This window comes from Acomys minous, assembly GCF_964271855.1.
Source record: "Acomys minous genome assembly, chromosome: 5".
NCBI lineage: Eukaryota > Metazoa > Chordata > Mammalia > Rodentia > Muridae > Acomys > Acomys minous.
Genome location: NC_140494.1, coordinates 103924559 through 104199046, shown reverse-complemented (window position 1 = coordinate 104199046; position 274488 = coordinate 103924559). Strand labels below are relative to the sequence as shown.

The 274488-nt window shown below is 47.8% G+C and overlaps 14 protein-coding genes and 4 long non-coding RNA genes across 42 annotated transcripts; 9 read left to right on the top strand and 9 right to left on the bottom strand.

Annotated features, from left to right (window-relative positions):
• Window positions 1-2481: 2481 nt before the first annotated feature.
• HYOU1 (hypoxia up-regulated 1) lies at window positions 2482-15705 on the bottom strand. Of its 4 annotated transcripts, none has more exons than XM_084781145.1 (26): window positions 15590-15705; window positions 14585-14682; window positions 14282-14375; window positions 14060-14138; window positions 13785-13939; window positions 13611-13687; window positions 12933-13114; window positions 12410-12525; window positions 10425-10617; window positions 10140-10274; window positions 9953-10035; window positions 9705-9837; window positions 9354-9541; window positions 8963-9101; window positions 7908-7968; window positions 7674-7753; window positions 7105-7290; window positions 6809-6981; window positions 6635-6722; window positions 6410-6532; window positions 6124-6257; window positions 5923-6007; window positions 5523-5763; window positions 5375-5425; window positions 3896-3946; window positions 2482-3784 (listed from the first exon to the last, which is right to left on the bottom strand). In XM_084781145.1, exons 2-26 carry the CDS (start codon window positions 14673-14675, stop codon window positions 3720-3722), a joined length of 3003 nt encoding a protein of 1000 aa, XP_084637271.1. In that variant the 5' UTR covers window positions 14676-14682; window positions 15590-15705; the 3' UTR covers window positions 2482-3719. The 4 variants fall into 4 exon arrangements, with proteins under 4 accessions (XP_084637271.1, XP_084637273.1, XP_084637274.1 ...); XM_084781147.1 differs by lacking the exon at window positions 15590-15705 and adding an exon at window positions 15509-15584; XM_084781148.1 differs by lacking the exon at window positions 15590-15705 and adding an exon at window positions 15513-15580.
• A 70-nt stretch (window positions 15706-15775) lies between these two features.
• Window positions 15776-23897, bottom strand: LOC311598331. The gene is made up of 3 exons (XR_014779532.1): window positions 23459-23897; window positions 22459-22715; window positions 15776-16095 (listed from the first exon to the last, which is right to left on the bottom strand). It is a non-coding gene; the product is annotated as an uncharacterized lncRNA (long non-coding RNA).
• A 116-nt stretch (window positions 23898-24013) lies between these two features.
• Window positions 24014-41364, top strand: VPS11 (VPS11 core subunit of CORVET and HOPS complexes). The gene is made up of 15 exons (XM_084783366.1): window positions 24014-24255; window positions 26767-26911; window positions 27002-27137; window positions 28350-28513; window positions 29116-29363; window positions 30753-30954; window positions 31306-31457; window positions 32419-32605; window positions 33026-33172; window positions 33286-33474; window positions 33576-33737; window positions 34525-34867; window positions 34965-35136; window positions 40374-40596; window positions 40890-41364. Exons 1-15 carry the CDS (start codon window positions 24065-24067, stop codon window positions 41052-41054), a joined length of 2826 nt encoding a protein of 941 aa, XP_084639492.1. The 5' UTR covers window positions 24014-24064; the 3' UTR covers window positions 41055-41364.
• Window positions 35149-40856, bottom strand: LOC311598330. Its single transcript, XR_014779531.1, has 3 exons — window positions 40794-40856; window positions 39220-40367; window positions 35149-39055 (listed from the first exon to the last, which is right to left on the bottom strand). It is a non-coding gene; the product is annotated as an uncharacterized lncRNA (long non-coding RNA).
• Window positions 41365-46128: 4764 nt separating the features above from the next.
• On the top strand, window positions 46129-54250 carry HMBS (hydroxymethylbilane synthase). 4 transcript variants are annotated; one of them, XM_084783380.1, is made up of 14 exons: window positions 46129-46334; window positions 48270-48323; window positions 48838-48910; window positions 49210-49259; window positions 49348-49403; window positions 49744-49821; window positions 50271-50348; window positions 50439-50514; window positions 52577-52690; window positions 52899-52937; window positions 53105-53224; window positions 53459-53512; window positions 53613-53699; window positions 53777-54250. In XM_084783380.1, the coding sequence occupies exons 1-14, from the start codon at window positions 46302-46304 to the stop codon at window positions 53948-53950; spliced, it is 1086 nt and encodes a 361-aa protein (XP_084639506.1). In that variant the 5' UTR covers window positions 46129-46301; the 3' UTR covers window positions 53951-54250. The 4 variants fall into 4 exon arrangements, with proteins under 4 accessions (XP_084639506.1, XP_084639505.1, XP_084639508.1 ...); XM_084783379.1 differs by lacking the exon at window positions 46129-46334 and adding an exon at window positions 46527-46622; XM_084783382.1 differs by lacking the exon at window positions 46129-46334 and adding an exon at window positions 46537-46600.
• Window positions 54251-54539: 289 nt separating this feature from the next.
• On the bottom strand, window positions 54540-56031 carry H2AX (H2A.X variant histone). The gene has a single exon (XM_084783390.1). The coding sequence runs from the start codon at window positions 55895-55897 to the stop codon at window positions 55466-55468; it is 432 nt and encodes a 143-aa protein (XP_084639516.1). The 5' UTR covers window positions 55898-56031; the 3' UTR covers window positions 54540-55465.
• A 1054-nt stretch (window positions 56032-57085) lies between these two features.
• DPAGT1 (dolichyl-phosphate N-acetylglucosaminephosphotransferase 1) lies at window positions 57086-63502 on the bottom strand. 3 transcript variants are annotated; one of them, XM_084783376.1, is made up of 9 exons: window positions 63166-63498; window positions 62541-62661; window positions 62064-62277; window positions 61255-61401; window positions 58903-58987; window positions 58416-58604; window positions 58047-58134; window positions 57726-57881; window positions 57086-57645 (listed from the first exon to the last, which is right to left on the bottom strand). In XM_084783376.1, exons 1-9 carry the CDS (start codon window positions 63324-63326, stop codon window positions 57580-57582), a joined length of 1227 nt encoding a protein of 408 aa, XP_084639502.1. In that variant the 5' UTR covers window positions 63327-63498; the 3' UTR covers window positions 57086-57579. The 3 variants fall into 3 exon arrangements, with proteins under 3 accessions (XP_084639502.1, XP_084639504.1, XP_084639503.1); XM_084783378.1 differs by lacking the exon at window positions 63166-63498 and having other exon boundaries at window positions 62064-62261; XM_084783377.1 differs by lacking the exon at window positions 57086-57645 and having other exon boundaries at window positions 57742-57881; window positions 58028-58134; window positions 63166-63502.
• A 191-nt stretch (window positions 63503-63693) lies between these two features.
• LOC311598329 lies at window positions 63694-66620 on the top strand. The gene is made up of 3 exons (XR_014779530.1): window positions 63694-63788; window positions 64150-64377; window positions 65619-66620. It is a non-coding gene; the product is annotated as an uncharacterized lncRNA (long non-coding RNA).
• Window positions 66621-71097: 4477 nt separating this feature from the next.
• C2CD2L (C2CD2 like) lies at window positions 71098-82059 on the top strand. Of its 2 annotated transcripts, none has more exons than XM_084781595.1 (14): window positions 71098-71870; window positions 73730-73825; window positions 74650-74769; window positions 74924-75031; window positions 75115-75231; window positions 75464-75575; window positions 75706-75814; window positions 76456-76520; window positions 76790-76917; window positions 77014-77188; window positions 77856-77957; window positions 78104-78237; window positions 78324-78609; window positions 80973-82059. In XM_084781595.1, the coding sequence occupies exons 1-14, from the start codon at window positions 71517-71519 to the stop codon at window positions 81182-81184; spliced, it is 2118 nt and encodes a 705-aa protein (XP_084637721.1). In that variant the 5' UTR covers window positions 71098-71516; the 3' UTR covers window positions 81185-82059. The 2 variants fall into 2 exon arrangements, with proteins under 2 accessions (XP_084637721.1, XP_084637720.1); XM_084781594.1 differs by having other exon boundaries at window positions 78101-78237.
• A 5048-nt stretch (window positions 82060-87107) lies between these two features.
• On the top strand, window positions 87108-99163 carry HINFP (histone H4 transcription factor). Of its 5 annotated transcripts, none has more exons than XM_084783352.1 (10): window positions 87108-87365; window positions 91466-91646; window positions 94739-94968; window positions 95224-95335; window positions 95520-95672; window positions 96122-96199; window positions 96288-96408; window positions 96491-96629; window positions 96706-96830; window positions 98256-99163. In XM_084783352.1, exons 1-10 carry the CDS (start codon window positions 87321-87323, stop codon window positions 98659-98661), a joined length of 1590 nt encoding a protein of 529 aa, XP_084639478.1. In that variant the 5' UTR covers window positions 87108-87320; the 3' UTR covers window positions 98662-99163. The 5 variants fall into 5 exon arrangements, with proteins under 5 accessions (XP_084639478.1, XP_084639481.1, XP_084639479.1 ...); XM_084783355.1 differs by having other exon boundaries at window positions 87109-87329; window positions 91338-91646; XM_084783353.1 differs by having other exon boundaries at window positions 87308-87365; window positions 91338-91646.
• An 8756-nt stretch (window positions 99164-107919) lies between these two features.
• On the top strand, window positions 107920-126763 carry ABCG4 (ATP binding cassette subfamily G member 4). Its single transcript, XM_084781593.1, has 17 exons — window positions 107920-107971; window positions 108832-108914; window positions 110521-111174; window positions 111725-111975; window positions 117043-117160; window positions 117319-117451; window positions 117566-117616; window positions 117812-117957; window positions 119664-119787; window positions 119899-120013; window positions 120206-120357; window positions 121215-121313; window positions 121569-121737; window positions 121827-121927; window positions 124523-124681; window positions 124802-124920; window positions 125103-126763. Exons 4-17 carry the CDS (start codon window positions 111738-111740, stop codon window positions 125326-125328), a joined length of 1950 nt encoding a protein of 649 aa, XP_084637719.1. The 5' UTR covers window positions 107920-107971; window positions 108832-108914; window positions 110521-111174; window positions 111725-111737; the 3' UTR covers window positions 125329-126763.
• Window positions 126764-132332: 5569 nt separating this feature from the next.
• Window positions 132333-151339, top strand: NLRX1 (NLR family member X1). 3 transcript variants are annotated; one of them, XM_084783810.1, is made up of 10 exons: window positions 132333-132442; window positions 135333-135427; window positions 135948-136017; window positions 136390-136478; window positions 136892-137511; window positions 138783-139604; window positions 146068-146663; window positions 147928-148014; window positions 149726-149977; window positions 150488-151339. In XM_084783810.1, the coding sequence occupies exons 2-10, from the start codon at window positions 135385-135387 to the stop codon at window positions 150807-150809; spliced, it is 2901 nt and encodes a 966-aa protein (XP_084639936.1). In that variant the 5' UTR covers window positions 132333-132442; window positions 135333-135384; the 3' UTR covers window positions 150810-151339. The 3 variants fall into 3 exon arrangements, with proteins under 3 accessions (XP_084639936.1, XP_084639937.1, XP_084639935.1); XM_084783811.1 differs by lacking the exon at window positions 132333-132442 and adding an exon at window positions 132638-132788; XM_084783809.1 differs by lacking the exon at window positions 132333-132442 and adding an exon at window positions 132797-133050.
• A 664-nt stretch (window positions 151340-152003) lies between these two features.
• On the bottom strand, window positions 152004-153575 carry LOC311597613. Its single transcript, XR_014779278.1, has 3 exons — window positions 153394-153575; window positions 152931-153178; window positions 152004-152529 (listed from the first exon to the last, which is right to left on the bottom strand). It is a non-coding gene; the product is annotated as an uncharacterized lncRNA (long non-coding RNA).
• On the top strand, window positions 152902-157340 carry NHERF4 (NHERF family PDZ scaffold protein 4). The gene is made up of 11 exons (XM_084781870.1): window positions 152902-152977; window positions 153412-153439; window positions 153582-153655; window positions 153957-154168; window positions 154606-154795; window positions 154879-155015; window positions 155240-155444; window positions 155650-155846; window positions 155946-156131; window positions 156267-156467; window positions 156684-157340. Exons 1-11 carry the CDS (start codon window positions 152914-152916, stop codon window positions 156711-156713), a joined length of 1524 nt encoding a protein of 507 aa, XP_084637996.1. The 5' UTR covers window positions 152902-152913; the 3' UTR covers window positions 156714-157340.
• A 311-nt stretch (window positions 157341-157651) lies between these two features.
• On the bottom strand, window positions 157652-164057 carry DRC12 (dynein regulatory complex subunit 12 homolog). 6 transcript variants are annotated; one of them, XM_084781873.1, is made up of 7 exons: window positions 163999-164057; window positions 163503-163582; window positions 162910-162975; window positions 161923-162042; window positions 161254-161328; window positions 158821-158951; window positions 157652-157957 (listed from the first exon to the last, which is right to left on the bottom strand). In XM_084781873.1, the coding sequence occupies exons 1-7, from the start codon at window positions 164043-164045 to the stop codon at window positions 157829-157831; spliced, it is 648 nt and encodes a 215-aa protein (XP_084637999.1). In that variant the 5' UTR covers window positions 164046-164057; the 3' UTR covers window positions 157652-157828. The 6 variants fall into 6 exon arrangements, with proteins under 6 accessions (XP_084637999.1, XP_084638001.1, XP_084638002.1 ...); XM_084781871.1 differs by having other exon boundaries at window positions 157662-157957; window positions 161236-161328; XM_084781874.1 differs by having other exon boundaries at window positions 157663-157957; window positions 161236-161328; window positions 163878-164022.
• An 8503-nt stretch (window positions 164058-172560) lies between these two features.
• Window positions 172561-256665, top strand: CBL (Cbl proto-oncogene). 3 transcript variants are annotated; one of them, XM_084783597.1, is made up of 16 exons: window positions 172561-172994; window positions 196941-197188; window positions 227965-228111; window positions 230948-231104; window positions 232322-232443; window positions 233073-233210; window positions 234012-234099; window positions 234608-234739; window positions 235206-235409; window positions 240380-240511; window positions 240599-240976; window positions 242525-242619; window positions 244012-244152; window positions 244751-244848; window positions 245644-245823; window positions 246880-256665. In XM_084783597.1, exons 1-16 carry the CDS (start codon window positions 172803-172805, stop codon window positions 247170-247172), a joined length of 2745 nt encoding a protein of 914 aa, XP_084639723.1. In that variant the 5' UTR covers window positions 172561-172802; the 3' UTR covers window positions 247173-256665. The 3 variants fall into 3 exon arrangements, with proteins under 3 accessions (XP_084639723.1, XP_084639724.1, XP_084639725.1); XM_084783598.1 differs by lacking the exon at window positions 172561-172994 and adding an exon at window positions 176847-178068; XM_084783599.1 differs by lacking the exons at window positions 172561-172994; window positions 196941-197188 and adding an exon at window positions 218585-219079.
• On the bottom strand, window positions 222289-222983 carry LOC311598521 (prefoldin subunit 2-like). The gene has a single exon (XM_084783617.1). It carries the CDS (start codon window positions 222753-222755, stop codon window positions 222435-222437), a length of 321 nt encoding a protein of 106 aa, XP_084639743.1. The 5' UTR covers window positions 222756-222983; the 3' UTR covers window positions 222289-222434.
• Window positions 256666-256878: 213 nt separating the features above from the next.
• On the bottom strand, window positions 256879-265363 carry MCAM (melanoma cell adhesion molecule). 3 transcript variants are annotated; one of them, XM_084783600.1, is made up of 16 exons: window positions 265210-265357; window positions 263328-263458; window positions 263036-263243; window positions 262875-262945; window positions 262692-262779; window positions 260550-260729; window positions 260309-260430; window positions 260043-260205; window positions 259839-259957; window positions 259617-259758; window positions 259341-259462; window positions 259098-259239; window positions 258911-259006; window positions 258593-258740; window positions 258214-258331; window positions 256879-257788 (listed from the first exon to the last, which is right to left on the bottom strand). In XM_084783600.1, exons 1-16 carry the CDS (start codon window positions 265280-265282, stop codon window positions 257759-257761), a joined length of 1953 nt encoding a protein of 650 aa, XP_084639726.1. In that variant the 5' UTR covers window positions 265283-265357; the 3' UTR covers window positions 256879-257758. The 3 variants fall into 3 exon arrangements, with proteins under 3 accessions (XP_084639726.1, XP_084639727.1, XP_084639728.1); XM_084783601.1 differs by lacking the exon at window positions 258911-259006 and having other exon boundaries at window positions 265210-265363; XM_084783602.1 differs by lacking the exon at window positions 258214-258331 and having other exon boundaries at window positions 265210-265360.
• Window positions 265364-274488: the final 9125 nt, after the last annotated feature.

Here is a 274488-nt window from a genome sequence, read left to right as displayed (position 1 = left end):
CTTCCCAGCCATTTGCCCCTTGTTGCCTGTCATCTCAGTCTTGCCTTGGCTGCCTCTGGTCCATCTGTCCTCAGCAGTCAGCAAACTCATGGATTCCCCCCCCCCCGTTTGTTTGTTTGTTTGTTTTGAGACAGGGTAGCTTTCTCTGTGTAGCCTTGACTGTCCTAGACTCACTTTGTAGACTAGGCTGGCCTCGAACTCACGGTGATCTGCCTGCCTCTGCCTCCCGAGTGCTGGGATTAGAGTCGTGCAGCTGGATCCTTCTCTCTCTCTGTCCCTGCCCAACACACACACACACTGGGACCGGAAGTATTGCCTCTTGTCCCCTCTTGCCCAGTTATAGGCTGATCAATTTCTTTATTAACCAGTCAAAGATGATGAACATTTTTTTATACCTTGAAACAAGACATTCTTCATAGAAATGACAATACCCATGTCTGGACTGTAACTCTTGGGCACATCAATCAGCATCTGAATACAACGCAGGGGAGGCCATCCCCCAAAATTTGTTGTTTTTCTGCAACAGGGTCTGTGTAGGCTTGGCGGTCCTTAAATTTGCTCTGAAAACCAAGCTGAACTCAACAGATCTGCCTGCCTATGCTGAGATTAAAGGTGCGTGCTACCACCTCCCAGCTTTTTTGGTTTTCTTTGGTCTCATGGTGTGGCTCTAGCTGTCCTGGAACTGGCTTTGCATGCTAAACTAGGCTTAAACTCAGGGCGTGGTGGAAATCACCTTTGATCCCAGCACTCAGGAGGCAGAGGTAGGTATATTGTTGAGTACAAGGCCAGTCTGGTCTACAAAGTGAGTCTAGGACAGCCAAGGCTACAGAGAAACCCTGTCTTGAAAAACAAGCAGGTGCTAGAGAGATGGCTCAGAGGTTAAGGGTGTCACCTGCTCTTCCAGAGGTCCTGAGTTCAATTCTCAGCAACCACATGGTGGCTAACTTCTATAATGAGATCTGGTACTCTCTTCTGGTCTGCAGGTGTATACACAGGCAAAACACTGCATACATAATACATATTAAAAAAAAAAACACAACAAACCACCTCAGGGAGATGCCTTCTGTCTGCAGAGTGCTGGACTAAAGGCTTGGTAAGTTTTTTTAAAAAAATATATTTATTTATTTATTATGTAGATGAGTATGCTGTCTTCATGTACACCAGAAGAGGGCATCTGATCATAATACAGATGGTTGTGAGCCACCATGTGGGTGCTGGGAATTGAACACAGGACCTCTGGAAGAGCAGCCAGTACTCCTAACCACTGAGTCATCTCTCCAGCCCCCCTTGGTAAGGTTTTAATACAGATTAGGAATAGGCGAGTAAGACTCACATGGACCTTAAGAATACCTGTGTACACTGAATACTTGCTGTTGGTTTCTTGTGCGATTCATTTAAAACAGACCATTTTTAGCTGGGCATGGTGGCACACACCTTTAATCCTAGCACTGGGGAAGTAGAGGCAGGTGGATCACTGTGAGTTTGAGGCCAGCTGGTCTACAGTGAGTCCAGGACAGCCAAGGCTACACAGAGAAACCCTGTCTTGAAAAAGCAAAACCAAAAGCAAGCATTTTTGTCTTTCGAGACAGGTTTTTATGTTTAATAGTCCTGGTTGACCTATACTCGTTTTATAGACCAAGGTGGCCTTGAACTCAAGAGACCTGCCTGCATCTGGCTCCCGAGTGCTGGGATTAAAGGTGTGTGCCACCTCGCCCAGTGGCTTTTTTAAAAAGGATTTATTTATTTTATTGCATATGAATGCACTATCTGCATGTACACCTGCATGCCAGAATAGAGCACCAGATCTCATTATAAATGGTTGTAAGCCACCATGAGGTTGCTGGGAATTGAACTCAGGACCTCTGGAAGAGCAGACAGTGCTCTTAACCTCTGAGCCATCGCTCCAGCCTTAAAAAAATTTTATTTAAAGATTTATTTAGCAACCACGTTTTTAAAATACCCAAAACTCAAAATATAAAAACTGTACTTAGTGGCTCACAATTGTAATTGCAGCATTGGACAAGTGGAAGGAAGGAGGGTAAATCAACCTCAGTTATGAGTTAGAGGGCAGCTGGTAACCTATAGATCACCTGTTATGAGTTAGAGGGTAGCTGGTAACCTATAGTAACCTACAGATCACCTGTTATGAGTTAGAGGGTAGCTGGTAACCTACAGATCACCTGTTATGAGTTAGAGGGTAGCTGGTAACCTATAGTAACCTACAGATCACCTGTTATGAGTTAGAGGGTAGCTGGTAACCTATGGTAACCTACAGATCACCTGTTATGAGTTAGAGGGTAGCTGGTAACCTATAGTAACCTACAGATCACCTGTTATGAGTTAGAGGGTAGCTGGTAACCTATAGTAACCTACAGATCACCTGTTATGAGTTAGAGGGTAGCTGGTAACCTACAGGTAACCTACAGATCACCTGTTTGGAAACAAAAAGGGAGGGGGGAGGGGGAAGCAAAACATATAATCTATAGAAAAGAATATTTTATTGAAACAGCTTCTCAATTAACAATGGAACAAAGTACAATTTGAATCACACCTGTCCAACCAGCCTGAACTACTAATGAAAGAACTCAAAACACACAGGAGGTGACTGTAGGACCTTTAGGTCCCTCTGCCAATGTGGCAAAAAAAAAAAAAAAAAAAAAAAAAAAAAAAAAAAAGTTGGGGGGGGGAGGGGTTACAAAAGACAAAATGACTGACATATCAGGTTTGCTTTGCCCCAGTACTGGGGTGGCCCTAACTCCTGCTACAGGTGCAATACTGGAGGACAGGCACTCTAGGTATGGTCATAACGGGAAAGGGGCTCTCCTTCCTAGTAAAGTACACTGGAAGTTGAGCCCTGACCCCTCTTCTTCAGCCATAAAGCCTGCCGGAGAGTGAGGTGGCATTTTTACATTCACACCATGGTCTCTCTGTCCCCCAGGGTCTTGAGAAAGGGGCTCACAGTAGATAGCACTTTTTTTGGTCAGCCCAGGGGGAAGAGGAAAAAGACCATGAAGGGGTAGGAACTGGGGATGATAAGGATTGCAAGAGTCTGCAGTGTATTTGCATTCTTGCCAAGCACTCTTCTGATTTGTACTTTCCTGGGCCCGACAATCCATAGTAGGAACTACAGGGCTTCCCCGTCTTATTTGGTCTGGCCACCAGGGGTCGCACAAACCATGAGAACATATTTACTCTAGATAGTCCAGATGCAAGGCTTGGGCAAAAGACCATAGCCCAATCTGTACTGGGAAGGCAAGGACAGAGAGAAGAGCCAAGGAGTAAAAGCAAGGGAAAGACACAGGAGAGAAAAAAGGCTCTCAGAACCAAGCGATGACTGAGGCTCTGGGGACACTGATTTTATGGAAGAAAGGATGACAGGATGCTCAGAAGACTGGGCCGTGACATCCTTCCCACTACCCAGTCTCCAACAGCCACTGGCAGCCATTCTCTTACCCACAGGCAAAGAATTAAGACATAATAGTGATTTTCCCCAAACACAGAGCCAGAGAATAGGAGACCAGAGGGTGGGGCTGGGGACACAACTAGAGCTGGTTTCCCTTATGGAGCTACTCCAGGGACGTGGAGCAGCTACCTTCTGCCCCAGGTGAGAAAAGGAACTTGAGGCCCTAAGGGCACCAACCCCCACTCCAACCCTGACATGTAATAAATAGAGGTTGTAGGAGAAGGGGCTGGAGACAAGGGGGAAGGCAGGAGGCAGGTTATAACTCGTCATTCTTCAGAGGCCTCTTCTGTCCAGCTGCCTGCTGCTCTTTCTCTTCAGATTCTGTTGGGGGGTCGGGAGAAAGTGGCGGGGGGAATGGTGGTATAAGGCTCAACAGTCTGTTCTTTCCCTCCAACCCTAAAAAGCTGCCCCTCACCCCCAGCTTCCTCTTACCTGCTCCAGGGCCTCCTAATTCCAGAGGCTCAGAGTCTGTTGGCTCCACATCTGCATTTTAGAAGGAAAAGGCCAGTTACTAAAGAAGGGAGATGCTAACACAGGGCTACACGTCCAGGTGGAAAATATTACAAGTGTGCAAGTCACGGTGCAGCCTCTGCCTTTTTTTCTTTTTTAAATTTTTATTTAATATTTATGGACCTTTTGCCTGCATGTATGCCTCTGCACTATATATGTGCCTCAGAGGCCAGAAGAGGGTGTCAGATCCTCTCTGGACTGGAATTACAGACATTTCTCCAGCCCTTTCTCCCACTCATCTTCAAATTTTCAGTCTACTCCAAGACCACACAAAGAAACCGTCTTGAAAAAAAAAATGTATATTCATTTTAGGTGTTTTGCCCAGATGTACGTACACATGGGCACCACATCTCTGCTTGATGCCACAGAGGTCAGAAGAGAATACTGGATCCCTGGACTTGTTACACTAGGCTGTGAACCATCACATAATGTTGGGAAATTAGACTGCGTCCTCTGCAGGACAAACAAGGGCTCTTGGTTTTGGGGGGAGGGGGTTTGTGTGTGTGTGTTTCTTTTTTGAGACATGGTTTCTCTGGGTAGCCATGGCTGTCCTGGACTCGCTTTGTAGACTAGGCTGGCCTCCAACTCACAGCAATCCGCCTGCCTCTGCCTCCTGAGTGCTGGGATTAAAGGCGTGCGCCACCATGCCAAGTTCCACAAAAGTGTTTGTTCTCAACAACTAAACCATTTCTCTAGCTCTGCCTTGATATTTTGTTTGTTTTTGTTTTTGAGATAGAGTCTCACTGGCTGTCCTACAACTTGCTCTGTAGACCAGGCTGGCCTTGAACTCAGAGATCCTCCTGCCTCTGCCTCCCCCGTGCTGGGACTAAGGCATGTGCCACCATGCACAGCAAATTGTGCTTTAAAAAAAAAAAAAGTGTTGCCAGGTGGTGGTGGTGCACACCTTTAATCCCAGCATTTGGGAGGCAGAAGCAGGGAGATCTGAGTTTAAGGCTAGCCTGGTCTACAGAGATAATGTCACGATAGCCAGGGTTGTACTCTCAGAAAAAGTCATGAATGCTGCCCCCATCCCCCAAAAAAGTTTGTTTTGCCCATGCATGTGGAGGCCACAGGCTGATGCAGGGCTTCTTTCTTGTTCTTTTCTTATATATTGAGGGAAGGTCTCTCATGTGAATCTGGAGCTGGAGACTCATCCAGAGAGTAGCGGGCACTGTGCCTGCCTGGCATTTACATGGTGCTGGGGACCCAAACTCTGATCCTCACATTGTGCAATTAAACACTTTCCCTACTGAGGCTGTCTCCCCAGCCTGTCTACATGCTTTTAAAAACTGAAGGCCACCAGCAGTTCATGGGATGAGCAGAAGAATGAGGCGATGCTTGCCAGTTTGCCTGCCCCAGACTAATGAAATGCACCATTCCCAACCAGGTTCCTCAACTCACCAGGCTTTTCTTTGTCGGGTTCTAAAATGGGCTTTGCCTCTTCAGTCTGACCTAGAGAGAAACCAAGAGTTAGATGCAGCCCTAGGAAGGAGAGTAGGTGTCGTCTCTTTGCCTACACTGACTGGAGCCAAGCACCCTCTCTCCTCACCTGCAGGTGGAATGACCTTTTCCCCTTGGTCACCAGTACTGGCATTGAGGGGAGGCTCTGTCCGGTTGCCATTCTTGTCCTTGGGACGTGGCCGGGGTTTGGTAAACTTGGCTTTATTGAGCAAGTACTGCACCTCACGGTCCAGGGCCATCATCTTGGCCTCAATGTCTTTTGAAAGCAGCACAGGCTTCTCTGTGGCAGGAAGCTTGGCCTGCTCGGCCAGAGTTGCATTCTTCCAGGCCTGTGGATGAGGCCAGGCAAGACTCAGAACTAGCCATGGACGTGGCAGGTACCACCCTCAGCCAGTTAAAGCAAGTCCTGTTGACTGCAAATCACCCTGCCATCCTTATCATCCCAGGGCACCAGCTAAAGTGTCCAGTTACATATCCAAAGAGATTACCCAGGTGTCATTAATGACTTTCTCTAATGTTGTCATCTCCACCTCAGTGAAGATCTGGTCCATCTCTGGGATGAGCCGGGCACCCCTAAAAGCCAAAGAGGAGAAGATCAGCCTAGGGCAGAGGAACAGGAAGCTGACAGAAAGGGGACTCATGGTCTCGGCAGGACTGAGTAAAGAAGAAAGGGTGCAGGGAACACTCACTTGAGGAAAATGCTAGAGTGGTTGAGGAGATTATCCAGAGCTGAAAGCCGTTCTGGCCATTTCTTGCGTTCTTCTACCCGAAAAAACAGCCCCTGGCACAGCTTTCTCAGCTCAGCCAGCTTCTCCTTCAACATCTGACGGACATGAGGAGGAGAGTTGAAGGGTGACAGGAGTGTCCTGGACCCAGCCCTGCATCTTGCTTCATGGCCTGGCACCCCAGCCCTCCTCACTCTGACTCTAGAGTCAGCACTCCTCTGTGCCTCAAACTTCCCAGAATGCAGCTCACCACAGTGGTGGCTCCGAACCCCTCATCCTCCAGCCAGGCGGACGTGGCGCTGAGCTTCCCAGAGATCTCCTCCCGCTGCTCCTCAGTGGACACTTCTTGGTATTCAGGTTGGTACAGCTTGTCCTGTAAAGGACACAAAGCCATGCATGCGGTGCACTCTGGGGAATGGATCAGAGAGCCACATGCTTCTAAGCACAAGTGTCAGGGCAGGGAGTGCCTGCTCACCTGGGTCTCAAAGATAAAAGCTTCCAAGCTGTTGGCAGCTTTCTCTCTTTCTTGCTTTTCTAGGTCTCGCAGGGTCAAGTCCTCAAGTCTGCAGGATGAACAAGAGGCAGGGGTGAGGTGGGGTTGGAACTGGGGGGGCCCTTTCTGGATCACCTTTCTACACCTAACACTTACTTCTGCACAGAGCGAGCCAGCTCATCCTCTGGCAAGTCTGGCAGGTCCAAGGTAGCCAGCTCCACACCTATTTCCTCCACCATTTTCTGCTTCCGGGCAGGTTTCTGCTTTTTTTCTTCCTCAGGAGCTGGAGGGACACCCTCAGGCCCTGCCTGTCCCTTTTCACTGGGCTTCTGAATAAAAAGAGCAGTGATTAAGGAAAAAGATTAGCTGTCTCCTCATCTGTAAAGCATGAACAAGCTTCCGTGCACACACCAGCCCCTGGACACCACTGTTTTCCTCGGCAGGGAGCTCACCTGGGCCTCAGACTTTTCCCCACTTTCTTTTTCATCAGGTTTTTCTCCCTCAGGGGCTGCATCACCCTTGGGCTCAGAGGGTGGAGGCTGAGAGGTATCTTCCATTGGGGCTTCGGCTTCCTCCTTGAGCTCCCCCTGCTCTCCTGGCTCATCCTTGGTCCCCTCAGCAGGGCTCTCCTCTTCCTCCTGGGAGACAATTACAGGAACCCCAGAGGTTACACATACCATGAGCTGAGCCTATGACCACATCAGCCTTGACCCTGTCAGCTCCTCTGGGAACACAGCCCAGGATAAAGCTTGGGGTCAAGCAGATGATACTTGGAGGCAAACAGTCAGGGGCTGTTGGGATTGGCAGAGATAGCGGGAAGGCGGCTGGAGTGAGAACACTCAGCCTGAGGCTCTGTAGCGGCTCAAGGCTAATGGAGCAGGAGTGGGGCAACCTGCTGTAGGTTCCGAGATGAGAACCACGGAGGTTCACTCAAGTCCACGCAGCTGGGAGGCCCCCCAGATTTTGCTTCTGCCTACATCACCCCAGTTGCTTGCTATTCTCCATGCTTCTCTGTCCTTACCTGTACAGCATCGGTACCATTCTCTTTGGCATCTGATGAGGTGCCACCTCCAAATAGGCTGGAAATGGTGTTCCCAAGTTCTAGGAGGAAGGGAGCCAAGAGGTTCAAGAGGCAATCAAGCAGCAAGTGCACTTCCTACCCCAGAACACCACTACCTCCCCCAAGCACCGAAGTGTGTTTATTCTTGCTTGCTCACACACACTTGCATGCACACAGGAGTCATGTTCATCTTACTGGTAAGAGTAGATTCTTCCTCTGGGCTGTCCTCTACCAGGGTCTCAAATACAGACTCCACCTATTTTAAAATGGGTTCAAAATAAAGAACTGCATAGTAACCCACACTGTTCCATAAGCACGTTGCTTATGCATACATTAGGAATACAAAATGACTTGCAGCCCTGAGTGCCTACTCTCACCTTCCTTTTCTGAGACTCCTGAATGGCCACACCCACTTTAAGCATCTATCCTTACAGTCCTCTAGGTCTCCACTTGGTAATATACAATGTACTATTGTTTCTTAGTGTGCCAGAAAACACTAATTCAAAATTACTTTTAATTTGGGGGCTGAAGAGATGGCTCAGCAGCTAAGAGCATGGGCTGAGTTTCCAGAGAACACAGTATGATGCTCAGCATCATGATGGCTCACACCCATCTCTAACTCCAGTTCCAGAAGATCTCCCTCTTCTGGCCTCCTTGGGCATCAGACACATCTATGATGCAGGCAAACCATCGATACACATTTTAAATTAAAAAAGAAAGGAGTTTCTCTGGGCTGGCAAGATGACTCAGCAGGTAAAGATGCTACTCTCACCAAAGATAGAAGGAAGAAAACCAACTCACTTCCTGTTTCCTCTTGCCTCTACATCTGCTGTGACGTGCTTAAGTCCCACCCTCATTATATACACATACTCAAAAAAATTGTAAGGGGTTAGAGATGGCTCAGCAGCGAGGACCTGAGGCCAACTTCCAGCATCAACATCCATTTGTAACTCCATTCTAGGGACCCAATACCCTCTTTCAGCCTCCGTGGGCACCAGGTACATAACTGGTGCACAGACATACACCCATATACACGTGTTTTTTAAAAAAAGTTCGGTACTTCCCTCCAAGCAAGTTACAGTGACCATCAGCACATGCTGGCCATGAAGAGGCATTGCTGCATTGTGTTTAAAGGAAGCAATCAAATCAGCTTCCCAAATGCTTTGTGTGCATGCTGTGGAACTCACTCTGGGAGAGGTCAGTGGGTCCAGGGTTCACCCCTCCCCTGTAAGGGTTCCCTTTTCTCTCACCCTGTCTAAGCTGAGCACTCCGCTCTCATCCAGGTTGAAGTGGGCCTTGATGCCTTTGGACTCATAGTCCGGATACTTCTTGAAGCTCTCTCCCACACCTTTTAGCTTCACTGTGGTCAGGTTCTGGGAGCCAAATACCCTGGTAGGGAGGAAAAGAAAAAGAGTTTGAGGAGACCTACCTGGCCCAACCCTGACTCCAGATCACATGGCTGACTGGGGCCCTACATAGGACACTCAGAAGAACGGACCCTCTCGCTGAGGCAGGCTGTTCACAGCTTGACCCTAACCCACCTTCAGCCCTTCAAGTCTCACACTCCCCTCCCCATCCTTAGGTCGACTGGCGGGCACACCTCCCACGCCCTGGAGGTGCCATCCTGCCCCCGCCCCTCACCGAAGATCCTCAGGCCCCAGGAAGCCCAGGTCACCGTAGTTGATGTGAAAGTTGAAATCATGGCTGTAGCGGTTAAAGGTGATGACTTTGCGCTGAGGGTAGGGCCCCATCCGGGAGAACAGCACACGTTTATTGTGCTTCAGGCTTCGAACCCCAGGCTCGTCTTCTACCTCCCGTGTGAACTCCACCTACACACAGGCAAAGAGAAGGTGCGCTGGAGAACCGGGGAAGGTTCTGTGGGTAGATGTGGAAGAGTGGGATCTCTTTCAGCATAAAGAAAAAGGGGCAGGTTGAGGTGAACAGAGCTCTCTCTCGGAGAAGCAAAGGGAGCACGTCCCTGGGCCAGCTTACCAGGATGGGATAGATGACGGCATCGCGCACAACAAATGGCTTCACCTTGAAGGCCTTGCTGAGTGCTGCTGCCTGGTACACGGCCCCCATGGCAGCCGCTTCATCGGCATTGATGTTCTTTCCTAGTTCCTCCCTAGCAGACACAAGCTGCAGCATTATCCACTGGGTGTGGCCTCCCCCTCCCCTGCCCCTTGTTCCTGTAGCCGCCCAGCCTACAGCTCCATGCCTCGCTCCTTCGCCATACTCACTTGCCCACAGCCTTTAGCAGCACCTCTTGAACTTTGGGAACACGAGTGGCCCCACCTACCAGGATCACTTGCTCAATTTGATCCTGCAGAAGGGGAGGGTGAGATGCAGGAGTTAGTGCCCTTCCTCTGACACTCCGTGGGGTCCTATCCTCTCCCGTAGGAACTTGTGTCTCCTTCATGCCCGTACCAAGCTCATCTCGGCACTTTGAAGGGCCTGCTGTACAGGCCCAGGCACTCGCTCAAACAAATCTGCACAGAGCTCCTCAAACTCCATTCGAGTAACTTTTGCCTTGAAGTCCACATCATCCATCAGGCCCTCAATCTGTGGGGAGAGGAATCTGTTAAGACGGCCTCACCAGATCTACTCTCTGGGAAAGAGAAGACAGAATTCAAGAGAACTTAGGGGGAAGAAAAGGTCTTCCACCCATGTGGGAGCCACAGCCTGCCCTCTACCAAGCCCCCATGTGGGCACCTGTGCCATGTGATCAGCATTGGCACTCAGGACAGTTTTAAGCCGATTGGCTTCCCGAAGCAGCTTGGCCATGGCACGTGGGTTTTCCCGAACATCCTTGGCTTTCTGACCCTTGCGCTGCTCATTGAAGAGCCTAGCCAGGTGGTCTCGCAGCCGAAGCTCCATCTCCAGGCCACCCAGGGTGCGGTCAAATCTGCTCAAGAAAAGGAGCAGGTGAAGTGTGAGGACATGACTGGCCCTCCCACTGGCACAGGAGCACGCTGCCTGCAGCCGCATTACTGAGTATCAACTATCTGAATAGAAGTGACAGGAGCAGGGGAGGGGACAGCTTCCTGCCGCCAAGGAGTTTTTATAATCTATTAAGACAAATAACCTCCTAAACATGAAAGTATACACACGCCATAAAGTAGTGCCCAGCATTAGGAAGACTGAGGCAGGTGGATTTCTGTGAGTTTGAGGCTAGTCTGCTCTACACAGACTCCTGGGCCAGCAAGGGCTCTATAGTGAGACCCTGCCTCAAACTGAATGAAGAAAAGCAGACAAGGCGAGTGGAACTCACACAGGGGTCAGAGGAACCTTCCCTAATCAGCACTCGAACTGAGAGCTGGGGTTGACTAGCCAAAGAGGAGAGGTGAAGCACATTCTAGATACCCACACTGTTAAAGACCCAAGGAAGTAGGAGAGTGCATGGAAAGCTCAAGGACAACAAACATATTCCTTAAGAATAAGAGGAGCCAGGCAGGACGGTGTGTAAGTTCAAGGCCAACCTGGTGGACAGAGTTCCAGGACAGCCAGAGCTATGTATTGAGAACATCTTCAAAAAATAAAAACAAAAGAGAGTAAAGCAGTTCAGCCACGGCTGCAGCAGGCAGAGTTCAAACAGGTGTAGGGAGAAGTGAAGAAATGGATTACTGTCACACTGGCATTTCACTTCTTTATCTCTTTATTGGTGCTACGGACTGAGTCTGGGGCCCATGAACACTAGGAAAGAACCCCCACCCTTACCCCCACTATGGACCTACTGCCCTTACATTGTTTTGTCTGTCTGCTTGTTTTTTGAAACAGAGTTTCTCTATGTGGCCCTGGCTGTCCTGGACTCCCTTTGCAGATCAGGCTGGACTTAAACTCAGGGAGATCCGCCTGCCTCTGCCTCCCAAGTGCTCGGATTAAAGGTGTACACCACCACACATGGCAATTACATCAGTATTTTAAGAGAACCTCCTAGGTGAATACTGAGGAACTAAAAAAAGGAAAGTTCTAGAACTAAGGAGGTTTTGGTTTTTTTTCATAGTGTCTCATGTACTCTATGTTAGACCAGGACTCAGTATGAAGCTAAAGATTATTTTGAATTTCTGATCCTCCTGCCTCTACCTCCCAAATGCTAGGATTATACCCCAATACCTTGTTTAGAAAGGATTTTTTGGTTTGTTTCTTAAATTCTGTAGGTGGGGAGACAGAAGTAGGACTGGCAGAAATTTTGACCAACCTGGTCAACATGCTAAGTCCCAGGGCTATACAGCTCAGTAGCAGAAGCGTATGCAGCATATGTGAGACCCTAGAGTCAACCTCAGCAAAAATAAAGGTGTGGCGGCACCGCCTTTAATCCTAGCACGCGTGAGATAAAGGCAGGAGGATCTGTTAGTTCCAGGCCAGCCTGGTCTACAGAGCCAGTTCCAGGACAGCCAAGGACACAGAAAAACTGTCTCAAAACCGAAAATCCAAACAAAATTTTTTAAAAAAAGGCGGGGGAGGAGGGGAGAAAGACAACAAGAGTGACAGAGATAACCTCGATAATTCAATCCAAAAATCAATTGTACCTGACAATCTCTATCTTCTTCCTGAACTGCCCCACCCCGACACATTTCCTCCTGGGGAGCAGCCCCTACAGTAACCAATACTGTGTCCAGGAAGTGTTCCTTCAGGGAATCAGAAAAAAGGCACCTGAAATCCAGGAAGAAACCCCTCCTGAGGTCTTAGTAACCTACCCCACACCCCGGATCTGCAGCTGTGGTTGCATCCCAGCCTCCTTAGTCTTCACTGTCTGGTAGGTCACGATGGTGCATACAGTGCTGCCCGAGCCCATGTCATAGAACATGACATTCTGTGGAGAGACCAAGGGCACTGTCATGGGAATCTTATCAAATGTCCAAAGCCAAGCTAGTTGTGGTGGTGTATTCTTTTAATTCCAGCACTCAGGAGACAGGCAGGTGGATCTCTTGAGCTCAAGGCCAGCCTTGTCTACACAGTGAGTTCCAGGACATACAGGCCACACAAAGAAATCCTGTCTCAGCCCCACCTCCCTAACAAAATACGGGAAGCCAGTCCACTTGTCTGCCTGAAAACAAAAAGCTGTCCAACATAAAGCTGACCAATTCCAGGGGACTGAAAGGAGGCTACTGTCACACTTTGTCAAACCATGCAAACAAGATGCAAAGTGGGCCAAGGACCCTCCCATCCTCAGACTCTGCAACTCTTGTACCTAGTGGTCAAGAGGCCTCCCTGGCTCACCTGCGCAGTGGAATTGATATCTTTCCGGCGGAAGACACCGTAGCTGAGGGCTGTGGCGGTGTTGTCATTGATGAGCTGCAGCACCTTGAGGCCAGCCATTCGAGCAGCCTGCAGCACAGCTCGGCGCTCAGCCTGGTTGAAGAAGGCTGGCACGGTGATCACTGCATCCTTAATGGGTTGTTCTACAGAGGACAAAAGATCAGGATCTCACCAACTCCAAACCCCAGACCAAGGTTTCTGAACTCAGGACCACCGACATTGAGGCGGGTAATTACTGCTCTCTTGTTGGGCCAATCCTCTACAATGCAGGGGGCTGACTAGTCTCACTATCCTCTACTCAGTGGGTGCAGGTAGCACAAACCCCGAGTTTGTGACAATCAAGCACGGTCCAGTTTTCTTTTCTTTTCTTTTTCATATTTTATTTATTTTATGTAGGAATGCTCTATCTGCATTTGCATCTACAGGCCAGAAGAGGGTATCAGATTCCAGTAGAGATGGTTGTGAGCCACCATGTGGTTACTGGGAATTGAACTCAGGACCTCTGGAAGAGCAGACAGTGCTCTTATCCACTGAGCCATCTCTCCAGCCCAGCATGGTCCAATTTTCAATGAGAAATAAAAGTGCCTCTGCTTGACACTCACTGCAGATGTTGGGGAGCCTTGCTGTCACTGGCCTCACCTGCAAAATCTTCAGCCAAGGAGCGAGAGTAGTTCAGAACCATGCCCAGCACCTCCTCAGGGGAGAACTGCAGCTGCCTGAGAGAGGAGGAGTTGTGACAAGGGAAGGCAAACACCGAGACCAACAAGGAGCCCAGTAGGGCGACTGAGCCCGCCTTCCCTTCTGGACACTCACGGACTGATCTGGAAGCGCACAGTCTGCCTCTGTGGGTCAACGCTTAGCTCATGTTCTGGGAAACGGGACCGATAAAGGGCGACATGAGGGTTATTCGCCTGTTTTCCTAGGAGGTGCTGGAAATAACGGAGCGTCGCCTTTGGGTTCTTGATGGCCTGAAAGGAGAAGACGCGGCAGGTTGAGCCCACACCCAGCTCAGCCTGCCTCTACTTCAACAAGATACACAAAAGGCCATTCTCTTGGGGAGCCAATCTGGGGAAGGGGCTGCTGCTTACCATGCCTGCTGCACTGTCACCTAGAAACCTCTCATTTTCTTTCAAGGTCACAGTCACTGGAGTTTTCCTCCGAGATTCCCTAAGAAAAAAGCAGCATTAGCCTAGCTTCCAGCAGTAGAGGATGACCCCAGGTGCCTCCAGATCGTACGCTGGCCCAGCCACCAGCCTGTTTTGTGAGTATGACAAATTATACACACACCCGACACACTTCTCTCCCCTTACTTGTTCAACACGATCTCCATAGGGACTCCAGGCTTGACAATGGCCACCTTCATGGATTCACTGCCTAGGTCCACGGACATCACAGCCAATGTGTCTGAAGAGAAGACAAAAAGTAGGCTTATGTCTTATTTCTCGGCTCGCCACACTTTCCCGAGTTAGATTAGAGCAGCCCTACTTTCTACGGGAGAGAGGTGGCAAAGACAAAATACAAAGCCTAACCCACCAAGACCACGAGTGGGCGCCTCCAACTCTCTCCTTACTGGTACATGTTACTCTTCTTTGATCCCTTTGCCAGGTACTCACCGCTCAGTGCCAAAAGGTCTGCCAAGAGGATAGCCACCAAGGCCCAACAGGGTAGCCTCCTTGGCCTCTGCCTTCTTACTGTGGCTGCCATTGTGACCCTGTCAAGGAAGGAAAAACACGTGTAAATGGATGCTAAATGAAGAAGGAAATAGAACCACATCCCAGAACATACAAGTTCTTATCTATTGCACTTCTGGCTGAAGGCAGAGCAACCTGACCCCCTTCCCTTCCTTCCTGATTAGTTTCAATCATTCTAAACATCCTCCCAAGTGTCCCACATTCGAACCTAAACCAAAGGGACCTCAACAACATCTTTAGACAAATAGGAAGGAGGTTTGACCTTTTTTTCCGTGCACACACAAGTAAGTAACTGGCGCACTACAGCAGGGCACCTGTCAGACACCTGGAGCAGAGCCAGGGACCCTCGAAACCGGCTCAACAACCTCACACCTGGAGCTTCCCTAGTGGTGGGAAAGCCAGGCTGGGTTTGGACAGGAACTGGAAGGTGATGGCGTTGGGGACAGCTGGCATGGAAGGGCCCTTTCCCTCCTCTGCATCCCTTGAGCACTGTCCGGCCCACCGCCTTTGCCCATCCTGCTCCTGGCCTCCGTTGCCTACGCAGACGCGATGCGGGCTAAGGTTACTGGGCTGGCCAGTGTTCACCTAAACCTCACCTGACGGAAACGGATTCCGGGCCACCCCGAGAGCGAGGGGGCAACCCAGAGCCTGAACTGCAGGGCCGAAGGCACCAGTGTCCGTGCGGCCCTCGCTCCTGCTACTGGCCCGCCCCCGAAGGTAGCACGCTGCCTTCCCCTAGGAGCCGCGGCCCGGCTGCTGCTCCATCCTCACCTCCCCCCGCCCCCACTCCCTCTGGTCTTCAGCTCCTGCGGCCCTCGCTCCGGGATCAACGCGGTGCGGACGTACTCACAAAGCCAACAGCACGACCCCAACCCCAGGCCCTTCACAACTCCCCTCCGTTTGCAAACTGTTACAGTAACCACCAACCTCTCCCCGGCGTCTCGCGCACCAGCCGGCCCCGGACGCGGCGCACGCTCATTGGCGCCTCCGCCGCCCGGCCGTGCGCCGCGCACCTGGCCCCGCCCCCGAGGCCGGGCGCGTGTTTCCATTGGGCCACGTTTAGGCCCGCCCGCCCCTCTTCGGCTCCGCCCCCCCCCCCCCCCCCCAGGCAGCAGGACCGCCTGTGAACCGGTTGAGACGAAACTGCCTGAACCGGCTGCAGATTGGACCACGTCACGGTTCGCGGCCGGGTTGTTCCTCGCGGGACTTGTGCCAGCCTTGGTGCTAGACGCTTCTTTGCCTGGCGTGTAACCCCGTGCGCGTGCAGGTGCTGTCGCGGGTGGCGAAGTGATCGGACTTCTTCCGGTTACCCGAGGCGTCCGCGCGGACGAATGGCACTCCGCTGCGTTTGGCAGCGCTCAATTGCCCTGGGCTTGGGCTAGACGCCGGAGGACTGCTGCTTTACTCCAACCTTCCTGTTTCATTGAGGAAACCTAAGCCACAAAAATGATGTTCGCTGATGAGCCGGAGATAAACCGTGTTTGTGACAGAACTTGGCTTTTAGCTCTGAACCCCATTAGTAGGAGAGACGATATTACAAACTAAAACAAGTTTTTAATTGGCTTGACCGTACTATGTATGTTATCCATCCGTTCCTTTAGGTCTTGTGTTGTCCTTTCTGTGTAACTGCTTGGGTCATGCAGTTAAATGATGCACCCATCGTCCCAGCTATTTTCACTCCTCACTCCCCTTTCTATGAAGTTACGGTCTGGTGGAAATGCGGTCTTTGGGGAGTGCACATATTTTACAGCACCAAACAAAAGATCAGTATTCAGGTGATATATAAATTAGAAAAAAAAAAGTCGTTTGCTTAGAGATTTGTTCTCACTATTGAAACCAGTGCCTCTACAGATCTTTCTCATTTTTTTTTTCCTTCCATTCTAGCAGATGAAACCCTGGTGCCAGCTCTGCCTGCCAGGTTCTGCAAAACCTGAGCTTAATGAACTCTTACTTGTTCTCTTCTCTACAGTTTCATATTTAAAAGCTAAAACAATCTGGTATCTGTGCCTAGGGAAACCTTTGGTACTGTCACCGGGCAGGCTATTTTGTTTCTTTTTAGGAATGGTTCGGGGCTGGGAAAGTAGCTCAGTGAGACATACAGCTCTTGCCTAGCATGCTTGGGACTCTGAATTCCATTAGCAACACTGTTCAAGAACAAAAAAAAGAAAAGAAAAGCAATCAGGATTAGATGATAAAAAATTAGAAGCAGGCTGGGCATGGTGGTGCAGATATTTAATCCCAGCACATAGGAGGCAGAGGCAGGTGGATCACTGTGAGCTCGAGGCCAGCCTGGTCTATAGAGAAGTTCCAAGACAGCCAAGGCTACACAAAGAAACCCTGTCTCAAAAAACCAAAAAAAGTAAAAAGTTAGCCGGGCGGTGGTGGCTCACGCCTTTAATCCCAGCACTCGGGAGGCAGAGGCAGGCGGATCGCTGTGAGTTCGAGGCCAGCCTGGTCTACAAAGTTAGTCCAGGACAGCCAAGGCTACACAGAGAAACCCTGTCTCGAAAAACCAAAAAAAAAACCCCCCCCCCAAAAAAAAAGTACAAAGCTCCTGACATCAACCACAACCTCCCACTCTCATCTGTACCATGATACATCACTTTTCTGCTCATTTTGGTTTACACATACATGTTTCTTTCAGGAAATCACAATTTTTATAAAGATTTATTTATTTTACCTATATGAGTGCTCTATGTCTGCCTGCCAGAAGAGGGCATCAGACTCCAGTATAGATGGTTGCAAGCCACCATGTGGATGCTGGGAATTGAACTTAGGACCTCTGAAAAAGCAGACAGTGCTCTTAACTATTGAGCCATCTTTCCAGTCCCCCAAATGTACAATTACATTATTTGCTATTTTTCCTTTTTTTGGGGTTTTGTTTTGTTTTGGTTTTGGAGACAAGGTTTCTCTGTGTAGCTTTGGCTGCCCTAAACTTGCTTTGTAGACCAGGCTGGCCTGGAACTCACAGTGATCCACCTGCCTCTGCCTCCCGAGTGCTGGGATTAAAGGTGTGCACCACCAATGCCCAGCTTTGTTTTTGTTTTTTAATGTATTATTTATACAGTATTCTGCCTGCATGTGAACCGTCAGGCCAGAAGAGGGCACCAGAGCTCATTATAGATTGTTGTGAACCACCATGTGGTTTCTGGGAGTGGAACTCAGGACCTCTGGAAGAACAGACAGTGCTCTTAACCACTGAACTTTTTTTTTTTTTAATGTAACTATTTTCATCTGAACTCAGCTCCTCATGCTTGTGCAGGACACCTGACATCTCTCTAGTGCACCTTCTCCTCCTGGCCCCCCCCCCCCCCCCGCCTTTTTGTCCTGCCCCTTTATGTTTTGTTGTTTTGATTTTTCTTTGGTGTTTCTCTGTGTAGGTCTGGCTGTCCTGGAATTTGCTCTATAGACCAGGCTAGCCTCAAAATGAGAGATCTGCCTGCCTCTGCCTTCTGTATGCTGGGATTAAAGGTGTGTGCCAGCATGCTTGGCTGTGTGGTTTTTTGTTTGTTTGTTTAAACAAAGTCTCACTATATAGTGCTAGTGTGTGCCAGAGAGGAATACAGACTAGTCTGGCTATGGGCCATGAATTTGAGGCAACCCTCTTGCCTAAAATTCTGCCTCTTGAGTGTTGGGATAATAAGTATATGCTACCAATGCCAGCTTCTATTTTGTTTGCTTCTATTTTGGATTTTTATTTTTGAGACAGGGTCTTATGTAGGCTGGCCTTGAACTCACAGTCCCCCTGGCTCCACCCCTCAAGTGCTTAATTGCAGGAGGAAAGATTTTATTTTATTTTTGCCAAAGAGTCAATAGATTGAATGTTCCATCTATTTTGAAAACTATGTATTTAACATAGTAGGCCTTTGTGATGGGCAAACAGCATTCTAAGTGCTAGAGCTCCAGAAAGGGTTATGAATTCATCTTTGCCCTCATAAAAGTTACAAATATGTCCAACTGCTTCATATACTTTTTTTTTTTTCATTCGTGGCTTTCACTGCAGGAACAATTGTTTATTTAGTTAGCTTCTAGAAAAGTTATGTCCTATGGGCTTCCAGAATCCACATTTCTTTTTTTATTATTTATTTTATTAATTTATTCATATTACATCTCAATGGTTATCCCATCCCTTGTATCCTCCATTCTTCCCTCCCTCCTATTTTCCCCTTATTCCCCTTCCCTATGACTGTGACTGAGGGGGACTTCCTCCCCCTGTATATGCTCATAGGGTATCAAGTCTCTTCTTGATTTCATATACTTATTTAAACCTATCAGGTGATGGCTAACTGGAAGCCTAGCCTCCTGTTCTTAACGGAACTCTTGCCCCCAGAATACACTTGACAGAAGCAATGCAATTGCCATGACAGACCTCAGCCTGGATATCTGTTCCCCTGGGAGGTGCAGCAGGTGTGATTGCTCTGGGGAGGCACCTGTTTTGTTCTTCAACCAGAAAAGAGAACAGTATTTCACAAGAACAAGTTGTAGAACAATGGAAAATTTTCCTGTAAAAATGACTCATTTGGATTGACCTTGGCTGGTAAACTCCCTGCTCCAAACCAGAACAATGTATTAAGATAGCCCTTCTCTGGCAATGTGCAGAAATCTGAGAAAAGACCATTTCTGTCATGCAAGGATAGGGGCGAAACTGACAAGATTAAACTGGGCACAGATTGAGTAAAGCAGCACAGGCCTGAACTGGAAGCTGGCAGAATGAGGCAGAAGGATCTGGAGTTCAAGATCAGCATAGGATAACTAGCCAGAAAGAAACCCAGCCAAAGCATCCACGCTGTATGTTCACTCATTTGGTTTTTTGTTTGTTTGTTTGTTGTTTTTTGAGATAGGGTTTCTTCTATAGTCCTGTCCTAGACTCACTTTGTAGACCAGGCTCGCCTTGAGCTCACAGTGATCCCCCTGCCTCTGCCTCCTGAATGCTGGGATTAAAGGCATGTACCACCACACCTGGCTAAATTTTTACATTAAAAAAATAAAAATAAATGGTTGTGAGTCACCATGTAGATGCTGAAAGGGAACAGTATCTGCTCAGGAACCCTAAGACCAAGTTCTCAGCACAAAGGAGGTTTATTTGCCCCAGAGGGACAAAGGGCAGGGAATAAGAGACAAAGACGGGCTGAGAGATGGCTCAGAGGTTAAGAACCCTGACTTCTCCAGAGGTTCCTGAGTTCAATTCCCAGTAACCACATGGTGGCTCAGAACCATCTATTCTGGGATCTGATGCCCTCTTCTGGCATGCAGGAATACATGTAGAAAGAATACATAAAAAACCTAAACCTTTTAAAAGAGTTTCTTTATATTTATTTTATATATGTATAGGAAATTTTGCTGGAATTGATGTATGTGCATTGAATTTGCAGTTCCTTAAGAGGCCAGAAGATGGTGTCAGATCATCTAGTAGATTCTAGAACTATAGTTATAAATGGTGGTTAGTTATCATATGGCTATTGGGTCCTCTGCCAGAGCAACAAGTGCTCTTAACTGCTGAGTCATCTCTGTAGCCCCTGTTTAAAAAAAATAAACTGAACTGGGCAGTGGTGGCGCACACTTGGGAGGCAGAGACAGGTGGATTGCTGTGAGTTGGAGGCCAGTCTGGTCTACAAAGATAGTCCAGGATAGCCAAGGCTACGTAGAGAAACCCTGTCTTGAAAAACCAAACCAAACCAAACCAAACCAAACCAACAAACAAAAATTGAGACAAGGTTTTGTCGTTTAGTGTAAACTGGCCTTAAACTCACTATGTAGCTAGCCTACATTGGCTCCAAAGTTACCGTGATCCTCCTGTCTCAGCCTATCAAATGTTGGGATCCTAGGTGTGGTCTACCATGCTTTGCTTCAGCAGTTGACTCTGAATTGTAACTTCTTTACACCCCCAGCGAGGGCAGTTGAAACTAGGGCCACCTTCATACAAGGGAAGAGCTTGACCATGCGGACACATCTTTAGCCTTCGAAAACTATTTTCAAACTGGGCGTGGTGGCAAATGCCTTTAATCCCAGCACTCGGGAGGCAGAGGCAGGCGGATTGTTGTGAGTTTGAGGCCAGGCTGGTCTGCAAAGCAAGTCCAAGACAGTAACCCTGTCTTGGAAAAACCCCCCAAAAACCCCCCAAAAAAAGTATTTTTCAAAATGTTTTATTTTATATAAATGTTTTTCTTGCGTGTATGTTTGTGCACCACCTGTGTTCTGAGGTCAGAAGAGGCTTCTTTTCAAGAGGACCTGAGTTTGAGTCCTGAACCCACATATTATATCTCACAAGTGTGTAACTGAAGTTCCAAGGGATCCAGCACCCTCTTCTGGCATTTGTGGGCACCACAGGAACATGGCCCACATACATCCAGGCCAAACACCCATATAGATAAAATAGTAAAGTGAGACATTTTACAGTTATATTGATTTTTTTATTTTTTATTTTTAAATATTTTTTCGAGACAGGGTTTCTCTGTATAGTCATGGCTGTCCTGGACTCACTTTGTAGACCAGGCTGGCCTCAAACTGACAGCAATCTGCCTGTCCCTGCCTCCCAAGTGCTGGGATTAAAGGCATGCACCACCACACCCGGCTGTATTGATTCTTGAATTCCTTCAGAGCTGGCGTTCTCAGCAGGCACTGTTAGTGAATCTGTGCATACTGTCCTTCCCTGTTGCTCTTCCTTACCTGCCTGCCATTCCTAGCTTCAGGAAAGCAGAACTCATGAACAACTCCACTGTGTGTCCTGACAAGTATACCTTAGCCTCCAGCCCAGAAAACTATGTAATTAAACATCAGGCAAATGAAGAGCTCTTGTTTTACTTTCAAATAACTTTGATGTTTGGCCAGAGAATCACTTCTCCCTTAGGATAATTATACCTCTTTTTGCTACAAAGACTCTATGAAAAGCAAAAATGCTGTTAGGTATAATTTACTACATGAAATTGAGGTCTGGTTACTGCCTCTTTTTTGTTTGGAGACAGAGTCACTTAGGCTAGCCTGAACTCATGGCAAGCTTCCTGCCCCAGGCTTCCAAATCACAGGCACAAGCCACCATCTCTGGCTACTGTCCTGTTTTTAGTGCCTGTTCCCTAGGGTGGTGGTCAAGGATCACCTTTTGCTCCTTAACCTTTTGGGCATTTAGTACAATTCCAGAATGGGTAGTGTGAAACTATATTTGTCAAGAAATAGAAAAGCAGCTGGGCAAGGTGGTACACACCTATAATCCCAGCACTTGGGAGGCAGAGACAGGCAGATTGCTGTGAGTTCGAGGCCAGCTTGGTCTACAAAGTGAGTCTAGGACAACCAAGGCTAACACAGAGAAAACCCTGTCTCAAAAAAACCAAAGAAAACAAAACAAAACAATAACAACAACAACAACAAAAACCAAACCGAAAAGTAGAAAAGCAAAGTAGTAGGTGTACAGAGGTGTCATGGGTTGCTCTGGCAGGCCAATTTTTGCCTTGCAATCATTCACCAATAAGGCCCTATAGGTACTGGCAGGGCCAGATCCAGACATCAGAGAAAGACTTCTGTCATTTGACAGGATGGGGAGCACATGCTGGAACGCTTCGCCCTGTACTGTTTGTTCTCTTTGTCTCTTTCTCTCTCTGTTTTTCAAGACAGATTTTTCTGTTTAGTCTTGGCTGTCCTGGACTCGCTGTATAGACCAAGCTAGCTGCCTTCACTCCTCTTCTTCCTCCTCCTCCTCTTCTTCTTTTAAATATAATTTATTTTTATTTTACATCCATTGGTGTTTTTCCTGCATGCATGTCTGTCAGGTTGTTAGCTCCAGCACTGGAACTGGAGTTACTTACAGTCAGGTGTGAGCTGCCCTGTGGTTGCTGGGAGGTGACCCCAGGTCCTCTGGAAGAGCAGCCAGTGCTCGTAACCACCGAGCCTTCTCTCCAGCCCTGACACTGCTTCTTGAGAGCATGTTTGGAGGTTGTAGTAGGGGAGCTCAGCTCCTCCTACGCTTGACCTGAGAAATGGTTCTCCTCTGTCGTGGAAGGTCAGGGCCTTCAAGTGAACACGCTACAGGAGGCCACACATGCAGTGATGAGAGAAGGGACATCTGCCTAGACAACAAAGGTAAGGAAATCATTCCTGGTGACCAGAGTTGCCATTGTCACTTTCCTCACCTTCTTTTGACACAGACTTCATGGTTCCTTCTGTCACACAAACAGGACACAGGACACAGAGCTTTCTCTACACAGAACATTGCTGGAACAGCCATGGCACACCTTAACTTGCCACTTATTAAATCACTCTGCTCTCAAAGCTGATATTTGCTACTGCCCCCCCCCCCCAATATCCTGCCTTTATAGAAAGGATGAGAAGGTTAAAAGGGTCTTGGGAGTTTCCATTTTAGCAGTATTTCCCATTGAACAAACATGTATTGAGTGTATACGGTGCTACACACTGACAGATGCACAAAGCTGAAATAATACACAATGATGTTTCAAAATGTGTGGGTGGCAGACATAAACTTGTATCTCTTCTTTCCAGCAGTTGAAAAACCGGTTTTATATACCTACTTTCTTTCATTTATGACATAAACTATTTGACAGGTTAAAAACGTAACCCATTTAGGTACAGCAAGCTACACGTCACAAAATGTGCCACATCCTTCATCAAGAGCTACCAAAGCCTGAGAATTTTATTGATTTTTCTGCCCTCCCCCGCCCGCCCCCCCCCCCGCCACAAATAAACAAACAAATCCTAAACTTTCTTTGTTGGAGTAAGATTTCTGACTGGTATACAGTGATTGTATTTATTATAGGGAACATGAACAGAAATTACGTACGACCCATGTACTTGCCTGTTGACAGAATAATTCCATTTGTACAGTTTTATACATCTAAAAATCTTTGCTTTTGATCGGGCTGTCTATTAAACCACCTCCGAAAAGGTGACATTTTAATTTCAGCTCTATTTTACAGCATTAAAAAGCTTTAATCCCAGCACTCGGGAGGCAGAGGCAGGCGGATCGCTGTGAGTTTGAGGCCAGCCTGGTCTACAAAGCGAGTTCAGGACAGCCAAGGCTACATAGAGAAACCCTGTCTCGAAAAAAAAAAGAAAAGAAAAGAAAAGAAAAAAAAAGCTGATGCATTAGGTAGCTTCCCAAAACATTACTCTGCACAGCGACACCGAACATAAGGTTTTAGTTTTCAGACACAGTCTCGCTGTGGAGGGGGTCGTGCCCACGGAACGCGCAACCGCACGTGGGAAGGACCTTGGCACTCCCAACAAGACCAAAGCAACCGAGAGCTACCGAGCAAGCTCCGTCGCCGCAGCTGCGCGAAGCAGGCACCGCCTACTCAAGCGCGTCTGTGCGCGCATGCTCCGGGAGGCTGCCTCTCACGTGACTCGCCTGTGCGGTTCACGTGATGTTGCTTCCGGAGGCGGGGACCCAGGGTCAAGATGGCGGCCTACCTGCAGTGGCGGCGCTTCGTTTTCTTTGAGAAGGAGCTGGTGAAGGAGCCGCTGGGTAACGATGGGGCCGCTCCTGGGGCCGCGCCGGCCTCTGGATCCGCTGCCTCCAAGTTCTTCTGCCTCCCTCCCGGCATCACTGTCTGCGACTCAGGCCGCGGGAGCCTGGTCTTTGGAGATATCCTTCTTTTGGATCTGTTTCTTTCCTCAGAGGATGCCAGAAGAGATCCCTCCAGCTGGGATGGAAGCTGTCAGTGGCGCTTTGCACGCTCGCACTTCGATGCGAGCCCAGACTTCTCTGTGGTCTGATGGAGGAAAGAAGGAAGGTTCATTTTCTGACTTGTCAGTTGAGCAGCCCTGGGCAAGTCGTTTAGCTCTCAGCTTCAGTTTCCTTTTCTGTCAAAAGGTTGTTAATGCCAGTTTGACACGTTTAAGATCGCTCTCCTCACAAGTAGAAGCAACTTGCCTTCAAAAGATGTGTGTGTGTGTCAGCCGGGTGTGGTGGCACAGGCAGAGGCAGGCGGATCGCTGTGAGTTCGAGGCCAGCCTGGTCTACAAATCGAGTCCAGGACAGCCAAGGCTACACAGAGAAACCCTTGTCTTGAGAGAAAAGAAAAAAAAAAGTGTGTGTGCAAGGTGTTAACCTTGCCTGTCTAATACTGTAGGCAGGGAGGTCAACGAGACAAGGAATTTGTTTGCTTTGTTTGAAAGATGTGTGGGAAAGCCCTTGGAATGTTTAAGGAATGTTTATGGTATTACCTAGATTCTGATGTAAGTACAGTGAGGCCCCCAGAAGCCACGGTGACAAACTACCTAGGCGCTGCTTTCTCCAACTTACGACAGAGTTGCACCCAGGCTAATCCATCATAAATGGAACGTATTTTTAAAAAAGACTTATTTATTATTTATACAGTATCCTGCCCATATGTGTGCCTGCCCACCACAAGAAGATACCAGATCTCATTACAGATGGTTGTGAGCCACCATGTGGTTGGTGGGAACTGAACTCGGGACCTTTGGAAGAGCAGGTGGTGCTCTTAAACCTCTGAGCCATCTCTCCAGCCCCATGGGACGTATTATAAGCCAAAAATGCATTTGATATGCCTAGCCTACCAGTCTAGATAGTAGCAGAGTCACTGTACTGTGTCAGTTGTTGTCTTGCGATTCCATTGCTGACAGGAAGTAGTTCTGACCAGCAGCACAAGAGAGAATCTTTTTGTTTTGTTTTTTTGAGACAGGGTTTCTCTGTGTAGTCTTGGCTGTCCTGGACTCACTTTGTAGACCAGGCTGGCCTTGAACTCACATCGATCCCCCTGCCTCTGCCTCCCAAGTGGTGTGTCCCACTACTGCCCTGCTGTATCTTTAAAAAAATTTTTTTTGACAGGGTCTCAATGTGTAGACCATGCTGGCCTTGAACTCACGGAGATCTGCCTGCCTCTGTCTCCACTGGGATTAAGGGCTGCCCTCCAAGAGAGTATGTTGCCCATATTACTAGCCGAGGAAAGGCTGGCAGTTAGAAATATTCCTCCTCTAGTGCTCTGCCACTCGGACCTTCAAAGTAGGATTTCTACTGCACATCATTTTTGTATCATTGTAAATTAAAAATGGCTAAGTCAGTGACAACACATATTGATCATACCTTTAATTCTAAATTAAACTTAGCTGGGCTGGAGGGATGGCTCAGAGGTTAAGAACACCGACTGTTCTTCCTAAGGACCTGAGTTCAATTCCCAGCAACCACATGGTGGCCTCTTCTGGTGTGCAGGTGCATATGTGGGCAGAACAATGTATACATGATAAATAAATAAATCTTTTTTAAAAAATTAAACTTAGTAGGAAATTAGCAATGATAATTCTAAAACAGAAGTCATAACAGTATCTGATGATTGAAGTTGTGTGAATGTCATATCTCTTTTTTTTCTTTTTTTCTCCTTTATTAATTTATTCTTGTTACATCTCAATGGTTATCCCATCTCTTGTATCCTCCCATTCTTCCCTCCCTCCCATTGTCCCCTTATTCCCCTCCCTTATGACTGTTCCTGAGGGGGATTACCTCCCCCCGTATATGCTCATATGGTATCAAGTCTCTTCTTGGTAGAATGTGATATCTCTTAAGATGTGTATTTATGTGTGTCATTTCCATTTCTCTTTTGAAAAATTTTTCAACACAAGATCTCACGTAGCTCACATATAGCCAAGGGTGACGTTGAACTCCTAACCCTCTTGCCTTCCTCTCCTGAGTACTGTGATTACAGACATACATACATTTATATATATATATATATATATATATATATATAGAGAGAGAGAGAGAGAGAGAGAGAGGGGGGGGAGGGAGGGAGGGAGAGAAACCCTGCCTCAACACAAACAAAAGCCTTATTATTTATTATTCATACAGGCAGATTTATTCTGCCTGCATCCCAGAAGCGGGCATCAGATCACATTATAGATGGTTGTGATCCACCATGTGGTTGTTGGAATTGAAGTCAAGACCTTTGGAAGAGCAGCCAGTGCCTTTAACTTCTGCGCCATCTCTCCAGCCCTCGTGAAATATTTTAATTCCTCGTTGTACTATAGCAATGCTTTCAGAGTTTCGTTGTCTGCAGACACTTACAGCAGTGCAGCCATAGACAAGAAGGTGGGGTGGGACTTGTCACTCCTTGAAAGGAGGCTCCTTGACTGCCTGCACATATGGAGGGCCAGATCTGGTTCTTGCCACGTTCCCTACAGCTTACAGGGTTCCAGGCCTACAAACTGCGGGTGACACACCTCTATCAGCTGAAGCAGCACAATATTCTGGCGTCAGTTGGTGAGGATGAAGAGGGCATTAACCCCCTGGTAAGTCCCAGAAAAGAAAGATCCAGAGGTAAGGGGCTGGCTTTTGGTTGGAGGGAAACTAACACTCATGTGTCCATGGTCTGTCCCCAGGTAAAGATCTGGAACCTGGAGAAGAGAGACGGTGGCAATCCACTCTGCACTCGAATCTTCCCTGCCATCCCAGGAACAGAACCAACTGTTGTGTCTTGTTTGACGGTCCATGAAAATCTCAACTTTATGGCCATCGGTAAGCAGAAAGGAGGAAAACCCAGCAGTCCTAGGTCTTTCTAGAAATGATTTATTTTCATTTTATGTACATTGGTGTTTTGTTTACATGTCTGTGTGAGGGTGTCAGGTCCCACAGAACTGGAATAACAGACAGTTGTGAGCTGCCATGTGGGTGCTGGGACTTGAACCTAGTTCCTCTGGAAGAGCAGTCAGTGTTCTTAACCACTGAGCCATCTCTCCAGCCCCCATTCCTAGGTTCTAAAATGTATTTTACTTGAAGAAGTTTTTGCAGTTCATATGTGTTGTTCTCAGGGTACTGATTTGAGGCCTTGAGATTTACTAAAATTTATAATGTGGTCTGGAGAGATGGCTCAGAGATTAAGAGCACTGTCTATTCTTCCAAAGGTCCTGAGTTCAATTCCTAGCAATCACATGGTGGGTTACAACCATCTACAATGAGAGCTGGTGCCCTCTTCGGGTGTGCAGGCAGAATACTGTTTAAATAATAAATAAATAAATCTTGTTTTGTTTTTTGAGATAGGGTTTTTCTGTGTAGCCTTGGACTCGCTTTGTAGACCAAGCTGGCCTTAAACTCACAGCAATCCACCTGCCTCTGCCTCCCGAGTGCTGAGATTAAAAGTGTCCCCACGCCTGACATATAAATAAATCTTTTTAAAAATTGTAATGGAAAGATATTTACTTTTGCTCTTTTTGAATGAGTCAGTGAATGGGCCGGGTATGATGGTGTACTACCTTAATCCCAGCATTCAGGAGGTAGGGGTAAGCAGATGCTGGAGTTTGAGGCCAGCCTTGTCTACATAGTAAGTGTTAGGACAGCCAGGGCTGTGTAGAGACCTTGTCTAAAGAGAGAGAGGGGGAGGGAGGGGAAGAGAAGAGAAGGTGAGCCAGAGAATACATGTACTGAGGGTACCATGTTAGTGAGGTATGAGGAGAACGCTTGTCATTTCTTTCTTTCTTTCTTTTTTTTTTGGTTTTTCGAGACAGGGTCTCTCTGTGTAGTCTTGGCTGTCCTGGACTCACTTTGTAGACCAGGCTGGCCTCGAACTCACAGCGATCCGCCTGCCTTTGCCTCCTGAGTACTGGAATTAAAGGCATGCACCACCATGCCTGGCTCGCTTGTCGTTTCTTACAAGTGCCCCAGTGGACTTATTCTCTCTTTCTGCTTCCTCATCTCTTCCTCCACACTGAAATACTGCTTTCTGTTTTTCAGGTTTCACAGATGGCAGTGTTACTCTGAACAAGGGAGATATCACCCGGGACCGGCATAGCAAAACCCAGATTTTGCACAAGGGCAACTATCCTGTTACTGGACTGGCCTTTCGCCAAGCAGGAAAGACCACTCACTTGTTTGTTGTGACAACTGAAAATGTTCAGGTATAATTAAGGTCATACTCTAGGGGAACCAACAAGGGCCTCTCCAGTGCTCAAGGAGAGGCTGGGGAGTCTTAAGTATTTTATCATAGAGCCTTGAACCATTTGCCCCATGTAATAGTTTATTTCTTCAAGTAGGAGACTAAGAAGAGGTAGACTTAAGAAAAGAACTCTGCTTTTAATAGAGTAATGCGATTCTCTCTTGTTAGGCATACTTAGACACATAGCTTTAACTCTGGTTCCTGGAGTTACAGGCAGTTGTGAGCTGCCTTTGGAAAGTGTTTGGTACCAAGGATCGAGCCCGGAGCCTCCTGGTTAGTGTGCTCATACCGTTGCTGACCTGCTGCCCCAACCTAGGAATACACTTTAGAAGAACTGTTGCATTTCTTTAACTTGAAGGATTCTGGTGGTGGCTTGTGACTGTGGCCCCACAGTGCATACTCGGTAGCGAGGTGATAGTGATGGAGAGGGCAAGTCGCTGACGAGAGACTAGAGGGCTAAGTGGAGAGATGGCGAGAGAGTCAGGCTGGGCCGGGAATGTCTGTGTGAAGGCCTAGGCGCTGCCTCTTCAACGGAGCCTGCTAACTTTCTCTTACCTTTGGCAGTCCTACATAGTTTCTGGAAAGGACTACCCTCGTGTGGAGTTGGACACCCATGGTTGTGGCCTGCGCTGTTCAGCGCTGAGCGACCCTTCTCAGGATCTGCAGTTCATTGTTGCTGGAGATGAGTGTGTCTACCTTTACCAGCCAGATGAACGTGGGCCCTGCTTTGCCTTCGAGGGCCATAAGCTCATCGCCCACTGGTTTAGAGGCTACCTTGTCATCGTCTCCCGTGACCGGAAGGTGTCTCCCAAGTAAGACTCCAGGGAGAAGGAGAGGACTAGACTTGTCACCAGATCTGTGGTCTTTTTAAATCCTCATGCCGGGACCCAGCCAGTCGCACTTGAGTTTTATGTCACTGCACTTAGTTAGCTATTTTTTATGGACAAATGTGTTTTTGCTGCAGACATCTTCTGTAAAACTCCTGTGTAAATGTGAGGTGCTCAGGGGGTCTGACCTGGGATTGGGTTATTTTACTCTTTGGCTAAGGTAAGTTAGGTAGAGCCAGAAAGGACTGAGTGTCAGAGGAACTGCAAAGTACTTGGAAGTATATGGCATGAGTTTTCCAGAGGACTGAAAAGGGAATGGCGAGTCTTCTGCATTGTGAAAGCACTCCCTGTTGGGCTTGTGTGTGCAGGTGCATATATGTGTGCATGTGTGTAGAGGCCACAGGACATCCTTAGGTGTTACTCCTCAGGCACTGTCCACTTTGTTTTAGAGACAGAGTCTCTGACTAGCCTGGAGCTCACCAAGTGGATAGGCTGGCAACCAGGGAGGCCCCAGGATCTGCCTGTACCCACTTCCCCGGCCCAAGTGTATGCCACCACACCTGTTGTTTTAATTTCTTTTTTCTTTTTTTTTTTTTTTTTTTTTTTGGTTTTTCAAGACAGGGTTTCTCTGTGTAGCCTTGGCCATCCTGGACTCACTTTGTAGACCAGGCTGGCCTCGAACTCACAGCGATCCGCCTGCCTCTGCCTCCCGAGTGCTGGGATTTAAGCGTGTGCCACCACGCCCGGCTCTTAATTTCTTATCTTTAGTTATGTGTATAGGTTTTGTGCACATGTCTGCAGGTGCTCTGGAGGTCAGAGGCATCCCCTCCCTTAGAATGACAGGTGGTTGTGAGCCTCCTGATATGGGTGCTGGGAACTGCACTGGGGTCCCCTGAAGGAACAGTAAGTGCTGTTAACTGCTGAGCCATCGCCAACCCCTGTTCCTGGGTTCTTTCCTGTTTTATTTGGTTTTAAATGTGGGCTCTAAGGATTGAAGTTGGGTCCTTGTGCTTGCAAGGCAAGTACTTTATCCACAGCCCTCTCCCAGCCTCTCTTGGATTGTTTTCCTTCAGTACCCAGCACACTGTCTAACAACCCCGGCAATGGGTGATGTTTCTGTTGAGCAGACATCTGATGCTTGACTTTCTACTCTGTTGGCTAGGATTAATGATAGGATGCTGAAGGGTAAGACCAGGATTATGTGTTCTTTTCCACAGCCATCAGCACAATTCTGCATGTATGAGATGAGCTGCCAGAGGGGCCAATGAGGTGATTTGTTCTAACTGGAGTGGGGCAGCACCAAAGTTGTCATGGGAAGGAACCATAAGGGAACTGAGACAGAGGTGGTCTAAAGTGCTTTTCTTTCCTGTGCAGGTCAGAGTTTACCGGCAGGGACACACAGAACTCTGACAAGCAAATTCTCAACATCTATGATCTGTGCAACAAGTTCATAGCCTACAGTGCTGTTTTTGAGGATGTGGTGGATGTGCTCGCTGAGTGGGGCTCCCTGTACGTGCTGACGCGGGATGGGCGGGTCCACGCATTGCAGGAGAAGGACACACAGACCAAACTGGAGGCAAGGCCACCAGGTTCTCAAAGCTGGCATAAGCATCTATAAATTAGCTGTAGGAGTGGGTTTCTTAGGTCCCCCGGGCCCAATGACTTTTCTTTCCTTTTGGTCACAGCCTTCTGCAGTTTCCTTAGAATCTAAGATGTGGCCTTAGAGGGAAGTAATGGCTGGGAGCCAGGCCATGCCCCCTGTCTACAGAGACCTGTAGGTGAAGTGTATTAGTGTTGGTCTTGAGGTCTTTGTCTAGTCTGTAGGCAGGTTGTAACTCCAGGACTGTCTACTGTGTCTGTTATGGGTATGTTTCGGGAGGGTATACCTCAGAACTGCTTCTACCAATGTCCTAATCTCTTCTTCTAGATGCTATTTAAGAAGAATCTATTTGAGATGGCAATTAACTTGGCTAAGAGTCAGCATCTGGACAGCGATGGGCTGGCTCAAATCTTCATGCAGTATGGAGACCATCTCTACAGCAAGGGCAACCATGATGGAGCTGTGCAGCAGTATATCCGGTTAGTCTGGATGTGCTGTGGGATGTAGCTCTGGATGCAGAATAGGCAGCTAGGTTGCTGAAACCCATGTGGAGGTGAGGGCACAGGTCGAGGTGTTGTATTTCACCAGGAAGTATTCACTTTTCCTATGGAAACTGTGGTACTGCCAGTGAGAGGACAACTGGGTGTGGTGAAACATGCCTGTAGTCCCCGGACTACAGCAGGAGAATTGTGAGTTCAAGACTAGTCTGTTTACACAGTGGACCTATCTTAAAACACAAAGCCCAGCATGGTGGCACACGCCTTTAATCCCAGCTTTTGGGAGGCAGAGGTAGGGGCATCTCTGTGAGTTCAACGCCAACTTGGCCCAGATAATTTCCCAAGGCAGCCATAACTACATAATGAGACTGTGCCTCAAAAACAGTCAGATCAGGGGGCTGGAGAGATGGCTCAAAGATTAAGAGCACTGTCTATTCTTTCAAAGGTTCTGAGTTCAATTCCCAGCAACCACATGGTGGGTTATAACCGTCTACAATGAGATCTGGTGTCCTCTTCTGGTGTGTAGGCACACATTTGGGCAGAATACTGTATAAATAAATTAATAAAATCTGAAAGAAAAAAAAAAGCCGGGCATTGGTGGCATACACCTTTAATCCCAGCACTCAGGGAGGCAGAGGCAGGAGGATCACTGTGAGTTCGAGGCCAGCCTGGACTGCAAAGTGAGTCCAGGACAGCCAAGGATACACAGAAAAACCTTGTCTTGAAAAACCAATAAGTAAATAAATAAATAAAATAAAAGCCAAAACCAACCAAACAAAATGAAAAGAGCAAAAGAACCAGTGTGTCAGTCAGTCTTGTGTGACTGATAGCAACTTGACTGTTAGATGTGGGCAAGCCAAGACCCACTCACAGGTCTGCAGTGATGCCTCTGCAGCTGACTTGACCAAGCCCTCTAATCCTGATGATATTGACATTTCTCTAGAACCATTGGAAAGTTGGAGCCATCCTATGTGATCCGTAAGTTTCTGGATGCCCAGCGCATCCACAACTTGACTGCCTACCTACAGACCCTGCATCGGCAATCTCTGGCTAATGCTGATCACACCACCCTGCTTCTGAACTGCTATACCAAGCTCAAGGACAGCTCCAAGTTGGAGGAATTTATCAAGGTGAAGGAAGTGTGGTGTTGGATGCAATGGTTCCTAGAAGCCTCACTGAGCCTGAGGTGGCTTTACCAGGACTAGCTGTTCTTTAACAGGACATAGGAAAGCAGAGGGCCAGCTTTACTTGGGAACCAGTGCTCTCCTCTAAAGAAAGAAGAGTAGCTGTTCCTGCTAGCTGTCTAGAACATTCCATGGCACTGAAGCCCAGGAAGTACCATTAAGGAAGACCTTGGACCCTAGAAATACCTTTCTAATGGCAGGGACAGAGGAAAGCCTTGGGTCTTTAAGCAGAATTGCAGGGGCTGGCTACCATGTTTTCAAAGCCAGCATGTAACTGCCCTGTAGAAGCAGGCCTTTGTGTCCGATGCCTGTTCATCCGCCTTCTGCAGACACTACCATGCAAATGGTTTAATGTCTTGTTGGCAGACAAAGAGTGAGAGTGAGGTCCACTTTGATGTGGAGACAGCCATCAAGGTCCTCCGGCAGGCTGGCTACTACTCCCATGCCCTCTATCTGGCTGAGAACCACGCACATCATGAGTGGTACTTGAAGATTCAGCTAGAGGACATTAAGGTAGGTGACGTTTGTTCTTGCATTGGGCAGAATGCAGCTTTGAGGACATACTGGGAAAGATAGAAATGCATCCTGGTGGGGGAGGTACTAGCTCACCTTTTACCTCTCCACAGAACTATCAGGAAGCCCTTCAGTATATTGGTAAGCTGCCCTTTGAGCAGGCAGAGAGTAACATGAAACGATATGGCAAGATCCTCATGCACCACATCCCGGAGCAGACAACCCAGTTGCTGAAAGGACTCTGTACTGACTATCGGTCCAGTCTGGAAGGCCGAGGCGATCGGGAGGCTCTAGGCTGCCGGGTGAGACCTTGGGAAATAGTTTTGAGTGGCAGGGATCAGCTTAGAGGCATGTGAGTACTGAGCCATCTTAGCCACTCCCCTCTTCCTTTTCTCCGTCCTAGGCCAACTCTGAGGAGTTCATCCCCATCTTTGCAAACAACCCAAGAGAGCTGAAAGCCTTCCTGGAGCACATGAGCGAAGTGCAGCCAGACTCACCCCAGGGTATCTATGACACACTCTTGGAGCTGCGGCTGCAGAACTGGGCCCATGAGAAGGATCCACAGGTAACACCTGGCCAGAGCCATGGGAGGTGCTGGAAAGAAAACAGCTGGGTGCTCACTGGTGTTGCCCTGGCGGTGAATAAGGAAAAGCTAGTTCCTCTTATGCCTGTTCTCCAGTTTTGTGGCTGCCTTTGTTGCCTTGTTTAGACTAATGGTTCTCGACCTTCCTGAGGCTGCCACCCTTTAGTACAGCTCCTCGTGTTGTGGTAATCCCCAACCATAGAACTATTTTGTTATTGGTTTTTCTTTTCCTTTTTTTTTTCTGTTTGTTTGTTTGTTTGTTTTTGAGACAGGGTTTCTCTGTGGAGCCTTGGCTGTCCTGGACTTGATTTGTAGACCAGGCTGCCCTCGATCTCACAGAGATCTCTTGCCTCTGCTTCCCGAATGCTGGGATTAAAGGCGTGTACCACCGTGCCCAGCTTGTTGTTAGTTTTTCAAGACAGGATTTCTTTGTGTAGCCCTGGCTGTCCTGGACTCCCTTTATAGACCAGGCTAGCCTTGAACTCACATTGATTTGTTGCCTTTGCCTTCCGAGAGCTGGGGTTACTGGCATGCACCACTGCGCCCAGCTCCCATAGACTATTTTTGTTGCTACTTCATAACTAATTTTGCTGCTTTTATAAATTAAATAATATAAATTATTTTGGAGATCCAGGCTGAGAACTGCTGGCTTACAGAGCGTAGCACCTTACCTGTGGGGCTAAGTGGGCTTTCCTGATGGGAAATTGGACTGAGGGAGACACTTGATTTGCCTTCTGATGACTAGGGGCCCAACCATTTTCTCCTGTAGGCCAAGGAGAAACTTCATGCAGAGGCTATCTCCCTGCTGAAGAGTGGCCGATTCTGTGACGTGTTTGACAAGGCGCTGGTCCTGTGCCAGATGCATGACTTCCAGGATGGAGTCCTTTACCTCTATGAGCAGGGGAAGCTGTTCCAGCAGATCATGCACTACCACATGCAGCATGAGCAGTACCGGCAGGTGATCGCGGTGTGTGAGCGCCATGGGGAGCAGGACCCCTCCTTGTGGGAACAGGCCCTCAGCTACTTTGCCCGCAAGGAGGAAGACTGCAAGGAGTATGTGGCGGCTGTCCTCAAGCACATCGAGAGCAAGAACCTCATGCCACCTCTCCTAGGTACTGGGGAGGACAGGCTGCCCCAGTGTGGGCTCTGTTCACAGAGTGCTGCTTGGCTCATTACCTTATTTCCTCTTGCCCCGCCCCCCCATCTCAGTGGTGCAGACCCTGGCCCACAACTCCACAGCTACCCTGTCCATCATCCGAGACTACCTGGTCCAAAAACTGCAGAAACAGAGCCAGCAGATTGCACAGGATGAGCTTCGGGTGAGGCGGTACAGAGAGGAGACCACGCGTATCCGCCAGGAAATCCAAGAGCTCAAGGCGAGGTACCATGTTGGGATGTGCGGAGTGGTGCGGGGATGACTTGGGCTGTCAGTGTGCTGGGGCATGCTTTCCTGGACAGAGGATTCATAAAGTGGGTTTGAGCTCCCTCTTTCTTCCTTTTTTAAAATTCCTTTCTCCCCTTTTTCCTTCTTAAGGATTAATCTTAGGCATCAGTTCTCAATTTTTGGGGGGTCACATACCAGATATCCTGCATATCAGATATTTGTGATTCATAACAGCAACAGAATTAGAGTTATGAAGTAGGAACAAAAATAATTTTATGGGCTGGGTGTGGTGGCACACGCCTTTAATCCCAGCACTCAGGGAGGCAGAGGCAGGCAGATCTTTGTGAGTTCGAGGCTAGCTTGGTCTACAAAGTGAGTCCAGGACAGCCAAGGCTACACAGAGAAACCCTGTTTCAAAAAAAAATTTTTTTATTTTTATTTATTTATTTTTTTTATGGTTGGGGGTCACAACAGCATGGGGAGCTGTATTAAAGCACTAGGAGGTTGAAAACCACTGCTCTAGGGCCTCTTACACATGCTAGGTGCCCACTACACCACTATAACTGCAGACCCACAGCCATTTGAAGACATTTTAATCAATTCTAAAAAAAAAAAAATCAATTATATATCCTTCCTTTTTTTTTTTTTTTTTTTTTTGAGACAGAGTCTGACTATATAGCTCTAGCTGTCCTAGAACTGCCTGTGTAGGTTGGGCTGGCCTGAAACACACACCAATCACTTGCTTCTGCTTCCTAGATGCTAGAATTCAAGGGGCTTGACACCATACCTAGTCATAAATCTTATTTTTAAAAAAATATTTATTTTATGTATATGAGTACTCTGTCTGCACATATACCTACATGGCAGAAGAGGGCATCAGATACCAGGATAGATGGCTGTGAGCTACCATGTGGTTGCTGGGAATTGAACTCAGGACCTCTGGAAGAGCAGACAGTGCTCTTAATCGCTGAGCCGTCTCTCCAGCCCCCATAAATCTTATTTTTAAAGATTTTGTGTATGTGTGTGTGTGTGTGTGTGTGTACACAAGTGTGCTTGTGCTTGAATAAGAGGCCAACGAGACTATTGGATTTCCTAGAACTGGAGTTATAGGCCCTTAATATAGAAGTTCTCTTCAAAAGGAATGTGTATGTCTAACCAATGATGCATCTCTTCAGCCTTATTACTCTTTTTTTTTTCTCTGTTTTTGTTTTATGAGACAGGGTTTCTCTGTGTAGTCTTGGCTGTCCTAGACTTAGCTTTGTAGACCAGGCTGGCCGAGTGCTTCCCGAGTGCTGGGATTAAAGGCACGTGCCACCACTGTCTAGCCCTATTATTTTTTAAATTGTTTATTCGTGTTTAAATTATGTACGTGTGTGTGTATGTGTAGTTGAGTGCAGGTGCCTGCAGATGACAGAGGTATCAGGCCCCAGGAGTTAGAGTTACAGGCAGTTCTGAGCCCCACCCCCACTCCCCGGGTATGCTGGGCTGAACTCAAGTCCTCTGCAAGGGCGTGCACTCTTAGTTGTAGAGGCACCTTTCCTGCCCCATAAGTCTGTAATGGGCTTGGGAGGTTATTTTATGGCTAGTACTTCTCTGCTTATATAATATTTCTCTTTTCTGAGCAAACATCTAAGTTGTGAAACTGTTCTGAAATAATTTGATTTTAGAAAATACAGAAAGTGGATAGTTTAATTTCAAAATTTTTGTTTGCAGTTCTGGAGATTGAACTCAGTGCCACTTAAATGCTAGGCAGACACAGTGCCAATTAGCTGTACCCTCAGCAATCTCAGAAAAATTTTTTGTTTTTGTGTGTGTGTGAGTGTGGGTATGTGTGCCACAGGGACGTGTGGAACTCAGAGGGCTGCTTTCACTAATTCTCGCCTTGCTGAGGTAGGGGCTCTTATTTCTGCCATGCTGCATACTCTAGTCTGCCTGACCCACAGGTTTCTACCTCTGAGAGTGCTGGGATCACAGGCATGCACTGCCACATCCCATTTTCCCACATGGATTCCAGGGCTCAAACTCAGCTGTCCAGCTCAAATAACAAGCACTTTCCTCTGCTGCCCCATCTTACCGCCCTCTTTAGTTTTATGACAGGTCTCACTGAGTCTCCTGGCCTCCTCTTGCACTCATGAACTGCCAATTCCACTGCCTTAGCCTTCACAGTAGCTGTGATATGGGCCTGTTCCACTAGGCTTGGTTTGTTTTTACTTTTTTCATTTTACTTTTTGTGGGCATTAGTGTTTTGCCTGCATACATATCTGAGTGAGGATGTTGGAACTAGAGTTACAGCCGGGTGTCATGTGCTTTTTGCTGGGAATTGAACCCGGGTCCTTTAGAAGAGCAGCCAGTGCTCTTAACCTCTGAGCCATCTCTCCAGCCCATATTTTGCTTTAATTTTGAGACTTAAGTCTTATCCTGTGGCCTGGGCTGGCCTGAACTCAATTCAAAGCAATCTTTCCGCTTCATCCTCCTAAGTGCTGGGATTGCAGGAACATCATGCCTGGATAGAATTATTAATAGTAGGAAGCATTCTCAAGTGTTACATCTTTAGGGGTTTCTTTGTTTGAGACAGTCTCATGCAGCTGAAGCTGGCCCTGCACTCCTTACTCTCCCTCAAGTGCTGGCACCATAGGCATCCACTAACATGCCCAGCTCCCCAGGGTTCGGTCTGCTCTGCCCATTACACTGCAAAATGTTTATTTCGAATGCTGTCTTCTTTCCAGTTAGCCTTTATCATGTCCTTCCTAATAAAGCCTTTCATAAATAATAGACAAGTAGCCCTGCCTTCTGGGCCCTCGTGTCCTTGAGACATACCTTAACCTGTTGTTTTTTGTTTGTTTGTTTTTTGGTTTTTTGGGTTTTTTTTTGAGGCAAGGTTTCTCTGTGTAGCCTTAGCTGTCCTAGACTCGCTTTGTAGACCAGGCTGGCCTCGAACTCACAGTGATCCACCTGCCTCTGCCTCCCGAGTGCTGGGATTAAAAGCGTGCGCCACCACGCCCAGCAAACTAACTTTAACCTGTTTTTTTGTTTTGTTTTTTAAAGATTTATTTATTATGTATACAATGTTCTGCTTGCATGTACACCTGTACACCAGAAGAGGGCACCATATCGCTTTATAGATAGTTGTGAGCTGCCATGTGGTTACTGGGAATTGAACTCAGGACCTTTAGAAGAGCAGCCAGTGCTCTTAACCTCTGAGCCATCTGTCCAGCATCCTCTGCTTGCAGGGGCCCTGGGTTCAGGTCCCAGCATCCACATCAGGTGGCTCACAACTGCCTGTGACTCCAGCTCCAGAAAATTTGATGTCTTCTGACCTCTGCAGGCATTCACAGTCTAGTGGTGCAAATGCACTCACTCAGGCATACACTTAACACATGGAAGAAATCTAGAAAAAAATAGGTAGATGGTTACAGTGTCTGAAATTGTTGTAAATTCTGGGAAAATAAATGGAGAAAAAGAAGGAGACTAGAGAGATGGCTCAGGGATTGAGAGCATGTCCTATTCTTGCTGAGGACTCAAGTTCAGTTCCTAGCAACTGCCTATAACTCCAGCTCCAGGGGATCGGGCCCTTCCTTGGAACTCATGTCATAACTTAAAAAAGAAATCTTAAAGCTGGACGGTGGTGGCACACGCCTTTAATCCCAGCACTCGGAAGGCAGAGGCAGGCAGATTGCAGTGAGTTCGAGGCCAGCCTGGTCTCCAAAGTGAGCCCAAGATAGCCAAGGCTACACAGAGAAACCCTGTCTTGAAAAACAAAACCAAAAAAAAGGGGGGGGGGAGTGGCAGAGGTGGCCAGAAGATGGCTTAGTGGTTAAAGCACTAGCTGTTCTTGCACAGGGCCTGGGTTGGACTCATAGCACCCATATGGTGGCTTACAGCCATATATAACTTCAGCTTTATAGGATCCAGCACTCTCCTCCGGCCTCCTGTGGTATACATCTTACATAGAAAAACCACTCATATACATAAAGTAAAAATAAATCCAGGTATAGAAATCTTTAAAAGGCTGGAGAGATGGCTCAGAGGTTAAGAACACTGACTGCTCTTCCAAAGGTCATGAGTTCAATTCCCAGCAACCACATGGTGGCTCACAGGCATCTATAACGAAACCTGGTGCTTTCTTCTAGCCTGCAGGCAGAATGCTGTAGACATAATAAATAAATAAATAAATCTTTTTTTTTTTTTTTTTTTTGGTTTTTTGGTTTTTCGAGACAGGGTTTCTCTGTGTAGCCTTGGCCATCCTAGACTCACTTTGTAGACCAGGCTGGCCTTGAACTCACAGCGATCCGCCTGCCTCTGCCTCCCGAGTGCTGGGATTAAAGGCATGCGCCACCACGCCTGGCTAAATAAATACATCTTTTTAAAAAATCTTTAAAAATAACAAAGGGAGAAAAACAATGTCTGTCTGTCTGTCTGTCTGTCTGTCTTTATGGGCGTGGGAAGACCCTGGGCTAAGTAAACACTGCTACTAAACTAGGTCTGCATCTCTCATCTTCCCCTATGGCAATTTTAGATAAGGCAGGCAGGAAAGGCTCCTTTAAAGGGATTTGGTGAGCCGCGTGTGTTGGTGGATGCCTGTAATCCCAGCACTTGGGAGGCAGAAGCAGGCAGATCTCTGTGATTTCGAGGCCACCCTAGTCTACAAAGTGAGTTCTAAGAGAGCTAAGGCTACACAGAGAAACCCTGTCTCAAAAAACCCAAAAAATGAAAAAGAAAAAAAGATTTGGTGAGAGTTTGAAAACTGAAGGAAAGCGGTTTATCCTTCTGGATGACTTGCAATTACAAACGTCACTGCAGGTTGGAGCCCCCACCCGCACCCCCAGACAGAGTTGCTTTGTATACCCTTGGCTGGCCTTGAACTCACAGAGATCTTTCTGCTTCTCCCTCTGGGGATTAAAGGCTACCACCTGGCACAGGTTGGAGAATTTTGTCTGTTTAACTTCCTTTGGGTGATAAGAACAGGAGGGTTTCTCAGCCCTTCTCAGGGACCTGTTGTTGTTGTTTTTGTTTTTTGAGACAGGGTTTCTCTGTGTAGCCTTGGCTGTCCTGGACTCATTCTGTAGACCAGGCTGGCCTCAAACTCACAGAGCTCCACCTACCTCTGCCTCCTGAGTTTTGGGATTAAAGGCATGGGCCACCACACCCGGTGCAGGGACCTTCTTGTACATCCTGTTTCTCCACTGGGTGTGTGGCCATCAGTCTTTACCACTGTTTATGTCTCTGGCCTGTAGTCCAAAGATTTTCCAGAAGACCAAGTGCAGCATCTGTAACAGTGCCTTGGAGCTGCCTTCAGTCCACTTCCTGTGTGGCCACTCCTTCCACCAGCACTGCTTTGAGAGTTACTCAGAAAGTGATGCTGACTGCCCCACCTGCCTCCCTGAGAACCGGAAAGTAATGGATATGATCCGGGCCCAGGAACAGAAACGAGATCTCCATGATCAGTTCCAGCATCAGGTGGGGATGAGGAGCAGATTAAAAAAGGTGGGGGACAGGGTGGTGTGGAGAGGGCTCAGTAGTTAAAGCACTTCCTGCTCACTTCCAGAGCTCACTTCCTGCTCTCTGGAAGGCCTGAGTTAACTTCCCATTGCCCACACCAGGAGGCTCACCACGCCTGTGGTCCAGCTCCATGGTATCCAATGCCCTCTTCTGGCCTTCATTGGTCACAGTCCTCGGAGTGCCAGAGGATTTGTTCCCTTTTCAGTTAGCACGAGAGCAATGCAGGTCTAATTCCTCCTCTTTGCTTCTAGCTCAAGTGTTCGAATGACAGCTTCTCCGTGATCGCTGACTATTTTGGCCGAGGGGTTTTCAACAAGTTGACTCTGCTGACCGACCCTCCTGCAGCCAGACTGACCTCCAGCCTAGAGGCTGGGCTGCAGCGGGACCTGCTGATGCACTCCAGGCGGGGAACTTAATTAAGCAGCTCCTGGGAAAGCCTATAGCCCTGGGCCCCTGAAACACAGACAGAGAGCGAGCTATGCTAGCAGACACGACCAGTTCCAGACCCTCAGGACTCAAGAAGGGATCTGCTTTTCCTGCCTCCTCCTTTTGCCAGCCTGCTGTCCTCCTGCTGACCAGCAACATAGAGTGTTCCACACCAGTGAGGAAGGGCACCTCGGCAACCTCTCTGTGGACAATAGCTGCTTTATTCTCCATTCATGAGCACCAGGCTGTGCTTGGGTCCTTGCTCTCAAAGCCTATAAATAAAAGAGTATAATGACATGAGGGCTGAATATTTTCAGGTGGTTTTTTGTTTTTGAGACAGAGTCTGTGTAGCCCTGAAACTTGAACTCCCAAAGATCCTCCTGCTTCTGTCTCTTGAATCTGGGATTAAAGGCATGTGCCGTCACACCTCGCACTCAGGTGACTCTAATTTATATCGAAGAACCTCCCTGAGTTCCAGAGCTCTAGCTTCCTGCCCCAGGTCCTATCTGGTCGGCTCCATGTCATTTCAGTAGGGCGCGGGGCCTGTGGCATCTAGGAAAGTTAAGCTCACTGAAGAACTTTGTTGTGTTGGAACTTGAACACAAGGCAGGTATTTCACTAAGCTATGTACCACCAGCCTCCTGAAGAACCTTGTCAGAAGGCCTAGTGATGCTGGGTGTGGTAGCACACACTAGTAAACAAGAAACTGAGGCAGGAGGATCACAAGTTAGGAGCAGCCTTCACTACAAAGACTTAAAACAAAAGTAGGACTGAACTTCAACTGCAAGGGCATCCTGGAGCAAGACATATGAAACAGCTCTTGCTTAGTCAAACAGAAACTGGGAAAGACTCTCTTCCCATGCCTGTAACCCAGAACTTCTGAGGTGGAGACAGGAGTTCAAAGTCAGCCTCAACACAGTTCTCTGTGGGCTGGCTGCCTGAGCCCGTCTCAAAAACTACAGATCCCATGAGATGACTCAGCAGGTGGGTCCACTTGCACAGCCTGATGATCTGAGTTTGATGCCTTAGGGCCACAGGGTGAAAGATCTCCCTCAGATTGGCCTCTTCCATCACACACAAACATGCATGCACACACATGTAATAATCCTAAGGTGTTTTAAAACAAACAGAGGGCAGATAGCCTTGAGCCTAGACAGATTAGTATCCTGCTGTATTCAGTATCAGATAAACAGGATAAAAGATCTTTTGTTCAAATGTTTTTCCCCTTTTGAAATTCTCAGGTTAAAGGTTATATTACTGTGTTTATGTTATTTGGGGCCCTGTCAGCAAATTGCTCCCTTGAGATTGAGATTTAAAGAAACACAAGCAGGCTGGTGGTGCATGCAGTACTGAGGAGGATCTCCCTGAAGTCCAGGCCAGCTGGGGCCAGGAGAAAAATCATGGGCACTGTGATTTGGGCAGCTTTGTTAAAGAGGCAACATGGTAGATGTTTTCCTGGGTTTGTAGTTTACAAAGCCTTTCTATGTAGCCCTGGCTAGCCTTGAACTTGCAACAGTTTTCATTTGTCAGTTTCCCAATGGGTTGGGATTCCAGGCTGTCACTGCATTGGCAGTAATGATAGACTGGATCAGATGGGATGGCTTCAGACTGAATCCTAGCTGTGTTATTTGACTTTGGGCTACTCTTTTTTTCTTTCTTTCTGTTTTTGTTTTTGTTTTTTTTTCTTTTTGTTTTTTGTTTTGTTTTGTTGTTCCATTTTTTCTTTTCTATTTTATTTTTTTAATTTTTTAATTTTTTGGTTTTTTGGGACAGGGTTTCTCTGTGTAGCCTTGGCTGTCCTGGACTCACTTTGTAGACCAGGCTGGCCTCGAACTCAAAGCGATCCGCCCGAGTGCTGGGATTAAAGGCCTGCACCACCACCACCACCATGCCCGGCTTCCATTTTTTCAAGACAGGGTTTCTCTGTGTAGCCTTGGCTGTTCTAGACTCACTCTGTAGACCAAGCTGGCCTCAAACTCACAGAGACCTACCTGCCTCTGCCTCCCTGAGTGCTGGGATTACAGGAGTGCACCACACTGTCTTTCGGCTCCTCTTAAATTTTTCTATTTACATTTGTTTAGTGTGAGTGATGTGGAGGTGGACTAGGCATGTGATGGAACACATGTGGAGGTCAGAGGCCAACTTTATGGAGTGGGTTCTCTCCTACCTTTACCATGGATTAAAACTCAGGGGTCAGACTCAGGTCACCATGACTGCACAGTTACGTGCTTTACCCACGGAGCCATTTGGCAGCTCCAGGGCCATTCTCTTCCATTTTGAGATGAGCTCTTCCTGTGTTGTCTAGGCAGGTCTTGAACCCCTGGGCACAAGGCATCCTCATCCTGTCTTAGCCTCCTCAGCAGCTGGAGTCAGATGTGTGTACCACTCCTTCTAGCAACTTAGGGCAATTCCTACCTTCTCAGAACCTCATTTTTTTTTCCAATCTGGGCATAACTTTGAACAGCAATTATGACTTAAGAAACAAATGGCTGTCTATGTCTGTCTGTACCATGCTCAATTCATTACTATTAGTCAAAGCAGTGGAAAGAACCATGCATGTGTGTTTCTTGGGACTAACCCAAGACCTTGGGCATGCTATACTGTGCTGTGCATGCCAGTCCAGCATGTGTGTGTGTGCGCTAGGGTTCTTTTTGTTTGCTTTTGAGATAGATAGGGTCCTGCTACCCAGCATGGCACTGAACTGAGAATCCTTTTGCCTTGGTCTCCCCAGCACTGGCACACACCTGACAAGCGCTTTCTAGGCTGGGGATATAGCTCAGTGGTACAAAGTACACCTAGGACACGAGGCCTTGAACTTCACCCTCATGAGTGTTGGCACACCCACTTGTCTCTAGCTGCACTCATACCCACACTCCCACTTGTCTTTAGGGTTCCCCCCGACTCACTTGTGTTTAGGGTTGCACCCCCACCTCCCACTCACTGGTTTTTAGGGTTGCACACTCCCCCATACTCACTTTAGGGTTGCATCTCCGCCACACTCACTGTCTTTAGAGTTGCACACCTTCCCCATACACACACTGTCTTTTGGGTTGCATATTCCACACATACCCTTTTTCACTATATAGACCAGTCTGGCCACAAACTTCACAAACTTGCAGAGATTTGTCCCTGTCTCTTGAGTGCTGGGAATAAAGGTATGTACCACCCCAATTAGCTGGATTTCCCCCCCAAATCTAGATAGGGTCTCTTGTAGCCCAGACTAGCTTCAAATTTACTGTGTGGCAGCTGGGCACAGTGATGCACTCCTGTAACCCCAGCACCTTGGGAGACAGAGGTGGGTGGATCTCTGTGAGTTCAAGGCCATCCGGGTCTACAGAGTGAGTCCAGGACAGCCAAGGCTACATGGAGAAACCCTGTCTCAATACCCCGTCCCCCCCCCAAAAAAAAAATTACTCTGTGGCTGAAGTTGACCTTGAGATCCTGATCTAAATGCTGGTATTAAAGAACACCATAAAGCCTGGCTATTGGTATGATCATTTCCTTTAGGGAAGCTGTTTTTATTTTATACATTTGTGGGTGCCTACCTGCATGAATGTGCACCTCATGCATTTCTGGTACCAGGGGAGACCAGGGGAAGGAGACAGAACCTCTAGGAAACCTGCAGTTAAAGGTGGCTGTGAGCACCATACTGATGCTAGGAATCAAATCCAGGTCCTCTCTAAGAGCAGCAAATACTTTTATCCACTGAGCCAGCTCTCCAGACCCTGACATGATCTTTTATCTCTCTGGAAATTCAAGCTTGGTGGTATGTGCTGTAATCCCAGCACTTGGGGGGTGGAGTTCAAGGTCATTTTGGGCTCCATAGCAAGTTTGAGATGGTCTCAAACAAAAAACAAACGGGAGGCTGAGGCAAGAAAACGGAAAACTTCAAGGCCAGCCTGAGCTCATAATAGCTCAAACCTTGCCTAAAAAACAACCACCTGACACAGGCTGGGTGTGGTGGTGCACGCCTTTAATCCCAGCACTTGGGAGGCACAGGCAGGCAGATCTCTGTGAGTTCGAGGCCAGCCTGGTCTACAAAGTGAGTCTAGGACAGCCAAGACTACACAGAGAAACCCTGTTTCAAACAAACAAAAAAACCCAACAACCACAACCAAAGCAACCTGCTTACCTGATGACTATAGCAAAGCTTAGTAAGAGTAGAAGAAAAGCCAGTGTTACACTAATTGCTTATGCCAGTACTGGAGAGGTGTATATGTGTGTATACACATACATACATACATACATACATACATACATACATACATACATACATACAAACAAATATATATATAATTTTTTTTTTTGGTTTTTCAGAGACAGGGTTTCTCTGTGTAACCTTGGCTGGCCGCGAACTCCGAGAGATCCAGTAGCCTCTGTGTCTCAAGTGCTGAGATTAAAGGCATGCGCCACCATGCCCGGCTGAAGCTATAAAATTCTGAGGAGCCTTCTGCGGCTCTTTTACTTGTCAACAATGAAGGCACCCTAGCAGGCATGGTAACTTTTTCAAATACTCTGGGATATAAAGGAGAGCAAGAACCGACTCCCTCAGATTATCCTCTGACCTCTCTACGCACACCACGGCAGACGTGCAACCACACTACACACATTTAATAAAAGCAATATAAAATAGCCGGGCGGTGATGGCTAAAGCCTTTAATCTCAACACTCAGGAAGCAGAGGCACGTGATCTCTGTGAGTTCAAGGTCAGCTTGGTTTACAGCGCTTGCTCTAGAACAGCCAAGGATGGACAGAGAAACCCTGTCTCGAAACACGGAAAACATGAGTAAACCGGATGTGGTGACGCATGCCTGTAATCCCAGCCCTCAGGGAGACAGAGGCAGGCGGATCTCTGTGAATTCGAAGCCAGCCTGGTCTACAAAGCAGGTCTAGGACAGCCAAGGCTACACAGGAAAACCCTGTCTCGAAAAACGAAAACACAAAACAAAAAAGTAAAGTAAAAAAAAAAAAAAAAAAAAAAATCAATCTGGTTGTTTAGTGCAGTGGCCCAGCAACGAGGCCGGCTATGTCGCAATCCTAATTCCCGCCCAGAGGAAGGTGCCGCCCCTTCGAGGGAGGGCAACGGACGTGACGCAGAGCTCAGCAGGTCGGGCAGCCCGGTTGAAGTGCGGGCTCGGGCCCCATGTGCCTTCAGCCCCAGCCGGCCCAGGTCGGCGGCTTCTGCAGACCCCAGGGGACCGCAGCGGCAGCGCCGCGCTTGCGCCCTGAGCGGAGTCATGTCCGGTAACGGCAGCGCGGCTGCAACCGTGGTGAGTCCCGAGCCGGTTAGCCAGCACTTCACGGGACTTTCTGGGTACAACGATTGGTCCCGGGTTGCCATGCTCTCCGGCTATTGGTCAGAATAGCTAGCTGTCATTCTTATCCCCTTCCGCTAGACTTTTTAAAGGGCCAGTAACACGGTTGCCCTTAGGGAAGGGGTGATCCCGAGCAGTTGTGGCGAGGCTGAGAATGGAAATATGGTCCATGGTGGGATCCCATCTCTGTGGGCTTCTGGCGGATTTCCCGTGGCTCACGGGTTAGTGATCCAGCCAGAAAAGGTGTATACACAGACTTGAGTCTTTCACGAAGTAGGGGCCGAGGTACCTTGGAATACGATCCACTTGATTCAGGGGAGAACTGTGTACAAATCTTAGAACTGTATACAAACATTTTGGAGGTGTGCACACCTTCTCCTGTTCTCCGTTATAGAAGTCACCCAGCCCTAGCCACCCACAGAGTCCCCAGCTGAGACACACCTCAGCTACTACTGTGAGTGGGGGAACCACCCCTGGGCCTTGTCATTTCTCTCCTGCCTAGAAAGCTCGGGACTTGTGGGCAGGCCTGCCAGAGATAAAGGCCGACCTGTGAAGCCTGCTTATCTCCTGCCCAGGCTGTGAGCTGCGTAGGGCCTTTGCTAATGAAGTCATTTTAGGTGCAAGATTTGGATTCCAGCGCCCATGTCTTGCCTGTTCATAGCTGTGAGACTTTTAGCTAGCAATTTGACCCTTCTGCATCTTTGCTTCTGTGACACTTGGGGATGTGCCTACCCTGTCTAACCTAGTAGGGTTGTTGTGAGGACAGTATGCAAGGATGGTGGCGCAAGTGATGGGCTCAGTTAATTTAAGGAATCGGTTAAGCAGAGAAAGGAATGGCAGTTCCTTGTTATGGGCTCCCTGTGGCCTAGGCCTTCTGTGTTATTTCAAGCCTAGCTAAATTGCAAAGGCCATCTCAGAGCCATTTGATGGAGGAGTAATCACAGTGGAGTAGATGGTGTCCAAAGCAAGTTTTCACCTCCTCCAGTGACTAAGAACCTGGGTGCCTGGCTACAGAAGAGCCTGTGAGGTGGGGAGCCCAGTGCAGGGAAGATGGGCAGTTTCTACGGAGACTCCGCTCAGCAGGAAGAAATAAGATCTTTGTGTCAGCCTGCAGGACCCAGTTCACCTGCTTGGCACTGAGCACCTTTGTCCAAGGCACCTTGACAGGAGGAAGAGGTGTGTCCCTTTGAGCTCTGGGAAGCCTTTAGCCAAATAAAGGCTGGGCATTTTAGCCTTAAAGTCTTAGGGGACATCTTGAAGCATTAGGTGCCATGTAACTAACTTAACAGGCCCTTGATGGGGTGATGTCCCCAAAGTCACCAAGCCAAGACGAACAGGAGTATCCCATTAGATTGGGTGACCTCAGTCTTTATAGGGTGCATCCCAGGGCAACTAAGGACTACTTAGTGTCTCACCTACAGGCTAGGGCGGCTTTCTCAAGTGCCGTTGTTGTTGTGGACTGGGAGCCTGTCCTCGAGGGACGGCATGTGGGGGCTCTCTTGCCCCAGCCTCTTGTAGGCCCCACCCTCCAGCCGGGCCCACCCTCACTGTGCTTAGACTGATGGGCCTTATCATGTAACCCACCTGGCTGTGTGCAGCCCTGCCTCCCACTTTGGACTGCCTTAGTCAGGCTAGGCTTTGGGGCTCAGCGTCCTAGCTGCTGCTGCCGCCGCCACCACAACAGAGCCAATTACAGCTTTTCTTTGGATCCTGGAGGAGGACAGAAGGTACCAGGGGAAGTTAACGGACCAGTCCTGGGAGTCCTCCCCGACTTGCAGGCTCACCAGGCCAAGGGCCTGGGGGGGTCCTTTCTCCTAACTAAGCCTGTGGTCCTGGTTCTTGGATAAGGTGTCGTGGAACAGACTGTAACCTGTGGACTTTGTTCTGCAGGAAGAAAACGGCTCAAAGATGAGGGTGATTCGAGTGGGTACCCGTAAGAGCCAGGTGAGTACAGGCAGAGCGCATTACCGGAGGAAGTCTGACTGACACAAGCTTACCAGTTGAGGGGACCCAAGAGGGTTAGTTCCTAGCATAAAGCAGAGTGCCTGGGAGTCAATTTCATGGGGATCGGCAGCTTACTTCCTCTGACAAAAAGGTCCCTGAGCCAGGGAAGGGGTTGGGGTACAGAGGATGGGGTCCCAGGCCAGGCCCTTCTCCATGTGAGAAGTCCAGTCCCTTTTTCTTTTCTTTTTTTCTTTTCTTTTTTTCTTTTTTTTTTTTTGGTTTTTCGAGACAAGGTCTGTGTAGCCTTGGCTATTCTGGATTCACTTTATAGACCAGGCTGGCCTCGAACTCACAGTGATCCGCCTGCCTCTGCCTCCCGAGTGCTGGGATTAAAGGCGTGCGCCACCACGCCCGGCTTTCCAGTCCCTTTTATATTTTCCTTGATCCATATAAGGATTTGAACCTGGGGCAGTGGCCAGGGGAGGGCAGGAAACATCTGAGTCTCTGTCCCCAGCTGGCTCGAATACAGACCGACACTGTGGTGGCGATGCTGAAAGCCCTGTACCCTGGCGTGCAGTTTGAAATCAGTAAGTGTTCTTGAGAGGAGCGAATGGGAGGACACAGCATTTTCTGGCTTGTAAAACTCTACTTTGGCTGCTTGCAGATGGGAGGGCTTTCCTCCTGTGAATATCTTCCCCTCCAACTGCCTGGGCTAGCCTGGCATTTAACACCTTCTGCCATGGGTCTTTTTATGAACGTGTCTGCCTTTCCTGTCAGTGTGTGTATTCCTGGAGGGTAGGAGCTAGGTATGTGAACGCGGTGCGGTGCTGACCCAGGTGGCTCCCTAGACCTTGCCTAATGAGTACCTGACTGACTCTCTCCTCAGTTGCTATGTCCACCACTGGGGACAGGATTCTTGATACTGCGCTCTCTAAGGTAATGACAGTCCCCATTCCTGCTCCTGGCCCGTCTCCCCACTTGCTCCCACAAGAGGTTCACTCTGAGGTTCTTTGTTCCCTGGCAGATTGGAGAGAAGAGCCTGTTTACCAAGGAGCTGGAAAATGCCCTGGAGAAAAATGAGTCAGTGAAATTGGGAGAGTGTGGTACCCCTCCAGACTCTTGCTAGAACCCCAAAGTGGCTCCCCAATATTAGCAGGACTATTGGGTTAGGCTAAGGAGCTCTCCCCAGTATTAGCAGGACTATTGGGTTAGGCTAAGGAGCTCATAGGCTTCCACAAAGGAGAATGTCTTGTTTTGGAGTCACCTAACTGCCTGGGGTATAAGATTGGTGGGGGAGGGGTGGGGTGGGGCTGGAGCAGGTGAGGCCTCAAGGCTCTCAGACCCTAGGATGGCTGCAGTGGGTGCTTGAGTGGGTGGAGAAGAGTAAGTCTCTCTCCGTGTCCTCCCCGCTCATCTCTAGAGTGGACCTGGTCGTCCACTCCCTGAAGGATGTGCCTACTGTACTACCTCCTGGCTTTACCATTGGAGCCATCTGCAAGTAAGAGTCATGCGCGTGACGGGGCCCGGGCAGGGGTTGGTCTCACCAGGGGGGTCTTGGGGGGCTTTGATTTTTTTTTTTTCCTCCTGGGCTACAGAGTGATTTAAGTCAGCCCGAGGAAGTTAGTGAGGTTTTGTCTCAAGGTGTAAGTGTGTAAGAATGCTGGCTTACAATGGCTTAGCTGGTAAAGGTGTTTGCTGCCGAAGCCGGTGACCTGAGTTCAGTCCCTGGGGTCCACAGGGTGGAAGGGAGGACTGGACCCCAGAGGTTGCCCTCTGACTCGCACACACATGGCATAGCATGCGTATGCTTCTCACCCCACAAATAAAAACTTAAACAGTCAAGAGAGTGAAACAAAAACATAGTAAATTTTAGGTCAGACTGGGCAAGAGTTAAACTCTGCCTCCAAATAATAATAATAATTTTATATCATCATTTGCTCTCTCCAGACGGGAAAACCCTTGTGATGCTGTTGTCTTTCACCCCAAATTTATTGGAAAGACCCTAGAAACCTTACCAGAGAAAAGGTGAGTGGGGCCTGGTATACAGAGGACAAAGGGATGGACAGTGGGGAACAGTGGACAGCCTGTGCTTAATTTTAAACTCTCTCTGAGCAGCACTGTGGGAACCAGCTCCCTGAGGAGAGTGGCCCAGCTGCAGAGGAAGTTCCCACATCTGGAATTCAAGAGTATTGTATCCTTTCAGAAGAGGGAAGGGCAGTGGCCAAAGAGGAAGAGAGGTTCTGGAGACTCTGAGAGACCTGAAAATAGAAGGGCCCTCCAATGCAAGTGGTCTGTCCAGGCAGCGGGTTGTCTGTCTTTCCATCCATCATCCATGATCCTTTAATGTCTTTCTTTCTTTCTTTCTTTCTTTCTTTCTTTCTTTCTTTCTTTCTTTCTTTCTTTCTTTTTTAGCCAGGGTTTCTCTGTGTAGCCTTGGTTGTTCTGGACTCTTTGTAGACCAGGCTGGCCTCGAACTCACATTGATCTGCCTGCTTCTGCCTCCCGAGTGCTGGGATTAAAGGTGTGCGCCACCACTGCCCAGCTTATTTATTTATACAGTATTCTGCCCACATGTATGCCTTCACGCCAGAAAGGGGCATCAGATCTCATTATAGATGGTTGTGAGCTAGGATGTGGTTGCTGGGAATTGAACTCAGGACCTTTGGAAGAACAGACAGTGCTCTTAACCTCTAAGCCATCTCTCCAGCCCTTTTAATGTTTTCTTAAACCCAGGCAGGTGCCTGGCAACCAGAATCCTTGTGAAATGGACATTGTTCCTGCTTATGTAGAGTTGACATGTTAGCTAGAGACACAGGCCTTGACAACACAAGTGATGACGTCTGGGTGGCAGGAGTGGAAGCGGCTTCCGTTTGTACTTTCTATGCTGCTAGGTGGCTTTGATTTTTACAGTGAATATATGGGATGCTTCATAAAACTAACTTTATGTTGGGCATGGTGGTGCACGCCTGTAATCCTAGCAATCAAGAGGCAGAGTCAGGAGGGTCTCTGTGAGTTCGAGGCCAGCCTAGTCTACAAAGTGAGTCCAGGACTGTCAGGGCTACACAAAGAAACCCTGTCTCGAAAAACCAAAAACCAAAACAAAACAAAAACCCTAATTTTAAAAACAGTATGCCCTGGGGATGGAGATATGGCTCAGTGGTCTAAAGCACTGGCTGCTTCTCCAGAGGACCCTGGGTCAACTCACATGGTGGCTCACCACTCTCTAACTTCAGCTGTAGGGGACCTGATGCCCTTTTCTGACCTCCACACACATAAAACTAAAATAAAAACTAGTGAGAGTATGTCCCAGCCCAGCAAGGCGGCACATGCCTTTACTCCCAGCACTCTTGGAGGTGGAGGCAGGTTGATCTTTATGAGTTCAAGGCCAGCCCAGTCTACAGAGTGAATTTCAGGACAGCCAGCACTACACTGTGAGATCCTGTTGAAAAAAAAATTTTTTTTTTCCTTTTTTTGAGGGGGGCGGGGTGGTTTTCGAGACAGGGTCTTTCTGTGTTAGCCTTGGATGTCCTGGACTCACTTTGTAGACTAGGCTGGCCTCGAACTCACAGTGCTCTCCCTGCCTCTGCCTCTGCTGGAATTAAAGGTGTGTGCCACCACACCCAGTTTTTTTTCTTTTCTTTTCTTATTTTTTAGTTTTTTCGAGACAGGGTTTCTCTGTGTAGCCTTGGCTGTCCTGGACTCGATTTGTAGCCTAGGCTGGCCTTGAACTCACAGTGATCCACCAGCCGCTGCCTCCCAAGTGCTGAGATTAAAGGTGTGCCCCACAACTACCCAGTTCTTTTTTCCTTTTCCGTGTGTGTGTGTGTGTGTGTGTGTGTGTGTGTGTGTGTGTGTGTGTGTGAGAGATAAGGTTTCTCTGTGTAGCCTGGCTGTCCTGGAACTCACTCTGTAGATCAGGCTGGCCTTGAACTCATGGAGATCCATTTGTCTCTGCCTCCAGAGTGCTGGAATTAAAGGCATTTATAGCTACCACAACCCAGACAAAAAAAGGTCTTTTAAAAAGTTTAGCTACAAGCTGGGCATAGTGGCACATGTCTTTAATTCCAGCACTCGGAGGCAGAGGCAGGTGGATCTCCCTGAGTTCAAGGTCAGCCTGATCTACAGTTGAGTTCCAGGACAGCCAGGGCTACACAGAGAAACCCTGTCTCAAAAACAAAACAAAAGAAAACAAAAAAGTGGGGGGAAGCGGGGGTGCTCTATGTGGGTCTTATCTCCTTAGCATCTCTCCACAGCGGGGAAACCTCAACACCCGCCTGAGGAAGCTGGATGAGCAGCAGGAGTTCAGTGCCATCATCCTGGCTGTGGCCGGCCTACAGCGGATGGGCTGGCAGAACCGCCTGGGGCAGGTAGGGGCCGCCTCTTGTCTGCCTCTGGTGTATCTTGACCATTCTGCCAATAAGACTACAAACCAGAAGTAAAGTGGTGTTAGGGAGGTTGGATTTAATGGCCAGACTCCTGCTTTCCCCTCCCCAGGCTTCCTAGAGTGGCAAACCCTAGGTCACTGCTTTTGGACGCCCCATCCCACCATTCTGTGTGTTCTGTCTGCCTCCCCAGATCTTGCACCCAGAGGAATGCATGTATGCGGTGGGTCAGGTAAGCTTGCCTGGAGAGGGCTTTGCTGACGGGCACCTTCAAGAACCTTGGCACCTGCTTCCTATGGAATTCAGTGTTCTTCGGGGAGGCGCAGGCTTAGCATGCAGAAGCCCCGGGGAGGCAGGCGGAGGAGGGGTTTCCCACGTGTGGGTCTGTGGTACCCTTAGGGAGCCCTAGCTGTGGAAGTCCGAGCCAAGGACCAGGATATCTTGGATCTAGTGAGTGTGCTGCATGACCCTGAGACGCTGCTTTGCTGCATTGCTGAAAGGGCCTTTCTGAGGCACCTGGTAAGACTTGGGCCTCTCCCTGGTGGAGTGGGGGCCTGGGGAGCCTAGGAGGGCAGTAGGGAGATTTCTCAAGTAACTGCTGTATGTGACGTTTTGTATGTGTGGTGAGGATATTGTCTGGCTCCGGCAGCCTTTTTCAGTTATATCCTCAGATATATATAAAGACCTATACCAAATTATAGGTCAAAAGTGGTGTTAAAGGCCATTAGAGCTCAAAGGAACTTATCATTGCAGGAAGGAGGCTGCAGCGTGCCAGTAGCAGTGCATACAATGATGAAGGATGGGCAGGTAGGCAGGGAAATGAATGAGGGGGAGGCACTGGTATTTCTGTGTACACCAAACTTCCGAGCGGTTTTCTCTAAATGTGCTGGTCCGTTTTGTTTCCTAGCTGTACCTGACTGGGGGAGTGTGGAGCCTAGATGGCTCAGATAGCATGCAAGAGACCATGCAGGCTACCATCCAGGCCCCTGTCCAGGTACTGACTGGGAGGTGAGGGACGAACAGAACCGCTGTGAGCTTCTAGCTCACCAAATTCTTATCCCTGTCATCCAGCATGAAGATGGCCCAGAGGATGATCCACAGCTGGTTGGAATCACCGCCCGGAACATTCCAAGAGGAGCCCAGCTAGCTGCTGAGAACCTGGGCATCAGTCTGGCCAGCTTGTTGCTGAACAAAGGGGCCAAGAACATCCTGGATGTTGCCAGGCAGCTTAATGATGCACACTAACTGGCGCTAGGGCGTAGGAATCTTGGCTGCCACTTTCCAGTGCCTACATCTGGCTTTCAAGTGCCCTGTGCTTCCTAACTAAGGGGGTGACCATCCCAGGACACTGAAGCACAGGCTGTTGAGACTTCAGAGACATGCCTCACCTTGGGGCCTTGATGACTACCTTTCAGTAGTTGGGGCTTTTAAGTCCAAGCCAATATTTGAATGTAACCAATGCCACTAGTAAACCACCTCTGAATGTGGTTGTTTTGGTGGAGTTTGGGAAATATTAAATAAACCCAAAGCCCTTTTAAGCCTGAATTCTGACTCTGGGACCTTTCTGTTTTAAAACATCCTGTGACTGCCTTATGCTCTGGTAATGTAGCCCCAGGAAGCACCAAGCAAGCAAAGAGAAAACAGCAGCCATCAGTTAGTACAGACTGTACAGTGACAGGACCTTTACACAGACAGCCCTTCCCACTCCCACTGTCTGAAGGGAAGTTACCTACAGTAACCCACTCCCACCACAACTCAGGCCACTCACATGGCTCTACCTCGGAGCTATTACATCCCCGTGCCGGGCCTACAGCAACTCAAAAAGCAGACACAGTTTTTTAAAAAACCAAACAATCCTTTAATAAAATTAACCCATTGAAACGCCCCACTACCTAAGGTTCTAGACTTAGAATAGCTGCAAAATTCCAGTTCACAAGCCAACAAAGGCTCAGTCCAGACAGGGATCCACCGACTTGTGCTGGTATCTAGGTGTCTGGGTTGTAGTTGAGTCGCTGGGAAAGGGGAAGGTGGTTAGGCCCGGCTGCCAGAGTCCTGCGGCAGGAACGCAACTCTTCTCTCCACAGGCCTGTAAGCGTCTCCCAGAACCTTTCCAGGAGGCATCCTGGAGAAAACCGGCTCATATTAGTGAGTCTTGTCCCGATCACACCACACCGTCCTATGAATGAAGATGGGGGGTGGTGGGGGGAGGAGACCGGTATGAGAAGCCAGCAAGGTTGGTGGCGGAGGGGACGCGACACACAGGACCAAACGATGCGATACATTCCTCTTCGCCGAGGCCTGGCTTATCAAGTCACTTCTGGAAGGTCCAGGAGAGGTCTAAGCACCAAGCGGAAGAAAAGACGCCCAGGTTGCGGCTGCGGAGGGACTCACCTTCAAGCCCACCTCGGCCCGCACGTCACAGCCAAAGAGGCCGCCGGAGACCTCGGGAAGGCGGCCCGGCCTCTCTCCGCGCGCCCCACCGACGTCGTCCGGAGAGCGTCGGAGGCTGCGTCTTCCGGGATGGGCAGGTGGCGGCGGCGCCCGCGACCTCCGTGGCTGACCCCGACGGCGCAGGGAAGGGGAGACGCGGAGAGGCGCGCGCGCGCGCGAGGGGCCGAGAGGGGGAGGAGACGGGAACGCGGCGGTCCGCAGCCCGAAGTGGCTCAGCTCTTTCCGTGAGGGGTGAGGTGGCCCTTAAAAGGGCCGTTGTGGAGGTGTGGGGAGGGCTGGGGGGCCGCGGCGGCGCGGGCGGGCTCCCGCTCAGTACTCCTGAGAGGCCTGGGTGGCCTTCTTGCCGCCCGCCGGCGCCTTGGGCCCCACGGTGGCGCTGGTCTTCTTGGGGAGCAGCACGGCCTGGATGTTGGGCAGGACGCCGCCCTGCGCGATCGTCACGCCGCCCAGCAGCTTGTTGAGCTCCTCGTCGTTGCGGATGGCCAGCTGCAGGTGGCGCGGGATGATGCGCGTCTTCTTGTTGTCGCGGGCCGCGTTGCCCGCCAGCTCCAGGATCTCGGCCGTCAGGTACTCGAGCACGGCCGCCAGGTAGACGGGCGCGCCCGCGCCCACGCGCTCCGCGTAGTGGCCTTTCCGCAGCAGCCGGTGCACGCGGCCGACCGGGAACTGGAGGCCGGCGCGCGAGGAGCGCGACTTGGCCTTGGCGCGGGCCTTGCCTCCGGTCTTGCCGCGACCCGACATGGTGAGCGAGGTAGAGAAGGATGAGAGCGACGACGCCAACGGGAGACCAACCACCAACCGCTGCAGTCAACTGTCGCCGCGCGCGGGCGGGCCCGCCCTTATAAGCTGCTAGGACACGCCCCCGCTCTCCTCTGATTGGCTCTTTTCTTTAATACCCGCCTGTGGTTGGCTGCGATTAACCCCTCAAGTGACGCGTCTCGGCGGAGAGAGCGCGCCCAGCGATTGGTCCAATTTGAAAACCTTTTTACCCGGGGAAGAGGGCAAGGCGGAGTGGCCTCCCCGAGCTGGCTGCTAAGTCAAGTGGAAATGGCCTATCCGTATAAAGCGCGCGAAATTTAAACGCTACCGCGCGACACCAAACCCGGAAGACAAGAAGGGTAGAGTTTGGAGCCGCCTCTTCAGTCCCTGGGAAATCTGAGCCGGCCTAGGGTTTTAAAGGAAAAGGATCTACAGTAAAACCTTACACTCCCTCCTCTGATCTGGCAAAGGGAGGGCTTTTTTTTTTTTTTCCGGGGGAGGGGGGGTATTTCGGGACAGTGGTTTTTTGTTTTGTTTTGTTTTTTGTTTTTCGGGACAGGGTTTCTCTGTGTAGCCTTGGCTGTCCTGGACTCCCTTTGTAGACCAGGCTGGCCTTGAATTCACACAGACAAACCCTGTCTCGAAAAACCAAAAGAAAAAAAAAAAAAAAAAAAAAAAGAATGAAACCTCCTCAGAGTTTAATCCTAGCCAGGAGCCGAGCACTGTGATTCTTTGTGCTACTATAAATTCGTACTTTAGCCAGGCATAGTGGCACAGGCCTTTAATCCCAGCATTTGAGAGGCAGAGGCTGGTAGACGGTCTGTGAGTTTGAGGCCAGCCTGATCCACAAAGAGAGTCCAGGACAGCCAGGGCTACACAAGAGAAAGCCTGTCTTGGGAGAGGGGAGAAGGGGGAAGTTAGTACTTTAATATTTATTCAACATGTTCTGTCTGGTCTTGGTTCTGTTACTTCTTGTAAGAAAGGGTCTGATGGAGCAGAGGTAGGTATCCTATTGGACTCTAACTCTTCCAAAAAATCCTAAAATGCCCATACGAAAAATAAATATACCAGGCTGGGAATGTCGTTCAGTGGTAGAAGCCCTGGGCTCGATCCTCAAGCACCTCAACCTGCTGAAAAGAAAAAACAAAAAGGGGGAGGCGTGGATATACCTACAGGAGCAAGCAAAAGGCAGTCCTTTATTGTCACTGTTTTGAGCACATGGCCCTGCCTCTTACTCTTCCCAATCAGAACACTTAATTTCATAGTCAAATGTGAGGTTACCTTGGAGTATGTTGCCCTAACTCTAGCCCTCGCCCAGGTTCTCTCTCGAGGTCCAGCGAATTCCTTTAGGGTTAGGGGCTCAGAAAGTTGAGCTGTGCCAATCTGCATAAAAGATCCCACAGCCCCCCCACCACCACCACCAGACGGGACAGAAAGGGAGAGAGTGGTAAGCTGAAGAAAGCCGTAGGCAAAGTCCAGCTAATGGACTAAGTCCGATAAGGTCCTCCAGGACGCCAGGAATCACAGACGATGGGAGAAAAACAAAATCTGAACAAATGAACAGTCGAGAGGCCTGGACCAGAAGGCAGTCTTGGACCAGAGAGAGGTTGGCCCCAGGTGAGGTCCTGTGGAGACTGTGTGGTTAAGGGTAATCGTCAGGGAACTCAGACATCATAGAAAAGTCGGACAAGCTGGTACCGAATGGAGAAGGTGACAGCACTGCTCAGGACCTAGGAGAAACGGACTGAAATTAGAACTGAGGTGCGACAGAGACGAGACAGTGTGCGTAAGCCCCGCCCTTCGCTTTTACCTGTAACAGCAGCAAGAGCAGTGTGAGGTTTCTCTCATGCGTGGGCCCAAAGACTTTAAGCAACAAGTTGATGAGGGTCATGTTGTTGCATTCAGTGAAGGCCCCGTCCTCACTCTCACCTCGGTGAACTGTCACTAGCCGGAGGCTCTCGGCTACCTGGAGGGACCAGAAGTGAAGGCAACTTCAGTGACATTTCATCAAGAATCTTCCTGATGTTTCCCAAACTCCCCTTGGGCCTGGGAAAACCTAGGTTAACTTTTTTTTTTTCCCCTCAAGTTAAGGATGGCGGCCTGGGGCCTTACCTCCTCGCTACCTTGTTACCTTTAAAATAAAGGTGCCCAAGCAAGAGAGGCTCTTGGTCTTGAACTTGGAATAGCTCATCTCCAGTTTGCCTGTCTTAGTGTTGAGTCTGCAACAGGAAGATGATTTCATGTGATTGAATCAAAGAGCTTTTCCACCCTGTGGTTCCTAGGAAGGGGACTGAGGACTTGAGCACTGGGAGAGCCAAACTGTCATGAGCATCACACATGATGTGAGCACATGAGCTTTGTAAATGATCACGGGCCACGCACATACAGTCATCCCGTCTTCTCCCCACCCTGCTTCTCTTTACGCAGGAAACGTATAGGTCGGCTTTAGCTCTCTCAAGCAAAAAGCTACAGTGATGCTCTCAAGCCCCAGAACGGCTACCTGGGCATGCGGTGTCGAGGACAAGGGATGATATGAAAGAGCTGAGGCAGCGAGTACAGGAAGTTGACCACTTGTGGCATAAAGAAGAGCAGCATGGTCTTGCTGAAGTGTCCCAAGATTCCCACCACGGCAAAGGTCATGCCAGCAAAGTAACAGAAGGTATCTCCCACAAACACCTGTGAGGGGTACCTAGAAGGGAGAGAGGAGCTGAGCGAGGGCAGGAGTCATTGCTGACCCTTTCTTTCATGTGACGCACACTCAACAACGGGCTACTCCTGACCCTAAGAGGTCTCTGTAGCATGAACACACACACTCACCATGAATGCTTGCGTTCACACACACCAAACACCAGGAACGGCAAAGCACTCTGGGAAGACCCAGAGAATACCCAATGAGAGTATTTTAGTCATCAGAAGCTGGGTTATGTCAAGACCATCTTTGCCGCACATGCCAGTCACTTTCTCCTTATCCGCAGAGGTCTACTTACCAGTTATGGTACAGCAATCCCAAGGTGGTGAAAAAAAACGGTATCATGAAGTAGAGGGAAAAGACATGATCATCCCGGTAGTCACCTTTGGAGCAGAGGGAAGAGAAGGAAGTCGGTACCTACCCTCCCTACGTTCCTTGGTCTCATCTGCATCCAATTTATGCTCCCAGCCATTGGGAACATCTCACCCAAGTCACTTGCAAGACCAACTCTACCCTATGCCGCCTCTGCTGGCCTCCAGCTTCCTATACAGCCAAGCCTGGCCTCCGCCTCCCATGTGCTGGGAGTACAAGTACGTTGCCACCATGACCACCTCTAACTTCCATGTCTCCCAAGCAACTCCCAATACTCTATCACTTTCATCGAGCCTTCAAAAAAGCTAGTGATGAGCTGGAAAGAAGGCTCAGTGGTTAAGAGGACCAGCAGCTGCTTCCGAGGTCCTAGTTCGATCCCCAGCACCCACATGGAAGCTCACAACCATTTATTACTGTAGTCTCGTAGGATCAGATGATGTTTTCTGGTGTACAGATAGATGTACATGCAGATAAAACATCCACATAAGTAAATATCTTAAAAAACAAGCTAGTGATTCCAGCACTCAGGAGACAGGAGGCAGGTGAATCTCCGAGTTCAAGGCCAGTCTGAGTTACACAGCGAGTTCCAGGACAGCCAGGGCTACACAGAGAAACCCTGTATCAAAAAACCAAAAAAAAAAAAAAAAAAAAAAAGAAAGAAAGAAAGAAAGAAAAGAGATTCCAGCTTGGGTTTGAATACCAGTTTGACTTTTCAGCTGTATGAATTTGAATATGACACTGAATTTCTCTAAGCTTCCATTTTCCCATCTATCAAACTGGGTAATGCCAGTTACATAGAGTCACCATTTGATGTAAATGAGATAATGCTTAAAAAGTGCTTAGCTTAAAAAAAAAAAAGCACTTAGCTTTCGCTGGGGGTAGGGGAGGTGCACTGGCCTTCCATCTCAGAACTTGGATCTCTCAGTTTCAGGGCTATGTGGTTCAGCCCTACCTCAAAACAAAACAGCGCTTACGCTTCATGAACACTTGATGTCTATCAACTAAAGACAACCAGAAATGACAGATAGTGAACTTGGACTCACTTAGAAAGGAAGAAAAGAAGTCACATGTGACAAGGAGCAGTAAGCCATTTCAGGCAGGGGTACTATGAGGTGCTCCTGTTAAGGTTGGTTTGGGGTCATTCGGGAGAGAATGACAGGAAGTAGAGGTGTGCTCCGAACTGGGAGCTCTCAGAAGGCATGAGTAAGTTTTAATATTTTTTTGTTTAGTTTTGTTTTTTTGTTTTTTGGGTTTTTTGTTTTGTTTTGTTTTTTTGAGACAGGGTTTCTCTGTGTAGCCTTGGCTGTCCTGGACTTACTTTGTATATCAGGCTGGCCTCGAACTCACAGCAATCCACTTGCCTGTGCCTCCCGAGTGCTGGGATGTTTTGTTTTGTTTTGGGAGGGGTTTGTTTTTGTCTTTGTCGGGATATGGTTTCTCTGTGTGTAACCCTGGCTGTCCAGGAACTCACTGTGTAGACCAGGCTAGTCTCAAACTCACAGACCTCTGCCTGCCTCCCAGGGTTGTTTGTTTATATACACACTTATTTAAGAATATATATATATATTCTTAAATAAGTAGGAGGAGTCAGGTGGTGGTGGCATATGCCTTTAATCCCAGCCCTCATGAGGCAGAGCAGGCAGATCTCTGTGGCAGCCTGGTCTACAGAGATAGTTTCAGGACAGCCAGGGCTACACAGAGAAACTCTGTCTCTCTCTCTCTCTCTTTTTTTTTTTTTTTTTTTTTTGAGACAGGATCTCTTGTGTTAGCCTTGGCTGTCCTGGGCTCACTTTGTAGCCCAGGCTAGCCTGGAACTCAGAGAGATCCGCCTGCCTGTGCCTCCGAGTGCTAGGATTAAAGGTGTGTACCACCACGCCCGGCAAGAATGACCTTTTCTATTGCTGGGATCCTATGAAACTATGTCCAATAGAAACCATTCGTCCAGGCCAGCCTGGACAGCCAAGGCTAACACAGAGAACCCTTTCTCGGAAAAAACAAAAACAAACAAACAGAAAAACCCAAAACCAAAAAAAAAAAAAAGAAGCCATCGGTCCTGCTATGTATGACAATCAAACTATAAATGATAAATGACAGCAGTAGTGCTGTTTTTCTTTCTCATGCTTAATAATTCCTTGCTGCAAAACTCCTGTTTGCAAAGTAAATATCTTCCACTCTAAAATGACTTTTGTGTTGTCCCCGCCCCCCAGGGAGTCTCTAAAATCAGGCAAGCCCCTTAACACCTAGGCTTCTCTGTCCCCTGGCCCCCAGTCCCACCTACCTTCCAGCTCCACCAGGTTGAAGACAATGATAGAAGCACAGATGACCAGGGACTGGCCGGCCTCTAGGCCATTAATCCCTGCGAGGATGTTGATGGCATTGGTACAGAACACGGCAAGCAGTCCCATGTAGACATAGTACAGGATCCCTGGGGAGACACAGAATCAGTAGCGCCAGGAAGCAGGATTTGGATTGACTTATTATTTAATTATTCCTTGAGAGCAGAGCGCAGGATGAATGAGCACCAGAAGGGATCTGAATAGGCAAGGCCTAGTAGCACAGGCCTGTGATTCCAACTGCTTGGAAGGCTTACCAGTGTAAGGCCTGCCTGGACTAAAGTAAGTGCAAGGCAATTTATTGTGTGATCTTGTTTTGAACTTTTTGAGAGAGAGAGAGAAGAGATGAGAAAGGAAAAGCTTTGATATAGCTCAGAGTGCTTGCCTAGCCAGCATGAGGTCGTCAGTTCAATTTCTTGATATAGGAAGGAAAGAAGAGATAGAAAAAGAGAGAAGGGAAAAGAGAGAAATCTGAGTAGATACAGAGGCAGAAAAGGAATACTTTCCCCCCCAGAGACAGGGTTTCTCTGTGTAACCTTGGCTGTCCTGTAGACCAGGCTGGCCTTGAACTCACAACAATCCGCCTGCCTCTGCCTTCCTGAGTGCTGGGATTACAGGTGCGTGCCACCGCCCGGGGCAGAAAAGGACTATTTGATGGAGAGATGGACCACCAGGAGAGGTCTTTTACTGGGACCTCAGAAGGGAAGGTACCCCGAAGTAGGTACCACAGGGCAGCAGTGACAGGGCTACTCACCCAAGTCCAAATGCAGGCCGAGAATCCATCGGAAGGGCTTGGGCACCACAATGGTTGTATTGCCAAAGTTAGTGAAATAGACCATGAGGAGAGGTAGTGAGGCAGCTGTGGGCAGCAGCAGCTTATGGCGCCAGCGCAGATTGAGTACGTCATCAGCGAAGCCCAGGAAGATCATGCAGCAGATGGCGAGGAGGGCACCTATCAGGGCCACAAACTGGGGAGGCTCGGGCAAGTCACGACTCAAGCCTTGTCCTATGCCGCCTTTCAAGAATTCCTGTCTCTTCCATTTTTTTTTTTTCTTTCGGAGCTAGGGATTGAACCTGGGGCCTTTACTGACTAGGGAAGTGCTCTATCACTGAGCTCTATCACCAATCCCAGAATTCCTTTCTTGGGTCCACAAGCACCCTCCTTCCCGAATCTGAATAACCCCAACCCAAGCGCCCGGCCCCAGCCAACAGTGGCCACTAACGCACTTACTTCATGGTGGGGGAATGCCTTACACTGCTCCTCCACAAAGCAGCTCAGGAAGGGGAAGGGGATGAAGCAGAAGAGGATGATGAGGAAAACAGCACCGCTGATCACTCCCTGGGACTCTGGGCTGCAGCCCAGCAGCAAGGGCGGAGGAGGAAGAAGAAAGGGGCGTGGTCATTCACTATAGTAGGGGTTTCCGTTAAACCAGAGTGGCTTTCTTCCCAAGTATTTTGTAGTTTGTGACGGAGTAGGAAGTGTGCACAGGGGAAAAGAAACCACTGCTGGAAGGTCCTGATACCCAAAGGTCCCATTACGTCCTTCCCAGAATAGATTACTTTTTGTTTTGTTTTTCGAGACAGGGTTACTCTGTGCAGCCTCGCCTGTCCTGGACTCACTTTGCAGACCAACCAGGCTGGCCTCGAACTCACAGCCATCCACCTGCCTCTGCCTCCCAGAGCGCTAGAATTAGAGGCGTGCTCCACCGCGCCCTGCCAGGATAGATACTTCTATCGCCTTCCAGAGTTCTAGGTTGCCTGAGTTAACTCGCAGCGCAAAGCCAAGCACCCCAGCCCTCGCCCCTGAACAACCTAGCCCCCGAACCCAGGACACTCGTGTGCCTGCGGTTACTCACATCTGCTGCCGGCTGAGCTTGTTGAGGTCCTGGCCACAGAGGCGCGCGGCGATAAAGTGGCTACGGAAGGCAGGGATGAGGGTGACAGTGGCCACAAAGCCCAGCAGTGAGCCGATCAAATTCACCAGCAGCGGCAGCGGCAACTCCGGGAAGGCCCACATGGTGACCTGCCAGGGGCCGCCGCTCCGCCGCCTACTCTGCTAACTAGCAAGCCGGGGACACTCCCGACGCCTCGGCAGCCGTCAGTGCCGCTCCCTACACGCAGAGTATTCCCGCTCCGGCAGGAACAAAACCCAACTATGACCTGACCCTCCCTCCTGACCCGCAAGAGGCTCTATGAAGCAACCTCGGCTCTGCCCCGCTGCACCTACCCATTGTTTCCACCCGGATCTTAATTGCAAAAGAACTATCCCTGCTGAAGACCGAGGCACCATTTTTGAAAAGGGCACCTAGAGCCGGACGGGTGGTGTTATCTTACACCAAACTTTTGTTCTAGAGGACCGGCATCGTTAGAGTTTTTGGGAACTCAACTGAAGAAAACAGAACAGAGAATCTCGAAACATCACATTGTACGGCTCAGAACGGAAGTACGCTTTGCCCTGTTCCAACATGAACGCTGCCTTGTATGTACCACGTGGTTGACACCGCTTGTTCTATGGTTCCACGTCGTCCCCCGCAGGTCCGGTTTAAAGGGCTAGCAGCCTGCCTTTAATCTGGGATGCCCTGGGGCTGGAAATATGGCTGCAGAAAGGCGGCGGCGGTCAGGAGAGATGAGAGCGTGGAACCACACCTGCTCTTTGCAGGAAAACTGTTGCTCACACTTTAGGAAGCCGAGGTTAACACTGTTTCCAGAAACGCAGGCACAATTTGAAGGGATTTTATAAACTCGAAAGCTCAGACACTGGAAAAGCCCCTCCCACTACATTTATTTATTTTTTCTTTTCTCGCCCCCCCCCACCACTACTTTTCTTGTTCACGATCCAGGTACTTTTCCCTCAACATCCCACCTACCTTCTGCCTCCACTATAGCAGAGTGTTGCTGGGCAACCCACCGCTGCGTTTCGCCACTGAGGGAGCGGTTTGTGCGTTGGATTTAAGCAGGAACTTTAACTTGGTGTGTTGGATCACAGCACTGTGTCAAGCTCTCAAAATACGAGACAGAAACTGAGGCGTTGGAAAGAACTGAGGCAGGAGAGCGTGTCCACACCACCGGTGAGCTCGTGGGTCTCCCAATTAAGTTTCCTTTCCCAAGTCGCTTGCCTTTTGACACCTGTGCCTCTGCAAGCAGTCGTTTGCTGGATTACTGATCTCTTAGGTGGCAAATGATTTCCACTCCTCAGAGAGGAATCCACGACAGAGAGTCAGGGAGTTGACAATAGCAGGACATTTTGTCCATCTCCTAGAGTAAGGATGCAGTGAACACTTTTTAGGTCAGAGATAGCCTTTCTTTTTCCTCAAAACCAGGTTTGAAGGGGCAGGAGAGATGGCTCAGTGATTAAGAGCACTGTCTGCTTTTCCGAAGTCCCAGGTTCAATTCCCAACTCCCACAGGGCAACTTACAACTGTCTGTAACTCCAAGACATCTGATACCTTATTGCAATGCATATAAAATAAAATAATTTTAAAAAACAGGTGTGAGCCGGGCATGGTGGCGCACGCCTTTAATCTCAGCACTTGGGAGGTAGAGGCAGGTGGATCGCTGTGAGTTCGAGGCCAGCCTGGTCTACAAAGCAAGTCCAGGACAGCCAAGGCTAATGCAGAGACCCTGTCTCAAAAAACCAAACCAAACTAAACCAAACCAAAACAAAAAACAGGTGTGAAATGTCCCTTCTATTTGAAGAAGGCTCTTATTAACACTAAAAGCCCCATATGTCTGTCTGTCTATCTGTCTCTTTGTCTCTGTCTGCTTCTCTCTCTCTCTCTCTCTCTCTCTCTCTCTCTCTCTCTCTCTCTCTCTCACACACACACACACACACACACACACACACTTAAGAGTATACTGGTTTGCTTCTCTGTGTGTGTACAAGTGCAAGCAAACACCAGGGAGGCAACTGTTTTGCTTTCCGCTGGTGTCCCCTGAGGCACAAGGCACAAAGATAATCTGTGTATAAGGCATCATCAAACACGATGAGTGAGTCTAGAAAAAAATAGAACGATAGGAGCACATGGAAGTGAGCGGATATTATCTTACAATATTTCTGTGGCGAGAGGGGAATGGTCTTCCAAACCGGGAGATGCAGGGAACAGGTGGGAAGGCGGAGCTTGCAAGGTCCCCAGAGGAGGGAGCTTTCGCCTATCTTGTTGATCAGAAGTAGGTTGAGACTCCCTGGAGGAGTGAGGGATAGTCTATATCTTTTTTTTAATTATTATTTTTATTTGGAGGCTAGTCCTAATAAAGTTTCTTTTCCAACCTGGCTTAAGCCCTAAAATCTCTTTGTGCCTTTCTTCTCCAGAGATCACGATCTCATCCACCAGCCGCCCAGGAGGGTCCAAGGACTTGTTGAAAGACAAGAAAGACACTAGGGATGGATTTCTCAGCTGCATGGACCTGTTCTCATCAGACGGCAGTGCTGCTCCCTTGATTAACAGAGAAAGAAGGAAATGCCTGACTCACTTGAACCTTTGTGTCTAAAGCATGTGCCTGAGTCCCGGAGAGCCATCGCTGGACTCTCGGATGTGCTGAGTTGTGACTGTCCTGGGCTGAGCAGGCAGCATACATGTAAGCAGCCCCGAGTGCCTCCCAGAAGCAAGGCCAAGCCGCTATGAAATCAATTGCCTGTCAAAGCCTGGCTCAGAAATGTTTCAGCACTGTAAAAAGACCATGAGAGAACTTGGCAAATTCTGGGGCTCAGGAACTTGCAAGGCCTGCCTGTGGCCCTGTTCTTTTCTTCTTTTTCTTTTCTTTTTAAGATTTATTATTATTAATCATCATCATCATCATCATCATCATCATCATCATTCAGTGCTCTGCCTGTGTGTACACCTGCAGGCCAAAGAGGGAATCAGATCACATATAGATGGTTGTGAGCCACCATGTGGTAGCTGGGAATTGAATTCAGGACTTCCAGAATAGCAGTCAGTGCTCTTAACCTCTGAGCCATCTCTCCAGCCCCCTGTCACCCTGTTCTTTTCTTCTTTCCTTTCTCCTTCCATTCTGGCTGGCAAAAGTCACCAACTCGAAGTAAAACCTAACATTGCCCACTCCTTTGAAAAATAGACATACTGTAGAAAGCCCTAGTGTCCACTTGGCTGGTCTGGAACTTACTATGTAGAGCAGCAGCATGACCTGGAGCTGGCATTACACAGACCATCACAGCCAGCCTAGAGTACTGGTTCTTAAACTTGACTGACAATAGGTGTTCTAGAGAGCTTGGGAAAGACGATCAGATTTCTTAACAGGGCAGAAATTCCAAATATTCCTGCAAATAAAGGGAGGAGAATATGTATTCAGGTGATACCATTTTTCTTCTTTCAAGAGCTAGGTCAAAGCTGGGCGTGGTGGCGCACGCCTTTAATCCCAGCACTTGGGAGGCAGAGGCAGGCTGATCGCTGTGAGTTCGAGAACAGCCTGGACTACAAAGTGAGTCCAGGACAGTTAAGACTACACAGAGAAACCCTGTCTCGAAAAACAAAAACAAAAACAAACAAACAAAAAAAGAGTTAGATCAAAATGAATACTAACAGAGGTCAGCCTGAAATTTAAAATGCGTGGTAATTATCAACTCAGATTTATATGGCTCATGATATTTGTCCTACTGTTCTTTGTAGTGGATGTCTTGACTTCTCTAATTTTTGTTTCTTTGTTTGATTTGAGAGGGGGGGGGAATGGGGGGGGAAGACTGGTTCTCTTTATGTAGCCTAGATTGATCTTGTTTTGTTTGTTTGGTTTTTGTTTAGTTTGTTTTTGGTTTTCCAAGACAGGGTTTCTCTGTGCAGTCATAGCTGTCCTAGACTCACTTTGTAGACCAGGCTGGCCTCGAACTCACAGCGATCTGCCTGTCTCCTCCTCCCGAGTGCTGAGATTAAAGGTGTGCGCCACCTTACCTGGCTCCCTAGATTGATCTTGAACTCAGAATCTCCTGCCTCTGCCTCTCATGAGCATGCTGAGATTCTAGGTGTGAGCCACCATGCCCTATCCGAAGGAAAGCTACCTTCTGAGGTGATCTGAGCCTCAACCACTGAGGTACTCCTTACTGTATGTCTCCTTGATGTGGCCTTTTTAATTCTATTTTTGTAGTGCTGGAGATGGAACCCAGGGACTCATGCATGTAGGCCAGGCATCTACCATTAGGCTATATCCCAAACCCTTTGGCCTTTCCATTAAGAGTTTTTTTTTTCTCCAAAACAGGGTTTCTCTGTGTAGCCTTGGCTATCCTGGACTCGCTCTGTAGACTAGGCTGGCCTCAAACTCACAGAGCTCTGCCTGCTTCTGCCTCCCCAAGTGCTGGGATTACAGGCTTGTGCCATCTCACCTAGCTCCATTTAGGACCTTTTACAACCAGGCGTGGTGGCACACACCTTTAGTCCCAGCACTCGGGAGGCAGAGGCAGGTGGATCACTGTGAGTTCGAGGCCAGCCTGGTCTACAAAGTGAGTCCAGGACAGCCAAGGCTACACAGAGAGACCCTGTCTCAGAAAAAAAAAAAAAGACGTTTTACATATTCCAAGCTGGGTTTGAATTTACTAAGTAGTCCATATTACGACCCTGACCTTGAACTTGTGATCTTTATAACTTGCTTCCACTTCCTGAGGGTTGAATCATTGGTGTGCACCACCATGCCTAGTGTACATTGTGTGAGGAGTTGAACTCGGGGCTTTGTGTATGCTGAGTGATCCTCCCTAATTGAGCTGGACTTCCAGCTCCTAAATAACTGAGGTGGGGGCGTGGTGGTGCACCTCTTTCATCATGGCACTGGGAAGGCAGAAGCAGGAGCACCTCCATGAGTGAAAGGGCAGTCTGATCTACAAATGAGCTCCAAGCTAGCCGGTAAGACCCTGTCTCAAAAAGCAAGTCAAAACAAGAAAGATGACAACTGGCAAATCTCTATGGTACAAGTAATTCCTACGTGCTATAGGAAATACAATGATTAAAAATGCAGTTACAGCTGGGCACAGTGGCGCATGCCTTTAACCCCAGCACCCAGGGAGGCAGAAGCAAGCTGATCTCTGTTAGTTCGAGGCCAGCCTGGTTTACAAAGCAAGTCTAGGACAGCCCAGGCTACATGGAAAAACCTTGTCTCCAAAACCAAATCAAACCAAACCAAAAACTGCAGTTGCTTCTTGATTGAAATTATGGCAAGAAGCAGTTAGGATATATAAATACAGACTTACTAGGAAGCAGCTCTCGGCTGCGGAGAGAGGAGGGGGAGGAACCAAAATATCTGGATTATATAGTGAAAGGCCTCTGGGAGAAGGGAAGCCCCGCCCCTGGCCTGGGAAATTCAGGGTAAAGGGCGGGCAGGGTATGCCAGCTAGGCTGTGCAGCAGATAAGACCAAGGGATGCCTGACACTAAGCAACTACTCTAGCATAACTCAGATGCATTCATTGAAGATAAATGATGTCGCAACCATTTCTATATTTTGAGTTTCCTGATGAGCGCTCATATAAACATCCAGCTAAACCATAAAGCAAGATGCAATCAGCTCTCAAAGGCTACGGAAGAGGTGGAGGGGAGATGTGGAAAGCAGGGAGTCGCTATCAAGCCGGATCTGCAAGACAGGACAAATGTCTACTCAAAAACTTGCAAAAATAAACCTAAGAGAGTGGAGAAATGTTGCCCCCTACACACACACACCCTCCCCCACTTTTGAGATAAGGTGTTAATGTACAGCTTTAACTGGCCTAGAATTCTCGATGTAGATCAGGCTGCCAACAAGTGATGGAGACCAGCCTGTCTCTGCCTCCCCCCTGCCCCCCACCCTTGCCACCCCATCATCAACCCCCATCCCCCCAGTTCTGGAACTAAAGGTATCAGCCACCATACCCTGCTTCCCTACATATTCCAGGCTGACCTTACTCAGCCTCGGAGTGCTGGGCTGGAAGGTGACTGCACCATCCCCCCCCCCCCCCCCCGCCCCATTGCCAGAGAACAGTTGTTCAGAAGTCTAAATGGTCCTCAGGAAGGGTTCTTGGTGGAGAAGGGCCTTGCATTTCTACACTTTCTTCCATCATTTGTTTCCCTGACCAATAAATAGCCTTTCTCCCCACTGACTCTTTCCTCCTAGGTTATATATACCCAGAGTTCTCTCCGCCCTTGAGGCCATGCCTTTTGCTCTTAGATTAAAGACTGAGACTCTTGGGGTCTCCATTAGCTTTGGAGTGCAGTGTGCATGGTCAGGGGCACAGCAAGGTTGCCTCATCATCTCATGTCCGCCCATCATTCCTTGCAGTGAAATCGGGGCTATCTCCAGCTACAACATAACCTTTCCTCTTCTGGGTCAGAGACTGTTGCTGACCTTCAGTGTTTCACCTAGCCCCACAACCCTAGACCTTGTAAAGCACTGTTTACTCTCACAGGCTTGATCGTTAGACAAATGGATTTGAAAGACGTTTAATGTCTCCTCATCCTGTCTTGTGTGTAGAAGCAACTGTGTCAGACCTCACCATATGTCAGGAAGAAGGGCTCTTAGGCATTAGAACGCCTCTGAATCCTCCCCCCCACCTCTGAATCCTTTTATTAAAAAGATTTATTTATTTATTTATTTATTTATTTATTTATTTATTATGTATACAATGCTGTCTACATGTACACGTGCAGCCCAGAAGAGGGCATCAGATCACTTTATAGATGGTTGTGAGCCACCTTGTGGTTGCTGGGAATTGAACTCAGGACTCAGGACGTCTGGTAGAGCAGACAGTGCTCTTAACCTCTGAGCCGTCTCTCCAGCCCTTCCCCCGATTCCGAAGAAAGATGAGCACCAGTCTTCCAATGATCTAAAGGAAAGGGCACACCCTGAGGCAGTCACTTGTATGGTGTTCCTAGAACACCGTTTCTTTGGAGTTGGGTGGCATATCGTATATTTGGTTTGTGGGGTGGAGTTCGCTTGTGACAAGGTCTCATCCAGGTTGGTTTCAAACTCCTGGGCTAATGTATCATCCTGTCTCAGCCTCCCAAGCAGCTAGGACTCCAGTCAGGTGGCACTGCACGAGCTGCCACATATTTGGATGTGAGTCTTTTAACCAAATCTATTGATAGTCCAGTGCTACAGTGCCAGCTCTCTTCTCATTACCATCCCTTCTACACGTGCTCCACAGGCAAGAGCTGTTACTATGGAAATGTATTATTTTTAAAAACAGATTCAGCCCTGGGCTTGGGAAATATCTAGAGAACAAACCCACGCAAGCAAGGAGGTTCATGGGGCGGGGGTGGGGGGTGGGGGTAGGGGTAGCGCGCGCGCGGTGTGTGGGGGGGCGGGGTTCCTGAAGCCTAGCTCCTAGGGAAAGGAGAACGATGGTAGTGCTCTGTTCTCAACTTTTTACGTGGTTTAGGTTGGCTTAAGTTCATTGTTCTCGCCGTTGATAACGGGTGGACTTTTACCAGGCACCTCTATCTATCTAGAGGGTATACCTTACCCCCTCCGTTCCCAGTGGCTAGCTTCAGCCAAGGAGTAAGATCAGAAGATGCTGAGCCAGGAGGTGTTGGAAGTGGGTGATGATTTCCACAGGGGCCAACTCATTCTTAACCCCACAGCTGTCACCACCTGCAGAAATCTAAGAAGCACAGGGGAAAGCAGGCGGTATCTCAGATAAGTGAAGTGCCCTTGCCTGGTAGCGAAGGGGTGCGCCCGGATTTCAGGACGGGGCGGGGCGGTTAAAGACTCCGCCTATTTTCCTCCCGGAATCCTTTACGTGTGCCGCTTCAAGCCCCCGCCCTCCTCTAGGCTTTAGGCGCCCGGCTGGCTCGGCCCCGCCCGGCGAGGGCGCGGCTCCTTTAAGGGCGGGTGGGGGCGGGGCGCCGGCGGTGTTGTCAGTGTCAGTTCTGCGCACGCAGACCTCCCGGAGCCGGTGCCGGCCCGCGAGCCCCAGTGTTTCTGCAAACTGGTCCCCGCCGGGGTCTGGCGGGGCCCGCGCCGTGGGAGGAGTCGGGTGCTGGCTGGCGACTAGCTAGGGTCACCGCCGGTCCTAGCGACCCGGATCCCCGGCTACGGAGACAGAGCCCGGGCGTTGCTACCCGGGAGGACCTCTTCTCTATCCGTGGCACCGACTGGTCCTGGGATCTCGGCGGCGCCGGAGAGCCCCGGAGCCCGCGCGCTCAGCCCCGGGGGAGCTCGCCCACGCCCCGCGGTCCATCCGGGCCATGCTCCCCCGGGGCAGCGGCTGAGCCGGAGCCGAGACCCGAGCCCGCGGGAGCATGGATCCTGGCTGGGGGCAGCGGGACGTGGGCTGGGCGGCCCTGCTATTCCTCTTTGCCGCCTCGCTGCTCACGGTATTGGGCTGGCTGCTGCAATATGCCCGGGGTTTGTGGCTGTCGCGGGCCGGTGGGGGCCGAGACTCCCGACCTGCCTCAGCCTCCGAGCCCGGGGGTTCACTCCGCGAGCTGGGTGTGTGGCGTTCGCTGCTGCGTCTGCGGGCGACCCGGACTGGCGCCCCCGAGGAAGCCGGCGTCAGAGGCCTCCTGGCTTCGCTCTTTGCCTTCAAGTCTTTCCGGGAGAACTGGCAACGGGCTTGGGTGCGAGCCCTGAATGAGCAGGCCTGCAGGGACGGGGTGAGTCGCACGGAGCCCCTGAGTCGTCCCTTTAGCTTTGACTTCTAAGGAAGAGGTTGCTTATGTTAAGAGGGCTGGATTAGGGCTGGGGAGCAACTGGAGAAACCCCATAGCTTTCTCTTTCAAATCATAGAAGAGCGTGCACGTTAGACTGGGGCTTGTAGAAGTCCAGTTATGTACCAAATTATCTATTTTTATGGGCAGTATATTCTGGTTCCAAACCCAGTACAAGTTTCTGTTTCATAGCAACGCTAATCCGTGTGCCTGAGGGCACTTCCGCCTAGACTGAGCTGGCTGGGCCAAGAGAGACCCGTGCACCTGCAGAAGGAATTTGCCTGGTCCTCATGCCACCACACCCAGTTAAGATTTCAGGCTCCCAAACCCTGGTGGTCAGGTAGAACCCCCAGGGTAACTGAATTACTTCTTCATTTATCAGCAATTTCACTACTACATAGTCGTCTCCTCCAGGTTGGCCCGCAGTTGAAGGGAAAGGAGCTCAGCTAAAGGGCATATTGATAACCTACGTCCTTTCTAATAAATGAACTTGGGCTGCCCCTTGAGGGTCAGTCATAAACCAGCTTAGCCTTCCTCCTGCCCATTGCACCATGGGCATCTGACCTCCCAGGAAATGGGCAGGAAATAGAGTCATGAGACTGAGGTTGAGTGGAAGGCAGAGGTCTCTCTTTTTCAGGACCATTTCCCTCGTGATGCAGCAGCCTCTCCTGGCCCTCAGTCTGTCAGTTCCTTGCTCAGATGCCTCTCTCTGTGTTTCCAGCCATAAGAGCTTGGAGTCTTTGCCCTATTCATCCAGATGCCTAGAAACAGAAGTGGCCCTGAGAAGTTGTGTCCTGTTCCCTCTTCCCAGCTGGCCAGCTGACATCTGTCACTTTACACATTGAACCCACTCCTCCAGCCTGGCTCTTCCTGTACCTTGTCCCTGGGTCAGAAGCCGCTTGCTGGGGCAGCTGACTCAGCTGGACACTGGCCTCTCTTGCAGGGGGAGGAGAGATAGTCCCTAAGCACTGGTCTCCCCACTTTGGTGTGACTTTTGAAGGAGACAGCTACCATAGCAGGGAGGTTTTCCTCCCCCTGGTTTGCCAGGGAAAGTGAGTGAACTCTGTGAAAGTGTTTTCTCTGTCCCAAGCTTTGAGGACACATTGCCTTCGCTCCTCAATTCTTGCATCCTGTTCTTCTCCACTGCTGTAGGATTAGGGAGTGGCTCTTTGGAGAGCTAAACTAATCGGCTTTCTGCTCCCTAATACCCCTGCTGTCCACCTTAAGGAATTAACCAGGCCTGGGACCTCTGAGCTAGCTCCTCTTCTCCGAGGAGTCACCGCTAAGTCAGTCCTTGGTTCTAAGAATTTACCTTTGACCATTCCACATCCAAGTTATTTGTGAAAAGGCTTAGCCTTATTTCTCCATCTTATTATAGTAAACGACACAACCATTTCGTCCTTAGCCCAGCCCTGCCCAGCTACAGACAGCAATGAAGGTGCCAAGTTTTGTTAGTTGTTATTTTCCTGTGATTAGAGTTTCTGTGTGCCTTAAGGACCTGGAATGAAGGGTTTGGTGAAGAGGAAATCGGGGAGAACAGAGAGGTTCCTGGGATTTGAAGAGGTACCCAAGGTATAAGGCATGCTGGCCTCCAGGATAGTCCAGCCTCCAGGTCCTCAGCAGCCCCAGAAGCTGCAGGTCCCTGGAGATAGCAGGGCTTGAGGGAATACTTTCTGTCTCAAAGTCCTGAGCCAAGGAGTGCCCTGAGGCCTCTGCAGTGCTAGACTCCAGCCAGCAGTTGAGCAGACCAGCCCTGCAGGGGACAGCTCCAGAGACTTGATCTTGTGCCCACATTACTTCCTCAGAGCTCCATCCAAATCGCCTTTGAGGAGGTACCCCAACTCCCACCCAGAGCCAGCATTAGTCGTGTGACCTGCGTAGACCAATCAGAGCGTACCATGGTAAGGGTCTGGTGGGTGCTACCTGATGGGGCTAGGGTGGGCTGACCCCAAGGCTCCTTTTTAGTCTGAGGGTTCCTTTTTGTTGTTGTTGGTTGTAGTTTTTTGAGACAGGGTTTCTCTATGTGGCCATGGCTATCCTGGACTTGATCTGTTGACGAGGCTGGCCTTGAACTCACAGAGATCCACCTGCCTCTGCTCCCGAGTGCTGGGATTAAAGGTGTGGGCCACCATACCAGGCCTAGTCTGAGGGTTCTTTTTTTTTTGCCTCCCCAAGACAGAGTTTGTGTGTGTGTGTGTGTGTGTGTGTGTGTGTGTGTGTGTGTGGCCTTGGCTAGACTCACTTTGTAGACCAGGCTGGCATGTGCCACCATGCCCAGCTTAGTCTGAGGGTGCTTAATTTGGAGTTTCTGGGTGCCTTAAAGACCTAAGGGTTTGTTTCAGGAGGTCTGAGAATCTCACAGAAGTGATTGGCAAAGAGTGTGTGTGTGTATCTGCCTTTTTTCTAGGGAGAGGAATTTTAGCCCCCACCCCTTCCCCAAGACAAGGTTTCTCTGTGTAGCCCTGGCTATTCTGGAACTCACTCTGACAACCAAGCTGGCCTTGAACTCAGAGAGAGATCCACCTTCCAAATGCTGGGATCAAAGGTGTGAGCCACCAGCACTCGGCTGACTTTTGGCTTTTATCTAATTCTTTGAGAAGCATAGGGCCCCCAAAAGGTGACATCCCAGGGAAAGCAGAAGTGGGGAAGGGTCTCCTGAACCGCTGTAGGGCAGAGCTGAACAAGTGTCCTCCTCAGTGCCTCATACCCACGCTCGCTGTTCCAGGTGCTGCACTGCCAGCTCTCCGCTGAGGAGGTGCGCTTCCCCATCTCTGTGACCCAGCAGTCCCCCGCTGCCGTCTCCATGGAGACCTACCACGTCACTCTGACACTGCCACCAACCCAGGTGGGGGGAAATGTGGGAAACTGAGTTAGGCAGGGGGCAGTTGAAGCAGGGCCCAGCATTTTCTCTTTGGCTCATCTCTGGGATGGAATTTGGAGAGGAAGGGTCGTTGGAAGAATGGGGCAGGTCGTTTAAATCCTCATGTTCTTGTCCGTAGTTGGAAGTCAGCCTGGAGGAGATCCCAGATGAGGGGCTGCTGGTGTCATGGGCCTTCACTGACCGCCCAGATCTCAGCCTCACGGTGCTTCCTAAGCAGAGCAGGGAGGTAAGCAGGGGGCGCACAAGCAGAGGTGAGGCTGAACGAGCAGTGCAACAGAGCAGGGGCTCCACCTCTTCTCCTCTCTGCAGAGGGATGAGGGACAAGCAGAACTTTCAACAGTCGAGGAACTGGTCAAGGATACTATAGTCAGCACGCAGCCCGCCATGATGGTCAACCTCAGGGCCTGCTCTACCCCCGGAGGCCTGGTGAGTGGACGTCCAAAGGGAAAGATTTGCATGTACTCCACCCCCAGGACGCCGGGTGTGTTGGCGCACGCCTTTAATCCCAGCACTTGGGAGGCAGAGGCAGGCGGATCGCTGTGAGTTCGAGGCCAGCCTGGTCTACAAAGCGAGTCCAGGACAGCCAAGGCTACACAGAGAAACCCTGTCTCGGGGGAAAAAAAAAGATTATTGCTCTTTTACCTCCTTCTGCTCTTAGGTACCTGGTGAGAAGCCACCCATGACGTCCCAGGCTCAGCCAGCCATCCCCAGACCTACCCGGTTATTCTTACGGCAGCTTCGAGCATCTCACCTGGGAAGCCAGCTGGAGGGTAAGGATTCTACTTGCCCTAGTGGAAGGAGGGGGGGAGTCCCTTTCATCCTAGCCAAGGACACGGCTTCTCTGTTCCCTGGACTTCGTTTCTTCCATCTGAACATCCTCTAACTTCTGTTTCCTTCCAGGCACCGAGGAACTGTGCTGTGCCGCCGAGCTCGACAACCCCATGCAAGAGAAATGGACCAAGCCCGTGAGGGCTGGTCCTGAGGTGGAGTGGACAGAGGATCTGGCACTGTAAGTCACGCCCTGCTCCCAAACCCTGCTCCTGTGGGCAGTCAGGATGAAGGAATCTTTGCAGTCACCCCTGCTTCCTGGTAGCCTTTAGTGTGGACCTCTATTGCATGCCAGAGCCTGGGGATACAGACAAGGAGTAGGTCCAGTCCTACCTCTGGGTGGATCACAGGCCTGAGGCAGGGACAGATGTACCTAAGGAAGATGGGCAAGCGCACCAGTTGAGATTAATGCATCGCGTGCCGTGGGCCTGCCTAGTTAGGAGAAATGAAGTCTCATAATGGACTAAAGACCTGGTGAGGCTTCATGGAAGAGGTGCATTTGAACCTTACCTTCAAGCAAGAGTAGTCTTCTTGACAGTGTGATCAGCTTGAAAACACAGACACGGAGGGCAGCTTCAGACCCAGCGAGACACCAGGTGGAAGGGTGATGGGGAGCACCTGGCTGAGGAAAGTGGCTTCCACTCTTGACGCGCTCCGTGCTCCTGGGAAGATGGTCAGCTTGGAGGACGGGGTGGGCTGGAGTTGGTACTCTCTTCCGTAATTACCCACATTTCCATCTCTAGCCCTTGACTGACTCAAGGGTCAGTTTAGTTTGCTAGGCTCCTCCTTCCCTTACCAAGCCGTTTGTCTTTTGGATTTCAGAGACCTGGGTCCCCAGAGCCGGGAGCTGACCCTCAAAGTGCTCAGGAGCAGCAATTGTGGAGAGGGTGAGTGTGGTGGGGCAGAAGGAGCACTTCAGAGTGGGTGCTGACGCCTTTAATCCCAGCACTCGGCGGGAGGCAGAGGCAGGCGGATCACTGTGAGTTCGAGGCCAACCTGGTCTACCGAGTGAGTTCCAGGACAGCCAAGGATACACAGAGAAACCCTGTCTTGAAAAAACAAACAAACAAACAAAACCCAAAAAATACCCCCCCCAAAAAAACCCAGAATGGGTCCTGCTCTTGGTCCCAGCTCACACTGTCACCCTTGTCTCCAGCTGAACTCCTTGGCCAAGCCACACTGCCTGTAGGCTCACCCTCTAGACCACTGTCACGAAAACAAGTGTGCCCACTAACTCCAGGGCCCGGGAAATCCCTGGGCCCAGCAGCCACCATGACAGCAGAGGTGAGACGGTGACCACTGTGGGGAGATGGGTAAGCAGCCTAGGCTGGGCAGTCTCTTGAGATCCTGATCCCTTGCTCTGTCCTCGCCATTTGGCAGCTGCACTATGATCAGGGCTCCCCTCGGAATCTGGGCACGCCCACCTCTTCCACCCCTCGCCCCAGCATCACACCTACCAAGAAGATTGAGTTGGACCGGACCATCATGCCCGATGGCACCATTGTCACCACCGTCACCACCGTCCAGTCTCGGCCCCGTGTAGATGGCAAATTAGGTAAAAGGGAATAGCTCTAGTCAGGGCCTTAGACCATAACCCATTGCCTGACAAGGAAAGGGGGGAAGAAAGCCTTAGTGGCAATGCTTCTTGTTCCTGATGTCCCGTTCTGACCCATCTGCTTCTTCCTCGTCCTTGTCTCTCCGACTTTCCCTAGCGCCTCTCCATTCCGTCCTCCATCCTCTCACCCTTCAGTACTTTGGACTCTCCTCTCCTCTTGCTCTAAGTTCCCGCCTATCTTTTTCCTTCCTTGAATCTAGTCCCAACTGGTTAATTGTCCCACCTCTACTCCCAACCCTGCAGTGGTCTCTGGGGAATTCTAGCAAACCCAGTGGCTTCTGTGGCACTTTTCTATCCCCAGTGGCCTTATATCACTTGTTGCATCTCTAGGGATCCTATGGCAATTTCTTTATCTCTAGGGGCCCCTAAACATTCTCCATATATGTTTGGTACCTCCCTATACCCTCAAGGGGGCCCCACGGCACATTCCCACACTGTCCTTGGTTCCTGCAGCATCCTTTAGAGTCTTCTTAATCACCCTAGTGATTAATCCCCCTTAATCATCCTTGCCCTCTGAGTGGATCACAGTCTGCATCTCTATAAAGATAGTTGGGGTGGGGCCATTCTAAAGCACCTCCCAGCTCACTGACCCTCCCCCACCCACCAGACTCCCCCTCCCGCTCCCCGTCCAAGGTGGAGGTGACTGAGAAGATGACAACCGTGTTGAGTGAGAGCAGCGGCCCTAGCAACGCCTCCCACAGCAGCAGCCGTGAGTAGGGAAGGGGAAGGAGTGAGCACTGGTGGCCCTAAGGCCCCTGTATGTAGTCAGGAGCGACTTTGGGTGGTGCAAGAGCAGTTCAGATCCAAGAAGGAGCCTGGTAGAAGTCAAGCCGTCTATCCTCTGTCCCCCAGCAGGGGAGAGCCACCTTTCCAATGGCTTGGACCCAGTAGCAGAGACAGCAATTCGCCAGCTGACTGAGCCCAGTGGGCGGGCAGCCAAGAAGACACCCACCAAGCGCAGCACGCTCATCATCTCTGGTGTTTCCAAGGTAACAGAGCTCTCGGGAGAGAGCTAAGATGGGGAGAAAGCCCTCATGGGTCATTCTTGCCCATTAAAACCTGTCCCTTCTGGCAGGTGCCCATCGCTCAGGACGAGTTGGCACTGTCCTTGGGTTATGCAGCATCTCTGGAAGCTTCAATGCAAGATGATGCAGGAACCAGCGGTGGTCCTTCGTCACCTCCCTCCGACCCATCAGCCGCATCCCCAGGACCTCTGGATGCCCTCTCCAGTCCCACAAGTGTCCAGGAAGCAGATGAGACAACACGTTCAGACATTTCTGAGAGGCCGTCAGTGGATGATGTTGAGTCAGAAACAGGGTCTACTGGTGCCCTAGAGACTCGAAGCCTCAAGGATCACAAAGGTGAGGCGCGACGACAAGTTGTCCCCCTCACTGCTTTTTGAGAGGTCAGGGCTAAGACTGAGTCTGGCCTGGAACTTTCTATATACCCCAGGCTAGCCTCAAACTTGTAATAATTCTTCTGCCTCAGTTACCCAAGCGCTAAATTCTAGGCATGGGCTACCACACTCGGCTGTCTACTGCTTTTTAATATCACCATATTATAGTCTCAGTCCTACTAGGCAGGCTCAGCTAACTCCAGCTGATCAGAAAACTTGGCGCCTCAGTTCCTAGCTTGGATATGACAAAGGAGAGGGACAGCAAGGGAAGTCGCCATGTTTCCCCCCTGATCCTGAGCTAAAGTGCTTGTTTGCTTTCACATGTTTTTGCTGTTTGAAGACAGGGTCACATGTGGTCTAGGCTGGCTCAGATTTGCTGTATGCCCAAAGCTGGCCTCAAATCTCTGATCTTCAGGCCTTCACTTCCGAATTGTTAGGATTATAGCTTTTGGCAGCAAACAGTTTTTATTTACTGAGACATCTTTAACAATGTTTTTGTTTTGTTTTGTTTTAATGTGTATGGGTGTTTTGCCTAAATGTATGTCTGTACATCACATGTGTGCCTGGTGCCTAAGGAGGTCAAACATTGTTGGATCCCATGGCTCTGGAGTTAGAAACATTTATGAGCCACTTTGTGGATTCTGGGACTCAAACCTTGGTCCCCTGAGCAGCAAGTGCTCTTAGCCACTGAGCCATCTCTCCAGCCTCCTGCTGAGATAAATGCTGACTCTAGTTTTTGTTTGTGGGCTTGTTTTTGTTTTGAGGCAGTGTCTCACCCTATAGCCAAGGTTGGCTCAGAGCTCCCTTGGGTCATGGTGGCTCACAATTATAATCCCAGCACACAGGAGCCTGAGGCAGGAAGATTGCTGTGAGTTTAAAACCCATTTAGGTAGCCTGGGTGTGGTGGTGCACGCCTTTAATCCCAGCACTCGGGAGGCAGAGGCAGGTAGATTATCTGTGAGGCCAGCCTGGTCTAGAAATCCAGTCCAGGACAGCCAAGGCTACACAGAGAACCCCTGTCTCAAAAAAACAAAACAAAGATTGTTCCTCCAAGCAGGTCATAGTGGCACACTCCTTAATCCCAGCACTCAAGAGTCAGAGGCAGGTGCATCTGTGAGTTCAAAGCCAGGAGCGTCTACAATGAGAGTTCCAGGACAGCAAAGGATACATAGTGAGAGCTAGTTTCAGAAAGGAAGGAAGGAGAGGAAAGGAAAGAAAAAAAGAATTGTTTTTTTGAGCCAGGCATGGTGGCAATGCCTATAATCCCAGTTTGGGAGGCTGGAGCAGCAATCTGAGTTGAAGGCAATTTACAGGTCACATCTTGAGACTGCCAAAGCAGGAAGGAAGGAAGGAAGGAAGTCATACTCCCTCTCGCAGTGACTCGGGTTGCAAACAGTTTTTCTAACTTCAAAGGACAAAGAGTTTGCACCGTCTTCACCCATTGTCGACCAGTGACCCTGTCGACTATGATCTACTTATGATTTAAAAACTATCATGGTAGTGAACGCCACTGATAGCCCAGTACTTGACAGTCTAAAGCAAGAGGATGGCTGTGTGTTTGAAAATCAGCCTGGGTTAAGTAATGAGTTCAAGGCCAGCCAGGGCTACAAATCCAGGTTCTGCCTTCAGCAAAACTAACAAAAAAGAATCTTCCGCCGAGCATGGTGGCGCAAGCCTTTGATCCAGGCAGAGGCTTGTAGATGGCTGTGAGTTCGAGGCCAGCCTCCTTGTCTACAAAGTGAGTCCAGGACAGCCAAGGATACACAGAGAAATCCTGTCTGAGGGGGCAAAAAAAAAAAAAAAAGTCTTCAATTTGTGGCTTGCATCACTTCTTGAGATAATGGACTTTTTAAGTCCGAAGCCTGCTGTGTGAGCACCTTCCTCTCTTACTCACCTCTTTGAGGTTTCTCAACTCCTCCCCCGCCCCACACCCTGGAATGCAATATGTTAACCCACCTTTCCTTTTATGATTTGTAGGCTTTAAGGAACACCCTCTGTGCAGCCTTTGTCTTTCCGCAGGCAGGAGGCTCACTCCCAGAGAGTCCTCCCAGAGCAGCAGGCCCTCCCCATGTTATTCCTCCTGGGGGTGGGGAGGTGGAGGAGGAAGGGTCAGAGGCCTACAGATCCCTCTCCTAGGACTAAGTATGTTCCTTCCTCAGGATGGGGGAAGCTCCTGTGCGCTTCCCCTGCCTTTCCTGAGAAAGGCAGGCGTTAGGTAAGAGGCTGTTTCCATTCCTCATCCTCTGAACTAACATCCTAGGTCTTTTCTCCAGCTACACCCCAGCCCTGTACCCCTTCATTTGCCTCAGTTTCCCTTCTTCCCCACAGTGAGTTTCCTGCGCAGTGGCACTAAGCTCATCTTCCGCCGGAGGCCCCGACAGAAGGAAGCTGGTCTGAGCCAGTCTCACGATGACCTGTCCAACACCACAGCCACACCTAGCGTCCGGAAAAAGGCTGGCAGCTTTTCTCGTCGCCTTATCAAGCGTTTTTCCTTCAAATCCAAACCCAAGGCCAACGGCAACCCCAGCCCCCAGCTCTGAGAGCCCTCCTGAACTAGGAGAGGGCAAGAGTTCTCTCAGTCCGTTCCCCACCATCCCCTTCTGGTACCCCTTCCCAGATTCCCAGTGCTGGGCCCAGGAAAGCCCTCGGGTTCTAAGAAGCCCCGGCACTCTGGGGTGTGGGGTGAGTTAGAGGGGTGTTTGACCTAGGAAGCGTTTGAGAGGCGCCACTTGTTGCTGTGGACGTAGAAAAGAGTTTGGCAGCTGGGAGTAAGGGGCAGGCTCTGTTTTGGCATGTGTGGGCATTCTTCAGAAGCCTGTGCCCTCTGCTGGCATTGCCCCCAGGGAGGAGCCCCAGGGCGTTCGTCTCCTCAGCAGACCCTTCTCCTTTATTTATTCTCTTTTCTATTTATACGTGTGGTCTGGGACCCTTGGCAAACAGATGATAGAGGGCATCTCTCTCCCAGGTGACCCTTTTCTGTCCCAGGAGGGTAAGGCAGTTCCCAGGAGGGGTTTCTACTCCTCCCTTGGGGGTCCTCACTTAGACCAGCACCAATGTCTGCCTTCTTTGGAAGGCATTGGCAGATCATAGGAAGCCGGGCTAGTGCCCGGGATTTGGGGGGCCGGTACTCCCCACCTCCCCACCTCCCACACTGCTCCTTTTCTCTCCTCTCTCCTTCCCCTTTATTACCATTTTGTACTTGATGCCTTCTCCAGGAGCAGTGGTTCAGCCGGAAGGAGGGAGCCAGGAAGCCGGGAGGAAGCCTTCCCTAGAGAGCTAGCTTTAGGAGCTTTTAAAGACAGTCTGATCATAGAGCAAGGCTGCACCTCTGTATGTTGGGGGTTGATGATGTCCATTGCTGTGTGATGGCTTGGAATTTAATTTATTTAATTAAAATCAAATTGGAGTTTATAAACGGGAACTGCTGGTTATCCTTTGAAAAGCAAACAGGCTGAGAGGCTGTGCTGTTGCTAGGGCAGGAGCCCCACTGACGGTGACCTAGGCCGTCAGTCAGGTGGGACACATGCTCTTGGACCCAAGGACACGTGAAGGGAGGTCTGAGTGACAACACTGAAAGGTCAGAGCCAATCATCCAGTTCACGCCCTGCCCCCTAACTCCCCTCATCCCCCACCCCCACAGTGAAAAAGAAATAACAAGAAAAGGAAAGGAAATGACTGCTCCTAGGTACTTTGGAGGAGAAAGTTTATTATAGCTACGTGGGAGAGCGTAGCCAGAGGCATGCACATCTAGGAGAGTCTAGAATGGCCATGACTTTGAACCGTGTGGGGAGGAGGGGAGGAGGGGAGGAGGGGAAAGAAAGGACTCAAGTCCTGCAGCTAGCAGGCCCACCCAAGAGGCAGAGAGCAGGTAACCAGAGTGCATTGTAGAGGGAAGAGCCTCTGGGGGTGGGCAGCCCAGCCCCCCTGGCTAGAAAGCTCAGGGCAGAAGGCAGGGTATGCTAGCCATGCCCTGCAGCAGGTAGGGACTGAGGGCCTCTGGGAAAGCCTGGAGGCCCGGGTCGATTTGCTGTGTTAAATAGGCACCTCAGCCGCTTGTTCCGGCTTTGAAACTTAACACCCCTCAAATAAGCTGTTCTTTCTGGGCCATAGCAGAGTCCAGAGTGTGGCCTCTGGGACTGGGCTGTTCTTATCTGAGACCCGGCTCCATTGGTTACCTTTGTGACTATGGCCAAGTCTGGTTGTTTTTGTTTGTTTGCTTTAGTCTCACCTATGTTGTCCTAGAAGGCTTGGAGCTCCTTAAGTAAACCAGGCTGACCTTGAACTCAGAGATCCTCCTGGCTGCTAGGATTAAAGGTGTGCCCAACCACACCTGGCTGTATGCTCAGTTTTCCCCCCCCCCCCTTCTTTAAAATGGGAACTGTGAGCTGGGGGACATAGCTCAAAGCTAGAGCACTGTGCTAGCATCCCCAGGGCCCTGGGTTTTGTCTCTAGCACCATTTAATAAAATGGATGGAACCAGGTGTGGTGCCACAAACCTTTAATCTCAGTACCTGGGAAGATATTTTGTGAGTTCCAGGCTAGTCAGGGCCGTATAATGAGACCTGTCAAATAAAACAAAACCAAAAACTCTATTCCTAAACATGGGTCAGTTTTCAGGTACCTATAAATATGTCTCTGTTTCATGTGTTTGGGGTATCACACAGGACTTGAACCAGAGAAGCTGCTGTAGGAGATGGGGAGAATGCAAGACCAACAAGGGAAAACAGGCCCACCACAAACCTGGCCCAAGCTGCTGCTTTTTTTCTGGACCCCCAGTTTCTTCACCTCTAAAATAAAAGTGGCCTTGGATAATCAGGTCACTTAGCACCTTGATGTATAATTTACCTGGGCTTGGGCTCCTGAATAGCACCATGGATTTTTTTATTCATGTGATGCAGGGTCTTGCTATGTGGCCCATGCAGGCTTTAGCATCTCCTAGTGCTATTATACTTGGCTGTTACTTGTTTAGGATTTGTTTTGTTGTTGTTTTTGTTTTTTCGAGACAGGGTCTCTGTGTGTAGCCTTGGCTGTCCTGCACTTGCTTTGTAGACCAGGCTGACCTCGAACTCACAATGATCTGCCTGCCTCTGCCTCCTGAGTGCAGGATTTGTTGATTTTGTTTTGTTTTGTTCTGTTTTTTCAGGATTTGTTTTTTTAATGTGTGATAATTGAGATAGAATTTAGGCCCCTATACAGGTAAACCCCATCCACCAGAGAGTTGTATCCCAAATCCTCTTTTTTCCTTTTAGAGCCAGGGTCCTGTTTAAGTTGCTGGCCTTGACCTTCTCAGTAGCTCAGGCTGACCATGAACATATATAATCCTCCTGTCTCTCTCTACCTCTCAAGGTAGAAAAAGCAGTGGATGCCTTTAACCCCAGCTCTTGGGAGGCAGAGGCAGGCATGTCTCTGTGAGTTCAAGGCCAGCCAGGGCTACAAAGTGAGTTCCTTGACAGCCAGGGCTACACAGAGAAACTGTCTTGGAAAAAAACCAATGAACCAAACAAAAGAGTTGCATCGTGTCTGACCAATCCATAGCTTTGTTGTTGTTTGTTTGTTTGTTTTTGAGGCAGGGTTTCTCTGTAACAGCTCTGGCTGTCCTGGAACTAGCTCCGTAGACCAGGCTGGCCTTGAACTCACAGTGATCCACCTGCCTCTGTCTCCCAAGTGCTGGGATCACAGAAGCATGCCACTGCCACTGCCTGGCCAATCCATAGCTTTTAATGAATACAATTGATGCTTTGGAGGGGGTTAGCTTTTTAGAAAACAGTCTCAGAATATGTCTGGATAATCCAGCCCAGATTGTGGTTTGTTCTCAAAAGAAGATGAAGCAGGGCGTGGTGGCGCATGCCTTAAATCCCAGCACTCAGGAGGCAGAGGCAGGCGGATCGCTGTGAGTTCGAGGCCAGCCTGGTCTACAAAGTGAGTCCAGGACAGCCAAGGCTACACAGGGAAACCCTGTCTCGAAAAATCAGAAAAAAAAAAAAAAAGAGGGTTAGTATTTCATGAAGTAGTGCTAGAAATAGGAATTTCTAAATGAATAAGGTTGATAAAAAAAAAAAAACAACTAAGTGTTGTGGTGGCGCATGTCTTTAATCCCAGCACTCGGGAGGCAGAGGTAGGTGGATCGCTGTGAGTTTGAGGCCAGCCTGGTCTACAAAGTGAGTCCAGGATGGCCAAGGCTACACAGAGAAACCCTGTCTCGAAAAACCAAAAAAAAGAAGAAAAAAAACTGTGTTGAAAAAAAACCTAGGTGTGGTGGTACATGGCTTTATTCCCAGCAATCTAAAAAGGAGGGTGAGGCTGAAGAGAAGGTTCATCAAAAAAGAATACTTGATCCAGGCGGTGGTGGCACACACCTTTAATCCCAACACCTGGGGGGCAGAGGCAGGTGGATTGCTGTGAGTTCAAGGCCAGCCTGGTCTACAGAGGGAGTTCCAGGACAGCCCTAGCTGTTACACACAGAAACCCTGTCTTTTTTGATTGATTTTCGTTTCTGCTTTTCAACACAGAGTTTCTCTGTGTAACAGCCCTGACTGTCCTGGAACTCGCTCTGTAGTCCAGGCTGGCCTTGAACTCAGAGATCTGCCTGCCTCTGCCTCCCAGGTGCTGGGATGAAAGACGTGCTCCACCACACCTGAAACCCTGTCTTAAGCAAGCAAGCAAGCAAACAAACAAACAAAAAAAGAACACTTGCTCCTTTTACCAAGCACTGAGGCTCAGTTACCAGCACTCATCTGGCAGTTTATAACTGTCTGTGTTGCTAGTTGCTGGGGCTCTGATTGATGCTTTCTTCTGGTACCAGGCCACACATAATACACATACATTTAGTCAAAACACTTAGCTGAGCGCGGTGGCTTTAATTCCAGCACTTGGGAGGCAGAAGCAGGTGGATCACTATGTGTTTGAGGCCAACCTGGTCTATAAAATAAGTCCAGGACAGCCAAAGCTACACAGAGAAACCCTGTCTCAAACAAACAAACAAACAAAAATAAAAACTTATAAAGTTTGTTTCAAATTTTCAAATGGGCTGGGTGTGGTGGCGCACACCTTTAATCTCAGCACTCAGGAGGCAGAGGCAGGCGGATTGCTGTTCTTCCTCGCTGACTCTTGAAAAATGCAGAGTAGAGAAGAGACTTGATACCCTATGAGCATATACAGGGTGAGGAAATCTCCCTCAGGAACAGTCATAGGGGAGGGGAATAAGGGGAAAATGGGAGGATACAAGGGATGGGATAACCATTGAGATGTAACAAGAATAAATTAATTTAAAAAAAAAGAGAAAAGAAAAATGCAGAGTAGAAAACACACAGATGCAATACACCATAACGAGGAGAGTCAGTTCTCAGAGAAGGAACTGCCTCTGTTGAAACACGGAATAGCTAGGAAGTCAGTTACATAAGTGGAGGGGCAAAGGGGAGAGTCTTTCATTCAGGGGAAAACAAGCGCAAACCCTGAGAAATAAAAGAAGGTACCGTGTGGCAAGGAAACTAAAATTTGTGACTGAGGTGCAGGAAATGACGATTTGTTGTAGGCGGGGCACAAGATGTTGGAGTTTAGAAAATTTCCGTTTTGGGAGCCTGGCGTGGTGCCGCATGCCTTTAATCCCAGCACTCGGGAGGCAGAGGTAGGCGGATCACTGTGTTCGAGGCCAGCCTGGTCTACAAAGTGAGTCCAGGATGGCCAAGGCTACACAGAGAGACCCTGTCTCGAAAAACCAAAAAGAAAAAAAAAGAAAATTTCCGTTTTGTTTGGGCCCTTTGTACTGAAGGCTACAGAATGCCTTTGAATATTTTACACAGGGTAGTGACTTGATCAGGTATGGGGGTTTTTTTGTTATTGTTGTTAAAGATCGCTTTGCTGAGCTCCGTGGAGGATGCCCTGTAAAGAAATGAGCTATGGGACATGTTACATTCGAGTGGAATTCTGGGATGGGTATTGTTCATGGACTAGAATGGAAGTGAAGATAAGTGAGTGTAGGTGATCTCGTGTTGAAGAAAGTAGTCTTGGGCTGGGGTTTGTGGCTATTGATAGAGCGCTTGTCTAGCAAGTAGCAGCTCTTATGTGGAGCACCACATAAACGTGGTGAGGTGGCAAAATCTATAATCTCAGCATGCTGTGGTAGAGCAGGCGGGTTTGAAGGTTGAGGTCACTGGGCAAATGTGTTGGCCTATGCCTTTAATACGAACACTTGGGCGGCAAATACAGGTGGACTTGTGTGAGTTCAAGATCAGCCTGGCGTACATAGAACAGGGAAGACCAAGAAAATCTAGACCAAATTGGAGCTAGGGCCCCAGTGCGGATTAACCGCCCACCCAAATAACTTAATTAACTATTCAGAAGCTGCGAGGCCAAAGACAGCTCAGCCCTAAGCGCATGCCCAAATAGGTGGTTGATGCGGAGTCTGCGCAGTAGAGGGCATTCGAGCCTCAAAGCTTCCCGCCTGCACACATTCTAGAGCAGCCCCAACCCCCTTGGCGAGTGACACTGACTTTTTCCACATCCGGTCGTCCCTCACTCTACCCCTTGGGACACGGAGCCCTCTCCCCCCTCACCGTTCCCGCCTCTTCCGTGTTTTGGTGCGCACGGTGCCCATCAGACGCAGCGACCATTGGCTGCCGGTCGGCTCGAGAGTGGCGATTGGCTGTCGCTGGTCGTCGTTCAAACTCCTCGGGGTATATGGTAAAGGTGGGTGGGGCGCTGGGCATCCCCGGGCGCTGGCAGGTGAGTAGGGTCGGGGGGCTCCGGTGGCTTGGCGGCTAGGGTTGCCCTCGGGAGCCTGCGGGGGGCCAGGCGTCCTGGAACGGCTTGGTGAGGCGTCCAAGCCCGCCCTGCGCCTCTTAGGGGGGTCGCTGCGGCTGGTCTCGGTCAGCGCCACGCTTGGCGTCGCTGGTTCCGGGAAGCCCTCCGGGCCGGGCGCTCGGGGACGGTCTCCTTCCTCCTCGGAGTTCTGGCCATCCTCCGAAGCTTGGCTTTGGCTTTCTGTATCCAGATCGTCCTCATCGTGCGCTTTGGTTTGGTTGTCGTGTTCAGCCATCAGATCGTCGTCTGTGAGTCCTTGTTTAAGACCTGGGTCTGTCTTTTTCTGGATTTATGGCTCAGAGTTCATTGGTGCCTAGCGATACAGCGAACTCTCTTAGTATTTGTGGATGGCATGGTTTTGTACTGTGACAACTGATGAAGTGTTAGGCAGGGATCCTGTGGATAGAATGTCCCCCACCCCCGAATTAGCGCTAAGAAACAAGGGTACTTGTAGCTAACCTTTACTGAGCTCTAGTAATGCGATAGCCCCACGTGGGTTAAATAATTTTAAGATCACAAAGCTGTGGAGTTTCGTTCCATTTATCTTTTTCTCCTCTCTCTCTCTCTTTCTCTTCCAAGGCAGGCTCTGTGTAGCCTTGCCTGTCCTGGACTCACATTGTTTTTTTTGTTTGTTTGTTTTGTTTTTGTCTTTTCGAGACAGGGTTTTTCTGTAGCCTTGCCTGACCTGGACTCGCTTTGTAGACCAGGCTAGCCTCGAACTCACAGCGATCCTCTCTCTGCCTCCCGAGTGCTGGGAGTGCTGGGATTAAAGGCGTGGGCAACCATGCCCGGCCCTGGACTCACATTGTAGACCAGACTGACATTGATCTGCCTGCCTCTGCCTCCCTGAGCACTGGGATAAAAGGCTAGTGCCACAACACCTGGCTCCTTTTTTCCTTTTTTCCTCCACCAGTCGGATTCCCTCTTCAGACAGATATACTCTTATATATAATATGTAGTACATAGCAGCTTCTTTTTTGAGACCTTCTTACTTTTGTAGCTCTGGCTGGCCTGAAACTGCCAAGAGAGCCTGCCTCAAATGCCAGTACCACCCACGGAGGCGGACACACACACACCGTGCTCCGTAGACCAGGCTGGCCTTGAACTCAGATCCTTCTGCCCTCTGCCTCCTGCCTTCTGAGTGCTGGGATTAAAGCCATTGGCCACTACCCCAACCCCATTACCCTCTTTAAAAGAATTAATGGTGTGAGCAAATAATGAGATGGGGCACACACGTGCCAAGGTATGCATGTGGAAGGCAGGGGACAACTTTGGAGTGAATTCATTCTATTTTATGGGGGTTGTCAGGCTAGTGTGACAAGAAGTTTTTTGGGTCCCCGCCCTCCCACCCATGTTCTGCAGAATTGGCCCTTTTAACATTCCTCCTAAAATATTGGCATGAACCTTTAACTTTGTTCTCATTTTTTCCCTTCCCCCGTTCTTATTTTTAGTTTTAGTTGTTTTGTTTTTTGGAGACAGGGCTTCTCTCTGTAGCCTTGGCTGTCCTGGACTTACTTTGTAGACCAGGCTGGCTTCAGACTCATAGAGATCTGCCTGCCTCTGCCTCCTACGTGCTGGGATTAAAGACGTGGGCTACCACACTTGGCTCCTGTTCTCATTTTTTAAAACAAATATTTAACTAATATATATATATATTTTTTTTAAAGATTTATTATTTGTATAGAGTGCTCTGTCTGCGAGTACACCTGCAGGCCAGAAGAGAGGGCATCAGATCTCATATAGATGGCTGTGACACACCATGTGGTTGCTGGGAATTGAACTCAGGACCTGTGGAGGAGCAGTCAGTGCTCCTCACCACTGAGCCATCTTTCCAGCCCCCTTAACTATATTCTTAAGACTATTTAGCTGGGCGGTGGTGGTGCCTTCCCAATGCTTGATTCCACCATGTTAAAATGAAAAATTCACCAGAATGTAGGAACTCTGTTTGCACTCTAACTTCAGTGTTTATAGTTTGCTAAATATTCTTTTTCTTTTCTTTCTTTCTTTCTTTCTTTTTTTTTTTCCAAGACAAGGTTTCTCTGTGTAGCCCTGACTGTTCTGGACTCACTTTGTAGACCAGGCTGGCCTCAAACTCACAGCGATCCACCTGTCTCTGCCTACCAAGTGCTGGGATTAAAGGCGTGCTCCACCACGCCCGGCTGTAAATGGGGTTTATATGGTGCCTGCCTCATAGGGTAGTGTCACCAATTACATGATGCAAATAAAATGCTTAATGAGAGACTAGAGAGGTGGCTCAGTCAGTAAAGTGATTGTTTCATAAACATCAGGAGGCCCTGGGTTTGATTTCCAAAGTGGTGAAGCGACTTAATCCTAGCATTCTGGAGTAGATGAGCGGGTCAAGGCAGCCTCTACTGTAAAAGGGCCAGTGAGTGTTTGCAATCCTATTTCTGGGAAGTCGAGACAGGAGGATCCTTGGAGTTCACTGGTCAGCCAGTCTAGCCTATTTGGTGAGCTCCAGGCCAACATGAAACTCTATATCAAAAGCAAATAGCCGGGTGCAGTGGAGCAGGCCTTTAATCCCAGCACACGAGAGGCAGAGGCTCTCTTGAATTTGAAGCCAGCATGGGCTACAGAGTGAGTTCCAAGACAGCCATGGCTATTATACGGAGAAACCCTGTCTTAAAAAACAAAACAACAAAAATCCCTCAGATGGCTGATTCTTGAGGAACCACACTCCCTTCCTCCCATCCTCCTCCAAAAAAGCAAAACCAAAAAACCTCACACACTAGTGCTTACTATGGCTGGGTTTGGTGGCACAAGATTGTAATCCCGGCTACTTGGGAGTCTGAGGCAGGATGATCCGCAGCACACTAAACTGCAGAGTGAGCTTAAGGTCAGCCTGCGCCACTTAGGGAATCCTGTCCTAAGTACCATGTATAAAGTTCTAGGTTCAATCCTCAGTATGAAAAATACATAAAATGCCAGGTGTGGTGGCGCACGCCTTTAATCCCAGTCCTCGGGAGACAGAGGCAGGCTGATCGCTGTGAGTTTGAGGCCAGCCTGGTCTACAAAGCGAGTCCAGGACAGTCATGATAACATAGAGGAACCCTGTCTCGAAAAAAACAACAAAAATACACAAAACAACAACAAAATAGTATTTTTATTTAAAAAAAGATTTATTTATTATATGTATAGTGTTTTGCCTGCACACCAGAGCCAGAAGAGGGCACCAGATCTCATTAAGGATGGGAGCTATTATGCGGTTGCTGGGAATTGAACTCAGGACCTTTGGAAGAGCAGCCAGTGCTCTTAACCTCTGAACTGTCTCTTCAGCCTGTTTTTGATTTTTTAAAAATTTGTTTATTTTTATTTCTTATGCAATGGGTTTTGCATAAACAAAGGTCTACGTGATGGTGTTGGATCACCTGCAACTGGAGTTACAGGCAGTTATGAGCTGCCATGTGGGTGCTAGGAATTGAACCCAGGTCCTCTGGAAGAACAGCCAGTGCTCTTAACCACTGAGTCACCTCTCCAGCCCTTTGAGGCTTATTTGTACTTTAATGGGTGTGGGGTGTTTTACCTGTATGCATGGTTGTGAGCAGCCATAGGGTTATTGGGACTCTAACGCAGGTTCCCTAGAAGAGTAGTCAGGGCCCTTACCTGAATCATCCCTCCATCCTCAACAAAATAGTATTGTATCCTACGGAGAGTAAGTGTGAAGTTCAGAACAAAAACTTTTGTTATCCCCCATTTTGGCCAAGGCCTCAGAGCTAGTGGGTGGTAGGCAGTGGAGTCTGGGTTTTAATTCTGGTCTCTGAAACTGAGCATTGTTCTGTTTCCCGTGGGAATATGCTCTGAAGCTATGTGAGAAGCCGCTGTTAAAGTGTTTAGCTTAGCGCTTGGCACGTGCTCAGTATTGTTCTCTCTTCTCAGGAAGCCAGCCGGCCTCTAGGGCTGAGAAACTGCGGCCCATCCTTAGATACTGAAGAGTACCTGCTGCCTCCCAGCACGCTGCCTCCCGCAGCCCGGAACAGCTCTGCGTTTCTTCCTTTTCCTGGAAGGTGAAGGCCATGTCGCCTCCTGGAAAAGTTGCCCGGAAAGAGAGCCTGGGGCTCCAGTGCGAGTGGGGGTCCTGCTCCTTTGTGTGCTCAGCCATGGAGGAGTTCTTCGAGCACGCCACTCAGCACCTGCAGCAGCACATGCATGGCTCTAAGGAGGAAGATGAGGAAGAGGACCCACTTGGTAAGGGAGCAGGAAACAGTGCAAGGGTGGGTGGGAAATCCGACTCCTAGAGAGAGAGTGGACAGCTGGGAAAACAAATTTTTCTTTTTCCATACAGGGTCGCTCTCTGTAGTCCTTGCTGTTCTAGAACTCATTTTGTATTTCTGGCTGGCCTCGAACTCTTAAGACATCAGCTTGCCTCTGCCTCCTAAGTGCTGGCATTATAAGCATGCACCACCACACTTGGCATTTTCTTTTTTTTAAATTTCATGTGCCTTAGCATTTTGCCTGCATTTATGTTTGAATGAGGGTGTTGAATCCCTTGGAGCTGGAGTTACAGAGAGTTGTGAGCTGCCATGTGGGTGCTGGGACTTGAACCCGGGACTTCTGGAACCACCAAGCCATTTCTGCAGCTTCTTAGGTTTATTTTCATAACTATACTTTTCTTCATTCACAAAAATATCGTGAAGTCATTTATAAAGAATTCAATCAACAAGGATGTGTCGAATGATTACCATCAGAAACAATTTGTGATTTTGTGTGTATATGTGTGGGCACATGCATGCTGTGGATCAAGTATGGAGATCACAGGACAACTCGTGGGAGTCTGTTCTTCCACGTGGAGGTCCCATGTCATCAGAGTTCATACAGGTTCCTTTCCTGCTAACTCATCCTGCTGCACCTCTTTCCTTAAACATTTTTTGAGGGTGCGGATGGATGGCGACACACATGACGTGTGTGTGTGTGTGTGTGTGTGTGTGTGTAGTGTGAGCGTAGTGTGAGCGCACCGTGGCTTATGTGTAGAGTCAGAAGATAACTGTGGGAGTTCATCCTTCTCTTCCACTGTGTGGGTTCTGGGAATCAAACTCAGAAGATCATTAGGCTTGGCGATAAGTGCCTTGCCTGCTGAACCAGTTTGCTGTCCCCCCTTACCCCTCCCCCAATTTTTTAATTTTTGTTTTTAGTTTTTTGAGACAGGGTTTCTCTGTGTAGACTTGGCTGTCCTGGACTCGCTTTGTAGACCAGGCTGGCCTCAAACTCACAGCGATCTGCCTGCCGAGTGCTGGGATTAAAGGTGTGCGCCACCATGCCCGGCATATTTTGTTTTTTCAAGACAGGGATTCTCTGTAACAGCCCTGGCTGTTCTAGACTTTGTAGACAGGCTGGCCTTGAACTCACAGAGATCCATCTGCCTCTGTCTCCCAAGTGCTGGGATTAACGGTGTGTACCACCATGCCTGGCCTTTTTTTTTTTTTTTTTTTTTTTTTTTTTTTTTTTTTTTGAGACAAGGCCTCACTTTGTATTCTTGGTTGGCCTGGAATTTACTATCTATCTATCTAGACCATGCTTGCCGTGAGTTTATAGAGATCTGAGTGTTGGGATTAAGGTGTCTCCCTGCCTGTGCCTCCTGAATATTGGCATTAAAGGCTTTGTATCACTATGCCCAGCCTCCTTTTGCCTTATTTGTCTGTCTGGTTTTTTGAGACAGGGTTTCTCTGTGTAGCCTTGGCTGCCCTGGACTCACTTTGTAGACCAGCCTGGCCTTGAACTCACAGAGATCTACTTCCTGTGATTAAAGACATGTAATTAAAGACTTGTGCCACTACACCCAGCTGGCTCCTTTCCCTTTTTATTATAATTATTTGCATTTTTTGTTTAGATTTATTTATTTTATGTGTCTGTTTTGCCTGCGTATATGAGCGCCATGAGCATGCCTGGTGCCTACAGAGGCCAGAAGAGCATGTTGTATTCCCGTGAACTGGATTTATGAATGGTTATAAACCATCATGTGTGAGCCAATCCCAGGTCCTCTGCGAGAGCAACAAATACTCTTTAACAGCTAAGCTATCGCGAGCCCCTGTTTACTTCCGAGAGGGAGCTCTGTAATCCAGCCTCGCGCCCGCTGAAGTCCTGCCTTGGCCTCCCAAATGCTAGGGTTGCTAGCATCAGCCACCACACAGGTTCTGGAGTACATTTGTATCCCAGCTAAGAAGATAACTGAGCAGCTGTATTCAGTGCACTCAGAAGCGCTCTTCATTCTGTTTTACTCTTTTTTCCTTTTCTTTGTCTCATGTAGCCCTGACTGACTTTAAACTTGTTATGCAACTAAGGTGGAACGTTTAAATCCTGATCCTGCGGAGATTTCTGGGATTATAGTTACATACCCACACCTGTTTGTAAAGTCAAATAATACACAGAAGTGAAATTAAGAGGTGGTTTTACTTTTGGAAGTTTCAGCTTTTCTTTTTCTGGAGACAAGGTTTCTCTGTGTAGCCTTGGCTGTCCTGGACTCACTTTGTAGACCAGGCTGGCCCCGAACTCACGAGATCTGCCTGCCTCTGCCTCCCAAGTGCTGGGATTAAAGGCGTGCGCCACCACACCCGGCTCTCAGCTTTTCAAAAGAAGTGAATTTCTGTTAAATGTTGGAAATGTGGTGCTGGAGAGATAGGAAGTGGATTGAAATAAATAATGAGCCTGTCTTGAAGTAAGCAGAGTGGAAGGGGAAAGAGAGCTGGAGTGTTGGCCCTGTCTCCCTCAGGGACCATGGGAAACTGAGGAGAGGTTGTGCATGTTTGCCAGGGCTACCCTAACCCTTCTCCCTGGTCTCTGGCTCAGGCCTTCTCCCAGCTGTTCAGCTCTGCCTAGACTACGTTCTCTCTTTCATCCGCTCCTAGCGTAGGGGCTTTGTGTAGCTGCAGGCAGCGTCAGGTTACTTCTGCTTACCGCTTAGTTTGTGGCAGGGTCTTACTCTGTAGCTCAGGTTGGTCTTGGAATCGTGGCAGTTTGCCAGCCCACCCTCCTGGGTTCTGGTGTTACAGATGAGAGCCAGCATACCTAATTCTGTGTAAAACTTGTCTGGTGCCCACACCTGACCCCGTATTCCTTGCCACTAGTTGCAGTTATGTAAATATGGTTCTCTGAAAGCCATGTGGCTGGACTCTTGCCTACTTGCTAAGTCGGAAATCCCTGACTCAGTTGAAAGTCATTGACTGATGTTACAAAGGTGGATAAACTCCTAGTTTATCCCTGGTCAGAGTCCTGCTTAATGTCTGAGATGGAAAGTGAACTGAGCTTGGAAAGTGTCAGACCATTCCTTCTAAACCTTTCTGCAGAGGAAGAATTCTCCTGCTTGTGGCAGGAATGTGGCTTTTGCTCTCTGGACAGTTCTGCCGACCTCATCCGCCATGTCTACTTCCATTGCTACCACACCAAGCTGAAACAGTGGGGGCTGCAAGCCTTGCAGAGCCAGGCTGATCTCAGCCCCTGCATCCTGGACTTCCAGAGCCGGAACGTCATCCCTGACATCCCTGACCATTTCCAGTGTCTATGGGAGCATTGCGAGGTCAGCAGAGAATGCCAGAAATAGGGGTGGAAGGAAGCTGGGGATCTTGACTCAAGATGCCTTGACTCTCGCTGGGGTGCCTTATATTTCTGATGCTCCTGCTGCTATCTCCCCTCTCTTCTTGTGTCATTCCTTTGTCTTAAACCTTCCCCATTCCCACAAGTTAATTTGGGGGAGCGCAAGAAACCCCCCTTTGACATGGGTGAGAGTCCCTCTAACTGCTGTCAGTCCTCACCCCAAGTTGCCCTGGCACAGAGTACCTTCGACAATCCTGAGTGGTTCTATCGGCACGTGGATGCGCACAGCCTGTGCTGTGAATACCAAGCTGTCAGCAAGGACAACCATGTGGTGCTGTGTGGTTGGAAAGGTAGGGCCACCCCTCTGCTCTGGCCTCTGGTTAAAACTCTGGAGGTGTTAGGGTCTGGAGAAGCTAGGGATGGGACCAGTCCTGCAAGACTAAGTAGGCTACTGGCTAGAGAAAATAGCGGGTACCAGAGCCAAGTTGGGGAGGGGGATTTAAGGATGGAACATGATCAGCTCTTCCTTCCCAGGCTGTACCTGTACCTTTAAGGACCGGTGTAAGCTTCGAGAACACCTCCGCAGCCACACGCAGGAGAAGGTGGTGGCTTGTCCCACCTGTGGGGGCATGTTTGCCAACAACACCAAGTTCTTAGATCACATCCGTCGCCAGACCTCATCGGATCGTAAGCAGTTAGAGAAGGGGGAGTGGGCTAGCCTACTTAAAGTGAAGCTCAGGCTGTGTTCCCAGGGGAGGTGGCTGCCGCAGAGATCTGTACTCTGGCTCTCTTCCCCTTTTGGGACCAGGAGCCTCCTAAACTTCTCTTAGACATTGTTCAGCACTTTCTGTTGGCGGCATCAGTTACCTCAGGAATCCTCACAACAGCCCCATGAGGTAGGCTTCTTATTCCCCTTTTTACAGATGAGGAAACTGAGGCTCAGAGAGCTTAAACCACTTACCTGAGATCACACAGCTAGTAAGTGGTAAAGCTGGGGTTTAACTCAGGTCTCAACTCCAAATCCCACCGGTAGCTTCCCTTGGCTCCCTGGGTGGCTCCCTCTGTCCGGGATGGTTCTCCTCTTCTCTGCCCTGCACTGTTCTCTTCAGTCCCTTTGCTCTGCCTACCCCACCCAGAGCAGCGTTTCCAGTGTTCCCACTGTTCCAAGAGATTTGCCACAGAGAGGCTGTTGCGAGACCACATGCGGAACCATGGTGAGTGGCCTGCGCCCAAGCCTCCCTGACCTCCCCTCAGTGCCCTGTGAGTCCCTTCATAGATCCTTGCTTCTTCTCTGCTCCTCAGTGAATCACTATAAATGTCCTTTGTGTGACATGACCTGCCCACTGCCTTCCTCTCTCCGTAATCATATGCGCTTTCGACACAGTGAAGACCGACCCTTTAAATGTGACTGTTGCGACTACAGGTAAGAGGACTCGGGGCAAAATACAGGGCTCAGGTTTCAGGGTTCCGAATGCCCTCCAACCCTTCCTGATTTCTCCTGGAAGTTGCAAGAATCTGATTGACCTCCGGAAGCACCTGGACACCCACAGCAAGGAGTCCGCCTACCGGTGTGACTTTGAGAACTGCAGCTTCAGTGCTCGATCGCTCAGCTCTGTCAAGTCCCATCACCGCAAAGTGCATGAGGTAAGCGGTTGCCGGGGAAGGGTCAGCAGGAGAGCGGCTGAGGAGCTGACCTCATTTCCTCTTCCCTTGTCCGCAGGGAGACTCAGAGCCAAGGTACAAGTGCCATGTCTGTGACAAATGCTTCACACGGGGCAACAACCTCACCGTGCACCTTCGCAAGAAGCACCAGTTCAAGTGGCCCTCAGGACACCCTCGTTTTCGGTAGGTCTAAATCTTTTCCCCACAGATTTGTTTTTGTTTGTTACTGTGTGTATTGGGGGTGGGGGTTCCCGTGCTCCTGGAGAGGTCGGGATACAACTTGTGGAGTTGTTTCTCTCTTCCTCTTATGTGGCTTCCAGATACTCAACTCAAGGCATCAGGCATGCATGGCAAGCATTTTTCACCTGAGCCATCTCACCAGCCTGACACTTTTATTATTTTCTTCTTTTTTTTTGAGACAGGGTTTCTCTGAGAAGCCTTGGCTGTCCTGGTACTCTTTTTGTAGACCAGGCTGGCCTCAAACTCACATCCATCCACCTGCCTCTGCTTCCTGAGTGAGGGGATTAAAGGTGTTTGCTACCACACCTAGCACCTGACACAGACCTTTTAACAAGGAAAAAGAAATTGATATATGGTACTTTGATACCTACCATCTATGTTTAGTTTCAGCCTTAAAAATGGTAGAGCAAAGCCAGGTGTGGTGGCGCACACCTTTTATCCTAGTACTCGGGAGGCAGAGGCAGGCGGATCGCTGTGAGTTCGAGGCCAGCCTGGTTTACAAAGCGAGACCAGGACAGCCAAGGCTACATAGAGAAACCCTGTCTCAAAAAAAAAAAAAGGTAGAGCATGGCAGAGGTAGGAGGATCACGGTGAGTCAAGGACAGCCAAGGCTACACAGAGAAACCCTGTCTCGAAAAACCAAAAAAAGATAAATTAAAAAGGTGGAACAAAGATTGTTGTTTTGTTCTATTGGTGTGTGTGTGTGTGTGTGTGTTTTATCTTGTTGATTGTTTTAGAGACAGGATCTCCATACAGCCCTGGCTGGCCTAGAGCTTATTATCTAGACCAAGCTGGCCTTGAACTCACAGAGATCCATCTGTGTCTGCTCTGCTCTGATGAGACTAAAGGTGTGCTCCACCATGCAAGGCTGCGACTCCCCCCCCCCCCCCCCCCAGGGCTTCCCTGTGTAGCCCTGACTATCCTGGAATCATTCTGTAGACCAGGCTAGCCTCGAACTCAAGAAGATTGGCCTGCTTCTGCCTCTGCCTCTTGAGTGCTAGGATTAAAGGCAGGCGCCACCGTGCTGGGCAATGGCTGTGCCTTTTCTAGTACAAAGGTTAATGTCAGACTTAACAAATAGTGTCAAAAGTCCCAGAGCCAGAATTAAAGGCTGAGGGTCCTGACCCTCCTCAGCTTTCAGCTCCACGGCTTTCTCATAAACTTTTGACGCTGCCCTGTTGCAGAGCTGATCAGTCTCCACTGGATTGGGCTTCTGCGTTAGTTTTCCCATTTGAGTCTTCTCCTCTGATCTTTCTACATATTACCTTAAAAAACCCTTTTCTCAGTCTTCAGTTGTATCACAGACTGCAAAGCCTTCCTCCAGGTGTCTTCAGCCTGTCTTCATCCTCTGCTGTCTGCCTTCCGCAGGTACAAGGAGCATGAAGATGGCTACATGCGACTCCAACTGGTTCGATACGAGAGTGTGGAGCTGACACAGCAATTGCTGCAGCAGCTGCAAGAAGGATCAGATCCCGAATTGGCACTGAATGAGAGCAGCCTGCAGGGCATCGTTCTAGAAACAGTGCTGGGGGCGCCAGGACCTGAGGAAGAGATGGAGGAGGGAGGTGGGGTTGTTGAGGGGACAGCCCTCTCAGCTTCTCAGGGCAACCCCATGCCTATGGTCAGTCAGCCAGACACCCAAGGCCAGCGAGACGTTGTCTACTATGTGCTGTCTGAAGCTCCCAGAGAGCCCCCGCCAGTCTCTGAAGCCCCTTCAAGAGAGATGGAAAAGCTTCAAGGAATACCTGAGGATCCCGGGGTCCAGATGGGCTGAGGCTACAGAGCCTGACCATTCCTACTTGAGGTCTTGGAGTTGGGGCCAGGCAGGAAGGAGTGCCCTTGTGGGTGCTCTTGTTTGGATGCCTTTAGAGTGGTGCTGAGGACAGTGTTCCCTTCTGACTCAGGCGGCATCATTCTGTAGACCCCTCCCCTACTGCTCTTAGAGTGGAACCTGAGGGTGTGGAGTCACTGAGGACATCCTTCCTCTGTGTTCTCATTACAGGGTGTTTCCAGGTGTACGCGTGCTGCCTTGCCATGCTAGACCCTGGTGTTCAGTCCATATCTATGCCTATCCCAGGGTCCGCTGGACCAGGCATGAGCTCCGTACGAGGGCCATTTCCTCACTGTAGGTCACCCACTGAGAACAGGTGCCATTTCTCTCAATATTTCATTTTACATTCCAGGGGCTCTCATTATCTTCAGGGACAGGATCAGGATCGGAGACGCTGTATATGTGGAACAGTTGGTTTTTTGGTAATAAAAGAAGCAGCACTTGGGCTGTTGGTGGAGGCTGTCCATTCTTCCAGAGCATCTACCAGCTCTGTGGAAGGAGGCCCCAAGTGCGCGGCTCTGAGTGAATGCCAGCAGGGTTACAGGATGGACATAAATGCGCTCTCCTCCTAATTAGAACTCTGCCTCTAGGAAAGGTTGGGGCTGTGGGGCTGCAAAGGAGTCTGGAGTGGAGGTGGGCTAGGAAGTTCCCCGGAGAATGCTGAGTACTCAAGGGCCAGGAATCAAGCTAGAAAATGGTCTGTTTATACATTTTCCTAGAGAGTGGACTGATTTTGATAGATTTTTTTTTAAAAATTTGAAAAATCGTATTTATCACATACATGTTCATTTGATTTTATTTAAAGATTTATTATGTATATAACCTTCTGTCTGCATGTACGCCTGCACTCCAGAAGAGGGCACCAGATCTCATAGAGCTCTCATTACAGATGGTTGTGAGCCACCATGTGCTTTCTGGGAATTGAACTCAGGACCTTTGGAAGAGCAGCAGTCAGTGCTCTTAACCTCTGAGCCATCTCTCCAGCCCTCATTTCATTTTTATTTTGCATATGAGTATTTACCTGCATGGATGCACTTAACAAGTATGTACTGCAGGCGTTCAGTGCCCGTGGAGGTCAAAAAAGGGTGATCAGTCCTCTGGGACTGGAGTTACCTACTGTGTGGTAGGTAGCAACAGGTGCTCTAACTGCTTAGCAGTCTTACGCCTTTCATTGGTTCAAGACGGGTTCTCTGTGTAGCCCAGGCTGACCTCGAACACACAGAGATCCACCTGCTTCTGCCTCCCAAGTGCTGGGATTACAGGTGTGCGCCACCACATCTGACTTTTCATTGGGTTCTCTAGGAAGTTGACATTTCTCAAGAAGTGTTTTGTTTGTTTATTTTTACCAATTGAAGAATTAGCTGAATGGTGGTGGCATACGCCTTTAATCCCAGCACTCAGGAGGCAGTGGCAGGTGAGTCTCTTGAGTTCAAGACCATCCTGGTTTACAGAGTGAGTTCCAGGATAGCCAAAGCTACACAGAGAAATCCTCTCTCAAAAACTTTTTTAAAAAATGTGTATGTGAGCATGTCTCTGTAGGTATATGGTATGTTTGAATTCACGTATTGGCTAGACTGGTGGACCAGCGAGCTGCCTATCTCTGCCCCTGCCCAGCACTAGGTTACTAACAAGCATCCTGTGTGTAGCTTCTGTGTAAGTGCTGGGCATCTGGACTCAGATCCTGTGTTGGAAAGCAAGCCCTGATGGAGCCATCCTCCTAAGTCTGCTCAGCCACTTCTGAGCATGTTCTTCTTTCCTTGGCTGCCAGTCTGTATAAGGGAAATATTCTCAGGGACTTCTGACATTCGGCCTCTTCCAGGATGAAGCCTTCCTAAATTGTCCAAGTAAATATGTCTAGTTCAACCACCACCACCATCTCCATCCTGACCCTTGCTTCTGACTTTGGGCCTGTCACTGCATATCTTGTCTGCCTAAACAAAGTCCTGGGTTTCGTTCCCAGTGGTGCTAAAAAAAATAAAGAGGCCAGGTGTGGTGGCACACGCCTTCAGTCCAAGCATTAGGGAGGCAGAGGCAGGAGGATCTCTGGAGGCCAGCCTGGTCTACAGAGTCCAGGACCCCAAGGCTACACAGAGAAACCCTGTCTCAAAAAACCAAAAATAAATAAATATAAATAGATAAATAAAAAGGAACCGGGCAGTGATGGCACATGCCTTTAATCGCAGCACTTGGGAGGTAGAGACAGGCGGTTTTGAGTTCGAGGCCAGCCTGGTCTACAAAGAGAATCCAGGTCTGCCAGGGCTCTGCGGAACAGAGAAACCCTGTTTCAAAAAACAAAATAACAAAAAAGCTGCCTATTAAAGGTAGAATTGGGAAAGAAATTATCTTGACTATAGCTTAGGCAGACTACTAAAAACAAAGATAAGTAAAAATTTGGGACTTTCCTAGAGGGGCTTGCAGGCAGGGCAAGGTAAGCAGAGTAATAGGTCCAGAGAGAAGCAAAGGCTTGGGACGGAGCTCAGAAAGTTCCTATTTAGCATGGAAGATGACGGTGGTGATGGCTGAATTAAGCATAGATACATGGAGAAATTGGGAAAGACTTCAGGAGGAGGCTACCTTCTAACCAGTAACAAAATAAAGGCAGCCCTAGAAGGATTGGAGGGCCTTGTTTTTTCATGTGCCTGAGGGATTGGAATTGAAAATACTAAACCCTATGGGGCTGGAGAGATGGCTCAGTTGTTAGAGTGCTTGTGGCTCTTCCAGAGGACCTGGGTTTGATTCCCAACACCTGTACATGAGATTTCACAACTGCAATGCCTGTTCCAGGAGCTTTGATGCCCTCTTCTGACCTTCTTTGGCATCAGACACACATAGAAATGCAGGCAAAACACACATAAAATGAAATCTTGAAAAAGTTTAAACAAAGAAAATACTAACCCCTGACTTAGGCAGTGTTTTGAAGGGGATTGTTGAGACGCATACCAGGGAACCCAGGAGTTAGGACCTAGTGTGGCTGCTTGTGTGGGACAAGTCCACAGAACAGAGCACTTGAATATTAAATGAACGGCTAAATTGTGCTCAGGACTGGAAAACATGAAGGGCATGATAGTCTTTTCATGTGTGTGGGTGAGGGAGGGGGTGGGGAAGTTAAGGCTGAGAAGAAGATCTTCCTGCTGGGGATTGAACTCGTGTCCTCTGAGGTCAAGAAAGATGCGCCAAAGGATATTCTAGGACTTGAACTTCTACTGAGGGAAGGGAGAGAAACAGAGCGGTCAAGACCATGGGCTGATAAGTACAGTGCTTACCTAGCGAAGCCTTGAATTCAGTGTTCAGCTGTGATAGGTGTAGAATCACCTGTGAAGAGTCTCACTGGGGACGCCTAGATCATGGTGACCCATCGTGGCTGTGGCTGTGTGGGAGTATCCTGATTTGTGTTGGGGTAGGAAGACCCACCCACTGTGGGTGCCACCATTTCCTGGGCAGGGGAATCTGTATTGTAGAGAAAGCTGGGCACTAGTAAGCGTGTATGCATTTGCTCTCTCTCTGCTCTTGACTGGGTGTATGTCACGCTCCTGCCACCTTGGCGAATTGTCAGCTGAATAAACCTTTTGCCCCTAAGGGGCTTTTAGCATGGCATTTGTCACAGCAACAGAAAAGGAAACTAAGCCGGGCGTGGTGGCGCACGCCTATAATCCCAACACTCGGGAGGCAGAGGCAGGTGGATCACTGTGAGTTCGAGGCCAGCCTGGTCTACAAAGCGGGCCCAGGACAGCCAAGGCTACACAGAGAAACCCTGTCTCAAAAAAAAAAAAAAAAGAAGAAGAAGAAAGAAAGAAGAAGAAGAAAGAAAGAAAAGGAAACTAGTACACAGTATCATATACATGGACTGGAGAGATGGCTCGGGGGTTAAGAGCTTTCAGAGGATTCAGCTGCGAGTCTGAGCACCCACACAGGTGGCTCGTGACCATCTGTACCTCCAGTTCCAGGAGATCTGGTGCCCTCTTCTGGCTTCTCTGAGCACCACACATGCATGTGGTACACAGATGTACACGCAGGCAAAACACCCATACACACAAATAAAAAGTTTGAAAGAGTTTTGTAGAGAACTTGACATTCTGCAGTTTTAGAGAACCTCACATTTCCTATCAAAGGAAATAATATGTAACAGAAAGAAATGCTGCTTCAGAGGCCGTGAATGTAGCTCAGTAGTAGAACACTCTTTTAAGTGTTTCCGTGAAATTACTTGATGTTGGAGCTGGGTGTGGTGATGCCTTTAATCCCAGGACTCAGGAGGCAGAGGCAGGTAGATTGCTGCCTGGTCTACAAAGTGAGTTCTTGGACAGCCAGGGCTAGACAGACACCCTGTCTCAAAAACCAAATTATTTTATATTCTATGTTAATTTCTGTTGCTATGACAAAAACAAAAACTCAAGATATACAGGGCAAAAAGGATTTATTTTGGCTAATTTAAAAAAAAAAGATGTTTCAGGCCATGCCTGCAGTTGTTTCTGGGCCTGGGGTAAGAAATGCATCATGCAGGGAGATTGGGGTGTAGGCGAACCGCTTGCCTGTGGTGGACAGGAACCATCATGTCAGAGCTCAAGAAAGGCAATAGTAGGCACCTCACCATGTACACCACTTAGATGCCTGAGTTAGGGAGTTAGGAAGAGAGGATGAACTTTGCTGCTGTGTTGTAGAAGGGAGGGAGCTTACTCCTTTTTTTGTTTGTTTGTTTGTTTTTTCGAGACAGGGTTTCTCTGTGTAGCCTTGGCCATCCCGGACTCAGTTTGTAGACCAGGCTGGCCTCGAACTCACAGCGATCCACCTGCCTCTGCCTCCCACATGCTGGGATTAAAGGCGTGCGCCACCACCGCCCGGCCTTTTTGACAAATTTAAGGTGTGTGTGTGTGTGTTGTTTGTTTTCCAAGACAGGGTCTCTCTGTGTTAGCCTTGGTTGTCCTTGACTCGCTTTATAGACCAGGCTACCTTCGAACTCACAGCAATCCGCCTGCCTCTGCCTCCCGAGTCAAATTTAAAGTCTTAAACTGAGCCAGACGGTGGGCAAGAGAGGTCACAGTGGACAAAGAATGTGGGTGCTGGAAACAGAACTGGGCCAGTCTAGGTCTCCAGTCGAAGACCTTTCTGGATCCCACAGGACCCCACCACACTCCCCCCCCCCATAAGCTTAGCAACTGTTTCTCACACAAATCCTTGTCCAGAGCAGCCTGTTGCTTAGATTAACGCCAGCACTAAGCTGAGATGAGATTTATCAACCTTTGCATGTCTGGGCCCAGGAAACCTGCCATGGAGGGAAACTGCTTGGTTGGGGGTAGGAATGGGGGGATGTTGTTATCAAGAAAGAAAATCGCAAATGTTACCAATAAAGACTCAGGAGCCAGATGCTGAGGTGAAAGCCTGCTAGCTCAGAGAGGTAGAGAAAGCACCAGCTGACCTTCCTACTCAGCTCATGTTCAAGAAGAAGAGGAAGAGGAGGAGGAGGAAGAAGATGAAGTCAAGAGGAAGAAGCAGAAGCAGAAGCAGCCTTTCTTATTCAACTCATCCAACAGTACCCTGGAGGAGAAAGCAGAAAGCTAAAAGCCAAAGAGCTAGAGAGACCCTTCTCAATGCTCTCTTAAATACCCTTCTCTCAAAATCATTTCTATTTATTTACCTCCTGTCAGCTGATTTCTTGCGCCACGTCTTGGCCTTGGGTTAACTTTGTTAAATCCTGTGTGTAGAAAGCTCTTGGATTAAAGGTGTGTGCTGGGGCTGAGCCACACCATAATCACCTGTTTACAAGAAACAGAACATTCCTCGGTTAAAAGTGCTAGGGCTGAACCATACCAAACAAGAAACAGGTTTTTACAGTTCACAATCTTGGTGTTCACAATATGATCAAATATCCTGCACCAGGGGGAATCTCCGGGAAAAAAGGATAAATCTTAGGAAATAAGCAGATTTTTACGTATTTGGGGAAGTGGGGGAGACCCATTCGGACATTAAGGAAAGTCTGTTAGGTGACGGCTTTATTCTAAGCATGATGACGTCTACACTAAGCAAAGACCCACTCTAGGGGTTATATCAGAAGCCCTGGCAGTGGAACCCAGCACTCCGAATCTTTTCTTTTAATTACTTTATTTATTCACTTTACATCCGAATCACAGCCCCTTCCCTCCTCGCCTCCTGGTCCAACCCTCCCTCCTTCCATTCCCCCTTCCCTGTTCCTCAGAAAAGGGGAGCCCCCTACCCTCCCACCCCAGCTCATCCAAGTTTGCATCAGGACTGAACAAGTCCTTTTCCTCTGTAGCTTGGCGAGGCAGCCCGGCCAGGGGGAAGTGATCAAAAAGCAGACAACAGAGTCCATGTCAGAGACAGCCCCCGCTCCCCTTACATGGAGCCTGAGCTGCCCATCTGTTACATCTGTGTAGGGTGCCTAGGTCCGGTCCATGCATGGTCCTTGCTGTGCTTCAGTCTCTGAAGGCCCCTCTGGGCCCTGGTTAGTTGGCTCCTATGGTCTTCTTGTGGAGCTCCTCTTCCCTCCAGGTCCTTCTGTCCTTCTCCCCACTTTTCCACAGGACTCCCTATGCTCTGCCCAAAGTTTGGCTGTGAGTCTCAGCATCTGTTTTGATCCACTGCTGGGTGGAGCCTCTCTGAGGACAGCTATGCTAGGCTTCTGTCTGGGGGCATAGAGGAATATCATTAACAGTTGTCAGGGGTTGTGGGTCTCAGTTGGGCCAGCATTGGTTGGACATCCTCTCAATATCTGCTCTATCTTTATCCCTGCACATCTTGTAAGCGGGGTAAATTTGGGGTTGAAGTTTTTGTGGATGGGGTGGTGTTCCCCTCCCTCCACTAGGAGTCCAGTCTTATCAGAGGGTTTTGTCTGCAGTCTCCATGACCCCAGCTACTAGGAGTCTCAGCTAGAGTCACCCCTATACCCACCCAGAAGCCTACCTTGTCTTAGGTCTCCAGGTTGTCACAGAGATGCCCCCACCCATGGCTTCTCTTCTCTCTGCATGCCCTCTGTCCTCCTGCCCTTGCTCTCCCCAGGTCTGATCTCCACCCTCATTTCTCTCTGTGTTCCCTCTTCTACCTTGTTCCCTCTCTTCAACCACTTCCGAGGTCTATTCTATTTCCCTTTCTGAGTGAGATTTAAGCATCCTTAAATCTTAGATCCTCCTTGTTACTATCTTCTTTGGGTCTGTGAATTGTGGTATGTTTATCCTGAACTACAATGGCTAAAATCTGCTTATAAGTGAGTACATACCATGTGTGGCTTTCTGGGTCTGGAATACTTCACTCAGATGATCTTTCCTAGTTCCATCTATTTGCCTGCAAATGTCATGATTTCCTTTATAAAAAAAAAGACTTATTTATTTATTATTATGCATGTACATCTGCAGGCCAGAGGAGAGCATCAGATCACATTATAGATGGTTGTGAGCCACCATGTGGTTGCTGAGAATTCAACTCAGGACCTCTGGAAGAGCAAACAGTGCTCTTAACCACTGAGCCATCTCTCCAGCCCTGTATCGTATTTTTGGTTTTTCAAGACAGGGTTTCTCTGTGTAGCCATGGCTGTCCTAGAACTCACTTTGTAGACCAGGCTGGCCTCGAACTCACAGAGCCCCTTCTGCCTCCTGAGTGCTGGGATTAAAGGCCAGGCTACCACCACCTGGCCCAGCACTCTGAACCTTAAGCCCTCCTGAGGATTTGGGGTGTACACTAAAATCTGCCCACCATGTTGCTACAGTACAAGGTCTACCTTAGGAGTTTGAAGTGTACATTTTCTGGGAGTGTTTCCTAAGTGGGGAGGATTTATTTTACTAGATCTCTGCTATGTTCATAAGATTTGTGTTCTATAATGAAAGAATGTTAGGGGAATGGAGGTGGGTCTTCTTTACTGAGAAGGTGGAGGGCTTGGTAGAGTGTTGACTTAACATTCACAAAGCACTGGGTTTGAGCCCCAGCACTCCGTAAAACAGGGTACAGTGGTCCATCACTGTAATCTCAGCATCCAGGAGGTGGTGGCAGAAGATTACAAGTCCAAGGCTACATGAGACCCTATCTAAAAATGTCAAATGTGAAAGGCACGGTGATCTACCCCCTGGAATCTAAGCATTGTGGAGCCTGAGGCAGGACTGCAACTTGACATCAAGCTTGGGCTACTCAGTGAGACCCTGTCTAAGAAACCCAAATTAAGATGGGGAGGTGAAAGCTGGCCAAGGTGGCACATGTCTATAATCCCAACACTCGGGGAGGCAGAAGCAGGTGGATCTCTGTGAGTTTGAGGCCAGCCTGGTCTACAAAGTAAGTCCAGGACAGCCAAGGCTACACAGAGAAACCCTGTCTCAAAAAAAGAAAAAAAGAAAGGAAGAAAAAAACATGGGAAGGTAGTAGTAGTGCCTAAAGAAGTTTGACATGGTAGAAATGGCGTAGAGCCACTAAGCCGTGAATTTTATTTATTTATTTATTTATTTATTTATTTTTTTTTTGGTTTTTCGAGACGGGGTCTCTCTGTGTTAACCTTGGCTGTCCTGGACTTGCTTTGTGGACCAGGCTGGCCTCGAACTCACATCAATCCACCTGCCTCTGCCTCCCGAGTGCTGGGATTAAAGGCATGCGCCACCACGCCCAGCTCAAGCCGTGAATTTTAATAGCTGGATTCATCATTCTAGATGTGTGTCACCTCACAGTTGAACTCCAACTTTCTGTGTGTGTGTGTGTGTGTGTGTGTGTGTGTGTGTTTAATCTGAAATACCAAGAGATAATAGATAGCACTAACAGCAAAAAGAGGCTGAGAGGTCTAGTTACATCATAAAGAAGTTGTACTGGAGCCAGGTGTGGTGGCATACGCCTTTAATCCCAGCACTCAGGAGGCAGAGGCAGGAGGATCACTGTGAGTTCGAGGCCAGCCTGGTCTATAAAGTGAGCTCCAGGACAGCCAGGGCTACACGAGAAACCTTGTCTTGGAAAAAAAGAAAGAAAGAAAGAGAAAAAGGAAGGAAGGAAGAGAAAGAAAGAAATTGTGTTGGTTTTACTTTTGTTTTACATTTATAGTGTGTGTGAGTCTTCTCACTCATGTGGGTTTTGGGGCTCAAATTCAGGTGTCAGGCTTGGTGGTCAGTGCCTTTACCACTTGAGCCACCTGCCATCTTGCCAGTTCTGGTTTTTTTTCCCAAGGCCAGCATCCAGTTGAATTGAGGATGACTTGAACGTCTGCTGCTTCTGCTTCTCCTTCAATTCTGGGATCTCTGGTGTATGCCACCATTGTCAGCTCAGAAACGGCTATTGGGTATATTTTCTATATACATATCATGTCTAGGAGCACAGGGAAGAAAGAGAACCCTAGTGCAATAGGGAGTTTGTCTCTGTGCTGTGTTCCTAACACAGAGTAGGTGTGCAATAAATGTGCTTCTCCTTTGTCAAGAAGTGGGGTATTGTTCTGGAGAAATTATTCTGAACCATGGACAGCATGCCCCCCCCCACCCCCAAGTGCTGGGCATGCCTGGCTGTATGGTCCATTCTTGAGACTCCAAAGGCTATCCTTGAGCTCAAGATCCATCTCCTCACGCAGTGCAAGGACTACAGACTTGTGCCTCATGCCTGGCCACCTGTGCTATGTGTTTCCCGTCTTCATGAGCCTGATGCGGCTTCGAAATGGGGAATCTGCTTAAGAGAAAGACCAGTGGGCTTGGGGTGGGTGGGGGTAGAGAGAGATGGTCCACAGGCACACAGCGCAATAGTAAAATCACGAAAAGCTATCTTGTGTGTGGTGCTGGGGACTGAACCACTGAATTATATCCTCAGGCGAGGGAAAATAATTTTTAATGTGTTATAAGACAGTAGACTAACTGTGGGTGCTGGTAATTAGGTAGTTCAAAAAAGTTATTAGACTGGACATAACCAACCCCCCCCCCCAAAATGATGAATATGTGAGGAGATATATGCCATCACTCTGGTGTGGTGGTCTCAGTAAGAAACTAAGAAGAATTAGGACTGATAAGGGGCTGAGGAGAAGGATTAAGAGGTGGAGGACACTGGGGATGGGCATGGAGGTTTCAAGAAGCTCACACCAGGCCCATTGTGGATCTCTCTCTCTCTCTCTCTCTCTCTCTCTCTCTCTCTCTCTCTCTCTCTCTGCTTGTGGATCAGGATGCAGCTCCCAGCTCCTACTCCGGCACCTGCCTGCTGCCATGCTCTCTGCCATGATGATAACGGACCAAGCCTTTGAAACTGTAAGCTTCTTTTATTAAATGCTTCTTTGATAAGAGTTGCCTTGGTCATGGTCTAGCCTCTTCACAGTGCTAGAACACCGACTAACACATCTAGTGAGAGCATTACATGTTATGTAGGTGTATTGGAATACTGCTGGTGAGCAGTGCAAGCCTAACAATCTGAGTAGCTGATCTGATCCTTGGAGCCCATGCTGGAGAAAAGTGACTCCTACAATTTGTCCTCCGACCTCCACATGAGCTCCCTGGCACAGGAACATGCTTACATTCACACAGCAATAATAAATAAAAGTTGGGTGCAGTGGTGGTGCACGCCTGTAATCCTAGGACTCAGGGAGGCAGAGGCAGGCAGATCTCTGTGGGTTCGAGGCCAGCCTGGTCTACAAAGTGACTCCAGGACAGCCAGGGCTACACAGAGAAACCTTGCCTCAAAAAAAACAAACAAAAAATTAACTGAGAAGAATGTCTGCTTTATAATAATTGTTCAATAAAAACAACTGTTAGACAGTGGTGATATATATCTGTGATCACTACACTCAGGAGGTGATAGCCAGAGGACTGATGCAATCAAAGCCAGCCTCAGCAACAGTCTGAGTTTGTGAGACCCTAACACACACACACACAGACACACACACACACACACACATACACACACTCCACACACACACTTGGGGAATTGTCTGTCATGAGGCATTGGAGATTAACTTGAAGAATAGAGGGTCCATCTGAAAAAATGGGAAGGTGAGTCCTGAGCAATAGCCATAGGTGGGACAGGGGATGAAAGGAAGTTGGGAAAGGCTGGATCCCAAACCCTGGTGAACCTCACAGTTTCAGGGTGGGGCGAGGACATGCCCTGTAGGGGTCGCTAGTTTCCCAGGCTGCAGAGAGACTTAGGTGGGGGTGGGGAGCAGGTGTTTGACTGCCAGTAGACTCCACTGCTGTAGTAGCCGGCTCAAAGCAGCCGCCGCACCGACAGCCTAAGCCTCCTATCTGTCTCTTGGTGTGACAGGTGGGAACTAAAAAGCTCAAGTCACGTGTCTTGGCTGGCTAACCTACTTACCCCTCGAAGACACAGAGGATAGGGCAGGCCAGGGCCGAGAGTAATTGTTTGAGAAAGGGCCAAAACGTGGCGTGTGGCGGTGTGGGCCTGCTAGTGTAAGCACTCTGAGGACTCAGAGCCCACATTTGTAGGGTGAGAGAACGAGGAGGAGGGTACATGTGTCTGAGAAGATGTCCAAGACAGTGGCTGAAGAGCCTCGCGCATGCCCTGGAGCCTCCCACATCAGACTATACCGGCTTGCAGACCTGTATCTGGCCGGAGGGATAAAGGCTTTTATGGCTGAAGCAGGCTGTGCCTGGGTCACAGATTAACCTTGGAGCTGCCTGCAAGCTTTGCCGTAACTACTGTCCCCTCTTTCTTCATAACTAGTGTCCTCTTGGGCCCTCAGAGAGGGGAGATTTGAATAGGTGTGAAGAGAGGCTCTCTCAAAGTCCCAAGAATTATACCCTCAAAATTATATATAGAAGTCCTTTGTACTTTAGGGCTGGGTGGGGCTGAGCTCCAAAGCTGAACTGGAGTAGATAAACAGCGAGAGGTTTGTGTGTGCAGATAGACCGACGGCTTCCCAACCTCCTGGGCTTGACGGAATCTGCACTCTACTGCCCAAGGATCTGCTCCTCTGGTGACTTCAAGTCTCCTTCCCTTAGCGACCTTGGGGTTGACCTTATGCAGCTAGTCCTCAGTCCTGGGCCCACAAAAGTGCCCCTTCGGGTCATCACGCTGCAAGCACTGCTCTCGTTACCTCCATCCTTGCCACCCGCGGGGTGTGGGGTGGCGCGGGCCCTTTAAGAGCAGCAGGACCGGCGAGCAGAAGAGAGAGAACACTGACGCCCGACTAGCTCAGGAGGACAGACGCTGGGGACCAGACTACGAACAGCCGGCGCGTTTATCCTAGTGGGGTCGGGCGAGACTCAACCATCCCTCCGCAACCGTGTCATCATTTTTTTTGACCGGAGCGGAGCCGGGCCTTCCTCTACTGCCCGCCCTGGCCTGGCCCCGCCCCGGCCCGGGCCACCGGGACAGGGAGCCCGGGCGCGGGTGCCGCAGCCAGAGGCAGGTGAGGAGAACCGGGAGTGTCCGCCTCCCGCGCCGCAGCGCTAAGCATCCGGGTCGAGCATCCCGGTTGAGCATCTCTGCTGAGCATCCTTGCGTCGCACCAGGCGGAGGAGCGTCAAGGTGACCAGGCGAGCGGGGGACAAGAGGGTAGGTCTGGAGGGTCTGGGGTCTGTGTCTGTTTTTGGGGACAGTCCGGAGGCGCAGGGCCATCGAGCGGGATGAGGAGGCCAGGCGAGGAACGGCACCATTAGGTGCAGGGGGAGGTGGGGCGCGGAGCCAAGGCCAGAGCCTACCCGGGCCCACCCTGCACCTCCCAGCTTCCTGGACCTCGGAGTGGGTGGCCGCCCTTGTCCGGCCCCCAGGGACTGCCCGCCGGCGGGGTAAGGAGATTAAGGCCGGGGCGGGGAGGGAGGAGCCCGCACAGCTTCGACGGGGCCGGGCTGGTTAGGCAAAGCTGGGACTGCCTAGGACCGGGGAGAGGTCGCGACTGGGTGTCACTGCACCCGGAGTGTGCTGTCGAGTGCAGAAGACCCAGCGGGAAGAGGGGTGCGGACAGCTGGGGGATCTGCCCTGAGAAGGAGGCGCGCGCGGGGGGGTGGGGGGGGGACAGTGGAGGCGGGGCAGCATCAGAAAGCTATGGCGCCTTGAACAAGGGCTGGAGAGTCTGCCCTGAGCTAAGCAGGCCCTCTCCCTGCAGGGCTGGTTGCTTGATGGCGGAGAAGGCACTGGAAGCCGTGAGCTGTGGCCTGGGGCCTGGGGCTGTGGCCATGGCCGTGGCACTGGAGGACGGGGCAGAGCCCCCTGTGCTGACCACGCACCTAAAGAAGGTGGAGAACCACATCACAGAAGCACAGCGCTTCTCTCACCTGCCAAAGCGCTCTGCTGTGGACATCGAGTTTGTGGAACTGTCCTATTCGGTGCGGGAGGGGCCCTGCTGGCGCAAACGGGGTAGGTGGCAGCCCCATGGAGAACAGGGGGCTCTCCAGAAGCCTGAAGGCTAGGGGTACCTTACTCTGTGAGCTTTGCAGGCCACAACCCTCACTCACTGCATGCAGTTGGAGTACAAGTACTCTTCATGGCAGCCGGCACTGTTGGGAGCTAAGTTCGCCCCGGCTATAGAAGCTTTCTCTTCTGAATAGACCTTATGACCTCTGGTCCTTGCGTTAGTCTCTCAGTCTCTTTCAGTGCTGTCTCTCTCTTTCTCAGGCTCTCTCAGACTGTCTCTGCCTCTGCCTCTGCCTCTGTCTCTCTGTGTGCGCGTCTGTATCTCTGTATTAGTGCCTCTGAAGGCTGGTTTGGGGAAGGGACCTCTCTATCTGCGGAGGTTGTTTCCAATGTCCAACAGTGGCCTTACACCTATTTTTAAAGATGGTCTCATTCCTGCCGTCTTACTTCATTCATATCTTGCCACAGTCCCTGGGAGCAGGAGGGTGGAGGCTAGACAGAAGGGATGTCATCCTCGTGTTACCAGTGAGGAAACTGAGGCTTGGGGAAGTTGAATAACATGGCCCTGCTAGTAAGAGGCAGAGCAAGGCTCAAGGCCTAGCAACACTGAAGTTCCCTCTCCCGCCTCCTCTCCATCAGGACAGGTTTTCTAGAGCTCCCTGTGCCAATCCAGTAGCTGGGCTGGGAACCTAGAGGTTGGGCTGGGTTTGTTTCCCAGAGCAGGGTGTGCTGCTAGAGGTGGGGCTGAGACAGTGTCCTCTGAGGCTTAAGAAATCGTTTTTGGGGTGCTTGAGAACAGGGTTCAGTGTGAGCTGCCTCTACATGTTTGCTCACTCCCATAGGTGACCAATTAGGTAACAGGCATTTGAGCCGGTGGACCCTGGGGCGGCTGGGCTCCCTGCCCAACATCCTAGCCCTCAGCAGGTCTCTTTCATCCTCAGGGAAGCTCTTGGTAGAATGGTGAAGTCCTTGTTATTTCCTTGGCCTTGGGAACTTAATGGTGAAAAGAAATGTGGCCAGATTAGGCACCGCTCCTTATCAGGGTGCTGGGTGCCCCGTCTAGGGACTCCTCCCTTAGGATCTTGTCAGCCTCTTCTGCCCTCTTAGCCTGGCCCCATTTCTGCCCTCTGCCCTCCTTTGCCTGGCTTCTTTGTTTTTTGCTCCCTTGCCCGTCTAGAGAAGACAGAATGAAATTAAGGGTGGCAGAGAAGGGAAATGAAAGGATTTGGGGTGAGGATCCCTCAGTCTCCTCCAAGTGTATATGACCTTTATTTTTCCAAACACACTCAATTAATTATTAGTGATCCCATTTAATAACATAATAACCCTATTAAGTCTCTGGGAGGGAATAATACTGTGTTGTTTTGTTTTTGTTTTAATGGTTTTTGGAGATGGAAGCCAAGGATTTCGTTGTTTGTATGTTTGTTTGTTTTGGTTTTTCGAGACAGGGTTTCTTTGTGTAACAGCTCTGACTGCCCTGGAACTGTATTTGTAGACCAGGCTGGCCTCGAACTCACAGGAGATCCACCTGTCTCTGCCTCCTGAGTGCTGGCATTACAGGCGTGCACCACCAAGCCTGGGACCAGGGCCTTCCTTATTCTAGGTATACACTCTACCACCAAGCTGCATCCCAGGCAGTTATTATTCTTTTATTGATGAGGAATCACAGATGCTAATAACTTAGAGACTTGCTGGTCATAATGGCACACACCTGTAATCTTAGCACTGTGGAGGCTGAGGCTGGATGGTCGTGAGTTCAAGGCCAGCCTGGAGTACATAGGAAGACCTCATCTCCAAAACTCTAAATAAATAAAATAAATTTAAAAAGTTAGTGCTTTGACAAAATTACAGAGCTACCGACTGAAGCAAGTATCTTTCAGTGGGAGGTCTACAGGCCCTTCATGAGCTGAGCAGTTGTGATCCAGGGGGGAGTTAAGAGCCAAATGCTTTCAGCCCAGAGGAAGGCGTGTGGCTGTTGACAGGCCGAATGCCCTCTCTTGGCTTAACTTTCCTCATTGGATTCTTGGGAGCTCAGCTGAGTTGGTATCTTTGAGAAAGGCAAGTGGGTGTAAGATGATATTTGTGGCAGGCCTTGGGTCTGACTGGCATTGGACAGACTGTGAGGAAATGAGGGGAAGGTTCACGCTTGCAGTTTCTTCTCTTGCACAGGAAGTCACTTCGGTGAGGGGCTCTGCAGATCAGACACTGGAGGGTGCCTTAGATCACCATGCTGGTTGACCATGAGGAACTTAGCCAGAGGGCTGGGACTTTCCTCTCCCGGGAAAGACCTGGCTGTGTGGTCTTGGGTGTGTTGATGGCTGTGGCCTCCAGTGGCCACCTATGCTGGGGGAGCAGCTGAGGTTAATAGACTCTGAACAGGCAGTTGGTGTGGTCTGGTCTGACAGTGGGCATGGGTCGGGCCCAGAGGGGCAGGGTTCTGGGTGGCAGACAGCAGGTGACATAAGGTAAACTCTCGGTCTCTGCTTAGGAGGGTACTTTGGACTAGGTGAGGTGATGAAGGATGGAGTGCTTGCCACAGCAGGTCTGCCAACTTAACAGGCAGGGCCCTGGTCCTCTGCCTCAGCCTCCATCTCCACCTCCCAGGTCATCAGTTGGCTTTGGACAGTCTCTGCCCTCTGTCCCCTGGACTCTGCTGTAGCAGTGCCTTCTCTCCTAAAGCCTTGGGGCCTGTGTTGTTCCTCCTGAGCTCCAGTGTCCCCTCTTCCATGGAGCCACTCCTGATCCCCACCTCACTCTCTACGCTCAAAGGGTGAATTGTTGCAGTTCCATCTCACTGTTCCCTCTTCTCTCTAGCCCTAATTTTACTTTTATTCACACCATGGGTGTTTTCTTGTCCATTTCTCTTACCATTTCTCTCTTGAACACATAAACTATGTCCTTCCTTGGTTCTTTTTTTTTTTTTTTTTTTTTTTTGCCTAGTGTCTTAATACAATATGCCTTGTGAAATGCACTGTATGTACCAAGAACTGAGCCATCTGCTTTACATATGTTAGCTCATTGACTCTTCACAAAAAGACCCTATGATGTAGGCACCACCATCATCCTTATTTTACATATGAAGGGCCTGGAGCTCAGAGATGTTAAGCAACTTGCCTGAGGTCACACAGCTGGTACTGTGGATCACAAATTTGAACCAGATCCACCTGAGTCCATACTGATACATGCACGCACCTACTGCTTCCCGCTGGGTGAGTGTGGCAGGTGAGATTTTACTGGCCATGGCTGGGGCTGGAGAGACAAGCTTGTAAAACAGTGAAGACATAAAGAAGGAATTTCTTTTTCTTTTTTTTTTTCCAGTATGGATCAAAAGCATGGAGAAAACACACTTACCAAGCATCTATTACATAGCAGTCAGACAAAGAAGCTGAGCAAGGCACAGACCCTTCCCCCAAGATTTTTTGCCTGACTAAGAGGCTGGGGGAGGGGTGTGAGCACAGGCACATAGAGTGACAAACGTGCTGGCATCTGAGAAGTGCTGCAGGGACACAGGGCAGGCAGCAGGCCTGGGCTGCTCAGCAGGAGTGTCCTGGAGTGTGTAAGACAGCGAACACTGTAAGGAGAGAGCTTTGTCTCTTAGGGCCTGAGTGCCCTCACCACATCCATTCAGGGCCGGCATCAGCTTTCCCACAGCCTTCAGTACCCCCACCCGACTCTAACACTGGTAGCAGTCATTTCTAGGGGGACGGGATGAGAAGATGGGAGCCACGGTGTAAGAACTGCTCGCCCATCGGAACTCAATTCCACTCAGCCATGGATAGTTCCTCTATGACTTAGCCTCCTCTAAGATCCTCTCTCTCTCTCTCTCTCTCTCTCTCTCTCTCTCTCTCTCTCTCTCTCTCACACACACACACACACACACACACACACACACGTGGGAACCAGAGGTCAAGCTCAGATATCATCTCTCAAAAGCCATCCATCCATCCATCCATCCATCCATCCATCCACCCACCTTGCTCTCTGAGATAGGGTCCCTGGCCAGCCAGTGAAGTCCAGGGAGCAACCTGTCTTGGCCTTTTCTTTTCTGTTTTAAATAGAGTGATTACAATTCTATTTATTTATTCTATGTAAGAGTGCTCTCTCTCTGCATGTACACCTGCAGGTCAGAAGAGGGCATCAGATCACATGATAGATGGTTGTGCACCACCATGTGGTTGATGGGAATTGACCTCAGGACCTCTGAGAGAGCAGACAGTGCTCTTAACCACTGAGCCATCTCTCTAGCCCCTCTCTCTGTCTTGGCCTTTTCAGCACTGGGATTACAAGTATGCACCACCAACCGCAGCCTTTTTTGTTATTGTTGTCAAAGATTCATTTTTATTTAAAAATGTGTGTGTGAGCTAGGTGTGGTGGCGCCCACCTTTAATCCCAGCACTTAGGAGGCAGAGGCAGGTGGATCAATGTGAGTTTGAGCCTGTTCTACAAAGTAAGTCTAGGTCAGCCAAGGCTACGCAGAGAAACCCTATCTGGAAAAACAAATAAATAAATAAATAAATAAATAAATAAATAAATAAAGTGTGTGCGGCAAGGGATGCTAACATGTGAGTGCAGCACCTGCAGAGTCCAGAAGAGGGCATTATATCCGTGAGAGTCGGTGCTGGGAACCTGCTCTTAACTGCTGGGCTGTCTCAGCTTCTCAAGCAGGGCTCACAGCAGGATCACCAAACACAGGTTAAGTGAGCATTGTAAGTGGGCTCTAGAGGTGGGAACTAAAACCCTTCCTTGTGTTTATATGGTAAGCATTTTACCGACTGAGCCAGCTCCCCAGGACCCCTCTTTAAGAGTTCTGAGGATGGGGCTGGAGAGGTGGCTCAAAGATTAAGGGCACTGACTGCTCCTCCAGAGGTCCTGAGTTCAATTCCCAGCAACCCCATGGGGGCTTGCAACCATCTATAGTGTGATCCGATGCCCTCTTCTGGGCTGCAGGTGTATGTGCAGGCAGAGCACTGTATACATAATAATCAATAAATTAAAAAAAAAAAAAAGAGTTCTGAGGATGCCTCTGTCCCCTTAGCCCTCACCAGTGACTCCCTCTTGTCCTCGCTGCAGGTTACAAGACCCTCCTCAAGTGCCTGTCTGGTAAGTTCTGCCGCCGAGAGCTTATTGGCATCATGGGCCCCTCTGGGGCTGGCAAGTCGACATTCATGAACATCTTGGCAGGGTACAGGTGAGCATGAAGAACAGGAGCGGGGGGGGGGGGCGCGGACTCAGGAGGGGGACCTCCTGGGAGAGCGCATGGGGTGGGGTGGGGGGCAGGACTCAGGAGGGGGACCTCCTGGGGGAGCACATGGGGTGCTCATTGCCCACCGGTCGATCTCCCTGCAGGGAGTCCGGGATGAAAGGGCAGATCCTGGTCAACGGGAGGCCGCGAGATCTGAGGACCTTCCGCAAGATGTCCTGCTACATCATGCAGGATGACATGCTTCTGCCACACCTCACAGTGCTGGAAGCCATGATGGTGAGGAGAGGGTGGCTTTCTCCTCCTCCAAGCTCCCCTTTCCGTCGCCGCCAGCTGAAAGGACTGGTCAGGAAGTGGCACCCAGGCCTTCCTCACTTGCTCATCACTTTTTAGGTCTCGGCCAACCTGAAGCTGAGTGAGAAGCAAGAGGTGAAGAAGGAGCTGGTGAGTGGGGGAGGGGGAATGGAAAGGGGAGGGGGAGGGGTGGAATGGGTCTTTCTGAGGCTTATGAGTTCCAGGCCCTAGGTTGGGTGGGGAACAAGGGCTTGAGGGCGGAGCCTTGTGAAAAAGGGGTGGTGCTTCGGTGAAGCAGAGATGCTGAGGTTGACTCGGGCTGGCTGGGGGGCGTGGTGCCTGCAGGTGACAGAGATCCTGACAGCCCTGGGACTGATGTCCTGCTCTCACACGAGGACAGCCCTGCTCTCTGGAGGGCAGAGGAAGCGCCTGGCCATTGCCTTGGAACTGGTCAACAACCCGCCTGTCATGTTCTTTGACGAGCCCACCAGGTAGCTCCTTGCTTCTCCTGACCTAAGCCAGGGATGGATGCGGAGTCTGGTTAATGGCTCCATGGCTGGGGACCGGATCTCCTGCTTGCAGCCTTCTGAGGACTCCACCCTTGCTAATCTAGTCGGAGCCAAGCTGTCCTATCTTTCATCCAGGTGGAGATCTGGATTCCCCGCACCACACGTCTCCCTCTTCTCTCCCCGGAAGTCATTAGTCATCAAGTCCTCCTTTTGGTAGCTCTCAGACTTGCCTGGTCCCATCCCTAATGCAGGATATCATCAAGGCCTCATCTCCCTGTCTTCAGTCTCCCAGGGACTTTCCTCCAACCTGTGGCCAGAATGGGCTTTTTTTTTTTTTTTAGTTTTCGTGACAGAGTCTCTCTGTGTAGCCTTGGCTTTCCTGGACTCACTTCGTAGACCAGGCTGGCCTCCAACTCACAGCAATCCGCCTGCCTCTGCCGGCCGAGGGCTGGGATTAAAGGCGTGCGCCACCATGCCCGACCAGAACGGGCTTTCTACCCAACAAGTCCAGCAAGCTCCACTCTCCTGCTTCAGACCGCGCAATGAGCCTCATTCACCCCCAACACAGTCATGTGGCTTCTTCTCTGGTCTTTCCTATTGTATGTCCTAATAACACTGAGCTGCCCGCCACTCCCATCGTACCCCGTGTTTCAAGCCCCTTGCTATGTCTTCTGTGCGTGCCCTTCACCATGGCGCCTTCCATTGTTCCTTCACCAACTCAACTCTTGCTCCTTCCAGACTCAGCGACCTTCTCTGGCTGTACTCCACCCCCTCACCCCCACCCCCACCCCGCTACAGCATGGCATGGCTGATCCCTGGCCAGTCCTTCAGTTTGTGTTGCTAGTCACCTTTTCACATCTCCTCAAGTCAACCATGAGCTTGTCTGTCTCTCTTTAGACCAACCTAATATGAGGCCTTGTCATTCCAGTGCCTGATATGCAACAGGTGCTTGGCAGTGCTCTGGGCTTGCAAATGTCTGAGCCATATAAGGTGTGCAGGATACAAGGGCTCTGTCCTGGTTTGCTTTCTATGGCCGTAATGGAGGCCATGGCTGAAAGCAATGTGGGGATGGAAGAAAGGATTGGTTTGGCTTACACATTCAGATCACAGTCAATCACTGAGTGAAGTCAGGGCAAGAACTCAGGCAGGGACCACGGAGGGATGCTGTTTGCCAGCTTGCTCTTTGAGGCTCATTCAGCTTGCTTTTTTTTTTTTTTTTTTTTTTTTGTTTTTCGAGACAGAGTCTCTCTGTATAACCTTGGCTGTCCTGGACTCACTTTGTAGACCAGGCTGGCCTCGAACTCACAGCGATCCACCCGCCTCTGCCTCCCGAGTGCTGGGATTAAAGGCGTGCGCCACCACGCCCGGCTCAGCTTGCTTTTTATACAACTCAGAAACGACTAACGGGGAATGGCACCGCCCATAGTGGGCTTTGCCCTCTCTCGTCAGTCACTAACCAGGAAAATGGCCCCTGCAGGCTACTCTGATGGAGGCATCTTCTCAAGTAATGTTCCCTCTTTCCAAATGACTCCAGCTTGTGTCAAGTTGTCACAAACTAACCGGTACAGGGGTGGCCAGAGGGGTGCCTTCCTGCTAGTCACATCCCGTTCACAGAAGCTGCCCCGCCTCACTCACCCCCTCTTAGCTGCATCCACCTCACTGGTCCCTGGTGACCTCTCTCTGGACAGCGGTCTAGACAGCGCTTCTTGTTTCCAAGTGGTGTCCCTCATGAAGTCCCTGGCCCACGGGGGCCGCACTGTCATCTGCACCATCCACCAGCCCAGTGCCAAGCTCTTTGAGATGTTTGACAAGGTCAGTATCCCCAGGTCTCCAAGACTAGCCTGTGATAGAGGGACATGGGTGTCAGTGGGGTCCCCCAGGCCACTGGTCATGTTTTCCTCATGTGTTTTTTTTCTGCCTCAGCTCTACATCCTGAGCCAGGGACAGTGCATCTTCAAGGGTGTGGTCACCAACCTGATTCCCTATTTGAAGGGGCTTGGCTTGCACTGCCCCACCTACCACAACCCCGCCGACTTCAGTAAGTAGGGGCTCCTGTGAGGAGGTGGGTGAAAGAAGAGGGCCAAACATTGGGGTTTGGATCGTGAAGGCCTCTTGGGGACAGAGAGCTCACTGTCATGTGCCTTCCCCTGGTATACCAAAGAAGCATTGCGCTGCCCTTGGGCACTGAGGGGTGAGGCCTAGCTGAGCACTCTGCTCTGTGTCTCTCTAGTCATTGAGGTGGCCTCTGGCGAGTATGGAGACCTGAACCCCATGCTGTTCAGGGCTGTGCAGAACGGCCTTTGCACCATGGCTGAGAAGAAGAGCAGTCCTGAGAAGCCTGAGAAGAATGAGGTCCCTGCCCACTGCCCCACATGCCCTCCGGTGAGTGGGGTGCAGAGGGTAGAGACGGGGAGGGGAGCTGGGACCACAGGCAATGACCCTCTGAAGAGCTGGTCCCCAGAGGCATTGTCGCCACTGTGTAATGGGCAGCCTGGTCCTCGGAACAGACCTAGTGTTAACAGCAGTGTGCTCTCCTGAGCTTTGGGGTTCTCATCCAAGTGCTCCTCCTGAGCTCCCATGAGCATCATGGATGATGCACTGACCTCAGCACCTGCTCAGGGCCCATCTGGAAAGCATGGCCAATGCAGTTGCTGACCTCAGGGCCAGGATGGTCTGTCATCATCTCTAACCCAGAGGTGACAACACTAGCTTCCCAGAACAGATGGGGCTCTTGAAGGGGGGGGGGGGAATCACACAGGCTCTTAGCCAGCCACTGGGGCAGGCAGGGTCCACCTAGTGCCAGATCTCTTCCTTAGATGAGATGCCGCCACTCTTGGGAGCCAGAGGCTTGGCTATTGTTGCTATGAGTCATCGTCATCTTTGTTAACCAATAGGAGATCCAGGGGCCTCTATAGATAATTATGGCCTTAGAGTTAGTGGAAAGGAAGTGAAGAAGGGACAAGTTAGATGTACCAGAGAGCGGTCCTTGACTTCTTCCTGTCTTCAACCACCCAACTATCTTTATCTGCTCTCTCTCCGGCTCTCTCCCCCCCCCCCAACCTCCCTGAGGTTCTCACCCCAAAACCCAGCTTCTAGGTGAGCATCTTAGGGGCAAAGACTCCTCCTTCAGCAGGCTCGGGTGTTGTCCTGGGAAGAGCTTGGGACTCTTTCATCTACTGAGCTGGATGGGTAGTGGGGTGGGTAAGGTACACTCACCTGGCCTCATTTCTGCTCCCTAGGAAATGGATCCTATTGAAAGCCACACGTTTGCCACCAGCACCCTCACCCAGTTCTGTATCCTCTTCAGGAGGACTTTCTTGTCCATCCTCAGGGACACGGTGAGATGTCAAGCTGAGGGGCAGGAGGTGTAGTCTGGACCTCCTGGGCTATAGACTCTCAGTAGCTGGGACGGGAACTGGGGACACTGTCCTCTCATGTGATGTACCTTGGCTCTGTGTGGCTACAGGGCACTCCCCTCTTCCCCCCGCCCCTCGAGGTCCCATTCTAGCATGGCCTCCCCTGAGTCCTCCACCCCAACCCCCACTCCCTCGGCCTGAGACACATACCTCTTCTCTCGACGACCTCGGCTGTAGGTCCTGACCCATTTGCGGTTCATGTCACATGTGTTGATTGGCGTGCTCATTGGCCTCCTCTACCTACACATCGGTGACGACGCCAGCAAGGTCTTCAACAATACCGGCTTCCTCTTCTTCTCCATGCTGTTTATCATGTTTGCAGCCCTCATGCCCACCGTGCTCACCTGTGAGCTGAGCTGCCTGGCTGATGGGCAGGATGGGGAGGGGGGGGGTTGCTGGGCATGAGGCAGGGGCCTGACCTCCCTGTGCCCTTAGTTCCCTTGGAGATGGCAGTCTTCATGAGGGAACACCTGAACTACTGGTACAGTCTCAAAGCGTATTACCTGGCCAAGACCATGGCCGACGTGCCGTTTCAGGTGAGTCCCTTCCTGACGCTGCAGACTCAGTATGTGTGGTCTAATGGGAAAACTGTCAACAAGCCAGAAATAGCTAGGTGTAGTGGCTCACCTCGTCCCAACACTTGGCAGATGGGCTGGAGTGGGTGTGGAGAGAGAGAGAGGGGTGCTGAGACTGGAGGATTGCCATGAATTCAAGTCCAGCCAGAGCTACAATGTGAATACCTATCCCAAAATAAATAAATAAAAAGGTGACCATAATAACAGAACAGCAAATGTCTTTATCTTATTATAGGTAGCAGAGAGCTCATAGGCTCTGGAGCCTTACTTACTTGCAAGCTATAAAACACTGGGCAAGCCATCCAATGTCTTTGATTTAGTGGAAAATGGACCGGCACCAGTGTCTTCCTCAGAGTTATGCTTTAGAATTAAATGTGAATGCATATAAACTTTAATTTTTAATTTTAATTATTGATTTTTTTTTTGAGACAGAGTCTTCTACATAGCTGTCTTGGAACTCACTGTGTAGACCAGGCTGTCCTTGAACTCACAGTGATCCGCCTACCTCCACCTCCTGAGTGTTGGGATTAAAGGCGTGCGCCACCACACCTGGCAATATTTTTTTTTTTACATTTACTTATTTACTTACCTTGTGTGTGTATATACACATTTGTGCACAGTATATGTGGGGAGGTCAGAGGACAGCTTGCAGAATTCAGTTTTCTCCCTCCAGCGTTTGGATTCTAAGGACTGAACTCTCCAACTTGGCAAGCAAGCACCTTTACTTGGCTCCCTATAAAGTTTTTAGAAGCGAGCTTGTCACATACCAACTGATGTTTATTAAGCACATTAGCACCTTGTTCAAATCTGCGGGGCCACCGGTAAACCTTTGTGCACATTGCAGACAAGTGTCCCTCAGCTGGGTGTGGCTGGGGGCAGGAGTAAAACCTGCACTTGGAGGGTGAAGCCGGGTGATTAGGAATTCAAAGGGAGTCTGAGGCCAGGATGGGCTCCGTGAGACACCTGACTCAAACAAACCGACAGCAGCAGGAGAGGCAGGCGCTGGCCTGTGCCATGCACAGAGCTCAGCGAGAGGAGTGCAAGCTAGATCTTGGCCTCTGGTTGGCTCTGTCCGGGAGCTGGGAGCCTTTGTGCAGGAAACAACCTGTACAACTGTAGCTGGTGAGGCAAGTTCCTGTTTCCCTGTGAGCTTGTTCTCCCCCCCCACCCCCCGGGTGTGTGTGTGTGTGTGTGTGTGTGTGTGTGTGTGTGTGTGTTTTGAGACAGGGTCTCACCCTGTAGCAGGGCATGGAGGGATAGGAGAAGAACGCTTGCCATTTATGCGTCATGTCTGGGGTTCCATCCCCAGGACTGCCAAGGGGGAAATAGTTATTTTACTTTATTTGTCTAGGTTCTCTGAATTGAGGCCTTAGTCTGTAAGCCCAGGCTATACTGGAACTGACTATCTAGACCATGATGACCTTGATGACCTTGAACTTGTGGCAATCCCCCTGCCTCAGCCTCCCAAGTGCTAAGAAAGTATATCACTTCTTTTTGAGGCTTACAGCTGGTGTTAAAGGTTAGGTAGAGTAAGCAAAATGAAGCAAATTAACAAACCCGTTATTTTATTTTTTTAATAAGAGCGTCTATGACATGCATATCTAACAAAAATTACAGAGATACTGTCACCTCAGTAACCAGAGTCTCCATGGTGTGCTTCCCAACCAGTCCAAAAGGGGAAACAGAGCTTCCTCCTAGGGAGAGTTGATTCTTCAATACTGTTAGGAGACTGGAGAAATAGCACATCTGTGAAAGATTAAAAGTGCTTGCTGCGCTTCCAGAGGACTAGAGTTCAGCCCCCCACCCACACATCAGGTGGCTTACTACTGCCTGTAATTCCAGCTCCAGAGAAACAGCACCCTCTTCTGGCCTCCATGGGTACTTGCACATAGGTGGCATATACATACAGAGACATACACATAGATTACAAACAAGTCTTAAATAACTATTATACGTACACATACATATACAGCCACATATATGTGTGTATATGGCTGGAGAGATGGCTCAATGGTTAGGAGTGTTTAATGCTTTTGCAGAATGCCTGAGTTTAATTACCAGCACCCATGTCAGACAGTTTACAAATACATGTAATTCCAGCTCTGGGGGACTCTAACATCCTTTTCTGGCTTCTGTGTGCACCTACATAAATGAACACATCCACATCCACACCAGACACACACACACACACACACACACACACACACACCCCACAACACACAGTCACACTCACACATATACACAGACACACACAAACACATAGACACCCCCACCCCCACCACACACATGGAATACCCTGGAAGGATGGGAAGGACTGGAGATGCTCAGGGGAGGGAGGAGGATGCCTGAACCTGTCAGAGCAAAAGGACAAAGTTATGTAAGATGTAGTCTGGGAGGAAGGAGACATGTGTCAGTCTGAAAAGCAGCATGAACAAGAAAGAGGGCAGTGTAGGGCTGATGAGCCCTGGGAACACTTATTCCCCAGGAAAGTGTGGGATGACTGGTCCTCTGCCCTTGGCTTGAAGGTCCCTAACCCCTCCTGTGGCTGCTCCCCAGGTGGTGTGCCCAGTGGTGTACTGCAGCATCGTGTACTGGATGACAGGCCAGCCAGCTGAGACCAGCCGCTTCCTGCTCTTCTCGGCCTTGGCCACGGCCACCGCCTTAGTCGCCCAGTCTTTGGGACTCTTGATTGGCGCTGCCTCCAACTCCCTGCAGGTGAGAAAGTTGGCGCTCATGTGGGGGGTCTCGTTGGAGAAATCAAGAGCCGCCATGGGGTGGATGGAACTGTGGTCACCCCTGTGACAGCCGAGCTCCTCCCTTTCCCCTGTCCTTCAGGTGGCCACCTTTGTGGGCCCGGTTACTGCCATCCCCGTCCTTTTATTCTCCGGCTTCTTTGTCAGTTTCAAGACCATCCCCACTTACCTGCAGTGGAGCTCCTACCTCTCCTACGTCAGGTCGGTGAACTTCCTTCCCCAGAGGAGGTCTAGTTTCTAAAGCGGCCATGCCATGTCTGATGTCTGCCCTTGAACCCTGGCTGGCACCTGAGTACAAGAGCCCTGTGGCAGGGCTCTGGTGATTTGCTGAGGGACAGGGGTCCTGTGCACTGTGGCTTGCTCTGATGTCCCTGTTTGTCTAGGTATGGCTTTGAGGGTTTGATCTTGACCATCTACGGCATGGAGCGAGGACACCTGACGTGCTTAGATGAACATTGCCCGTTCCGGGACCCACAGATCATCTTGCGAGAGCTGGATGTGGAAGAAGCCAAACTCTACATGGATTTCCTGGTCCTGGGCATTTTCTTCCTTGCCCTGAGGCTGCTGGCCTATCTTGTGCTCCGGTATCGGGTCAAATCCGAGAGATAGAGCTTGGCTCACTTCTTCTGGGCAGGAGGCCTCCAGCGCCAGCCCTTTGGGACTGTTTTAAACTTGCCGACTTGGGCATTGGTTGCTGGTGCAGCTGCCCTCCTCTTCCTCAGTTGCTCCACAGGCTGGCTGTGGGCCTGGCCCCCCAGGGCTTCAGCCCTCTTCAATGAAGGCCAGGAGTCTTCCCAAGTTGATGCAGTTTGTAGCTTCGCCCCTACTCTCTCCAACACCTGCATGCAAAGACCGCTGGGAGACTGCTCTCCTCTGGGCAGAACACCCTCCTCTGTTGTTTGCCTGAGAGCCCCGCTGTTCTCTAGGCCTTGACTTAGAAGCGATCAAACCGATGCCCCTCTGGGGTCCCCACCACATTAGTGTTTGTATACTGCTGTCGGGTTGGAGTTCCAGGGCTGGGCCCTGGTGGGGTCCCCAGGGAGTCCCATCATGAACATTGAATAGAGCAAGGAGGGACTCTGGAAGTCACCTCCTCCTCCTCTTCCTCCCCCCCTCCCCCTTTCTCCGCACACCCACTTTGGCTGATTTGGACAATCTGTTGGAGCAGAAGCCGGGTTTTCTGTGTGGGCCACCACTCCCAATCCTGGAGATTGGAGAGACCGAGGGATGTCCCACCCACTCTCCTAACCCTTCCATCAGGGTAGGTCTCTACAGCATCTCTGCAATAATGTCTGTGTCACTCTCCCACCTGCCACAGGAACTGGAGAATGCACTTTATTCTCCGGGGTAAGCCCGGGAAGACCCAATCCTTCCTCCTTGCTGCTCCTGAGGCTCAGGAGTTCCAGGAAGACAAAAGTGACCAGGCAATCTCAGCCCAACAACGGGCTTCATCCCTCACGGCTCAGAGGGGAGTGACGGTGGCATGGAGCTAAGGGCGGTGGCGGGAGGGCAGTGCCAATGTCCTTCAGAGGAATGCCACTTTGGAGGCTAAGAATGAGGTGGGTGCCACCCAGTGTGGCTCTGGGGTCTGCAGGTGTCTATATCCCAGTCTTCCCTCCCTCTTGAGGCAGGGGTGGCACTGGGTACTGGCCTCCTTGAGGTCAGAACCCAACAAGCACAAAAATGGGCACAGCTGGCCTCAGCCACTGCTCCCCCATGGCCCTCCTTTTGTGCTCCAAACTGACACTTGCTCTCCTGCCTCTTCTCCAGCTGTCTGTCGCTCACTCAAACTTCCTTTCACCTACTTCCATCTTCCAGTCAGCAGCTGGTTCCTGGACATCAGAGCGGTGGGGCCTAGATGCCAAGGTGGCAGCCACCTGGTGGGTCTAGGATCAACCTCCATCTGGTCCACCCACCGCAGGACTCTGTCCCCAGCCCCCGAGGTCACTCTTCTTTACCTGCCCCAGGCTCTTCTCATTACACAGATGCCAGTTGTATTTGTGGGTTTTCACCCATTATTAATAAAACCTATATTTATACAGTACGCAGTCCATGAGTATGGGTCTGCCACCTGCTACCCTAGGCTATTGAGGCGGGGGGCGTCTTCAAAGCACTTGGCATGATGTCTGCCATTTTGGGGGATCCTGTGGCAGGGGTGTGAAGTCTTAGGCATATGTCAAATTCATGAATGTAGATCTTGTGGAATATTTGTGTCGTACTTCCTGCCTGATCAAAACGTTCAGTGCCAACCCACACCGTCCTTTGTCATCATCCCCATTTTTCAGATGAGGGAAAGGTGACATGGGCCCTTAAACAGTAGAATCGGAACCTTGAGGGCTTGGGCATGTGGCTTGGTTGGCAGAGTGCTTGCCTAGCATGCATGAAGACTAGCCCCGGTCCCCAGAACTGCACAATCCGGATGAAGTGGCATGCAGGAGTTACCCCAGAACTTGGGGGGTGGACACAGGAGGACTGGAAGTTCAAAGTCATCCTTAGTTACCTAAGGAGTTCAAGGCCGACCTGGGCAACATGAGACCCTTCCTACAGGGGAGTGGGGTGAAGGGTGGGACTTGGAGACCACGTCTTCTGCTACAAGACTCCATTCTCAGCACTGGGCAGGGCTCTTGGTCACAGCTGGGAGCCCTGAAAGTGCACAGAGGGGAGGGAGAGTGCCCGTCAGTGGTTTTCAGAAAGGGCATTAGGAAGCAGAGAAGACCCTGTAGATCCATCAGTGGTCCTCAACCTTCCTGATGCTGCGACCCTTTAGTGCAGTTTCTTGTGTTGTGGTGACTGCCAACCACAAATTTTTTTTCTGTTGCTAATTCATAGCTGTGATTTTGCTACTGTTACGAATCATGACAGAACTATCTGACATGTGGCCCCTGAGGGGTCGTGACCCACAGGTTGAGAACCACCGCCCTAGAGCCTTCTCTGCCTCCAGGATGGAAACAGCAGGGGCCTCATTGGACTTACTCTAATGTTCTCTTTTTCTTTCCATTATTTTCCCTACTGGGCCACACATTCCAGGGCTGAGCCATCAGTAATCAGCACTAAACACCAGACAGTTGGGGTGGGACAGGCTGAGCCATCAGTAATCAGCACCACACACCAGACGGTCGGTGTGGGGCAGTCTCTGAGGGTCTTGAGAGCTGGTGGCAGATGGCCTGAGAAGCTGTATATTGTCTCGTCCTCGTTTCTTTTGGGCCTGAGGTTTGGGGATTGAAAGAAGTGACTGAAACCATCCCTGTCCATTGTTTGCGACACCACAGTTGTGCCCCACGTAGAGAAAGTGTCCTGGTCTGGACTAGGGTCCAACTATGACTGGTTAGGTGCGCAACTGTAGACCTTCTTATTTAGTTTCTTTCTTTCTTTTTAAAGATTTTATATTTTATTATTATGTATACAATGCTCTGCCTGCATGTACACCTGCAGGCCAGAAGAGGGCACCAGATCTCATTATAAATGGTGGTAATCCACCATGTGGTGGTGGGGAATTGAACTCAGGACCTCTGGAAAAGCAGGCAGTGCTGTTAACCTATGAGCCATCTCTCCAGTCACCTCTCTTCATTTCTCTCTCTCTCTCTCTCTCTTTTTTTTGTTCTTGTTCTTCGAGACAAGGTCTCTCTGTGTAGCTTTGGCTGTCCTGGACTCCAGGCTGGCCTTGAACTCACAGCGATCCGCCTACCTCTGCCTCCCGATTGCTGGGATTAAAGATGTGCATCACCACGCCTGGCTCTCACTTCATTTCTTATGGAGAGTTGGAGTGAGAGGGAGAAGTAGGGGAGTCTGACTCCTAGGTTGTTTTAGGGGGCACTTAGGGACCTCCTTCCTGGAGCGTGGCTGACAAATGGCTCTTTATAAGTTAAAGGTGGGAAGTTCTTCCACCAGGTAAGTTTTCCTCCTGCTTCCCTCCCTCCCTTTCTGTCTTTCCTTTTTTGTTTTGTTTTGTTTTTCTTTTCTTTTTTTTTTTTGAGACAGGGTTTCTCTGTGGAGACCTGGCTGTCCTGGACTCACTTTATACACCAGGCTGGCCTCGAACTCACAGCGATCTGCCTGCCTCTGCCTCCCGAGTGCTGGGATTAAAGGCGTGCGCCACCATGCCCAGCTTCTTTATTTCCTCTTTGTGTGTTTGTTTTTGCTTGTTTCTTTGAGACAGGGTCTCACTATGTTAATCTGACTTGCCTGAAACTTGCTATGTAGACCAGGCTGGCCTCAAACTCAAGGATCTGCCTACCTTGGCCTCCTGAGTGCTAAGATTAAAGGTGTGGGGCTGGAGAGATGGCTCAGTGGTTAAGAGCACTTGCTGCTCTTCCAGAGGTCCTGAGCTACCACATGGTGGCTCACGACCATCTGTAATATGATCTGGTGCCCTCTTCTGGTGTGCATAAAGACAGTGTACTCATATACATAAAATAAATAAATCTTTAAAAAAAGATTAAAGGTGTGCCATCACACCCAGCTGCTTTTATTTTTCTCTAATATTAGCTCCCATTATTTATGTGCTTGTGGGGATTGTTTATTGCTCACTATGGCATTGCAGAGCTGCCCTAGAATTCCTCTCTCTCTCTCTTTTTTTTTTTTTTTTTTTTTGGGTTTTTTTTTTTTTTTTTTTTGGTTTTTCGAGATAAAGTTTCTCTGTGTAGCCTTGGCTGCCCTGGACTCACTTTGTAGACCAGGCTGGCCTCAAACTCACAGTGATCCGTCTGCCTCTGCCTCCTGAGTACTGGGATTAAAGGCGTGCACCACCACGCCCGGCTGAATTTCTGTTTCTCTTGACTCTACCTACCAAGTGCTACACTTTCAGGCAGATATGTCTGGTTCCTGCATTGCATTGCAACTTAAACCCAGGGTTTCGTACATACTACACAAGCACTGTGTGAGCTAGGCTACATCTTTAGGCTCCTTCCAGATCATGTAGCACAGGTTTTCCTTGAAATCAAAGCAACCCCATTGCCCTCAGCCTCCTAAATTCTGGAATTACAGGAATGAGCCACCGTCATGAACTAGTTTTTCTTCAGATTCTTCCTTTACTGTTTCACTGTATATTTGTTTGTTTGTTTTGGCTGCAAGTTGAACCTAAGACCCTGAACATCCCCAAGCCTTTTTAAGTTGTTTTAAACTTTTAGACAAGGTCTCACATTACCCGTGTTGTCTTTGCGCTCCCTCTGTGGCCTAGGTGGGCCTTTACAGTTCCTGGCCTCCATTGGCTGCTTCTCTTTTAAAATGTAAACCCTTGCCCATCCCATACTGAGGATTCTCTGCACTGAGCTACACTCCCAGCCCCAAAGAGTTCTGAAATAATCAGACACCTTTGATTTGAAGTTCTACAGAGAACAGAGAGAGCAAAAGTCCTTCGGGAGCCAGCATTGCCTGCAGGCACAGAGAGCACTTGCAGAACGGTGCACAGATTTACAGAGAGAGCTTTTTTTTTAAACCTTTTTTTCTTTTCTTTTCTTTCTTTTTTTTTTTTTTTTTTTTTTTTTGAGACAGGATTTCTCTGTGTAACCTTGGCTGTCCTAGACTTGCTTTGTAGACCAGGCAGGCCTTGAACTCACAGTGATCCACCTGCCTCTGCCTCCCGAGTGCTGGGATTAAAGGCGTGTGCCACCACACCTGGCTGAGAGAGCTCTTTTGATTCCCACAGTAAACCTGAGGTGGGGCTAAGTGCGATACTACCATCTCCATTGACAGCAAAGGAACCCGAAGTGGGCAGAAGAGGTAGGCAACCTCTCCAGACACGGAGCTTTTGCCACTGTCACTGTCACCCACCTGCTCTGCTGCCTTCTCCTCCTCCTAGTTCCAGCCACCTGCCCATCCAGGTGTGTCTGGAAACAGGTCCCCTCCCCATGGCCACCTGCTAGGCCTCAGAGACTGTGTTCTCAGCATGCTGCCTGGCTGTGTCAGGGCCTGTGCAAAGTGCTAGAGGGCAGAGTTGATGGCTTTCTGTGTCACGGCTCTTGGAGCACCTGGTGCTGCTCCATTCTGAGGCCAGAAGACAGAGGGCATGCCTAGAACATGACGCACAGCCTTTCTGTCTGCAGAGGCCAGTCAAATTACATGTTATTAATAAAAAAAAACCACACAGGTGTCATACCCATGGGGAGGGGAACGGCTGCTGGCTCTCAGCAACGTATAATAATCGTAGCCAGGTGATAGTTGGCTTCCCATGGCTAGCTAAGTCAGTGAAACTAGAGGAGGACCCTGACCCTAGCTGTCACCCCTGAGATGACATCCACGGAGCTGCTCGTACTCACTCAACTTCTCTGGAAGAACTTCTTTAATATTTTATCTTATTTTTGTTTTGTTTTTCAAGACAGGGTTTCTCTGTGTATCCCTGGTTGTCCTGGCACTCACTCCGTAGACCAGGCTGGCCTTGAACTCAGAGACCCACCTGCCTCTGTCTCCCTAGTGCTGGGATTAAAGGCATGTGCCACCACTGTCCAGCCTCTTTTATTTTGTTTTTAATATTTAAAAAAAAAATGTGTGTATGGGTGTTTTGTTTGCACGTATGTCTATGCACCACATACATGCAGTGCCCAAAGAGGCCAAAAGAGGGGGTCAGATTCACTAAGAATGAGTTACAGCTGGTTGTGAGTTACTATGTAGGTGCTGGGAATTGAACCCAGGTCCACCAGAGGAACAGCCAGTGCTCTTAACTGCTGAGCCATCTCTCCAATCCTAGCAGAACTTCTTTTAAAAACGCAGACATACCATTTTCCATGCTGCCCTGTATGCTCTTCTGACTTTATATTATTTATTTTGGTTTTTGGCTTTTTGAGACAGAGTTTCTCTGTGTAGCCTTGGCTGTCCTGGACTCTCTTTGTAGACCAGGCTGGCCTTGAACTCACAGAGATCCACCTGCCTCTGCCTCCCAGAGTGCTGGGATTACAGGCTTGCACCACCGGGCCCCGCTCCTTCTGATTTGTTTTGTTTTGTTTTGTTTTAAGACAGGATTTCTCTTGTAGTCCTGGCTGTCAGGGAGTGACTTTATAGACCAGCTGCCCTCGAACTGCCTCTGCCTCCCAAGTGCTGGGACTAAAGGCGTGTGCACCGCACCCGGCTCCTTCTGGATTTTCAAACATCCGGTTCAAATGTCGCAGTCTCTGTAAGAAGCGGTTATTAAGTAACTTTCCTAAAAGTTTGCCTCTGACTCTGAAGAACATCCTCTGTCAACATGGTAGGTCCCTGCATGGCATGCTCTGCTTGGCAGCCCAGGGCGAGTGTTCAGTACTGGCCCAACACCACGCATGGAATGAACAGACAGACAATCGCTTAGATGAAATTACCACCGTTGTCTTCTGTTCCAACAGAGGGTAGATCATAGAAACCACTTCCTAGCCCTGGCCGGAGGAGCCTCTCTCGGAGTTCGCTATTTGATGTCTGCTCCCTGCACTTTGCACACCCGTGTTGGCATGTGGAGGCTTTCCTTGGTTGACGGTGATGGGTGGCTCTGCCATCCCAGTTACGAGAACCTAGGGTGTTCCTTGAATGGAAGGGATGAGGCTTGGGGTTTTTAGAACCCGGAAGTCCCGAGGCTAAACCATGACTGGATGTCAGACAGGAAGAACGGGTTGGAGTAGGAAGTGTCTATCAGTCCCCATTCCTCCTTCCTGGCCAAAGTGACAGAGCCCCCCCACCCCACCCCACCCCCGCGCCCCAGAGGTCTTGGGACTGAATGACACAGAAAGGAGGACCGGAGAAGGGTTCCGTCTTGTGCCTGGAGGTAAGCTATGGTTATGATCAGGAAGGGAGGTCAGGAGGCCTTGGGGATGAGTATCTCAGGGTGAGGAAGGTGTAGACCCGGAACTCTTGTCCTGACTCATCTGGGACTTCCTGCGCGAGTCACTTCACCCCTCCACACTTCATCTGTAAAATGGGCTTTACCGACAAGTCCGGACTGGGAGGTGGATCTGAGGTCCTCGCCTGGGCCTGACGCTTGGGAACCTGCAGGGGGCAGTACGGGAACTGGGCCTTGGGAGGGCCGGGTGGGGCCGGAGTCCCCGCCCCGCGCCGGCTCTTCCCGGCCCCTTCAGTGGGTCTCCGCTCGCTCGGTGCGCTCCGGTGTCCAGGTCCGGCTAGGTGCCAGAATGGGCCGGGCTGCGCGCTGGCGGGCGGGCGGAGGCAGGCTAGACGCGCCGTGCCGAGCGAGCCGGGGAAGCTGGGAGGCAGCGGGAGACGTCGGCTTCCTCCCGTCCGGGCCGCGGCGACGGGCACCAGGGCCTGGGCAGCCTGCGTAAAGGCCTAGCTGGCTCGATCGCTCCTCTGGTCCCCGGTTGGGCGGCTTCGCTGGGCCCCAGAAGCAAGAGCCGGGCTGCTGGGTCGCGGGAGCGGGCAAGTGGCACTGGGAGTGCTGCCGGAGCTTGGGCGCTGAATGAGGGCCTTCTGGCAGTTTCACTTTGCTTGCTCCCCGAAGCCAAGTGGAAGTGGGAGAGCTGTTTGGGACCCAGTCTTGGTGGGAGAGCTCCGCACCTTGCTGCATCCCATCTTTTAGTTAGTGCCATGACAACTGTTTGATTAGAGAGTTACTTAGGCCTAGCGTGTCTTACAGCGGACCCTGAGCTGATGTCCAACCTGAGATTTACCAGGGTTTCAGGACCTTTCTCCAGCTCCAGGGCCTCCTTAGCAGCCCAGTCAAAACCCCAGCCAGCTCCTGCTCTGCCTGGTTCTGCTAAAGCAGGTTGCTCATTACAGCCTCTTCCCAAGTTTGCCCTCCTGTCAGTCCCAGTGTCACTGAGGGAAGCCACGCCAGAATAGTGACACAGATCTATGAAGGCGCTCATGGGGTCAGAAGAGGCTTCTCTCTTGAGCAGAGTGACACTCAAGAGTGTCTGGGATTCTGATAAAGGAGATGATAGTCAGAGTATAGGGACTAAGTTAGGAAGGTGGGAGCAAGAGTCCGGAAGTCCTGGCGGATGAGGCGTGTGGGCTGGGGGCAAAGCTAGGAAAATAGCTTGTGTGAGCCTGGGGTTTGTAGCTGTTAAATAGCTAAAGAGTTTAGGGGGTTGGCCAGGTGCAGTAGCGCAGGCCTGTAATCCCAGCGCTGAGGGAGGCAGGGGCAGGCGCATCTCTGTGAATTCAAGGCTAGCCTGGTCTAAAAATCGAGTCCAGGGGCAGGCAAGGTTACACAGAGAAACCCTGTCTTGAAAGAGACAGAGAGAGAGAGACAGACACAGAGAGACAGAGAGACAGAGAGAGACAGAGAGAGACAGAGAGACAGAGAGAGACAAAGACAGAGAGATTGGGGAGTTGATTTCTTCAGGGAACAAGGACTGGAATAGGCCAAGAATGGAGGCACAGAGGACTTGAGGAAATGGGGATTTTGTCAGCTCTGGAAGGATCTGAGTTAGTTCTGCAATGATGAAATTAAGGGGCTGGCACAAAGCAGCAGGGAGGAGCCTGTAGTCTCCGTGGTCTGAAGGCGAGGAGGGGAAGAAGGGTTTGAATTAAAAAGCTAGGGAATACCATGCAAATCCAGGGCTTGGGGGAGGTCTGTGGCAAAGTAACCATGGGGGGGGGAAGGGGGGGCAGGTGCACAGGGGGGTCAGGAGAAGGGTGAAGAGGCCAAGTTGTCCAGGGTGAAGTGTGAGGCAGAGGCGGCACATCCTTGTGTCAAGCAGGAAGTTCATTCACACATTCATTTATTATTTATGCCAGCCTTAAAGGCAGCTTACACAGAAGTCAGAGAGAAGATAAAGTGATAAAAGCATTATAACTCAGCTGAAAGGATCTGATGGCTGTGGCGCAAAGGCAGCAGGAAATGAATAATGATGACTTGGGGGAAACTAGGCTCAGAAAAGACACTGGAAACGAGCACAGGAGTGCTGTCTGAGCTTGTAGCAGTCGTAAAGCAATATAAAACCTAAAAGCAGGTGATGGGGCTGGAACTCGGGAGAGGCAGCTGTGAAGGCTTGGGGTGGGGGTGGGGGAGTTGGTAGGAGATGAAATGCAGTCTCTCAGGTTGGGATTATCCTTGCTGGGGAGAGCTAGAAGCCAGGCCGGGGCTTCAGACATGCTCATATCTAAGGAAGTGCTGAGCGTCCCTTGGGAGATGGTCCCTTCTTAGATACTAGGGGGAAGAGAGAGAGAGAGAGAGAGAGAGAGAGAGAGAGAGAGAGAGAGAGAGATGGGAGGTTTGAGAGGTCATCTGCTGGTGATGGCTATACATTAACACTATTGCTTTTTTTTTGCTTTATTTTTGTTTGTTTGTTCTTAAGTTTTTCTTTTTTCCCCCTTTTCTTTTAAGATTTGCTTATTTATTACCTATACAATGTTTTTGCCTGCATGCCGTAAGAGGGCACCAGATCTCAGTATAGATGGTTGTGAGCCACTATGTGGTTGCTGGGAATTGAACTCAGGACTTTTGGAAGACCAGGCAGTGTTCTTAACCTCTGAGTCATCCCTCCACCCCCTTAAGTTTTTTCTTTTATACATTTATTTATATATGTATTTGTTCATTGTGTGGGTGTGGGCACAAAGGTCAGTGGTCAGAGGACAACTTTTGGGAACAGTTCTCTCCTTCTACCCGGTGGGTTCCTGGAATTGAACTCAGGTTCTCGGGCTTGGTAGCAGGAGTCTTTACCTACTGAGTCATCTCCACACTTTTCTTTTTGCAGGGGAACAGGAAAGAAAGTAGTTCCAAGTGTTCCAGGCTCCAACTTCCCTAGGATGAGGTGGGGCTGTGGTCTGGGAAGAACACCCCAGTTACCAGGTAAGCAGGAAGCTGAGGTTTGTGTTTTGACCCCTCCTTTCTGCTTCAGGGTCCAGATGGTTCTTCCAAAACAGCAGGGATCCAGACACCAGATGCACAAGTTCCAGCTGTGTGGTGCCACAGCTGGTGCCCTGGGCATGTCTCCTCGCCTCCCAGAGCCTCATCAAGGGAAAAAAAAAACAAGGGAGCTGAGCTGGGCCCCTTCTAGCTGTTTCAATCTGATTTTTTTTTCCTCCAAGACATTAGCTGCATGTTGGCTGTGTACCAGACCGTGGGTTAGGTTTTTGGTATATGACTGTGAACAAAACCAGATGTGAACCCTGCTCTCACGGAGGGGGAAATGGATGATAATCAAATAATCATATGGCTAACTAGAAGATTGCATAATAATAGCTATTCAGGAATAGCACATGCTGCTATAAGAGCAAATACAAGTGGGGCTTGATGTCAGTGTTGGGGTGTGCATTAGTGGGGAAACCTGCGTGGGTCTACAGATGCTGCTTCTTTCTTGTCTTTGTAGGTGAGCGTATCTCCTTCCTGATCCACCGGAGTTGGCCCTTTAAAGGGGTGCATCCCTGTGGGCCCCCAAGGTGAGACCTGGGTGTCAGGCCTCAGAACATAGCTAGACATAGCTCAGGAGATGGGGATAGTCAGGGTGGGGCACTGTCCTGATTCCTTGGGAGAAAAGGGTGGGTTTCTTGGGGTGGGGATGGTAGAGAGGCAACTTGCAAGGATCTAGAGGAAGTTGGCTTCCATCACGTAGGTGTGCATGATGGTGGGGAATGGGATAGATCTGGCAGAGGCCAGTCTGAGTCTCAAGCAGGCAGCAGTTAGGGATGGAGAGGCCAGGCGTCAGTCCCAGGCTCATCTTAGAAAGCGCAGACTGGACTGGACTGGACTGAGCCAATGCCAGGGTTGAGCCCAGTTCTAAACCTCAGATCATCCCTTGTCTTTGCTTCCAGGGCCTTTATCCGTCACCATGGAAACTCAGCAAACAGTGCTCCCCCACCAGGAAGGCATGGACAGCTGTTCAGGACCATCTCTGCCACTGGTAAAGGAGGGATGCAGAGGGGAGAGGGCACAGAGAAGCCACTGCTGTCATCTACCAATGGCCCCTCCCTCCCAGTATCCCTCCTCCTGTCATCTGTGCACATGGACCCTATACGAAGCAGTCACAGAGACTTTCTCTCTCTACCTTCAGCCATAAAGTCAAGAAGCCAGTCAGCCCAGGCCTATCATAATTTGTTCAAAGGCTCCATGTTTTCTGTCATGGGGCTCTAAACCTTTTGAGTAATCTATTGGTTAAGAGAATAAGTTCTATGTGCCCACTCTACAATGGGCTCCCGTATCTCTGGACTCTCTGTGCTGACTCCCTACTTTGACCTACAGCCACCCTGGCTTGCCCGAAGAGCCAGGATCCCCAGTCCCTTGCCTTGACATACAGTCCTGTGCTTTCTCTTACAGAAGCTCTCGAAAGGCATCGCCGGAACCTCACTGAGTGGTTTAGCCGGCTGCCCAGAGAGGAGCGCCAGTTTGGACCAACTTTTGCTCTAGACACGGTCCACGTTGACCCTGTGATCCGAGAGAGCACCCCAGATGAGTTGCTTCGCCCATCCACAGAGCTGGCCACGGGGCCTCAGCGAACCCACGCAGGGCTTCCCCCACTGGCTCTGTCTCATCTCTTTGACCCAGATGCCTGTGGGCGCCGCGTGCAGACAGTGGTGCTGTATGGGACCGTGGGTACTGGCAAAAGCACACTGGTACGCAAAATGGTGCTAGACTGGTGTTACGGGAGACTGCCGGCCTTTGAGCTGCTCATCCCCTTCTCCTGTGAGGACTTGTCATCCATGGGCCCCACCCCAGCTTCCTTGTGCCAACTCGTGACCCAGCGTTACAAAGACTTGAAGGAGGTATTGCCCCTGATGACCGCTGCTGGATCCCGCCTGCTCTTTGTGCTCCATGGCTTGGAGCGTCTCAACCTTGACTTCCGGTTGGCAGGCACAGGGCTTTGCAATGACCCAGAAGAACCCGGAGCACCAGCTGCCATCATGGTCAACCTGCTTCGCAAGTACATGCTCCCTGAGGTAGGTTGTTCCTTGACATACCCTGCCACTGCTGCCCCTTAACTTGCCCCATAGAGATTTTTTTTAAAAAGGGGGGGGAGGGAGAATGGGAGGATACAAAGGATGGGATAACCATTGAGATGTAACAATAATAAATTAATAAAAATTTTTAAAAGAGTTATTTATTATGTACACAGTGATTTGCCTGCATGTACACCTGGAGGCCAGAAGAGGGCACCAGAGCTCACTATAGATGATTGTGAGCCGCCATGTGGTTGCTAGAAATTGAACACCAGGACCTTTGGGAGAGTAGCCAGTGCTCTTAATCTCTGAGCCATCTCCCCAGTGCCCCCATAGGGAATTTTATGTTCTTGGCCTACATGGTTGTTGAGTAGTTCAGCACCTGGGTTAGTTCACCCCTGGCCCCTCCACTTTCTATATGTGTGACCCTGAGCAAGTCACTCACCTTCCCAAACTCTTGTGTTCTTCTGTCCTTGTTCAGTTTGGGTTAAGTGAGATACCACGTATAAACTGCTGAGCTCTGTGCCCTGGACAATAGTAGACAATCAATAATTGGTATTAATGATTTTTTGGGACAGGTTCTCTCTGTGTAACTCTAGCTGGCCTGAAGATCACTATTTAGACCAGGCTGGCCTTGAACTCTCAGATCTACCTGACTCTACCTCTTGAGTGTTGGGATTAAAGGCATGTGCCACCATGCCCAGTGCTGTTAGTTATAAAGTTGATAACTCTGGTCTTTTTCATTCTTGGACCCTCCATCTTTAGAGGCTTAAGACAGTCAGATTTCTTGAGATGCAGAAGTTTCTGTTTTTTTGTTTTTGTTTTTGTTTTTGTTTTTTTGAGACAGGGTTTCTCTGTGTAGCCTTGGCTGTCCTGGACTCACTTTGTAGACCAGGCTGGCCTCGAACTCACAGCGATCCACCTGCCTCTGCCTCCCTAGTGCTGGGATTAAAGGCGTGCGCCACCACGCCTGGCTGAAATGCAGAAGTTTTTTTCTTTCTTTTTTTTCTTTTTTAAAAAAGATTTATTTATTATTATATATACAGTGTTATGCCTGCATGTAACACTTGCAGGCCAGAAGAGGGCATTAAATCACATTATAGATGGTTGTGAGCCACCATGTGGTTGCTGGGAATTGAACTCAGGACCTCTGGAAGAGCAGACGGTGCTCTTAACCTCTGAGCCATCTCTCCAGCCCCTCTTTTTTTTTTTTTTTTCTTTTCTTTTTTTTAAGAAGTTTCTTTCTTAACCTTTAACCATGTCCTTCGCAGGCCAGCATTCTGGTAACGACCCGGCCCTCCGCCATTGGCCGTATCCCTAGCAAATATGTGGGCCGCTACGGTGAGATCTGCGGCTTCTCTGATACCAACCTGCAGAAGCTCTACTTCCAGCTCCGCCTTAACCAGCCCGACTGTGGGTACGGCGCAGGGGGCGCAGGTATCTCAGCCACACCTGCTCAGCGGGACAACCTGATTCAGATGCTGTCCCGAAACTTGGAGGGGCACCACCAGATTGCCGCTGCCTGCTTCCTGCCCTCCTATTGCTGGCTTGTCTGTGCTACCTTACACTTCCTGCATGCTCCTACCCCGGCTGGCCAGACCCTCACAAGCATCTATACCAGCTTCCTGCGTCTGAACTTTAGCGGGGAAACGCTGGATGGCACCCACCCCTCCAATTTATCACTGATGGCCTACGCAGCACGAACTATGGGCAAGTTGGCCTACGAAGGGGTGTCCTCTCGCAAGACCTACTTCTCTGAAGAGGATGTCCGTGGCTGCCTGGAAGCTGGCATCAAGACCGAGGAGGAGTTTCAACTGCTGCAGATCTTCCGCCGGGATGCCTTGAGGTTTTTCCTGGCCCCGTGTGTGGAACAGGGGCACCTGGGCACCTTCGTATTCACCGTGCCCGCCATGCAGGAATACCTGGCTGCCCTCTACATTGTGCTGGGTTTGCGCAAGACCGCCCTCCAGCGGGTGGGCAAAGAAGTGGTTGAGTTTGTGGGCCGTGTTGGGGAGGACGTCAGCCTGGTATTGGGCATCGTGGCCAAGCTGCTGCCCCTGCGGATTCTGCCTCTGCTGTTCAACTTGCTCAAGGTAACGATCCCTGCCCCCGATACACACACATACACACACACACACACACACACACACACACACACACACATCAACATACACATACAACATCCCCCAACACACACACACACACACACACACACACACACACACACACACACAACATCTCTCAACACACATACCCCAGTACTACCAACAAATACACACACATCCAATGTCACCTAACACACACACATCAACATACAACATCCCCAATACACACACCCCAGTTCCACCTAACACACACATACACATCAACATACACATACAACATCCCTCCAGCACACACAGACATTCACATACAGCATCCCCCCAACACACCCAATATCACTCAAAATATACACACATCAACATTCAACATACCTCAACACCTCCCCAATACTACCAATACACACCCAGTATCACCCAATACACCACACACACACACACACACACACACACACACACACCCCTCACACACACACACACACATACCACACACACACACACACACACACACACACACACACACCCCTCACACACACACACACACACACACACACACACACACACACCCCTCACACACACACACACACACACACACACACACACACCCCTCACACACACACACACACACACACACACACACACCACACACACACACACACACACACACACACACACACCCCTCACACACACACACACACACACACACACACACACACACCCCTCACACACACACACACACCCCTCACACACACCCCTCACACACACACACACACACACACACACACACACACACCCCTCACACACACACACACCCCTCACACACACCCCTCACACACACACACACACACACACACACACACACACCCCTCACACACACACACACACCCCTCACACACACCTCACACACACACCCCTCTTGCTCATCCCTCCAAGGATCCCAGACTGCCCCATGAATCTGTATCACTCCTTGCTCTTTGCCCAGTGGCTAGAGGCTGCCTCTTGCATAGCCGTGAATCTTCTGGAAATTGGCTCTTAGTGGGATTGAGCTGTAAGGACTGGGGAAGGAGCCACAGGAAGACTGGGGGGGGGGCGGTTAAGAGGGGACTTGAGGTTACAGGGACATTTGAAACAATCTTGCAGGGATCCTTTCTTCTTCTTCTTCTTCTTCTTCTTCTTCTTCTTCTTTTTTTTCTTCTTCTTCTTCTTCTTTTTCTTCTTCCATTTTTCCTAACTTTGGCTGCTGAGAGGCACGCTGGGTCATTACAACCTAGCTCAAAGGCCCAGAATCTTTTTTTTTTTCCCTTTCTTTTTTTGTGGTGTTAAGGATTGAGCCTAGGGCCTTGCGCATGCTAGAAAAATGTCCTACCTCTGAGCTACATGCCCAGTAACCCCATGCCCAGAAACCCAATTATGCCTGCTCCTTCAGAGGCGATTCGGCCCCAGGAACAATGACTCACGCTAACTCAATTGCTGGAGACAGGTTTATAACACAGATGCCATTTATTCATTTGTACTGGGAGGATGAAAGGCACAGGTAATTGGTTTAGGACAGTCCATCCTGGGTGCAGGTCCACTCCAGAAACCAGCCAGCAGGCCTGAGGGCAACGCTGTGAGCAGGGCGGATGTGGGAGGTTCCTGAGGGATGGAGGCAGCCGGTCTCTGCTGACATCTGCCAGATGCTTCAGAGGCAGCCTCATCAGCCCAGGAGATCTGGAGAAGATAACGCTGCCAGAACCTCGTTGACAAACTGGGGCTGGAGAGATGGTTCAGAGGTTAAAAGGATTGCAGTTCACATCTCTGGAACCCATGAAAATGCTGAGTGAGTGTGGTGAACCTCCCATGGCTCCCCTGGAAGGCTGAGACACAGGATCCCTAGAGCAAGCTGGATAGAGAGCTCACGATCTGATTCAGGGACCCCCGTCCCCAAGAATAAGGTGATTCGGGATAATTCCTAGGATCAATCTCAGGCACACATGTGCACATGCACCCCCACACGGATGCCCACACACATGGAAACATGTAAACACGCACATGAAAAAAACAGTTGAGAAAACTTAGAGCTTGTCTAATGTCATGTTGACAGCAAGTGGAACAGCTAAGATTTGAACTCAGGGTTTGTGACAGCTGCTGTCCCCTTACTTGGTTAACTCTGGTGTCTTGAGAAGGCAGCATACTGGTTAGTGCTGCAGATCCAGACAGGGTTTCTCTGTGTTAGCCTTGACTGTCCTGGACTCACTTTGTGGACCAGGCTGGCCTCGAACTCATAGCGATCTGCCTGCCTCTGCCTCCCGAGTGCTGGGATTAAAAGGTGTGCCACCATGCCCGGCTTGAACTTTTCTTTTCTTTTCTTTCTTTCTTTTTTTTTTTTTTTTAAGGCAACAAAGCATAAAGATGAAGAACAGAGATGAGATGTAGTAACCTGGAGACCTGAGTTCCAATCCCAGGCTCTGCTGCCAGCCAGCTGTGTAGCCTTGCCCTAGATTCCTGTCTGTTAAATGGAGCAATAACAGAGTTTATTCATTGACATCATTTAAGGCAATTAATTAATTAATCCTTTGGTTCTGGCACTTAGTAAGTGATATTTAATTGTAAAATATAAAAGTAGAGCCGGGCGTGGTGGCACACGCCTTTAATCCCAGCACTCAGGAGGCAGAGGCAGGCAGATCGCTGTGAGTTCGAGGCCAGCCTGGTCTACAGAGCGAGTCCAGGACAGCCAAGTCTACACAGAGAAACCCTGTCTCAAAAAGACAAAATATATATATATATATATATTTATATATATAAAAGTAGAAGGAGGGGACCAGGCATGACGGCTTATATCTTATTGGGGGGGGGCGGTTCTCTGTGTAGCCTTGGCTATACTGGACTTGCTCTGTAGACCAGGCTGGCCTCGAACTCATAGGGATCCACCTGCCTCTGCCTCCCAAGTGCTGGGATTAAAGGTGTGAGCCGTCGCCATCACCACCTGGCCTGGTTTGTACCTTTAACCCCGACACTCAAGAGGCAGAGGCAGAGCTGGGTGGTGGCGCATGCCTTCAATTCTAGCACTCAGGAGGCAGAGGCAGGTGGATCTCTGAGTTTGAGGCCAACCTGGTCTACAAAGTGAGTTCTAGGACAGTCAGGGCTACACAGAGAAACCCTGTCTCACAACAAACAAACCTCAAAACAAAAAACAGAAAAAAAAAGGAAGCACTTTTTTTTGAAGTAAGGAACCAGAGAACCAACTCCTTAGAGTTGTCCTTGACCTCTACATATACACACGTACACACACACACACACACACACACACACACACACACGTGCACACACACTAATAATAATAATTAACAAAAACATTAACAGGCCTATGTGGCCTGATCCTCTTATACCATCGCCTCAGACAGAAAGGCTATGGCCACTGCTGAGGCCACGGAATCAGTGGATGCAAACGCTGGTCCCCGTGGGATTGCGAGCTCTCCAGTTTGTCGTGAAGTCATGCCTCAAGTCTTCTCAGAGGGAGAATTAGCCTTGAGGAGGGTTGATTGCATCTGTTCTTCATGAACCTACCTTTTTCTTCCTCTTCTTTGTCTTCTTCTTCCTCCTCCTCCTCCTCCTCCTCCTCCTCCTCCTCCTCCTCGTTCTCCTCTTCTTCCTGACCTGGAGTTGGGCCTGGGCCCTACACATGCCTGGCCAATGCTCTCTAGCATTGAACCTCACCTTAAGCCCTTCCATGATGATCTTATTGACTCATCCTCGCAAGGTGACATTTTCTGGTCTTGTCCCCAGATCGATGTTGAGTACCATCACTTCCAAGGTGAAAGCCTCACATTTCAAAACCCAGCAATAATGAAGGCATGGGGGGGGGGGGTGCCACCAAACAACCTTATTTCTTTGTGAGGATGGGAGGTGACGTAGCAAACCTCTGAGCCTCTGAGATGTAACTTGTTTCTCTGTCAAACATTTCAGTACCTGCTGTGCTGGGCGCTGTGTTAGGTGTGGGGGGGGAAATCAGTGAATGACTCTGCAGGTTCCTGTCTTCTCTGAGTTTGCAGAGCGAATACAAAAGTCAGTATGTCAACACAGTGAGAATGATAAATGCCTAGAAGGGAAGTTCTGATGGGTTTTTAAAAAAAAAAGATTGATTTATTTATTATTTTTAATCAGCAGGCCAGAAGAGGGCGCCAGATCTCATTACAGATGGTTGTGAGCCACCATGTGGTTGCCGGGAATTGAACTCAGGACCTTTGGAAGAGCAGCCAGTGCTCTTAGCCTCTGAGCCAAGTTCTGATGTTCCAAGAGAGATAGATGAGGCTGCTTTGAGTGGTCAGGAAAGCTTTCTGGAAGAGCCTGTAAACTTCTTTTTCATAGGATTAGCCTAGGGGACAGTTGGGGTGGCAGGAACTCTAGCTTCATGGAGGCTCTGAAGGAGGAGGAGCCTGCTGAGAAGGGCAAGAAAAGGTGGCAAGAAGGGAGCATAGGAGCAGGGGTGGGAGCTTGGGGTGGAGACACTGAGGGTGGCAGGGGCTTTACCACGCAGGACCACGAGGCAGCAGAAACCACGCCCACCACCATGCTTGCTCTGATGGTCAGGATGTTTAGAGTGTTGATACATTGTAACACCCAGCCTGGTCTCCAACCACATGCCCGAACGTCAGCCCTTGCAGCTGCGGTTCCACAACTGGGCACCCATCCCAGTGCAGATTGCAGATGTATGAACCAGATGTGGTCATGTGTGTGTGTGGTCCCAGCACTTGGGAGGTGGAGGCAGGAGGATCAGGAAACCATAGTCATCTTCAGCTATATAGTGATTCCAGGCCAGGCCTGGGACACAAGACCTTGTCTCAAGGGAAGGACAAGAGGAGAAAGAGGAACAAGAACAAGAAAATATTTAACTATTAGGGCCTAGTGGCCACTGCCTGTAATCTCAGTACCATGGAGGCTAAACCAGGAAGAACAAGGCTAGAGTGGACTCCACCAGTAAGAGCTTCTCCTCCTCCTCCTCTTCCTCCTCCTCCTCTTCCTCCTCCTCCTCCTCTTCTTCCTCCTCCTCCTCCTTCTTCTTCCGTGTAGTCCTGGCTGTCCTGGGACTTGCTGTGTAGACCAGGCTGGCCTCAAACTCAGAGATTCACCTGCCTCTGCCTCCTAAATGCTGAGATTAAAGGCGTGAGCCACCACCTACTGCCAAGAGCCTGTCTTCAAAAACAAAACAAAAAAGGATAGAGGGAAAGATTTGAAAAAAATTGCACATACCTATACACATACATATAATTAAAAATAAATAAATAATAAAAATAAAGTAAAAAATCTTAATGCCAGGCATGGTGGCACACGCCTTTAATCCCATCACTGTGGGAGGCAGAGGTAGGTGGATCCCTGTGAGTTCGAGGCCAGCCTGGTCTACACAGCAAGGACTACACAGAGAAACCCTGTCTCGAAAAACCAAAACACAAATAAACAAACAAACCAAAAAAACCACACAAACAAACAAACCCTTTAAAAGAAATGCAAGGGGCTAGGGAGCTGGCTGGGTGGTGAAGAGCACGTGGCCCTGCAGAGGGCCTGGGTTCCATTCCCAGTGCCCGTGTGGTGGCTCCCGACCATGCCTAAGTTTGGTTCCAGAGGATCTAATGTCCTCTTCTGACCTCCTCAGGCACCAGCCACCCACACGATGCACATACAAACCTGCAGGCAAAACACTCAGGCACATTAATATAAAGAAATAAAATAAAACCAGGTGTAGCTGAAGGGAGTGTAGCACCATGACTGAGGGCGCTTATCATGCCTGAAGCCTTGGGGTTCAACCCCCAATACTGCCCCCACAAAATGTATCTGTAGTAAACATACACAGGTCCTTGTCAACACGGCATAGTACCGCTTATCTAGCACAAATAATTACCACATAACCATTATTTAGCATTTACAGTCTATTAAGTGTTTCAAGTAGTCCAAAGATTATTCAATATACAGTAGCGTGTGCATAGACTATATGCACAAATACTAACTCGTTTTACATACGGGACTTGAACATCCACAAGGGATCCAGAACCAACTCCCTCCCTGTGGAGGGCCAACTGTATGCATTCACGCATATCCACCACCAACTGGACCAGAAAATGAATTGGTACCCAGGGGAGAGAAAGGGATCCCTACCATCTGGGGTGCGCGAGACAAGCGTTTGAGAGATGGGCCTACAAAAGTCAGTTTGGGGCCAGATCATGAAAAGCTTCATATTTCCAAGGCTAAATGTTTGGGGTTTGCCTCACAGGCAGTGGCGGGGTGTGTGTGTGTGTGTGTGGAGTGGTCATGGAGGGTTTTCCAGCAAGGAGGAGTAGCCGTGATCTGACAAGTGGTGTTGTGAGCTCAAGGGGAGATCGCCAGGTTAGAACAGTTGAAGGGGCAGTGTCGCTATCTTGAACTGAGCCTTGAAGGCCGGTTGGATGTGTGGGAGGCCACACCCCGCCCCGCGCTTCTTTTCCAGGTGGTTCCACGAGTGTTTGGGCGCATGGTGAGTAAGAGCCGGGAGGCGGTGGCCCAGGCCATGGTGCTGGAGATGTTCCGGGAGGAGGACTACTACAACGACGATGTTCTGGATCAGATGGGTGCCAGCATCCTGGGTGTGGAGGGCCCACGGCGCCACCCAGACGAACCCCCTGAGGATGAGGTCTTTGAGCTCTTTCCCATGTTCATGGGGGGACTTCTCTCTGCCCATAACCGGGCGGTGTTGGCTCAGCTTGGCTGTCCCATCAAGAACCTGGATGCCCTGGAAAATGCCCAGGCCATCAAGAAGAAACTGGGGAAGCTGGGCCGGCAGGTGCTGCCCCCCTCGGAGCTTCTTGACCATCTCTTCTTCCACTATGAGTTCCAGAACCAGCGCTTCTCGGCTGAGGTGCTTGGCTCCCTACGGCAGCTCAATTTAGCCGGTGTGCGCATGACACCCCTTAAGTGCACAGTGGTGGCCGCTGTGCTGGGAAGTGGGAAGCACCCTCTGGATGAGGTGAACTTGGCCTCCTGCCAGCTGGATCCTGCTGGGCTGCACACCCTCATGCCTGTCTTCCTGCGTGCCCGGAAACTGGGGTAAGGATTATTCCTTACGCACAAGCGTAAAGGCAGGAGGGGGTTGTAGGGGAGGCAGTGAAGAGAAGGTGCTAGGCTAGAGGATGGCGGAGGGTCAGGGGATGTGGATGAGCCTGCTTTCTGTTGCTATGGCACTCCCTAAGGCTAGGTACTTTATAAAGGAAAGAGGTCTGCCAGGCAACACACACCTGTAATCCCAGCATTAAAAAACAAAACAAAACAAAACAAAAAACCCACTCAGGAGGAGTGCTGTGTTTGAGTCCAGCCTGAGCTACACAGTGAATTCCAGTCCATCCTAGGCTATGTAAGACCTTGTCTCAAGAAAAAGGAGGAGGAGCCGGGCGTGGTGGCACATGCCTATAATCCCAGCACTCGGGAGGCAGAGGCAGGTGGATCGCTGTGAGTTCGAGGCCAGCCTGGTCTACAAAGCGGGTCCAGGACAGCCAAGGCTACACAGAGAAACCCTGTCTCGAAAAACCAAAAAAAAAAAAAAAAAAAAAAAGAAAGAAAGAAAGAAAAGAAAAAGGAGGAGGATCTGGGTGTGGTGGCACACTTGAGGAGGCAGAGGCAGAGGCAGGAGGATCTCTGTGAGTTTGAGGCTAGTATGGTCTGCAAAGGGAGTCCAGGACAGCCAAGGCTGCACATAGAGAAACCCTGTCTCAAACAAACAAAACAATAAAAACAGAAAATCCACACACACACACAAAAAAACCCAAAACAAGTAAATAAACAAAACAAAATAAAAAAGAAGGAGGTGGGGTGGAAGGACAGGAGAACTTACAGCTTTAGACACTGAAAGGCCATCCATGGGCTCATCTTCTGGTAAAGCTCCACAAGGCTGCACTGCAACATGGCAGAGGAGCAGAGGGGGAAGCAGCTGTGCCCAGAGGAGGCCCTGCAAGTAGATGGAGAAGCCTCGCTCTACAACAGCCCACTGTAGTGGGAACCAAAGCTCTCAAGTCTAGCTAATTCTCTCCAAGTGCAGATCCCGACCTGACCCTCAGAGCAGGCTCCCTCTCTCAAGGGCCCTGCCTTCCTGCAGTACCTTCACAAACCTCCAGCTCATGTCCCTTGACAGAGCAGAGCACGGCAGGGTGGGATGGAGAAGGTGTGGGCAGAGGCAACCGGAGCACCAGGAGGTGGGTGACTGTAGATGGCATGGCAGGAGGCAGGCTGGGAGGCGGAGCACAGTCCACGAGAAGACCCCAGGCTGAACTGCTTTCTTGGTCTCTTGACTTTCCCCTCTGGCCACCTTCCCCTCCAGATTGCAACTCAACAGTCTGGGCCCTGAGGCCTGCAGGGACCTCCGAGACCTGCTGTTACACGACCAATGCCAGATCACCACTCTTCGGTGAGTTGTCCTAGCAGGGGCCTAGTAGGAAACTCTGGCTCTTCCCATGGCCTCAGACATGGTGAACACCATGGCTACCTTGGCTCTAGTTAAGAGGTTGTCTGGGCCCTGGGTGGTCCCCCAGGCCAGGTCTGTTACAAGCATCAGAAAGGAGCAAGGTGGAGCTGGAGAGATGACTCAGAGGTTAATTAAGAGCATTGCCTTCCAAAGGTCCTGAGTTCAATTCCCAACAATGACATGGTGGCTTACAACCATCTATAATGAGATTCTTTTGTTTGGTTGTTTGTTTGTTTTTGTTGTTTTTTTTTTTCGAGACAGGGTTTCTCTGTGTAACAGCTCTAGCTGGCCTGGAACTCGCTCTGTAAACGAGGCTGGCCTCGAACTCACAGAGATCTGTCTGCCTCTGCCTCCCAAGTGCTGGGATTAAAGGCATGCGCCACCACTGATTTGGTACCTTCTTCTGGCATGTAGGTGTACATGCAGGTGAAACACTGTATACATAATAATTAAATAAATTGGGCGCCTTTAATCCCAGCACTTGGGAGGCAGTGGCAGGCGGATCCCTGTGAGTTCGAGGCCAGCTTGCTCTACAAAGTGAGAAGTGAGTCTAGGACAGCCAGGGATACACACAGAGAAACCCCATCTCAAAAACAAAACAAAACAAAAAACAAAAAACAAAAACAAAAACAAATAAATTTTTAAAAATTAAATAAATCTTTTTTTTTTTTTTTTCCGAGACAAGGTCTCTCTGTGTTAACCTTGACTGTCCTGGACTCACTTTGTAGACCAGGCTGGCCTCGAGCTCACAGCAATCCGCCTGCCTCTATCTCCCGAGTGCTGGGATTACAGGCGTGGACCACCATGCCCAACTAAATTAAATAAATCTTAAAAGAAAGAAAGGAGCAAGGTGGTGCCATATGACCTTTAACCCCAGCACTAGGGAGGGAAAGAGAAGCAGATCTGAGTTGAAGGTCAGCTTGGTCTAGAGAGCAAGTTCCAAGTCAGCCAGGGCTATAACAGAGAAACCTAGTCTCAAAAACAAACAAAAATAAGTATAATGAAAGGGACAAGGAAGACACCAGGAGTAGGCAATAAGAAAGCCTTTCTCTGGCTAATAACAGCCTGGGGGACAGGAAGGCTGCAGTAATTCCTGGGCCAGTTGCCTGGCAACAGAGCCACTGGTCCCTGCAGACTCACCATAGTGCTGAATACTCTCCAGTTGCTCCCAAGATCTTAGCTGATTTCCTAGGAACCCAGATGCCCACATTGGTTGGAAGAAAAGAACCAGTTCCCATAAGTTGTCCTCTGACCTCCTAGGCACCCTCCCCCGCCCCACCCCCACAGGCATACACGTACAATATAAGTAAATGGATTGTATTTTTTTCTTGAAAAGGGTCCGGGTGGCAGAAAGATGGCAGAACCAGAGAGAAGGGAGGACCAACGGCTAGAGAGGCTGTAAAGGGAGGTGTAGGGAGGGGACTAATAGGAAGAATGGAGAGCCAGGAAGTTAGAGAAATAGAAGAGAGAAGAAGAAACCGGCTTCCCCACCCCCACCCCCGCACCCACCCCCCAAGGCAGGGGCCACTCCTCATTTCCCTGTCCCTTCATCTGGGCCTCATTTCTGTGTCCAGGCTGGCTCCCAACCCAGATGTGCCAGCTTGGGTGTCTACAGTGCCCCACGCCCCAACCTTGCCTTGCCTGTGGCCCTTAGGCTGTCCAACAACCCACTGACCGCTGCGGGGGTTGCCTTGCTGATGGAGGGGCTGGCAGGAAACACCTCCCTGACACACCTGTCCCTCCTGCACACTGACCTTGGAGACGAGGGGCTGGAGCTGCTGGCTGCTCAGCTGGACCGCAACAGACAACTGCAGGAACTGAATGTGGCCTACAATGGTGCTGGTGACACAGTGGCTCTGGCCTTGGCCAAGGCTGCTCGGGAGCACCCTTCCCTGGAGCTGCTGCAGTAAGTCCTCTCATGCCCCCCAAGCCCCCTGACTCCCCCGCAGGCTCTAAGCCCTGCTTTTCCCCTCTCTTCATTTTATCTGCCTAGGCGTGGGGTGCTCTGGACCTGAGCCTGCTGTTTGTGCTTCCTCTCTGATCTTGGTTTACCAAGTCCTGAGCCAACCCACATCCTCTGTGACTGTCCCTTAACCTGTTTCGTTTTCCTACCACCATTTCTCCCAGGGACCACTGTCTCTGGTCACACTAAATTTTCCCATTGACTTCTATTTCGGTCTCTGGCTTATTGCAGATTCTTTCTGTGGTGCTAGGGAGTGACCCTACTAGCTAGGGCTTGGGCCTGCTGAGCACTTGACCACCTGAGCTGCAGCCCCAGACCTTATTACAGACTCTTGTCCCCTCCTAGTCAGCATCCTGAAGGGATTATAAGGCCTCCTGGCTCTCAGCCTATCCTCCTTGGGCCTTTCTTCTCAAACCCTTGATGAATGACATCCTCCCATCTCTTTCCCACCAGCCTCTACTTCAATGAGCTGAGTTCAGAGGGCCGCCAGGTCCTGCGGGACTTGGGGGGCTCCGGCGAAGGTGGTGCACGGGTTGTGGCCTCACTGACAGAGGGGGCAGCAGTGTCTGAGTACTGGTCAGTGATCCTGAGTGAAGTCCAGCGCAATCTCAACAGCTGGGACCCGGTCCGGGTCCAGCGCCATCTCAAGATGCTGCTCCGGGATCTGGAAGATAGCCGAGGGGCCACCCTTAATCCTTGGCGCAAGGCTCAGCTGCTTCGAGTGGAGAATGAGGTCAAGACCCTTCTGGAGCAGCTGGGAGGCTCTGGACACTGAGAAAGTGACAGCTGTTACCTAGCTGTGGGACCACTAGCCCTCTCTGTGGCTTCCTGGCTTGCACAACTCTTTCTGGCAAGATCCCTTTGGTTCTGCAGTCAAAGCAATGGGTACAACTATGCTCCCCCCTACCCCCAACAAGTCTAGCCAGGGCCCTAAGCCTAGGATTCCCAGGGTCAAATATAGTGAATTGATGCTTGGACTTGGATATGGAGCATGTCACCTCTCCCTCTGCCTAGAAGGACTAAGGGGACATCACATGAGTGGCCTGCAGCCCCTTCACCGATCTTGCCTCTCTCTCCCCTGATTGTGTTATCAAGGGGCATGCCTCCCATGCTTGCCACACTGGGGGTTCTGCCACCTAGCAGATGTGCTGAAGGGCATCCCATTCCTGCCTTATTCCCACCTCTGGACACAACATGCCCTTACATTGGTGCTTTTCCCAGCCTCATGTCCCCTCAAATGCACAGGTATCGATGGGACAGGTGTGCTCACCTTGCTGCTATTAAAAAGCTGTGTGTCTTCCACTCCCTCTGGTCTCCTCTTCCTTGCCTGGTGCTTCACTTCCACTGAAGATGGTTCCTGGCCACGAGCCTCAGAGGCAGTGGTGTTGCTGGAGGTTTTAGCACCAGTGCCTGGGCTCTAGCATCCCTATGGAGCTGAGCTCTGCCGCTTGGCCTCAATAAGCTATTTAAAAAGAGGATAATGAGAAAGCAGAGAAGGTCCAGGTGTGGTGGTGCACGCCTGTAATCTAAACACTTGGGAAGCAGAGGCAGGAGGATTGCTGTGAGTTCCAGGCCGGCCTGGTCTACAGAGTCCAGGACAGCCAAGGCTACAGAGAGAAACTCTGTCTTGAAAAAGCCAAAACAAAACAAAACAAAAATTAAAAAAAAAAAAAAAAGAAAAAGCAGGGATAGGGCTGGAGAGATAGCTTAGGAGGTTCAGACAGACACTCATTGCTTTCCCAGAGGACAGGAGTTGAGTTCGTGGCAACCACTGCAGCTCCAGCAGCTCCAACAGCTTTTCCTGGCCTCTATAGAGCATTTGCACCTTATGCACACGTGCCCGCACCCCGCCTCATCTCTTTTGTTATCCTTTCACTCATACATTTGAGCAAATACACACACACACACACACACAGACACACACACACACAATTTTTTAAAAAATATTTATTTATTTATTATACATATTCTGCTCGCATGTGTGCCTGCCTGCCAGAAGAGGGCACCAGATCTCAATGTAGATGGTTGTGAGACACCATGTGGTTGCTGGGAATTGAACTTAGGACCTTTGGAAGTACAGATGGTGCTCTTAACCTCTGAGCCATCTCTCCAGCCCCCACACAATTTTTTTTTTTTAAAGCTTAGGAAAGCAGAGAAAGATTTGTTTGAGGTGACCACACTGGGAAAAGGTCTGGTGACCCTTCCATAAAGCTCATCTTTCAGGGTCCTGACCTGAGATTTAGGCTCAGATACAGTAGAGGGCAAGAGGTCTGTGTGTACTGAGCAGCCCGGTCGGGGTGTGGTCACGAACCACTGACGCAGTGTCTCTGTCCCAGTCTGTGCAGCTGGGTGGTCTGACAAATTGTCAGAACTGTGTGCAATGTCTTCTTGAGAGGCAAGTTCTGGCTGGCGTCCGGAGCTTCTTTTTTTTCCTCTTCCCCAGTTTAAGATTCCTGGAGAGATTCCAATTCTTTGGGAGCCACTGTTTGACTAGTCTGAAAGGCAAAGGGAGAGGCCCAGGTATCTGTAGATAACTTTGTTGCTGGAGGGGGCTGTGTGTGTGCAACCCTGAGGTGAGGTTGTTCATGCTGGGCCTTAGGATCCCTGTCACCCTCTTCATAATTTACTGCCCCAGCGTGGGATTACAGTGACCAGCGACATACTCTTTACTGTGCATGACAGCAAACGGGTGGGGGGGGGGGCGCAAAGGGGCGTGGCTAGAGGTAGGGTGTGGGGCTGGGGGCAGGAGGAGGAACGTATGCACACACTTCCCAGGGAAGAAGCCCTATTACTGTTAACCATTACCCAGTTGCTTCCTTGCAGTGTCTTCAAGAAGGCGTGACTCGGGAGGGGGCAGGTGGGAGGGTCAGCTGGTTAAAATGAACCTTGTCCCTACCCTTAAGTCCTGGGTCACTGATCCAACTATGGAGGCGGCGGCGGCAGGTAGGAAGCGGGGAGATGTCCTTGAGAGGGGACTTTGGGCCAGCGGCAGAGGGGCAGGTCTGAAATCTTGGGGCCTAGGGCACTCTTGCTCCTGGAGCTTGTAGCCCTGAGGCACATGAGCAGGAATGAGGTGAGCTTCTGTGTCTTATTTTCCTGGTCCACACCCTGCACTGATTGGCCTCCGATTTCTGTGCCACAGGACTGGGGGATAGAAATAAAGGGGAGTCAACACGTGTGTGTGTGTGTGTGTGTGTGTGTGTGTGTGTGTGTGTGTAGAGAGAGAGAGAGAGCGAGTGAGCAAAGCAGAACAGAAGGGGTTTGGGGTTCTCCTAAGCCCTTTCAGTTTTTTTTTTTTTTTTATCATGGAAGTCCCAGCTCAGAGGCTGGGGGAGGGGAATGTGTCTCTCTACTCTTACCCCGCCTTTGTCCAGCAGATCTTCGAGACACGGCCTTGTTAACTCTGTAAGTAGAATGAAGGCTGAAGAAGAAGACGTGGAGGTGGGAGCCTCTCAGCTGTCAGTACCTATTGTAGAACCCGGGACCCAAGTCCGGCTACGAGGGAGCGAGAGAGCGTCTCTTACTTACCTCTCCTGCCTCCTTACAGGAAGTTTAAGTTTAATCCAAGGCTGGGCATTGACAACCCCGTTCTCTCCCTGGCTGAGGACCAGGACCATTCTGGTAACCCCCACCCCCACCCCTGGCAACTGCTACCTTTCCCTAGAGACACTACAGGTCCACACAGCCTCCCATCTCCTTGGTAACCACTAACTGCCTCCCTCTGATAGTAGTAACTAAGCAGAGGTAGAGGGGGGCAGCTCTCCCTTTGTCTTAGCCACCCTGCCCATGTGGTGTTCACTCGCCTATAAAGCTCACCTTTTTACTGGCTGGAAGCTGCCCAGCGTTCTGACAGGAGGCAGGGGCTTCTGGGCTGTGTCCCCCCCCCCTCCTCTTTTTTGCTACCTATCTCCTCCTCCTCTAGATCCCTGGAACCTTCAAAGGCCTCGCTTCTGTCTGCTGAGCAAAGAGGAGGAGAAGAGTTTTGGATTCCATCTGCAGCAGCAACTGGGCAAGACTGACCACGTGGTGTGCAGGGTAGATCCCGGCACCTCTGCCCAGCGTCAGGGTCTCCGGGAAGGAGACCGGATCCTAGCGGTGAACAATAACTTCGTGGCACATGAGGACTATGCGGTGGTGAGGCTGGGCTGGTATTCCTTGTGGTACAAAAGAACATTCTCTGCCAGGCAGTGGTGGCGCACGCCTTTAATCCCAGCACTCGGGAGGCAGAGGCAGGCGGATCCCTGTGAGTTCGAGACCAGCCTGGTCTACAATGCGAGTCCAGGACAGCCAAGATTACACAGAGAGACCCTGTCTTGAAAAAGACAAAACAAAACAGGGAGAAAAAAAAAAGAACATTCTATAGCACTTCAGGGAGGCAAAGCTCCACCCTTGCCTGTGCACTATGGTGTGTGGGTCAAGCCTCTCTCTCCCCAGACCCCATAACTTGGAGCTAGAAGGGTTGGGCGAAGGCATCTACAAAGGTAGTTTTTACAGTTAAAAAATTACACATTTTAGGCGATCCTGGGACTTCAGGGGGCCAACCTCTCTTACTCCTGTGTGCCCTTTTATAGGTAGTGCGCCACATCCGGGCCAGCGGTCCCCGGGTATTGCTGACAGTCTTGGCACAGCACGTGCACGATGTGGTGTACACTCAGCAGGGGAGCGATGGTTTCCTTTGTCCTACCCTAGGCTCAGGGGTCAGGCCCCGTTTGTGCCATGTAGTAAAAGATGAAGGTGGCTTTGGCTTCAGCGTCACCCATGGTGAGCTTAGTCACGGGTGGGGAGCTTAGGTTCTGTCCTAGGCAGGCAAGCAGCACACTGGGACTTACTTTTCCTGCTTTTAGGAGCTCGGGGTCCTTTCTGGCTGGTGCTCACTGCAGGGGGAGCTGCTGAGAGGGCCGGAGTGCCCCCTGGGGCCCGACTGCTAGAAGTGAATGGGGTCAGTGTGGAGAAGTTCACTTCCAACCAGCTCAATAGGAAGGTAGGGTTTCCTGAGGTGGCTTTCAGCACGGGCCCACCCTGCTGACCTGGGGGTCTACATGTGTCACCTCTCTTCTTCACGCTATAGTTTGAGTGAGGTTTGCCCTCCTTCCTGGGAGAAGGGGCTGAGGAGATAGCTGCCCTCCCCCCCCAGCCCCCCCCCTTTCCCCCCCTCCACACCCCGCACAGATGGCTCGTGCTTACTTTCTTGCTCTGTCCTCACAGCTTTGGCAGAGCGGAGATCAGGTGACTCTGCTGGTGGCAGGGCTGGATGTAGAGGAACAGTGTCACCAACTGGGAATGCCTCTTGCTGCACCTCTGGCAGAGGGCTGGGCACTGCCCGCCAAGCCCCGGTGTCTAAACATAGAGAAAGGGCCTCAAGGCTTTGGGTTCCTGCTCCGGGAGGAGAAGGGCCCAAATGGCCACCTCGGTGAGTGGCATCCTTGGAGGCGGATAGGAAACTGGGGCTTGGGTCGGCCATACATACCCAATTGCATGCTTCTCAGTGTCCATGAGAGGTGCCACACAGCCCACCGCCCCCCCCCCCATGGCATCCTCCCATGTACTATGGGGTTAGTCCCTGGGAGATCATGGAGGTGAGTCAGGGAGGAGCAGTGATTATGTCTATGTCCTAGGGCAGTTCTTGTGGGATGTGGACCCGGGACTCCCGGCTGACAAGGCTGGGATGAAGGCTGGAGACCGCCTGGTGGCTGTGGCTGGGGAAAGTGTGGACGGGCTGGGCCACGAGGAAACGGTGTCGAGGATCCGAGAACAGGGCTCTTGTGTCTCCCTCATTGTCGTTGATCCTGAGGCTGACCGCTTCTTCAGCATGGTGAGCAAGTGACAGGGTTGGGGAGAAGGAGGAAACGGGGAGGAGGCTTCAGGTGTCACAGGTTTGCTCTGGCTGCCCTTCCACCCCCACCCCCTCCAGGTACGCCTGTCGCCCCTCCTCTTCTTGGAGAACGCGGAGGTGGCTGCCTCTCCTCCTGCAGCTGACGCAGTTGAGCCTTCTGGCCTTGAGGGCTCCCGGCAGTGCTTCCTGTACCCTGGGCCTGGAGGTGGCTATGGATTCAGACTTTGCTGTGTGGCCAGTGGGCCTTGTATTTTCATCTCCCAGGTGACTGATACCCCGTGTGCCTCGGAATCTTTCCACCATTTACCACCTTCCTTCCTCTGCCCGCCCCTCCGCCCCCCCCCCGCGCCCCCCCCCCGTATCTGACCCACACTTTTGTGTGTCCCTCCACATTGCCAGGTGACCCCAGGAGGCTCAGCTGCCCGGGCAGGGCTGCAAATAGGAGATGCAGTTTTGGAGGTGAACGGCTTTCCTGTGGGTGGAGCCAGTGACCTGGATAGGCTTCAGCAGCTGCCTGAGGCCGAGCCTCCCCTCTGCCTGAAGCTGGCAGCTAGGAATCCACGGGGTTTAGAAGCCTGGATTTCCTCAGTGTCTGGAGAGGTGAAGTCAAAGAGACAAATGGAACCATGAGGCGGGCAGAGAGGAGGGCTGCTGGATAGAGAGCTGTGTGGGGAGTGCAGGAGGGAACCGTAGGTCATAGGAGGTGGGCACGGAAGGATCCATTGACCAAGGCCCATTCCTGAGCAGTCTGAGCATGTTGGGGCAGGAAGGTGAAGTCTTCTGGTCCCAGACTGACTCTCCTTCCTCTCCATGTAGGCCTGGACTCTGGCTTCCGAGTTGCTATAGGACACCCCTGCTTGGCATAGACTTGAATAGCGCCTCTCCTGCCCTTGCCCTGCACCCTGAGGTGGAAGGAGCCAGGAACGGTCTCACCAAGCTGGAAGTGGGAGCTGCAGGATTCAGACACCACTGACCACAGGACTGCCAGGGGACTTTGCCCTTCTCATGAGCCCTACCTCCAGCAGAGGGGTGAAGACAGAGACCTCAGGCAGGCTCACTGGGAAGCCTGGGTCTCTATGGGATGTTATGTGGAAATTTTGAGGAGCTTCATCTGTGCCCCAAAGATGAAGTTCTACTTAAGAAGGAGTTGATGCTATGGTCCCACTTAGGATTGACGCCAATGAGAATTTAGGCTAGGTCTGACTCCATTCCTAGGATTAAAGCTATATTTTCCTTCTATGGATAGCTTAGCTTGTTCCTGGGCACTGTAATGTCCTGTTACAGCCTTTCTCAGCTGGCTGGTGAGGTGGCTCAGTAGATAAAGGTGCAGGCTGCTAAGCCTGACAACCCAAGTTCAATCCTCAGAACCACATGGTGGAAGGGAGAACCAATTCCTGGAAGTTGTCCTCTGACCTCTCTATATGAGCACCTTAGTATGCCACTGTCCAAATAAATAAGGAAATAAATAAATAAGTGTATGTATTTGTATACACACACACACACACACACACACACACACACACACACACACACACAAATCTGGCTTTGTGTTTTTGTTGGACACGATAAGCCAAGGTAGTTTAGAGGAGTCAAAAGTGCTCCATGCTTAAGGTTTAGAACTTTGTCCTTTTGTTTTGTTTTGTTTTTCGAGGCAGGGTTTCTCTGTGTGGCCTTGGTTGTCCTGGACTTGCTTTGTAGACCAGGCTGGCCTCGAACTCACAGCGATCCGCCTGCCTCTGCCTCCCGAGTGCTGGGATTAAAGGCACGCGCCACCACGCCTGGCTCTCCTTGTCCATTTTTTATCAGTCAGTATTTAGGACAATGGGACAATGGGTTAACTTAGAACATAGATGTTCCCACGAGAGCCATTCCTCACTGCCAAAGGCCACAATCCACAGTTCTGTTGAATTCCACATCAAGTTGCTTTATTGATAGGCCTCAGAGATTAGAAGCCAATGGCCTCAAAGATCCAGGGGGTTGAGACCAAATTGACGTAGCTGCTCCTTGTACCTGGTGTGGAGTTTCAGCACAGCTGCATCCCACTGAGGCTTGACCGCTCTCAGCTTGGCCAAGAGACAGTCCAAGTTGCCCTGTGAACACCAAGCTTTCAGCTCCCAGGGAGACGGAAGGGTGAATGTTGCCTCAAGTTGCCCAGCTTGGTTAGTTATGGGTTCTTCACTATGGCTTTCTCTCCCTTCTTTCCTTCCTCCCTCCTTCCCTCCCTCCCTTCCTTCTTTTTGTAAGATATCCTTGCTTTGTAGCCCAGGCTGGCTTTGAACTCAGAATTCTCCTGCCTCAGTGTCCCAAGTGCTAGATTGCAAGCATGAACCACCATGCTTGGCTACCATTGCTCCTCTCTCTCTCTTTTTCTTCTCTTTCCTTTCTTTCTTCAATGCTCAGGATTGAACCCAAAGCCTCACCCATGCTAGGTGAGTACCCTGTCATTGAGCTGTATAGCCAGCTAGTCCTCCCTATGTTGGCTTATGATCCTTCTGCCTCAGCCTCCTGGATAGTAGAATTTCAAGCCTGTGCCACTCCTTTCCTTCCCTGCTCCTTCTTCTCCCAACTCCTCTTCCTATTGCCACCCCAAATCCTCCCCACCCACCCCCACCAGACCTTTGTGCTAGGGATTGAGCCCAGGGCCTTGCATACTAGGCTGCAGCTCTCCACTGTCCTATACCCCTAGCCCCTGATTATTCTGAGTCTAGATCTCACTGTGTAGCAGCTACATAGTACACGGTAGCCTATGTTGGCCTTGAACTTGAAATCTTCCTGCCTTAGTCACCCAAATACTGGGATTACAAGTCACCGGCTCTGTTAATGGTTGTACCTTCTATTTACATTTAGGATGTGGCATGGCTTCCTTGGGCTGTGGGTCATCACACTACTTTGGGGCACAGGTATAGAGGGCTACGGGATGCTGAGAAGATGGCCTCCAAGGAGTGGTGCTTACTTGTAAGATTTCCTCATATTTGGCCTCCATGTCTGCCACATGGGCGCGAAGCTGAGCCAGGGTTCCAGCTTGCTCTCTGAGGGCTTGCTCAGCCTCTTCCCTGGCTGTCTCAGCCTCCCTTTGGCATGTCTCTAGGGAGCAGGGCAGAAAGATAAAGAAGACAGGATAATGACATTGTGCCAAGAACAGTAACCAAAGATTCCTGAAAAGGGCACTTTGACAGAGCCCATCGCAGACTTACTGGGTCATCAACTTCCCTGAAGTCTCTATAAGGACTCACTGAGGTACAGAGGGATTGGGATGGGGAATTGGCCAAAGTCTAGTGTCTACTCTTTATTCAGAGTGGGACAAGTGTCTCTGAGTCTCCATGACTTAAATGTTTGTCTTTGTCTTGTTTAACACAGGACCTTAGCCGGTTGTGGTGGTGCACGCCTTTAATCCCAGCACTCTGGAGGGAGAGGCAGGTGGATCTCTATGAGTTTGAGTCCAGCCTGGTCTACAAATTGAGTCCAGGACAGCCAAAGATACACGCAGAGAGACCCTATCTCAAAAAACAAACAAACAAACAAACAACCCCCTCTTAAAAAAAAGGACAGGACAGGACAGGACCCTATATAGCTCAGGCTGGCCTTAAATTCTCTATGTGCCAAGGACAACACTGAACTCTAGATTGTCTTGTCTCTGCCTCCCAGGGTTGGGATTATAGACTTGTACCAACTAACATGATTCAGTTTTTTTAACCTTTATAAAGTTATTTATTTATTTTTAACTTTATATCTGGGTTTTTAAAACATACTCTCTCTCCGGGTGTGGTGGTGCACGTCTTTAATCCCACACTTGGGAAGCAGAGGCAGGTGAATCTCTGTCTGGTCTACAAAGAGAGTCCAGGACAGCCAAGGCTCTGTGTAACAGAGAAACCCTGTCTCAGAAAACAAAACAAACAAACAAACAAAATTCTGTGTGTGTGTGTGTGTCTCTCTCTCTGTGTGTGTGTGTGTGTGTGTGTGTGTGTGTGTGTGTGTGTGTGTGTGCAGGCACCTGTGGAGGCCAGAAGAGGGCACTAGACTGGACCCCTCCTGAAGCTGGAATTATAATTGTTGTGAGTTACCATGTGGGTGCTAGGTATCAAAGCCAGGCCTCAGGAAGAGCAGCCATCTTTCCTAAGCATTGAGCCTGCCCCTAGGTCCTTCTCTACCTTTAGAGGGAAAGTGATCTATGCTCCTTGAGTTTGCTGTGACCCTTCACTGTGAAAACGGATGGATGGCAAAGCATCAAATATAGGAAGTGTTCAATAAATGATGGCTTTTCATTATAAGAAGGCCAAGGTCAGAGATGAAGTCCCTGGCCTGTATAAGCAGCTCATGAATATGTATAGCCAAACCAAAGAGATTTTAGGATAAGAAAACTTTGAAGTAGGATGTGATGGCTCACATCTGTAATCCTACAACCCAGGAGACCGAGGCTGGAGGATCACTGTGAGTTCCAGGCCACCTTGGGCATTCTGAAGAATATAAAAGGCGGCGCTCAGGAGGCGACAGGAGCAATAGCTCAGCAGTTAAGAACACTGGCTGGTGCTCTTGCAGAGGACCCAAGTTTGGTTCTCAGCACCCACATGGTGGCTCAGAAACACGTGTAGCTCCAGCTCCAGAGGATCTGATGCAGTCTTCTGACCTCTGCTTTCTTATCTGATTGGTTTATTCATTGATTTAGCAAGTAGAAATTTAAGGCCTACTAAGTGCTTGACTTTGAAGATATTGAAGTAAAAAAACAAAAAGACAAAACAAAACAAAACAAAACCCCAAAAACATTTGCTGTAGTTTGGTTGTAAAAACTGGATAAACTAATAAAGAAAATATTTTGCTTAGGACAGACAGGGCAGTGAAAGGGGGTAACTACTGGACTTGGTAAGATTAGGCAAAGGGAGAAATGGCTGAGACCTAACTTTTCTTTTCTTTTCTTTTCTTTTTTTTTGGCTTTTTGAGACAGGGGTTGTTTGTGTAGCCTGGACTCACTTTATAGGGCAGGCTGGCCTCGGCCTCAAACTCACAAAGATCTGCCTGCCTCTGCCTCCCTGAGTGCTGGGAGTAAAAGTGTGTGCCACCACGCCCAGCTCACATTACTTCCTTTTCTTAGATTTATTTACTTCGTTATTTTATGTATATGAGTGCTTTGCCTGCATCTATATATGTGCACCATGTAGGTGCTGGGAAAAGAACAAGTGCTCGTAAGTGCTGGGCTAACTCCAGCCCCTAACCTAGAGGTTTGTGCCACCGAACTCTGTTCAGAGGAAGGTGACCCTAGCTAAAATTCAACCAACAGACTAGCCATGTAGAGGCGGACCTTCTGAGTCCACTCTTCCACGCCGGGCCCTGTTAATGAGCCTGGGAAAGAAAGGGTGAGGGATGAGGGACCTACCCAGCTGCTTCTGCAGACCTCTCACTTCCTCCTCCAGCTGCTTGCTTCGGCTCTCCAACTCTTCTTGCAGGGCTCTGCGCTGGCGGCTCATCTCTGAGGTAGGAGCAACAGGCAGCAAGAACCCAGGTAGGGATGGAGGCATGAAGAAAGAAAATAAAGTTTCAGCCGGGCGTGGTGGCACAAGACTTTAATCCCAGCACTCGGGAGGCAGAGGCAGGCGGATCCAAGTGAGTTCGAGGCTAGCTGGGTCTACAAAGTGAGTCCAGGACAGCCAGGGCTGTTACACAGAGAAGCCCTGTCTCAAAAACAAACAAACAAACAAACAAACAAAAATTTGGGAGGAGAGTAAACTAGACCCTCGGCCTGGCTACAGCTTAGGAGGGGAATTCTGCCTTTCTTCCCATTCCCTCCCAAAGATGAAAAAGAGAAGGGCCCTGACTGCATTTTGTTTCATGCACATACCAAACATGCACCGTTAGACAGTCTAGATGTGGTGACCCACATCGTACCAGGGATCTCTCTTTGGTTCTCAGGACCCTGCCTATGCCGGGAAGGTAGAGAGTAGGCATAGCAGTTGGGATCTCTCTTCATTCCCTTCCCAGAATTCCCTGACTCTTGGTTGTCTTCTTCCAGGCACCTGTCTCCTGCACTCCCCCCCCACTGGCCCCCCAAATCAGTCAAACATACCTGCATATACAGCCCTCCCTTCACTCTGGGCTTTTTCAAGTTCAGCTTGCAGCCCTTGTAGCCTCTGTTTCAGCCTTTCTTCAGCAGCCTTGGCCCGTTGAGCCTCCTCCCTCTGTAGAGCTGTGAATAGCATCAGAGCCATGCTCAGGTCTGGCTAAGAATCGCACAGAGTTGTCTACAACAGCCTCGGCGAACTCTGCTCAGCTCTGGGAACCTGGTGGCAGGTGTCAACCTCTTCTCCAGTGTCTCCCCGGCCTCCTCCAGACCCATAGACTTTTCATTCCTAAGGAGTCAATATTCTCTCCATGTCTGGCTATTAACAGACAATGGCTTCCCTGCGCTGTGGGTTAGCTCCATGGTAGACTACTAACCTATCATGAATGAGGTATGGTTCCATTACTAGTGCCAGGGGGAGAATAATGTCTTCATCAATCTTCACCGCCTAGCCCTTTCTCACAATCTTTGCCAACAGAGAATGGCTGGCTTGGTTTAACCCTTCACACCGTTCAAACTTCCCAGTTCTCCAAGAACCCAGAAATGCCCCCAATGTTGCCAGGTGCTGGGTGCACAATCTATGCCAACTTGGCACAAGCTAGAGTCCTCAGAGAGGAGATGAGCCTCAGCTGAGAAGACTCCTCTGTAAAAATCTGGCTGTAGGCAAGCCTCTAGGGTATGTTCTTAATTAGTGATGGATGGGGGAAGGCCCAGCCCATTGTGAGTGGTGCTATCGTGGGGCTGGTGGTCCTGGGTTCTATAAGAAAGCAGGACGAGCAAGCCAGTTAGCAGCGCTCCCTCATCACCTCCGCATCAGCTCTTGTGTCCAGGTTCCCGCCCTGTTTGAGTTCCTGTCAGCACTTCCTTCAATAATAAATAGTGCTTTGGAAGCACAAGCCAAACAAGCCATGTCCTCAGCCATGGCGTTTCGGCACAGCAATGATGACCCTGACTAGGGCATCCGCTGTCTCCCTGACGCTTCACACTTCTTACCTAAGTGGGCCTGAAGCAACTCCTTCTCAAGCAGCAGCAGCCTGTGCTTGGCCTCAGCCTCCACACCTGTCCTGGCAAGACAAGTCTTAGGTTACTCTGATCTCTTCCCTCACCCCGTCTTCCGTCTTCCTCCCACATCTGCACTGCTTCCTGTGTGATGGAGGAAGAGTCACTGAACGAAGGGCGCCTAATGGCAAAGTCTGACAAATTCACGGCCGAGTCTTCACTGCCTTGTCCATGCTGGGTGCTCAAAAGGAGGGTGACAAATATTACGAAGGCGAAGAACTAGATCGGACTCCAGGGGAAGTTTTTTTTTGGGGGTCATCCACCAGTACCCCAGCCTGGTGGAATCTGGAGACAAGGCTATAAAGAGGAGGGTGAGAAAGCTTCATGTTAGCCAAGTGCGGCGGCAATGCCTCCGATCCTAGCACTAGGAAGACTGAGGCAGGGGGATAGCTTTGAGGGCTGCCTGAGTTCCATAGTGAGCCTGTGTCAAGAAAGCCAAAGACAAACCAACACAAACCCACTCCATCTGGTTGCCCTCCGCGGACACGGACAAGCAGGAGCACCACCCTTCACCCACTTTGACTCACCAGGACTTGGATTCTTTTTCTTCTTCTGTGCCCCGGTTTTTCTCCCCTTTCCTTTGGTTTTAGGCGGCATCCTTGCTGTCCTGGTGGGGGGAAGAGCTTCTATCTGGGTCTGCATACAGACATGCTTCCCTGACTGCTAGATTGAGGCAGGAGTCTCAGGGAGGGTCAGAATTCTAGTCTCCCAGTGTATCTTAACACTTTTTGTTTTGTTTTTTGTCTTTAGAGACAGGGTTTCTCTGTATAGCCTTGGCTGTCCTGGACTCACTTTGTAGACCAGGCTGGCCTTGAACTCACAGCGATCCACCTGCCCCTGCCTCTGCCTCCCGAGTGCTGGGATTAAAGGCGTGCACCACCACGCCAGGGCCCTTATTTTACACTTTTTAGAAGCTTCTTCTTGGTCTCCTGGGAAGCATAGGCAGGCTAGGATCAGTGAGAGAGAACAGTGCGATGTGCAGCGGTCAGCCCTCTTAGGGAACCTTAGTCTTCCTCTTTCTACCTGCAGGACCAGCTCAGGCTTGTGTTTTGTCTCCCTGGGAGCGACATTCCATGGGGAGGGCAAAGAAAGACCCAAGCCGATTGAGCCTAGGGAGGAGCCTGAGTCCTCCGGGCCAATCCAGGGTGGAAAACTTCCTCCAGAGGCAGGGCCAAGAACTGGGCTGTTGGGTTTCCGGAGACCGCATGTCATCCAGGCAACTGGGAAACACAGCGTTCCTAGGCAGGTGGGAGAGCTCAGTCGGCTCATACAAAGGTCCTATAGCGAAGCTTCTCCTGTTACACCCAAATCCTAGCCCCAAAGAAGAGGTTTTGTGGCGGAATAGGTACGCTTCCTGTCTTCATAGGCACTGCCTACGGTCTGGAGACTCTCCAGTCTTAGGATATAGAAATTTACAGACTGAGAGAACAGTGTTTCACAGAAGCAGAGAAAAGGCAGGCATAGTAGCCAACCACAGGGTCCCGTGAATGCAGTGGCACTATCTTCTTTAAAACTGAATGTTTGGGATGGGTGGTGGCGGCGGCGGCGCACGCTTTTAATCCCAGCACTCAGGAGACAGAGGCAGGTTGATCGCTGTGAGTTCAAGGCCAGCCTGGTCTAAGAGTCCAGGATAGCCAAGGCTACACAGAGAAACCCTGCCTCGAAAAACCAAGCAAGCAAGCAACCAACCAACCAGAGAAACCTGAAGCTTTGCTTCAGAAAAGCTACTTTGGTGTGTGAGAGAAAGATGTTCTGGCACAGGCAGTAGAGTGTTCCACTTAAGAGAAATGAGAACAGAGAGGTGGAGCCATGGGCCTCGGGATGCTGACCGAGACAGAAGAGCGCAAATTAGGCAGAGTCATGAGTTCAGCTTCCTAACTTGACTCGGCTTGGCTTGAATTTCTTGATGTATAAATTTTGTAGTTCTTGAAAGCCCCAGACTCTAATGGTGTGTCTACAGGACTTTTTTTTTTCTCTCCCAGTCAATCTTGCCTCACTCCTATATCTTTTCTGTTTGCTTGTTTGGTTTGGTTTGGCTTGGTTTTTCATGACAGGGTTTCTCTGTGTAGCCTTGGCTGTCCTGGACTTGCTTTGTAGACCAGGCTGGACTTGAACTCACAGAGATCCGCCAGCCTCTGCCTCCCGAGTGCTGCCCTGCTGCAAGAGCTTCTTAGATGAAACTCTGCCAGGTTTTTCATATTATTTGACTGCTATTAGTATTGGGTTTCCTCCATTCTTTTAACCTATTTCTGCTCTGATTCTTAGATTGGGGTTTTGTGGAAATCTCTCTCTCTCTCTCTCTCTCTCTCTCTCTCTCTCTCTCACACACACACACACACACACACACACACACACACAAATACATGGGGGTCAAGAGAGATGGCTCAGAGGTTAAGAGCACTGTCTGCTCTCCCAGAGATCCTGAGTTCAATTCCCAGGAACCACACGGTGGCTCACAACCATCTATAGTGAGATCTGGTGCCCTCTTCTGGCCTGCAGGTGTACATGCATATAGAACACTCATATGCAAAAGTAAATAAATAAATAAATCTTTTAGCCCTGCGTAGTGGCAGACACCTTTAATCTCAGCACTCGGGAGGCAGGCAGATCTCTGTGAGTTCCAGGCCAGCCTGGTCTACAAAGTGAGTATAGGACAGCCAGGGCTGTTACACAGAGAAACCCTGTCTCAAAAACCAAAACCAAACCAAAACAAAAAAGGAATTACATATATGTGATATAGTTCTATATATGTGATATATTGGAAGTATGATTATATATAAATAATGATGGCTTTTGCTTTCCTATTTATTTTTAAAAGTTTTTTAAAAATTTTATTTTATTCACATTACATTTTGATTGTTAACCCTTCAAGGTTAATCTGCAGACAGGTGTTTAGCCCTCCCCCACCCTTAGCATAGAGTTGGTTAGGGCTCCCTCTAGTGGACTTGATTGACCTCCTGAGTCTCCTAAATTTCTTGGGCCATCCCCTTTGGGGGATGCTTTATAGCATCTTGTATATGATTTAAAAAATTGATTGTGGGCAGAGAGTATGATGGGTAGCTTGCTTGCTGCCCTCCCTCCAGCTGAGAGGGCTTTCTCTGGAACTGGGCTGTGGCTGGGCATCATAATGCCATCATACATAGACTTAAAACAGCAAGCCTTCCTATCTGTGAATTATAGGACCTACAGACTCCTTGTAGTCCCTTAAATTGTGGTTAGTTACCTAGCAACAGAAGCACATCTGAAGAAACAGACACAAGACATGGGAGTAAAAATCCTCCACCTGCATAGAGCAAGCAGAAGGTCAACACGTGTTTATTTAACCCCGGGCATTTTAGATATTTTAGGAAACATCTTTAATTTTAATTTTTACTTATGTTATACATGTGTGTGTTTGTGCATGTGAGTGCAGTGCCCAAAGAGGCTGGAAGTGAGCATTGGCATCCCTGGAGTTGGAATTACAGGGTTGTGAGCAGTTCATCAATGTGCTGCTGGGAACCAGATGAACCCTCTGCATGAGCAGTACTCTCCCCTAACTGCAGAGCCGCATCTCCAGCCTGTCATAATCGACTCTGTGATACTTAACAGCCCCTGTAACTTAGGGCTGGTGAGCCTCATGCACACTTCTGGGACGTGGAGAACATCTTTCTTCTCATTTTTCCCCCCACCACATTTTCATTTATTCTTTCTTCAGAATGTCCCCTCCCTGCCCTGGAGCGCAGTGGGCGCTCCTGCCCTCTCCTTCCCAGGAGTTCGTTCGGGACTCCTTTCCCTGAATCGCTGTCACTCATGTTGGTGCTTGGAACGACACGTTGAGAATAGAAATGACAGAACGGAAGCTATACCCCCCATGCCTGAGATGAGCATGTATTTTACAAGTATGTTCAGTCAACCGAGTCTCAGGTGCAGGATCAGGATGTGGTTTGAGGTCAAGGTGAAGTAAAAAAGCGCCATATGTCACAAGAGAACTGTTTCTAACGTAACCCAGAATAGGATGACATTATGCTCAGGAATTCACCCCCATCTCTAGAACATCTTCTGAAAACAAGCCAGATGAAAACCGCGAGGAAAAGTTTGGTTCTCCCTCCTCTCTCCATTGACTTCAGTTTAGAAGCCATGCTAGGAAAGATCATTTCATCATATTTATGTCTGTTAAATTTCTTTGGGGGTTGGGGGGCTGGGCAGTGGTGGCGCACACCTTTAATCCCAGCACTTGGGAGGCAGAGGCAGGTGGATTGCTGTGGGTTTGAGGCCAGCCTGGTCTACAGAGCGAGACCAGTACAATTCAAGGCTACACAGAGAAACCCTGTCTTGAACAAAACAAAACAAAACAAAAAAATTATGTTGGGAGCTGGAGAGGGTGGCTCAGCAGTTAAGGGCGCTTGCTGCTCTCCTAAAAGACCCACTTATGTGTACACACATAGATAGATTATTAAAATTAATCGACAAAAATCTTAAAAATTTGTATTAAATTTAGTGTGTGTGTGTGTGTGTGTGTGTGTGTGTGTGTGTACTACAGAGTACATGGGAAGGCCAGAGGACAACTTGTGGGAGTTGAGTCTCTCCTCCTTCCATGTGGATCTTGGGGATTGAACTCAGGTCATCAAGCTTGGCAGCAGGTACCGAGGCCAGCCTGGTCTACAAAGTGAGTCCAGGACAGCCAAGGCTACACAGAGAGACCCTGTCTCGGAAAAAAGAAAAAGAAAAAGAAAAAAAAAAAAGATAATTGAGCCTACAACAAACAAAACAAAGCTCCATCCAGGAGGGCTTTTGTTTGACTTTTGAGAAAGGGGCCTTCTTACCCTGATCTTGAACTCACTGTATAGATCAGGGCCTCTAACTACCTCTGTTTCTTGAGGGCTGGTTAAAGGTGTGCAGCGCCACACCCTGATCTAGACAGGAGATTTGAGGAGAGATAGAGGAGGGATGAGCACTCACTTTTATTCAAATACGGAATTGGTTATTCATATATTAAAAGAAAAATAGCCTAATCAGAGATCCAATGGCCTTGGCTACAGCAGTGGGTCTCAACCTTCCTAATGCTGTGGCTCTTTAACACAGTTCCTTGTGTTTTGGTAACCCCAACCATAAAATTATTTTTATTGCTACCTCATAATTGTAGTTTTGCTATTGTTTTGAACTCTAATGTACATGTCTGTGTTTTCTGATGGTCTTAGGTGACCCCCATGGCCCTCTTAGATCCCCAGAAGTTGAGTAAGAACCACTGGCCTATTAGGGACTGTGAGCTGGGCAGAGTGACCCAGTTGTAGAGTCGTAGCTACTCCGGAGGCTCTGCTAGGAGGACCCTTTGACCCAGATATTTAATGTCAGCATGGGGGGGGGGGGGAAGTAAGACCTGTCTTCAAAAGGAAAATGGGGGTGGGGGTGGGGGGAAGGGAGAAAAGAAAAAAGAAAGTAACAGTTGCTTATGATGAAGGGATGATAAACATTTTTTTTTTCCTGGTTGCAGATGTCTCTGACCGCACAGAAAGAAAGAATTATCATTAACTTACATAGGAGAAAGTCTGTTTGGATGCGAGAAAGTCTGTTTGGATGTGGCCAATGCATCTTATTTTTTCACTTAAAAAAAATTTTTTTTTACATGATTGGTGTGGGTTCAGTAAATATGTATGAAGCTCCAAGCCCAGGCCCTGCCTGACCTGAGGCTGTTTCTATCAGTATGTCAGCAAAGGGTCCTGTCTTCCGGGAGAGAATAGCTGGGCAGCCAAGGCCAGGGAAGCTACCACCAGGAGTGGAGAGCCTGCCTATCTCGCTGATGCCTGGAAGGGTCGAGAAGGGTGATTGCTAAGCTTGAAAGACTTGTTGGATGGGAGGAATTGGCCTGGTGAGTTTAGTGGAAGCAGGTGGGAGTGTGTGTGTGTGTGTGTGTGTGTGTGTGTGTGTGTGTGTGTGTGTGTCCTTCCCAGCAGGGAAGACAATGCTGCAAAGGCCTGGAGGTGTGTGGCTTTCAAATCTCTGAAACTAGAAAATCGTGCCCATCCTCTCTAGGCTGAATCTTGAGCTATTAAAAAAACAAAACATAGTGTGGCTTTCATCTTCTCTCTTCAATTACCTCTGGGGGAAAAGAGCTCCTAGGCCCTTGGCCACTTCACTGATGGATATGGAGAGGGAGGGAGAGGTAGGGAGAGGCAAGGAGAGGCAGGGAGAGGTAGGAAGAGGTAGGGAGAGGCAGGGATAGGTAGGAAGAGGTAGGGAGAGGCAGGGAGAGGTAGGAAGAGGTAGGGAGAGGCAGGGAGAGGGTTAGGATATCCAGCCCTCTAAAGATAAAGATGGCACTGCTGACTCCTGCCTGGGAGATGTTTTTCTTTGTTCCTTTTTTTATTTGTTTGTTTGCTTGTTTTTCAAGACAGGGTTTCTCTGTGTTAGCCTTGGCTATCTTGGACTTGCTTTGTAGACCAGGCTAGCCTCGAACTCACAGAGATCCACCAGCCTCTGCCTCCCGAGTTCTGGGGTTAAAGGTGTGCGCCACCACACCCGGCTCTGCCTGGGAGATGAACTAGGCTTTCAGTCTTTTGTTCATGGTGATAGCTCTGTTTCTCCCAGGAAATCGGCAGTCAAGGCCAATGGCAAAGCGCCATGACGGGGGCTCAGGCTTCCGGGAAATCTTCCACCTTTCCTACGGTTATGGGACAGTGGGCAGCCTCCACATGAGCCAGAAGTGAGCGTTGTGGGATAGAAATGACATTGGGATTAGATGCTGCTATGGGTGGTGCTGTGTACAAAGTGAATTCTAACAAGCACTTAACGGCTGCCATTACAGTGCAAAGAAGACTTTTGCTGGAATTTCAGAAGTTGCCTCTTCCTAATGATTCCGTGCTGGTGCTCAGTGAACTCTTTGTTGCAGGAAACAAACCAAACAGGAAACAAACAGAAATATGCCTGCTACAGCATAAACAAAATGTTGCTGTGTAATCCCAACGCTTTCTATGTAGACTTTGCTGACGATAACACAAACTAGAAATATTTATTTATTGGTTTTTCGAGGTAGGGTTAGGGTGTAGCCTTGGCTATCTTGGTCTCACTTTGTAGACCAGGCCAGCCTTGAACCCACAGAGATCCACCAGCCTCTGTCTTCCAAGTGCTGGGATCAAAGGCATGGTGCCAACACTGCCCAATTAGCCTGATTTTTGAAGAATGATTTTTTTTTTTCAAGACAGGGTTTCTCTGTGTAGCATTGGCTGTCCTGGACTCATTTAGTAGACCAGGCTGGCCTCGAACTCACAGCGATTTGCCTGCCTCTGCCTCCCGAGTGCTGGGATTAAAGGCGTGCGCCACCAGTGCCTGGCTCTTGAAGAATGACTTGCATCTTAGAAGCATACTCCAGGCAGAGGGAATACCCTCAGCAATGGGGATGAAAACGGGCCTGTTTTATTTTGTGACTTGGTAAGCTACCCACCATAGGGATCTATGTATCATGGAGTCATTTACAACTAGGAGCAAGATTGTCACTGTGTATTTTATTACAGATGCAACACTGGGGAGAATTTAAAAGTTCAGTTCATGTGTGTGCTTCTCTCCGGCGACACTTTAGGAACTGTATGGTGACAGGATGAACTGACAGTGTCCGTGAGAAAGGTGTCAATATCCCACGGGGGTCAGAAGGAAGGCCTGCAGCCAGGGAGGTGGCACAGGCCTTAGAAAGTTTCACAGTAATTTTAGAATGTTGCTTAGATTTTTCTTTGCTAAATTACTATTTTTTTTTTTCTTTCTAGGTAGAAAATGATAAAAGGCTGGGTGCGCACGCCTTTAGTCTCAGCAATTGGGAGGCAGAGGCAGGAGGATCTTTGTGATTTTGAGGCCAGCCTGGTCTACAAAGAGAGTCCAGGACAGCCAAGGCTACACAGAGAAACCCTGTCTCAAAACAACAACCCCCAAAGCCATCAGCACCAACAAAACCAAAACAAAGAAACTGATAAAAGGGCAAGTCTACTGACAGGAAATGGTAATAAAGATTCAGAAATGTTGTAGAGGACCAGTTTGCAAACCAAAGTTGTGAGACTGAAGAGCTCTGGAGTTCAGAGACATTTCCTCGCTTGAGCTACCGGATAAACTCAACAACCTACCAGCCACGGCCTTGGTGGCCGAGCCAAGAGACAGAGATAGCGCAGAACTTAGTACTTTAATGGCACTATGGGGCTTTGGAGCTAATTTTTTTTTTTTATTAGCAAATCAAGGCAGGGCACTTCCTCCTTTGGAAAAGAAGTCCCTATTTTCAAAGTTCTTCAGATGATGCTTGAAGATAAGGAAGTGGAGGCGACTGGGAGCTGAATTTCTGTTCCCTGTGTGCAAGTGGCCAGCGCTCACAGCTGTCTCACAGCTTCTGTGGGCGGGGCCTCTGCTGGCAGTGCATTCCGCTGAGCAATAGAATCTTTAAAATACATATTCAGTCAGTTCTCAGAAAAGGAACTGCTCTTCAGAGAAAAAAAAAAAAAAAGGAGAGGCACTTGAGACTCGACTCCCCAAACCTTAAGCCTTTCAAGGGGCCTAATCAGGCTGCAAAAGTTGTAGCAGCCTTCTTCCCATTCTCTGCCAGTTATAAACACCAAGGAGATCTGTGTGTGTGTGTTTGTGTTTTCCCTTGAGACAGGATTTCTCTGTGTAGCCCCGGCTGTCTTGAACTAGCTGGAGCAGGCTGGCTTGAACTCACAGAGATTCTCCTGCCTCTGCGTCCCAAGTGCTGGGATTAAAAGGCATGTACTGCCGGGGCGCAGTGGTGCAAGCCTACAATCCCAGCACTCAGGAGGCAGAGGCAGGTGGATCACTTGGTCTACAAAGCAAGTCCAGGACAGCCAAGATAACATAGTGAAACCCCGTCTTAAAAAAAAAAAAAAAGGCATGTACTAACACGCTTGGGCCAAGGAAAAATTTAATCTCAGCACTCGGGGCTAGGTAGAAGCATGTGAGTCTGCATGAGTTCAAAGCCACCTATGCTGGTCTACATAGCAAATTCCAAGGCAGCCAGGGCTACGTGGTGAAACATGACCCTGGTGTAGGGGGATAGCTCAAGGTGGAGTGTTTGGCTAGCATGTGTGAGGTCGCAGGTTCAATTCCAAGCACCACAAAAATAAAAACCTTGGCATTCTCCGTTTTCCCACAGTATGAAGCAGATAACTCGAAGCTCAACTTCCACATTTGTCGGGAAGACTCCTTCCACCCCTACCTGTCTTGATTTGTTTTGTTTTTCAAGACAGCGTTTCTCTGCGTAGCCTTAGCTGTCCTGGACTCGCTTTGGAAACTGAGGCTGGCCTCGAACTCACAGCGCACCCCTACCTGTCTTAATCCGAGCATAGCAACGACTCACTCCCTGAGGCAACAACAAGCCGAGTCTCCACAAAGAACATGGGCCGCAGGGCTTCTGTCTAGTGCGCAGGTTCTACCTTGGACCCCACCTCTTTCGTTCCATCCCTCCCTTCTCCAGCAGAGGGCGCAGGCACCCAGTTTCCTCTTGGGGCTCCGCCCCGGGTGGCCACGCCCCATCCCCGAGGGTCGGGGCGGGAGCAGTGGGCGCGGAAACGTGCTGGAGGCTTTCCGGGAGCGGCTGGGCACGCGGGTGCTCGCGAGCTCGGGCGCGAGCGAGTTTGGGGGGGAGGCGAGGAGGGGTGCTCGCCGCGGAGTCCCGTGCTTGCCGGTCTCCGGCGCGCGCGCCCGCGCTCGCGCCCGCGCAGGGGCGCGCCTCAGGCCGGGCGCCTCCCTCTCACTCCCTCGGCTGAGAGCGCCCGGCGGTGGCTGCCGGAGAGGCCCCTCCTTCTCGGCCCGCTCCTTTTCCCCAGCTCGCGGCCGAGCGGGCTCCCGACCCTCCGCTGGCCATGGCCGGCAACGTGAAGAAGAGCTCGGGCGCAGGCGGCGGTGGCTCTGGGGGCTCGGGCGCGGGCGGCCTGATCGGGCTCATGAAGGACGCCTTCCAGCCGCACCACCACCACCACCACCACCTCAGCCCGCACCCTCCCGGCACGGTGGACAAGAAGATGGTGGAGAAGTGCTGGAAGCTCATGGACAAGGTGAGCGGCCTGCGGGCGGGCGCGCGCGGCGCCGGGTGGGCGTGGGCGGTAGGGGAGGGGGGGAGAGGGAGGGAGGGAAGGTTGCCGTTGGCAGTTGGGAACGTTGAGGTGTGGGGGAGCCAGACAAAGATGGGGTGGGGGCTGGGGGGAGGGCTGGTCACCGCGCCACCCGGGCGGAAGTGCGATGGGGGTGCGGAGCTTGGGGATGTGATGTGGGTCGCCGAGTGGGCCCCGGGAGGTGGGCCTGAGGGATGTGTGTTGGTCTGCCGGCCAGGGCTCCAGGTTGGAAGAGGAGTCGCCCTAAGTGAGGGACCTGGGGTCAGGAGGCGGCGGGCGGGACTGACTGCGGTCTGGGTGAGCTTATAGTTTTTTCTCATTAAGATGTAAAGCGAAGATCAAAGAAAAGAGGTGGGTTAAATGGGGGCAGGGAAGGATGGCTTAAGGTTTTTTTTTTTTTTTGTCTTGCAAAGTGTTGTATGTAATCCATTGCTGCTGCTGAGATAGACACTGGTCAAACCACAAGTTCTGGTTAGAACCATTATGTTTCGAAAGGTGGACTGACCGAGCGTACGAAATTGCAGTCTGACTTGTAGAGAACTTCCTCCCTGTGCTCTGTGCTTTAACTGGGCTGTGGTGGTTGGTTTCTGTAACGGGCCTCTCTGCCTGTTATTTCAGGACCCCTTTGATAACCATTTTAAAATCAGGTGCGGGGCTAGGGCTGCCGTTTTACGTTTAGCCCTTTAAGTCTGTCGTTGGAGAGAATCTTACTTCCTTCTAGTTGTGTCTGTATAATGTAGTCTTATTGGCTCAAGTACTTAAACGTGGAGACACAATCTCTTAACATTTTGTTAGAATTCAGTGCTCTGTTTCCTTGATTCTTACCATAGTCATTAATTTTTCAAAATTCTTACTGCAGATCAATGTGATTAGGAGCATCTGGCATGTAAGTGAGTGGTGTTATTTCCTCCAGGGTAAATTTGGTTTTCTTTGGTTCCTCTCTGGGCCCAGGTTCCTCTTCTGTAAAGTTCTCCATGGGTTGTTTTGGACTAGAAACAGCCAATAAAATTATTAAGAAGCATTTGGCTAATGTAACTGCTATATAAATGCTTAACAAGTCCTATGTGAGAATTAACACTCTTGCGCTGCATACCAGTGGTTTCAGAGCCACTTTTCCAGGCCTAATTTTTCCCAACATTAAGTAATTTGAATTGTTGGGAGCCCCCTCCCTGGTCTCGATTGGTATTGTAATTAATGACATAAGTATGTTGATTGTGTGTGTGTGTGTTTTGCGGAAATTTAAAAACCACCACAAAGATGTGCTGATATCTTGTTTGTTTCTTTTTCTTTTTTTAAAATTTATTTTATTAATTTCGTTTGTGGGTGTTCTGTGTGCATGTATGGCTGTGCACCACATGCATGCAGTACCCTGGAGTTAAGATGTTGGCTCCCCTGGACCTGGAGTTATGGATTGTTGTAAGCCACACCTGGGTCTTATGCATGAACAGTGCTGTTAACCACTGTACCATCTCTCCAGCCCCAATATAGACTAAGCTGCCCGGAGATCCTGGGGAATGAACCCTTGTTTGTTTTTTGGGACAAGCTTTCACATTGTATCTCAGGCCAGTCTGGAACTCGCAGCAATCTTTCTGCCTCAGCCTAGATTCTAGATCCATGTATTGACATCTTAAAAAATACCGAATGTCTTTACAATCTGAAGTTTGTAGGTGTACATTTTGGGAGCTTAACTGTTGGACTTCTGGTTTAGAAACAGTTTCATTTCCAGTTAGTTTCCCATGTAGGACATGGAGTGGGTTCACTGTATCAGAGTGATCCTGATTAGTGACTTCCTTAAAACACTGAACTTTAAAATGGTGTTTCTGCTAGTGATAGATTATAGCTGGTCCTGTTCTCCATGCTAGCCCAAATGAACCCTCCCTTGCTTTCATCACTTGAGAGTGTTGACTTCTGAATTTTTCTAGAGATGTTTAATCACTTACGGTCTCAAAGTTTTGGTTGAAACTGTGTTTAGCTTTTTGGTATTTTCCGGGACCGTAGGCGTCTAGCTTTTCTATTCTAGTCTGGAAGGCAAGGGGTTTTGTTCTTTACTGCTTGTCTCTGAGGATGGTCTCAGCCATGTGTCCCATAACACTCACTGTGCTGATATGAAAGCTTAGTCCTTTCTTACGCTAGGCCCACAGGTTTGTACCACTTTTCAGACTTCCAGATTGTCTTAATACTTCGTATTATTACTTAATACTTACCTAATGCTTGCTAGGTCGAAACATCTTCACCCTTGGAGTTTTGCCATCTTGCTCCCCCCCCCCCCCCCCCCAGCTTTAAAGTCTTAATGGGGTCACTGTATTCTTTTTGCTTCATGCGTTTGAGTGTTTTCCTTGCTTGTATCTATATGCATCCCTGCCCGCTGCCTATGAGAGGGCCAGGAGGAGTCTGAGTCCCCAGGAACTGGAGTAACAGACTATTGTGAACTTCTGTGCAGGTTGTGGGAATTGAACCCTGGTCTTGTGCCAAGAGCAGTAAGTGCTCTCAACCGCTGAGCCATCTCTCCAGCTCCTTACTGCATCTTTGTGATATATGGAATTATGTAGTGAGTCCTGAGTTGTCATTTTGTTCTTGTAAGGGTTAGATGTATGTTACTGCATCCTGCTACTAGTCGGTTGAATGAGTTATCGCTGGAGACTGGAGGTCTGCTTCTTTCCTTGTTTTTGGATGCCTGCAGCTGATGTAAGCTGTGGCCTTTGCTCAACATGGGCCTAGTTTGCTTAGTCGAGTGGTACTTAAACTTGTTGGGGGGAAAATGCTTGTATTAGAACAGCCCTTAAACAAAAATGGACATGACCAACTTTTTTGGTTGTTAGTCCTGCCCCCTGCTTTACCAGGATATTGTAATAAATGCTTGCAGAATTATTTCTCTATAAAGAAATTGGCTAGTACACTAAAGACTAGGCAGGGAAGAGAGGATGGAAAGAAAACTCACATGTAAATTTTGCCAAGACATTTAATGTAGTGAGATGTAAAATGTCATTGTAAAGTATAGCAGACTGGCAGACATTCCCAGGAAAGGGAAGGATAGTCAATACTTTGGTCTTGCTGGTTAACATGCTTAATCCTATTTTGATGTTTTAAAACAAAAAAAAATGATTGTTGGCTTGCAGACATTCTTGGCATATGCAGTCTTGCAGGCTTTAACCTTCCCCCTCTGTAGTGGTAGGATTGGTGGGACCTTAGGTGTCGCTGTAGCCCAGGCTGCCTGAGCTAAGAGCAGTCCTCCTGGATTACAAGCAGCAACCACCACACATCGCTTTCTGTTTTGTTTTGTTTTTTAAAGATTTATTTATTATGTATACAATGTTGTGTTCACATGTAACACCTGTACATCAGAAGAGGGCACCAGATCTCATTATAGATGGTTGTGAGCCACCATGTGGTTGCTGGGAATTGAACTCAGGACCTTAGGAAGAGCAGCCAGTGCTCTTAACCTGTGAGCCATCTCTTCAGCCCCAGCTTTCTGTTTTTTAATTTAAAAGAAGTTTTTTTTAAAAAAAGGATTATCTTGGGGCAGTGAGATGGTTTAGCAGGTAAAGATACTTACTGCTAAGTTAGTGTGAGCCTCAGGACACACAAAGTGGAAGGAGAAAACCAGGCCCTGCAAGTTGTCCTCTGAACACAATGCGCGCGCCGCACACACACACACACACACACACACACACACACACACACACGAAATAGGTGCAGATCTTTCCTTGGCTCTACCTGCTCCCCACTCCCAAAAGAGCATTGGGTAAATTAGTATACTTTGGAAGTAAGATGTCTTCGTCTTCAGCATGTCCTGTTGGACTGACTGCTTTTTCCTCCTTCCTTCTCCCTTGACTCCTTCTGTTAGATTTGTCTGCTGAGTTTCAGGCAGGTGGTAGGTGTTAAGTTCACACACTCCAGGAGACTGGAAATGATAAGTGACTGCTAAAGTATGTCTAGAGTGACCTGGAGTCTCTTAGAGACGTATTTGTTCTGGGTTTATCTTAACCTCTGATGCTTGTGCCCCTATTTATTTTTCTTTTTTAGATGAGGTCTCATTGACCAGGAACTCACATGAAGCGCCTTATCTCTGTTTGCCATGTGCTGGAATTAAAGGCGTCCCACCACACCTGGCCTTTTGTTGTTATTTTTTCTCTTGAGCCCTACTATAGTTTTTGTTTGTTTGTATACTAGATTGGCCTCCAACTTTCTGTAGTCCTCTTGCCTCAGCCTCCTTACTGCTGGGGTTATAACCAAAGGCCACCATGTTAGACAGCCTCTGAAGCTTGTAAACTCCATATAGAAAGCATTTGCAAGCTATGTAAGCTACCCGTCTGTTACACTGCTCAGGGGATCCTGTATAGTAATGGTAGTGTATAGGTAGTTGCTTGTATGTCCCAAAGGAACTAACTGAAAAGAAAAAGTCTGCGGATGGGAATTAGTTTACTTGTTTTTGTTTTGTTGTGGAATAATTTATTTTAGCCACAATAAATTTATTTCTTACCATAGCTCTTTATTGGTATCATCCTTGTTTTATAGGTAAAAGTAGTTAGGGTCAGAGGTTAAGTAATTTCCTGACTTGGAGTCCAGCATTAACCTACTTCCTAAGGCATCATAAGTTCTTCTTCCTTCTCAGGTGCACATTCAGATCTTGGTCACAGAGGCCGCCTATAGTGGGGCTAAAATGACATTGTCAGTCACAGAGCAATAGATTGTGCTGGTCTCAAAAGATACAAATGGATCAATTACTAAACGTCATAGAACAACACAACTGCTGTCCTATTTGATGTGCTGATACACTCCCCTTTGTGAGGCCAGTCACAGAATTATGGCACATGTGGTCCCTACATTGCATAATACTTGGTAATGATGACGGGTGACTGTTACTGGTTTATGTATAACGTTTACTAGACTACAGTTTTTATCATTTTAGCGTATGTGTTCCTTCCAGTGAGAAGTTAACAGTGAAACAACGTGCAGTGTTAAAGTGGAAGCAGCCTTGTCGATGCCGTGTTTACAGCAGCACTTACTGTAATCAGGAGTAAGCATCTGACTAATTATACTCTCCAGGTTTGTGTGAGTGCAGTCTAATGTTCAGACAGCAATAAGACCCTCGAGATGCCTTTGTAACAATCATGATTGTATTTAGAGAGAGACCTGTGTAGGTTCTCAGTGGGCACTCCCAGCCTGGCCCTCATCCTGTGAAGCCATCATTCCCTCAAATGATAGTAAGGCAGTGTTTAACAAGTACCCCTCAGTGAAATAATTGTTAGCTACTCCTCTCCAAGACAGTCTGATTAGATAGCTTTGGCTGGTATGGAACTCTGGACCTCACTGTAGTTCAGGCTGGCCTTGAACTTTCAGCCCTTTTACCTTAGCCTCCCCAAGTGCTGGGGCTACAGACATGTGCTACCATGCCTGGCTATTTTTAATTTGGGGTTAGTGGTTCTTCAAATTATGTGTGTTGGTTACTTTGTGTGGTGAACATGGATGAGTGTACACATTATTTTCCCATTACACTTAATTAATGTTGTCCATGTTGGCATTTACCATTCCCAGGTAGGGGACGAGATGAGACAAGGACTCGCTGTGCTGCCCAGGCTGGTTTAGAAATCAGAGTGATCTTTTGCCTCAGACCACCTCCTGCCCCTCACCAGGTGTACACAACCCCACCTAGCACTTTTTACCTTTTTTTTTTTTTTTTTTTTTTTTTTTGGTGTTTTGACATAGGGTTTCTCTGTGTTTCCTTGGCTATTCGGGACTCACTTTATAGACTAGGCTGGCCTCAAACTCACATCAATCCAATCTGCCTGCCTCTGCCTCTGGGATTAGAGGCGTGTACCACCATACCCCGCTACTTTTTACCATTTTTAATTTTACTTTTTTTGAGACATGGTGTCTTTGTGTAGCCAGGTGCAGTGGCATATGCCTGTAATCCCAGCACTCAGAAATGCAGAGGCAGGCAGATCTCTGTGAGTTCAAGGCCCACCTGGTCTACAAAGCAAGTTCAGGATAGCCAAGGCTACACAGAGAAACCATGTCTCGAAAAAAAAAAAATGAGTAAATGATGGCATAAACCAGGCCTGGTGGCCCATGCCTGTAATCCCAGCACTCTGGGAGACAGAGGCAGGTGAATCTCTGTAAGCCAGCCTGGTCTACAAAGTGTTTAGCCAAGGCAACACAGAGAAACTCTGTCTCAACAAACAAAAAACAAAAAACAACAACAAAAAAAATTTAAAAGTAGGCTTAAGTTAAGGCTAAACTTTTTGATGGCTCTTAGTATAGGAAAATTTGTTTTTAATAGGTTGTTAGCTGGCAGTGTACATATAATAAACTGATAAATCATGATCAAATTGGTCCTCAGTCTCCGCCCTTAGTAGCATTCATACTGTATTCAAATATATACAATACTGTGAAAAAAAATACTTCCTTAATGATTAACCTGGAACATTGAAAGAAAAGCAGATTGAGTTTTAGTTTGAAAACAGAGCCTAAATTTTAATCACAGATTCTAAAGTTGTTAATTGTGATGTACATTAGGTTTGTTACCAGGGGGATTGTAACAAGCAAGTCATTGTGAAGTGTTTTCATGATTAGCACATTTTGTGCTGGAAGGAAATAGGTGGGAGTAGTCAGCAAGGAGCACTGGAAGGCAGCCTCGAGCTGTCCCCCACACTGCTCCTTCCTACAGCAGCGTCCAAAAGGGGAAAGGGGTCTAATAATGGCATTTGTGCTACATACCTCTGGGGAACCCAGGCACTGGTGAGAACAGCCGCAGAAGTAAACAGTGGTGGGCTGGGGCTGTAGCTCAGTGGCACTGTGCTCGCTCAGCATGCTCAGAGTCTTGGGGTCCACCAGGGACTAGGGTGCTGGGGTGGGGACAGGACATGACAACACTGATGACACAGGGACTCAATAGTGACTCTGGATCTTCTTTCTCTGTAGCTTTTAGAGTGGCATGTTGGGTAAGAAGCACTTGAGTCTGAGCCACAGGATCTGAACTGTGACTGCTTGCTCCCTTCCCTCTGGCTTAGGTCTGCATGGAAGGCAAGTTTTTTGGTTTTTTTTGTTTTGTTTTTTGTTTTTTTTTTTTTGAGACAGGGTTTCTCTGTGTAGCCCTGGCTGCCTTGGAACTCTCTTTGCAGACAGGCTGGCCTTAAACTCACAGTGATCCTCCTGCCTCTGCCTCTTGGGTGCTGGGATTAAAGGGGTGTGCTACCATGCCCACTGGAAGGCGACTTTAAACAAGGCTAATTCTTTGGTCCTCCATTGGATAGGATTGGGTCCAAACTTCTCCAATTTGTTTTGTTTGGGATAGGACCTTGCTGTGTAGCCCAGGCTGGCCTCAGACTTTGAGCAATCCTCCTACTTAGCCTCTCAAGCATTCGGTCATAGGCGTGGAGGTACCATCTCAGGACTACTTTCTTCTTTAAATCTGTTTTGAATAGCACTTTGGTTCTGTAGCACCTTTTTGAGAAAAAGAAAAATGTAGCCGGGCGTGGTGGTACATGCCTGTAATCACAGCACTTGGGAGGCAGAGGCAGGTGGATTGTTGTGAGTTTGAGGCTAGCTTGGTCTACAAAGTGAGTCCAGGACAGCCAGAAACCTTGTCTTGAAACTGCCTTCCCACCCCCCACCCCCGCCAAAGAAAAGAAATAAGAGGAAAAACACAACTAATGAATCATAAAATGTGTAGAACAAAACACAGAGCTCTTCATTATTCCCATGCCCTCTCCTGAAGGACTGAGGGTCCATTCCTCCTCCCCATGTCCTGTGTCCTAAGTGGCTCTAAGAACTTTGATGGAGAGCATCATCTTTGAGACGTTTGCTGCATTACTGACTAGTGGATTGTTAAAGTTTTTAGCATTTGCTCCCTTTTGCTTTTCTTCACTTCTGGTACTGGAGATGAAACTCAAAGCCTTGAGAATACTGTGTAAATGCTGTCTAGCTGAACATTTACTCCAGACCAACAGTGACACAACCAAGGATCAGTAACTAATCATTCTTTTTATCTTGGAGTATTTTATAATTTCACATCTCTTTATAACTCAAGACATCTCAAAATACTCTACATAATAGCTTAATGTGCATTAAGAAAAGTTTACAGACTGGAGAGATGGCTCAGAGGTTAAGAGGACTGGCTGTTCTTCCAAAGGTCCTGAGGTCAGTTCCAGCAACCACATGGTGGCTCACAACCATTTATAATGAGATCTGCTGCCCTCTTCTGGCATGCAGGTGTACATGCAGGCACAACATTGTATACACAATAAATAAACAAATCTTTAAAAAAGAAAGAACATTTTACATGTCACTGAATGTGTGTGAGCATGTGCAGGCTTGTGTGCTTGCAGGCCAGAGGACAGCCCAGGGTGTCATTCATTCCTTGGACACCTTCCACTTTTCCTTTGATTCTGGAATTGGCCAAGTAGGCTAGGCTAGCTACATTATGCAATCCCAGCTAGCTCCAAGTGTCTGCCTGTTTCTGCCTCCCCAGTGATTACGCCTGTTTTTGTTGTTGATTGATGCTTTCATGTGGATTTGGGTAGGTTGAATTCCAGTCTTCATGCTTGCAAGGTAAGCACTTTACCAACTGAGGTATTTTCTCCAGCTCCTTTCCTTTTCAAGTGGCTCTTGAACTGGTGAGCTAGTAATCTTCAAAGTTTAGCAGTTTAGACCACCTAGGGTTGGGGGCTTGTTAAATGAAAGAATCTGGTAGGCCTGCAGTGGGGCCTGCAGCTCTGCATTGCTGACCATCATCCACTGTGGTCTAGGGAGCATACTTGATGTAGCAAGGCTCCATACCACAGTTGCTTTTATCTAGAAAAACTTGAATTTAATTTTCTGTTAAAGACATGCTAGTATGGTATCTTAAATTATGAAAGTAATACATACTTAAAATATACTTTTTGTAAAAAGAAACAGTGGGACACCCCCCCCCCCAAAAAAAAATCCCAAGCTTTCTCTGTGTAGCCTTGGCTGTCCTAGAACTTGCTTTGTAGACCAGGCTGGCCTTGAACTCCTAAAGGTCCACCTGCCTTTGCTTTCCAGGTGCTGGGATTAAAGTCCTATGCCACCACTGTCTGGCTGAAACAGTGGGATTTTTAAAGAATCCTTTTTCTTTTACAAATTTGTTACACTTACAAGGTTTTCCGTATTGTTTTGACATAGGGCCTCACTTTTGGACTGGCCTTAAACTACTGACTTTTTTTTTTTTTTCCTTCCTAGATACTGGGCTTAGAAGTGTAAGCTACCATTTCCTGGTCTAATTTCCAAGTTTTTTTTTTTCTTTTAAACTTTACTTTTGTAATTTAATGTGTGTGTGTTAGTATGAGTACATGCTTGTTTGTGTGTGTGTTGTGTGTGCATGTGTTCTTGTGTACACATGAAACCCAGAAGAGGACAATTGGATTTCCTGGAGCTGAAGTTACAGGTGGTTCTTAGCTGCCTCCTTTGGTGCTGGGAAACATTTTGGCTTTTCTGCAAGAGCAGTGCGTGTATTAATGGCTAGCATCATTTATCTTGGGTTGGCTTAGAACCCATTATGCAAACCAAGGCTGATCTCCTACCTCTGCCTCCAAGTGTTGATTAAAACCACACACTACAATGCACAGCTTCCAAGTATTTCTTTAGGAATGTTCTTAGAAAAAAACTGTCTGAGTTAACAGCCCGGCTCTGTGATGTGTTTTAAGTCTCTCTTAGAGATCTTGAGCCAGACCTCTCCTTACTCCCTAAGGAGACAAGAGGTTTGGCAGTGGGACTCCTTTAATGTCTTAAGCCGAAGTTGCATTGTGGTGGCACCCAAAAGTTTTTGTTATTTAATCTCTCATTCAGGTTAGCATTTGGTTTGAAAGTTACACTGATTAATTCTGGACAGTTATGTTTTTCCCTTTAAAAATAGAGTATGTGTAAAAACTTACCCATAAAGTATGGTTAAGTTGTCAGAACATGTCATTTTATATTGAATGTATTTTTCTTTTTAGCTGATGTGATAAATGAAAGTGAAGAGATTGGTAGTGAATTGTAAGTGGCACTGTATTTGCAATGTGCTGTTGGGTAGCATTTGATAAAAATAATATAATTACAATTCTAGAGTCTGAATGGGGTTTTGATAAATCAGTGTTGGAGAATAGTAGCTAGAAAAAAGGCTTTTTTCTCTTGGGCCCTAAATTATTGAGCAATAGTAGGTTTCTGTGAAAAGTATAGGTTGTAGATTTGTTTCTGGAATTCAGTCATGAGTTGCTTTTCTATAAAAGCTTCCCTGTGTGTTTACACTTGTGAAACTGTTCCTTCCTCCAGTTCTGAGATGGTAGGGCTCGGTTTTGAGACAGGTGCATACACACTGCGATCTCTCTCTACCTCCTTGTGCTGGGGTGGCAGGTTGTGCTCCGTCAAGCCAGCTTGAACTTTCTTTCTTTTTTTTTTTTTTTCATTTTTGGTTTTTCGAGACAGGGTTTCTCTATGTAGCCTTGATTATTCTGGACTTGCTTTGTAGACCAGGCTGGCCTTGAACTCACAGCGATCCGCCTGCCTCTGCCTCCCAAGTGCTGGGATTAAAGGCGTGTACCACCACCACCCGGCTCAGCTTGAACTTTCTATCATTTGAAGTTTCTGTGGGTTTTATTTTTTTTGTAAAGTATTTTTATTATTTTTAATTACATGTATGTATGCATGCATGTATGCATGTATGCTTGTGCATGTGAATGGGGTGACCTCGAGAGCCAGAGCCAGGCATTCCCTTGCAGATTGAGTTAGGGGTAGTTGGAAGCCACCTGACATGGGTGTTGAGAGTTGAATAGTAAGCGCTTTTCACCACTGAGCCATCTCCCCAGCCCTTTCTTTGTTTTTGTTTTTGTTTTATTGAGACAGAGTGTCTTGTAACTGAGGTGGCCTTGAAATTTTGATATTCCTGCCTTTACCTCCCTAAGTGCTGGGATTACATGTGTGTTAACCTTGTGTGTTACCCTTGACTAACATAGCCACGTCTGGCTAACATTGATATTTTAAGAGACTTTAGAATGCTTACATTTACAGACTAAACTGAAGTTCAGAAAGATGAGTCATTATCCGTGCTCATGTATGTGTAATTAATGTCTGAAGCCACCAGACTAGATCCCAGACCCTGGGACTCTGACCTTTCCTACTGTGCTTCCTGTGAGCAAGAGCGACTGTGCAAAAGTGCACTAAAGTTTTACACTGTTCTATGTATAGCTCCACTTAAAAGACATTTGCTTTTGCAGTATAGCGTTCGTTCCTTTAAAAAACCATGTGTGTAGTGTTTGTGAGTGCATGTGGAGGTCAGGACAGCTTTTGGGAGCTGGGTTTGGCTTTCCTCCCTGTTGAGAGGCAGTCTGTCTTCTGCTGCTCTGTCAACTCCAGACCAGCTGGCCCAGGAGCCTTGGGCAGCTCTGTCTCCACCTCCCTTCTTGCCGTAAGAGCTCTAGGATTACAGATGCGCAGCACTGGATCTGGCTTTTCATGTGTGTCCCAGGAGTGGGACTCAGGTTGTCACACTTGTGTGGCTAGCAATTTTACCTGCTGAGCCAGCTCTCAGGCCCTGAAATTTTTTCCCTTTTATAGAAAAACTTGTAGATGAAAGTATGTCACTGGGAGCTGAGTTTAGCGATGAAGTGCTCTGCTCATACACATGAGAAGCAGAACCTGAGCCCCAGCACCCCTGGAAGGAGCCAGCACTGTGGTGCCGGGCTAGAGAGACAGGAGTATCCCTGAAACTCACTGCCAAGCCAGCCTAGCCTACTTGTTGAGACCCAGGCCAGTGAGAGACTGTCTGAGCAGGATGAAACCTGAGGTTGTCGTGGCCTCCACATGTATATATACACACATCATGTATAATCTAGAAAGTGCTGTTTACGTTCAGGTCGAAGTCTATGGAGAAAAAAAATAAGAAATTATTTTATGTAAGTATTGTGAAACAGAATATTTTCAGAATATTTATTGAGTATTACACTTTTGTTCTGAAAACCATAGTCACAGCTAAGAAGACAACAAGTAAAAGCTCTTGCCCTTAGAAAACAGGCTTGCCAGGACAGCCAAGGCTACAGAGAGACCCTGTCTCAAAAAACCAAAAAAAAAAACAACAAACAAACAAACAAACACACAAAAACCAAAAACAACAACAACAAAAAACCAGGCTTGCTTATACCTTTTCTGCCTAGTTGGAAATGCAGATTCCTGACTGGTGGAAACATGCTGTATTTAGAACAGAAGCAGGCCTAGGCAGTGTTCTCTGTGGTTTTTCACTTTATAAAAGTTCAGTGATTTAGCCGGGCATGGTGGCGCACACCTTTAATCCTAGCACTCGGGAGGCAGAGGCAGGTGGATCCCTGTGAGTTCGAGGGTGGCCAAGATAACACAGAGAAACCCTGTCTTGAAAAACTAAAAAAAAGAAAAAAATTCAGTGATTTTAAAAAAACAACTTACTAGTTTTGTGTGTATATGGGCATACACATGTGGTGGTCAGGTGGCTCCTTCTCTTCTTCTACTGTGTGGGTTCCAACTGTCAGGCTTGGAGGCAAACTTCTTCCCCATCTAAGCCATCTTGCTGGGCCCAAATGTAGCAGTTTTTAAGCATGGCTTTTCTTCTCTTTATTGTGATCATAGGAGTTTCCAGTGTTTTTTGTCTATTGACTATTGAGCCTTGGCAGAAGCAAAGAGAGACGTAAGCCAGTGAGAAGCTGTTATGAATGGAACATGTGGCAGCCGTACAAGGGCATTGTTGGTTTCTCAGAGCTAAGCTCGTGTCTTTGACATTGTTCTGAGAAACTCTGTAAATATAGCTAGAAACAAACAAAAGTCAGTCACTTTGGAAGGATATAGAAAACAAAATCTCCACATAGAAGATAAGACTAAGTAGAGCATTTTTATTCCTTTAGGTTTTTTATTTAAAAATTTTTTTATTTAAAGACAATGTCTTACTATATATTCTTGATTCACTTGGTTCTCATTGTGAATCCAAGCTAACCTAAAACTCATCAAAATTCTCCTGCCTCAACCTCCCAAGTTCAACCCCCAGAGTTTGTAGGAAAATCAGAACTCTTTTTTTTTTCTGAAAAATTTTGATGAATGATTGTTGTTGGTTTTTGTTTGTTTGTTTGTTTGAGACAGGGTCTCTCTATGTAGTCCTCACTGACCTGGAACTTGCTATGTAGACCTGACTGGCCTTAAACTCACAGAGATCTGCCTGCTTCTGCCTGCTTTGATTAAAGGTGTGTGCCACCATGTCAAGCTTGGTAAATGATTTTTAAAGTTAGGCAGTATGCATCTGTGCCTAGGAGGTTAACTGGCTGCCAATGTAAAATTTCTAAGTCATAAAGGCTTTGATGTGTGTTAGCTGTTCCCTTGAATTATTCACAGAGGGCCTTTTTGGAGCTCCTTCTAAAAGGCTACAAATGCTTAAGTCATTTTCTTTCCTTAGAGAGTACATTAATAGTAAGAGGTCACCTACCCCTGTATTTTCTTTATGGTCAGTGTTAATGTTCCATAGCCGAGAGCTTGGTATTAGTGAAATGCTCATTTCCCTGTTGATGCAGTGATGCATCTCAGAAATATTTTGGAAAAAGCAGGCATTTAATCTTCAAACCATTTTATAAGGTCATATTTTATCAAAGTATAAATAACATTTGTCAGAAATGTATTATATGGGGCCATCTGGTCTATTGGTTAAAAGCATTTGCTGTTTTTGCAGTCTGTGGTGGCTTACCACAGCCTGTAACTGCAGTTCCCGGGGCTTCACACCCTTCTCTAGCTCCCCTCTGGAGGAATGCCTGCAATACCTTGTGTGTTCACTTGAACAAAACACTCACACATAAAAAAGTTTTTTTGTTTTTTGCAAAATACACATTGAGTGTTTTGGAAGCCAAGTTTTATAAATCCCTGTATTTGAGAGTCTGAGGCAGGAGACTTGCTACAAGTTTGAGGCCAAACTGGGTTACAAAGTGAGACTCTAACAAAAAAAAAAAAAAAGCAAAAAAGCCAAACAAACAAAACCCCTAACAAACAAATACACAAAAGAATTATATAGTTTATGTGTTGAGGTGTAAAGCTGTCTGTTTTTAGTTCAAATACATTATGTATTATAGGCTGGGTATTCTATGTAATGCCAGGGAAATTTTAGTTTAGCTAAAAAAAATTTTGTCATTAAGGAACATGTATTTCCCCCTATCTTAGAGATATTAAGCACATACTATATTTTAACTTAAACTTTAATAAGAAATATGCTCATAAATACTTTTTGAAAGATTTGTGTGTGTGTGTGTGTGTGTCTGTGTTGTGTGTGTGTCTGTGTGTATTTTTGTTTTGTGACAGGATCTAGTTATTACAGCCTAAGCTGGCGTTAATTTCTGTTCCTTTTAAATCTTGGCTTCTCAAGGTTACCACCGCGTACCTCTGACTTGCTGTTGTACTTCCTGAGTCAGTGGAACGGCCGGTTCCGTGATAGCTTCCGCCCAGTGCTGCAGGGAAGGCTGTGTGGAAATGGGAGGGAACTGTATACATTGGATGCCTACGTCATTGGCAGCTGGGGGGGCCTTTCACCCACATCATGAAACAGATCTTATCTCTTTGTAGGTAGGAGTACCAGTGTTAAGTTTATTCAAGGTAAATGACTGAGGCAGAACATTTTGATATAGCTGGTTGATATAATCTTACCAAGTATAAAAAATAACATAGTCCTTTTAAATGGTAATTAAAAACCCAAGTTTAGCCTTTGTCATATCTCCTAAGCAATTCCCTGACTGGTTCATAAATCTCTGAATCACACTTGGTGCCTTGGTGGCTGCACTTTAGTCGGATTGACCTTTGTATTCTTCATAGTTGTCAGCTAAGTCCAAATCCATTGGTACCTTAGTACTGTTGAGGTAGCTGTCTCGTTGGCTATTCTGCTGATTCTACAGACCAGACTCTTTGCTGTGATTTTAGCTCTCAGTGTAAATCCCAGTTCATAGAAACCTGTCTTCCGTTTTAAAGCAGTCACGAAGCACTTTGTTATATTTCCGGACTTACTGTGCAGGGAACCCAATACTTTCTTTGTTGACCCCACCCTCCTTTTGTCTGATAACCTCTGTCAAATTCAGGGACGTTTTCTTTGCACTTCATTTCTCAGAGTATGATTCATATGTTGAGAAAAATTGAAAGCATCAGGCTTAGTTTAACTGCCTCCGTATCTACACATTTGCTGTTGTCTAAGCTCATTCTGGCTCCCTTTCTTCTGATTTGAGGAGGGGTCTGTTTAGATGGTGTGGCCCTTCTGAACTCCATTTCAGGTTTCATTTCCTATTGTTTTGCCAGAAACGTATCAATCTCTTTGCTCTCAGTGTGAAACATGTACAGCTTTTTCTAAAATAAAAACCTGGTCTGGGGAGTGGTTCGGTTGGCAGTGTTTGTCTTGTGTGTGTGAGGCTCCAGGTTCTTTCCCCAGCACTGACTGCATAAGAAAGCAAACAGGGAATGCTGTCACAAGCCTGTAATGGTGGCCAGTCTAGAATGAGACCCTGTCTTAATAATTCAAGTCTTCAATCACAAGGCTTTTGAGGTCTTTGTTGAATCCTTTTCTTCAGTTGGCACATAAAATAATATATATTTATGGCATATGCTTAGTTCCAGTCAGTTAGTGTCAGCCTCCCCTCTACCCAAGATGCACTATATTTAGGGTTCTACCATGTAACAGTTTTTATTGTTATAAGGTATGTTATGGGTTGTAGCATCAACCTTACGAGGTTTTGGAATGTAACACAAATTGGGAACCATTTGTTTTACTAATATGAAATTTTAACTATTGAGCTTAGAATATAGTGGTGTTCTGAAAGGAGCCTTTTTTCTTGGTTAAGTTGTTTACTGTTTTTAGTACTGCATAGAATGAGCAGCTTCCTAAAGTGATGTTAAGTATTTATGCATCAAATATTTTTAATGATTTAACCTGTCTTTATTTGCTATCCTCACACAGGGCTATTTTATAAGAGTATACCAGAAATGACCTGGTGAGAATAAAATACATAGCTTTAAAGACTATGTATTGCCTTTTCACTTGAAGAGTCCTTAATGGTTTGCTATTAAATAGGAATTTTGTAGCTTGTTTTTGTTTTAGGGACTCAGGGTCTTCATGTAGCCCAGGTTGCCATAGAACTAATTGCTTCTGCCTCAGGGTATTGGCACTATATCGGGAGTGTTACAGATGTGTGCCATCACACCTGGCAGTTGGGATCTGTTTTAAGGAAACATGTCTAAGCATGCGTATCACCTTGATACCTTAGTCACGAAGAGTTGAAAACAACATGATTCAAGTAAGGAGGATAGATAGCTTAGATATGTTTATTGAATGAGTAATTTAGACATCACATGCTTACAACATGCTTTTGGGGACAGAAGAAGGTCTGCTTGCAAAGGCTCTTGTCAGTAGTCTTTTTGTTTTTGTTTTTGTTTTTGTTTTTCTGAGACAGGGTTTCTCTGTGTAGTCTTAGCTGTCCTGGACTCACTTTGTAGACCAGGATGCTGGCGCACTCTCAGTGATCCACCTGCTTCTGCCTCCTAGAGTGCTGGGATTACAGGTGTGCACCACCATGCCCCGCTCTTGTCAGTAGTCTAAAGCTATGCCCTAGTCAGAGTGCTCTTCTTTCTCTCTTCATTCATGTTTCTCCCTCTTGCCCTTTAAAAAAAAAATGATTTATTATGTATACAGTATCCTGCATGTACACCTGCACACCAGAAGAGGGCACCAGATCTCATTATAGATGGTTGTGAGCCACCATGTGGTTGCTGGGAATTGAACTCAGAACCTCTGGAAGAGCCATCTCTCCAGCCCCCTGGCCTTGAACTTTTGATCCACCTACCTCCACTTACTAAGTGCTGGGTTTACAGGAGTGTGCCACTACACCCAGCTAACCTAGATATTTACTTTATTTAAAAATTTAGTTTTGCAGGTTTATAATTTCAACAATCAGTGGTTCTCTGTACTGATGGTAGTTTTTATTTGTTTGTTTGGTTTCTGTTGTTGTTTTAGTGGTAACAGGGATGTAGGTTAACCAGGTATATAGATCTTATTGGATGAACCTTTGTCCTTATGTTTTCTGGACAGCCACATTTGGGACAGTATGGGACATTATCATTCCTTCTGTGCAGACAGCTTTGTGGAGCCTGGTATCTTTGTGCATATCTGAAGTCTCCATCTTCTTCATTTCTGGCTTTTCTTTCTTTCTTTCTTTCTTTTTTTTTTTTTAAGCTATGCTTTATAGTCTAGGCAGGCCTTGAGCTTGAAGAAGTCCTGCAACAGACTTCTGAGCTCTGTGATTATAGACATAGGCCACCATATTTAATAGTCTGTTTCTAACCAAAGACACCGACAGTTAGCAAAGTTAGAAGACACAGAGCGTTTATCTAGGCCAGTAGTTCTCAGCCTGTGAGTGGCTACCCCTTTGTGGATGCATAGATATCCTGTATATCAGGTACTTACATTATAATTCATAACAGTATCAAAATTAGTTATGAGGTAGCAGTGAAATTATTTTATGATTGGGGTCACTACAACATGAGGAACTGTATTAAAGGGCTGCAGCACTAGGAAAGTTGAGAACCACTGTTCTAGGCAGTGAGAAATTTTGAGGTCAAGTTATGAAAGATGAATCAAACTTTAAGAACTGAGTCTGATGTTGAGGAGGACAAAACTTAGGAAAGGGCCCTGGGAAATACTGGGTTGCTTCCCGGTAGTGGTTGGTTTCTCCTCCCTTTCCCATGGCTGCCTGGAAATAATGACTCATGAGACTCAAAATAATTATTTTACAAATACCTAAGCCATATAGGTAGGCTTTTCTCTTACTAGTTCATAGCTTAAAATAACCCATGTATACTAATTTACATTCTGTCACATGGCTGGTACCTGTGCTCAGCCACCATGTCTCCATCCTCTTCACACCCTCTGTGTCTGTCTCTATCCCAGAATCCTTTCTGCCTGTCTGATGTTTCACCTCCCATTCCCTGCCTAAGCTACAGACTATCAGATTTATTATTGACAGGTCTACATCCATATAATACACAAAATGTTTCTTCTACAGCTCTACAAATTTTAGGAATAAGAACAAAGCAGAAGTAGATCAGTTTATATAGGGAAGGAAAACCAGCTTTTTAAAAACTTATTTATTTATTTATTGTTTTTGAGACAGGGCTTCTCTGTGTAGCCTTGGCTGTCCTGGACTTGCTTTGTAGACCAGGCTGGCCTCGAACTCACAGTGATCCGCTTGCTTCTGCCTCCCGAGTGCTGGGATTAAGACGTGCGCCACCACCGCCCGGCAGGAAAACCAGTTTTTAATCTCTTGTTCTACATTAGATTAATATGATCTAGGATTCCTGATGTTGGTATTCTGACTACCTGCTACAAGTAGAAGTAATCCTTTTTGAATAGCAGTATCCACAGTCAAATTATTTATAATTTATACAGTGACCAGCATTTAATGAAAAAAAAAAAACTAGGTATATGACCAGATGCAACTGAAAATCAATAGGAGACATGGATTGTATAAACGCAGAGGATAGCCAGGTGTGGTGGCGCACACCTTTAATCCCAGCACTTGGGAGGCAGAGGCAGGCAGATTGCTGTGAGTTCGAGGCTAGCCTGGTCTACAAAGTGAGTCAAGTACACCCAAGACTACACAGAGAAACCCTGTCTTGAGGAAAAAACAAAAAACAAAACACAATTGTGGAGGAGTGCCATGATTGGATGTAGCAATTGTCATGAAGTGCTGTTTAGCCAATCAGTTGGGCAGAAGGACAGGCAGTGGAAGGCGGGGCTTCCTGGAGAGGAGGATGAGCTGGGAGTTGACAGTTGAAGTGGACAGTTGACAGAGGGAGTTGGTGGAGAGACGCTGCTCAAGGACCGTCAGATTGGCAAGTGCTTGGGATATAGTAGGTTATGAGGACATAGGATTATTTTAGTTTAGTTTTAGTTTACTAGTAGGTTAGTAGTAGTTTAGATTCTGCCCAGCATAGTGCTTGCAACTTTGAATTACATTTCCGTCTCATTGTGTCAGTTATTGGCTTCCTAGGCCATACAGATATCTGCAACACACTGAGGATAGCCAGGTGTAGTGGTGCACACTTTTAGTCCCAGCATTTGGGAGGCTGAGGCAGGTGGATCTCTGTGAGCTTGAGACCACCCTGTCCAGCCAGGGCTACACAGAGAAACCATGCCTGGAACGAAACACAGAGGATCCAGAAATTGTCAGTCAAGGACTTAAAATATATCTATTATTTATGTTACAAAAATTAAAAGCTAAATTGGCAAGTCTTTGTGTGTGTATATCTAAGCCTTATTCATACTAGACAAGTGCTCTACCACTGTACTATGTCCCTGATACTCAACTGAAAGTTTTTTTTAAAGATTTATTTATTATGTATACAGTATTGTATGTGCCAGCAAGCCAGAAGAGGGCAGCAGATCTCATTATAGATGGTTGTGAGCCACCATGTGATTGCTGGGAATTGAACTCAGGACCTCTGGAAGAGCGAACAGTGTTCTTAACTGCTGAGCCATCTATCCAGCCCAAAAGTTTTTGTAAAAATTGTGAAATGAGTGCACACCTTTAATCCCAGCACTCTGGAGGTAGAGGCAGGCCAGCCTGGTCTACAAAGTGAGTCCAGGACAGGCAGCACTACAAGAGAAACCCTGTCTTGAAAAACTTTCTTTAAAAATCTAGAACTGGAGACACAGAAACTGATTATTAAGTGTCACAGGTATTTACTGGCCAGGTGGCTTAGTGCAGGTAAAGGCACTTGCTGTCAAGCCTGATGACTTGAGTTCCAGATTTGGATCCCTGAGAGTCCAGGTCTGAAAGTTGTCCTCTGATTTCTATACACACGCTATGACATGCAGATGCCTCTCAAGCACTAATGGAATAGAACATTTTAAGTCAGTGAATGGGTTTAGCAACATAAATTAGGCTGAACAAAGAAGTAGAACGGAAGTCAGAGGAAAATTCCACAATGAGGTGTTAAGGCAAAAAGATGGGATGTTGTTGTAAGTATATATAATTCAAGTCTTAGAGAAATTCTGAGAAAGAGTAGGCAGAAAAAAGTTTTTAACAAAAAGTTGTCTGAGACGTCTCCAAACTAATAAAAACCATGAAATTACAAATTAAGGGAGCTTTATCAGCATTAAGCAGAAAAAATACAAAGCAAACCTATAATATATAACCTATTATATATTATAATGCAACACCGTTGAAAGCTGTCTGGGACGCTGTGTTATTCTTAGGGAGACATGCAGAAACATCATCCCAAATAGGGAACTGATAGAGTCCAACATAGTAACCCAACGAGTTGGTTGGTGTGTGTTTAACTTTAGTTTTATGTGTATGAGTGTTTTGCATGATGTCTGTACACCGCTTGGGTGTTTGGTGCCCATGAAGGCTGAAGAGGACACCCACTGGGACTGGAGTTGTAAATGATTGTGAGCTGCAGTATGGGTGCTGAGAGTCTAAAGGAAGATTCCCTAGCCGGACAGCGGTGGCACACGCCTTTAATCCCAGCATTTGGGAGGCAGAGGCAGGTGGATCGCTGTGAGTTTGAGGCCAGCCTGGTCTACAAAATGAGCGCAGGACAGCCAAGGCTACACAGAGAAACCCTGTCTCGAAAAACTAACAAACAAACAAAAAAGACAGGGTTTCTTAGTGTAACAGAGCCTTGGCTGTCCTGGACTTTCTTTGTTGACCAGGCTGGCCTCAAACTCAGAGATCTATCTATCTGTCTCCCAAGTGCTAGGATTAAAAGTGTGTGCCACCATACTTGGCACACATTCTTATATGTATATCCCAGAATATTTTTCTAGTCATGGAATTTTGTGTTTGTTCATATATATATATATTTCAAAAATTATTTTTTCAATTTTGGGCATTTTTTGTGACAGGGTCTTTCCCTGGCTGACTTAGAACTCACTATGTAATCCAGGTTGGACTGGATCTCCCAGCAATGGGTGGGCCTGTCTCTGTCTCCTGGCTGATGGAATTAATGTGTCCCACCATGTCTGGCTCATAGTGTACAAACTGTTAATCTGACAGTATTGCTGATCTGTTCCCAGTTGGTTGTGTCAGTTTAGGTTGTTCTAGGCAGTATTTGAATGCACCCTTTGCTCCATTTTCTTGCCATTGGTTGGCATGGCCGGTTTGTTATTTGTCTGATTGTGACTGGAGGATTTTCAGTCTAGAATGAGTAATGAGGTTGGGCACTATCTTGTGTCCCCCCTCCCCCCCAAGACAAGGTTTCTCTATGTTATCTTGGCTGTCCTGGACTCGCTTTGTAGTCCAGGCTGGTCTTGAACTCAAAATGATCCACCTGCCTCTGCTTCCCGAGTGCTGGGATTAAAGGCGTGCAACCCTTAATGTCTTTTATTATTGATAACATATTTTGTAAGGATCCTGTTGTAAGTAGTGACAGCTTGTATATTGGATTATCTTTTCTCCTGACTCACAGGCGTTGTTTATGTCTCCTCCATATATTTGTTTGAATATGATACATACATACTGTAGATATCTTCTAACTCGTTAAGGATGTTATTGCTTACATGTTGTCTTTCTTCTGTTTTAATTTTATGTGGTTTTGATAGGGTCTTCCTATGGAGCCCAGGCTGGCTCCTTGAGCTCAGGATCCTCTTACACCAGTGCCCCAAGTGCTGGGATTTACAGGCCTGTACCAACACGCCCCAGCTTTCTACGATATCTCGTTAAACAAGTTCTTCCTTTTTCTTTGTCTCTCCCCACTTTTGAAGTAGTAGAACTTAAATAATATTTTCCTTTATGGTTTGTGGTTTTCTTGATTCTCTTTTAAGGAAAGCCTTTCTTTATCATGAAGCCATGCAGCTAGTTTTCATGTACTGTAAAGCTCTCTAGACTTGCCTTCCGCATTTAGTATCCATTATGGATCTTCAGTTATTCTAACACATTTTTGACTGCTGAGTGTGGTGGCACACTCACTTGAGAGATGAAGGCAAGAAGGACAGCCTCTGCTACATGAGGCTCAAAACAGTAAAAGCAGGGGCTGGTGATTCCCAGCACCCACGTGCTGGTTGTAACACCAGTTCCAGTGAGCCTGACTTCTTCTTCAGGCCTCCATGGGCACCAGTCACTCATATCGTCCAGAGACATACACATGTGGGCAAAACACCCATACATATAAAATAAAAATTGAATGAAAAAAAATTCAAAAAAAAAAAACCCAAATGAGCAAAATCTAGTTTTAAAAGAGACCTACTTAATAAGAGAGCTCAGGAAATTTAAAAGTAAAAGATGAGGATAAGAAGCAAATTCTGAGAATTCTGGATTTACTGATGAAAGATGACAGGTGTATATAATGTAAGGAGAAACCAGAGCAGCTTCATTTTCTTGGGAAGAACTGGGTGTATCAGTTCACTTTCAAGCATTGCTAGGCACAAGGCCTTTATAATCTTGTTCCTCAGTGGCTATTAAAACTCAAACTTGGGCTGGAGAGATGGCTCAGAGGTTAAGAGCACCGATTGCTCTTCCAGAGGTCATGAGTTCAATTCCCAGCAACCACATGGTGGCTCACAACCATCTATGATGAGATCTGGTGTCCTATTCTGGCTTGCAAGCAGGATATTGTATACATAATAAATAAAGAAATCTTAAAAAACAACAACAACAAAACTCAAGCTTATGGCTGGGCATGGTGGCACACCCCTTTAATCCCACCACTTGGGAGGCAGAGGCAGGCAGATCGGTGTGAGTTGAGGCCGGTCTGGTCTACAAAGGGAGTCCAGGACAGCCAAAGCTAACACAGAGAAACTCTGTCTTGGGAAAAAACCAAACCAAACCAAAAACAACTCAAGCCTATGTACCACAACAGAGATTTGCCTTCCAGAATGGCTATGTCCTTTCTATCTGCCTCTGAACCCCTAGGAATTTTCTTTCTTTTTTTCCCCCTCTCTTCTTCTTCCCACCTCTCCCCTCTCCTTTTCTCTCTTCCCCTCTCTTCCCCTCCCTTCCTTTTTAAGACAGTCTTTCACTATGTAGCCTTGTTGGGCCTGGAACTCTCTATGTAGACCAGGCTGGACTTGAACTCATAGAAAATCCATCTGTCTTTGCCTTCCCTTTTCTGTGATTAAAAGTATGCACTACCATCCTGGCTGGAATTTTCTTTATTGAGGTATAAGTAGTTTGCTACATTTCTTCTCCTCTTCTTCCTCTTCCACTTCCTCTTCCTCCTCTTCCTCAACAGGATCTTGCTGTGTAGACCAGGCTGGTCTTAAATCACCTGCCCCTGCCTCCCTACTGTTGGGTTTAAAGGTGTATGCCACCACACCCAGCCTTCTATATTAATTTTCATCTGGCATATTTTCAGGCATTTGTGGGAGAATCCATCCCCCTCACTGGTTGTATTGTCTATACTATTGGTCTTTCAGAGTCCTCTGTTACCCTAGGTGCTGGGATGAACCCACAATATGTGTATGGTAGGCAGATGCTCTGCCACTGAGCTGTACCCCCTGGCCTCTCACAGAGTTTGAAGAGCCCACCTTGGGGTTAGAGAGATGGCTCAGGGGTAAAGAGTGCATACTGCTTTTGCAGAAGACCTAAATTTGGTTACATCAAGGAGCCTTACAGCTGCTTCTTACTCCATCCAGTTCCTGACTCTCTTCTGGATTCTGTGAGCACTTGCACTCACATGCACATGCTCAGACACATGCACACACATACATATAATTTCAATAATTCAGGAAACCACCCATCTTTGTAGGAGGACTATTAGTCGTATGCCTAATGGCATTGGGTTACAGATCATTTTTCATCCTTATGTATCTGTCATATTTATGCAAACAGCAAATATGCCATAACTCATAACATAAAAAGGAAAGCTGTCCTTAAGGTCCTCTGAGTAATAGCCTGTCTTTTTTTGTTATTGCAGGTGGTGCGGTTGTGTCAAAACCCAAAGCTGGCGCTCAAGAACAGCCCACCTTATATCTTAGACTTGCTGCCTGACACCTACCAGCATCTCCGCACTGTCTTGTCAAGATATGAGGGGAAGATGGAGACGCTTGGAGAAAATGAGTATTTCAGGGTGTTCATGGAGAATTTGATGAAGAAAACTAAGCAGACTATAAGTCTCTTCAAGGAGGGAAAAGAAAGAATGTATGAGGAGAATTCTCAGCCTAGGTAATGGAGACATACTACACAAATATTAACTCAGGTCTGTGAATGTCAGAGTGGTAATGCTAGAAACAGTTGAGTTGCTTTGAATTTTATTTTAATGGACGTAGAAAGCTCACACGTGACATGAAGGGTCTTGGTAGACTTTTGGCCATCATTGGGTCAGATGGATTTATCTGTGAAAGAAAGAGTGAGTTACACTCATGAAAAAGGTTGCAGGCAGTAGAATTGGAACCCTAAAGATAACATGTTTGTGGTAGATGAGGGTTTGAAAGAGATGAAGCTGAGGTTGAGGAGAAGAGATGAGATCTTAACACCAGCCGCAGCATCTTGATAAATCACAAGTGTCAGATAAGGGGAAAGCTAGTGCTTAATTCCTGTTTGTTTGTTTGTTTTGGTTTTTGGTTTTTGGAGACGGGGTTTCTCTGTGTGGCCTTGGCTGTTCTGGACTCACTTTTGTAGACCAGGCTGCTCTCGAACTCACAGTGATCCCCTGCCTCTGCCTCCCAAGTGCTGGGATTAAAGGCGTGCACCACTATGCCCGTCTCTGTTACTGTTTTTGTTTTTTTTAAATAAAGCAAATTGAACCAACACTTTCTTTATGTGTAACAATAATTTTTAATTAGAATAAACTGAGGCACATGCACAATGCCTTCCCTCTAGTGTTGGGTATAGATAGACCCAGGGCCTCACTTATGGTAGGCAGCCGCCTATCATCAGCTGCAGTCAGGCTACATTACATGGTACTAGCTTGCCTGTTGTAAACTCCTACCAGAAAAGATAATATATAAATTTCAGTCATTCTTTTCCCTCCTAAATGCTAAGGATTGTGAGTACTAGGCAAGTACTGTACTGCTGGGCAATATTCCCAGCTCTCCATCATCCATTATGCCTCTTCTCCTTGCCCTGGCTATTTTGAGACAGGGTCTCACTGTGTTTCTGAGACTAGCCTGAAACTACTCCCCCTTATAGCCCAGGCTGGCCTGGAACTTACTATGATCCTTTTGTCTCAGTCTTCTGAGTACTGGGATTGCAGGTGTTTGCCACCGTGCTTTGCTTTGTTTTGTATTGTTTTTGAATGGACTCACAGTGTAGTCCAGGTTGGTCTGTATGTATAACTGGGCTGGTTTTAGAATACTTTTAAAAGGGCTGGTTTGCTTTCTACTGCTGCTCTCTGGTTCAGTCTCTCAAAGGCTGGGTGGGATAACTTCCAGATGAGTGCTTGAAGTAGGACCAGTCGTTTTTTTTCTTTCTTTTTGGTTTTTCGGCATCAGTTACTGTGTGTGATTCCCTCAGGAACCTGAATCCAGGTGTCCTCGTAGTCTCCTACTCTTCAGGCGTTTTTGGCTTAGACTTTGGCAGTTCCATTTTGCTTAAAGTTTTTTTCCCATTTTTACCTTTACTATAACAAATTACTCAGATATAATGTAGATTATCACTCTTGGCCTTTTTAGAAATGTTTCTAGTGAACAAATTCACTCTGTAGAAGCCTGGCTTACTTTGGTTTACATGCAGATGTGGTGTTTTGTTTTGTGTGTTTGTTTTTTCAAGACAGGGTCTCTCTGTGTAGCCTTGGTTGTCCTGCATTTGCTTTGTAGACCAGGCTGGCCTTGAACTCACAGCGATCCACCTGCCTCTGCCTCCCCAGTGCTGTGATTATAGGTGTGCACCACCGCCCTGCTGCAGATGTATTTTATCCTACTAAATGTTTAGATTTTTATGGAGTTGTTAAAGGGGAGATGGGTCAGTGGTAAAACTTTAGTGCTTGTCAAGCATTGTGGCTACACCTGTAATCCCCAGCACTTCAGTTTCTGTGAGTTTGAGGCCAGTCTGGTCTACAGAATGAGTTCCAAGACACCATAGCTGTTACACAAAGACACCTTGTCTTGAAAAACAAAACAAATACTTCAGTGCTGGAGGGTGGTGGAAGCAGAGAGAATCTGGGGCCTCTCGGCCAGGGTAGTTTAAATGCGGTGACAGACCCTGTCCACACACATGCACACACATGCACACACAGAAGTGAACAGGCCCAAACACACATGCATATAACACTTATACATATGAGACTTTAAGTGGTAAAGCACTGTTGTCATAGCATGTCCCTGGGTTCAGTCTCTGGTTTCTTTTCTTTTGTGTGTGTTTCCAGTACTAGTGATTATAGTATTATAGTTTGCTTTAAAAATCAACTTGTATTTGCTACCTATTATAAAGTAGGTTCTCAATAATTTTAGGAGCTGAGAAGGGAGATATATTGAAATCTGTAATGTGCCAAGGAGTTAATAGAGATATGTAATGCAGTTTTGCCTGTTGGATGGCATCAGAGGTGAGGCAGGAAATGTTAATCTGAACTAGATTTTGAGGATGAGTAGGAATAGTTTAGGCCAGTGGTCCTCAACTGGTGGGTCACACACAACCCCTTGGGAGCGTTGAACGACCTTTTCCACAGGGATAACATATCAGATAGCCTGCATTTCAGATATTTATATTGTGATTAATAACAGTAGCAAAATTGCAGTTATAAAGTAGCAATGAAAATAACTTTATGGTTGGAGGTCACCACCACATGAGGAGCTGTAGCAAAGGGCCCCAGCATCAGGAAGGTTGAGAGTCACTGTCTAGGCAGAAAAGCCAGCCTTGAGCACACTAGCAAGAACCTGCGGACAGACTGAGTGTTCAAGACTGTGGGAGGCCTGGTTTGCCTAGAATTACAGGCGTTAGACGAGGGGAAGTACAGGTTGGAGTCGGGCTGTAGGCTGCCTCTCACAATCAGTTGTCTAGAACAGCGTCTGTCTTTTGTTTTTGTTTTTGTTTTTTTAAATATTTTATTTAATTTTAATTTGTGCGTTGGTGCGTGGGTGTCAAATTTTGGAGTTACAGACAGTTGTGAGCTGCCATGTGGGTGCTGGGAATTGAACCCGGGTCCTTTGGAAGAGCAGGCAGTGCTCTTAACCACTGAGCCATCTCTCCAGCCCCTGTCTTTTGTTTTTAAAGAGCATTAATTTTTTCATATACATTTTTTGCGGGTGGGGGGGAAGGAATATTGTATCTGAGGTTGGCTTTTGCTATATTGTTCAGGCTGTTCCAAATTCCAGGCCCAATTGGCCCGTCTGTTTCCCCTCCCTGAGGAACTGAACATAGAAGCATGCTACTGTGCTCACCTAAGTACATTTAAACATTTTTAAGTGCATTTATTTTTCTGCGCATGGTCCACATGGAAGCTCACATGGTGTAGTGTGTGACTGTGTGTAGGGTGGAGAATATTTGCTGGAGTTGGCTCTCCTCCTACCATATGGGTTCCAGAGATCAAACTCAGGTTATCAGGGTAGGCAGCAAGGCATGGAGCTTTGGGCAAGCGACTTTACCCACTGAGCCATCTTGTCAGCCAGCCCTAGGAACATTTTTATAATGAAATGGAAACTGCACTTTCTTCTTAGAGCATACTGAAGAGTGTTTGGTGTGCGCTTCCTTAATGACTGTCGTAGTTAGGGTTTCATTGCTGTGAAAGATGTCATGACCACGGCAACTCTTTTTTAAACAGGTTTTTCTGTGTAACAACCCTGGCTGTCGTAGAACTCACTCTGTAGATCTGGCTGGCCTTGAACTCACAGATCCACCTACCTCCCAAATGCCACCACTGCCTGGCTCACGGGACCTCTTGTAAAGGAAACATGTAATTGGGCTGGCTTAAAGTTTCCGATGTTTAGTGCATTACCATCATGGCAGGAAGCATGGCAGCTTGCAGGCAGACATGGTGCTGGAGGAGGAGCTGAGAGTTCTAGGTCCAGATGGGCAGGCTGGATATGAATGTTACACTTGACCTGGCTTGAGCATTTGAGACCTCAAAGCCCTCCCCATAGTGACACACTTCCTCCAACAAGGCCCCACCTCCTAATAGTGCCACTCCCTATGAGTCTATGGGGGCCATTTTCTTTCAAATCACCACAATGACTGAGAGCCATTAATAGTGCACTGGCTAAGTAGATAAACTCTGAAGCCAGCTTGCAGGTTTTAGTCTTTTCTTAGCACACCCCTCCTTTTTTTTTTTTTTTTAAGCTATGTGATTTCTAGTTCCTCATCCAGAGAATGAAATAATAATACTTTCATTGTGGGCTGTTGAGAGTTTTGTTCTTTTACATTTTGGAGAAGGGTCTCGTGTATCCCAGGCAGGCCTTGAACTCCCACCACATAGTGGAGAATGACCTTGAACTTCTGATCCTTCTGTCTCAGCCTCTTGAGTTCTGAGATCAGAGGTACCAAGGGCTTTGTGCATGCTGGGCAAGCACTCTACTGAGGAGCCCCAGCTTTTATTGTATTAGTTATGGTTTTTATTATCTAGTAAATATAAAGTATTATATTGGGATGTGTTTTGTTAATATATAATACCACATCAAGCATGTAATTTGACCTGGCTAAAATAACTATTCTCATATTAATGTAAATACATACAATATAAAAAAGTGTGTAAATTGTTCTTACCAAAATTAGACTATTTTTATAGTTAAGTACTTTTACTGTTTCTCTCAATTGCCAGCTCTTTGAAATTTACTTCCCAAATATGAGATAATAGGCTTCTGGGTCATGTTTTGGTTGCTTATAGACTTTTTGGTTTTATTTTTAGTTCTTATTTTATGTTTATGGGTGTTTTGCCTGCATGTATGTCTGTAGACCATAGGTAACAATGCCCACAGAGGCCAAAAGAGGATGTTGGACCCCCGTCTGGAACTGGAGTTGCAGTTGTGAGCTACTGTGTGGGCTGGGAATTGGACTCATGTCCACTGGAAGGGCAGCCAGTGCTCATAACCACTGAGCCATCTCTCCAGTCCCAGACTTAAAAAAATTTTTTATATACATTTAATTCATATACTAAAGAGTTTTATGATGATTAAATTTTAATCAGCTTTACACAAGCTAGAGCCATTTGTCTGGAACGAGGGAGCCTCACTTAAGAAAATGTCTCTTATCAGATAGGCTGGCTGTAGGCAAACCTCTGGATAATTTATTTCTTGATTAATGGTTGATGTAGGAAGGCCCAGCCTAGTTTGGTCATCAGTACCACCCCTAGGCAGATATGATACTGAATTGATTTTTGTTTTTTAGAAGGTAAACTGAGTAAGCCAGTAAGCAGCACTCCCCTATGGCCTCTTCTTCAGTTCCTGCCTTGAGTTCCTGTCCTGATTTCTCTCAGTGATGGATTATAATAGTATTTTTTCAATCTTCCTAACACTTCAACCCTTTAATACAATTCCTCATGTGTGGTGACCCCCCCACCATAAAATTATTTTCATTGACACTTCATAACTGTAGTTTTGCTACTGTTATGAATCATAATATAAATATTTTTGGAAATAGGGGTTTACCAAAGAGGTCACAATCTACAGGTTAATGAACAGTTGGGCTATAAGCTGGAGGGTACAATAAATACTTTACTCCACAGAGATCCTCCTGCCTCTGCCTCCTGGGAGCTGGGATCAAAGGTGTGTGACACTATACCTGACTTGTATCATTTTCTTTTTTATCATCACAGCAGTAGAAAGCAAACCAGGACAAGCTCTTTTAAAGAATACATTTCCATTTTGTTGTATTTATAAAGTTATACAACTGTCACCACAATTTAATTTTGGAACATTTTCAGTGCTCCAAAAGGAAATCCTATAGCCGTTAGCAATCACTTTGTTAAGCTTTCTTCTAGTTCAGGCACTAGTATTTACTTTCTGTATCTGTAGGTTGGCCTGATCTGGAAATTTTACATAAAGTACATTTCATATAAGTGGAGCCATATAATGTATATAGTAACTAACCGTTACTTAGTGTCTGGTTTCTTTAGTGTAGTTACAATTTGTCCATATTTATAGCATGCATTTATACTTTCCTTTGTGTGTGTGTATATTTGGAGGGAGGAAGCTAGCTGAGAGGCAGGTGCACACTGTAGCCTATGCTGCCACAGAACTCACTATGTGGCCCAGGGTGGTCTTGAATGTTCAAGTCCTCCACAGCCTCTGGAAGGCTGGGCTTGCTGGTGGGACCCACCATACTCACTACTTTATTCTTTTTGATAGTTAATTTCTCTGTGTTGAGCACTTTGCTTATAGATATTTGAGTTTATACTTTTAGCTATTATAAGTAATATTGCTGTGAACATTTGTGTACAAATTTTTGCATGCTATTTTTACTTCTCATTGTTACTTCCTGGGAAGGAAATTGATGAGTTACAGAGCAATTAGTTTTTAACTTTTTTGAGGAAGTTCAAGACTATTTACATACTGGCCTCAGCATTCTACACTCTCCTAGCAGTAGAATAAGATTCTAACTTCTCTCCAGCTCTAGTTATTTGAACCATTCTGCAGGTATAAAGTACTGTCTGGAGGTTTTCAAATAAACTTCCTTAGTGAATAATCTTTTAATGGGCTTGCATATCTCCTTTGAAGAAATGCCTATTCAGATCCCTTGCTTTTTAAATTTAAATTTTACTTTGTTTTATTTATGTATATGTATGTGTTATGTGGATCCCCTAGTTACAGGCAGTTGTGAGCTGTCTCCATGTGACTGACCAAACCCAGGCAGCCTTTGGATGAATAGGAAGTACCTTAACCAAGGAGCCATCTCTCCAGCTCCCCAGTCTTTTGTTGTTTGTTTGTTTTTGAGACATGCCTAGAACTAAATATGTAGCCGAGGATGACCTTGAACTCTTGATTTCCTGCCTCTACCTCCCAAGTTGTACAGTCAGAGGCACGTACCACTTAAAGGAAAAAAGTTCTTTTCTTTCCTTTCCTTTTCTTTTCTTTTCCTTTCCTTTGTTTTTTTCTTTTTCTTTCTTTTCTTTTGTTTTCTTTTCCAGGGCTTTTCTGTGTAACAGACCTGGCTGTCCTAGACTCGCTTTGTAGACCAGGCTGGCCTTGAACTCCACCTGCCTCTGCCTCCTGAGTGCTGGAATTAAAAGCGTGTGCCAGCACTCCTGGCTAAATTACTGTCCTTTTGTTGTTTGTTTGTTTGCTTTAAGATGGGGTCTCCGATGTAGACCAGGCTGGCCTGAGTGCTGGGATTAAAGGTGTGAGCCACCACATGCCTGACCTAAGCTTTCTGTTTTTACCTTTTTCAGTACTGGAGACTCCATGGTTCTTACACCTTCTGTTCATTTTTAAATTGTGTTCTCTTTTCACTATTAAATTGTAAAAATTCTTTACATAGTCTGGCTACTAAACTAGTATCATATCATATATATGCTGGAAAAATGATTTGTAAGATTTTGCTCCTAGCCGGGCATGGTGGCGCACGCCTGTAATCCCAGCACTTGGGAGGTAGAGGCAGGTGGATCGTTGTGAGTTCGAGGCCAGCCTGGTCTACAAAGTGAGTCCAGGACAGCCAAGGCTAACACAGAGAGACCTTATCTAAAAAAACAAAACAAAACAAAAAAAGATTTTGCTCCCATTCTATGTATCTTTTCGCTTTAATAATAGCTACTGAAACAAAAGATATAAGCTTCGATGACATCTAATAATACTTTGTACTGGTACAAAGCCAAGGTGTAAGCCAAGCAAGTATAGTGGTGCATGCATATTATCTCAGCATTCTGGAAGCTGTAACAGGGCTGATTGAATTTAAGGCCAAACTGGACTGCCCAGTGAATTCTAGGACAGCCTAGGCTACAGAGTGAGACCCTGTCTCCAAATTCCTACCTAGTTCAAGGTCATAAGGATAATGGCTGTGGTTTTGTTGTTTTCTTAAAAGTTTTAGCTCTTGTGTTTAGGTCTTTGTTTGGTTATGCGTTCATTTATTTATTGTAGGCTTTTCTTTCTTTCTTTAAAAGATTTATTTGTTTTTATGTATACAGTGTTTTTGCATGCCAGAAGAGGACACCAGATTTCATTACAGATGGTTGTGAGCTGCCATGTGGTTGCTGGGAATTGAACTCAGGACCTCTGGAAGAGCATGCAGTACGCTTAACCTCTGAGTCATCTCTCCAGCCCTATTTATTTGTTTTTTGTTTTTGTTTTTGAAACAAGGTTTCTCTGTGTAACAGCCGTGGCAGTCCTGGACTCACTTTGTAGACCATAAGGCCTTCGAATTTAGAGACTCACCTGCCTCAGCCTCCAAGTGCTGGTATTAAAATCATGTGCCACCATGCCCAGCTGTAGGCTTTCCTTTACGAAATAAGGGTCCTGGTTCATTCCTTGGAATATAAATAACCCTCTGTCAAAGTACTATTTGTTACAAAGACTGTTCTTTTTTTTATTTAAATTATTTATTTATTATTATGCATACAGTGCTGAAAAGGGCATCAGATCACATTATAGATGGTTGTGAGCCACCATATGGTTCCTGGGAATTGAACTCATGACCTCTGGAAGAGGAATCAGTGCTCTTAACTGCTGGGCCATCTCTCCAGCTCCACAAAGACTGTTCTTTAATTATTTGCTATTATCAAAAGCAAATTGACCAGCTTGGTTGTGGTGGTCCATCAATGCCTGTAATCCCAGCACTTGGGAGGCAGAGGCAGTTGGATCTCTGTGAGCTCAAAACCAGCCTGGTCTACAGGCAAGTCCAGAACAGTCAGGCTGCACAAAGAAACCCTGTCTCAAAAAACAAAATTAATTAATTAATTGATTGATTGATTGACCATAACATAAGGGTTTGATTCTATCTAGACTTTGAATTCTGTTATTAACTCTTACACCTGTCCTGATGCTGGTGTCACATTAGCTTATAGTATTATGCCTTTGTAGACTTTTGAAATAATCAAATGTGAGTTGTAAAGATGACTTAGCAGTTAGAGCCCTGTTGCTTGCTCTTCCAAAGGACCAGAGTTAGGTTCCCAGCACTTATGTTGGGTGGCTCACAACTACCTCTAACTCCAGACCCAGGGTGTTTGGCATCCTTTCTAGACTGTGGGCAATGTACTTACATGTATAAACACATATATATACACATAATTAAAACTTTTTAAACCAATAATTTGAAATGTAAATACCCATTAACAAAATAGACAGGGAGAGGAGGAATATTCAACATGGATTTCATCTATAATGCAGGATCAGATCAGGCTGTCAGTTTCTTTGAAAAGAATATATAGAAATCAGATAGGTGTTGTGTTTAATGTGTAGTTGTTTGCTTTTTAAGTTCTTGGAGTTCATCAACATGGGTCTCCGTTGGTTACAGATCTTTCGTTTTTCCAGTGATGTCTTGTAGTTTTTACTGTATACATCATTTTTTGCTAAAGCCTATAGCACTTGATATTCCCAGGAGGCCTCCCATCTAAGTCCTAACAGTTGTGCACATCTTTTAAACGATGATTCAATCAACTGCTGCCTCCAGTGTTAGACTGTTAATTGCTCATATGTGGAAGTGAAATTGATGTTTGCTCATCCATGATTCTCGTGCTCTGCAGCTTTGTTGTTTGGTGCCTTCCTTGGGCTTTCTTAGAAAAAGAGATCATGCTATGTGCAAACAGATGTTTTAGTCTTTTTCCATCCTGGGTGTGTTACTTCTTTTTCCTGCCTAATTATGCTGGCAGGATTTTTGTTGGCTGAACCTGTGTTGAGTAGAAGTGGCAAGAGTGCATCCTCCTTCCTGGTGTGAGGAGGCAACTTTGTAAGACTTCACCATTAAGACGAGACTGGATTCTTAGAGATGCCTTTTCTTGGTGTTAGGAAGTTTTTCTCTGCTCTGGTTTGCTGTTTTTTGTTTTTTTGTTTGTTTGTTTGTTTGTTTGGTTTTGGTTTTGTCTTAACTCTTGAGAGTTACAGACTTGTGCTTCATCCGTCCTTGATTGTCTTTGAGGCCTAGGAGAGTTTTAGTTAGTAAATGCAGTAAAAGAATCTTGATCAAAAACTAGTCTATGCAGCTTACACCAGGGTAGAAACCTGTCTGCCTGTAGACTCTCAGAAAGGTGTGACCCTCAGGTGCTACAGGACTGAGTGTTGCCAGGGCCCGTCTCTACCCATCCACACCCTTAGTGCGCGGTGTGTTCATTCACACTGCAGGAAACTCTGCCGTTCTCTCTCTTAGGAGCTGCTACCAGAGCAAGAGGCTGACTCTCAGTTGTGTGGTTTGCTTTTCCAGTGCTGCGTTCTTACCAGAGAAGTGTGCTCACGCACTGTCAGTAGCCCCCTGAAGTAAGGAATAGTTGATTATGCCTGAGTAGAAGCTGAAAGTGGCTGGTTATAGAGTGTAACTGAATTTTTAAAAACTGGTTCATAGTCATTGTAGAATATAATCTTTTTTTGTTTTGGTTTTTCAAGATAGGGTTTCTCTGTGTAGCCTTAACTGTCCTGGACTCGCCTTGTAGACCAGGCTGGCCTTAAACTCACAGTGATCCGCCTGCCTCTGCCTCCCAAGTGCTGGGATTAAAGGCGTGTGCTACCACTGCCTGGCTATAGATTAGACTCTTTTATTAAGTTATCCTACCCATTTATGTTATCAAAACTTTGCTTATCTTGCATAATTTGGAAAAATTTAGACCTAACTAAAGCTCATCGGCTAAGTATTCAGTAGAAGACTAAGGTAGTATTAAGTGCTTTGTGGTACCACTGCTCCAGGAACAAGATGGAGCAGAGCAGCAGAGAGACCCTTCCCTCGAGAAGCGTGTTGATCTTGCCCCTCATTTCCTAATAATTTGCAAAGCAAGTTTTTTTGTTTTGTTTTGAGGCTGGGTCTCACTATGTAGACCTTACCTGGCCTGGAATTCCCGGAGATTTCTTCCTCCTGGATTCTACCCTTGACATTCTCCTCCAGCGAATCGTGGTAGTTCACAGACTGGACAGGGTTTGTATACCTAGAGCCCTCTCCTAGCACCCTGAGAGCACTACTGATAGATAAGGAACTACAACTATTTCTGTGTTTACGAGTTTGGCCATGCTGAGGAACAATTTCTAGTTAGATTGGGAACGTTTTTCCTGCATTTTGGAAAGGGGTGGGAACATGTACCCGTTTCTTGTCTTAGAGTCTTGTCTTTTCTCTCTCTCTCTCTCTCTCTCTCTCTCTCTCTCTCTCTCTCTCTCTCTCTCTCTTTCTCTTTTTGATTTTTGAGACAGGGTTTCTCTGGGTAGCCCTGGCTGTCCTGGAACTCACTTATAGACCAGCCTGGCCTTGAACTCACAGAGGTCCACTTGCCTCTGCCTTCTGAGTGCTGGGATTAAAGGCCTGTACTACCATGCCTTGTGTGTCTGTGTCTTTAACCTCAGAGGTCATGACCAACTTTTAGTGGAAGGGAGAAAGGGAGAAAGAAGTGGGCAAAATATGTTGTTTTAAAGGTAGCTTACAAAACAAGTGGGATATTAGGTTGTGAGTCGGAACAAGGGGAAAGTGCAGCGGGAAGCCACTGGAAAGGCTTTAAACGAAGCGTCCTGTGACCTGGTTGGTATTTTACAATGATGGCATCATTGCTGTCTGTAAAATAGATAAAGGTTTGTGGCAGTAGCAATAATGGAAGTAGACAAAGGAGGAGGAAGTTGAGAAAAATAAGTTAGAAATGGATTATTGCTAGGATTAGAACTTTTGCCAGGTTGGGCAAGTGGAGTGTAGAAAAAGGTGACGGAAGACTTGAGAATGATTTCTACTTTCACTAACCATGCTGTGTCACTTTTATTATAACAGAGAACTTAGGACATAAATATAGAAAGAAGCAAGAGTTTCATTTGGAGTATGTGTAAGTTTAGGTTTGTTTATTTTTGAGACAGGGTCTCAGTGTGTGTAGCATTGTCTGGCCTGGAGTTCACAGAGATCCACTTGTCTTTGCCTCTCAAGAGCTGGCATTAAATACATGCACTATTACACTTGGCAAAACTTGAGATTTTATGAGCTATTTAAAGAGAGATTAAATAAGCAATTAGCAAAGTGATTAGGATTTGGGGTTCAGAGGGAGACAGGATAGAGAAAGAAATTGGGTTGGGGGGGGTCTTTAAAGTCATGAGAGTAGACAGTATTATCTGAAAGAAGGTGAGCTGGAGAGATAGCTCAGTCCCCAGTATCAATGGAAAAGGCCATGGAAAAATCCTGGGGCTGGGGAGGTAGAAACATCTGGGCCCTAGTGAGAGGCTGTCTCAAAAAATAAAATGGATGAGCTGGGCATGGTGTTGAGTCCTTTAATCACAATACTCAGGAGGCAGAGGATCTCTGTGAGTTGGAGGCCAACCTGGGTTACACAGTGAGACCTTGTCTCCAAAAGAAGAAGAAAGGAAGGAAAAGAAAGACGGATTCCCTAGGAACAGCACTTGAGGTGCGCACAGTTGTAAAGTATTTATGTGGACCTATATTCCTAGGTGATACACACTTGGCCAGTGAGCTCATGAAAGGATAGATGTTTCTCATAATGAACCATTAGGGAAATGTAAATCAAAACCACATTGAGGTACACTTCACGACATTAGCGTGTGTGTCACAGAAGAGGGAAGTCATAAATACTGGTGAGGATGTAGACTGGAGCCCTGCTTCAGTGTTGGGTATGAGAAACTGTGTGACTATATAGGAAAGTTTGGCATTTCCTCAAAGAGTTGCACAGAGACTGAGCATACTCAGTCTCCTAGGCATACAGTGTAAGCTCTGGAAGCAGGAACTTGGTCAGGTATTTGATGCCGTGTCCACTGCAGCAGTGGTCATGACAAGCAGAGGTGGGACACAGTCCACATTCATCAAGAGATAATGGACAAATGAAGTGTTGGTGTACAGTTACACTGTTCCTGGGTGTTTAGCCAATGGCTTCTGAGGTAGGCATATCACAGAGATTCTTGAGTATAGTGGTCACTGCAGCACTGTCACAGTAGCTGTTATGGAACAGCCTCGGTGGCAACAACAGGAAATAATGAAACTGTGCCAACTGCACAGTGAAACCTTTTCAGCCACAAAGAAGAATGAAGATGTGCCATTTCAAGAAAAATGAATGCAACTGGACACAGTGCGATTCATAAGTGAGTTAAGCCAATCACAGAAAGCCAAATGTCATTGTTTTCTCTCGTTTGTGGTTCTAGATTTTTCTGTAGTCAATATAATCATATATGTTTATAATGAAAGAAATGAGACTGTCTAGGGGAATGATGGACTGGCTGGAGGGCTGAAAGAAAGGAGGGGGGTGAGAAATGGGGAGGGGCGTATGCTTAATATATTGTGTAGAGCTCTAAGAAAATTTAAATTTATATTACTCTGTGTGTGTGTGTACACAAACACAACTCAGCAGTTGGTTCTTCCCTGCCACCTTGTGGGATCCAGAGATCTGAGGTAAAAGTCCGGTCTTGTGCACAGGCACCACTGTCCAAGCCATCTCACTGCCTGGAAAATTTAAATACTCAACCATAGAAAGGGGTGAAATTCATATACAAGCTACAGCACAGATTTATTGTATTTTGCTGTTCAAAATAATCCAGATGTAAAAGAATATTTTATTATTTTACTTATGAGATACTAGAATGCAGAGTTACAAAGACAAGTATAATAGAGTTACTGGGAACTAAAAGGCGGGAAAATAAGTGGTTATTGGTTGATGATTATAGAGCCAGGACAGATGAAAGGTTCCGGAAATGGGGACATGGAAGCCCATCCCTGAAATTCTAGCACTTAGTTCACTGAGGCAGGAATATCATTGTGAGTTCAGAGCCAGTGTGTGCTGCAAGGCTGGGGCCTATCTTAACTTGTAGTCCCAGCACTCAGCAGGTAGAGGCTGAAGGGCCAGCGAGATTTAAAGTCATTCTCGGCTATTTGGCAAGTTTAGGCCAGCCCAGGATACATCATTATATAATATTCTGTTTTTTAAAAAATGGGTGAATATGGTCAATGTATATATACATGTGTAAAATTATCAAAGAGTAAGCACTGTAAAAGAAATGAGACAGTAAAAGGAAACGAATAAATTTGGAAATGGATAGCAGTGATGGTTATGTGACATTGTTGATTTACTTACTGTGCTTCTGCACTGCATCCTGGAAATGGCTTAGATCATTTTAAGGAAAAATGCCTTATTAAAAAAGCTTGCATTGATGTTCCCATTGCATGAGTACTTTTCCTGAGGGCAACTATGTTTCAGCAAAGGTTCTTTTTCTCATTTTGTCACATAGGATATTTAAAGAAAAAAAAAAGCTCTTCATTATAGATTTAGCAGGAGTAATTATTAAAGACTTCTGTTTCACTAAGGAAAATTTAAAAATTCAGTGTGTGTGTTTATAATATATATGTGTGGGTACATATGCCATGATTCATGTAACTTTATGTGAGCTCTATGGATTGAACTTGGGTTGTCAAGGTTGGAGACGAGCGCCATCTTTCAAGGAATTCTTAAGTGCAAGCAAGCAGTGTTTGGTTTTATCTTAAGTCATGGTGAAGAATACAGCTGCTGATGACATGTTTCATTTGGTGCTTTGTCTTGATTTTGTCTGGAACCAGTAATCTTGCCCACTTTTTCCTGGGTGCCATGAGTGAGGATGTCACTATAGTAGAAAAGACAAGTCATGTAGTGTGTAACATTATTATGGAGGTAATTTTAATATTTCAGACTGTCTGAAAGGGTCTTGAGAACTATTGTATTCACATACTTCTAAAATTAAATTTATTGTATGTGTGCACATACATGTCATGGTATAATATGAAATATTTTATGTGCCTGGCCCTTTAAATGACCCAGTGCCCTTCAGTGTCACTTGGTTCTTGGACTTCTGGGAACAAGAGAGTATATAAAAAGCCACCAGAGACTGAGAGCTGTGGGAGAGGAGGAGGAGGAAAGAGTAGTAAGAGGAGTGGGCAGGGGTAGGTTCCAGGAGACAGAAAACTCTGGTCAGAGAGTTGACGCAAGAAGAAAGGCGATTGAGTGGGGCTAGAGAGAAGAGACGAGACTGAGCAGAGTGAGGATAAGAGACATTTGAAGGTTTGAGCTAGCCGAGTTCTCGAGAAGGGAAGGCAGGTGAGCCAGGAGAAGCCACGCTGAACCAACAAAGATATTGTTAGGAAAACTTTTTCCTTTTCTTTTCTCTCTCTTTTTTTTTTTTTTTTTTTAGGCAGGGTTTTTCTGTATAGCCTGGAATTTGCTATACAGACTAGACCAGGTTGCACTCGAACTCAGATCTGCCTGCCTCTGTCTCCTGAGTGCTGAGATGAAAGGCATGTACCACTTTTAGCCGGCCACACCGTTGAAACATCAGATTAAATACTAAACTACACAAACTGGGAGAAGTTAAAACATGCTTTAATAGACTTCTTAAAGGCATGTCTGCTGAGCACGAGCTTACTCAGCAGCGTGATTTACCACAGGAATGTGCAGTCACATAACAGTTCCAGGCAAGGTAGTTCTGGTTAGAACACAGACTTGATGATCCAGATAGAGAGAGACTGTGAAGACACTATGTTCTGCTTGCCCAAGTGCCAGGGATATATAAAACCCAGAGCGTTACAGAGAAGCGAGCGGCGAATGTCAAGTAGAGTGTGCAAAGGCTTTCCCTCCTCACTTTGCTCTAATAGTGCCAGCTAAGAGTGGCTCTAAACCCGTAATGCCTGTGAGGCCCCCAACTGCATTTAAATGAGGTGTGTTAAAGCAGCAGCTCAGAAGCTGGTCGCAGAATGCCCTTGCCAGTCAGGCCTGCCAGGGTGCTGGGGGCAGTGGGAGGTCAGCGGCACTGCCGCCTGCTTTCACTGCTATTTGCTACGCCCTGAATTTGAACGGTTTTCAGAAAGCTTAAGTCCAGTGTATTAAATTGTTACAGAAATTGAATAAAAAGCTTTTATTGGTCGTTTTTCTTTCCTCTTTCTGTAAACTTTGCCTCAATTTCCTTTTATATTCACAACAGTCATCTAGCCTAACATCTCACAAAATGTATCTGGGTGGTTGAAACAAGTATTTAGATTTTATGTACCTTTGCTTGTATCATCGTTGTTGTTGGGTTGGTTTCTCTGTTTTTTATTTTTGTTGTTGTTGTTGTTGTTTTTTTAATTGGCTGGAGAGACAGCTGTGGATGCTAGGAACCAAACTGTTATATTTTTGGTTGTGAACCTAGCCTTTAGCAGCTGAGCCATCTCTCCAGCCCTCACTGTTGTTTTTAATGGTATTTTCTCTGATTATTTATACAGAAAATAATTAGTTGAGTCTTCAATTTTCTCTGTTAAGCTGGACCAGATAATAACGATGCCATTCTTTTCCTTCGACTCTTACCCTCCGTGAGCCTGATCCAGTAGTAGCCCCTTAGGAAAGACAGCCTTCGGTTGCTGTTTCTTTTGGCTTTACCTTTCTTGTCACTAACCTTTGGCTTAGAAAAGACTAAATAAGAACTTTTTAAGTCTTAATCACTGCATCATGAGTTTGTAGATTTATCTCAGTAACACCATGACAGGCTAGAAATACCTGACACTGAGAGAGGAGGTGAAGACAGTGTAGAGTGCTGGTGCAGGACAGGGAGGGGGCTTGCCCAGATGGGATTTCTCCGCCATGTGTCTGCTGAGGAGGAATTCTTCCTTCTGGTGTGGGCATAGCATGGCGGTGGAATGCTTACCCGGCACACATAAAACCTTAGTTTGATTTGTTGGTTGAAAACAAAAGTATAAAAAGGTACACATCAGATCAGAAGGCCAAGATCATCTTTGGCTACATAAGGAGTTTCAGGCCATCTTGATCTAGAGATAAAATTAAGAAAAAAAAATTCCTGCATAAACCCTAGTCTATTTTATTTTGATTTTTTTTGTTTGTTTTTTTGAGACAATGTTTCTCTGTGTAGCTTTGGCTGTCCTGAACTCACTTTGTAGACCAGACTGGCCTTGAACTCACAGCTATCCGCCTGCTTCTGCCTCCTGAGTGCGGGGATCAAAGGCGTGCACCACAACGCCCAGCAAACCCTAGTTTTTGTTGTTGGTGGTTTGTTTTGGTTTTGTTTTGTTTTGTTTTTTGTTTTTCGAGACCGAGTTTCTCTGTGTAGCCTTGGCTGTCTTCGACTCCCATTGTAGACCAGGCTGCAAACCCTAGTTTTTAGTTACATATTTTGTGATATTGATGTGTGTGTGTGTGTTTGTGTATGTGCGTGCATATTAGCAAGATAGCAATAGAATGCTTGCCACATAAACAATGAAGTTCTGAGTTTGAGCTAGCACCCGCATAAACAGCCAGATGTGGTGGCTGATGTTTGTAATCATAGTACTAGGGATACCACTCTAACCGAATTGGCAAGCATAAAGTCCCAATGAAAGACCCTGTCCCTGAGCTGGGCCTTGGTGGCGCACGCCTTTAATCCCAGCACTCGGGAGGCAGAGGCAGGCAGAGGATCTGGTGCCCTCTTCTGGCATGTAGGCCTACATGCAGACAGAACACTGTGTACATAGTAAATAAATCTTAAAAATAGGGAAATATAGCTGGGTGTGGTGGTGCATACCTTTACTCCCTGCACTTAAGGAGGCAGAGGCCAGCCTGGTCTACAAAGTGAGTCTAGGACAGCCAAGGCTACACAAAGAAACCCTGTTTCAAAAAACAAAACCCAGCTAGATGTGGTGGCGCACGCATTTAATCCCAGCACTGGGAGGCAGAGGCAGGTGGATCGCTGTGAGTTAGAGGCCAGCCTGGTCTACAAAGCGACTCCAGGACAGCCAAGGCTACACAGAGAAACCCTGTCTCGGAACAAACAAACAAACAGGAAAAACAAAGCCCCAGGGATATGTTATGGAAATATGTTTTTGTTTTAATCCCAGGTGTGGGATATGGGCCTGCTTCAGAGTGACCACATCAGCTGACTATGATTTGCCTTGGACTCCAGCAGGGGTGTGATTTTTGCTAGTTGAGGATAGTTTATGTTTGGAATTCTGGGAATTCTTCAGAGTGCATATAGATGCTAGAACCCTGAGAGAGGTGGCTGCTGCTGCTGCTGGTTTCTGCTGCTGTTGCTATTGCTGGGTTGCTGGTTGCTGGCTGAAACTTCCCCTAATCAACAAGAAGTAGTCTTATGATATTTATGCCCCCTTTCTGCTTTAACCTTCTTTCTCTCCTACCTAGAGTTGGGGTTTTAGAAGGGATAGGTAAGGAACTTCCCCTAATCAACAAGAGGTAGTCTAACTCTATTTATGCCCCCTTTCCCCTTTAACCTTCTTTCTCAACTACATAGAGTTGGGAGTTTGGAAGGGATAGGTGTGGTATAGGGAGACCGGGAAAAAGAACCCAATAAAGTAGCCAAAAAGTCTGGCTACATGTTTTGGCATGGGGGAAGAGATGTAGTAGTTCTATTGTTGTATTGGGAGGAATACCCTCTTTGCAGGTGCACAGGCTCATTTAGGCTCATCTCGCCTCAGTCACACTTGTGTCTTATTTTTCGGCATCTGTGCCTTTCCTTTGGCAGTATTGTACTAAGTCATCTCTTTGCTTTGGTGATTTCCTCTCTATCTTGCATACGGCTGTCATTTACAGCCTTAGAGCAGATCTTCCCAGTTTCAACCGTTAATAACACCCTACTGCATTTGTGAAATCCTTACTCCCTTAGCTTTCCATTTCAACATGCTGCCATGTTTATGCTGCTCTCGTGTGGTGTAAGCCCAGGCTGCATTCTACTGCCCAGCCCCTCCCTGGCTGCTGAAGTGGAGCATTTGCTTCACTTGGACTCCTTCCCATATTTCTGTAGAAATCCTGTCCGTTCTTTCAAGTCTAGAAAACTTCCTAAGTTACACAAAATTATAAAGTATATGTGTGGTCCATTACTCTAAACTCATGAGATAGCCTTGATGATGAAAATTCTCTTTGATTCATTCCCCCAGATTAAGACTTATCTAAAAAATCCACATCTCCCCTAGTCTTTGGGGAGGGGACAGCAAAACTTGGGGGCAGTAGTTAGTATCTGTTCAGGGAAATTGTGTGTTTAAATAGAAGTTGGTGTTTAATGTGTTATGTACTTAGGAGTTAAATAATTAATCATAACTGGATAGGCTTTTTACATATTTGATTAGAATCTATTAGAACTGTCTCCTGTTCAGTGGAATTTGTTTTGTCTGTGTATTTTTATTTTATTTTTAAGTGCATGCCATCATTAGCCTTAAAAGAGGCTTCCTTGTTTGTCCTTTGTGGAAGGAAGTTACGATAGGTTTTTGAGATTGCGTAACTGTGTTGCTGTGAGTTAGAGAATAGTCTTCAGGCAGCGGCAGTGGTGTTGTTGATCTCAGGACTCCGGTGGCAGAGGCAGAGGAACTGCAACTTTGAATACAGCCTGAGGTCGAGGACTACACAGAGAAACCCTGTCTCAGAAAACAAAAACAAACGCCAAATAAAAGGGAAAAAGAAAGAAAAGGAAAAGAAATCGTCTTCCGGAGCTGTAGTGACTGTATTATAGTAGTCTTCCGGAGCTGTAGTGACTGTATTATAGTAGTGTTCAGGCGCTGTAATGACTGTATTATAGTAGTGTTCAGGCGCTGTAGTGACTGTATTATAGTAGTGTTCAGGAGCTGTAGAGACTGTATTATAGTAGTCTTCAGGAGCTGTAGTGACTGTATTATAGTAGTCTTCAGGAGCTGTAGTGACTATATTATAGTAGTCTTCAGGAGCTGTAGAGACTATATTATAGTAGTGTTCAGGAGCTGTAGTGACTGTATTGTAGTAGTGTTCAGGAGCTGTAGAGACTGTATTATAGTAGTCTTCAGGAGCTGTAGTGACTATATTATAGTAGTCTTCAGGAGCTGTAGAGACTGTATTATAGTAGTCTTCAGGAGCTGTAGTGACTGTATTATAGTAGTCTTCAGGAGCTGTAGAGACTGTATTATAGTAGTCTTCAGGAGCTGTAGTGACTGTATTATAGTAGTGTTCAGGAGCTGCAGTGACTGTATTATAGTAGTCTTCAGGCGCTGCAGTGACTGTATTATAGTAGTGTTCAGGAGCTGCAGTGACTGTATTATAGTAGTGTTCAGGAGCTGTAGAGACTGTATTATAGTAGTGTTCAGGAGCTGTAGTGACTGTATTATAGTAGTGTTCAGGAGCTGTAGTGACTGTATTATAGTAGTCTTCAGGAGCTGTAGTGACTGTATTATAGTAGTGTTCAGGAGCTGTAGTGACTGTATTATAGTAGTGTTCAGGAGCTGTAGTGACTGTATTATAGTAGTGTTCAGGAGCTGTAGTGACTGTATTATAGTAGTCTTCAGGAGCTGTAGTGACTGTATTATAGTAGTGTTCAGGAGCTGTAGTGACTGTATTATAGTAGTGTTCAGGAGCTGTAGTGACTGTATTATAGTAGTGTTCAGGAGCTGTAGTGACTGTATTATAGTAGTGTTCAGGAGCTGTAGTGACTGTATTATAGTAGTGTTCAGGAGCTGTAGAGACTGTATTATAGTAGTGTTCAGGAGCTGTAGAGACTGTATTATAGTAGTGTTCAGGAGCTGTAGTGACTGTATTATAGTAGTGTTCAGGAGCTGTAATGACTGTATTATAGTAGTGTTCAGGCGCTGTAGTGACTGTATTATAGTAGTGTTCAGGAGCTGTAGAGACTGTATTATAGTAGTCTTCAGGAGCTGTAGTGACTGTATTATAGTAGTCTTCAGGAGCTGTAGTGACTATATTATAGTAGTCTTCAGGAGCTGTAGAGACTATATTATAGTAGTGTTCAGGAGCTGTAGTGACTGTATTGTAGTAGTGTTCAGGAGCTGTAGAGACTGTATTATAGTAGTCTTCAGGAGCTGTAGTGACTGTATTATAGTAGTCTTCAGGAGCTGTAGAGACTGTATTATAGTAGTCTTCAGGAGCTGTAGTGACTGTATTATAGTAGTCTTCAGGAGCTGTAGAGACTGTATTATAGTAGTCTTCAGGAGCTGTAGTGACTGTATTATAGTAGTGTTCAGGAGCTGCAGTGACTGTATTATAGTAGTCTTCAGGCGCTGTAGTGACTGTATTATAGTAGTGTTCAGGAGCTGTAGTGACTGTATTATAGTAGTGTTCAGGAGCTGTAGAGACTGTATTATAGTAGTGTTCAGGAACTGTAGTGACTGTATTATAGTAGTGTTCAGGAGCTGTAGTGACTGTATTATAGTAGTCTTCAGGAGCTGTAGTGACTGTATTATAGTAGTGTTCAGGAGCTGTAGTGACTGTATTATAGTAGTCTTCAGGAGCTGTAGTGACTGTATTATAGTAGTGTTCAGGAGCTGTAGTGACTGTATTATAGTAGTCTTCAGGAGCTGTAGTGACTGTATTATAGTAGTGTTCAGGAGCTGTAGTGACTGTATTATAGTAGTGTTCAGGAGCTGTAGTGACTGTATTATAGTAGTGTTCAGGAGCTGTAGTGACTGTATTATAGTAGTCTTCAGGAGCTGTAGTGACTGTATTATAGTAGTGTTCAGGAGCTGTAGTGACTGTATTATAGTAGTGTTCAGGAGCTGTAGTGACTGTATTATAGTAGTGTTCAGGAGCTGTAGTGACTGTATTATAGTAGTGTTCAGGAGCTGTAGTGACTGTATTATAGTAGTGTTCAGGAGCTGTAGAGACTGTATTATAGTAGTGTTCAGGAGCTGTAGTAACTGGTATTGTAGGCTAATAGGTTCTCAGCTGCAGACACGACCTGGTCTTTAAGAGACGACCATAGTGGATGAGACGTAGGTGTGTAGTGGATATAAACATATTTTTGTTTTGATCCTAAGTGTGGGATGAGGAACAGACTTGTGAGAGAACAGGTGATGTTTATCTACTAGAAGACGAACCACCTCGTGCGGGGGCTTTGTTTTGCCAGCTGAAACACATCTTAGTGCAGACTCTAGAGGAGATACATATATGGGCCCCAAACAGGAGGCGGGGCTTTGGGGGTCTTGGTATTGTTTGGCTGTTCGTCACTCCACATCGAGACGCTCCTAGGGAACCACTCGGGAGAACACTTTGGGCTGCTGCTCTGGGCTCCGGCTGCTGTTTCAGTTCCAGCAGCAACTTTGGTTGAATTGCTGGTCTGCTGAAATCCTGCCAACTACGCCAGAGGAATCGCTCCAAGGAACTGGGTATAAAAAATGTCTACTTCTGTTCCCATAAACCTCCTTTCTCTCCTATCTAGGGTAGGTGGGTTGGAAAAGAGGTGTAAGAATTAAAGAACCCCAAATAAAGTAGGTTTCGAGAAGGTCGAAGCCTACAGGTAGGTATATGGAAATTGCTATCTTTCTGACTTTTCTGAAAATTGTTTCAAAATTAATAGGCCTTTACAAATGAGCAAGACCTAGCTATAGTAGATGAGTGTGTTACGCTCTCTGCGTCTGCCCCCTGAGGAAGTGTCGTTCGAATGGTGGAAGGAAGACAGTTACTGCAGAGCAGGGCATGACAGCGCCATGAAAAGTCTGAACAAGATGTTATAGTTTGCTCAGAAGCAGAGAATAGATAGTAAATATAGACGGGTGACTTTTCTTTTCCTTACTACCCAAGGGAGGTGGGGTTTGAGAATGTGGAAAAACAGGCAAGATTTCCATAACTAGTTATTGGAAGGGAAAATATGTGCCGTAGCAGAGATTCCCCAGCTCCGGGATCACACAGATACTTCCTTACAAGCTTGTGGAAGGACTGGGGTGTACCTCAGTGGTAGGGCATTTTCATGCACAAGGCTACAGGTTAGCTCTCTAGCACTAAAAAAAAAAGTTGGCCACAAAGAGATGCACGTGTTACTGCTGTGCTGTCACCATGAAAGCATGGGGCCTAGAAAGTAGAGTGTTGGGGGAGCATGGAGTATTGATTAGGATGGAGAAGTAGGAAAGGGACATGAGTACCTTTTGTGGGCTTTTGGCCAGAATTGCATGTGGAAGGAATAAAGAGATTGAATCTGTATTTTAAGATGCATTTGGGAGCCAAAGAGATGGCTCAGTAGTTAAGAACACTTGTTGCTCTTGGAGAGGTCCTAAATTCAACTCCCATAATCCACATGTCTGCTAACAACTATCTGTAACTCCGGTTCCGAGCGATCCTGCTTCTTCTCCTGGCATCCTCAGGCACTTCATGCACTTGGTGCACATACATGCATTCAGGCAAAACCTTCCTACCTATAAAAATAAAAAAAATAATTCTGCTGGAGCACTGATTCAGTTCTGGAGGACTTCCAGCATACACATTAGAAGTATAAAGTATGCAGGGATTGTTAGAGACTTATGTGGGCTGCTACCTTCTCTCCTTGGTAAATTAAGTTAGTGTTTCCTCTGGCTACTAATTGTTACCATGTAGAAGGGGTGGGATTGTCACACACATTGGACCATGAGGATGGTATTATATATACTCTTTGTTTTCTTTTGTTTTTCCAGACAGGGTTTCTCTGTGTAATCCTGGCTGTCTTGGAACTCATTCTGCAGACCAGGCTGGTCTTGGACTCAGAGATATCTACCTGCCTCTGCTGGCATGAAAGTCATGTACTACCATGCCCAGCTAGTATTATATAAACTTAATGGGGGAGGGAATCATACATATTTTTAGATATGTTGATTGAAAAGTCCTTTCATGATTTATATTCATGTGTATTTCTCTGTGTGTATGGTTTGGAATATGCTTTTGCTGTATAACTCATACTGGCTGCTTTTCAAGTAGAGATCCTCCTGTTTGAGCAAGTGATGGGGTATAACAGATGTGTGCCATGACTCCAGGCTCTCTCTCTTAAAAGAACAATTTTAGTAGATACAAGTTAAACGGTGCTTCATTGACTTCCTGTTGAAAGAAGTTCCGTAGTATCTATTTTTAAAGTTGGTTACTGTGTGCTGAGTGGAGGCTGCTGCTCTTGAGTTATGACTGTCTTCTCATTATGTTCGTAACTGAGCATTCTTGAGTGACACTAGTGTTGTATATAAAGGTTTTGAATTTAACCAGTCTAATAACTACAGTTACCACTTGAAATAGTACCAGTACATGAAGTTCTAACAGGCTCTGGACACTTCACTTTTAAATACCATTACCTAAGTGGGTATCCAGCCCATATTCTTAAAGTAGCTTTATATCTAAAATTATGTTTAAAATATTGCAGATTTCCCACAGTATTTTATTAATGAAAGCTTCTAATTATAAAGGCTTTTACATTTTTTATATTTATTTATTTTGCGTTTGGGGGCATATGCTTGCCACAACCTACCATGTGTGTGTGTGGGGGAGGAGTTGGGGTGGTAGTCAGAGGACAGCTTTTGGAAGTCAGGTTTCTCCATTGTGTGACATTATGTTTGGCATCAAGTACCTTATCTGCCGAGTCATCTTTCTGGCCCCAATTAGACAGATTTTTGTTTTTTATTAGAGGGTGTTTTTCTTCTATCTTAAAAAAAAAGATTTATTTATTTTTATGTTTATGAGTATTTTACTAGCAGGCATGTCTCCAGTCCCCATGGAGGCCAGAAGAGGTTGTTAGATCCCCTGGAGTTGGGGTTATAGATGATTGATAGCTACCATATTATAGATGATGGGAAATGCAAGAGCAGCAAGTACAAGAGTACTTGTACTGAATACCACTGATTCTTTGTCTGGTTCTTTGTCTATTTGTGTGTTTTTGAGGGTCTTGCTATGTAACCCTTCCTAGCCTCAGCCTTCTAAGTACTGGGATTCAAGCATGTACCTGGCAGGTTACGTAAATTTGAAAGAATTTTACAGCCACTATAGAATGAGCTATACTTGACGAAATTACTATATTTATTTGTTTGGTTTTATATGTTTACTTATTTATTAGTTACTTACAGATAGGGTCTCACTATGTAGCTGTGACTAGACGGTTGTGGACCAGGCTGTCCTTGAACTCAAAGATCTACCTGCCTTTGCGTCCTGAGTGTTGGGTTTAAAAGCACACAACTGGCTAAATTACTGCTTTTTAAATTAATTAACTGTGGTTTTTCAAGACAGGGTTTCTCTGTGTAGCCTTAGCTGTCCCAGACTCACTTTGTAGACCATGCTGGCCTTGAACCACAGAGATCCACCTGCCTGTCTTCCTGAGTGCTGAAATTATAGATGTGTGCCACCATGTCCAGCTTTAATTGAATTTTTTAAAACTACATTTTATTTATTTATTTATGTCATATGTGTCTGTATGTGCTTGCTAGTGCCATGATGTGTGAGTGTAGGTCAGGGGACAATTTTCTGGAGTTGATCCTCTCTTGTATGTGGGTCCCAGGGATTGAACTCAGGTCATCAGGCGTGAAGGCAAGTGCCTTCCTTCACCTGCTGAGGCAGCTTGCCAGTCCAAACTGCTGCTTTTAAAATAAAAGCTTTTCTTTCTTTTTTTTTTTTCTGACCAAAACATTTAATTAACAAAAAATATTACAATAGCTGATAAAATAATAATAATAATAACAACAATAAAAAGAAATCAGAAGTGGGAATCAGGGTAAAAAAAAAATACAGAGGCTTAAGTTCCTAAGAGACCAGCACCCCTGCTGAGCTGGACTTAGCCCCAGCCCCTTCTGAGTTTTCCTTGGCTGCTGGCTTCTCATCTTCCCCCATAAGATGAGTGTTGTGCTTTTCCCGGAATTCGTTGAGTTCTTCCCCCTTTGCCTGAGGCTGCTGTGACAGTGCCTCAGTGAGCTTCTCTATCTGTTCCTTGTTACCCTCCAAGGCAGGCAGCACCTGTTTGACAGTCCTCTCTACCAGCACACCTCCAACCATGCCCCAGCACTTGCCGGTTTCATCCACTTCCTTCAGAATGTCGATCACTAGGCTGTGCTCATTCAGTCCCATCTCCAGCTCAGCTGCTTTGACTGCCAAGCCCCTCTGTTCCTGCTGAAGGCGATTAAAGCCAGCAATTATCTGTTCTGCCAACACCGCCCCATTGCCCCTTCCCCTTGCCGCTCCCACTGCTCTTGCCCACCTGACCGCCGCTGTCTGTCGTTTTCGCCACCTGCAAGCTTTCCAGCCTGCACACTTCCCAGCTTTGCTTTTCTTTAAAAATAATTTAATCTCGGGCTGGAGAGATGGCTCAGTGGTTAAGAGAGCCACCTGTTCTTCCAAAGGTCCTGAGTTCAATTTCTGGCAGCCACATGGTGGCTCACAACCATCTGTAATGTGATCTGATGTCCACTTCTGGCCTACAGTTGTACATGCAAGTAGATACTATATCATAATTATAAATCAATAAATCCTTTTTAAAAAATAACCTCACTGGGCATGATGTTAATCTTGGGAAGCAGAGGAAGGTGGATTGCTGTAAGTTTGAGGCCAGCCTGATTCTACAAAGCGAGTCCAGGACAGCCAAAGCTACACAGAGAAATCCTGTCTCAAAAAAAAAAACAAACAAAACCTTTTAAATTTTGAACCACTTTCAGATGAGTCTAATTTGAAACGATTAGGGTGTTTTGTTTTGTTTCTTTAGTGTCTTATTTCTTTAGAAATTGTAAAATTACCGGGCAAGGTGATGCATGCCTTTAATCCCAGCACTTGGGAGGCAGAGGCAGGCAGATCTCTGTGAGTTCGAGGCCAGCCTGGTCTACGAAGTGAGTCTGGAACAGCCAGGGTTACACAGATAAACCCTGTCTTAGGAGAAGGGAGAGAGGGAGAGGAAGAAAGAGGAGAGAAAAAAATCAATTGTAAAATTAATTTATTTTTTTATTTTAATTTTGTTTTACAATTTTTTTGGAGACAGAGTTTCTTTGTGTAACAGAGCCATGGTTGTCTTGGACTGGTTTTGTAGACCAGACAGGCCTTGAACTCACTGAGATCCACCTGCCTCTCCCTCCTGGGTGCTGGGATTAAAGGCGTTCGCCATCACTATCAGCCAAGAAATTGTAAAACTCTTAGAGCATGCTACTTCTTAGGTTCTCGGGGTTAGCAAATCCCTAATGTGGATAACAGTGCTTTAGTTTAGCAGATTAAATCTTCTAGTCTCAGGTAGATAAATAAGACATTAGTTCATTTACATTGTTGACAGGCAAAAAGAATATGTACTTTTACAAATAGTAAATATTTTAAATCTTTTGTGTCTGTGTGTGATGCACGTGTGTATGTATGTACTACTGTTGGCATAGAGGCCTTCCACTTGGTGGATACTAGGTCTCCGTTGTTGGCTACTGCTGGTCTGGAACCTCTGGGGATTCTCATGTCTCCGTCTTCCGTCTTGCCTTAGGAATAGAGGAGCACTGAGATTACACATCAGTACGGCTGTGCTCAGCTTTTTGTGGGTTCTGGGGTTTGAATCTCAGGCTCTTACTTACTCTTATGTAGAACGTGCTTTATCTTCTGTGTGGCTCCCCAGTCCCACATCATTTCTTGCTGAGGCTTCTAGTCCTGAGACATATAGGCATAAGCACTGGTGATCTTGTGTTTGCTCTTGAGTCTTAGGCAATTAAACTGCTCAAGGTCAGATTTCTTTCCCACTTGCAACACAAATGGAATAGCATAAATCCACACCTTTAAATAGATGGGACTATTTGTGCTTCCTCTGATCGCATCTAATGTCAGTCCCACTGCGGTTAAATAACTGCCCAGGGACACTGCATGTTAATAGGACAGGAAGTACATTTTGACCCTGGTCTTCTTGACTGTTACTATAAATGTAATGGAGCATTCTTGTCCGTTGGAAATTTATCACTATCAAAGAAGTCTCACAGCTGTAACCCTGACTCTCCATGACTCTCTGTGCTCACTGCTTAGAGGTCATCCATTACTTTCTGTGGAGGATCTTTGGCTCTTACTCTCTCAGCCATCTTTGCTTCTAGAAATTTACAGCGTTCTGGGGTGGATGAGGCATTTCCACTAACGAGAGTGAGTTACTGCTCATCTTCTTTGAAGGGGGCAGGCCTCTGCCTGGTGGGCCTTGAATTCAGATATCCGCCTGCCTCTGCCTGTTCACTATGTATTTATATTTCTTTTTGGAGGGGGATAGTTCAGGTCAAGAGTTTCTCTGTGTAGCCCTGGCTGTCTTGGAGCTCTCTATAGGCCAGGCTGGCCTCAAACTCAGAGATCCACTTGCCACTGCCTCCCAAGTGCTGGGATTAAAGGCGTGCACCACCATGTCAGCCCAACACAGATGCTTTTTCTTTCATTGTGGCCTTCTCTGAGGAATGCCTACTCTTAGCACTCTCTACCCTATTCCCTTTAGACAGACTTCTTACTGGCCTGAGTGAGGTTGGTGGCCAGCAAACTTCCTGTCTCTGTTCTTCCCACAACACTAGTGTTAGTGCTGTGTACCAGTTTGTACAGTTTTTTACATGAGGTCTGGGGATTTGAACTCAGGCTCTCATGCTTGCAAGACAAGCTCTCTTGTCCTTTCATGTTCAAAGATAAAGCAGGAACTATAATTACCCATTTAATCTCTTATTGTACTTTTATATTATTAGCAATGTTCCTTATTAGATGAAATTATACATAGTATAATTGTTACTTCACACCTAAGGTAGGCAGGATAGAAGTAATCTTGGCTTTTTTGTTTTTTTGAAAAATGTTTTTATTTATTTTTAATTTGTTTTAGATCTGTAAGAGACAGATCTTGTCTCTGCCTCTCTAGTGCTGAGACAGATTAATTTTGACTTTTTAAAGAAGACTGAAGCTGATGTGGTTAGGTCTGTTAAGCACAGCATTTGGGAGGTGAAACATGAGAGTGGCTGTGGTGATGGTGATGTGGGTGATGGTGCATGCCTTTAATCCCAGGCAGAGGCAGGTGGATCTCTGTGAGTTTAAGGACAGCTAGTCTGTGTAGTGAGTTCCAGGGTAGCCAGGGCTATGTAGAAGACACTGTCTCAAACAAAAGAGAACAAAAGGCCAGTTTGTACTTAGTGAATACCTGGCCAGCCAAGTAAGACCTTGTCTCAGAACCAACACCCTCCCCTGCAAAAAAAAAACACAAAACTAATGCTGGGCTGGGCATGTAGTCCAGCAGCAGGATGCTCCCTCTGCAGACACAAGGCCCTGGCTTTGATCCCCAGCACTGAAAAAACGAAACTGATTCTGCACGTAGACGCAGCAGTTGATCATGGGGAAGTTGTGAGAAGGGAAGAGAGGGGGAAGCTGAAGGCTTTAAAGTCAGGTTGTAGTTCCATAGATGTGGGTGGTGAGAGCTAAGGAAGTACAGAGTGACCTTCCTCTAATACTGTACTTCTTGCAGCTGCTGGGAGTTTGCAACAAGAAGTTCCGTCTTCAGCATGTTGCAAAAGATGGAGTGCTTGTGTTTCCTGTTGGTCTTTGAAGGTCACGGCAGTGTGGGCACTGACGGCTGCTGCTGAGACGCTGACAAGCACTGCCTATCTAGCCATCGCACGTCATCAGCCTGTTTCTGTTAGAGTCTTCTAGTAAGACTGCAGCCCAAAGCCTAAAAGTGTTACTGGGCAAAATTCCAAATCAGATCTCTTAGAAAACTCTGACCTATGGGTTTTTAGAGGCTCACTGTTCCCTCGTGAGAAGTCTGATTGTGATGCACATGTGTGGTTTTAAGAACTGTCTGCTGGCTTTGGAGAGAGAGGGTCTGCATCTTTGAGTAGCAAAATGTGTTAAATTGATTTTCAGTAACTATTTTAGTCTGCACTTTGAACTCGTCTTAGATAGCTGGTGCCATTACATCCTTGTGGTCGATAGCTTTCCATTTTTGTCGCTTACTTAATAGATTTATAAAAGCTTTCTGTCCATTATTATTTTGGTATGTATATTTGTTTCTGACTCTATCCAGTACTATAGCTGGTAGATTTTTAGTGGAAAAATAATTTGGAGAGCAGAAGATACTAGCATGATAAGTCCTATGTTTCCTCAGGTTCAGCTTACAGGTACCATATAGAGAGCCCTTTACAACCACCTTTGTTGAACAGCCTACACATAATTTTTAAAAAGCAAAATAAAAATGATGCTGGGCCTCGTAGCATGTGTCTTTTATCCCAGCAATCTGGAGGCAGAGGCAGGTGGCTCTCTGAGCCCAGCCTGATCTACAGAGCAAGTTCCAGTATCTGCAGGGCTACACAGAGAGAAAATGTCTTTTAAGGATGCTTTTTATAGGATATCAGTAACTAATCATGGTTTGAGATTTTGTAATCAGTCAAGTTATATAACAAGAATATAGACTTGAGTGCGTAAATAAAAAATCATTACGACAAGGCAAATGTCAAATTGTAGTTGGATTGGTATTTAATAGTATCTAAAACATCTAGATCCTGTTATGTGTAATGCTGACATTAAAGATAACAAGGACAGTCTGATCAAATTAGGGGCATCACCTGTGTTACATTGGTACCACGAGACATCTTTATAATCACTCCACTAAGTAGAGGTCACTAGGACAAAGTTAATTGTTAAGCAAACAGTGGTAGTATATGCATATATTTGTTTTAGATGTTAACATTTCATTTTTGGTAAAAAGAAATAGTAGCTTAATACAATTAGAAAATTAAGTACAATTTTCACAAATTGGTTTAATGAATATATTTGTTAGGTCTGGATATTTAAAGTTATTATTGTTAACATTTTTGTCTTGGATTAATTACCTAATAAGTTTTTTTTTTTTTAATCTAAAGTAGGTTTCTGCCCAGCATATCGACACTGCCTTTCTATTGTGATTGTGTGACTATGGCTGTGCATGTTTCTGCGTTGCTTGATGCAGCCTCTTACCTGGCACCCTAAGGCATATCTGTCCCTGTTAGCCTAAGGTCAAACTGTTGACTGTGTGTGGCTGCTTCTTTTCTATATGATGTTTATTTGAAGGAGAGAGATGGGAGACACTAGATTTTCATCTTTCATTTGTCGCTAGAACAAAATAATTCTGAAGCCTTCCCTGCTTTACATAAAGAACTGTAGCTGATGTAAAAAATGTATTCCTTCCTTTCCTAGTTTGAAGTATTTTTGAGTATTATTGACCAGAAATTATAAATTTATTTTCATGTTCATATTATTTATGTTACTTTGTATAGTGAATTCAGTGCACTTAAAATATCAGTAATTTATGTCTTAATTATTGTACTTTGATCATTTGTAGGCGAAACCTAACCAAACTATCCCTGATCTTCAGCCACATGCTGGCAGAACTGAAAGGCATCTTTCCAAGCGGACTCTTCCAAGGAGACACTTTTCGGATAACTAAAGCAGATGCTGCAGAATTTTGGAGAAAAGCTTTTGGGGAAAAGTAAGTCTCTAAATGATGAATCTTAACTATGAAAAGCTAAAGCTTATATTAGAAGATACTTGTTTAGAATTTTAAATTTTGAAATATATAAAACACAATGGGTCAGCAAGATGGCTCAGCAGGAAAGTGCTTACTGCACAAACCTGAGGATCCGAGCTTGATCCCTGGAACCTGTGTAAAGATGGAGAGAACTGATTCTACAAAGTTCGTCTGCTATTTACATCTGCACCATGGCACTTGTACTCTGCACTCATACAAACACACACCACCAACAGCAGTATAACAATAATAGTTTTGAAAATTCTTTTATTATTATTATTATTTGTTGTTGTTGTTTTTCAAGACAGAGCTTTTCTGTGTAACAGCCCTGGCTGTCACAGAATTCCCTTTGTAGACCAGGCTGGCCTTGAACTCACAGAGATAGCCTGCTTCTGTTTCCAAGTGCTAGGATTAAAGGCGTGCACCACCACTTCCAGCCAATTAAAAAAAAAAAAAGCCAGGAATGATGGTGCATAGCTATAATCCCAGCACTTGGGACATGAAGTAGAAAGATGAGAACTAACTACCCTGGGCAGTATGAGATGCCCCCCCCCCAAAAAAAAGCAAAATAAATAAAGATATTTAAAGCATAGTAAAACTGCCAGATAGTAGTGGTGTACACCTTTAATTCCAGCACTTGGGAGGCAGAGGCAGTCTACAGAGTGAGTTCCAGGAGAGCCAGGGCTTACAGGGAGACCCTGTCTCGACAAAACCATAGAAACAAAAAAACATGGACAATCTTTGGGAAAATGTGCATGTGTTTACTTCATTTTGAGGCAGGCTGTAGTACGTCCCACAGTACACCCTTTTGTCTGCACATCTTTCCTTGCAAATGTTCATCACAATGAGTCATTGGTCTGCTTCAGGCCTCTGGTTTCTGCTACACTAGCAACACTGGGCCCTCACTGGGATCCCCGTAGGCTATCCCACTGTTGCCCTTGGTCGTGGAGACCCTGCAGCTTTGGATCTGTAGGGTCAGCCCCTTCACGTGCTCTGTCAGTTCCTGGATGGGATAGATGTTGGGGTGGGGGGTGGGATAGATGTTGGGGTGGGCCATCTCAAAGCCCTGGATCTGGGCCTGGGTGGTGGGAGAGTTGCTCAGCCTGTTAGGTCACCCAGGGCCACAGCTCTCCTGAGAGTTTCAGCTCTCATAACCTCAGTGGCAGTACCAGCTGGGACTTGACCATGACCTCAGGTGGCGTGGCAGGCTACTCACACCAGGCTATTCCTCTCTACCCTCACGTCTCCAGCTCTGCCTCTTTTCTTGGTGCTCAAACCATTCTGCTTCTTTTTCTCTTCTGTCTCTCCACCACATACTTGTATATTGTACTGGCTCCACCTGCAGGTGGACCTTTGGGTGTTTTCCTGCTTTCTCCAATATTTAAATAAAACTGCAATTTAGATGAAGTCCACGTTCTTTCCTTGTATAATCTTCCTTTTCTCTCCCTGTCTATTCTGTTAATGGGGATTTATATTAAAATTTATTGGTTTAAAATTTTTGAACTGCATATATATGGATGTATTTGTACATATGTGTTCAGTGACCACACAGTCCAGAGAGGGTGTAAGGTCTCCTGGAGCTAGAGTTGAGGTGGTGGGTGTGAGTTGCTGGATGTGCGTGCTGTGAATTGAATTCGGTCTTACTGAAGAGTAGTGCCTGATGCTAATGCTGAGCCACCTCTTCAGGCCACATCGCAAATTATTTGCTTTTGCAAACAGTATCATAAGTATTTTCATAAGCTAGAATTTCTCCATAATTACATAGCTAAGAATGTTATTGGTAAGTCTTGGAGTTTGACTTTTTCCCCTCTATAAAGTATTACCTAATTGCTTTTCAAATTGGTTTGTATGAATTTGCTTTTTTTTTTTTTCTCCTGATACTTGCTCTGTAGACCAAGCTGACCACGAACTTAGAGATTCGCCTGTCTCTGCCTCCCAAGTGCTGGTAAGAGTTCCAGGATTGGTTCAGTATGGGATGTGCCTAGAATGATCCAGGCCCTGGGTTCAGTCCCTAGCAGTGGGGGGGCGGGGGCTATTACTTAAAAAAAAAAAGTTAATGCTCAGCCAAGCATGGGAATTAACACCTATAATTTCAGCACTTGGAAAGCAGAGGCAGGACGTTTGAGGCCAGACAGTATTACAAAAGTCTTGGACAACCCCCTCCCCGAAAAAACAAGCAAAAACCCCAATAAACAAAAAACCACTAATATTTGAGCTAGAATTACAGAGATTATACTTCCTGTCTGATATGCATAAGGCTTTGATTCGATTCCCAGCACCACACAAATAATAATAAAATTATACTGCATAATGTTATAGTACATAAAATGTGGACTGATGGTGGTTTTCAAAGCTTAGTTCAAAGCCAGGATAGATGACGTAAATCTTTAGTCCCAGCACTCGGGAGACAGAGGCTGGTGGAGTTCTATGAGTTCTAGGCCATCTTGGGCTAAATAGTGAGAACCTCCCTTCTCGTAAGAAAAATGTGGTGTAGTAGTCTGCACCTCTCCTCTCAGCATGGTAATTCAAGGCTGACCAGGGTCTCCATGGTAAAACTGTTAAAATAAGGCACGAACTCATCTATCTTCTGTGCTTCTAGAGTAGAACAAATGCTGTAGAAAGGCGAGAAACAGATCAGTATGTGACATTTTTGGCCAGAGGATTGTAGAAAACCATCTCTCTTACTCATTAGGAAGTTAATAAGCAATCCTTTATTTCCTTTAATAATAGTGTGTGTCTATAGTTCCTACAGTTACCTGTTCTCGCATTGTGTCTTCTCTCGCCCCATCCCACCCAGGACCATAGTCCCTTGGAAGAGCTTTCGACAGGCCCTTCATGAAGTGCATCCCATCAGTTCTGGGCTGGAGGCCATGGCTCTGAAGTCCACTATTGATCTGACCTGCAATGATTATATTTCTGTTTTTGAATTTGATATCTTTACACGGCTGTTTCAGGTAGGATTCTAAAGTCATTGACCAACCTGGTGCTATTTTTCTGAAGAGTAAGCTCTTTAAAGATAAAATATATATAAGCTGAGCATGGTGGCTTGCAGTTATAGTCCTACCACTTCTGTTGTTGAGGCAGGAGAATTGCTGAGCTGAAGGCCAGCCTGGGCTACAGAGTGGAAGGCAAGCTAACAGCACCTGCTGTTCTCTCAGAGGCTCCTGGTTCAGTTCCCATGGTGACGTGTTATCCATAACTCTAGTTCTTGGTAATGTAATGCCCTGTTCTGACCTGGGCATTACACATGTGTGTAGTGCGTAACATAGTTATAAGCCAAATACTCCTCCTACACATTAAAAGAAATATAATCTAAACATTTTATTGTTTCAAAAAGGTATAAGCAAAGAAAAGATTAAAATTAACACACACACACACACACACACACACACACTATTATAAATAGCTGGACATGATGGCACTTTTCCTGTAATAGCAGCACATGGGAAGTCCAAGGCTAGCCTGAGCCCTGAGTAAGTTCCAAGCTGAGCCAATACAAGCCACCTCAAGCACAATGAACTTTTGAAATGGCTATAATCTTTCTTCTTCTTGTGTTACCTTTTTTGTGTTGTTCTTTAATATTCTTCTACCATATATTACATTCCAGCTGAAGTTTCCCCTCCCTTCCTAATCCCCTCCCTTGTTCTTAATAAACTTTCTACTTCTGCCACTACTTACCCACCCCAAAGGGCTAATCTTTGTCCACTGAACTCCTGATTTGTTTCTACCTCCAAAGTGTTGGGATTACAGTATGTACCACCATACCTGACTTCCCATCCCATTTTAGATTGTTAATCCTAAAATGCTTTGGTACTTCAATGTGTATGTGCATGTGCCAGCTTGAATAAACATTCATTAAGAGTTTTAATAATTGTACATAGAGATCCTATTCTGTTTTTCTGGTTTTTGTCATTGTTTGACCTTAATATTGGTTAGAGCTGCTGGTTTGTGTGTGTGTGTGTGTTCTCCCTATACAAAGCAGCTGTATTCTTAGCTCTTAAAAGTTTCTCTTCATCCCAAATATATGTCTTCCCATAGAATGACAGCAGAGAATTTGTGACAAACCAAATTTACAACTGAGGGTTGAAGGTTTTTCTTTTGTTCTTCATGTTTCTAAGACTTATTGTATGTCTGAGCCAAGTGTTCTGTGATTGATCTTTTATTTCTTTAGCCCTGGTCCTCTTTGCTTAGAAACTGGAACAGCCTTGCTGTGACTCACCCTGGTTACATGGCTTTCCTGACATATGATGAGGTAAAAGCACGTCTGCAGAAGTTCATCCACAAGCCTGGCAGGTCAGTGCCTTGAAGCAAAGAGGTTTGTTCTCCTGAATTTCATTCTCTCATGACTTCTCTTAGAGTTGAAGGGACATCTTTTTTTTTTTTTTTTAAATTGGTTCTCTAGTGGCCCAGATTTAGAGATAGGATTGACGTCTGTCAGGAAAGTTGACTTCATCAGATCTTGTGATTTAGTAAATGTTTTTAAGCCAGTTTAGAATGGGGTTTATTCTGGGTGCTTAGAGTCCTAGTACGCAGGTGCTTGGAAGACTGAGGCAGGCGATTTGAGACCAGCCTGAAACAGATCACAGACGCTGCTTCCAGAAGCTAGAGCAGGGAGGGTCAGGTGGCTCTGGAGTCATAGGCAAGTTGATTGGTTTTTTTAAGTGGAGATGGAACCCAAGCCTGCAGGCATACTAAGTATTCATCCCCCTCTAAGCTGTGCCTAGACCGTTGAAAAAGTTACTTTAAATTCCCTTCAAGTTAGCGTACAAAGAAACAAATTTTGTGATTACATCTTAGGCATACTTTTGTTTTATTCATATTCATCCTTGCCTCCTAAGGAAGTTATTCTTAATGGTCCTTTTGGATTTTGTCCATCTCATACCAGCACACACACTGAAACTTGTGCTAATCTTCGTTCTCAGTTACATCTTCCGCCTGAGCTGTACTCGTTTGGGTCAGTGGGCTATTGGGTACGTGACTGCTGATGGGAACATTCTGCAGACAATCCCACACAATAAGCCACTCTTCCAAGCGCTGATTGATGGCTTCAGGGAAGGCTTGTGAGTATCACTGCTTTCTTTCTGTCTTTTCTGAGAGTCTAGGAACTGGGGGGCTTCGGTACCTCTTCATTAATGGCTTCTATCGCTTATTTTCTCTGCAGTTTAAAATCTTAGGAATGTGTTAACGTGCCACCTTGCTTTGGCCTGGAGGTTGAAGCAGCTTCTCTCTTTTTTGGGACTTTCGAAGTATGAGATTGGCTTTCTTTGTTGGTTTAGTTATCACCACAAATAAACTTTAACTCTTTTTCCAAATCACTTAGTTTTAAAGCCAAATTAGAGTTAAGAACTATGCAAGGATCAGAACATGCTTTGGCTGTTTATTTTACTAGTCAGTGTGTAAGTGACTAGATGTTCCATTGACAGCAGACCGTCAACCTAGTTGTAGTCTGGTTTAGCAGTTTTTCTTCAGGTCTTGGACTTTGGTGATGTGTGCTAATATTTATGGCTAAGTTCTCACTCTTCAATTACCACTCCTTTGGGAATTCAAATTCATTTTCTGTCAGTAAACTGAAAATACTGTTGAGTGGGTATCAGAAAACCAGCTGTGTTCTAAAGTGACTAGGAAGATTCATTTTCCATTGTGTATCATCTCTGTATTAGCACTGGGACAAGAAGAGTGCTGCTCCTAGTGTTGGAATAGTCTCATAGAAGCCACTGAGAGATGATCGCAATGGCTTAGCACTATCTCTTCAGCTCCTTGTTACTTATTTTTTTAAATGTGGTAGATGTCATTTGTCTGTTTTAGCTTGCACTGATAAATTGGCCTAATTGAAGCCCCAAGGATGATTCATCTCTTTATAGCTATTTGTTTCCTGATGGACGAAATCAAAATCCTGACCTGACAGGTTTATGTGAACCAACTCCGCAAGATCATATTAAAGTAACCCAGGTGAGTTTGGTTTTATAACTCTAAATGCTGGAGCCAAGCTTTTAAACCATTGGTGTGTGTGTGTGTGTGTGTGTGTGTGTGTGTGTGTGTGTGTGTGTGTGTGTGTGTGTGTGTGTGTTGTCTGTTGCATGTGCATGTGGAGGCTCGAGGCCAACATTGGGTGTTTTTTAGTCACTTTTCATCCTGCTCTTTTAAAATAGGGCCTCTTATTGCACCTGGAGCCGACTGGCTAGCTTGGATGGCTGGTCATGAGCCCTGGGATCCCTTTGTCTCTGTCCCCTAATGATAGTGTTACAGATGTGAATCACTACAGCTGGCTCTTAAGTGGGCTCTGGGGATCTGAACTCAGGTCCCCATGCTTCTACAGCAGTTTTTCTACTGTCTGCCGTGCCTTCAGCACCTATTGTGACATTTCTATTTGAGTAAATTGACAGTCTTTTGGTTTCCTGTTGCTAGCATTTAATGTCACTCGTTCAACATGTTATCTCTCAACTTTTTTTCACCAAAGGAACAATATGAATTATACTGTGAGATGGGCTCCACATTTCAACTATGTAAAATATGTGCTGAGAATGATAAGGATGTGAAGATTGAGCCCTGTGGACACCTCATGTGCACATCCTGCCTTACGTCATGGCAGGTATGGATATCTAAACTCTGTACTTTTTTCTGTGTGTTCATTCTGAGACTCAGGTATTATATGTACTTTATATATAGAAAGGATTGGGTAAGTCTAATCTTTTAAATCCCTTTCCCTTCATACTTGATTGCTTTCTGCCCATTTGGTTTTTTAAGGTAGGCCCTCATTTAACCATGGTTGGCCTTTAAATCAGTTTTGGAAGAAGAGCTCAAATTCCTGTACCTTCTACACTGACCTCCCAAATGTTGGCATTACAGGGATGAGCTACACTGCCTGGCTTCCTCCGTTTCTCTCTCTCTTTCTGGGCCCTGAGGAATGACTCCAGGGCATGCTAAGCGCACACATTACCTCTGAGCTGCATCCTTCATTGATTCTACTTTTGTCTCTAGGGACTGTATTTTCTAGTAGATAAACATGTTCGGCACTTTCAGACGTATCTATTGTACTGTCATCTGCTTCTTTGCAGGAATCGGAAGGTCAGGGCTGTCCTTTTTGCCGATGTGAAATCAAAGGTACTGAACCCATTGTGGTGGATCCATTTGACCCCAGAGGCAGTGGCAGTCTATTAAGGCAAGGAGCAGAAGGTGCTCCTTCCCCAAACTACGATGACGACGATGATGAACGAGCTGATGATTCTCTCTTCATGATGAAGGAGTTGGCAGGTGCCAAAGTAAGGCTGGAATTTGGGGGCATTGGAGATACAGCTTGGTGTTTAGAGTGATGTGTTGGTCAGCATAAAATACTGACTGAAAGCAAGTTGGGGTAGGTTTATAACTTGAAGTTCATATTCATCATCCAAAGTCAAGGTAGTACTACCTGGAGCAGGAATAGGTCAGATGCAGAGAGGCCTTACTGGCTTGCTGAGCCATACATGTGTATGCAGGGCTTTCTCTATGGAGCTGTGGCTATCCTGGAACTAGCTATATGGACAAGACTGGCCTCAAAGCCCCAGAGAGATCTGCCTGTCTTTATTCTCTGGAGTGCTGAGATTAAAGATGTACACTCACCTACCCACAAAGGGCTGGGCCCTTCCAAATCAACCGCCAACCAGTCATTCATTCAAGCAATCAAGAAAATGCTCTACAGGCTTGCCTATCGGCTGGTTTTATGGAAGCATTTTCTCAGTTGAGGTTTCCTAGTTGACAGAAACAAACACACAAATCAGCATAAATGATTATCTAGCATCTGTGAGACCCTAAATATGACCCGAGACCCTAAATATGACCCTTACCCCTACAAATAAGTTCATTTCTTTTTGGTCATATCCATAGGAAAAACTGAATGGCTCACTGCACACATGCATACTCACTGTTTTTTCTGAGGGTAGAAACTCAGAGGACTTTTATGGAATGCAACTTTAAAGTTTTTAATAAAGACTAACAAATTGTGCATTATACAGATACTTGGGTCACTGTAGACTGTTGTGTGGGACCAGCAATCTCAGACAAGACTCTCAGGGACCTAATAGCATGCTTTTTCTTTTTCTATTTTTTAAAACTTTGTGTATGAGTGTTTTACCTGTAGGTATATCTGTAACACGTGTATGCCTGGTGCCCATGGGCATCAGAAAAGGACATTAAATTCCCCAGAAGTAGAGTTGTGGATGGTTGTTAGCTGCCATGTGTGTGCTGGGAATTGAATCTGAGCCTCTGCAAAACCAGATGCTCTTAACCACTGAGCCAGCTCTCTACCTCCCTAGTAGCTTTCGTCAGGAAGACAATGTAGGTGTAGGTGAAACACTGTTTGGCACAGGAAGACAGTGTTTTTTCAAATGGTTCAGTATATTTATTATATATTACAGGCATCTGGTAAAAAGACATAAATGAGGGCTGGGTGGTGGTGGCGGCGCACTCCTAGAATCCCAGCACTCCGGAGGCAGAGGCAGGTGGATAGCTGAGTTCCAGTCCAGCCTGGTCTACAGAGTGAGTTCCAGAACAGCAAGGGCTACACAGGAAACCTTGTTGGTGGGGGTTGGGTAGGGAGGATAAACATTTTTCTCCTTAGCTTTGTAGAAATTAGAAGACAAAACTCTTCATTTATGTATTGCGACTTGGTCATGTCTGGCGGTTTGAGTGAGAAAGGCCTCCATCTGCTCCTGCGGTTGCATCCTTGTTCCCTAGTTGGTAGAAGGCAGGGGCTTGTTGGAAGAACTCTGTCACTGCGAGTAGGCTTTGAAGTTTCAAAAGCCTGTCTTGTTCTCAGCTCGCTCTGCCTCCTGGTTGTGCATCAAGATATAAGCTCTCAGTTACTGCTTCAGCACCATGCCTGCTGCCGTGTTCCCTTCCATGATAGTCATGGACTCAACCCCTCTGGAACAGTGAGCCCCAAATTAAATGCTTTCTTTATTATGAGTTGCCTTGGTCACAGTGTTTGCCACAGGAATAGAACATTAACTAAGGCTCCATCCTACAGTTTACTTAGTCTGTTTGTTTGTTTGTTTGTTTGTTTGTTTTTGTCTTGTTTTCGAGACAGGATCGCTCTGTGTATCTTTGGCTGTCCTGGACTCTTGTAGACCAGTCTGGCCTCTGCCTCTGCCTCCCAAGTGCTGGGATTAAAGGTGTGTGCTACCACACTGGGCTCTACTTAGACTTTCTTAAAGGATATATTGTTTCCAGGCTTAAATGTGCTTGTGTATTGTGTAGGTCTGTCTGTGGTATTTAAACTTTGAGAGCTGTGCTAATAAAGGGTGTGGTGGTACACACTTGGAGTTGAGCACTTGGGAGACTGAGGCAGAAGGATAATGCCTCCACATAGACACGTGCACATAATATCTTTAAAAACAAAACCTTTGTTAGAACTGAGGAAATAGTTAAGGGGAGGAGTGCATGAGAATTCCACAAAAATAGTAGTATTTCATTTTGTGGAGTGGCGGGTAGGTAGTGGTTTCTTATTTTATTCTTTGTAACTTTTAGTTTATTTTATATTAACTTTTAGAAGATATTAAATTTGTCCCCTCCTTCCCCCAAAGTCATACCATAAAGGAATATGAAAACATGAAACTGCCTGGTTCATCACACCCTGGTAGCTGTCATTTGTTGTGTTTTGTTTGCATTTCTGAGCTGTACCTTGAATTGAGCCCTAGACACTTGACCTCTTCCACTGAGCCACATCATCAATCTGAGATTTTGGGCTTTGTTTTTTTTTTTTCTTAAGTATATATCTGTTCTATAAAGTGATTTTTTAAAAAACAACCTAACTTCCTGGTTTTGTTTTTAAAATCATTATTTCTCTGTTTGTTTTTTTTAACAACCTAAATTCCTGGGGGGCAGGGGTTTAACAACCTAACTTCCTGTTTGTGGGTTTTTTGAAATAATTATTTCAGTTTGCATCTGTCACTACTAAGTGAACTATGCTCTCAAGCATCTTTTTAGGAGGCTGAGCTAAGAGACCAAAGCTGTTAACATACTTACAGTGTAGTAAGTAATGGGTAGTCCAGTACTGTAAGTCAAGAGAGTCATCTGTGCTCCCTCCATCTGGTCTGGCCGTTCTCTCATCCTGGGGCCTTCCCTTTGCTCTCAGGGCGTGATTGCATCTCCTCTATTCAAAGACTCATAGATCCCATCTTGTCTTTTTCCTTTTTTGAGGAAAGATGTCTTTAAAATACCTCTCCGGGAGCCTGGAGAGGTGGCTCAGTGATTAAGAGTAGACCCTCCTCTTCTGGAGGACCTGAGTTCAGTTCCCATTATCTGTCTCGAGCACCTCACAGCCACCTATAACTTTAGTCCTGGGGGGGAGGGGGCAGCAACTTCTCTCTGACCATCTTAAGATCACTTGCACTCATATACACATGCTTATACAAGACATATACATATAACTAAAAATAGTAAAAATAAATCTCAAAAAAAATCTCTATTAAAAAATGAAAGTGGCTGGACATGGTGGGTTGCTGTGATTTCAAGGCCAGCCTGGTGTACAAAGCGAGTTCAGGACAGCCAGGGCTATACAGAGAAACCCTGTCTCGAAAAACAAAACAACAAAAAAAGCGGAAGGGTAACCTTTCCAGGCCTTTGATATCATAACATATTTTCATTCAGCACTTTAGTGTGCTGACTGATTTATGTCGACTTGACACAGCTAATCATCTGAGAGGAGGAAACCTTGATTGAGAGAAAATGCCTCAATAGATCAGGCTGTGGGCCATTTTCTTAACTGGTGATTGATGGAAGAGGGCCCAGCCCATTGTGAGTGGTGCCCTCCTTGGGCTGGTGGTCCTGGGTTCTATAAGAGAGCAGGTTGAGTAAGCCTGTGAGCAGCGCCCCACAGCTTCTGCAGCATCAGCTCCTGCCTCCAGGTTCCTGCCCTGCTTGAGTTCCTATCCTGACCTCCTTCTACGATGAACAGAAGGGAAGGGTGAGCTCAGTGCACCTTTTCCTCCCCAAGCTTGGTTGGCCGTGGTGTTTCATCATATCAGTAGCAGCCCTAACGGGGACGGTGGCCAGTTGTAGGATTCTACTTGCAAACATTGAGCCCAGGGAGCTGGAGAGGTGCTCAGTGGCTAAGGACTCCTGGTGCTCTTCCAGTTGACCTCAGTTCAGGGCCCTGTGCCATGTGAAGCGCTTACAGCCACCTCCACTGTAACTGCAGCTCAAAGGGCTACAGTACCTTACTCTGGCCTCTGTGGTCACCTGCACACATCCACAGACAGACAGACAGACACATAAACAAAAATGAAATTAATGTTTTTTTCAGCTTAGCTCTAAGTCACAAGAGCTTCATACCCTTTTCTTGCCATGTGTCATGGTGTCCTCTTCTCACCCTTCTTGTCCTTTATCCACAGTTTTCGTGTGTGCCCTGTCCTTGGTTTCTTAGAAAAGTGAAGGGTATTGAAGTGCCCAACTCAAGAAGTGTGTTACTAAAAGTGAGGTTTCAAGTTAATGAGTAAAATGAAAGGGAACCTATAGAGTTGAAGGTCTTTAGAGGAAATGAGCAAGTGCTGGGCTACGTATTGATGGAGTGAGAGTTAGCTTGCTGAGACTTAGCTTTTTTTTATTTTTTAGCCCCTAATGTTAAACTGAATTCTCAGCTGAAGTGAAGCTTGGCTTTTGAGGCTCTGGTCAGTCTGTCTTTGTCTCTTCAATGTTTCCTGCATGTTTCGGTGGCTTCTAGAATTTTCCTTATACTCTTTTCAGATCATATATCTCATCCTTAAGTTTATTTATTTATTACTGTGTTTGTGCGTGCTTATGTGTTGGGTGTGCCGTGGCTTTCCTGTGGAAGTCAAAAGACAGTGGTGTAGAGTCAGTTCTCTCCTCCCACCTTTACATGCATTCCAAGGCTCAAACGTGGCTTGCCAGGTTTGCAGAGCAAAGCATGCACATTTATCTAGTTTTAATCTTGACAGTATCTTTTTTTCCTTCAAAGATGAAGAGATGGAGTATTGTGATAATTTTTTAAATTGTAAGGTAGGCTCTTTTTGGTAGCACCGCCTTCCTGGGTGAATTTGCCAGTAGCCTGCCATCTGTGATTGAGAGTGCCCTCTTATGATGCAAATATAGTTCAGGATTCCAAAAGTATCTGTGTTTTTAGAGGCTTGTGGGACCTAGCACTCATGATCACATAGTATCTGCTGTCCGTAGTTTTAGAGTTGAAAGATGCTGTTCTCTAAACAAGAGTAACCTCTTAATGTCTCATTGGTTGTAGGTAGAAAGGCCTTCCTCTCCGTTCTCCATGGCCCCACAAGCTTCCCTTCCTCCAGTGCCACCAAGACTTGACCTTCTACAACAGCGAGCACCTGTTCCTGCGAGCACTTCAGTTCTGGGGACTGCTTCCAAGGCAAAGCATTAGCCATTCCTGTCCCTTGCTGAGCCTTGTTGTATATTAGTGGTTTTTGGTTGACTTGTTTCCATCTTGTTTCCATAGGCTGCTCCTGGCTCTCATCATAAGGACAAGCCGTTGCCAATACCTCCCACACTTCGAGATCTTCCGCCACCACCCCCTCCAGACCGGCCTTACTCTGTTGGAGCAGAAACACGGCCTCAGAGACGGCCCCTGCCGTGTACACCAGGCGACTGTCCATCTAGAGACAAACTGCCTCCTGTCCCCTCTAGCCGCCCAGGGGACTCATGGTTGTCTCGGCCAATCCCAAAAGTACCAGTAGCTACTCCAAACTCTAGTGATCCTTGGAATGGAAGAGAATTGACCAACCGACATTCACTGCCGTTTTCTTTGCCCTCACAAATGGAGCCCAGAGTAGATGGGCCTAGGCTTGGAAGCACGTTTAGTCTGGATACCTCCATGGTGAGTCCTAAGTTTGAAATCATTTAATCTAGTAGTATTTGTGGGTGGCATTTTATGGTCAAAAGGGTTTTGTTGGGCTGGGCATGGTGGCACACACTTTGATTCCAGCACTTGAGAAGCAGAGGCAATCAGATTTCTGAGTTCAAGGCTAGCCTGGTCTACAGAGTGAGTTCTAGGACAGTCAGAGCTACACAGAGAAACACTGTCTTGAAAAACAAAAAATTGTTTTGCTTACAGGGTTTTGGTCTGTATGCCAGGCTAGCCTCAAATTCTTGATCTTTTTGCCTCAGCTTCCTAAATAACGTGAGATTACAAACATGCACCACTGTGGCTGATTGGGTCAGTTATTTGATAGGTTTTGTTTAGAATTCAGAAATAGCATAATTCATAGCTAATGAGATGGCTCAGTGTAGAGACACTTTCAGTGAGTCTGATCTCTGGAATGAAGTGGAAAGAAGTGAATTGAAAAGAGGTCTGTTTAAGGAAAACCCAAGGAGCCAATACATACCTGTAATCCCAGTACTTAGGAGGCATGAGTTCAAGACCATCCTTGTCTGCATAATAAGTTCTAGGTCAGTTAGAATTACACAGTTAGACTCTGTCTTAAAAAAACAAACAACAACAACAACAAAAACATGCCGGGCATGGTAACACACCTTTAATTCCAGCACTCAGGAGGCAGAGGCAGGTGGATCGCTGTGAGTTCGAGACCAGCCTGGTCTACAAAGTGAGTCCAGGACAGCCAGGGATGCACAGAAAAACCCTGTCTCAAAAAACAAAACAAACAAACAAAAACAACAACAAAATAGAAAAGAAAGAAAAAAGAAAGAAAGGCTGATATTATGGCTCAGTAAAGGAGCCTGATAACCCAAATGTGATCCCTGGAACCCATGTAATAAAAGGAGAGAAGAGAATTGTGATATCTATTTTGTGACTTACACATACACACAAAATGAGCATTTTTTTATTTTTATTTTTTTAAAAAGAAACAAGGAGGCTAGAGAGGTGGCTCAGCAGTTAAGATCACTCGCTGCTTTTGTAGAGGACCTGAGTTCAATTTCCAGCACCCACATGGTATTCTACAACTTCCTGTAATTTCATTCTAGGAGATCCAGTGCCCTTCTGTGACCTGAGGGGACATGGCACACTTGTGATACACATATATACATGCAGGCAAAACACTCATATGTATTGTTAAAGCTGTTAGAAAAAAAGTACATGCCATATACTCAGAGACACTGGTGCCAGTGCTCAAGTGGGAGTGTTTTTCCAGAAGGAAATGGTTAGGTTAGGTGGACCCCTCAGAGAACATGGAAGCAGGCGGGAGGTAAAAAAGGCATGAACTCTGTCATAAACTGATGGTTTAAACTTGGATAACAGACGTCAAATATGGGATGAACGTTGATGGGTGAATTAACAAGGAAGTTGGGAACCTAAGGAGATGGAATGGGAAGAGTACAGCTGAGGACTGTAGTGACACTCAGGGGACTATTTCTTAGTTTTACAGAAAAGACGATCATAGCGTTGAGACCTTTTCTTACTTTGCAGAATATGAATAGCAGCCCAATAGCAGGTTCAGAGAGTGAGCACCCCAAAATCAAGCCTTCTTCATCTGCCAATGCCATTTATTCTCTGGCTGCCAGGTAAGCATACTACAGCTGTATTTCTTTCTGTGCAATGGGTATTTCTTCCTTTTTCATGAGATAAAATCTTCCTAGTAGACTCTGATGGCCTCAAACTCAGAATCCTAGACCTGGTGTGGTGGTTGTTGCTTGTATCACACACTTGAGAGGCTAAGGGAGTAAAATTGCTACAAGTGTACAAACTAGCAAAACAAACAAGGGGCTGAATAGTGGCTCAATTGTTTAGATACTTGCTGGCTTTCCCACGGACCTGAGTTAGATTCCCAGCAGCCAAATGGACGCATGCAGTAGGGCCTTTTCTTTCACAGTTAGTATTTTGTCTTCGTTTCCTTTCATACAGTGGGATAGCAGTTTTTGTTTTTAAGTTTTTATCTTATTTTATGTGGATGGCTATTCTGCCTGAATAGATGCCGGTGCACCCATGGAGATGTACCAGAAGAGGCCCTCAAATCCCCTGGACATAAAGTTACAGATGGTTGTGAACTGCTGTGTGGGTGCTGGGAATTGAACCACAGTCCTCTGGAAGAGCTGCCAGTGCTTTTAATCCTAAGTGCTGGCTGAGCTGGCTCCGGCCCCTGAAGAAAGCTGAGTAAGAATTGCATAATATGTGCTGCAACAGCGAGATCTCTGAAGCTGGGCACAGGGATGTAGTCAGTCTAGCATGTGCAAAGTCCTGTGTTTGATCCCTGTACTGCCCTCCCAACAAATGCATCAAGAGTCAGAAGTCTAGGATCTAATCTAGGATGCTAATGGCCAGGTTACTTTTTATCTATTTCAGAATTTCTGGTAGGAAATATTGAAAAGCAAAAGCAATTATACTTTTTGACAAACTATGTACTACCACCATAGGTAGGTTTTTGTATTGGGATTTGCTGTACATTTCTAGTGTTCTGTTAGAAAGCCAGCTAGTGTTCCCTTTTTTTTTTTTTAAATAATTTATTTATTTTTATTTTATGTGCATTGGTCAGATCCTGGAGTTACAGACAGTTTTGAGCTGCCATGTGGGTGCTGGGAATTGAACCTCAGTCCTCTGGAAGAGTAGTCAGTGCTCTTAACCACTGAGCCATCTCTCCAGCCCCTAGTGTTCCTTTTTTTATGCCCTGTAAAAGAAAAAGAATGCAAACAGGAGCACTGAAACAAAACTTACTTGTGAGTTGAGGTTATAGTTAACTACCTATTCCAGTTTAAGATTTACATTCCATTAACATCAGCTGAGAGTAGGATTTGTAACTGGTGCAGATTTTCCCTAATGCTTGCCATGGTCACTGGGAATGGTAGGACCCTAAGTGCTATTTATTTTGTTTTGTCAAATTGAATTGTATTAGTTCTAAATCTATTTCACGCTTCAAAGTTTTCCAACTTAATTATTATTTTTTTAAAAAATTCTTCCAGGCCTCTTCCTGTGCCGAAACTGCCACCTGGGGAGCAAGGGGAAAGTGAAGAGGACACGGAGTATATGACTCCCACATCTAGGCCCATAGTAGTTCAGAAGCCAGAGCCCAAACGGCCATTAGAGGCAACCCAGAGTTCACGGTATGCTCACAACAACCCCATCTGGAGCCAAGTGTCTTTACTCAGATAATTCACTTGCTGTGACTTCACCTGCTTTCTTACTTACTACATATACCATTGCCTTGCAGAAGTAAATCAGAAAGAGAAATCTAGACCCTAATGTTTAGGGTCTAGTATGGATACATAGTTGCATTGTCTCTACACTGGCACAGTGACCTCCAGAACATGTACATGGTTAGCTTGTCTTGAGTCAATCTCACAGTATTTATTAGTGGTATTGTTACAAAGAGAATGTGTTCTTTTGAAAGAATTAGGGTCGCGGGGCATGGTGATACATGCCTTTAATCCCAGATACATGCCTTTAATCCCAGCGCTCAGGAGACAGAGGCAGGTGGGTCACTGTGAGTTTGAGGCCAGCCTGGTCTAGAAAGTGAGTCCAGGACAGCCAGAGCTACACAGAGAAACCCTGTCTCAAAAAACCAAAAAAAAAAAAAAAAGAAAAAAGAAAGAAAGAATGAATGAATTAGGGTCTAGGACAGTTAGAAGCAGCTTAGTCTTCTTAAAATTGCAAATAACAGAATCTTGTTTGTGAAGAACGTTGTACCTCTTTGTGGTTTAGAGTATGTGACTGCGACCAGCAGATTGACAGCTACACATACGAAGCAATGTACAACATTCAGTCCCAAGCGCTGTCTGTAACAGAGAACAGCACCTTTGGTGAGTCACCTGTCTTCTACTTAAACATTGATATGCCGTGTGTGGTAGCACATAGCCGTAATTTCAATATGTTGGAGCCTGAGGCAAAAGGATTACAAGTTTGAGGCCAGTCTAGCCTACATAGCTAAGACCCTGTCTCAAGAATAAAAAGAGAAGGGAACTATAGGGTGGCTCTGTAACGTTTGGTTGAAATAGCTTAAGCTAAGGAGAAAAATTATTCTCAGTACTCTTTGTCAAAAGTTCTTTGATTCATGGACAGCATGGGCCCCACTTTTATTTCCTTTTCAGACACTCGTTCCTAACTGTTTTCCCTCCTCCCAGGGCTGGAAACATCTGTTACGTGGCCTGGATCTCAGTATTAGCAGCTCTCTTTTAGTCCCATTACATTGATGAAATTCTTTTGTGTGTGGGTGGTAAATACTCAATTCCCATGTTAAGCTGCTTACCAAGGGGAAAGTTCAGGAAGCCTTCACACAGCCCTTTAGCTGGTCTTTTGAGGCAAGCTGCAGATAGGAGGCTCTAAAATAGCACTTGCGTCTCTGGCATCAGTAGCTGTCAACCTTAGCAAGAGTGACTGTTAACATATTCGTCAAGAGAAATGATACAGGTTTTATTTTATCTCTAGCCACAGGACCCCAAATGGTATTTGGCCCACAGTATAGACATTTGAGTAACTGCTGAATGAAATAAAAGGTTGTATGCATCTGCGAGTGAGTGGATGCCTCTGCAGTGAAGTGTGTTGGAGAATGAAGACTGACAGGAGAAGACAATAACTTAGCCCTAACTTTCTTCCAGGGGAAGGGAATCTGCCTACAGCTCACACCAGTACTGGCCCTGAGGAATCAGAAAATGAGGATGATGGGTATGATGTGCCTAAGCCACCTGTGCCAGCTGTACTGGCCCGCCGGACCCTGTCTGACATCTCCAATGCCAGCTCCTCCTTTGGCTGGTTGTCTCTGGATGGTGATCCCATAAGTGAGTCTCCAGGCTACTTGGCTTGTTCTGGATTGCTGTCTGGCCTTTGGTTTATAAGTAAAAGTCATGGCCTTGTCAGTGTCAGTAGGTCAGTGAGTGGAAGTAGTGGACTGTGCACTGATTCTAACTGTTAGAAAGCTGGTCCTAGGTCCCACATTGGAAGTGAAACTCTGTAGGTGGTGCTTACACCACAGCTTGTATCGAGGAAAGCAAGGCTTCTCGCTCTTTTAAGTATGCATGTCATGCTGGGAATTAGGCTTGAGGGAAGCAATGCTGTGTTCTTTCTTTTTCTAAGCCCTGTCCCACCGGGAAGAAGTGTGCTGACCTCAAATGTGCATTTTGTGGGCCCGGGCCACCCACATTGGTCTTTAGTATCCAGGGCTGCTCTTGCGCCTGTGGCCGCCTGGTGGGGCAGCAGCCAGAGTAGCTGGCACTTTGGAAATTGAAGACAACTTTCAGAACAGCTGATGGAAAAGATGTAGGGTCTAGTTGCCCGTCTAGGTGGGCTCCCCACCTAGGCTAGCTTACTGCTTCCTCTGCAGTTTAGGCTGTGTTGTCTCCTTACTTGAGGAACGAGTAGTTTGGTGAGTGTGTAAACTTGATAAGTATAACACACAGTGTTATCTGCTTCTCAAAGCCACGGTTACTATTAATGGAATGGGCTCAAGGCATATTTAGAAGGGCCGTTATTATGATAGAGTCTAGACCTAAGCCCAGCTTTTAGGCTGATGGTGTAGCTCAGCAACACAACACTTAACCTAGTATATATGTAGCCCTGCGTTCAGTTCTAGCACTGCAGATAAGATAAAACCCAGACTTGTGCCAGGCATGGGAACTCACAGCTGTAACCGGAGCACTCAGGCGACTGAGGCAGGACCACAGCTGTGAGTTTGAGTCCAGTCTGTGGTATAGAGTGAGCCCCTGTTTGAAAACACTCAAAAAGCAGAACTCCAGCCTTGTGACAGAAGAACACACTAATAGCACATTGTTATTGCTACTGCCGTTAAATGTCAGTTTCCCAAGGTTTGCAAATATTTTCTTTCCTTTCTCTTTCAGACTTCAATGAGGGTTCCCAAGTTCCTGAGAGGCCCCCCAAACCATTCCCTCGGAGAATCAACTCTGAACGAAAAGCAAGTAGCTATCAACAAGGTGGAGGTGCCACTGCTAGCCCTGTTGCCGCTGCCCCCTCGCCGCAGCTCTCAAGTGAGATTGAGCGCCTCATGAGTCAGGGCTACTCCTACCAGGACATTCAGAAAGCTTTGCTCATTGCCCACAACAACATTGAGATGGCCAAAAACATCCTCCGGGAATTTGTTTCTATTTCTTCTCCTGCCCATGTAGCCACCTAGCACATCTCTTCTTGCAGTGGCTTCAGCGGACCCATGAGCCGGGCTCTTGCTCAAGGAACACCTAGGAAAGCAGTGGCTTCTTTTGGGACGTCACTGTGAGGTCCTGCTTTTTCTGTGGGTATCGACACATATGGTTCAAGATTTCAAAGCAGTGGAATGAAAATGGAGCAGCTAGTGTGTTTCGTTGTTGTATCAGTCTTAAGAGTGTTTCTGTAGTCCTTCAGTCCTTCGGTCTTCATTAGGAGAGTGTGGATTTTATAAAATGGTAGCCTGCCCTGGGAACAGTACAGAATGCAGTAGAAGAGTGTGGTGTATCCCTAGTTAAGGACTTAGGACTTTCCTGTTAAGGGCGTGTGTGTCTGTGTGTCCTGTCAGTATAAGATTATCCTGCTGTGTGTGAATCCAGGCAGGGAGTTAGCACAAGAGCTTCAGGAAGGCATCTCTGAAGACTCCCATCTACTGTGGTGTTGCACCTAGCCCTGCTGGATGGTACAACCTCAACCCTCTCCTTAGGTTAGCATTGTTAGAACACCTGCTGTCATGTCCCTGGAAACTCCTACTCCACCTCTTCTTCACTGATGGTCTGTACACTTGCTGTCACCAGTCTCACTGAGACCAAGCAGCTTATAGGATGTACTTTCTCGTGTGTGATGGTGTTGGTTTGGTAGAATAGGTGGGAAGGAAAGTACTATTCTGTGGTTACAGTTTTGATTGACACTAGCAGCTAACACCAGTCATTCCAAAGTGCTGTTTTTATAGGAATGTTGAATTTTTTTTTTTTAAATGTTTAAGTGGTTTGAGATAGAGGCCTTCATATGCATTCCGTGTCCTCCCCAGGAACAGCCTGTGGGAGTCTGTTGCCTTGCTGCCAGGTATGTGTTTCTGATATAGATCATGAGTCTTTCTACCTAACAGGAACAGAACATTTGTTTCCAGCCCGAATACCATGGCGCTTGTAGGAAGCTTCAGTCATATGCTGTTTAGACTTACAAAATAAACAGTAAGGACTTATCTACTCAGTCTTTCCTTGCCAGTGATTAATTTCAGCTTAGGGATCTCTCCCTTGAGTAGGAGCCAGGTTAGCTTTTCAGAAATGATTTCTTTCTTTCCCCTCTAAGGAGTGGGGACACCCCAGTGACTGTGCGGCATATGCTGATGACTAGGCCCTTGCCTACACTGGTGCAGCCAGTGACTTGGTTCTTGTATGCCTAGTGCTTTGGGAATGTTTTCTCTTTCCCTTTCCTTGCTTTTTTATTGGTTCCTGGATATAATCTCTGCATTATCCATAGTGCATTAGACATCTCTCATTGAAGCCCTTTAGTCAAAGACAATTTGGGACAGTGTAGTAGTTTGTGTATTTACAGGTTCACTCAGAGGATGTAGAGTTGGTTTGAAGACCTGTTTCTCAGTCCCTATATAGTGACCTCTTGGGTTCAGTTCTCTAACTGGAGTCCTGCTGACTTCTCTGACAGCATCGCCCTTTCTCAATCCGCTTTCTTCTCAGTCTTAACATCTTTGCAGCTAAAATCTTTTGAGCTCTTCTTTTAGTTTTTGGATGCTTCAAGGTCTGGGTTTTATCCTCTTGCCTTAGAGCTATTTCTGTTTCCAAGGCAGACACTATAGTCTTTATATTGGCTTGCTGTGGTTACCCTGTGTCTCCTTCACATAGCAATGACTAGGAAACAATAGCTTATCATTCACCTCCAAAAGTTTGTGACACCCAGTTTTGTGTTTGTTTGAATAGTGAAAGCCTAAGCCAGGCTTGGTGGCATGTGCCTGTAATCTCAGCACTTAGGAGATGGTGTCAGGATGACATGGAACTCAGTGCCAGCTCGAAGCTACTGAAAACTGTGTCAAAACAATCGGGCCTGAAGAGGTGGCTCTTCAGTTAAGAGCAGCTGTTCTTGTAGAAGACCTAGGTTTGGTCCGTAATACCCACATGCAAGTTTATCAGATGGATAGCTCATAATCTGTAACTCCAGTTCCAGGGGGGTCTGATGCCCTCTTCTGACCTCTGTGGGCACTAGGCATACACATGATGTGCATACACACATGTGGGCAGAACATTTCATACATGTAAAATCAATACATGTAAAAAAGCAAAACAGTTGAAGGCCTGGACAGAAGAGGGAAAGGCTGAGGGCCGCAGTCTGTCCATACTGGTGTGCTTCTTTCCATGTAGACACTACCCGCAGTCCAAGACCAGTCAAGAACATAGAGCGTTGGCTATACACTTTCGCCTTTTTTGTGCATCCACGTCTTCTGTGGGGGACTAAGGATATAGCTCAGTTGGTAGAGTGCTTATCTAGCATTCACAAAGCCATGGTTCAGGCCCCGTGCTGCACCGAGCATCATGCTGAGGCGCACCTCCATCCCTAGCACTCTGGGGTGGCGGCAGAGCATCAGAAGCTCAAGGCCGTTCTTGCTACATAGCAGCTTTGAAACTAGCCTGGGCGACATGAAACCCTGCCTTCAAAAGAAAACAAAAACCAAATCTGTGGCGATTACTGCCCATACTATCTAGGGAAATGACACTTTTGTCCTGCCCTCTGCTGAGCCACCCGTGTGAGCACTGGGTTGGCATGGGTGGAGGGTAGGTGGGTGTTCAGTCCCTATGCTGGACAGGCACATTTTGGATTGACTGGGATGTTGCCTTATCAAATGTATATCTGCAGGCAGTAAGGTTTGAGGCCGTTGTGTGTAGGCCTTTCCTTTGCTCCCAGGACACACTGGGGCCTGTGCCTGATATTGTTAGGTAGCCTTAGGAAGGTTGCATGCCATTCATTTTGAAGATAAGTTTCCAAATTTGAATTTTTTTTTCTTTGAAGGCACCAATAACCAATTGCCATTTTTCATTTGTATGACAAATTTTAATTCCTTGGCTCTTCATCCAAGTTTACCTAAAATTGCCCTTTTATAAACAATCTTTATATTGAGCTTTGCTATTTTTGGCAAGCTCATACCTTTTCCCTGCTCTGTGTTATAATTAGAAAACCACTTTAACATTTCCTTTTTCTCAGCTTCATTAGGCTATTTTATTGAACACAAGCCCTTGCTCTCTCTGTGTCTTCATGGGTTGCTTTTCATGCCACCTTGTTGACGGGTACTATCTTGCCAGGTCTCCAGGCAAGACTTCTAGTCCAGTCCTACAACTGGACTTTTCTAGCTGCCCCTTCCACTGTCCTTGTAAAATGAAAAGCTCTTAAAATGGTTTTAGAAACCTGGGGGTTCTAAAGTGTTCGTCCTTCTAGTTAATAGACTGGGCAGCTCATCATCTCAGCCTTTGCATGTTAATATTTATTTAAGCAGCAAATTTTCCTGGCTGGCTATTCTCCTTATCCCCCTCTTCCTTCTCCCAGCCCCACCCTGCATACTCTGCCATTTTGTCTTTCTCTTTGAATCCTCAGACATACCCATCACTGGACCACGGTGTGTGGTAGCAGCACTGGCATCACTCAGCTGTTCTGTGGTTGTGTATCGTCCCTCTCACCCCAAATTGGGGAAGGAGTCTGGGATGGATAGGAGTCACTATTCTTCATATTTAAAATATTTATTTCCTCTGTAGGAAAGTAAAATGTATTTTATAGTCCAGGCAACAAACTTACAAGTTAATTTTTGTATCACAACCTGCTTGCAGACCAAACCAGGGACCAGCTGTGTATTCCTTCTATGGCCCCATTAACAGGATGTCTTTCTGTGATGGTCAGCAGCGGTGTTATCACAGAGTGTTCTACCTCACATCATGAGAATCGGAAGGCCACTGGCCTTCCCAGACCCTCCTTCTTTCTGTTGGCCTTTCTGACTCTGGAATGATCACTCCCTAGAATAGAGTATTCCAACCACTTTCCTGGCTACAACCACTTGGTGGTTACTGTGGTCAGAGGTGTCAGCTGTATGTGGTTTGCTGCCACCTCATTGTGGTTTACTGCTGTTGGGGAGTTAGGCATGGGCTGTCCTTAACTTTTTGCGTTTGACTGTGCATGTGTTTATTCACAGCTCTTTTATGTAGACTTACCTTTCCTTATAGAGCTGTCTGGTTAAAATTGGCCCAAGACTTTCCCATTGACCCCTGCTGTGTTCCTGTAGCTTTGATACTATTTGGGAGATTCTGTTGTGTATACCTCATGGATTATCTGTTTTTGCTACAAATTTTAGTAGCATCTCTTTAGTGGTTGGAGGGTTCACTGGCTGAGAGTTGCACGGTAGCGCACTGAATGTTTAAACTAAGCTTTGGCTGCAATCTCCTTTCCAATCCAGTGCCTTTTTATCTTTTCACTGAGCTACTTCTGTCCCCAGTCCTCCTTGTGGAAAGATTTTATTTTTTTCCCTTCTGGGAAAAATTGTATTCCCATACAATTTGGAGTTTCTTTTTCTATTCTTCAACAATCTTATCTCCCCCTCCCTGCCCCCAATCTCCGCCCCCCCCCCCCACACTTCAACAGTCTTAGGAGCTGGTCAGGAACTGAGACTGGATTCTGCTCACAAGCATTCCTAGAGCAGCCAGCTTATTGAGGCACCAGAACCTCACTGTCAACGTTAGCATCTGGCACTTGGAAGCTTCATAATTCAACACTAGCACTACACAAAGCATCTGGATGCAACCTTGATCTCAGTCCACACACGGGCAGTGCTTTTTTTAGTTTTTCAAGAGAGGTTTCTCTGTGTAACAGAGCCTTGACCGTCCTGGACTCACTTGGTAGATCAGGCTAGCCTTGAACTCACAGAGGTCCTCCTGCCTCTGCCTCCTAAGTGATGGAATTAAAGGCTCGCACCACCCACCACACCCGGCTTGGGCAGTCCTTTTGTTAGAATGCATACAGCCATTTAATGCATGGAAGACTTGGTTCTTGTATATTTGTGGCTGGAAAACTTTAGACTTAGTTCCTTCTTGTAATTGACAGCATATTGGTACACATGACTCCCTATTCCTTGAGTTCATGTGATCTTAGAATGAATGCAGTTCTTTAGGAAAACTCAGTAATTCCTGGAAAGAACAGAAGAAAGTTAAACCTGTATTTTGATTCCATGGGCTAGACCAGACATCCTAAGGCCTGGGCCTGTATCTCCTGAGGGCATCTGTGCACCACGCTGGAAATTGTGGAGCAAGCCTGTCTTTTCAGCTCTTGGGAGATGGAAGTAGGAAAATTAAGAAGCTCTGGCCAGCCTTGGGTATGCTGCCAACTGAGGACTGTCTTGCCTGTTCATGCCCAGCCACAGGTAGCGCCCACACTGTTTGATGCATGAGTGGAGGTGTTCTCTTCATGTGCAGATTACTGGTGGAATAGTTTCACTGCCAGTGGAATTTTTGGCTCTTCTGCTGTAGCTTCATTTAACTCTGATAGTTTGAAGGTGCAATCTCTTATGGTGGCGAAGTCATGGAGGCAGGAACATGAGGTAACTGGTCACATTGTGCCTGCAGTCAGGGAGCAAAAGACAGTAATGCTTAGGTTGTATTTCCCCCCTAAATTAAGAAAACTGTTGTCTGATCAGGTCTAGAAGGGTTTCAACATTGACTTGCCCTTGTGTTGCTTGTGTTCTCATGGCTTTTATGGCCTCATCCATTACCCCAAAAGCATCTTGTATGCCCTTTTCCTTGGCTCTGCTCATCTCTCTTCCCCTCTTCAGTGGTCTGCTCACTGCCCTCTCAACCCTGTAGTCAGTGAGTCTTGGTAAACTTTCCTTGGTTGACTTGTAGATTTTGAATGTACCTCTTGCCAGAATTTGCAACCTTGCACAGATTGGGTAATAAACTAGTCCAAGGCACTCACGGCCTTTAAGCTTAAGAGCCTTTGCATAAGAGCTTCTCCATGTTATAGTCTTGAGATCTGCTTCTGCTGGCAGAATGTCCTTATTTATGCACCAACTCTTGATATATAAGAACCATGCATCGATAAAGCGCCGAATGGTTAGGAGTATGCAGCAATGAGATGGAGTTGGCCTATGAGAGCTTTGGCAGCCTTGCTGGCACCCTCCTCCAGGTCAAAGATCACTTTTAGAAAGTTATTTATGGTTAACCAAACCGCTGCACCTTTGAGGTCAATGGCTGTGTCTAGTTTGATGCTTGGTGGATTTGAGCCTTGGAAGACAGTGACATACATGGCATTGAATCTTTTGGTGATTTGTTGAGTTGCTGCCTGTTGGGACTTGCAGCCTGAATGATACATTAAGTCCAAGGGCAGCTTTGACAATGGTGTTCAGAAGAGTTGGTGTGTGTCTGACTTCATTTACCCAAGGCATGGGTGTGCTTGCCTTCTTGGTTAGCTTTTCCAACCCTGTCTCCACAGATAACAGGGAGAAAGGCCTTCTTTCCAGTGCCATACAAATATGGAAAGACAGCAACGAAGCAGTAAAACAGCTCCTCCATGTGTTTTGTAGTTTATTGCCTCTGGAACACACAGGTTTGCTACAGCTGCCTTGACAACAATGTCTGGTGGCCATAATGCAATTCTGTCATCCTGTGATAATGCCAACTCAACACGGGGGCAGCTGTGAGCATCTCGTTACAGGTGGAGGAGCTGATCTTCATGATCTCCTACCTGCCTGTTAAACACTTTGTCCTTAGGTTGTGTTCTTAGGAAAGAATACACTCAGCAAGAATATTGATTTGAGAGTCCATCCCCGCACTGGGCTTTACAGGGAGAACAGAGAAATTACGGTGAACTGGGAGTTTCCTAGAAGAGCTATGTAAAGGTACTTTTGAACTAGTAGCACAGTTGCTGCCCTGCTGTTCATCTGGGAGGTTGAGGAAATCCAAACTTTTAACTTACTCAGAGTCACTATCACCTTTGCTGCTTCATTTCTTCTTCTTCTTATTTTTTTTTCTCCTTAGGAGTCTTGGCACCCAAGGTTGCTTTCCTCATTCTTGAGGCTTATGAGTCTTGACACCCAAGATTGCTTTCCTCACTCTTGAGGCTACTCTAGTCTGCTCTTGGGTGGCATTTTTAGCCTCCATTTGACCTCGGGTCTTCTTTGATGTTATTTAGAGTGCAGATCATGGCTTCCACTGTAGCTATTACCTTTACGCTTGGCTCTCTTCTGGTTTTAGTGGTGAATACTGTTCATTCTCTGGTCTCTTGACCCATCTCCCGCATCCCCTCTTTGTTTGTCTTCCTGTGAGGGAGTCTGCAGTGATGCTCGTAACCCTGCTTTCTTAGATACCACTGGGACATTTGCCCTAGAACACAGATATCTTCAGTGTCAAATAGAGCTTGTTCTGTGCACTCTTTAGACATGTAAGCTTCCTCTATCTTCCCTCTCTGGTTGCTTTTCCTCTAGTCCTGTAATAAGTGTGGTGGTTTTGTTGTTGTTCTTGGTAGTGGTGGGTTTATTTGTTTTGTTTTTGTTTAAGTGTAGGGGAAATAAAACTATGCTTCTGCTTGCCTGGATCTTTGGGATTTCATCTTAGAGTATGTCCTGATTTTTAAGGAATATCGTACAAACTACCCTGCTTTTAACTTCTAAATATTCAAGTCATTTGCTATCCACAGAAGTAACCTACTAATCCAAAGATACTCATTGAGGCACATTGGAAGGGCAAAAGCGGGTTGTCAGATCTTGCATTTGATGTCTCGTCTAGGCTCCTGAGTGAAGGAGCAGAGGGATAGTAGTGCCATGTGCCTTCACAGTGTCCCAGGAAATCTGGGTGGATTGCGAGAGAAAGTTCCAGTATTTCTTGGTTCCAGTAAGTAGCACAAGAGTTGAGCTGGAGAAATAGGCACAGGGAGAGCCCTGCACATTGTTTTGTACCTGATGCAGAGCACCATGGGGAAGGGCTAGCTGCTGACCACCAGCTGCCTGGAGATCTCGCCGCCTCTTCCCAGGTTTAGTGCCTGAGAAGAGTGTGGCTGATCACTCCTTGTGTTGTGCAGAGCCAGGCCCTAGGTTTCCTACTAATCTGGCAGCTGAACAAGTCAGCAGGAGTTCTGATCACCTGGCCCTGATTCAGTCTCACAGCTGAATGTGAGAGGCAAAGCTCTGCATTGCCTTGAAATTTCCTTCCATTGACACCCGAATGGAGGCCAGAGAAAAGGATTGCTCAATGCATGCTGTGCACACTGCCTCACCACATAGGCCTGAAGTGGGGTGTGTGGTTCCTTCCCCCCTACCTTTCACCCAGTAGTGGAGAGAGTGACCATGTTTTGGCTGTCTTTAAGTGGCAAGAGGATTCCAGGCCCTGCGCTCCCTCCCCTAATCTTTGGGCTAGTGAGCCCTGCAGTACAAGTGAGGGGAGCCGCCTCCTGCTCTCCTCACCCTCCTCCTCAGCACCCTTAAGTGGGAAGTCTGACCTCTGCTGAAACATGCTGGGCATGGCAGCTGTGAGGTGCCTCCTACATCTGCTTTCTGGCTGTGGTGACTTGGGATTTTTAACCTTATATATCTCTTTCCTTTATTCAAAACAAAACAATTTTTAGCACACTGAAAAAAAAAAAAGCCAAATGTTTTGTGCCTTTCTAAGGCAGCGCTGTACCCCAGGCTGCATCTTAGGACTTATATGGAAATACCAGAGTCTGAGCTCCTCTGCCTTGAATATCTTTAACCCTAGAGTCTTGGGGACATGGATGTCTGGCTAGAGAGGTGGTACATAGGTGCCTATGGTCTCCTTTCTCTGCCATGAGGCTTTCATTGGAAAAGAGCATTTTATACTGGCATCACTTGGTTGGTTCCAGGCAGCAGTTAATGTTGAGGTGATGGCTCTGGACGACCCACTCCTCCCTGGTAACAGTGCCCTGCTGAGCAGAGCTGCAGGGTGGACCCTCCTAGGGAGAGGAGGTGGTTCGTTTGTTGTCTTTTTGTTTTGCTGGATCTTGAGCCAGCTTCAACCTCCTGCCTCTCCTCAGACTTGGCTTTCCTTTCATTTGAGGCTTCAACCATAAAGCATTAAGTGGCTGGTGCCCTGTGTGGAGTCTGCTTGCACCCAGGGAAGGACATGGAACCCTGAAGCCTGTCACTCATACTGTCATAGGTTTCAACCCCAAGTTTTCTTATCCTCCCCCTTTCCCTGGTTCCCCCTCCCTGTGGCTAACAAAGAGTCAGGGGTGGACACAGTTCTTTTTAAGGTCATCCTCATTCAAGATTTTTAAATTCTTGATTTGGGTGGGACAAGAGAGAACTTGCTATTTTCCCCAGAATAGAGTCCCAATTTGTATATCAGTGTTAAGAAAACAAACACACTTAGGTGAGAATCTCATGGACTATTTTTTAAAATGTCATTAATATAAAAAGATTTCTATTAGCAGTATTTAATCACTCTCCTGTAAAGAACAGACAGAGGTAAATACTCCTGCAGAATAGCAGAGCTTTAAGACTCATTCTCTCAAGTTCATGTTTTGCCAGTGTACTGATGTGTAGAGGTCTGTTATACTAATTAGAGGTCTGTTATACTAATGTTATTTATTAATTTTTTTCATTTCCATACAGTTAACTAAAGAGCTTTTTCAAGCACCCATGTCTGTAAAAAAAAATATTTTTAAATAAAATTTCTTTTGTTGTAGCACACGTGAGTTCTGGCTCATCTGGGGGCAGTTTTGAGATGATGGCAGTGATAGGGTCCACAGGATGGGGTGTAGCTGCCAGCTAGCATTGAGCAGCATGCTGCCCAGCTCTGGGTGCTCTAGAAGGGGCATTCTCCGGGACCCTGCCCCTTCTATGAAGAAAGCTGTGGGTCTGGAAGCTCCAGGTCTGTCACCCAGTGAATGGAAGGCAGTAGTATGCTTTTGGAACAATAGGATTTTATTTTTCTAACACACATAATATATAAAATGAAATAATTTGCGAATTTACAGACAAAACCATATATATATATGTATGTATATACACACACACAGAGATGCACACATACTTCACAAGCTCTTCACAGGCCACGTTTCCATCTCTAAGTACCATTTTCCCACTTGGACTCTTAGGATCTGGGCCATTAAGCTGGTACTAGCATACCTATAAGCCTAATACCTGTGAACAGTAGACCTCCTCTCTGTCCTCTCTCTTTCTCTCAGTCTCCCTTTACACACTGAGGGAATGCAGGAAGCTCGGGCTCAGTAGCCTTCGCTCAAAAACAAAAACAGTGCCTAGCTTCCTTACTCAGGGATGTATATGAAGAACTAATGCCAGTTCCTGGCTCCTGCCCAAAGGAAAAATGTTCAAGAGACCTTGAATTAGTAGCAGGCAGGAAGGCAGACAAGCAGTGCTGCAGCTGCCTCTGGGCTGTGGGCTGTCTCAGGGACCAGTGCCTACGGACTGTATCGGGTGATGCAAGTAGCATGAAGACAGTGGAGGGGAGAACACCACTCAGAGGCAAGCCACGCGGCTGGTGCTAGGAGATGGATCTGCAACCATTGGCTGTGTACGGTGGAAAGACGACCCTGGGATAAGCGTCACTCAGTGGCCAAGGAGTAGGACTTGGTCTCTAAATCCAGGCCTACATGGCCAAGTAAGATCCTCCAGATGGCTCTTGTCCCAGCTCTTAGCCCTCTGGACCTGGTCTGCAGGGGAGCTGAGTGAGGCTCTTCCCTGCTGTCTCTCTGGAGGCTTTAAGCTTGGGGTGAAGACTGAGCAGGAAGCCAGACACGCCAGGTGAGTCAGCTCGTGCCTCAGTGCCTCAGATCGATGTACTTCTCTCCCTGGAAGTGGGCAGAGAGAAGTGACTGAAACGTGAAGAGCCAGCAGGGCTCACAACATGGCTACCAAAAGGAGAGAGAGAAGCAGCAGCTGAAGAATTTGCAACACCCTTGAGGCAAGCAGCAGAAATGGGGGAGAGAGGGCAAGAAAAGATAGAAGTCCCCGAACTAAGTCTGTGCTGAGGAATAAGGCTATGTTTCTAGCAGAGCATGGGGCGGGGCCTTGCTCTGTCCTTCTCCAGGGTCCCGCCACCGTTTGCTCTGTCCTGCCATCTGTCAGTCATGTTAGGGTAGGGTGGGCCTGCTCCCCATCTCCAACCAAGGATAAAGGACAGGAAGAGTTAGTGTTCAGGAACAAGTACCATCAGCCCACTACCCCCAGTTCCTGAAAGGGGGATCAGGCCCTGGCCTCAGGAACTGCCTCCTACCTGGTCTCCTGGAGCCCTCTTGTCACCGTTGCTGCCCTGAAGGAGAGCCATCTCTTCTGGGAGCTTATCTGACTTAACTTCAACTACAAATTCACTCTTACGAGGCGGGGGCAGCGTGCTGGGAGGAGGGAGGTCAAAGGTTGGCAACTTGGGGACAAGGAAAGGGGAGAGCCTTTTGGGATGGACGCTCTGGTGCTGTGGGGGGCTAGCTCAGGAAGGGAAAATTCAAGGAGAAGGTATGGTTGGTGGAAGTTAGGGTAGTGGGCATTAAAAAAAGGGCGGGCTCTCAAGGGATAACTGGGTATGCAGGGAATGTCCCTTACTATGTAGCAAGCTGGGCAGCCAAAACGGGGGAATGAGGACCATACGCCTGACTTACATCTCCTGTTTTCCTGAGCGTCCACATGGCAATTTGCCCTTCTTGTAGAAGAAATAGAGGGCAGCGCCCAGTACGGCAAGGACCAGGATGCACACGATCACAGCCACAATGACCACACCTTTGCTCTCTGGCTGTGGCAGCTTTTTCTCTGTCAAACAAAGACACTTCCAGTCACTGGAGGGGGGGAAGGGGGGGGGGGAAGGTTGCCACAGTGCTGTCGCTGCCCCACCCTATCCAGCCCAGGGTGACAGATGGGCTGTGACACCCATCTGTCGGCAGGGCAGAATAAGCAAGCACCCTGGCACAAGCCTGGCTTACCTGTGGAGGTGCTGTTGGCTCTGGTGTGAGGACTGACTGTGGAGGTGCTGAGGCCAGTGGTCTGGCTGAAGTCAGGTGTAAGGGTGGTTAAAGAGACTAGGAGGCAGAGGGAGGTGGGGGTTAGTAGCAGCACATGTTAATTGCCTGGGTGTGCCCCTGCCAACCTCTGCAGGGGGGTGCCTCTCACCCAGCTTCAGGATGATGGTGGTGGTATTGGAGCCCAGGGAGTTGGAGGCTGTACATTCTACACCTGTCTCCACCAGCTCCCGGGTCACGAGGACATTCAGGGTGCTCACTATGGTGTGTGGATCAGGGCTCCATTCAGTTGCCTAGAAGTAAAGGGGCAGCTCAGAGGGCGGGGAGCACCTCCGGCCTTGGCCTCAAGGCCCCAGGCAGGGATTAAGAGAAGGAGAAGATCAAGCCTACTCACCGAAGCGTTGACATTCCAGGCGATGGTGGGTTGAGGATCTCCTGAGGCCTCGCAAGACAGATTCAACGCTGCATTCTCTTGCACCCACACCTTCCTCTCCTTTAATGCCATCCACGGGGGCCCTTGGGGGCAGGGAAGGGTTAGACCCCCCAAATAGCCTGCTCTCCATCTCCACAACTCCCATGGTATGCGCTGGCTTTTTTTTTTTTTTTGACCCTCCAACAGCTCAAAACCAAGCAACGCAGGGTGACCTGGCCGTTGTACAAAGGGCCTCACCAAGAATGCCCACGCTGACCAGCTGTGTTCGATTCAAGCCTGGAACGCTGGGCACAGAGGCCATGCAGAGGTATTGTCCCCTTTCTTCCCGTTTCAAGTTGTTCAGCTGGAGGACGGGGCCCCTTGCCAGCAGCTGACCTGTCTAGGGGTGAGAGGTGGGTCAGGGGGGGTCTGAGAAGAAGCAAGCTCCCCTTGCCCACAGTACCGAAGCCATCTGGGTACCTTGTCTCTCAGCCACTCAAACTCAAGATCCTGGTTACTGTCTGCCTCACAGGTCAGTGTGAGGCTATCACCTTCTCGGGCTTCCGGGGCGGTGGGATTCACTCGAACATCAGACACATCTGGAGGCATAGCAAAAGTGTCAGCCTTGGCAGGACGGCCAGTTTTCTCCTTTCCCCAGACTGAACCTCCATCCTAGTGCCTCACAGTTCACTAGCAGCTCCTGGAGGTCACTGGACAATGTGACTGAAGTGTCCAAGTCCAGGCTCTGACACTGGTAGAGCCCACTGTGGTGCTTGTGTGCAGGCGCCAAGGATAGGATCCCATTTTCACTGGTGATCTCCTCCTCCATCTCCCCAGTGTTGGGGTTCTGAGAGAGTACAGAAGTGTCATGGCACGCGGACGCCCCTCCAGCTACCGTTTCCAGCCCTTTGCCTGCACCCGCCACACACCCAACGTGGAGCGCTCTGTACCTGCTTGTTGACAGTAAAAGGGGGTTGAGGGTTGCCATCAGTCTGACATTTGATTTTCACATGATCCCCTTCCTTCAGCGGTCCCAGGGGCTCTACCTCCACCCACACTTTTTCTGCGGGGTCTGTGTGGGCAGAGTGGAAAGGCTCTTAGTCCAAGTGGCCCTGTATTGGAGGCACAGGGACCTGCAGGGGTTACCCACCAGGCCTGCCCCCTAACCCAGAGGAGCAAGTCAGCACTCACAAAACACAGGCACAGTGACCTCCCTCGACTCCTTCATGTGGTTCCCACTGGGCAGCCGGTAGCTGAGCTCACAGTAAAACCGGGCGTCTTTGTCCTCCTTTGCCAGCTGTGCATTCAGGACACTCTGCAAGGTGTACAAGCCGCTGGACTCGACAGTCTGTGACGTCTGGATGTGGATGCCTGGGCAGAAGGAGGGGAGCAAGGCTTGGCCCTCAGCGCCCACCGTCGCTCCCCTCCTCCAACCCCAAGTGCTTCTGAGGAACAGCAAAGGGGTATCTATCTAAAGGAGAGGCCCAAGGCCAAATACAAACTTGTGACCTTTCAACCCAGCACTTGACACCTCAGCATGTCTATAAAGAATGGTGTCAGGGACACCCCAGAGATGAAGAGAAATGAAGTTAGGTAAAAGGCCCTAGTGATGGAGCATGCTCTTTTGAGATGGTGGGGTAGTTTCACGGCAGCAGGGCTTCCCTGCGTAGCCCTGGCTGTCCTTGGACTCACTTTGTAGTCCAGGCTGGCCTCAAACTCACATCGATCTGCCTGCCTCTGCTTCCCAGAGTGCTGGGATTAAAGGGGTGCGCCACTGCGCCCAGTAGGGCACGTTCTTAACGTGTGTGGCCTTAGGTTCAATCCCCAGATTCCCAAACAAAAATCCCAAAGTGACAGAAAATTGAAACATTAAGTGCTAACAGCCAAGTCATATTCAGTATGACAAGAGGAAACAAAGTGGGTCTGTGGAAACGGGCTGACCTGGAAAGGTTACACAAAGGGACTTGTGCCCAGCATTTTGACTGAGGTCAGAGCTTCTCAGGCTCAGCACTATTGATGTTTTGGGGCAGAATTAATTCTTTGTGGTGGGGCCCGTCCTGTACATTGTAGGATGTGCTGAGCTGTAGTTTTGACCTCTACCTACCAGATGCCAGTAGCAGCGTCTGTGTTTGTGACAACCACTAATGCATGGATGGCCCCAGACACTGCCAGCTATCCCTAGGCTAGTGTATATGCAAAAATCACTCCTGGTTAAGGCAGTAAAAATCAACAAGCCTTGAGGCAGGAATGGTGGTGTGTTCGTGGAATCCCAGTGCTGGGGTGGCAGGCCAGGAATCGGCAGTTAAAAGCCAGTCTTGAGTTTCAGGAATCTCAAAATACCATATACAAACCTCTGCACTGCTGCAAACACTTGTTTATGTGATAGACATGGAAATAAAAATGAAAGAAAACGGTTGACAGTGTCACTTCTGGGAATAGTCTAGACCAGAAAGTAAATTCCTAAGGTTTTTTTTAAAGTCTAAATTTTTCTTCAAAAATTTTTTCTAGCTAGGCCATGCCTTTAATTCAAGTGCCTAGGAAGCAGAGGCAGGCAGATCAGATCTCTCTGAGTTCAAAGCCAGCCTGGTCTGCAGAGCGAGTTCCAGAACAGCCAGAGCTACACAGAGAAAACCTGTCTTGAAAACAAACAAACAAAAAACCAGAAGCCCAAAAATCCGGGTTGTGGTGGCATATGCATTAATCCCAGCACTTGGGAGGCAGGTGGAGCTCTGTGAGTTTGTAGCCAGCCTGGTCTACAAAGTGAGTCCAGGACAGCTAAGGCTACACAGAGAAACCCTGTCTCAAAAAACCAAAACAACAACAACAACAACAAAAGAAACAAATACCGGGCTGGAGGGATGGCTCAGTGGTTAAGAGCACTGCCTGCTCTTCCAAAGGACCTGGGTTCAATTCCCAGCACCCACATGGCAGCTCACAACTGTCTGTAACTCCAAGATCTGACACCCTCACACCAACGCACATAAATTAAAATTAAATAAAAAAAACCTCCAAATTTATAAGATTTTTTTTTTGTATGTATGTGCACCACATGCATGCCTTCTACCCTTGGAGGTCAGAAGAAGGTGTCAGATCCCCTGAGGGTGGAGTTGTGAATGGCCGTGAGCTATCATGTGGGTGCTAGAAACTGACCTGGGTCCTCTGCAAGGGCAACCAGTGCTCTTAACTGAGCCAGCTCTCCAGCCTACAGTCTGAACTATTCAACATCACCTGTATGGGTTCTCCCCCCCCCAGGGGTTCCCCCCCCCCCAGTAAAAGCTCTAAAAGAACATGCTCGACGTTCCTCCCGAGCCTCAGCGGCGAGGGACTACTCACGGTTCTCCTCCTCCTGCAGGGGCCGCCTGTTCTTGTACCAGATGACTTGAGGGACGGGGAATCCATTCCTCCCCACACACGTAGCAACCTAAGGAGGACAGACCGGGAGTCTCCTTGCTTCTGACAGCCCCGACAAGGCTGCAGCTTAGCCCTGTTCACCATCACTTGACCAGCGTATCTCACCTCCCTAAGCTCTTGCCTGTCCACGTGGATGCCCACAGCATTGGCCTGAATGGTTGGCTCCTCCGGAGCTTCTACAATGGGGAGGGAAATGAACAGAGCTGTGGAAACCCGTCTACACATGGTCTACACTACCCCGCGGGCAGGAGTGAGAAGGCACTCACTGTAGACCTGAAGCTTGACGTAGTGATCCGGGAGCCGTGGCCGACTGCTCTTACACAGGAAGATTCGCGTGTCGTAGGGAGTGACTTGACTCAGGGCCAGAGTAGCCCCTGAATCCTGGAGGCTAAGGCGGTGCTCGTATTCCCCAGGTTCACTCTGGCCCTGGCCCTGGCGCACACGGAAAATGAGTATCTGCTGCTTCCTATGAATCTGAGGGCACGGAGCAGAGAGATGGTCTACCTGCCCAGAAGATGGTGGGTCCCACCTCCCTCCGAAGCCCAGACGGACACTCACCAAAAACCAGTCCACGCGGCTGAAGTTGCCTGAGGAATGTGAGGGGCTGCACCTGAGAAGGGCTGTGCTGCCCACGTCTACCTCCACCACGTCTGGTGTGTGGTCCGGCTGCTCATCCTCTCCTGGCACACCTGGAGAAGGGGAGGAGCATGTCCAGGCAGCTTTGTCAGTTCCAGCTGCTCTGTCTTCTCCAGGCTCACTGCAGCTGTTCTACTCTAAGGGTCCGGAAAGGGCCCTCCCTCTCCTTACCCTCACCTTCACCCTGCCCACACCCCATCCGAGGTCAGCTCTCTCCCAGTGGGAAAATGGACCGGGACACGGACAGAGCAACTGGGTGTCTCTTAGAAGAAGCTGGTAGAGAGACAGATAAGGGGGAGCATGGGCTCCGGGCCAAGAGGAAGGCCCCTTTGCTCCTGGGCCCCTTCCTAGTCCTGGTGAGCTCAGACTATGGGAATGCAAAGCATGTGCCAGGCTGGGGCACACAGGCCTCTTTGTGTCACCCCCCCCCCATGAAGACGTCACTATTCTACCCTCTGCCCCCCAAATCCTCCAGAAGACACAGTGGACCAACTCTGGTCAGAGGCTACGATTCATACTCCCAAAGGGCCATGTCAAGAAACACTGCAATACATCTGTTTGACCCCATTGGACCATAGAGGGGTCAGTCTTCCCCAGGGGTTAGGTCAAAAAACCAGAGAGTGGGCAGCAGTGACGTCAGTGGTGCCAGCGTTCTGCCAGCCCTTTGAGGAGGTGATGTCACTGGACACAGTCTGGCCGGACACTGGGATGCCTGGATTGTGTGCCTTCCAGACTGAAGGGGAGGTGGGGGGCTCTTCTGCCAAGAGCAGGAACCTTGGGTCTCTGTTTTCTGAGAGCCAGAAGAGCGGGGCAGAGTGAGCCTGGGTTTGCTGTGTTGAGGCTGCCTAGCTGAGTTTAGCCCTTTCCCCAGAAATAAGGTCAGCCTGGGAGGCACTAGACTGGAGTACCCCCAGGGACTCAGCTGGCACTGGGCAAGAGGCCAGCGAAGTGGGTAATGCCCAGCCCTCCCCTTCTCCAGCCTGACCAGTGGCTGGGACAGGATAAGGAGCCAAGAATAACACACGACATCGACACCGCTGCGGGCCCTCCAAGGGAAGCCGGGACCCTGGAGCGCCTGTCTACTGGATGGCTTAAAGAAAAGCTCCGAGGTGCCAGGGCTCTCTCCACCTGACTCTGGTCCCGGCACATACACTTTTACATTGTAGAACTTCGCGAGTGGTCTGTGGCCAGTGATCGAACCGGGAGGCACAGAAGACCCACACCACCCGCTGCCCCTGCCAACGCCCAGCCCCAGCAGGAGCTGCCTCCTCCCTCGCTCACCTCCAAGCTGGCGTGCAGCCCAGGCGGAGGGGGAGGGGTCGGCGGCCCCCTCCACCAAGGGAAACTGCCTTTTCCAGCAACAGGCGGGCGCGGGATGCACGGGTTGGGGTTGCGCCCCAGCCGCGCCTCTCTGCCGGGGCTCCAGCTGCCTACACCAAGAGCGAGCACCTGCGGGTGGCCGGCCCTAGAGTCCGGCAAATTCTCGGCCCCACCCCTTCCCGCTCGCAGCTGCAGCCTCTCGGCCGAGTCAGTTCGCAGAATACTCTAGAACCTAGGCTGCAAACCCGCTGCAAAGAAGTTGCACACACGAGGAGCGCCTGGGAATTGGGGACTGTGGCAAAGAAGAGCTCCCGCTGGGGTGCTGAACCCTGACTCTGCCTTGCTGCCCCTGCCAGCTCTGATCTCCAGCATGCTCCGGCTCCGTCGAAGACAGTCCCCCAACTCTCAACCTCTGTGCCCCGCGGGACACGGGTCAGCCTCCCCCCACGCTAACCCCCCCCCCCGCCCAACACCAAGAACTCACCCGTGGCGCGGCGACAACAGCAGCAGGCAGTGAGCAAGAAGGCGCAGAGCAGGCGCAGCCTGGGAAGCCCCATGCTTCCCCGACGGAGAGCGAGAGCCAAGTGAAGAGCTCGCCGCTGTCGGGGGCTGACGTCAGGGGGGCGGGGGAGGGGACCCCGGGCGCCGCCCGGCCCCGCCCCGCGCAGCCCCCCGCCCCCTCCCCGCGCCCTAGGGGGCGGAACCCGGCGCGCCGGCTGGGAGCTGCGCCCCGATCCTGGCCTAGAGGCTAAGTCCCGCTTCCCAGCTTCCTGGCTTGGAAAGGTTGAAGAAGCAATGACAGGTGTCCTGGGGCTCGAATGACTGGCCGGAGCGGCAGAAGAAGCTGGCCCAGTCACCTTAGAGCTTTCTTGGACGCAGTAGCAGCGCTCACTCAGGTTTGGCTACCATCATCGGTTGTAGTCCTGGGACCCTCGGCAGAGGAGCAGCAGAGCGGTGTCCCTGATGGGGGCCTCCCAATCAGGCTCCTCTGTCCTGCTTTGGAGGCGTGTAGCTGGCCCTGGTCGCCTTCTGGAACGACCGCTTCACTGCGGCGGCTGCTGGCTTGGCACTGGCCCAAAGTCTTCGCTCTCCTGGCAGCCTTGAGGGAAGAACCGTGCCAGGTCCCACAGACCTAGGGGTGCCTGCAAGGGGGCAGAGGGAGTTGGAAACGGTGCCGTTTAGGTTGTCCTTTCATATTCGAGTTCCTGCAACTCCCTCATACAGTAAAGAAGGGAGGAAGGGGCTGAATTCACCAGCCCATGGTCCACGCCCAGGCTCATCTAATTCTGTCCAAAGCCTATTCATGCCTTCCTGGTCTCCGTCTCAGTTTCCCCTCCCCAATGAGGGAAGGTTAATTAATACTAATGGATGTGGGAGTCCCCAGCTTGACTCCCAGAAACCTATTGCTCCTCTTAATGCCTGAGAGCTGCCCCTGCCACACACACCCACCCACCCCGTACTGCTCTACCTACTGCTAGCTCAACTATTTCACGCTGGTGGTCGGGGGGCTCAGTGGCTGGAGAAGTCAGATCCATATGGACCAATTGCAGACGCCAGATACCAAAGTCTCCCATATAGCAAGGTATCAAAACCCCCTAGCCTCCCTTCTTTCTAAACCCCATTTTCTCCCTGGGTCTTCTGGACTCTAAGACTCAAAAAGACCCCAGCACCATGGCTTCGGGAAGGATTTCAGAACTGCTGGGACTCTCACCAGAGAGAGGTCTGGATTTAGGTTATCTGTCCTTCCGGAACAGCTTTTCTGCAGTCGCCTGAGGCAGCAAACACCAAAGATGGCCAGGTGACTTAAGAGAGGAGGATGCTCTGGGCTGTGTTCTGATGACTCAGATGACAGGCAAACCACATCTACCTCATCGTTGAATCTTATTGACCCTTCTCCCTGTCCATTAGTCTCCAGCCAGAGTCATGCCCAGCCTGCCAGGCCGCTTGGCTTAGGCCTTTGAGGGGAGAGAGTAAGAGGGTCCTGTCTCCTCTACTCCTCCCTTCCCCCAACCCTCACATCGAAGAGATGAGCACTGGACCCTAGCCCAGAGCAAAACAGGAAGATAAGCATTGGCTCCTTAGAAGTGGCAAAGGACGCGCTGATTGGCGAGGCAGGCCCGAGTGCTTCACCTCCTCCCCCTTTCTTCTTTTTAACGCCATTAATTTAGCATCCTCTTCTCTGGCAGCCTGCAAATAAAGCCAGCTAACCACCAAGGACGGGCGGTTCTGAATTCTTCCTCTTAGACGGATGCCAGGTGGGGGTTGAAGGAGTCGTTTCTGCAGTGAAAGGGAAATGAGATTACAGCCCCGGTGACATCCCAGCCACCCTTCCCGGGTGTACATATCAAAGCAAACAGACTGGACTTTAAGAAGTCTGGCCCTGTGGTAGTAACTTGCGTTCTGAGAGATTGGTGGCCCAGAATCCTTCATCATTTGTTCCTGTGTCTCATTTCCTGCTAAGGGTCTGAAGACACCCACTGGAGTCTCAACATTTGAAAAGGCTCTGAGGACCACGTGGCCAGGCGGCCCTTCCCCTGGATTCCGCACTAACCCCAGGACTGGAAGCCTCCCGTGGAATCTCCTCTTAAGTCACTGGGATGGAGGGCAATGCCTAAGCCGTTCCTGAGCTCTCATCCTCATCCTCTGTCAAGTGCACAAAAGCCGTTCTCCTGTTTGCTGTGACTTTTGCGGGTACACGGGATGGCCTCTATCCGAAGCCGGGCAGGCCCTGAGAACACTGCTCTTCCCTGTGCTCTGTGTCAGCAGTGGCCAGGTTCTTAGCAACAACAAACAGAACAAAAACCCGAACCCAGCACATTTATGTGCCAGGTAGAAAGTGTTAGCTGAGGGGTGGGCACCCAGGCTGTAGCCCCAGCTGCTCCCAGAAGCGGAGCCTGAGGTCAAGGCTGATTTGGACAGTGTTGGTAAAACACCCCACCCCCCACCCCACAAGACACCTACTTAACACTGATTTTTGCCTTACAAGTACCTAGCTTTATCAACATGAGCCCAATAAGGTTTTTTTTTTTAATTAAAAAAACGAAGAAGAAAAAGTAGAATTCTTTTTAAAATGGAATTTAAAAAGAAAAAGAGGATAAACTGGGCATGGTGGCTCATACCTTTAATCCCAGCACTCGGGAGGCAGAGGTAGGTGGATTGCTATGAGTTTGAGGCCAGCCTGGTCTACAAAGTGAGTCCAGGACAGCCAAAGCTACACAGAGAAACCCTGTCTCAAAAAACAAAACAAAACAACAACAATAATAAAAGAAAAAGAAAAAGAGGATAAAGAAGAGGAGGAGGGGGCCGGGCGGTGGTGGCACACGCCTTTAATCCCAGCATTTGGGAGGCCGAGGCAGGAGAATCACTGTGAGTTCCAGGACAGCCAGAGATGCTACACAGAGAGACCTTGTCTTGAAAAACCAAAAAGGAAGGTCTGGAAAGGGCTCAGTGGTTAAGAGCACTGCCTGTTTTTCCAAAGGACCCAGGTTCAATTCCCAGCACCCACATGGCAGCTCACAACTGTCTATAACTCCAAGATCTGACACCCTCACACCAGTGCACATAGATTAAAGTTAAATTTTTTTTTTTTAAAGAAAGAAAAACCAAAAAGGAGGAGGGGGAAGAGAAGAAAGTGGTGCCTCTGGCTGGTAGGGAAAGGTCAGGGGACACACAGTTTAGGAATAGTTTTATGAAGGGGACATTTTGAAATTACAAACCAAAGATGGGGTCAGGACCCTGGAGAGGACTCAAAGGGCTATGGACAAGAAGGCTAAGCGGAGAGCATATTGTGGGTGGAGTGGGTGCATGTAGGGCCTTCAGCTCATCTAAGACACAAGACAACAGAGCATCCACGTCCCTCAGGACTTCCAGTAAGCTACGAGTGAAACCAGCACACGAGACACTGCTGTGAGGCACACTGGGGCCGGATGGGGTAGTGGGCATCCCATGTGGTTGAGGCTTTCCATTTCTTGTTAAAGCAGGGAAGAGTTGGAGGCAAAAAAGACAAGGATACCCCCTGCCCCCCCCTCCCCCGCCGCCTTTGCTGGGAAGGGTGGGCTGGGCGGAGGAAGGAAGTGGATTAAGGCATGCTTGCAGCTGTGATGAGATTAGCGGTGGGCAGCAATCTTGGCATCTGTAAAGGCTTGGGGGGCATCCAGCCTCGCCACCCATCCCAACCAGGCCCCTGTAGAAAACAGGAGCCACGAGGGGTGGCGGGAGATAGGGGGATCTGCCCTGGGAGGAGGCTGTGCAGAATGAAAACCAAGGTGGGTGAAGAGCAGGGGTCAGTTTCTGCTGAGGACATCATCAAGCCAGGAAACCGGATACTAGGGGGTGGGTGGAAGATGTGTGGGAAGAAATTGAATGGAGGGAAGCAGTCCCTACTCCGGCCGGACACGAAGTCTCACTCATGTCCTTCGCACCTGACTCAGGGCAGGAGGGAGGAGGTGCACACTGTATTGGGGGTGCACACCAGCAGCAACATGGAAGAGGGGGAGGGTGGTGGTTTTCTTGGGGGGGGAGGGGGAATAGGAGGAGCTATTTTTAAACTTGGAAAAACCGTGAGTTCATCTCCACCCTGGAAACGGCAAAGGCCCTATTGTGCAGGGGTCAGAGAAGGGGGAGCCGGGGGAGGGGGGCAGTGGATGACACAAAGGGGAGGATTATGTTGGCGCAGGCTGGGGGAGGGGCGTCAGCGTCACAGCTGGCCTACTGAACCTTAGGGTTACACCAGACTTGGGCTAGGGTGGGGACTTCCACAGGCACAAGCACCCTCCACCCCAACCCCCACCCCCGCGCGGTTGGGGTTGCTGGGGTCTGCAGCATCCCAGCATCCGGTGGATCACGCTGGGGAGGGGTCTGGATGGTGGGATTGCCACCGCCTGGCTTTCCCATGGACTGCTGGGTCTGTTCCCAGGCTCCCAACATTCCAGGACTCCCCTGGGAGCTTAGGGCCACTTTTCTTGGCCCCTTCCTTGCCGTTGGGGCGGGGCGGGGGGGGGCCAATGTGAACGAATCAAGACTACTTCCTAGGAACTAGGAACCCTTAAAGCCAACAAGGCAGCAACGGATGGGGTTTGTCCCTAACATCCTTACTCCCAGCCCTGGTGAATACTTAGACCATAGACTGGCCTTGTCCCTTCTGACCCTAGAGGTCTCTCCTTGTAGAACAGTGCACCTGCACACTTCACAGCACCCAAGGTCTCTCTAGTCTCACGCAAGCAGCTGAGGCGGGAAGGCGCTGCAGCAGCCCGGGACTCCCGAGGTCCTGCCCAGGGGATGCTGAGGGAAGGCGGGGCATCCGGCTGTGCTCACCAACCCAAACATTACCAAAAATGCTCAGGCGGCTCTGTCGAGTTGGGAGGGGGACAACTGGACTCTCCGGAAACCTGAAATCCGGTCTCCCGGTCTTTCCCAGCACGGCTCTTGGTCGTGATTCAGTCGGTCCTGCCACCCCTCTGCGAAGGGGGAGAACGGAGGTGCAGTGCGGCTCGCCAGTGCCCTATCATCTAGGACCAAGTGGGACTCTGCAGGCGACTTTCTGCCGGGGTGCCGGCGGCGGGCGCCCTGCAGCTACGCTCAGCGCAAACCCAGTCGTCGTAGGTGGAGGTCCGAGGCCTCTGGGCTCACACCCTCATCCCACTTCCCTGTCCCCAACGTAAATCAAGAGGAAGAAGGATGTTGGGGTCCAGGCCGGATGCTGGGAGCTTACACCTAACCCGCTCAGGGAGTTTCACATCCGCTCCCTCACATACCACCACCAAGGGGAAGGAATGTCCCCAGAGGGCTGCTTGCTTACGTTTGACCTGGAAGCGAAGACAAGCTGGTCCACAGTTAGGGAGCTTGTGGGACATTCGCACGCGTCAGGTTCTGGGTCTACTGGCCCCTGTGTTCTCGGAAAGACACGGTACACCCTTGGTCCTTAAGACTATCAGCCAGCTTCCAGAAAGGGACAGGACAGGGCTGTGATCTTAAGGTGTTGACTTGAGAAGCAAGGAGGCAGGCGCTGTGGCCCATGCCTTTTAATCATAGCACTCGGGAGGCAGAATGTGAGTTCGAGGCCAGCCTGGTCTACAAACCAAGTCCAGGACAGCCAATATAACAGAGAGAAACTCTGTTGTGAAAAACTTAAAAAGAAAGAAAGAAAAGACAATAAAGAGAGAAGGGAGATAATAAAGGTCGATCTGCTCCCAGACGACATACTTGATGGCGTGGACCATCGGCAGAACTTCAAAAGTAGAGAGATCACCAGGTTTGGATTTAAGCTAGCTGAGAGTCCGTGGCTTTCCCGGCTTGTGCCGTCCCACGGGAAGCCACAAGGGCTCAAACAAGGTTCTGCAGGAGGGGAGAAACATCTATTTACACTGGGCTTTACAGCTTAAAACTTTCTTTAAGGGTCACTTTGATGAACCATGTTTATCTTTTTTGTTTTGTTTTGTTTTTTTGTTCTTGTTTTTGTTTTGGTTTTTTTGAGACAGGGTCTCCCTATGTAGCCTTGGCTGTCCTGGACTCGCTTTAAAGTTTACTTAAGTATACAGTGCCAGCATGTACAACTGCAGGCCAGAAGAGGGCACCAGATCTCACTATAGATGGTTGTGAGCCACCATGTGGTTGCTGCGACTTGAATTCAGGACCTTTGGAAGAGCAAGTCAGTCAGTGCTCTCAACCTCTGAGACATCTCTCCAGCCTGGAACCATGTTTATCTTGATCTTTACAACTGGAGCAGGCTTGCAGTCCCAGCATTTAGGAAGTGAAGATATGAGGATCAGGATTTTGAGGCCAGCCCGAATTTACATAGTGAGACAGTACCTTTTGGGGGGGGGGGAGCTTTTAAAGCTGGGTGTGGTGGCCACACCTGTAACCCCAGCACTCCCGAGGCAGGCAGATTACTCACTGTGAGTTCAAGTCCTGCCTGGTCAAGAAAGTGAATCCAGAACAGCCAAGGCCTAAAAAAGCTTTTAGCCTGGTGGTGGCAATGTACAATTTTAATCCCTGCACTTGGAGGTGAAGAATTCAAGGCCAGCCTGATCTACAAACCAAGTCGAGGACAGCCAGGGCTGTGTTACATAGTAAAAGACTATCTGGAAAAACCAAGGGGAAAAAAAGAAAGTTACATGACCTACTATGACCATAGCGTGTGACTGATGGAATCTGTTTCAAAACTGTGTTAAGATGCACGTAACGCAAGGCCGGCATGGTGGCGCACGCCTTTAATCCCAGCACTCGGTCACTGTGAGTTTGAGGCCAGCCTGGTCTATAGAGCAAGTCTAGGATAGCCAAGGCTACACAGAGAAACCCTATCTCGGAAAAACAAACAAACAAACAAACAAACAAACATGCATGTAACGCAAACTCATATGTGTAATCCCAGCACTTAGAAGGTGGACATAAGAGGACCAGGAAGTTCAAGATCATCCTTAGTCACAGTGAATTTGAGGTCAGCTTAGAATAATGAGACCCTGTCTCAGAAAAAAAGAAAGAAAAAAATCAGAATGTACACAATATAAAATTACGTAACTGCCAGGTGTGGTGGCACATACCTTTAATCCCAGCACTTGGGAGGCAGAGCCAGGTGGATCCCTGTGAGTTTGAGGCCAGCCTGGTCTACAAAGTGAGTCCGGGACAGCCAAGGCTACACAGAGAAACCCTGTCTGGAAAAAAAAAAGTAACCATTTAAAAGTGAATGTTTCAATAGTGCTAAGTATATTATTGGCATTTTCTGGCAAAAAGCCCCACTATGAGGATACCAACAGAATAGACACCTTTAACTATTCCAATACCTCAGCGAACATGATGTGCACAAGCGGACATGGAGGTGGCTTCTGCAATCCCCACACGTGAAAGGCTGAGAGGCGAGTTGCTTCATACCGAGAAATCAGTCTGGGCTACATAGTAAAGCCCTGTGACAGCTTTCTCCCACTCCCACTAAAAAAGGAAGAAAAGTGAAGGACAGAGAGAAAAGATCTCTTAACCCAGGTCGCCGCATCTGAAAGTACTGACCAGGTGTATCTCAGAGGGCTGACAGGGACCTTGCGACTCCTTAGGAATCTCTTCCGTGCCTGGAAGGCTGTCTGAGCAGATGATCTCCATCAGGCTTGGTCTTGACCTGAGCGCTGCTGCTGCAGCAGGGGTGGGGCGGGCAGCGTGGGGGGACCTGGAGAAGTCTGATCCCACAGTTACTCGAGGCGAATCATCTGGGTCCCAAGAGATGGTCACTTGTGGGTGGGGTACGGCCCTCATATAGGCTTTGCTTTTCAGGCGATGGTGGTGGCCTTTCTTGGAAAACCCGCCACTGCCTGAGGCAGTTTTGTTCTCTCTGTCATACAGATACTTATCAACCAGTCCTGTGATCCAGGAGGGAAATGGGAAAGATCCAAAGTGGAGTGAGAGAATACGTGGTGGGAAGCCAGTGACAGTCCCGGGATTTTTGTTAGCTGTCGGAACTTCTAAATGAGCCCACGAAACTGAAAAAAAAAATTTAAAAATTAAGTTTTGTTTGTTTCGAACTCACAGTGTCTCACATATCCTAGCTTGGCCTTAAACTCCCTATGTAGCCAAGGATGACTTTCAACTTCGGAACTCTGGTCTCCCAGCCCTGATATCCTGAGTATTATAGGCATATGCCACCTTGCCTGCTTTATGCAATGTTGTGGATCCAACCGGGACTTCCCACATACTGGGCAAATGCTCTGCCAGTGTGCTACGTCCCCAGCAAGGAAGGTGGGAAGAAAGTCCTGCCGCAAGGAAGGCTGAGTTAAAGGCTGGGCCCTGTGGAAGTAGCAGCCAGCGGTGGTGGCGCATGACGCCTTTAACTCCAGCACTAGGGAGGCAGAGGCAGGCGGATCGCTGTGAGTTCGAGGCCAGCCTGGTCTACAAAGTGAGTCCAGGACAGCCAAGGCTACACAGAGAAACCCTGTCTCAAAAAACAAAAACAAAAACAAAAAGAGCCCCCCGCCCCCCCCCCCAAAACAGAGTAGAGAGCTCTAGAGCTTTGTCCTAGGGCTTCCACCAGCTAGGAAAGTCTTTCTGAGAGCTGAAGGTATCAATGAAAGGCCAGATGTATAGAAGGGAGCAAGGTCAGTGGGGTGTGGTGGTACACACTTGTAGTCCCAGTACTTGAGAAACAGAAATTTGAGAGTTGCTACGTGTCTGTAAGTTTCTGGAAGCCAGCATAGGCTACATAACAAGATCTTGACTTTAAAAAAAAAAAAAAAAAAAAGCAAGGGCAGGCCATTCCAGGCAGGGGAAATGGCACCAACAAAGGCAGAGGGAGGGCAGGAAGCCAGGCATGATTACACATACTTATAATCTCCCAGCACTTGGGAGGCAGAGGCAGGAAGACCAGGATCTCAAGTCTCCTCTGAGCTACATGAGAAGCTGTCTCAACCAGAATGTCCTGGCCGGGTGGCAGAAGCAGGTAGATCTCTGTGAGTTCGGGTCTAGGCTACATAGTGAGACTCTTGTCTTAAAGACCAAACAACTAAAAATAGAAACAAACAAAAAAAAAAATTCAAAAGACAAACAAAGAAGAAGGGGGCAGAAAACTGAGCACATTCAGTGAAAAATGCAGTTCTGTTGTTGTCTGCATTTTTGTTGTTGTTTGTTTGAGACAGGCTTCTCTGTGTAGCCCTGGCTGTCCTGGAACTTATTCTGCACACCAGGCTGGCTTCAAACTCACAGAAATCTTCCTGCTTCTGCCTCCTGAGTTCTGGAATTAAAGGCATGCGCCACTATCACCTGGGTTCTGTGTGGGAAGCCTGTTGGG

Bases quoted from the DNA above. Each gene is read 5' to 3' on its own strand.
- HYOU1 (XM_084781145.1), bottom strand. From the start codon at position 14,675: ATGGCAGCCACAGTAAGAAGGCAGAGGCCAAGGAGGCTACCCTGTTGG. The intron at 9,838-9,952 runs GTGAGTATGGCG...TGTGTCTGCTAG, and splicing joins CTGCTAAAGGCTGTGGGCAA to GGAGGAACTAGGAAAGAACA. The intron at 5,764-5,922 runs GTAATCTCTTTG...CCTCATCCACAG, and splicing joins AAGTCATTAATGACACCTGG to GCCTGGAAGAATGCAACTCT.
- VPS11 (XM_084783366.1), top strand. From the start codon at position 24,065: ATGGCGGCCTACCTGCAGTGGCGGCGCTTCGTTTTCTTTGAGAAGGAG. The intron at 28,514-29,115 runs GTATAATTAAGG...TACCTTTGGCAG, and splicing joins TGACAACTGAAAATGTTCAG to TCCTACATAGTTTCTGGAAA. The intron at 33,738-34,524 runs GTAACACCTGGC...TTTCTCCTGTAG, and splicing joins CCCATGAGAAGGATCCACAG to GCCAAGGAGAAACTTCATGC.
- HMBS (XM_084783379.1), top strand. From the start codon at position 46,542: ATGGTCCATGGTGGGATCCCATCTCTGTGGGCTTCTGGCGGATTTCCC. The intron at 52,691-52,898 runs GTAGGGGCCGCC...CTGCCTCCCCAG, and splicing joins GGCAGAACCGCCTGGGGCAG to ATCTTGCACCCAGAGGAATG. The intron at 53,225-53,458 runs GTAAGACTTGGG...TTATCATTGCAG, and splicing joins GGGCCTTTCTGAGGCACCTG to GAAGGAGGCTGCAGCGTGCC.
- H2AX (XM_084783390.1), bottom strand. From the start codon at position 55,897: ATGTCGGGTCGCGGCAAGACCGGAGGCAAGGCCCGCGCCAAGGCCAAG.
- DPAGT1 (XM_084783376.1), bottom strand. From the start codon at position 63,326: ATGTGGGCCTTCCCGGAGTTGCCGCTGCCGCTGCTGGTGAATTTGATC. The intron at 62,662-63,165 runs GTGAGTAACCGC...GCTGGGCTGCAG, and splicing joins AAGCTCAGCCGGCAGCAGAT to CCCAGAGTCCCAGGGAGTGA. The intron at 58,605-58,902 runs GTAAGTAGACCT...TCTCCCTTCTAG, and splicing joins GGATTGCTGTACCATAACTG to GTACCCCTCACAGGTGTTTG.
- C2CD2L (XM_084781594.1), top strand. From the start codon at position 71,517: ATGGATCCTGGCTGGGGGCAGCGGGACGTGGGCTGGGCGGCCCTGCTA. The intron at 75,232-75,463 runs GTGAGTGGACGT...TTCTGCTCTTAG, and splicing joins GCTCTACCCCCGGAGGCCTG to GTACCTGGTGAGAAGCCACC. The intron at 76,918-77,013 runs GTGAGACGGTGA...GCCATTTGGCAG, and splicing joins CAGCCACCATGACAGCAGAG to CTGCACTATGATCAGGGCTC.
- HINFP (XM_084783352.1), top strand. From the start codon at position 87,321: ATGGTAAAGGTGGGTGGGGCGCTGGGCATCCCCGGGCGCTGGCAG. The intron at 87,366-91,465 runs GTGAGTAGGGTC...TTTTCCTGGAAG, and splicing joins GCATCCCCGGGCGCTGGCAG to GTGAAGGCCATGTCGCCTCC. The intron at 96,630-96,705 runs GTAAGCGGTTGC...CCTTGTCCGCAG, and splicing joins ATCACCGCAAAGTGCATGAG to GGAGACTCAGAGCCAAGGTA.
- ABCG4 (XM_084781593.1), top strand. From the start codon at position 111,738: ATGGCGGAGAAGGCACTGGAAGCCGTGAGCTGTGGCCTGGGGCCTGGG. The intron at 117,958-119,663 runs GTAGCTCCTTGC...CTCTCTGGACAG, and splicing joins TTCTTTGACGAGCCCACCAG to CGGTCTAGACAGCGCTTCTT. The intron at 120,014-120,205 runs GTAAGTAGGGGC...GTGTCTCTCTAG, and splicing joins CCACAACCCCGCCGACTTCA to TCATTGAGGTGGCCTCTGGC.
- NLRX1 (XM_084783810.1), top strand. From the start codon at position 135,385: ATGAGGTGGGGCTGTGGTCTGGGAAGAACACCCCAGTTACCAG. The intron at 135,428-135,947 runs GTAAGCAGGAAG...TTGTCTTTGTAG, and splicing joins AAGAACACCCCAGTTACCAG to GTGAGCGTATCTCCTTCCTG. The intron at 146,664-147,927 runs GTAAGGATTATT...CTTCCCCTCCAG, and splicing joins CTGCGTGCCCGGAAACTGGG to ATTGCAACTCAACAGTCTGG.
- NHERF4 (XM_084781870.1), top strand. From the start codon at position 152,914: ATGAACCTTGTCCCTACCCTTAAGTCCTGGGTCACTGATCCAACTATG. The intron at 152,978-153,411 runs GTAGGAAGCGGG...TTTGTCCAGCAG, and splicing joins TATGGAGGCGGCGGCGGCAG to ATCTTCGAGACACGGCCTTG. The intron at 153,656-153,956 runs GTAACCCCCACC...CTCCTCCTCTAG, and splicing joins TGAGGACCAGGACCATTCTG to ATCCCTGGAACCTTCAAAGG.
- DRC12 (XM_084781871.1), bottom strand. From the start codon at position 164,045: ATGTCGCTCCCAGGGAGACAAAACACAAGCCTGAGCTGGTCCTGCAG. The intron at 161,329-161,922 runs GTATGTTTGACT...CTCCTACCTCAG, and splicing joins AGGGAGGGCTGTATATGCAG to AGATGAGCCGCCAGCGCAGA. The intron at 157,958-158,820 runs GTAAGCACCACT...TGGTGTTCACAG, and splicing joins AATATGAGGAAATCTTACAA to GGCAACTTGGACTGTCTCTT.
- CBL (XM_084783597.1), top strand. From the start codon at position 172,803: ATGGCCGGCAACGTGAAGAAGAGCTCGGGCGCAGGCGGCGGTGGCTCT. The intron at 172,995-196,940 runs GTGAGCGGCCTG...TTGTTATTGCAG, and splicing joins GCTGGAAGCTCATGGACAAG to GTGGTGCGGTTGTGTCAAAA. The intron at 245,824-246,879 runs GTGAGTCTCCAG...TTTCTCTTTCAG, and splicing joins TCTGGATGGTGATCCCATAA to ACTTCAATGAGGGTTCCCAA.
- LOC311598521 (XM_084783617.1), bottom strand. From the start codon at position 222,755: ATGGGACTGAATGAGCACAGCCTAGTGATCGACATTCTGAAGGAAGTG.
- MCAM (XM_084783600.1), bottom strand. From the start codon at position 265,282: ATGGGGCTTCCCAGGCTGCGCCTGCTCTGCGCCTTCTTGCTCACTGCC. The intron at 259,007-259,097 runs GTGAGAGGCACC...TCTGCCTCCTAG, and splicing joins CACCATCATCCTGAAGCTGG to TCTCTTTAACCACCCTTACA. The intron at 258,741-258,910 runs GTAAGCCAGGCT...TTTGTTTGACAG, and splicing joins AGCCAACAGCACCTCCACAG to AGAAAAAGCTGCCACAGCCA.